Below are 284,349 nucleotides of genomic sequence, written 5' to 3' on the forward strand. Positions count from 1 at the left end.
GGAGGAGAGGCCAGCCGCCCAGCTGGAAGACTAGAGTTCTCCATGCTAACCTGAAGGCACTCACTTTTCTCACTTTACCTGTTTCTTCCTATTTCACCCCCATGCCAGTCCCTCCACATGGCATGCCTCCCTAACACAGTTGGCAGCTGCCAGCATGGATGTCACCAAATCACTACCGAGCTCTCCGTTCAGGAGATCCATGGGACGCATTGGTTACATCTGTACTGCTATGTTGGGTTTTGTTTTTTTTTTTTTTTCACCCAGGAATCCTATTAATTACCTCCGTTTCCCCATGAGGCTCAGAGAAGGTAAGTGACTGGCTGAACTCAGGCCACACAGGGAGGACTAGACCCCTCAACCTCTTCTAGTCTAATGTAAGAGGTAGACATGGGTGTCTTAGGATCAAGGCTAAAAGAACCTTCTCGGCCAGGCCATGGCACACCAAGTGCACGTGCTCAGCACCCTGCCCTCTACACCCAAACCTCCCCCTCCAATCAATAACCAGAACAGACTGTGTAGACTCTGTACCACCTCCAGGAACTGTCCTGCAAAGACACAAAGGACACAGGCTCCCCGGATCCCCAGTCTTGTGGCTGCACGGCTTTGCTCCAGAAGATGACGTTTTCCCTTTTAAGTTTGTCATTTTCTTAGCAACTCAGTCATTTTTCTTTTATTTCCAAGAACAACCAGTCTCCAGAATTGCAGGGCAACCAGGGTGACCCTCAAGCTCCCTCCGCAGAGTGCTCTACTCTTAGCTGCACCGGAGCAGACGTCACCAAGCCCGAGCCTGCAACAGTTCCACTGCCTGGAGCACCACATAGGCCTGTTCAGATCAGAACTCAGTGCAGGAATGACTTCTTCCCGCAAAGCTTGGATCAGGAGCCTCACCCAGAAACCCTGGCCACAGCTGCCAGACACAGGCCGCATCCTGGTCTCCCTGCCTAGTGGCTCTTTTGTTTAGCTAGCCCCACCCCTGTCTGTCCAGGCACAAAGCCACCGGTGAGGCCTCACATGTGCAAGGAACCTTCTTCCTATACAGCAGAAGAGAAGCTGCAGACCCCACCCTCCTTCCTTGAGGGGGGCCCTCACCTTGCACCTCAGCTTCTGGGTATCTGGGATGATAAAAGGAGGGAGGGAAGGCTTGTGAATAGTGAATTGCTGACACAGCCATGATGAGTAGCCTTGATGTGGGTCTGAGGAATCTGAGGGTCCCCTAGGAGGTGATGGAGACAGTAGAGGCCGACCCCGACCCCCACCCGGGACTCAGAGGCTTAAGGGTCTGAGTGGGAGCCTAAGGGAACTTCTGTCCCAGAAATAGGTGAGAATCAGGCTTCAAGGATGGAGGGGACCCGGCAGTCTCCCCCAGGGTGCCTGGCAGGGCTCATCAAATGGTTTCAGAAGTCCTCCAGGCCCTCTGTCAGCCTTCTGTCGTGGGTGCTTGACTTCCTTTCATCAGCCTGATCCCTGGTGGGCAGGAAATGACCACAGCCCCCCTCCCCCGCCCCTCCTGGCCCTTTGAGATCCTTCTCTGTGGGCCTCAGACTTCGTTTCTGCAAGTGCTTTGGACTGCTGGGTCACCTGCTCACACGCTGGCCATGGTTCTCAGGCCTCACTCCTGCTGTTCTGGTCCCAGCCCTGGCAGTGGAAGGCTGGCCCCTTCCCTCAGACTCACACTATAATGGTGCTGTTCCTGAACAGTGGCTGCCCTTGCTCTCCGAAGTGCTGACAAGTAAGCACTAACCAACCAACCACACACACACACACACACACACACGTAGGCCATGTCCCATGAACCACCTCTTGAGCCCTCCACCATGGCACCGGGTGCCCGCAGACCCAAAGGACCACTCCAGGCTCCATCCTCGCAGGGTGGCACAGCCAGGCAGGAGAAGCCAGGCTACAAGTCCGGATCCTGGTGGCTGCACTCAACGCCAGCGTCCTCTTCGTGCTTGCAATTGTGCGTGCCCACGCCAGCGTGCGCGCACTCCAGCAGGTTGCGCTCGCTGCCCGCGCATCGCACGTCGTCCAGCAAGATCGGCAGCGCTCGGCCCTCACCGAACTCTGCGCGCTTAGCGGCTCGCACCGCGTGCGCAAAGCCCAGCTGGCGACACACCACGGCGGCCGCCTTGGTGTCCCAGGCGTCGTCACACACTGTGCCCCAGTGTCCGCCTGCGAACACTTCCACGCGTCCGCGGCCAGGGCTCAGGCCTGCGGGCCGTACCAGGCGCACAGAGCCGTTCTGGGGTGCAGGGACCTCAGTGCTCGGACGTCCTCGCCTTCGCCCGCCCTTCTTCCGGCCCCCTGGTCGCCGAGTGGGCCTTGCGGGCTTTGTGGGCTTCTGGGTGAGCACCGGGGGAGCAGCTGTGGGGCGCTTGCGGCGGGGAGCCTTGGTGGGAGCGCGGGCTGTGGGGCGCGGAGTGCTCTCTGACGTCCGGATAAACTCTACACAGAGGAAAAGGCCTGGGTCAGAGGGAACTGGCTGTCCCTGCCTAGCTCGGCTCTCCTCCTGCTCAGCCCGCAAGCCTGTGCCAGGAAAACAGATCCTAAAGAAAGACACCTGGTTGGGCTCTACTCAGACCCTAAGATTAGAGTGCCTCTTAGGGAACCAGCTGTGTTTGATGGGTCATCCTGACCCTAAAGATACTAGCGTAGAGCTGTGTTTGCGCTTCTTCAGTCATTAAGCAAGCCCTGGTTGGCAAGCAGGAAGGCACTAGGAGGAAGTAGGAATTTTGTTTTGATTTGTTTTGTTTTGTTTTGTTTTTCGAAACAGGGCTTTTCTGTGTAACAGCCCTGGCTATCCTGGACTTACTTTGTAGACCAGGGTGGCCTCGAACTCACAGAGATCCACCTGACCTCTGCCTCCCAAGTGCTGGGATTAAAGGCATGTGCTACCACGGCCAACTGGAAGACCCTGAAGTTCAGGCACAGTAAGGGAGATGTTGTCTCTGGTTTATAGGAGCAAAGGACCCATTGCTTCCTGCTCTCGGTTTTCTATGAGGAAGCAAAGGCCACAGAGGGTTTGTAGCTAGCAGTAGCTTCAGAGTGAGTTCTAGGGCAGTTAGGGCTATACAGAGAAACCTTGTCTTAAAAAAAAAAAAAGATTGGCAAGTCTGTGAGGCATTTTCTTGATTAATGATTGATGTGGAAGTGTCCATCCACTGTGGGTGGTACAAACCCTGGTCAAGTGGTCCTGAATTAAAAAACAACAACAACAACAACAACAACAACAACAGCAACAAAAAAGCAGGCTGAGCAAGCCTTGAGCAAGCAAGCCAGGAAGCAGTGTCCTTCCATGGCCTCTTCTTCAGTTCCTGCCTCCAAGTTCCTGCATTGAGTTCCTGCCCTGACTTCCCTCGGTGACTGAATGTGACCTGAGAGTTGTAAGTAGAAATAAAACTCTTTGTTGCTTTTGATCATGGTGTTTTATCAAAGCAATAGAAACTCTACCTAAGACAGACGGATTGCTAGATGGATGACAGGAGGATAAATAGATGAATCAATAGATGATGGATGGATGGATGGATGGATGGATAATGGTAGATAGATGAAGTAATGCTTGGATGGAAGACTAGATGATGGGTGGGTGGGTGGGTGGATGATGATGGGTGGATTGATGAGTGGGTGGATGGATGGATGGATGGCTGATGGGTCCATGGATGGAAGGTAGATGAACGGGTGAGTGGATGAATAGAGAGATGGATTTCCTTTATCTTTCAGTGTGCAAAAGTTCTTACTATACCACGCCACCGTTCCTGCCTAGCCTGGACCCAGTGGAGCAGCCCCCTCTAGCCTTTTGCAAGACTCTGTGCCTAGGCAGTCATTCACAGCCTTGAGTGGCCTTCAGAACACAGGGTTTGCTCACAGTCCCCTGGGTCCTACACCGAGAGGGACAAAATGGAACTGTGGAAGGCCCAGCCCAAATGCCCTGCTCCCTTACAGATAGACATCCTCCCGAGAGCTCTGAGCATCCCTTGCCTGGCACAGCTGTCTGCTTCTTGTTCCATCCTGCCTGAGGCTGCATCCCCTTGGGGTTGCCCACCCCACTGCCTGGACCCAGTTGAAAGATCTGTCCAACAAGATGTGTTGTACTTATAGTCCATAGACACCTGCTGGGCTGCTCATAAGTGTCAGACATGGTGCTATGTATAGGGGCTGTGAGAGCATTCTAGACCCCTCTAGAACCCTAGTCTGACCAGATGGGTAGCAGGAACCCTTTTCCCCACTGGACAGTATACTTACCTTCCTTGGGCACAAAGGGAATGAGCCGGCTCTTCACCTTCACCTGAGCAGGGTGTATCTTACACTTCCCTGGAGGCGCCCGTCTGCCAAACACACACAGAAGGTCAGGATTGGCAGCCAGCCTTGAGCATCCCCCATCTCACGCCATATCTCCCACCCTCACCCCATCACCTTCCCTTGCAGTGGGGCAAAGAGGATAAGGGCCAGATAGACGTGACCAGGAACAGCAGTGACTAGAGTCCAGCTACTGTGTGAGGGCACACAGGCCCTCTTACCATGGCCTCTGCTGAACCCCAACACTCTGAAGCCTCTCAACTCATTGCCCACCCCACTCTTGTACTGCACCGTTCCTGCCCACCCCTTCTACCCTAGGCCTTTGAAAAGAGTCTGTCTCCCTGCCTCCAGTTTCTGGGTTTCTGGTGATACGTGGTCTGGAGAGATGGGGAGAAAGTTAAGGCAAGCTCAAAGGCAGAGTGGGCAAAAGAGAGGAGTCGTGGGAAGCTGGCTTCAGTGGGCCAGTACAGTCTTAGGGCCTGTAGTTCAGAGAAAAGAGTCTGAGAAAGGTTGCCAGGGTGGGAACAGCCTCCTTCCCCAGCCTGCAGAAACACAAGGACCAGAATCCCATTTTAATTAGTTTTTGGCTGTTGATCTGTGATTTTTTTGAATGGGCCCGACCCTGTTCCAAGACTGCCCCACGTGGGCCCAGCACTTCAATGGGGGTTCCATCAGCCTGGGATTGAAGTAGACACATGACGAGGTGGCCCCCATATAGACCTGGCACAAGCAGGGACATGTACCTCTTACAAGGCACACAGACTTCTCAAAGCTGGAGATGCAGCCATCGCTACACTGATTGCTCGCTGGGTATGCATTTTAGGCAGAGCTAGGAAGCAGGGGAGGGTGTTGTCTCTTAAGGAAATTATATTTTTTAAAAATCCTTGTATGCTACACCACAAAACACCATGGTGGTTCTGTTCAGGCAGTGAGCCATGACCCCTGGGCCTTCCTTCCAGTCTTCCCTTTCCATATGTCTGCTACCAGGCCTCTGAAGTGAGGGTGTCAGGAAACATACTTCTTCCAAAAGAGAAAAATAAAGGGGAGGAGGGTGAGGGAACAGGGGAGGAGTCCCACCCACTTCTGCCTGTCTCTAACCTCAAGACCTTGAGCAAGAAAATGCCAAAGTCCTGCCGGGTCCTTTCTCCACACACAGGGACAATGACCTAAGACGTAGAAGGGCGTTGCGAAATCAAAGGCCAGAAACCCGCTAAGGTGACATCTTTCAGGGATTAGATGCTGTGTATAAGTGACAGGTCCTCAGGGAAGCGTTCTTTTTTATTTTCAAAAGTAAGGTTGTTTTTATTTTATGTGTATGAATGTTTTACCTACGTGTACATCTGTGTGCCACATGAGCACAGTGCCAGCAGAGGGCAGAAGAGGGATTCTGGTCCCCGAAACTGGTTCCAGATGCTTGGGAGCCATTATGTGGATGCTAGGAACCTAACCCAGGTCCTCTGGAATAACAGCACTGTCCCCCCCCCCCCCCTCTCTCTCTCTCTCTCATTTTTTGTTTGTTTGTTTGTTTGTTTGAAACAAGGTTTCTCTGTCTGGCCTTGGCTGTCCTGGACTCACTTTGTAGACCAGGCTGGCCTTGAACTCATAGCAATCCAGTGATCACACATCTGCGCCATCATGCCCAGCCAGGCAATGCTCTTAATCACTAAGCCATCTCTCCAGCCCAGCATTTTTCTTAAATGAACATAACTTCAACTTCCAAGAACCATGAAAACTGACAGCGGCTGAGTGACTCAGCAGACAGAGACTGCATCCTTTTGAGAGGGATGATGCCATGTGGAGACAATGACACTCCTCGGGGACAAGCAAATGAGATCAGAGATGATTGTGGTCCAAGTATGAGGTCACAGATGTAAAAATGGATGAGACCATCGGGAAAACAGGATGGCGGCATATAAGGGGAGGAGCTGTGCTTTCGGCTTTTATGATTAGGCATTACATCATTAACTGTCAAATTGTGCTTTTAAGTCATGATTTAAAACAGTGCACACATAGTGTGGAAGGACGAGGAGCCTGCTGAAAAGCTGCCACTGCAGACCGGAAATGACAAGAGCTATGAGGATGTGCTGACTAGATGACATGTGCGGTCCCGAAGTCAAGAAGGAGCACGAGAGCATCTGAGAGTTGGAGGCAGAAGCACGAGGCGTTCAAAGCCAGCCTAGACTAAAAACAATGCCAATGGGCCAGGCATAATGGCATATGTCTGTAATCCCAACCCTCGGAAGAGTTAGGCAAGTGGGATCTCTGTGAGTTCAAGGGCAGCCTGGTCTACACAGAGGGTTCAAGGATGAGCAGAGAGACATAATAGAAAGAGCCTGTATTTAATTAATAAATAAATAAATAAATAAATAAATAAATAAATCTAATCTAATCTAACCCGGGGTTCCGAGGAGGTGACTCAGTGTGTAAAACACTTGCCACACAGGAGTGAAAACTGGAGTTGGAGCCCCAGCACTTACGTAAATACAAGGTGGGCATAAAAACCTGTTTGTAATCCCAAGTAGAAACAAGGAATCCCTGAAGCAAGCTAGCTAGCCAGTCTACCAAATTATGAGGTTCAAGAGAAAGGCCCCCCCACCTCAAAATATAAGGTGAAGAGCAAAAGTGGGAGACGTCCAACCTTGTTGACCCCTGGCCTCCACATGCACACCCACACATGTGCACCTACACACATGAAAACATCTACCTACCTATACCCATACTGGCCCCATACTTACAGATACACACACCACACTCACACGTGGCACACACACACTCACATACCATACCACACTCACACACCACACTCAAATACAGATACCACACACAGATACACACACCACACACACACGTAGCACACACACACTCACATACCATAATACCATATTCACATACCACACACATACCACACACCACACTCACACACCACAGCCACATACAGATAACACACACACACACACACACACACACACACACACACACACACATACACACAACAAGCCTGACAGTCATCATTTAAGAAAATGCCCCTCCAGAAGCTGTCAGTTTTAGAGACGTTAAACAATAGCACACAATCTACCCAAACATTAGGCTGGCGAAGTGTCAACCTTGTCATTGTTCACTTTCACCCCTTGAGAATGTCCATTACACAGTGACCGCTCTGGCCACTGGCCACTCTCACTCAGGGGAAATAAGTGTGCTCCTCTGCGAGGGCAGAGGGCGCTCCTGGGAGTGCCTAATGCTAGTCCGTAGTGAACTTTGTCTTCTACACTGACTGGAACAGCAGAAGTGAACTGGAGAATTAACTCAAAGCCATGTGTGTGCCAGACAGACCCTCTATGTTCCTAGTGTCTGTCTCTCTCTCTCTCTCTCTCTCTCTCTCTCTCTCTCTCTCTCTCTCTCTCTCTCACACACACACACACACACACACACACACACACACACACTTTTAATCTGAGATTGGATCTTACTAAATTGCCTAGGCTAACCTAGAATTCTCACAGAAACTGGCCTCAAAATGTGTAGTTTTCTTGTTCCAGCCTCCTAAACAGCTGGGGTTATAAAGTATATACAGCTATATCTAACTTTAAAAAAAAAACCAAATTTTTATTTGTTTTAAAACAATGTGTGGAGCCGGGCATGGTGGTGCACACCTTTAATCCCAGCACTCAGGAGGCAGAGGCAGGCAGATTGCTGTGAGTTCGAGGCCAGCCTGGTCTACAGGTGAGTCCAGGACAGCCAGGGCTACACAGAGAAACCCTGTCTCAAAAAAAAAAAAAAAAAGAAAAAGAAAAAGAAAAGAAAAATTAAAAAGCATGTGTTTTAGAACTTCTTTAAACCTAGTATGTCTCAAAGTTTAGGGTACTTGGCTACTATCAGCTAGAAAGGGGTTCTGCAAAGAGCAGTGGTAGGCATTCATTAAAACACCCGTGTGTCTCTGTGCCCATCCCAGGACAGAGGGGTATGACTGGGGCAAGGAAACACAGCCTTCTTCCTGGAGACTCTAGCAGTGTGAGAGACTATTCCAGAAGCGAGTGATGATGACCAAGGGAAGGCCAGGGAGGCCAGGAGGGCGAATGGGCCAGGGAAGGCACCTGGAGGCTACAGGTTTATAGCTGCCAACGGTTAGGGCCCCTGGCTTGTGACTCATCTCTGCATTCACACAATGGGGAGCTGAGAGGGCATATGTCCTAACAGAGGGAGTCACTGTAGGCCCTGAACCAAGGCCCCACAGCAAGAACTGAAACAGGCAGGGGCTGTGGGAATGGGTGAAGGATGGGGGAATTTACTATCTCTGCAGACAGCAATGAGCCAGATGCCAGTTCAGGGACTCACCTGGAGGGGTCAATCACTTTGTAGATGACCCCGCGTGCGGCTGTGGCACTGGGCATGCCAGTGGACATGAAGTACAGCTCCCCTTTGAACAGGGAACAAGAAGCAATGAGTGGGAAGGCCGCCATGTGCAACAAAGTGGAGGCAGCCCTGCCCCACCCAGGCTCCCCTCAGGATCAGAGGCTGACTGCCCCCAGCCCCCGCCGGACCTCCACCAGCGATGAGGGAGTGTTTTGGCCCCCTAACACCTCAGCATGCCTTTATCCTCTGCAGCACAGTCCCCAGATGTCTCCTCCTGCCTGGCCTCATAAAGGGGACCACCATCCATCCAGCATTACGCTGCTCCCTGCTTGGACGGGGTTCGACTGGGACTATTCTGTTAGCTATGGCCATCCCAGAGCTCGGCCCCCACAACCCGCGTGTACATAAGGCCCGTGCTGAAGCTACCAGTGCTGCCTTTGGTGGCCCTGTCCTTTTGGTTTCTGCGCTGCAAATGCCCCTGAAGGTTACCGGGGCAGCCTCATCTCATGTGTCCAAAGCACAGCTAAGACGGCCAGGAGCTTCGAGACGCTGTTATACTTTGCCTTGGCTGCACTGCTACTTTACATGATCCAGGGCTGTCCTTGGTCTGGCCAGCTCACAAGTGCCTCCTCCTGGTTTCCTGTCACTCTGTGTCACTCAAAGAAACTGAGAAAAGGCCCTTGAGAACTGCACCTTCCTTCCAGGCTCTGCGCTAGGGAGGAGGGGTGCTGCTTCTAAGTCATGTTTAACCCCCTACTGACCAAAAGAAAAGGCTTCCAAGGACTCAGTGAGATTAAGGATCTCGGGGAGGCTGGGGCTGCCCATAGGGAAATTCACATTCTAATGAGGTGGGGGAGGTTGTCAGTTCAACAAAAGTTTCCCAGACTAGGCCCCGTGGGGGTCTTTGGGCACTGGGCCCTGCAGGGGATACCCCTCCAAAGGCCGCGGTGAGCGTTGCCTGGAAACTTCAAGAAACTAGGGCCTGCTGGGGGCCCCTGGCCTTTTGTCAGGGAACAATCCCAGGGCCAAGGACAAAGACAGGATGCCTGAGTGGGATTCTAGCCTTCTTCTCTCCCTTCCCCCCCCCACCCCCCTGCACATGAGGTCCACCCCCCTGCACATGAGGTCCAGTGACAGGCTAGAAGGCTGTGTCTGCCTGCTTTGGAATAACAACAGCAGCTGTCATTAGCTGTTACCTCACTAGCTCAAACCCCACTGGCCATCAGGAACCCAGCTCTACCCTCGCCTGCCTACGGTCCGTATTCCAGTTCTTCCCTGCTCCTTACGTCTCTAGCTCTCTTATCGACTCTTCCGTGGAGGTGGAGGATGGCCGTTTCTATTTTCCAGATAAGAAAGGGAAAGTTCAGGAACAGATGCTAAGGCTGATCCCCCCCCCCCAAAAAAAGAAAAGAAAAGCCTGAGCCCTAGCACAAGCCCCTCCCCAGCGTGAAAGTCATTTCCTGCCTAAGCTTCCTTCCTGTCAGAGGCCTTGAAGGATGACCAAGGTTGGTGGTTACAGTCCCAAGCGCAGGAAGTGGGTGGGGGTGGGGATCTCAGCAGGCTCACCAGCCTCGTCCTCTGCAAAGGAGATGATATAGGGGTAGTAGTTGTTGATGAGGCCTGGGAAAGCGCACGTCTGTCCTCGGCCCATGCAGACCTCGCTGTACTTCCACTGGCCTGTCTCTGGGTTTTCTCGGAGGGACATCAGCCTCCTGCAAAGGAAGAGGAAGTGTGAGGTCATGGCTAGTATGTTGCACAAGAGGATTCAGCCATCTACCCATCCGTGCAGTTATTCACAGACCCACTCATCCACTCGTCCACCTGTCTGTCCAGTCATCCGTTCTTCCATCCACTCATCCACCTGTCTGTCCATCTTTGCACGCACTGACTCATTTTACTCATCCTTCCTAAAGAATGACTGGGACTTTCTCACCAAGAGAGAGAGCTGGCCCACTCCTAGGCACACGCGTATAAACGCACACTCCTTTTTACCAGTCAGGGAGCTCATAGGCCATGTCGGCTACTTACCCACTCATGAAATCGCCAAATATGTAGAGTCCGTTGAGGTTGGGGTACTCACAACCCCGGTACACGTATCCCCCGGTGACTGATTTGCCCAGCTTGTGCGGGTAGGCGAAAATCGGCAGCACATCATCTGAGGGACAGAGGAGAAAGTGGGTTCATCTCGACGCCCAACGCTTCCCAGGCAAGGCTCAGCCACACACTGAGATGGGATGGCCTGAGCAAGGAAGGCTCTCAAACGGCAGAGGGTGCATGGTGAGAGGGAGCCTAAAATGTTGCTTGAAGGGACCTCTGACGTACAGGGAGGTCGGGTGGTAGAAGCAGGGGACAGTACTATAGGGAGGTTGGGGAGACAGTGCGGTCAGAGATCGTAGGGTGTCCAAGGAGGGAGGGAGGGAGGCAGGAGGTCCCCATGGGGTCACTCAATGGAGTGAAGTGGGTCAGATGTGGCTTGGAATGGGACAGGTCTCAGTCTACGACCCAGGGAGGGGTGAGACATGCTGGATCCAGATTTGGGGTCCTGGATTATGCTGATATGAATAAGGGGTCCCCAAGTGGATGGGGTGGGTAGGACTGGATCCATGTCGAGGGTCTGTGCGGGGGGAGGGTAAGGGTAGATCTAGCTGGGGGAAGAAGAGGACCGGGCACATCCTGTTTGGAGGTCCCCAGGGACGCGGTCACCGAGAGAGGCGTTGGCGCACAGCTTGCGGTCGTAGCACTCGAAGCCCTCGCGGGCGCGCCAGCCGTAGTTGCGGCCCCGCTCCACCAGGTCCACTTCCTCGTACTTGTTCTGGCCCACATCCCCGCAGAACAGGCGCCCACGGCCAGTGCCAGATATTGGGTCTCCGCGATCGAAAGAGCAGCGCCACATGTTGCGCACGCCCAGGGCGTAGACCTCGGGCCGCGCTCCGGGATCCTCCACGAACGGGTTGTCCCGAGGGATACCGTAGGGCAGGCCGCGCTCCCTGCGGTCCACGTCGATGCGGAGCACCTTGCCCAACAGCGCCGACCTGCGGCCGGGGTGGAGAGCACGGGCTGGTCATGCTGGGTCGGCACAAGAGGCAGGAAGAGAGAGCGTGCCACCCCAAAGCTCAGCCACCTGCACCCACTCGCTCTGCACATCCTCCTGCGTGCCTCTTCCGCATTCGCTGAGCACCAAGCCCTGCTGGAAGCCCTAATCCCCCACCTATGGCTTCGTTGCCGCCTCACAGCTCACCTTTCAGGTCAGTGCCAACCTTTATAGAGGGCATCCGAGCTATGACAAGCTGCCACCCAGTTTATCACTCAACAGCACTTGGCCCTAGAAACCCAAGCTCTTTAGCACAACCGCCTACGGAATGCCACTATCCTAAGCGCTAATGTTGTGGGTGCTGCTGTTCACATAGCTGTGCTGTAAGGTGAAGACTGTACTAGAAAAATAACTGAGATTTATGTTTTTCTCATAGTTCCCACATAGTGGAGGGACCACAAAGTGTTGAGCCATTGAGCCAGCGCAGGCCATCAAAGCCGAATATATCAAATAGTGCCAAGTAGTTGGGGGAGAGGGCACGTGTGTTCTAACCTCCTGGCAGCTCAGGTGGGGGTGGGGTGGGAGAAGGAAAGTAGCTGCTGGCTTCAGTGACCACAATGGTCTGCAGTGGGAAACATCTAGGGCAGCGGTTCTCAACCTGTGGGTCTCGACCCCTTTGGGGGACCTCATATCAAATATCTTGAATATCAGATATTTACAATATGACTCATAACAGTAGCAAAATAACAGTTACAGAGTAGCAGGGAAAATACTTTTATGGCTGAGGGTCACCACAACATGAGGAACTGTATTAAAGGGTCATGGCGTTAGGAAGGCTGAGAACCACTGACCTAGAAGATATCCGGAGTTAGTGGGGTGTGGTTCCTGCCGTGCATCCCTCCCTCTCTGTTAGCTTGAGAGCTGACTCCCCCCTCCAGCCTGCCCAGCAAGGCAGAGTTGGTGCAGTTCGTTCAGGTGACACACTTGTGTAGCTGTCACTGACACATGGCATCAGAATCCAGTGTTTCCCTCGCTAGCAACACCTCAGAAGTGTCCTGTCATGGTGACAAACACTCCAGTGACAATGGCTCATCCCCAGGCACTCCAGGGCCCCCATCTTCACACCCTACATCAGCTCCAGGATCTACAAGCAAAAGCTCCCAGCAGCAAAATGATGGGTTTTTAACTGCTGCTCAATCCTCATCTAGTTTCTCAGCCTCAGCACCAAGCGCGTGGCCAACACGAGGAGCTGGGATGTTTCTCACTCTCTGACAGGACTGCATAAGCTACAAACGGTAATCCTCACATCCTCACTAATGTTGCTTCCTGGGCTGAGAGAGGCTGTGCTTGGTCTCTAAAGGAACGGGAAAGACTGGCTGAGGCCTCCTGCACACCCCTGTGTACATGCACAATTTCCTCCTGCGTGCGCGCGCGCACACACACACACAGAGAGACAGAGACAGAGAGACGTGAAAGGAAGAGAAGGCCAGGCCATTGGCTCAAGACAGGAAATAGGCAAATAAAGATGAGATAACCAGGCAAAAGCAGGACATACTTGTTTTGCGCATTCCCAAACTTCCCAAAGGGGTCTCCGGCCATCCCGCCATCTCCGGTAAAGATGTAGAGGAAGCCATCATCCCCAAAGAGCAGCTGGCCCCCATTGTGATTAGAGGCTGGTTCTTCAATCTCCAGGATTATCCTAAAGAGAGAGAGAAGTAGCCCCTCAATAAAAACACCTTCCAAATGGTAACCCCAAAACAGCAGTGAAACCTTCTCTCAGATGCCACTTGGCAGTGGGAAAGACTTTACAGCTCTTGTAACATGTTGTCATTCATAAGGACCGAAAGGGAAAATCCACTTCCCTGTGTCAAGGAGGGACCTGGGTGCTTGAAAAGGTTGAATGATCCACTTCGAGGGCACACAGACCATCAGCATCAGTGCTGGGAGCAGGGCTCTGGGCTGTGTTTCTTCTTCTCCTTCTCCTTCTTCTTCTCCTTCTTCGTTTTTTGAGACAGGGTCTCTGTGTAACCTTGGCTATCCTGGACTCGCTCTGTAGACCAGGCTGTCCTTGAACTCACAGCGATCCACCTGCCTCTGCCTTCCAAGTGCTGGGATTAAAGGCGTGCGCCACCACGTCCCGCTCGACTCCAGGATTTGTGTTTGTTGCTTGTTTGTTTTTAGGCAGGATCTCCCAACATGTCCCTGGATGCCCAGGAACTCACTATGAAGACCAAGCTGGCCTTGAACTCACAGAAATCCACCTGCCTATGACTCCATACTGCTGGGACTAAAGGTGTATGCCACCACATCCATCTGATTTTATTTATCTTTTTATTTTGTTTAAGACATTTTATTACGTATACAGTGTTCTGCCTGCCTGCAACACCTAGAGGCCAGAAGAGGACACTAGATCTCATTATAGATGATTGTGAGCCACCACGTGCTTGCTGGGAATTGAACTCAGGACCTTTGGAAGAGCAACCAAGGCTCTTAATCTCTGAGCCATCTCTCCAGCTCTTATTTTACTTTTTTTTTTTTTTTTTTTTTAAAGACAGGGTCTCGGGAACTTAGGCTACCTGGAACATGGTATGTAGCCAAGGATGGCTTTGAACTCCTGATCCTCCTGCTGTTATTGCCACCACTTCCTATGTGTTGCAATTACAGTACATGGAACAACAACTCTCCATTTTCAACTTCAGTTTTGTTTGTTTGTTTTTGTTTTGTTTTGTCTTGGTTTTTGAAGACAGGGTTTCTCTGTGTAGCCTTGGCTGTCCTGTACTCACTTTGTAGACCAGGCTGGCCTCGAACTCACAGTGATCCGCCTGCCTCTGCCTCCCGAGTGCTGAGATTAAAGGAGTTTGCCACCACGCCCCGCTTCAACTTCAGTTTTTATCTCGAGTCATTTTTTATGTCACTGTTGGGGACACATGCTTTCATCCTCCATCTGTCCTCTGCCAGGTCCATGGAACAAATCTTCTTCCATTGAGAAGTTGTCTCCCGAGCCAGGCGTGGTGGCACGTGCTTTTAATCCCAGCACTCAGGAGGCAGAGGCAGGTGGATCACTGTGAGTCGGAGGACAGCCTGGTCTACAGAGTGAGTCCAGGACAGCCAAGGTTACACAGAGAAACCCTGTCTTGGAAAAACAAACAAACAAACAAAAAAACAAACGAACACCCCCCCCCAAAAAAACAGGTGTCTCCCAGGCTTGGGTACAATCATAAAAACTTTATTTTCCCTTTTTCCTCTGTCTGCCAGATAACTCATAAGTCCACATTAATGCTATAGGACAAGATGTATATTCAGCCTCAACACTACCATTGTGGGCTGTTTCTCCTTTTTATATGTCCAACGTTAACATTTCACAGTTATTTGCCTTTTCACCAACACATCTGATCCTGGCCTTGCTCTGGCTTGCTCTCTACATGAAGGCAAGAACAGGCAGCATCTCTGAACTACAATTCCCACGCTCCTTTGCTAGCTGAACAATATCAACCAATAGACGGCATTAGGGGAGCCAGGAGTGGGGCTGGTGTTTTGTTTGTGTTTCTGGCAACATCTCTGCCTCTCCTCCATGGGTCTGGTCAGGTTTAGCCCCCAACCAAGCCTACCCTCACAGTTCTGGGGTTACAGCACCTCACTTCTCCCTAGGTCCCTCCAGCCATAGGAGGAGGCAGCTTCCTCCAGTGGTCCAGGCTCAATGCCACCTTCCCGAGGCTGTCCTTCCAACACTTTTAACAGCCTTGACTCTTATTTTCAGTATCTACTTCTGCCTGGGAGAGCCTCTGCAGCAGGGTGATCAGGCCAGGTTGACTCCCCTCTGAAACCGTGGGCACATAAATAACAGAGACTAGGTTCTGCAGCCACTAGGGGCTTAGAGGTAGGAGCCGATTAAATGGGGTAAAAGCTGGACATGGTCCCCAGTGCTCGTAATTCCAGTACCTGGGAGGCAGAGACACAGAGGATCAGGAGTTTGAGACCAGACTTGGCTACATAAAAAGTTCCAGGACAGCATGGGCTACACAAGACCCTGGCAAGATAAGGAAGAGAGGGAGAGAGAAAGAGCAAGGGAGAGGAGGAGAAAGAAGGGAAGAGGGAGAGAGAGACAGAGACAGAGACAGAGAAGTGAGCAGAGAGAAGGGAGGGAGACAGAGACAAGAGAGACAGAGACAAAGAGACAGACAGGAAGGAGGGAAACAGACTGAGAGGCAGAGAAAGACTGAGAGAAGCAGAGAGAGAGAGAGAGAAGAGACAGAGACAGAGACAGAGACAGAGACAGAGACAGAGACAGGAGCACCAAGACTGTAGTAGGAGAGAGCCAGCTGCCCAAAGACAGGAATGGTAACTTTGGACCACAGTCCAGCACGCCCAGTGGTAGGATGCACTTCTGTGGACAGAACAGGACTCCAGCTTGGATGCTTCCTAGCTGTGTGACCTGACAGGTCATTTCCCGCCTCTGAGCTGTGACCTCATCCCAGTTTTATGAGTCTGAGTCGGCCGAAATAACTCTCTCAGAGGCTGCAGGAGAGAATTGTCTAGCATAGGAGGTCATAGGCAGGGGCGGTGACGTGACCCCATGCAAAACTATTCCTCTCCCAGGCCCCGGAGCATGTGACTCAACACCCCCACCCACCCATGGGGGTGGGGGGTGTTAGATAGTCACAGTATTTAAGACAGACACGCGCACGCAGCCTCCCACGTGACCACTCAGCCCTCCCTTAGCTGGGGGGGCTCCCGGTAAGCAACCTCTCTGAGCCGTGATCCACGGTGTTCTCGTCAGCCTCCGAGACTCTGAACTCGCTGATGCGGATCCACTCTCGGAAGCCGACCCCGACAGAGTAGTAAACATAGAGCTTCCTGGGATGTGGGAAGCGGGGGTGGAAGGCAAGGCCCAGGAAGCCACGCTCATCCCCTTCCCAGGGTGACGTGAGCACCGCTTGGCTCACATTCAGGAAGGGCTTTTCCAGGCGAGAGCGGTCAGGCAGGTAGGTCCACACCAGCCCCACCTGCTCTGCCACGAAGAAGCGGTGGCTGCCATCCCCAGCGTGTACCATGGCAACGGGGTTTCGAAGCCCATTGGCCACCTCCTCCAGACACAGCTGCAGGCAGCCCTTGGCATCAGCCACTACACGGCCCAGGTTCAAGTTCAGGTTATCGTTGACCAGCAGGCTTGGGAAACAGTAATCTGTGTCATCTAGGGACAGGTAGTGGCATAATTTGGCCCGGTTGCTCTCCAGGGCCCAGAGCTCACGGTCAGGGGAGAGGTAACGAAAGAGGCCTCGGCAGGTCTGCCACATGTCCAGGCAGTAATCTTCGCATAGGCCAGGCACTGTCCGCAGTGGGGTGGCCGGATCCTCGGCATCATAGAGGTGGGCTGCATAGGGCGAGCATTCCTGTAGAGACAGGAGGGCTCAGAGACGCCAAAAGGGGAGCTCACACCTGCTCACTTTGCTCCTTGCTTTTCTGTTCCTATTCAAGCGTTATCTCCTAAGATCTGGCCTTACCCCTCCAGGCCTCCCTGCAATTATTTCCTGCCCTCTGACTACTTAGAGAAAACAAAGCCCAGCCAGGAGGTGGTGGCACAGCCTTTAATCCCAGCACTCGGGAGGCAGAGGCAGGTGGATCGTTGTGAGTTCGAGGCCAGCCTGGTCTACAAAATGACTCCAGGACAGACAAGGCTACACAAAGAAACCCTGTCACCCTGTCTCAGAAAAAGAAAAGAAAAAAGAAAAAAAAAAACAATAAAATAAAATAAGAAAGGAAGAAAGAAAAGAAAACAAAGCCCAGCCGGCTGGTGGTGGCACACGCCTTTAATCCCAGCACTTGGGGAGGCAAAGGTAGGCAGATAGCTGTGCGTTTGCGACCAGCCTAGTCTCCAATGCAAGTCCAGGGCAGTCAAGGCTACACAGAGAGACCCTGTCTCAAAAAACCAAAAAGAAAAGAAAAAAACAAAGCCCAAAAACTTGCCACAAGCCTTCAGCTTTCAAAACTTAGCACTCTGCTTGCTTATGCCTATCTTCTTCAGAATGTGCATTCTGTCACGGCGAGAATTTTCAGCCTTCTTCCCTGCTGTATCCTTTACCCTCTCATAAACCCAGGGCACAGCAGTGCACAGCAAATGGTGAGGGGACAGTGAGAAAGAGTTTACCTCGCCAGCCTTCTGGCAGCCTCAATGCACCTGTGTCAAAACCTCCCTGCCTCTATTATCATTTAATGTTTATGAGTATTTCGCAGGGGGGAAACTGAGGCTCAGGGCCCCCAGTGTCGTTCAGTTATATTCAGCTCGGGTCAGTAGCACTTGGAGGCATCTGGGTGTGGGCTCAGGTCTACCCTGCCGTCTCCATAGCTAGACAGCAAACATGTGCACAGCAGCTGCGTGAGTGTGGGCCGAGGCCCAAGCCTACGTCTCCCAGGATATCCCTGACCATCTCTCCTGCCCTCACACTCAGCTCCTTGCAGCAGGATCCTGCAGCATCCCCCACTGGAGCTACCCCTTGGGCACTGCTGGACCTGAAAGGCTTCCGGGGTTCTTGTCCTGGCTCTGCCCAGGGTGGGGAGAACTAATCACTGTTTCTGTCTTGCAGGCTTTCCCACTAGCAGCATGCTGTGGACCCTACTCAGGCCCCCATGGACACTGCATGGGAGGAAAGTTACGGCCTTGGGGAGCAAGCCTGTGACCACGACCAGCAGTGTGTGGCTAGGTATCGTGCCCACTTTCTACCCTGCCCTAGACAGTCCTACCACGCAGCTAGTCTTGTTGGAGTCGGTCACGTGACCCCTTCCCAGACCATCTCCTCGCCCTGCCTGCACCAAAGTTCTCCGAAACCCAGGCTCCTTCAGGACCCTCTGTGGAGTCCTTCACGCTGTGGTTGCTTTTCTCTGGTGTGACAGACAGTTGTTGCTGCTCCCCTCAACCCCAGAGATGACTCATCTTAGAGTCTTAGAGAAGCAATTCCTAGACAGAGAAGACAATGTCACCTACATACCACGTGCCCTCGCCAGGACACTGGGTTGTAGCAGGAGACTTCGGTGGAAAACAAATGGACAGCTAATGTCAGGGCTGATCCTAACTCAGGCTCCCAACCGTTACAGCTTCGGTCACCCCCACGACCTTGTCTGTCCCCTTGGTCCTTCTGTTGCTATGGGCTGAGTCCCACATGGCAAGCCCTATGCGTTCTTGGCACCTCTGGTCAGTCCCTGTCCCTGTCCGAAGTGTCATATCTCATAAGCTCCATTCTGCACTCTGTATATGCCTGGCCAAGCCTCAGGCTGTGCAGGGCCAGCTCGCCTGTGACCCTTGTATGCTATTGTGGGCCAGCAGTGACTAACAGGAGACCCGAGAGGGCTGTGTACACACAGGCTTCAGTTCCTCTCTGTGGGGCAGTGTCACTGTGACCCCAATGTTATTATAGATGAGGAACTTGGGCTAACAGTGACCACGTGTCGAGAAGTGGCCAGAGCAGGAATCGCCCTCACTTTTATGACACCCAGCCTTCTGCTCTCTCCAGCACTTCACTGACCAGTCTCTGCAGGGCACAGACTATACCAGGCACTGGACTTGGTTCCAGAGACACAGTAGAGACTGGACTTAGCCTGATAGCCCTTTCCTTGTTAAAACTTAGCCAGGGGCTGGAGAGATGGCTCAGCGGTTAAGAGCACTGTCTTTCTCTTTCAAAGGTCCTGAGTTCAATTCCCAGCAACCACATGGTGGCTCATAACCATCTATAATGTGATCTGATGCCATCTTCTGGCATGCAGGTGTACATGCAGATAGACAGACACTCATATGCAAATAAATAAATATTATTTTTTAAAAACTTAGCCAGAACACATGGAGAGCACAGGGCTCTGGGGACCTGGTGAGGACCTTGGCACTTTCCCACTTAGTAACCATGGAGTCTAGCAAATCTCTTACATGTGGCCTCTTTTTTTTTTTTTTAGATTTATTTATTTTATATATACTGTGCTCTGTCCTCATGTACACCTGCAGGGCAGAACAGGGCATCAGATCACATTACAGATGGTTGTGAGCCACCATGCAGTGGCTGGGAATTGAACTCAGGTCCTCTGGAAGAGCAGTCAGTGCTCTTATCCGCTGAGCCATCTCTCCAGCCCCCGCACGTGGCCTTTCTATTCTTCCTTACATATGATGTGAATGTGGGGCTCAAACCAGAGTCATGCAGAATTAATAAATGACAAGAAGGGACAGTAGTTGATGCTGGCAGAGAGAGTGGTCAGTCACTGAACCTTGTGTCCAGGTAAGGTACGCAATGAAACATCCACAAGGGCACAAGGGGTGCCTGCCACCTGATGGCCCCAAGGTTGCCACACACCATTGCTGATGCTCATGACTCACAGCTTCAAGTCCCGAAGGCTTCTCACCCACCCCACCCCCTGCACCCCGCCAGGAAGACTGAGCCTTGTACACAATGTTCTCTCTGTGGGATGTTCCTTCCCCCCTCACTTCCACATCTGGCAAACTCCTATTCATGATGCAAGGCCCATCCCACAAGCCTCCTTCTTCCTCCTTTTCCATGGGCAGGCTCCTGCCCCTCTGGGGTTTATGACACTCTATCCCTGACTCACACATAGAATCTTCTCCTGGTAACTTGTTACTTCAGGAAACGATGTTCCTCCTCTGCCATCACCTCTGCTTTACCAGAGGTGGCCTGACTGTTCTGCCCGGAGGCCAGGACTCAATTTTCTCTTTGCCTGCCTGTCTGCCCCCCACACTGTGAGGCCCTCGAAGGTTGCCATCCCAGGTTCCAGGACATAGGTTGGCTTCAGGGCAGGGACAGGGTTACGAAGTGGCCACATGAAGGGCTTTGGAGCTAGAGTTTATGTTCCACATGTAATGTTTGGCTAACTCCTTCCCACTCTGTACCTATGTCCCCATCTATAAAAGGGGACAAGAACTGCAAAGAGTTGTAGGGAGCAAGAAACTGAGATGTCATGTGTTTGTTCAGTAAGTGTCCAAATAAAATGAGCCCTGAGGGAGTGACACAATGGTCATTTTCCCAGGCTGTCTCAGATTTTTTTTTTTTTTTTGAGAACTTTTCATTACTTGCCCCAGTACCTTGGGGTAGTCTCTGGGTTGCATGTCTGTCTGTCTGTCTGTCTGTCTGCTGAAATGAATTGAGGGACTTTTTGAGGCTAAGTCTGTGACTTGCCAGCTGTCTCTGGGCCCAGCAGCACAAAACCACCTCCTTGCTGGCCCTGAGGAAATGCATACTCAGTGCATGAGCCTGTTCAGTGGCTTTCCCGGTTACTCACGTTGATGAACCCATGTGTCCAGCTACAGAGAAGTTAGCCACGTGTGAGCCACACACCAGCCACAGTGAGGTTGCTATGTGCAACCATTGCCTGACACATTTTCCCAGAGGAGAGCAAAGCCTCAGGAAAGAGCCTCCTGCCTCCACAAGACATTGCTGTGAGCCTTGAAGGATCATTGATGGATCTGACAGGTAAGGCTCCTTGGGGTTGGTGGCAGTAAGGATGGCACTCCCACACTCTCCCAGGACCCCCTCAGGGAGACCATGCCACAGCCTTGGAAGCCTGCCTGATGCAAGCTCAGTCCAGACATGAGGTCATTCCTGAGACGCCTCACTGGAGGTCTGAGCAGACACTCTACCACAGACTTCTTGGGCCAGGCCATTTTGGGCAAGTTCCCAAAGAAAAAGAGGTGCCTCCTGCCAGCAAACAGCCTCAGGATTGGCTCCTGCCTCATCCTTGGTCCTGCCCATCTCCTTTGCCATGAGGTGCCTATCACATGGTGACTGCCCTATAAGTAAACATGGCCTTGGGTGTAGAACCCTGCTATTGGCCTGGGTGTTGCAGGGAGACCTGCAGGTGGCCTGAGTGGACCTCCAGGATGGGGAGAGAGGTGGGTGATCCACCACACCCTATGGCCTTCTTGGGATGCACAAAGTTTTGGAGGTGGCTTGGTAAACCCCACTACAAGATGAGCAGAACACCCTGAAGCACTGTGGTCTGCCCTGCACCCTCTCTTTACCTCCCAGGGACACTGGGTGTGGTCTAGGTCTTCCGACCCTCCACTGGGCTGTGCCACCGCTGGGTAAGGTGCCCACCTTTCCTGGAGCAGCCCCTGATCCTAACACTCTAGGGACAGCAAGTAAACACTGAAGGAGTTTACCTACAAACCCCAACTGAACCACTCTGCCTGTGCCATTTAATCTCCATGGGGTGGGGAGTGGGGTAGAAATCTGTCCCCCCTTTAAAGATAATGTATCTGAAAGACAACCATGAACCTCTCAAGTTCACAGTTAGGAGAGATGGTAGCATCAAACCAAATCAGCCCTTTCAGTCCTCTCCTCTAGTCTGCCCCCTGCTGGCTGGGACCGGAACTTTGTACTGTCTGCTTAGGCCCTTCAGCACACGGATCCCGTCACATCACAGGCCTGGGTTAGGGCCAGGCTTGGATTTTCCCTGGCTGGCTGGCATTCCTCCAATCACACCAGTCAGGCAGGGGAGTTGCAGGAGGTTGCAGTCAGATACTCCACATCAACAGAAGGGACGTGGTAGTTCAGTGTGGATCGAAGTATGGGTTCCATTCTCAGAGGGGAGATGAGAGAGGAAAGAGGCCAGCAGCCAGAGCCTGGTGTGTTGCAGAGAGACCTACAGGTGGCCTGGGTGGGCCTGGGTTCGCGGCCCCGCTACATCCTGGCCCTGATAAAGGGCCTCTCAGTCTGCTCCATTCAGTCTGACAGAGGAAAGGTCCTCATCGGAATCAGCAGTCCCCAGATTGCTGACAAAGCCACGCCCCCCTATCTTGGCCACCCTCTTTCTATCCTGCCATCCTGTCCTCGGTGAGGCGAAGACTTCATCCTGGTACCTGACAGCTGACAGGGACAGATCTCTCTGAGGGGGTGGGGGTGGGAGACGACACGGAGGACTGGGAACAGCTTCCAGAGTGTCCCAGAGAATAGAAGTCTCTAGTCTCTGAGAGGAACTGAGGCAAAGGAATGAAAGACAAGAGCTGTTCTGGATGCCCGGTCTTCTCGCCTCTTGGACCCTCCAAGCTCCAAAGTCCAGGACCCACTCCTGATCTCGCCCCTATGGTTCCCATCGCCTCCAAAGTCCAGGATCTTCCCCGTAAACGTCGCACCCGTGAGGTTGCCATCGCCTGAAAGTCTGGGACCCATTCCTGAGTCTCGCCCTGATGGGAATGCCATTCCCGCTCCGCCTCCCACCCGCCACCAGCGTCCAGTGCCCCGCGTGCCTCCGCCCCCGCGCGTCCGCTCACCTGGCACAGCAAGTCCAGCGCGTAGCCGGCACACGTCGCCCACACCCCGGCGTCCATGCGGGTCTCCAGGGCCCGGAAGCGCAGGGCCAGAGCCTCGTCCTGCTCCGCTGTGCAGCAGCCGAAGGCGGAGTACTGCGCGCAGAAGCTCAGAGGCTGCGGCGGCCGGAATGGCGGCCTGAAGTCCAGGCACTGCGGGTGCGCGGCGGCCAACAAAGCGCGCAGAGCCAGCAGTGCCCAGAGCCCGATCTCGGTCACAGCTTGTCGCCCCGCCATCGCCCAGCGGTCCGCAGAAGAAGAAGCCCAAGGCCGGCCAGCCCCGGCAGTGTGACCCGCTGGGAGCCGCTGGCCGCACCCCGAGCTCCCGCCTCCCGCCTCGCTTGCACCCTCCTGGGCGCTCGCGGGGGAAACCCGTGGAATCGCCCCGCAGGCCTAGAGTCTGAGGACTCCTTTCGATCGAGGTCACTTCTGCTTGGGAGCACTCTGCGGGATTGGAGGAGCGCTGCACAGCCAGCGCTCCAGCTCTGCGGACAGCCCCCTCCTCCTGGCCTCAGCGTTTCCAAACTCAAGGGCAGTGGCCTGGCGTCTGGCAAGCCCCGTTTGCCCAGTTTTTCACAGTTCCAACCTCTGAGTCCCAGCTTCCTCTCTTGGGCTGCTGCTTAGCCGCCAAGGAGCAAGAACCCCAAAGCCCGAGGCAGGGACTCCTAATTTGTAGTCTCAACTCTCACTGAGCCAGACAGGAACTTTAGCAGAGTGTTTAAAAATGGAGGTGTGGTGTGAGAGACAGGTGGTGTTGCCTGGGACCTCACAAGAAGTGAAGCCGGACCCTGGGGGCGGAGGGGAGGGGGATGCAGGGAGGGGGGAGGAGGAGAGAGGCGGCAACCCACAGTCCATCCTTGGCCCTGCCCGGACTTCTGTCCTACCCTGGCCGTGGACCTCTCCACCCCGAGCTAAGAAGCCCTGGGCCTCTGTCCTTTCTACATAGGAAGCCCTACTGGATGTGTGTCTCCTGAATGAGTATTCACCTCTCCACCCGCGTCTCTTGCCTCAGCTTCAAACCTAGAGCACAAATATACACTACCTCGTGGGCCCAGAATCGCACAACACTAAGACCCCAGCACTGGCTTCTCCCTAGAGGGCGCATCCCTTCAGTTCTGTCACACACCCTCTCACGTGGTCTTCACTCATTCTTTGCCGTCTCTGAACTGCCCTGTTGAGTCAGTCGGCCGCAGATGCTTCGTGGTGGTTGGAGCTGCTTAGATTCCACGGGGCTGTGGTTGGAGCCTGAAGGGGGTTAGGGGTGGGGGCCAGCAATGAGTCATATCCCCCATATAAGACCAAATATCTCTTAAGTATTTAAGAGTGAGCACATTTAACATGAAACTGATGACAGGGAAGTTGAGACGTGACACAGGGAACGATGAGACAAAGTGGAGTTTTGTAGCAGCAGCAGCAGCAGTTGGTCGACAAAAGTCCCTGATGGCTGGAGGTAGTTAGAGACAAGAAGCGATGACCAGTGCTGCAGCTGGACCCTCAAGAGTGAGAGGGGGAGACGGCCACTGTCAGACAGTTGGGGGCAGACAGCAGGGGAAGAACACCCCCTCCTCCCTTCTCCTGTGCCAGCCAGGACACAGGGCTGAACTGAACATGGCTGCCTGAATAGCAGTCTGGAGAGTATGATCTTGGAAGTTGAGTGGCCACACAAGGTGCCTGGCAACTGCAGAGGCCCTGGAAGATGCAGGCATAGGCAGAGAAGGATATAGTCACAGCATCCTTGTCCCAGGCTGGTACCCAGGTTAGGGTAAGAGTAATACACCCAAATGGTGATGTGGGGAAATTCCTGGGGGCTGAGTATGGATGAGTATGAGTGGAAAGCTGGGGGTTTCACAGTTTTGGGGGTCAAGCTTCTACAAGTTTACCTCCAAGAACCCTTCCAGGGACTCAGGGAAGGGCCAAGAGTGCACCCTCACAGTTCTGGCGGGCAGAGGGAAGAGGGGCTGTCAGGACCCTTGAAACAGGAGAAAGGAGTTTTAGACTCACCATGGGGGAGGGAACCTCTCATCAGGATGACTCAACAAGAAGACAGTCAACTCAGACACTGTGAGAGCCACAGCCCAGGGGTATAGGGTTATAGGTGTCCCCTGCCCAGCCCTTGAGTACGCCATCAGCAGGCTCCAGTGTAGCAGCAAGTGGCCCTTGTGTACACTGTGGACGGTGGTGGGTGCTTCAGGTCTCTAGCTCCTCATTCGATGTCCAACCCCTAGCTAGGTTCATATTACGCCCTCTCTCTAAGGCTCAGTGACCCCCAGCTTGTGGTGTCACCAAACATCACATCTGCTCTCCAAAACAAACCAACCAGCCAACCAAGGCATGATGCAAAGTTTTAGGAAAAGTCTGACGGAAGAGGCCAAGCTCTCATGACACATATGCTAGTGCTGCCGGGGAGGAAATTCAGAAAGGCAATGATTCAGATGTAGAGGCTCCATTGGAAACAGGGAGCTATGGGGGGAGAGATGGGTGATATAAACACAGAGTGCTAAACCGTCAGATTAAAGAGCTGAAGGCCAAGCATGGTGAAGGCTCTGGCTTCCATCCCCTGGGGAAAAAAAATTCTTTGCAGAAGCAAATTAAAGGGGCGGTAGAGACAGCTTAGTGAGCAAGCTCCTTTGCAAGGAGGACTGAGTTCAATCCCAGAACCCATGGGGGCAGGAAGGATGAGGATTCAGGCATGAGGACCACTATATGTCACACCTATAATCCCAGGGCTGAAAATGGAGAGGCAGGCAGAGCCCTGGGGCTCTCTAGCCAGCTATCCTAGCCTACTTGATGAATTCCAGTCCAGAGGAGCAAACAAGAACAAAACAAGATTGAAGATATAATAGACGGCTGGTGAGGCGGCTCATTAAGAACAGATGCTGCTCACTCACAACCTGAATCAGTCTCTAGGACCCACCTAGTGAAAGAGGAGAACTGACTCCCACAGGTTGTCCTTTGAACCTATGAGTGCATGTGCGCGCGCGCGCACACACACACACACACACACACACTGGCATACACATAAATAAAAAGTTAAAGGTATAGTAGAAAGGAAAAGCATTAGTCGGGCATAGTGGCGCCTGCCTTTAATTCCAGCACTTGGGAGGCAGAGGCAGGTGGATCGCTGTGAGTTCTAGGCCACCCTGGTCTACAAAGCGAGTCCAGGACAACCAAGGCTACACAGAGAAAGCCTGTTTCGAAAAACCAGAAGGAAAAAATAAAAATAAAAAAGGGAAAAGCATTGACAGAAGTAAAAATGTACAGGGTGAATGAACTCACTTTATATGTATGGATATTTTGCCTGCGTATATGCCTGAGTCACATGCGTGTCTGGTGTCTGGGAAGCCAGAAGAGGACATCAGATCCCGTGGGACTAGAGTCACGGACAGCTGTGAGCCTCCATGTGGGTGCTGGCAAGCAAACCCTGGTCCTCTGAAGGAACAACCAATACCCTTGACCTCTGAGCCATCTATCCCATCCCCAGGCGAATGCCTAAGATTAGTGGTTGCTGTGGCCTTCAAGGCTGACCCACAAAAGGGGTAAAAGGAAGGGACGGACAAGAGGGAGATGGCTAAAGACATTTCAAAAACTCTACATGAGAAATTAGGAACCAGAAAGAGAATAAAGTAAGAAACAAGGACAAAGGATATTTGAGGTGAAAATGGTCAAGTCTTCTAAAATGTATAACCGATATCAGAGGACAGATGAGAGCACAAACTCGTAAATAACAAAGGAGCAACACAATCATGTCACATTCAAACTGCAGAAAACCCAGAACAAAGAGAAATGTTGAAGGAAGCCAAAGGTGGCGGGGTGGAGTGGGCTAGGGGTTGGGGGCTGAACCGTAGGGCAACAGGAAGGAGCAACAATGAGCTAGCATCTCCTGGGACACCTGCAAACCAGGAAAGCGCAGGGGAGGGTGTACACAAAGACCAACGAGAGGACCCTGCCACCTGGAAGCCGGTGTCCAGCAAACCGCCTTCCAAGGGTAGGAGAAGCCCACAGTGAGATGGATCAGGGGATAAAGGCAAAAGCTGCCAAGCCTGAGGATCCCTGAGACTCACAGGTTAGAAGCCTAGAACCAACTCCTCCAAGTTGTTCCCTGAGCCCCACCTCCTGCACCATGACACCCTGCCCACCAGTAACTAAATAAATGTTTTGGTCATTGCATCAAGTCATTTTTTTTTTAATTTTTTTTAAAAGTTCTTTAACTGAGAATGGGTCATAAACTTCCATATGGCTGGCCCTGACTGATTATATAATCAGAATAAGCTAATTAGCGACGAAGCTATAATGTATAAATGCAGTTTTATTGGAAGCGCGGATGGGGAGGGGTGGGGGTAGGGGAAAGGAGAGCGCACACTGCCGGTGGGGGGATGGGAAGATGGGAAGGAGAGAAGGCAGGGAGGTAGAAAAAGGACAAGGGCGGGAACCGAAATGTCTGCTTTACATAATCAACCTCTGGGAGAGAGGAAGCCCCGCCCCTAGGTAGAGGGCAGGCCGTGACAGCCACGCCCAGCATCACACAACCTAACACTGACTAAAATAAGTTTATTTAAAAATGTTAAGAATGCCTGCTAGCGTGAGCTAGGGAGAGCGGGCCCTGAGGGAGGGAGGGAAAGTGGGAGAGCGGGCCCTGCGCCCTGCCTGGGCAAAGCGGGAGAAGCCGAGCCGGTGGCGCAGGTGCGGGAGAGCTGGTGGGTTTACCAACCCATCTCCCGCCCAGGCCCAGATGCAGGGCTCTGAGTTGACCCCACCCCAAGATCTACGCCATCTCTGAACTGCTGGAGCCATGAAAGAGCCCGTCCTGCAGATCCAAAGCTGTAGGAGTCACGATGAGAGAGTCCAGTATTGACAGTGAGGCAGAAGCCAGAGACCTCAAGCCAGACGGACGCCTCGACGCAATGACCATTTACAACTAAAGCTGTTTGGGCAAAAGGATATACTGTGTGACACACTGCAACTACCGCAGAGATTATTTTTTTCTTTCTCTTTTTGTTTTCTTCGGAGGGGAGGTTACAAGGGTGAAGGGCAGATATGGAGGGCCTAGGAGATGAGTGGGATTGCGGTGCACGATATGAAATTCACAAAGAATCAATAAAAAGATTTTGGAATGTTAAAAAAATGTATGTGTGTGTCTGCAGAGGGGTGCCCTTAGAGCCCAGAAGTGGGGACCATATGCACAGAGCTGGAGCTACAGGAGTTGTGAGCCACCCATAGTTGTTAGGAATGAACCCCAGGCCAGGGCTATGGCGCAGACCTTCAATCCCAGCACTCGGGAGGCAGGCAGATCTCTAAGTTCAAGGCCAGCCTGGTCTACAGAGAGAGTTCCAGGACAGCCGGGGCTGTTACACAGAGAAACCCTGTCTCGAAAAAACCTGAGAGAGAGAGAGAGAGAGAGAGAGAGAGAGAGAGAGAGAGAGAGAGAGAGAGAGAGAGAGAGACAGAACCAGTCCTCCAGCCCCCCAACCCCTGCAAGAGCAGCCACTGAGCCATCTCTCCAGCAACCTTTTATTGTCTTTTGAGCAGGAAATTGGGTAGCGGTGAGTTCAAGCCTCTGTTGTCTCCATCCCAGCCCAGCCCCTTGGTTTTGAGGGCCGTGTGAGGTCATGAGGGTCCAGGAACACTGTTGACATCTCCTAGGGGCCCAGTAGTGGGCTCTGTCAGCTTCCAGAGCCAGGGCAGGTAGGCTAGCAGAACTGCACCCAGTGACTCTCTCTCTCTGGCTTGAGTTCTCAGTGTGGGCAGCTTCTCCAGGCCAGCCACCAACTACAGGCTGGTGGGCTCCTTCCCTGGGAAGGGGAGGTGTGCTTTCAGCAGCTGGCTCACTGCTGGGCCACCTGCTGCCTCATCTGTGGGGAAGACGGCGGTCCATTCAATTGTTAATCCCTCTTCCCTGAGTCAGGCCTCCTCAGGTCACTTTAAGCCTGGGGCTGGGAGCCTCGTGCTAGGAAAGCACTGGGAGTCGGGGTGAGTTGGCAGTTACTCCACTACTCCAGACTTGCAGGGAGTGGATCCAGGCAGGCACAGAGCCAGACAGGAGCCCAAGGCTTTTATAAGCATTTCACATGTATGGAAAATCACCAAGAACAGAGAAAGGAACATCCAATAACACACTCCAGGCTTTGCCAGTGGCAATATTCAATCACATTCCTTTCAGGTGCCTGAGTTTAAAACATAAAAAATTTTAAAAAGCAGAGTGTGGTGGGACAGGCCTTTAATGCCAGTGCTCAGGAGGCAGAGGGAGGAGAGGATCACTGTGAGTTCGAGGCCAGTCTGGTCTACAAAAATAAGTCCAGGACAGCCAGGACTGTTACACAGAGAAACCCTGTCTCAAAAAATCTAAAAAACAAACAAATACCACATGAGGATCTGTGCAGCACACTGTGAAACATGATGTGTTTTAGTGTTTAAGAGCATAGTAGAGCTGCTCAGTGGTTAAGAGGACCTCCGATCAGTTCCTAGCATCCACGCTGGGCAGCTCACAACTGCCTACAACCAGGAAATCTGACAAAGCAGAAAGCAGAGATGGGTGTTTACAGTGTTGGTGTTCTGCTGGTCTTGTCTTGAACAGGATTCACACTGCGGCTTGCAACACCAGCACCAGCGCCCCCCCCCACTCCCTCCCTCCCCATCCTCCTGCCACCTCCCCCCCCCCCAAACCATGGAGCAGGGGAAGGGCTGGGTCAGAGAGTCCAGGAAATCATTCTCTCCCCTGATGCAGCTATCTGCTGGAGCCCAAGGGCTCCCCAGTTCTTTCCCACGCTCTAGAATATCTTACTGATATTCCGTACCCCTCAGGAAGCCACTCCCCGCTCCCTCACCATTGCTATCGTTTCTCCAACACATGCAGATGAAGAAACTGAGGCAGCTCATAGAGAAGGCAGCAGTGAGTCACAATGGGATCAGAAAGGGGGATGGTGTGTCAGTCCAGGGACACGGCTCAATGGTACAGTGTTTAAGCATTCGTCAAGCCCTGGGTGTGATCCGGGCACTGCGAGTGGGTGTGATCCGGGCACTGCGAGTGGGTGTGAACGGTTTATCCTAGCACTCAGGAGGGGTAGGCAGGAGGATGAGGAACTCAAGGTCGTCCTCCATTGCACAGCAAGTTTGAGAGCAGCCCAGACTACAATGTTTCTCTGTGTAGCCTTAGCTGTCCTGAAACTTGCTCTGTAGACCAGCCTGGCCTAGAACTCAGAGATCCACCTGCCTCTGCCTCCTGAGTGTTGGGACTAAAGGTGTGCGCCACCACTTCCCGGCTTGAGATCTTGTCTTTAAAAAGAAAAAAAAATTTTTTTTTAAAGCAGAGAGATCAAGACATGAACCTAGGACCCAGTAACCTGCCAGTGTAGGCCACAGTGGACTTGGTGGCAGTGGAGGGCTCCAACCGCTCACCCGAGTCCTAGAGCTGCCCTCTGGCCACACCCAGCACTATGTTGGGTAGCACTGTGCTCCAATCTCAGCCTGGTCAAACGCTCTCCGCTGGGAGCCACAATCTGCAGGAGCATGCTCTCTCTATGCCAGAGTCCCTCCTGGACTGTAGGGCCTGGGCCACTTCCATGGTTTTGTTGTGATGGCTTTGTGTTTTGTTTGTTTGTTTGTTTGTTGTCTTTTCCCAAGACAGGATCTCCACTATGTATGGAGCTCTGGCTGTCCTGGCACTCACTCTGTAGACCAGGCTGACTTTGAACTCAGACAGAGATCTGCCTGCTTCTGCCTCTGCCTCCCAAGTGCTGCGATTAAAGACATGTGCCAACCACCGCCAGGTATTCCTTCCTATGGCGTTTCTTGTAGTAGAGAAAATGAGCTGGAGTAGATCAGAAAAGATGGGGCAGGAGGGAGAATCTGGCTCTTATTTTTATTTTTATACATGTGCCTGTGTGTGTGCAGTGCCCACTGAAGCCACACACACCATGGTATCAGATTACCCTGGAGGCCTGGCGTGGTGGTGCACGCCTTTAATCCCAGCCCTCGGGAGGCAGAGGCTGGTGGATCGCTGTGAGTTCTAGGCCAGCCTGGTCTACAAAAGTAAGTCCATGACAGCCAAGAGTCAAAAAACAAACAACAACAACAACAACAACAACAAAAACCCAGAGACTCCCCTGGAGTTCTAAGTGGACGTGGGTGCTGGGAACTGAACTCTGATCTTCTCAAAGTGCAGTGCATGCTCTTCCCCAGCTGAGTCAGGACTCCTCTGCCAGTCACCACAGAGCCCATCAGATGCCCTCAGCCTAAGCCCATCCTTTGTGGCCTCGGTAGGCAAACTGAGGCCCAGAGAAAGACAGACATGCTTAACGCACTGGGCGCATAACTTAGCCCCACAGCTGTTTTTCCTTGAGGTTGCCCTGCCAGGATCTCGAGGCTGTCTCTCCTCCTTAGCTCCCTCATCCTTCCGTCCCCAGCTCTACCTTGTACCCTCCGCCCTCCGCCCTGACCCTCACACCTGCTGGATCCCTCTTCCCAGCAGCCAGGCCTCACCCTCTAGGCTGCCCCTGGAGCCCCAGATGCCATTCAGCCTGTGACTAGGCCAGCCAATGCATGCCTGTTGACCCTTGGCTTTGGGTGAGGCAACCGGGCTAGCCAGGGGCACACACACACAGCCACCTTCCAGGAATGGAATGACTCCAGGGCCTTGGTTCCCTCTGGCTGTTCCTCCAGCCTGCAGGGTAGGGAGCTGCAGAGCTGGAAATCATAGGGCTGGGAGATGTGAGTGCACTCCAGGGACCACGATGGAACAGTGGCTCCTGGCAAAGCTGGGGTCCTGTTTGTGTGGGAACTGGGGAGGGGGGGGGATGGAGGTGGGAGGGGAGAGGTGAGGCAGGGGAGGGGCTAGAAGGAACATGTGCAGACAGGACTGGCCTCAGCTCCTAGGTAGCTGCATATTCTAACTCACAGGCTGACTCCAAGAAGTCTGAGAGTCGGAGACTCCTCACAATCTCCTCCAATAATTCCCAAGCTATGTTGTGTGGTATCTCAGTGTTTTCTGCCAGAGCTGGGGTTGCTTGAGTGTGCCACGGTCAGGCTGTGTCTCATTTAGGGTGTCTATTGTTGTAAAGAGACACCATGACCACAGCAACTTTTCGAGACGGGGTTTCTCTGTGTAGCCTTGGCCATCCTGGACTCACTTTGTAGACCAGGCTGGCCTCGAACTCACAGCGATCCGCCTGCCTCTGCCTCCCTAGTGCTAGGATTAAAGGCGTGCGCCACCACGCCCGGCTCACAGCAACTCTTAATGCAGGTAGCATTTAATTGGGGCTGCCTTACAGTTCCATTACTGTCACGGCAGGGAGCATGGTGGAGTTCAGGCAGACACGGTGCTGGACAGGGAGCCAAGTGTTGACGCTTGTTTTTTGTTGTTGTTTTCTTTTCTTTTCTCTTCTCTTCTTTTCTTTTCTTTTCTTTTTCGAGACAGGGTCTCTCTGTGTAGCCCTGGCTGCTCTGGACTCATTTAGACCAGGCTGGCCTCAAACTCAGTGATACACCTGCCTCTGCCTCCTGGGAGCTGGAATTAAAAGCGTGTGCCACCACGCCCAGCTTGTTTTTAAACTATTTTATTTAGGGGATTGAAGCTTCTACCTCCCTCTCACCAACCCTTTAACCCTGAGTATGGGAAAGAATGTTAGTGGGGAGAGGGGGTGCAGACCCCTTTATTTCTCCCAGCTGTTTAGAGTCTATTGGGTTCTTTTGGGGCAATACCAGTCTCCGTCAACAGCAAATGCAGCAGCAGTCTCCTCCGAGCTGCTGCACTGAAACGTTTCTCTCCATCCGCCACACTGGCTTCTGGTCTCTCCAAAGTGCTATACCCCTCACGCCACCACCGCACACCACACCTTCTCTTTCCACACTCTCTTACTTATCTTCCTCAGAGTCCTAGACCATGCTGAACGAGGCAGGCTGTTACCAGCTGACAAAGACCGCAACCCACACAAGACAATTATAAACTACGGCCAAACTAAAGCCCAAACTAAAATCCCGCATTTGGGATTAAAACAAAAACATATTCGCATAACATAACTGAGTTTACAAAGAAACCAAAACTTCCGTTACAGGCAGAAGCTCTACATCTGGATGGGCAGGCAGCAGGAAGAGAGAGAAACACTGGGCCTGGCTAGAACTGCTGAAACCTCAAAGCCTGCCTCTAGGGACACTCTTCCTCCAGCAAGGCCACACCCACTGCAGCAAGGCCACACCCACTGCAGCAAGGCCACACCCACTGCAGCAAGGCCACACCCACTGCAGCAAGGCCACACCTACTCCAGCAGGGCAACACCTACTTCAGCAAGGCCACACCTACTCCAGCAAGGCCACACCTACTCCAGCAGGGCCACACCTACTCCAGCAAGGCCACACCTACTCCAGCAAGGCCATGGTAATGCTACTCCCTATGAGTCTATGGGGGCCTTTGCATTCAAATCACACAGATTGCATTAGAAACGTCCCATACCAAGCCCTCCTAGACTTTTTTTTTTTTAACATTTAATTTATTTTATTTTTAATGTACATTTGTGTTTTGCATGTGTATCGTATGAGGGTCTCAGATCCCTTGGAACAGGAGTTACAGACAGTTGGCAGCCGCCATGTGGGTGCTGGGAATTGACCCTAACTCACTCCTAACTACTGAGCCATCTCTCCAGCCCTATCGTAGACGTTTTTAGGACATGATGTTGTCCACTAAAGGCTCTAAGAAGTCCTGAACTACTTGTTTATGTATTTGCTTCAGCAAGACTTATTTTTGCCCCCTGTGTTGATAGAAACACTTTTCTTGTTTCAGACTAAGTCAGAGCCTGGGCAGCAAGGAGCAGCTCTGTTAACAGAGTTCTCCTGCCCGCTGGGGCCTCCACCCCTAGCTCTGCAGGGAATTCTGCACAGAGGTGAACATAGAAGTCCTGGAGGGCGCTCCCTAGCACACTCCTCTGTGCTCAGAGCCTCTGGGGCCTCTATGTGGAGGTCCGCCAGATGTCCCTGTGGAGAAGGCCGGCCATCCCTCCCCTCCTCACAACCCACAACCTGTGTCCTGCCACGCCTTCTGGCATCCCTGAGCTACAGCCATATGTGATGCTCTGCCTTGACTCCGTAGCATGTGTTCCTCTCACAGGCCAGGGCTGTCTGATCCTGTGCTGAGTGGTGAGGAGACTGACTATCAGAGTGCTAGATTCAAAGCCGTAACTCTGAGAAACACACACGCCCGGGAGTCAGGGCTGTGCTAAGGCTGATAGGAACGCGGAGGCGGCCCTTCTGCTCTGCAGTGAAGGTGGGCCTGTAGACAGACCAGGCCTGTGGAAGCAGCTCCCCATCTAATCACCCCAGCTGTGGTAAATGGTGAATGCCTAGTTTCAACTGCCTGTAACACTTGGAGTAAGACCTTTACAGGATCGCAAATGCCACCTCGGGCACACCACCACCTCAGGGTCTCTCACAAAGGATTACAGTAGGCCATGGCAATGAACCAGAGCTCCAATTTGAGGCCTTCAGGGCTGTAGCCTTTACTCACCTCTGCAGCACCCAACTGCAAGGCCCACATTTCCACTGGCTCTGATGTGTGTCTCTGGGGTCCCCAAGCAATATACTTTACAAGCATGATTTCTCAGACATCATAGATTCCCACGGTGCCTTCCTGCAGCTGCCTGGTGTGGGTTGATGCACCCGTCCCTGGGCTCTCTTTAAGCCACAGCATGTCACAAGACTCCCTTGGAGGAGCTTAGTCTGGATGTAGCCATGTCTCAGCAGATGCTGCTGTAGAGGTGATCGTACCTTCTGGGCTCTGGTCTTGTCTCTTCCATGTGTCCCTGTAACCCAGGGAGGCAAATCAGTCAGTCCCTCATGTAAACATAGCAAGTTTGCTCCCTAACCTCCTGGCCAAACTTTCCCAGGCAGGTCCAAATCCCAGTCCAGAACGGAGCAGAGGTCCCAGTGGAGGCTTCTCCCCACCTCCCATCTGCTCATACATAAATGAAAGGTTCTATGTATATGATCATAGTGTGGGTTTGGAAGCCCCACATTAAGGCTGAAGAAATATGAATCACACCACCACCTCAGGGTCTCTCACAAAGGATTACAGTAGGCTGCGGCAATAGACCAGAGCGCCACAATGCCAGGTTAAAGAGAAATGGGCAAATTCAAACCATAGAGTAAGCTGAGTATAGTGGCACATGCCTTTAATCCCAGCACTTGGGAGGCAGAGGCAGATAGATGTCTGTGAGTTCTAGGCTAGCCTGGTCTATGTACTGAGTTCCAGGATAGCCAGGGCTACTGTTCAGTCAATAAATTACTTCTTGAGTTAGATGCCTCAGTACCACATAAAATGTGTGCGCCTGTTTTTGTTTTGTTTTTTGTTTGTTTGTTTGTTTTCCAAGGCTACACAGTTTCTCTGTGTAGCCTTGGCTATCCTGAACTCACTTTGTACACCAGGCTGCCCTCGAACTCACAGCGATCCACCTGCCTCTGCCTCTCGAGTGCTGGGATTAAAGGTATGTACCACCTCACCTGGCTAGTGTGTGCACCTGTAATCGCAATGCTGGGAAAACAGGCCGGGGGTCCCTGAAACCAGCCAGTCTAGTTAGGGAGCTCAAGGCCCAGTGAGTGACTCTGTCTGGAAAAACAAGGTTGGAGGTTGGAGAGATGGCTCTGTAGTTAAGAGTGTGTGTAGTTCTTTCAGAGGACCAGAGTTCAGTTCCCTGCACCTGCATCAGGTGGCTGAGAACCACCTGTAATCCCAGCTGCAGGATCCCCACACTCATATCTACATACCCCCACACAGGCACATACAGACACAGACTTTTGTTTGGTTGTTTTTGTTTTTGTTTTTTGAGACAGGGTTTCTCTGTGTAACCCTGGCTCTCCTAGAACTCTCTTTGTAGACCAGGCTGGCCTTGAACTCACAGAGATCTGCCAGCCTCTGCCTCCTGAGTGCTGGGATTAAAGGTGTGCACCACCACCACTGCCCTGTCACAGAGTATTTTTTCTTTTTTAAATTATTCTTCATTGGAAAAAGAAAAGAAAAAACCCAAGGTAGATGATTCCTGAAGGACGCCTGAGGTTAACCTCACTCACACTTGCAAACATACATGCGTACATGCAAAGCCACATGCTAACACACTCATGCAAGCCCACACGCAAGCAAAGACACATACACACAGAATATATAACTGGATCCAGGAAAAGTAGGTCTCTGTGACCCTGTCAGCCTTCACACAGGTGCCCGGGATCCCTCCTGAGTGATGACATAAGAGGCATAGAGTTCGAGGCCAGCCAGGCTTACATAGTGAGTTCCAGGACAACCAGGGTTATGTAGAGAGATGCAGTTTCTTTTTTTTTTTGAGACAGGGTTTCTCTGTGTAGCCTTGGCTGTCCTGGACTCGCTTTGTAGACCAGGCTAGCCTCGAACTCACAGCAATCCGCCTGCCTCTGCCTCCCGAGTGCTGGGATTAAAGGCATGCTCCACCACGCCCGGCAGAGAGATGCAATTTCAATGTCTCTCTTCAGATAACCCACATCCATGTGGTTTATTGTGTTCTGGTTCTTGCTCATTTCACAGAACAATTACTGTTAAATGGCCTGACAACACGGAGTGGCCCTCTGTAGGCATCCACCTGTGTAAAGGGAAGGGCCCTCTGTCAGTGGAGGCCAGGAAGTAAGCAAGTGGGCAGCTGGCTGCATCAACTCTTCAGGCCACTAGAGGGCTCCTTAGTGTCACCTGGTCTTGCTTGTAGTCAAGCTATAGTCCAGAGGGGACCAGGACAGAGAGGAGAAAGGGAACTCACCCCTATAACACACACACACACACACATACACACACACACACACACACACACACACACACACACACACACACACACACACACACACACACACACACACATCCCTGCATTTTAGAAGCACCTGCCTCCTGCCACCCTCCACAGTAGTTGGGCAGGTATGTGAACCCCGTAACTGTACAGGGAGAAGGAAGGAAGAGTAGATGGAAATTAAAGGGGACCCACTAAACACTGCAGCCTCAGAGATGGCAGTCAGGAGGCAGAGGCAGAGAGGAGTCCAGAAGTTTGGACCACCTGCGTGCCCACTCAACTCTCCTGAAGAGAGAAGTTGTTATTCTTCAATCTTTACAGTTGCTTTCACTTGGCGAAGAAGACTGTCCCTGAACAGCTTTCCCTGGCCACCTGGGCTCTGCCTTGACCTTAGAGACTCTGGCCTGTCCGCTTTCCTGTCTCTTGAGCCCTGACAGCATCCTCTGCCCGGGTGCTCTTGAGGACCCTGCTTGTCCTGTGGGGAGAGCTCCCAAAAAACACTGTGCCTATGACTCTCCCAGGATAGGTATTTCTGAACAGGAAGCTCTGGTGTTGTGTCAGCTAGGCATGGGGAACATGCGGGGGTGGGGGTGGGGAAAGGTGGGAAATAGAAAGGGGGCCTTTGCCTGCTGGTGAGTGCTCAGTACCCAGATCAGTGACTGCAGCAGAAGGGTGACCTTGGTCCCTCTCTGTCCCCAGTTCCAGAGCCATCCCAGGCTCCTATCCTGTTGGGAGCTTGAGGGGCCAGACCTTGGCTGTTGCAAACACTAGATTCCCTGAGTCAGAGGTTGAGGCTTTGACTCCCCAGGCCCAGAGAAGAGAGAGATGACAGGACAGTGTCCCAGAAACATGGGGGATAAGTCATGGCAGGTCTCCATCCCTTTTCTTCCGGGAGATACAGGGAAAAGATGAAGTGGGAATTGCAGGAACGGGAAGAGAGAGCCTCTGGGCCCTGAGAACCAGGAAGCTTGAACCCTCGCAGCCAGCAGGCGCCTGGCTTTATCAGCCCACAACAAATGCTAGTGAGGCCCCAGGGCTGTGTAGTCACAGCAGCTGAGGCCAACCATTCCCCTGGGCCAAATCAGCCACCAAGTCGGTCTGTAATCCTTTATAATCCATTTTCCCTCCAGCATAGGAAGAGCAGACCTTGCCACTGGTTGTCTTTGGAGGGGCAACAGACAGTCCTGAGCCCTGACTCAGGGCAGACACAGGCCCAACTTAGGAGTTCTAGAGAGTAAAATGAAGCAGCAGAAGTCACTGACCCAGGCTCAGACCTAGGAAGAGTGAGTGAGTGGTCAACTTAGACTTTGCTCCGGCTGGTGGTGGTGAGGGAAGAGGTTGCTACAGATATGTGTGTGCCACAATGCAACACCTCTGGATGCTGGTCCTCTCTTTTTTATTTTGTTTGAGGCAGTGCCAGCCAAGCTAGGTGGCCCTGAGCCCCTAAGGGTCTCCTGTCTTCCATTTCTGGGATAAGGGCCTCTTGCTCTACTTCCTGTCTGGCTTCTATGCAGGTTCTGGGGGAGCCCAGCTTGGGTTGCTAGGCTTTCATGGCAAAGGTTTTTACCCACTGAATCTGCCCCAGCCTCAGCCGTTGCTCTTAGCCAGAAGGACTCTGCCTTTTGGAATGTGAAAGAGGGTGTATGCAATGTGGCAAGGCTAAGTTTTCTATCTGTCTGTCTGTCTATCTTTGTTTTGTTTTGTTTTGGATGTTGGTTTGTTTGTGTGTACAAGACAAGGTCTCAGGGGCTGGTGAGATGGGTCAGTGGTTAAGAGCACTGTCTGCTCTTCCAGAGGTCATGAGTTCAATTCCCAGCAACCACATGGTGGCTCACAACCATCTATAATGTGATCTGATGTCCTCCTCTGCCTGCAGATGTACATGCAGGCAGAGCTCTGTATACATAATAATAAATAAATCTTTTTAAAAAAAACAAACAAAAAGAGCACTCGCTGCTCTTCCAGAAGACCCGGGTTCAATCCTCAGCACCCACACGGCAGCTCACAACTGTCTGGAACTCCAAGAGCTGACACCATCACACAGACATACAGAACTCACAGGGAGCCACCTGCTTCAGCCTCCAGAGGACTGAGATTAAGGGCACGCACTGCCTGGTTGAGGGTTATGTTTTCTAAAAGCACTGAGTATCGCTAGTTGGGTCTTGAACAGTCACAGTTAGGAGCCAATCCTGTATGTATCACAGATGCTTCTGGAAAGATGGTGGCCATGACCCTACTGAGCCCAGGCTATGATGGAGGGGGTGAGGGGAGGTCACACCATCGGCTGAGGTTGTACTCTCTAGTTGAACTTCTAGTCTTCAACTTGCTCCTGGTGCAAGTAGGGACAAGGCCCTGCCTACTTCTAGACACCTGGCCCCAATGTCACAGTCTCACAGACATGCTTGCCTAGAGTACTACCCTCAACGATAATGATAATTACGACTGTCTTAGGTAGGATTTCTAATGATATATTGAACCGCCATGGCCAAAAAGCAAGTTGGAAAGGAAAGGGTTTATTTGGCTTAGGTATCCACATTATTGTTCATCAAAGAAGAAAGCTACAACAGGAACTCAAAACTGGACAGGAATCCAGAGAAGGATCTGGTACTCAAGCCATGGAGGAGTGAGTGCTGCTTACTGGCTTGCTCCCCCCCAGGATTGCTCAGCCTGCTTTCTTATAGTGGTGAGACCTACTCTTTGACATAGCTGCCGCCATTTCTGTATTCAGCTTATAAAGTGAAATCAAGTTCTCAACTTTTCAACTGCTTCCTAAGAAGCAGTCATTCATAGCTGACACTACCATTCCCTGCCAGAGGGTCAAGGTGACCTACACTAGACGGTTCAATGATGGACTTTGTCATCTATACACTTTGCTACACTCTGGCTGCGCTCTGGCTACACTTTTGCTATCTACACACCTGGCTACACTTTGGAAGTACTCTGAAAGACCCTAACCACCACCTCAATTACCTCACTTGGGACCAATCAGCTTCAAGTTTTGCTGTTAATATGTTGTCTAGTTAGCCAAAATGTAATATTGCTTTAAATAGTTAGCCAAAATGTACTACTCCCCCCCCCACACACCCCTGTCTTCTGCTCTTGGTTTTCCTATAAAAGACTACCCTAAGAACAGGTTGAGATCACAGTTAGGCTCCCGAGTCCTTGCTGTAGCCCTGATCAATCAGCTTGGAAGAGGTGATCAAATAAACCATCAGTATCTCAACTGAGATTGATGCTTGGGTGGTTTGTCTTGCAATTTGTGTACTATAACAATAGGACCCAGACCACCAGCTCAGGGATGATGGGACCACCCACAATGCACTGAGCCCTTCCTCATCAATCACTAAGTAAGAAAATGCAGGCTGGGCAGTGATGGCACATGCCTTTAATCCAAGCACTTGGGAGGCACCGCAGGAAGATCTCTGTGAGTTTGAGGCCACCCTGGTCTACACAGCAAGTACCAGGACAGCCAAGGCTACACAGAGAAACCTTGTCTTGAAAAACAAAGGAACAAAGAAAGAATGAAGAAAAACACAAACAAGAAAGAAAATGCTTTACAGATGGACCTTTGTTTTGTTTTGTTTTGTTTTTGTTTTTTGAGACAGGGTCTCTCTGTGTTAGCCTTGGCCTACAAATGGATCTTACGGAGGCATTTTCTCAGTTGAGGTTCCCTCTTTTCAGATAAGTCTAGCTTTTGTCAAGCTGACATAAGACCAGCCATCACGCCAACTAGTGATGGTGTACACCTTTAATGCCAGCACTCAGGAGGCAGAGGCAGGCAGATTGATGCAAGTTCTAGGCCAGCCTGGGCTACAGAGTGAGTTCCAGGACAGCGTAGGCCACATAGAGAAATCCTGTCTCCAACCAACCAACCAACCAACCAAAAGACCAGCCATCATAATGACCATTGATCTAGGAATTCCAGCATGATATTAGTAATGGCATTGAAGGCAGTTGGTGTACTGGGAAGGATATCAACTCCCTAGGCAGTTGCAAGGTCAGGCCTGATGGTTTGTTTGTCCACCTGAGAGGGTCTCATGGCCTAGGAGGGGTTATTTAGATTAAGCTAAGCAGTAGTCATCCTGTGAGGGGATATCTTGATTACATTAATGAGATGGGAAGAAGTGCAATGGAAGTTTTGATTACTTTAAAAACTCAGTTATGTTATGTAAATATGTTTTGGTTTTAATCCCAAGTGTGGGATATGGGGCTGCTTTTAGTTTGGCTACAGCTGTTAGCTATGATGGCCTTGTGTGGGCTCAGAGAGGGGCATGATCTCTGCCAGCTGCAGAGAGTTTACTTCTGAGGACTCTGGGAGGCTATAAATGCCAGAGCACTGAGAGGAAAATGAGTCTGAGGAGGAAGGAGGCAACTGTTGGTTCATCCTGCTGCTGCACTTGCTGTTTGCTGCTTAGCAAAACTGACTACAAAGATTGGACTTGGAGCTAAGTCTAAAGGGGTCTGTGTCCCTTGTCCCTTCTAACTTTCTTTCTCTCCTACCTAGTGTTTGGGGGTTGGGAGGGAGGTAGAGGTATAAGAAACCCCAATAAAGTCGATAAAAGTGTGCCTACATAGCCAGGCCTGGTGGCACACACCTGTAGTCCCAGCACTCAGGGAGGCAGAGACAGGCAGATCTCTGTGAGTTCGAGGCCAGCCTGTTCTACAAGCTAGTCCACTACAACCAAGGCTACACAGAGAAACCCTGTCTTAAACAAAAACAAAAACAAAAACAAAAACAAAAACAAAAACAAAAAACAAGTATGCCTACAAAGAACCACCATAAGTGGGCAGTGCCACTTTTTGTGTTTGGGCCATGGACAGCTTAAAACGGAGAAAGTGGGCTGAGCGCCTACACCCATTGCTCTCTGTTTTCCGATTATGGATGCCATGTGACCAGCTGCTCCAGGGTCCTGCTGGAGCGAACCTTTTGGTTTCTTTTATGTGTTTTTTGTTTCCGTCCCAAATGTGGGATGAAGAAATGTTGTCAGTTTATTGTCAGTTGAAAACAGAGAGGGCAGGTGATGTTTTTCTGGAAGCTTTCTTTTTCTCTTTTCTTCTTCTTCTTCTTCTTCTTCTTCTTCTTCTTCTTCTTCTTCTTCTTCTTTTTTTTCTCTCTCTCTCTCTCTGGCTTTTTTTGAGACAGGGTTTCTCTGTGTAGCCCTGGCTGTCCTGGAACTCTCTTTGTAGACCAGGCTGGCCTCAAACTCACAGCAATCCACCTGCCTCTGCCTCCTGAGTGCTGAGGTTAAAGTCATGAGCCAACCACGCCCAGCACTGGAGGCTTTCTTGAGAGGGCACATGGTGTTTTGCTGAAAAAAGACATGTGAGAGGGTGCATGGTGTTTAGAAAGAATACAAAGAGAAGGCCACGGACAGTGAGACAAGGCTTTGGCATTGCTGTACCTTTCAGTGGTTTACATCACTTCACTGGTCTTTGCTTCCCAGAGAGAAACATTCCAGAGAACTTCTTGTGGTACTCTGGCTAAATCTGGCAGCTTGCGCTGATTCTGGCTGGTTGGGCGGAGCCTCGCTGTTTCTTGCTGCCGCTGCTGATTTGTAATGCTGGTTGGTGTTTGGTATTGGACCGGACTACTAGCATCATGATAACACTGAGTGGCATCGCCCCAAGGAACTACGTCAGAAAGGTCCATATCCCCGGCCTCTGTTAACCTTCCTTCTCTCCTACCTCTGGTCGGTGGGTTGGAAGGGAGGTAGAAAAGTGTTTAAGAACCCTAAATAAAACCTAAGCCTACACCCTGCTACCTTGACTTTTCTTCCATGGTACCCTTGAACTGCAGCCCCCATGAGCTGTGTACTTGAATGAAACCAATGTCTCATCTTGCTGCCCCTCAGTTTCCCCATCCACAAGGTGAAATGAGGTAGTAGAGAGGCAGCAGGCAGAGGGCTGGACAGCCTAGCTTTGATTGGCAGAGCCCAGAACAGAGTCCAGGATGGGCCCCAGCCATTGCCCAAGAAGGACGCTTCACAATATGGCGTGCTTTTCAGGTGATCCCACCAAGCGTCACCATGGAACTTGCAATTACAGGTTCCTGAAACCGCACCTCACTTGCCCATCCCAGGTGGAAAAGTGTTTGGTTTCCCCTGATGACAGTGAAGGCCAGTGGATGACCCATTTCCTCCTTGAGGCATGCTGCAATTTTCATCAGGTCAGATGCTAATTAATTTTCCAACAGACACCCACTTTAGGGTTGGGGTGACTGAACAGTATAGGCCTTAAGGGTTTTATGTTTGTTTTGATTTTTATTATTATTATTTTTTTATTTTTGTGACAGGGTTTCTCTGTGTAGTCCTGGAACTTGCTTTGTACACCAGGCTGACCTCAAACTCATGGAGGTACCCCTGCCTCTGCCTCCTGAGTACTGGCTGCTACACCTGGCCCAGGTACAGGCTGTTGGCTTGAGAGAGGCGTACAGGTCAGAGGTTCACCAGAAATTCTGAATTTTGCCTCTGAATGGGTGAGCTGAGGGGCTGATGTGGAGAAGATGAGAGAAACCAGGGTTTGCAGAGACACCGAGGCATAAACCTCCTACCACTGTCTGCCTTCTCTTTTCAAATGTCAGGCTGGGAAGCCAGGAAAGAGGGGACTGGCTCTACTGCCGCTAAAGGGAAGGGATATCCCTCCAAGAGACACAGAGGCTGTAAGTGCCTCAGCATCGCTGAGGAAAAGAAGACACTGACTTGTTCTTGGTGAGTGAGGTTTGGCCTAGGTACTGACTGGCTCACAGCCTTCACATATTTCTATCTGTCCTTGTCATACCTATGTTGTGATCCAGCTGGGTAGATGCCACCGACTCCAGAGAAGCCTGAAGTGTTTGCTCAGGCCACACAGGGGTTGTCAAGCTGAGTTCAGTGTCCCAAGACCCTTGCATATGTCAAGTCAGATTCCAGGGAGTCACAGAGGGATGACTGGGTGTCAGGGCAGAGAGAGCTCAGAGTCAGCCCTTTGACTTTCCACTCTCTCACTGGAGGGCTGGGAGCTCGTGTCTCAGTCATGCTGCAAGGTAAAAGGCAAGACCGTGTGAGAGGTTGGGTTCCATCTAATTTCCACTCAAGAGAAAAGCAAAATATTCTTTCCTCAGACAAAATATTTACATTTTAGTTTTTCAAAATATTTACAGCATTGGGCCAGGCATGTGTCAACATGCCTGTGATCCTAGGCGCTGGGAGACAGAGGCAGAACAAGGTCATTGATACAGAGTTTGAGGCCAGCCTCGGCTACATGAGACCCTGTTTTTTTCCTTTTGTTTTCAAGTGATAGGGTTAGGACTGTAACTCAGCAGTAATAAACATGGGTGGGGCCCTATGCTTAGTCTCCAGTACTCGTTAAAAAATATATTTTACATACTAATAGAGACCCTTGTGTTTAGTAAGGCCAACAGCTCTTAGAATTCTGGGGAGCAGACAAGTGTGGTGGCTTTGCACTTTTAATCCCAGCTCTTAGGAGGCAAAGGCAGGATGGTCTCTTTGAGTTCTAGGCCAGCATGGTCTACATAGCAAATCTCAGGCCAGAGCTTGTGTTAAATAAGAAAGCGGAATTGGGGAGGGTGGGGGAGGATGTTGGGCCAGGCTGAGAAAATCTGTGTGCAAATCTTAGGGACAGCAGGCCCAGGGAGGAGCATCAAGTGCCCGTGGCAAGCCTGTATCCCCTGCCCTTCCTCCCATCCCAGTGTAGTTCAGCTCTGATCATGTGTGCTCTTCCCAAAAGTCACCCACATTCTCCTGGGCTGAGCTCATTTCAGAAACTCAAATTAAAAAGGCGAGGATTCCTTTGGACTCGTACCATGAGGAACTGCGGCTCTCTCAGAGCCTGCCTTAAAGGGTAATGGACATCCAAAGAAACGCAGAATGAGGCTGGCTGTGGCAGCACACATCCCTATTAAACCATCATTAAAGTGATAAAGGCCAGGCTGGCAAGGCCGCAGGAATTTCTGCTTGGCCCACTGTCTCCATGCCGGCCTCCCCGCTCCCCCTTCCCCCCCTGCAGCTCCCTCTTCAGGCTCTGAATCCTGTACCTCTCTGTGAAGTTCTCCTAGCTCCCTGGTTTGAATCACGCCTCCTCCAGTTCCCTGTCCCCACAGCACATGGTTGGTCTGTGATCACTTGAAGGTTCCTCCTTAGCTCCCAGCAAGACTATAAACCAATGTCATGGAGGACAATCAGATCTTTTTTTTCCTTCTTTCTTTTTTTTCTTTTTTCTTTCTTTCTTTCTTTCTTTTTTTTTTTGTTGTTGTTGTTTGGTTTTTTGTTTGTTCGTTTTCAAGACAGGGTTTCTCTGTGTAGCCTTGGTGGTCCTGGACTCACTTTGTAGATCAGGCGGATCTCATAGAGATCCGCCTACCTCTGCCTCCTTGTGTGCTGGGATTACAAGCCTGTGCCACCACACCAGGCTGACAATGAGATTTTTTTTTTTTTCGAGACAGGGTTTCTCTGTGTTAGCCGTGGCTGTCCTGGACTCGCTTTGTAGACCAGGCTGGCCCCGAACTCATAGCCATCCACCTGCCTCTGCCTCCCGAGTGCTGGGATTAAAGGCGTGCGCCACCACGCCCGGCCGACAGATTCTTTAGCCAATGTTTAATAGGCTCTGGAATTTTCCCCCCTAGGTTCATATGGGCGCTTGCTTGTGAACTCAGATCTTTAGCAAAGAATTTGTAGTCAGGTTAGTGGGAGTTCCGACCCTGACCTCTATATCCAATCGCCATCACACAGAATCTACAGTGGGTGTCAGGTCACCCAGTCCCTGTCTCCCACAACAATCCCGTTAGGTTGGTTTACCCAGAGTCTACAGGCCCCCAACAAGTTCCTCCTGGTAATTTTCTACCCACCTCCCATCTTCCTACAGTTGTATTTGGAGTCTTTTTCCCTCTCTGTCAGACCTGACTGCAGTAGTCCCTGTACCCATTGAACAACACAAACTTCCTTGGGACTGGAGAGATGGAGGCTCAGAGCTGGCCGGGTGTGGTGGAGCCCACCTGTAATCCCAGCCCTTGGGAGGCAGAGGCAGTAGGATCTCTGTGAGTTCGAGGCCAGCCTTGTCTATAAAGGGAGTCCAAGACAGCCAAGGCTACATAGAGAAACTCTGTCTCGGGGTGGGGGTTAGTGGGGGTGGGGGGTAGGGGTTGAGTGCAGGAAGAGCACTGTCTGTTCTTCCAAAGGTTCTGCATTCAATTCCCAGCAGCCAACACGTGGTGGCTCACAACCATCTATAATGAGATCTGGTGCCCTCTACTGGCAGGCAGGCACACATGCGGGTAAAATATTGTATAAATAGATAAATAAAAACTTCCTCCCAAGGCTTTTACAGGTGTCACTAAATCGCTCTGTGTGTGTGTGTGTGTGTGTGTGTGTGTGTGTGTGTGTGTGTGTGTGTGACCAAGGATGGGTTTGTGCTCTGAGCCATACAAAGTCCCCTAAGAATGGGGGGTGGGGGTGGGGGTGGGTACAGTAGACTGGGCTGGGTAAGGGAACTTGCTGCCAAGCCCGGCCATCCAAGCCCCATCTTTGGGGCTCATATGATAGAACCAATTCCGGCAAATTGTTTTCACATGTGACTGATTGCTCCCCTCCCCCGTGATACATATTTTAAAATGTTTAAAAAGATAGTTTTCCGAGAATGTCTGTGGTCAGTGAGCCCTGGATGGGTACCCCCGAATCACTTGGGAATTGTGGCTGAGACTCCTTGAAAAGCCATCCAGTGTCTCTGGGCCAGGGCTAGAAGGCCGCCATGCAGTTCACAGCTGCGGGCTTTGGCGCTGTCCACTTTAAGCACCTCCCCGCCCCCCTCGCCCCGAATCCGCCTGAGGGTGGCTATTCCAACTGTCCTTAGACCAAAGAGGGCCGCCTCCAGGTGAAGAGTTGCTTTGGTTGGGTCGTGGACAGGTCCCCTTCTGTGAGAGGAAAGGGAGGGCAGCTGACTGTGCTTGGAGTAGACCACAATGGTTGGCAGGACTGGATGAGGGCAGCCGGGAAGGAAGGACCTGGCACACAGCTGACAGGTAGGTAAGCGATGTAGGCTGAGGGTGTGTGTGTGTGGGGGGTGTGGGTGTGGGTGTGGTGTCAGCCATCAGCATCTCTTCAGATAAACTCTGAGCGCCCGTCTCACTTTCTTCAGTAGGAAGGGGTCATTAATCCACAGAGGGAGGGAATTATTAAGACACAGAGTAAAGCTGGGCAGTGGTGGCCCACACCTTTAAGCCCAGCATTTGGGAGGCAGAGGCAGGTGGATCTCTGTGAGTTTGAGGCCAGCCTGGTCTATAGAGTCAGTTCCAGGATAGCCAGGGCTACACAGAGAAACTCTGTCTCGGGGGGGGGGGGGGTGCCAAAAAACAAAATATCCCAACCCAGTCAGACCACTGAGCCCACAGGAAGCCCCTCACAGCCAACCCTTCCTGCCTCTGCTTTTCATTCCCAGGAACAGGAAATGTCCTAGCTGGTAAAGCCGACAGTGGCTTTTCCTTTAGAGGTTTCCAGTCTCAAGAGGGGAACAGGCTGGGCCTGGCTCAGTGGGACCTATTAACACCCCCCAACACTAGCCTTTCAGGGTTCACTTGTTCCTGTTTTCAGGGGGACACACCATGGCACTCTGTAGATGGGCCTTGAAAGGTCGCTGACACACACACACCCCTCACACACACACACCCTCAGCAGATTAAGGGAACCAATCGGTCTCATGTCCAGGCAGCAGTCCAGGGACCAGGAATAATGAGCACCGCTTCCTTTGGAGAGGTGGAGGCCGGAACCTCCTCTGACTTGACTTCCCTCAGAGTTCCCTTCGTGAAGAATCCTTCTCAGGCAGTGAGCATAAAAAATGGTTTCAGTGACTGAAAAGGGGGGTTGCCTAGGGGAGGGCCCTGCATACTCTTTACCTACCATTCATCCTGGCCCTGGGATCCCTACTTGGGGTGAGGATTTGGGTAGGAAGGACTCCCTTTAAGTGTTCCAAGTCCGGGCCTCCCTAAGCCTCTGCCTGTTATTCTGGTCTGGCCGGTCAGAGGGGTGGGGGTGGGGAGGCAGCAGCCCTTTGTTGGCTAAAAGGACAGAGGGATTAACTGCCATTGGGCCCTCCCTGGAGTTGCTGACAGCTTTGTCTCCCTGGGGAGCCGCAGGACAGCCTTCCTGCTTTCTGTGACCTCCGTGAAGTAAAATTCATTACCGGATGGCTGAGCAATCCAGGCGGTCCCTTGAAAGATGACATTGAGTCACCTGGGTCCTCATCGCTCTGACAGGCGCGGACGCACTGGGCCGCTAATTAGCTCTTACAGGAAAGGGCCAGATCTGTCATCTTCCTGCGGAAGTGCCAGGCAGGATTAGCCGCGGCTCCTGGAGGCTGGAGTCTCATCCCAGGACAGGGGACTCTGAGGGATGCCAGTGAGGTGCGTGAAGACAGCAGTCCTTCCACTGGGGAAATGTCACTTCTGGGAATTTGTCCCAGTGGAACAACCCAACAGGAAAGCAAGGCTGCACAGACCCTGGCCCTCCGGTATTACTGGTCCAGCCTTGGAATTGCCCGTGTTGCCCAGCAGTGGGGGAGGGGGAAGCAGTCAAGACCTTGGCAGGCTTAATCATGCAGTTATGAAACTATGAGGAGCATGGGGGACTTGGCCATGGTGTGGGGAGCCACGACTTTGTCACCTTGATATCTGAACTTGGCCCTACACACCTATTTCTGACCCAGTGATCCACATGAGGGACCTGATCACTCGTCTCCCTCTTAAGCTTGCCCCAAACCTGACAACTCCATTCAAATCACAGCTTCCAGAATGCATTTAGACCTTGAGTTTTACTGGCATTTGTCAAATGGACCTTGTAGGGTTTTTGTGTGTGTGTGTGTTTTTGTTTTTTCAAGACAGGGTTTCTCTTGTGTAGTCCTGGCTGTCCTGAACTAGCTTTGTGGCCCAGGCTGGTCTCGAACTCATGGCGATCCACCTGCCTCTGCCTCCGGAGTGCTGGGATTAAAGGCATGCCCCACCAAGCCTGGCTAGGAGTATTTTTTTTTTTTTTTTGGTTTTTCCATACAGGGTTTCTCTGTGTAGCCTTGGCTGTCCTGGACTCACTTTGTAGACCAGGCTGGCCTCGAACTCACAGCGATCCACCTGCCTCTGCTCCCGAGTGCTGGGATTACAGGTGTGCACCACCACGCCCGGCTCAGGAGTATTTTTTAAAAATCTATTAAACTTGGGTTCTTATATCTACCACCATTCTCCACCCCAATCCCTTCCAACACCCCAACACCAGGTAGGAGAGGCAGAAGGTTTGTAGGGAGAGGGGGCTTTGAAATCTTCTAGACTACTTCTTGTGACTCGGGCCACTCCTCTAGAGGCATAGAGATTACCTTTCCTCTTTAGCCCTGTCTCTCTACCCCTCCTGCTCTGTCCCTCCAGCTCCCTGTCCCACCCAGGGGTTGGCAGGACTTGCAACCAAAAGTGTCCTGCGCAGGGAAGGCTGGCAATCTGCCTTCTAGCTAACCCAGTCTGCATCCCTCTTTCCTCTTGCAAGAAGCTCCAGTTCTCCTGCTCAGTCACCAGGTCTGAGCTTTTTAAGATTTATTCTGCCTGTATGTGTGTGTGCCTTCCCCACCAGAAGTGGGCACCAGATCTCATGATAGATGGTTGTGAGCCACCATGTGGTTGCTGGGAATTGAACTCAGGACCTTTGGAAGAATAGCTACTGCTCTTATCCTCTGAGCCATCTCTCCAGACCCAGGCCTGAGCTTTTTATTTCTTCTACCTTTTCTGGTGCTAATCACTTCCCAACTGCTTCAACCTCTACCTCTAACTTCTTCAGTTGCCTGGACTCACTTTGTAGACCATGCTGGCCTCAAACTCACACAATCCACCTGCCTCTGCCTCCCAAGTGCTGGGATTAAAGGCATGTGCCACCACCGCCTGGCTTTCAGTTGCTTTTTGTTGTTATTCAAGACAAGTTTCCTCATGTAGCCTTGGCTGTCCTGGACTCACTTTGTAGACCAGGCTGGCCTAGAACTCACAGAAATTCACCTGCCTCTTCCTCCAGAGTGCTAGGATTAAAGGCGTGCGCCACCACGCCCAGCTTCCAGGTGCATCTTAAGACTCCCCCTCCATATCAATTTGCAATTTTCCCAATTGTCCAATTGTTCAGCCATTCTCCTGACCTTTTTTTGAGACAGACTATAGGAGGAAGGAGAAGAAAATATAGAAAATTCCCTCTGGGGGCAGAGCAGGAGAGAACCTAGCAGCACAGCAGCAGTATGTTTTTTGTGTGTTTATTTGATGTCCTGAAACAGAGCATCCCTTTCTTCCTACCCTGCCATCTCCTTTATGACATTAGAAATCGCATTTTCTCACTATTCCAAGCCCTAAGTCTGGGTACCACCTTTGTAGGCATATTTGTTTTTGCTGCCTTATTGGGTCTTGAACCTCAGCCTCCTTTTCAATACTAATTCCATCCCAGCCCCTTCCAGCACCCCAGCTCGGGGTAGGAGAGACAGAGGGTTAGTGGGGTGAGGGGAGACGTAGACCTCTTGAGACTACTTCCTGCTCATGAGGGGTGTTGCTGCAAGTCCAATCTTGGTCTTGTCAGGATGTCGCCAACTTCTTGTCTTTTCTCTTGACCACTTGACCAGCAGTAGCAGGATCAGGAACCAGCAAGAGGAGCTGCTGAGCCCCCTTTCTTGGGGCCCTGGTCTTTTTATACCCTCTCTTAGAGTCCCCCAAATTAAGCCATCTTCAGCTGGCAGAATCACACCTCTGCCAGAGCACGCTCAAGGCAAACAGTCCTCTGCTGTGGACAATCTGAAGCAGCCACACACCCCACACCAGGGATTAAAACAAAAACAAATTTACATAACTGGGTTTTGTTTTCTGTTTTTCAAGACAAGGTTTCTCTGTGTAGCCCTGGTTGTACTGGAACTCTCTTTGTAGACCAGGCTGGCCCGAACTGGGTTTTTTTAAGACACCAAAATTCTCATTACAGGACCTAACATCAAGATTCTCCTGCCCAACCCGGGCGTGGTGGCGCACTCCTTTAACCCCAGCGCTCGGGAGGCAGAGGCAGGCAGATCTCTGTGAGTTCGAGTCCAGCATGGTCTACAAAAGAGAGTCCAGGACAGCCAGGGCTGCTACACAGAGAAACCCTGCCTCGAAAAAAACCTTAATTTTTTTTCTTGTGCCCATCTGGGTGGGATATCGTTACCAGTTCCGCAGCTCTTCTTTCTCTCTCTCCTATCACAAAGCCACGACAGTTAACTCTGAGGACATCCTAGGACACCTGAGATCTGGGCAGAGTGCATGATGATTCACTACTGTCTTCTCTGCCAGTCACGGGTGTTCCTGGGGCAGGGATAGGGCAGAGCCTATGAACTGCTGTGTATAAAACTGGTCCAGGAGTTGGTAGAGGGCTCTGTGGCCAGCGTTCATGTAAAAGCAGCAGCTGGACTGTTCCGCAGGAAGTACAGGCCAAGTTCCTTCCGGAGCCATTAGGTTGTCAGTAGAGAGGGTGAGCACAAGGGGTAGGTGGTTGTATGCAGCCAGCTGATGGTACAGTGGGGATTGGGGAGATGGGAGTAGGAACCCCAGAACCACAGCTCCTGCACTTTTCTGTGCACGTTGAAGCCACGTTGTCATCCCTCATGGGATAGGTCATTTCTTAGTGTGGTGCAACATCTATGCGCCTGTCAAGGCATGAGCTGCACTAGCTTCACACTTCCCAGATATGGTCCTTCCATGCGCCCGCACCATCCCCATCAGCTCTCCCTCAGGCACCCAGGGTGGAATTGTGGGTTTGCCAGCACACCGTGGTGTCTTCCCAAAGTCCAAGCAGATGCCAGCCCTTCTCCAGGGACAGGAGGAGCTTCCAGTTCTCAAAGTCCAGTGTGGCTTATTCTGGGCCGCGCTCCCCACCTACCCCTGCCTGCCTCTGTGTTGTTTTTTTTTTTTTTTAAAGATATGTACAGTATTCTGTGAGGGCACCAGATCTCATTATAGATGGTTGTGAGCCACCATGTGATTTCTGGGAATTGAATTCAGGACCTTTGGAAGAACAGGTAGTGCTCTTAACCCCTGAGCCATCTCTCCAGCCCAGTTTTTTTTTTTTTTTAAGATTTATTATGTATACAGTATTCTTGTCTGCATGTACACCTGCACACCAGAAGAGAACACCAGATCTCACGATAGATGGTTGTGAGCCACCATGTGGTTGCAGGGAATTGAACTCAGGACCTTTGGAAGAGGAGCCAGTGAGTGCTCTTAACCTCTGAGCCACCTCTCCAGCCACTTGCCTCTGTTTTTAATATGTGAGCAAACCTGTGCCGAGAGAAACTTGTCACAGCCCCACCCCACCCCACCCTCAGGGTCCCCACTGGACACCGCCTGAGCCCTTCCTCTACTTCCTGGTGCTGGGCATGAAGGACATTTCCAAGGCTGGACTATTACAGTTCCTACAGGGATGTGCTTTATCGGATGTGAACAGCTGTCCAGGCGCAGTCACCCTCACAGTTAGGCGGCTTGAGGGCCCTGACTGAGGGTCAGGTCCAGGGCCTCCCCTTCCAAAAATTCCCTAGTCCTCATTTGGTTCACATGTCTCAGCCCAGAGATAGGTTTTCCTGATTAAATGTGATTAGGGCACGTTCTTCAATGACAGTCAGGAAATGGCTGGCGACAGTTTCTTATACAGTTTAGTTTCTCTCTGCTCTGGGGTTAGTGCCAAGTGCCCTCCTGCTCTCTAAGTGGTTCCTTTGCTGCCCCAGGAAGGGCTCCTCCTGCCCATGACTTACAACTATGAGGGTGTGTACCCCAAAGCTTCCTGGAAGAGGGTTGGTGTTTGCTTTGTTTTTGGGGACCTTACATCAGTGAAAACACATGTTGGTCTTCTACTAGGCTGACCCTTTCCAGGGAGCCAAATTCAGACAGGAAATCTTTTTTCTCACATTTTCAGGGCAACTGACTGATTTGTACTCACTCAGCTGCCAGCGTCCTTGAGAGAGCTAATGGCAGGCTTTATACATTTGATTTTAAATCATTTGCACAGGGGTTTGTTTTTCCCGAGACAGGGTTTCTCTGTGAAGCCCTGGCTGTCCTGGAACTCCCTCTGTAGACCAGGCTGGTCTCGAACTCACGGGATCTGCTGCCAGCCTCTACAGGAGAGATTAAACCCTGAGGGATGAAAGGTGTGCAGCACCACTGCCCAGCTCACAGGGGTTCAAGAGTGAAAGTATAGGCACAGGTGGACATTGTGATGGAAGCCTCTAGTCCCAGCACTCTGGAGGCAGAGACGGGGGACGGATCTCTTGAGTTCGAGGATAGCCTGGTCTACAGAGCTAATTCCTAACAAAACCCTCCTCTCCCTTCAGGTTAGTATCCTGCAACTGGGCTAGAGGTGGTTTTCTGATCCCTAAAGTCTCCAGGAGTGTTTTCAAATAAACAGCGCACTCTTGGCACCTTCCCACACACCCAGCCCTTGCCCCTGGCCAGGGTTTCTGAATGTAGCTCTGGCTGTCCTAGAACTGCTCTGTAGACTAGGTTAGCCTTGAACTCAGAGATCTGCCTGCCTTTGCCTTCCAAGTGCTAGGATTAAAGGTGTGCACAGTCACGCCTGACCTGACTGCTCTTTTTCTCTGCAGCATCACTTCATCTGGTGCTTCTCTCTTGTGGGAACGGACTTTGTAGCCCCCATGCCGCCCTCCACATCCTCTCAGCGCAGCTTGATCACAATTCGTTAAATTTGTATGTTACACTATCTAACGTGTGTGGCCGGCTGAGCCATGAGCTGTTCTTTGATGGGTCTTCATTCCTTGGATGATGTTTAACTTGGGAGATATTAAATCAGTTGACGTGTGTGGAGTTTGCCTCTGTAGGTGCCCTTGTGTTCTCTGCCCTGGCACCTCTAACTGGACCTCCGGTCTTCCCATTCATTCACCTGGCGCCTTCTGGGTGCAGAGTCCACACCTTGGGTAGCATCTCATGAGTCACATGCTCCTGTTTCTTGGAATTAATTCTCCCACACTCCATTCATGCCAGTTGTGAAACCCAAACACCCAGGGCCTTGTATACATTAGACATATGCCCTGCCTCCGAGCCACGCTCCAGCCAAATTCCTCTTAAATATTTTCAGACATGGTCTTTCTCTGTAGCCCGTGCTGCCCTAGAACTCTCATTGATGGCCTCCTGAGGGTTGAGGCTATAGGTGCGAAACCCAACATCTGGCTTCAAAGTCCTCATGTTAGAGGAAGGTTGCCTGGGAGCTAACTTTTTTTGTTTTGAGACAGGGTCTCAGGTTCCCCAGACTGACCTCAGAAGGATCCTGAACTTAATATTCTGAATGAACTTAATATTCTGAATGTTCCACCTCCAGAGCGTTGGGATTTTAAGTGTGTGTCACCAGTACCATTTGCCATGGTGTTGGGGACTCAGGTCAGGGGCTTTGTGTATTCTGGTCAAGTTCTCTACTTAACTCTCTTCTCCAGCCTGGCTTTTTGTTGTTGTTGTTGTTTTTTTCAAGACAGGGTTTCTCCGTGTAGTCTTGGCTGTCCTGCCTGGACTCACTTTGTAGACCAGGCTGGCCTCAAACTAGCAGAGATCCGCCTGCCTCTGCCTTCCCAGTGCTGGGATTAAAGGCGTGCACTACCATGCCCAGCTCAGCCTGGCTTGTTTTTAAGTGTGAAAGAGAGGCTAGTGAGATGGCTCTGTGGGTCAAGTTACCGCAACCAAGCCTGACCACTGAAATTCTATCCCCTGGATCCACACTGTGGGAGAATCCACTCCTTCAAGGGCCTCTGACCTCCACACAGGTGTGCACAGGTGCACAGGTCTGCAGCCCGTCCTTCCCCCCCCCCCCCCCCCCCCCAGTTTCTCTGTGTAATAGTCCTGGCTGTCCTGGGCTTGCCTAGTAGACCAGGCTGGCCTCTAACTCATGAAGATCTGTCTGCCTCTGCTATCCTGAGTGCTGGGATAAAAGGCATGCACCACCATGCCCAGCAATAACCTGATAATTTTTAAAAGGCATCTAAAATGTATGAAAATGTCTTACTCTCCCTCATACCTTTGATCATGTGGGTCCAAAAATAGGTTCCTGCAGCCAAGGGTCCCACTAGCCTGGCATCCTGTGGCTTGCAGAGCTTACTGGAGAATCCTTCGTTGACTCTGGAGTTTCTCCCCCACCTCCCCATCTCCCTTCCCACCCCATTTGCAAGATCTGCTTGGCCCGATGCTCTGAAGCGACGCGATGTGTCCAAGAGGCTTGTCCTCTGTGTTGGCCCTTTCCTTTGGGATCCTGTGTCCATGAGCCCCAGGCAGTTTTGCTTTTTGTCTTTGTTACTGTATCTTTCTTTCATGCCATGACACTGGAGCAACAAATAAGGGAGTCTGATGAAGCTGGTGGCCAGCGTTACTAGCCCTGGTCCCTCCACTGGCACTAGATATTTGCCTCCTAGGCAGCATATCTGAGAGTCACTTGAGGGAATCTGAGTATCTTCAGGGGACGACACCCTCTAAAGCAGTGGCTCAACCTTCCTAACCGCTGCAGTCCTTTAATACAGTTACTCACGTTGTGGTGACTCCCAAGTATAAAATTATTTTTGTTGCTACTCTGGAACTGTAATATTTGCTACTGTTATGAACCACAGTGTGAATATCTGTCTTTTCTGATGGTCTTAGGTGATGACCCCTGTGAAAAGGACATTTGACTCCCAAAGGCGTCAAGACCCACAGGTTGAGAACCACTGCTCTAAAGCCTGGCACTTGGGGAAGGCCTGCCCTACACAAATGAGTGTGTCTCCTTCCATCTTGGCCTGATGCCAGGAAACCTGACCAGCTCCAGTGTCCTGGTCCTTCATACTGGAATCATTCCCAGATATTCAGGTGGCATTGGTCTGGGTTGGGGGATGCATTCCATGAGCATTTCAAGGCTGAGCCTTTTGGGGCCGAGCTTTCATCTTGGTGCCTTGGGACCCTGATTTTATACACAGGTTCTGGGTGCCTGGGATGCCAACAGGGGATGCTTCATTGCGTCTTGGACCTGGTGTTGGAGCTCTGTTGGGGAAACCCTGCTTGTGACTGAGGGCCCAGCATATTGGGTAGGTTTTCAGAGACTCATGGATACAGCTTTTAGTCCAGGCTCTGGAACATTCTCCAGCTTCTCCTCCCCCAACGCCAACTAACGCCCTAGGCAAGCAGCACCTACCTGCCTCACTCTGTGGCCTAGGGTTGGAGTCTGCCTTCCTTGTGTACTTTGAGAGTCTGCCACCTGTAGGAGGATGAAATGATCCCAGGCTGAGGTACAGATCTAGACACAGGGGACAAAGTGTCTATATGACTGCCTAGGGACACTCTGTGGTGTGAGGCCAAAGATACAGACTCTAGGGCCATTGTTCTTTCCTTTAAAAAAAACAAATCACCTGGTTCCCAGGTCCTCTTATACTCAGTGGGTGAGAGCTGAGGACCAAGTGGACATTATAGACTTCTCTGGCCAGCTGGGGGTCAGGGGTCAACTTCTTTCCAGCTTGGCCTCACACAGGGCAGGGCATAAGACCTGAGGTGCTTGAGGAGTTATCACGATCCACTGTTGCTGTTTCAAACAGGAGGGGCTGGGAGGGCTGGGCCTGTAGCCAAGCAGAGCCACATTAACAATTAAGATCTTGGCCACTTTCATTTTATCCTTGCTATATAAAATATTCAGACACCAGAGGAGCTACCCTTGGATCTTTGCAGTGTGCCCGTGCGTGAGTGTATGTTGGACTGCTAGTTGTAGGTTCGGGGCTTGAGGTAGCACCCGAGGCCTGGCATGCCGAGCATCTGGAAGCTGCAGGGTTGGGTGGCAGGAACAGCTGCCAGCTGTCATAGAGATATACAGGGCAGGACTCAAAGGCTGCTATGGAACCTGGCACTAAACACCCAAACAGACCCTATTTTGTGGGATACTGTCCTCTGAGCCGGACAGCCACTGCCAGCTGTGACCCTGAAGTCTGGTCCAGTTGGCATTCCCTCACAGGGGAAGGGGCGGAGAGAGTAATTAGGTACCCTCCCTGGGGTTCCAGCCACTGCCTCGTACACCTTCCCTTTGGTAGCTGCCGGAGTTAGGGGTTTACTCCTGGTTGGTTAATTAGCACCAGAGTACCTACAGGGTGGACGGTTAACTGAAGGGGTGGGCGCTCTACCATTGCAGCTATGGGAAACTTATTACTGCTGTTGTTAGTGTTGGCTCTCAGAGACAAACTCACGGTCTCCTCCACCCAGCTCCACAACCTGCCTCCTCCCACCTCTTGCACTTCCACTGAGCTCTCCCAAAAGGCCGATGAGTGCCTGCAGTGAGTAGATGGTTTGAACCACTGCTTGGATAAAGGTTTCTTTTTTTTTTTTTTTCCCCCTTCAACTGAAGCTGTCACCCGGCAGGCCTTCTGCAACACAAGGAGACAAATGGCTTCCACAAAGCCCAGTGCAAATTGAATTGTCTCATGAATTTCCCGGGTGAGCAGAAGTTTTCCCTTGGGGTGTGCTCTGCTCATCCCTCCCGCCACCCCCCCCCCAAGCCTGCTCTCACTGGAGCAGCTCCCCAATACAGTCTGTCTGTGGGGAGCCTCCTAGGAGCTTGCTGCATCTTGCCTCTTGAAGGTGAAAGCAGATCTGCAGCTTCCCTGGGCACAAGCTGGAAAGCCCTTCCTTTTTAATTTTTAATTTAATTTTTTTGAGACAGGGTTTCTCTGTGTAGCCCTGGCTGTCCTAGACCGGGCTGGTCTCGAACTCAGAGATCTGCCCACCTCTGCCTCTGCTGGGACTAAAGGCATGGGCTGCCACGCCTGGCCAATCCCTTCCTTTTTCAAGTGTGCTGGGCTGGACCTGCAGAAGGCCAGGCCCCTCCACTCAGCTGGGAGTGTAGCACGCGTGTGTGTGTGTGTGTGTGTGTGTGTGTGTGTGTGTGTGTGTGGTGTGGTGTGTATGTTCCCTTCAGCATCCCTGGGGCTCATCCTCTCTCCACCCCCTCTTCCAGCTCCTCTACCAGGAGGGAGGGGATGAGAGGACTAAATTGAGACCAAGTTATGTGGTTCCCAACCCTTGACACTTAAAGTGAGCCACCACAGCCAAGACAATTCTGCTTCTGGTCACACCTGGGCCTTTTGATCTCAGATCTCATATTTCTCTCTCTCTCTCTCTCTCTCTCTCTCTCTCTCTCTCTCTCTCTCTCTCTCCCTCTCTCTCCTTCCGACTGCCCTCCCTCTCTCCCCCCTCTCTCTTTTTAAAACAGAATGCCACTCTAGAGCCCAGTCTGACCTAGAATTCACAGAGATTCCCCCTGCTTCTGTCTTCAAAGCTCCAGGATTAATGACCTGGCACCTTTCTTGATTAAAAAAAAAAAGAAAGAAAGAAAGAAAGAAAGAAAGAAAGAAAGAAAGGAAAGGGTTTACGCATGCTATGGCCCCTGTATAGGGGTCAGAAGAGGTCTCTCCTTCCATCACGTGGGTCCTGGGAATCAAGCCCAGGTTGCCACGCTGGGCTGGGCTCCTTTACCTGATGAGCCATCTCACCTGCCCCTCCTCCCCTTGGAACCGGCCACTGACAAGCGAACTCTAAGGCCACTCCACTAGCTGTTCCTTCCACCTGCACAGCCTCCCCGTTTACCTTTGTCCTTGTTGCTCAGGCTCAGATCCTAGTTCCCATGTCCTTGTCCCTCCCAGAATACAGATCTAAGGCAATTCAGTTTCCTGCATAGCGCTGCAGACAGCCTTACGGTATCTTCTCACGTTATATTCTCCTTCCTCCCAAGAAAGCCAAGTGCTCTCACAGGGCAATGGCCTCTTGTCCGGGTAGAATTCCCCCGGGCTGGGGAACGTGTGAGAGGGCACACGCAGTGGTTGAGTAAACGGCTGAGTAACTGTAAAAGGAGGCGACGTTAGCTGCAGCGCGGGCACGCGCTCCAGGCCTTGGGTAGTTTATGCCGGTATGTGCCAGCGCGTGGGGTGGGTGATTTCCTACTCGTCCCTCCTCCCCCAGCCCCCGCCGCCACCTCCCGGCAGTAGAAGCGCGGTAAAAGCGCTTTGGGGACAAGATTTACTGCCTGTGGGAAGATCCGTTTGCCCCACAGCGACGCGGGGTGAGGGAAGGTTCTGCAGTCGCAGCGCGCCTCTGTACCCCAGCTTTACGGCCTTCCCTCGTCTTTCCCAGGGGTTTCCACCGAGTGCACTGCACATGCTCCTCCAATCCGAGGGGTTTAGCGGTTGTGTGCGCGAAGGGCTCTGAGAACCGCTCCGGGAAATGGGCAGGTCCCCGGCCCCCTCGCCCCGTCAGGTCAGGGGAAAATGGGAGAGATCTGGCCCTCGGATAAGGCTGGGCAAGGTTCTACAGTCCTGAGCTAAAAGTGGAAAGATAGTTCCGCTGGGAGATTAGGTAGGGACCCAGGTGGAGAAGGTCGGTGGCCTAGAAAGGGACAAAGAGCAGTCTTGCCCGACCCCCTACGTCAGGGTCCTATTGTTCCTCCTCTTTCGGACCGTACCGAACACCCGTGCCCCCGGGAGGGAGGAAGGGAGCTGCGCCCACCCGATGGGCATTTGTTTATTAAAGATGAGAAAGGGAGGGTCAGGGACGCTGGCCCAACAAGGGGGACGCGCATTTTCGCGCGTCGCCTTTAAGGGAAGCCCTACCCTACCTTTCCCACCGGTCCCCGCCACCCCCACCCCGCTAGCCCTACCTGCATTTTAAAACCCCTTGTAGTCCTGGGATTGGCCCAGACCGCGTCCTCTGGGGCGAAGAAACTTGAACCAGGGGGAGGAGGATGCTAGGCCCCGCAGTTGGACGATACCATCTTTGCAGCCTCCCCGAGCGCGCCCCTCCTCTGCCGCACACCCCCGGACCGGCCCAATCACACTGGCGGGAAGGCGGGACCGCGGCTGGAACGCGCCTCTGGCAGGGCGCCCGGCGGGCCGGCGCACCGTGGAAAGGGACCTCGGGGACCTGCCGCGCCTCTGCCCGCCTCCCTCTCGGAGGCGGGGCCCGATGGAAGCGCCCCGCCCCCTCTCCGCCCGGGGTGGGCGGGGCGGCTGGGGCTCCGGGAGCGGGGCCGGGGGCGGGCCTCCGCCTGCTGCGCCGGAGCCCGGAGATCCCGGGCACCGCGGCCGACGTCGCAGCCACCGTCCCCGTTCTTGACCCCTGAGGTGCGCGCGGGTTCTCGGGTGACCAGAGAGGGGGTCGCGGGAGGGAGCGCGAGGCGGCGCGGGGCGGGCCGCACGCGTCCCCGGCCGCCCCCCGCGCGCGCGTGGCCGGGCCCAGAGAAGCCCCGGCGCGGGGAGCGCCGGCCCGGCGCGGGCTAGGGCGATGCGGCGGTGACGGCCCTGCCATGGCGAAGCCCCCGGCGGTGGCGGTGGCGGCTGCAGCGGCGGCGTCGGAGGAGCTGAGCCAGGTGCCGGACGAGGAACTGCTGCGCTGGAGCAAGGAGGAGCTGGCGCGGCGGCTGCGGCGCGCCGAGGGCGAGAAGGTGGGCCTCATGCTGGAGCACGGCGGCCTGATGCGCGACGTGAACCGGCGGCTGCAGCAGCACCTGCTAGAGATCCGCGGCCTCAAGGACGTGAACCAGCGGCTGCAGGACGACAATCAGGAGCTGCGCGAGCTCTGCTGTTTCCTGGATGACGACCGGCAGAAAGGGCGCAAGCTGGCGCGCGAGTGGCAGCGCTTCGGGCGCCACGCGGCCGGCGCGGTATGGCACGAGGTGGCCCGCTCGCAGCAGAAGCTGCGGGAGCTCGAGGCACGCCAGGAGGCCCTGCTGCGCGAGAACCTGGAGCTGAAAGAGCTGGTGCTGTTGCTGGACGAGGAGCGCGCGGCGCTGGCGGCGGCGGGGGGCGCTGGCGGCAGCGGCGGCGGCGGCGGCGCGGGCTCCCGCAGCTCCATCGACAGCCAGGCCAGCCTGAGCGGGCCCCTGGCGGGCAGTGCGGCGGGCTCGGGGGCCCGCGATGTTGGCGACGGCAGCAGCACCTCCAGTGCAGGCAGCGGCGGCAGCCCGGACCACCACCACCACGTTCCACCGGCTCTGCTACCCCCGGGGCCGCACAAGGGTCCCGACAGCAAGGCCGGAGCCACGCGCCGGTCCCTGGATGACCTGTCAGCGCCGCCGCACCACCGAAGCATCCCTAACGGCCTGCACGGTAAGCACCTCGCCCCGGTCAGAAACCCAGGTGTTGGGAAGCGGTAACTCCTGGACACCTTACAGGTGCGGGGTGGGGTGGGGTGGGGCCGCGCCACCAGACCCTTTTAGTCTAGCTGATGCTGCAGAAAAGTTTCTCACCCACAGCTTTTGTGTTAGTGTCTGACACTCCGGGGCTGTCCAGGGGCGTCTCTCATCCCACCCTGAAAACACTTGTGGGCAGAGGAAGTTTTTCTTGGAAGACTATGAAAGGCCCCTGAGTTAAAGCAAGTGAATTTTGTCTTCTGGCTGGAGCCACAGATATTCCTCCAAGCCCGGTCAGCCCACAACCGCACTGTGCTTGTGGCTGGTAGCCTCCCCTGCTTCCTTTCCAGCCCTATCTCCTCCTGGGCTGGGCTGGCACACAAGCATTGGCGTTGAGACCTTGAAGCAGCTGGGTTAAGATAAGACTTCCTGGCATTCCATAAATCCTGCAGTACTGGTTGGGACACCCTTCTTAACTTGGTCTCTACAGTTTTCCCCAGAGGATATATTTGGAATTGGTTCTGACTTCTCCAAGCGCCTCAGTCCCCCCCCCCCTTTTTTTTTTTTTTTTTTTTTGGTTTTAAGTTGGAGAGGCTAATGCCTGCCTCCCCGCAGGGGTGTGAGGCAGAGCTAGATAATGCCCCTGAAGAGATTTGTAAGCTTGAGCGCCTTACAGGAAGTGCCTGGGTCATCTGTGGCTAGAGTGCTGGTGGGAGGTCAGAGCTGTCTTCCTCAACCTGTTGCTATTGGCCCTGTGCTGAAGATGTCCGGGTCTAGGGTGTGTGGGGCTCAGCAGTCATCGTGTCCCAGCCGGCCCTTCAGTGACTCAGTGCCCTGCTGCTAGCTTCCCTCCTGTCCTGACAGCCAGGCGCTGTGCTTCCCTGTTTTTTTCAGTTTCTGGAAGCTTGGTTGCCAGGGCGGGTGGCACCTGCCTCTCTCTACCAGAGCTGTTTGCGTGGTGGTGGAGAGTAACTGGCCTTTTCTCCTTAAAGCCTCTCTCTGTCCAGACACTCTCAAGGCCTAGTAGAACTTCTCTTTCCCAAACTGACAGCTGGAGCTCAGTCCAAGCCTCTTCTTTAGCTTCCTGGCCAAGCCCTCTGCGGGCATGTTGGGGTGGGGACAGGTAGGAGCTACAGTCCCTATGCAGGTGAGGCGGAGGGTTTTTTCCCCCCCTTATTTACCACCCAGAGCATTCGAGTTCAGGAAAGGACTGGGGCTAGAGGGATATTTTGTTACTGATTAGCAATCTACCACAGCAACTCAGGTTTCTTTTTGTAACACTGCATCCACCTGGCCTTCCCTGGACAGCTACTCACTCAAGCCCCAGATAGTGAGTTCAAACTTAACTTGTTGGGGATGGGCCCCCCTCTTTACAGTGTTTGGATTTCTTTGGCTTCCTTCTCCCCAACCCCCCCCCCCCCGGGGCGGGGCGGTCTCTGGGAGGGTCAGTGTTCTGGGTCCTGATTTCCCCAAAGTACATCAGGAAGGAATAGAATCTTCTTTGCCCTTCTCAGCTACATCATCAGGAACACTTGGCCGGAGTGACTCTCTGCAGGATACTGCCTTGCTTGAGTGTGTCCACCTCTTTGCAGATGGTCACGCTTTGTGCTAGGAGGTGTGGGTCTGGCCCGGAGTTCCATTTGCAGCAGTGAATAAAGCAGCAGTGAGGGACCTGGCTCGCTGGAGGTTTTCCACCCAACTGGACATGGGTAGGGGTTGAAGTTGTCCTGTTTGCTACAGACCCCACCCCCAAGTGTCCTTGCAACAAATCTGCCGCAGATTTCGTCGTAGCCAAGCTTCACGTTGGCCCAAAACAATAACTCAGCGTTGTTATTACACATTTCAGTCACACACTGGATTGTTCTTTTTAGTTTTGTCTCTCGAAAAGTCAGGGGGTGGCGGCGAGTTATCCCCCCCTCTGATGTGTACAGAATTCCAGGAAACAAGGAAAACTGGTCCCCCCCCCCCCCCCAGCGTTGGGACCTGAAGCCTTACTTTGGCTTTGAAGAGCAGGGCTGAGCTGAGAGAGATAGAGTCCGGGTGGTGATGGGAGCGGAGTCAGGCACTGGGCTTGGGCCTTAAGTGCCTGGTCTTGGTGTGCGCTCGCAGAAGCCCTGGGCAGGTTTCTTCAGCCCTGTTTTACAGTATGCAAAGGGAGAAAGGAGAGAGGACCCCAGCCTTGCTTTGCTGGGGTCGTCAGCAGGGCCATCACCATTCTCTTTACCAAGAATGGTTTGAGGTCTTGAAGTTGGCCACAGGGAATGCCTCCCCGTGCTTGGTTCCTGACCCAGCTGTGCTGTTTTCCTCCCAGGCCGGAAAGTGTTACTTCCTGATCAGCGACCGCAGAGAGGCTCATTGATAATCCACAGGGTCTGGACATCTCCTGCTCCCTCATGCGTCTTGGGCAACTTGGTTAATTTTGCCTCTCTGTCCTTTGGAAGGTAGAGGGGAGCCCACAGAACCCTTTACTTCAGGAAGGTCAGTGAGGTCGGCACCTGCCCACCGTGGTCTGGCAGTTGTCGGAGGAGTCCGCCATGGGAGGCTTGCCAGCAGATTTTGGGCTTCTCTTCCTAGCTCTGCTTGCCTTTGAGACTGCTCGTGGTCATGTACACATCTGAGCTCTGTGTGTGGTGTGTGGTGCGTGGTGTGTGGTGTGTGGCTGCGTCTGCTGCTGAGCAGGGAACCAGGTCCTGTAGTCTTTTCTGAGGGAGCTATGCTGCTGTGCCTACAGCCCTCTGTAGGGTGTCCTAGAAAGGCCTCGAGTGGCGATGGTGGAGGTAGCCGCCATCTTATTCAAGACAGTCCTGGCTGAGGTGGGTCTGGTTGTCCTGTGAATGCACATGCAAGTAGGTCTCAGGTTTGGGAGGGCACTGGACGGGACGTTGGGCTCCTTTTGAGAGGCTGGGTCCCGCCTGGCTGAAGTCAGGTCTAAGGTGCCCTTGCTGTTTCTCCAATGCAGTCCTGCAGGCTGAGACAATTTTAAAAAAATTGTCCCCTTTTCTTCTCCCAAGTGGGGGTGTACCTCACGGGTAGAGAGCATTTGCTCAGCACAGTATGGGACTCCATTGACAGCAATGCACAGACACACACACACACACACACACACACACACACACACAGAGCAAAAAAGAACAGTTTCAGTTTTTTTCCCTCCAGTCCCCCTCCTATCCTTCTAGCCCATTGCCCATCCCCAGCTCTTGGGTGTGTAGCTTCCCCCCCACCCCCATGCCCTGTGGCCCCTGTGGCTAACTCAGAAGCTCTATCAAGCCTGTGAGTGAAAATGCCTTCTATCTTTTCACGTTTGGTTTACAATTTTGAGCCACTCAAAACGAGCAGGGCCTGATCTCCTGTTCATGGTTTTGTTGGTTTTGGGTGGGTGAAGTAGAGGGTGGTCTGGGCCTTTAAAAAAAGAGCAAGCTGGTGCTGAAAAGGTGGTGCCCCCTCCCCCCATTGCCTCAGGGCTCTAACTAATAAGATTGCCTTTCCTCAGCCTGGGGCAAAGGTCAGAGGAGATCATGGGCGGGTTATGCAAGCTCTGGTGGAGGGGTCCTGTGAGATTGTCTATGGGTGCTGGGTCCTCGGGGCCCCAGGAGTTCTCAGGCAGGTGACCCACTCAGCATGTCACATCTACCACAAGGAGCTTGCTAGCTGGTGAGGCGCTGCCTGTTGCTTTGGTTCCCACAGGGCTGCCTGGGGTCTTCTGACTTAGCCAGCCCAGCCCATGTGTGAGCCCCATGGGGGAGGAGGGCACTTGCAGTGAGAGTCAGCCCTTCCCTCTGTGCAGGGGTGCCTCTCCACGGATCTCCTCTTACATTCTCACTTTTCCCGCCACAGTGGTCATCCCGCGATGACTCTGAGCTCCTGGGACACAAACTGTGGACTTTTGGTCCATGCCCAGCATATTTCACGAGGAAAAGCAGCTCCTTCTCATGCTTGTTTTCTGTGTATACTGTGCCTGTGGCAGTCATGTACACAGTTGCCTGAAAGCGTCAGGGAACATGACAAAACTGGGAGGCGGGAAGGTGTCTTTGATTTTTGTTTTGTTTTATTTTGTTTTTGTCTTTGTCTTTTTTGAGATAGGGTCTCTCTGTGTAGCCTTGACTGTCCTGGAGTCGCTTTGTAGACCAGGCTGGCCTCGAACTCACAGCGATCCACCTGCCTCTGCCTCCCGAGTGCTGGGATTAAAGGCGTGCACCACCACACCCGGCTGGGAAGGTGTCTTTGAATGACATCCTACGAATGAATGCACCTTCTCTGGGACGGAACATCCAGTGCTGAGCTTGCAGGCATAGCAACAATGCAGCCTGCTGCCTAGGGCACTAGCTCCAGGGTCAAGAAGGCCTGAGTGAACTCTGTCCTCCCTGATCCGTGACCTTACTGACCCTCCAGCCCCCCACCCCCCGGCCCCCATCTGTAATATCCTGCCTCGATAGCTGGGCCTTTAAGGGAGGGGTCTGTAACTTCTGTTTTCGTCTGGATACCTACAGTTCTCATTCTGGGAGGTGCTACCTGGGAATTGTCACCTTGGGGTGTGGGCATGGAACCCCCTAGAGGGGACCCTTCTGGCCCAATCCCGTCTTCTTGACCATTTGAACAGAAGAAAAATGGCTTTGTAGTCAAGAAAGAGCAGAGCGGCTAAGCTCCGAAGGCGGGAACTGAAACGTGGTGTGGAGAGGCCAAGCTGTGGTCAGTGTGCTCTTGGGCGCACTTGGGTGTGCTTAGGGAAGAGTTGTCAGGGGTGAGAGGGCAGCTGGAAGTGGGAGTTGCCCTTGCGGTTGTTCCTCAAAACAGGAAGGGAAACATTAGCTTAAGGTTAATGAGCATCTGTACTCCCAAGGTCCTCAGAGCCTTTACGGTGATTCAGTCACCTGGCCTGGGAGTGGCAGTTAAGGAGCGTCTACCTGGTGACTGTCCCAGAGGCTCTAAGGGCAGGAACAAGCTCAGGGCCTCCATGGTGGCCGCGACTCTAGCAGTGGCCATAGGAAAGAGCCTTTGTTGTGGGCTCAGTCTGCCCCCAGCCCCTGTCTGCTTGCTTGCTTGCTTCCTTGGACCTAGGCTCCAGGGGAGTCAGGTCAGACACTTGTGGGGGGCGTTTTATCTACATCCCAACCCGAGCTCTGGCCCCTGTTACAGAATAGTTAGGAGGACGCACGTCCAAACTCACGCTGGAATCGAAGTCTGATCTGTGCCACAAGGCTTGGCAAAAATCCTCTCCTAAAGGGATGGTACTTTAAAAATTTTATTTCATTTTTTAAAGATTTTCATGGGTGTGGTGGTGAGCGCCTTTAATCTCAGCCTGGAGGCAGAGGCAGAGGGATCTCTGTGGCCAGCCAGGGCTACATACATAGTGAGACCCTGTTTTTAAATTTTTTAAATTTTATGTACTTGACGGTTTTGCCTGTTCATGTGTAAGTGTGTAAGTGCACCACGTGTATGTAATGTGCAAGTCAGAAGAGGGTGTAGAATTCCCCGGAACTGAAGTTACCTATGGTATGAGCCACCTTGTGGGTGCTGGGAGCTAAACCAGAGTCTTCTGCAAGAGCAGCCAGTGCTCCTAACACTGAGCCACCTCCCCAGCCCCTGTGCTTGTGATTTTAAAGTCAGGGATAGCCCCCACCGCTTCCTCTAAGCTGTTTCCAAACGTGTCCCTGTCACCTATGTTTTCTCTCTATAGGCATATGGTTTTGGATAGATAGGGGGCTAGGTCACTCAAGGGTAGGTGCCTGGTCTCAGAGAGTCCCCACTGGTCTCCGGCTCTCTGGGGGAGCAGGCCAGGAACCCTGGAGCGCTCATTCATCAGTAGATTGGAAATGCTGTGTAGCCTTGTTCACTAAGGTGTCCCCCCCACCCCCACCCAGCAACCCTACTTCCTGGTCCTTCCGTACTGGGTACGGAAGATGGCTTGTCAGGCTGGCATTACTGTCTTCCCAGCTTACTTCTTTCTCCATATGCCGTGGTGGCCAGGTCTGGGAGTCCCTCGGTGCCTTGCTGCAGGGGTCACCTCTCCCTTTGTCCCTCCCTCTGTCAGTCAGTGCTGTCCTAGAGTAGATGGCATTCAGAGCGCTGGCTTCTTGGAGCAGAGGAAATGCCTGGCCAGGAAGAGCCGGAAACCCTGAGCAAGCTGTGTGGAATCCTCTGGCTCTAAGCGGGAAGCTGGGAGGGAAGGGACCCACCCTTGGCTCTGTCATTCCTGTCTGTCCCTTTGGCAGCCCCGGGTCCTGGTCCTCTTGACTCCTAGACTCGGCATTGGCATGGGGGTAGGGGGGCAGGCTCTTAAATGGTCTTTTAATTTTAGTGCATGTGTTTTGCAAAAAATTGATATTTTACTTGGTCCTTACAACAGCTGGGTCCAAGGGGTCCTCAGTTTGGGACAGGACTCAGGCTACTGGGGCTGCCTGCGACTATACACGCACCAGTGCCTTGAAATGGAGACCTGACAAGAGCTGTGAAGGCCAGAACTGTGGGTCGCGACTCCCTCTGAGGGCCTGATGGAATTACCGGCCCCTGCTATCTGATGGAGTTTAGGGCATCACTGAACGCAACATTTTGGCGCATGTTTGTTTGCTGGGTCTGAGGGTGTCCACTCCCGAGTCCAGTCTTCTGGAGGACACAATAGGCTGTACTTGGGGCCAGGGCGGAGGGGCTGGGTAGAAAGGCTACGGGAGCATCGGCTCATACTTTACACTGGGGAGAGGGCAAGCCACTTTGGTCACCTCCCCTGCCCCTTTTTTTTCATTTACTTTTCTTGCCACAAATGGTCTCTGTCTACTTCCAAAAAAATGAAACCTGCCAAGGTGGCGGTGTGTGTACAAGCTTACCTTCTCCTAAATCATTGCTAATGTCACACTCTTTGTTTTTGTCTGGTTCCTCAACTGCTTTTTTTTTTTTTTTTTAGACAGAATCTTACTATATAACTCTGGCTGGCCTGGAGCTCACTATGTAAACCAGGTTACCTTGAATTTGCAAGGGTCTGCCTGCCTCTGCTTCTGTTAAAGTCCTGTGCCACCACAGCTGGCTCAATAACAAACAAACAAACAAACAAACAGGCACTGTTGTTTGGGTCCAGTCTCTCAGAGCAGGACCCAGGGCTATGGTAGTTGCTGTGATTCTTTTGGGTCCTGTGGGCAGTGAGAGCCAGAGTCTTTCTGGGAGGTTCTGGAGAAAAGTGTGGGACCTGCAGGGGCCGCTGAGCTTGGTTCTGTCTATTGGTTAGCCAGTGGAGGACGCTGGGCCATCCTCCCACGCTTGCGGGGTGGTGTGAGGGAGGTAGAGTGGGGCTAAGTAACAGGCTAAGGTTGAGGCAGGTTGGTCTGTGTTGCCCTCTCATTGACTGTGCTTTGTGAGTACCCAAGGTCACCACTCTAGGGGAGCAGTTGAGGGCTTACAGGCGGCTGCAGAAAGCCAGGCCCATTTTTCAGGCTGTACGTAGGGCATCTTACTGTACCCCACTTCCCCTGCATCTCTAAGTTATAGCTGGGCACAGATGCGTCCACACCCCTAATGCCCAGGACAAGCCTGCCCTGAGGGGAGTGGTAATGGCTGTTAGGCTGTATTCAAGGGGACAGATGCAGGCAGGGCCGGTGGCACGGGAGATGGCAGCTATTGGGTAGAGTCGACCCACTTCCAGAAATAGAACATCCACTGTCGGGGGGGGGGGCGTGTATCTCTTTGTCTCCCCAAATCTGTCTTCCCGTCAGCTTCCACGCTGTAAGGCAAGAAGGAGGCTTTGCTCTTGTCTAGGAATCAGAGGCCCCAGCGAGCACCCTGCTCCCCTGCCCGTCACAAGGGCTTGATTGTGCGCGGGCCCTGAATGCACCCGCCTGTCACCATGTGCGGCACCGGCTGGCCTCCCTAATGAGCCCGCTCTGGGAGTGGCCCTTTGTGGCAGGTTCCGGCCACACTGCCTGGGCCAAGGCTCCGTTTCCCAGCCGCTTGGCTGTTTAATGACTCTCCATAGTGCGTAGGACAGTGGGAAACTCCCCTCGTTGCCCGGCCCTTTTTGTTTGCCATATTTTCGGCAGTGTGCACGCCCCACCTTTGTGCACGTTCAGAAGTGAGGGGATGGGGGGGGTGGTCTTACTTTTTCAGCTCCTTCTAGGGTAGTTGGCAGAGCGGGCCTCCCTTCCTCTGCCCTCAGGCCAGCTCCTCCTGTGGGCACCCTCCCCGCCATTGTCTCCTTTCTTTTGTCCCTCTTGGGTCTCTCTCCTCAGATCCTTCCTTGCAAACAGGTTAGTGTTTCCTTGTCCAGAGCAATAAAACAAAACCTGTCCTTCTACTGTCCAGCTCGCCTCTCTGGGGGGAAGCCTCCCTCACTGTGGACTATCAGGCGCTTTCTGCTGCTCCTTGCTGCAGACCCTGGGAAAGGTGGCTCAGGGTAGCAGCCTCTACCCTGCTGCATCTGATGCCTTTCTAACAGTTGTCCTCTGGAACCCAGGGTCTGGAACCCAGGGTGTTCCCCGTTATCTCTTCTCCCACCTCCTGATTGCCACGTCAGTTCTCTCTCTCCAGCCTGAGTTTGTTTGTTTGTTTATTTGTTTATTTTTTTGCCTCTGGTTGTCCGCCCTGGGATTGCTGGCCACCATGTTTGCCACCTGTGTCCCATGGCTTGGGCCCCTGCCTCTGACCTGTGTCCCCATACTCTGTGCCTGAACCTTAGCCAGCTCTACTTGAAGGCCTCGGAGTTGTACCCCCTGAGCTACCCATGGCCCCAGCGGCTTCAACCTAGTGTGATTGCAGTGAAGTGGGCGGAACTGCTCCTCAGTGCAGAGGCACCTGTGTGTGTGGAGATAAGCACAGTCTGTTGACAGTCCCGCGAGACGGCGCTGGTGTAGACAGCTCCTCCTGGGTGCCGTGATTCCCACCTGTCCCACACTCGTTGGGACTTCTAAGGTCGGACTTGGGGACTTGAGTTCATCTCTGCCCATCTCAGTGACTTGTCATCTGAGTCCTGGAGCTTTGCCTTACGGCTGCTCACTGTTCAAGTAAACCTCAGGCCCTCCCGTGTGGTCCTTTCCTACTCCTGCGCCCTTTTCATAGAGGCTTAGGCTGGTCCTTAAGGCAGACCGGCACACGATGTGTGACATGGGACCCTTGTTCATTCCGTGTCTGTGGGAAGTGTTTGCCTCCTGAGCCAGGGTCATGATGGGTGCCCTGTGGTGGCGGGTGCCAGGCTCGCCCATGTGTAGGGCATGGATGGGGGCCATGCGTCTGCAGGGAACTCAGGCACCGGCACCGAGTGCTCCCTAGCTCCTGGGGTCCTCTCCAGATCTCAGCCAATTGGTTCTGGGCTGGCAGCTTTTCATTTTTCAAAGGAGGCCAAGAAGGGCGCAGAATCAGAAAACAAAGAAAATGGTTCGTAAACTGAAGGGATAGTGGGGTGGGGACACAGGCCGGTGGCCCGCTTCTTGCCCGCTTCTCCCTCTTAGAGGAGAGGCCGAAGACCTGCCCTGGACAACTGCTGCTGATTACTTGTAGTGGCCAAGGCGGTGCCTGGCAAGTGGGCAGACCTCTCTTGGGGTTAAATGAGCTGCCAGGGTGCAGCTGTGGGCTATTTTGCTAGCTGCCTCTGGTGATGAGTCCGTTACACACCACACCTGAGGCTCTGGCCCTGGGCTGCCCCTTCCTACTTGCTCACCGCAGCCTCGTTGTGCTGAGCCTGCTGTGTGTGTGTGTGTGTGTGTGTGTGTGTGTGTGTGTTTCAGGGTGACATTGATCTGATTTCAGTGACATAGCTTAGACAGAGACTGGACATAGCGTCCTGCAGACTGTAGAGGTGGGTGGGACAGTAGGGCTTCCCTGACCTTGTGGGAGGCCACAAGGAAGTTCCCTCTGTGTACACAACAGCACAGTTGAAGAGGGGATTTGAAGGGACTGTGTCCATGCATCCTTGGTGTCAGTGGCCTGGGAGGCCTCTGGTACTCTCTACTGTCCCCCCCCCCCCCCCCCCGCCCCCGCCCCGGGCTTCTCAGTTTCTAGATTTTCCGTGAGGACATGCCCTGCTCTGCTAGCCCCCTCTGCAGAGTTTCTTGAGAATGCTACGCCCGGGCAGGCTCTCAGTGTGGAGATTTCTCCTAAGGCAGTCTTGGAGAGCCATTCCAGGGGTGTGGTCACGAGGCCCTGGTATCTCCATCCTGGCAGCTGGTCTCTTACGGAAGACATCTCTTTGATCTGCAGACTTCCTTCTTCCTTTCCCACCAAGTTAGGAGCTTGTCCCATGGGCGCTAGCCCGGCTGTGGGCGTCGTGACCAGGCACAGAGCGAGTGAGGCTGAGCGTTGTAGGACTCCTGGTTTTGGTGAGCAGGAAGAGACAGAAGTGGGAGGAGCAGGCTGACCTCCTCCTGCTGGTCGCCAGTGGCCTTTGGATCCCCGGCACCCCTGTGGTAGTCAGGGATTCTGGAATCATTCCTTTGGGGTTAGCCCCACACTGCTGCCTCCTGTCACCCTTGTCTAGATCTGTGTGCGCTGACCAGATGCTCATTGGCCTCCGTTGCTTGTTAGCTAGGGCACCCTCAGGGACCTTTTGTTGGGGCAACAATAGGCTTTAAGAATCCCCTCCCCCCTCCCCAGCTCTTGAAAAGTCTGTGCACCCATTTCTTCTCCACCCCTGTGGCTCAGAACAGATGAAGAACCCCAATTGTTGGGTTAGTGAGCCCAAGGCTTTTAAAAAACAGATCAACCTTAGCCAGGCATGGTGGCGCACACCTTTAATCCCTGCAGAGGCAGGCGAATCGCTGTGAGTTCGAGGCCAGCCTGGTCTACATAGTGAGTCCAGGACATCCCAAGGCTACACAGAGGAACCCTGTCTCAAAAAACCAAAACCAACCAACCAAACAAAAAGACCCAACCAAAAAACCCCAGATCAGCCTAGTTGGGAAACCAACCCCATAGTACACAGGGTGGGAGGTGGAGTCAGTGAAGCGGCCAGGTGTCCTGAGTTGGCGGAACATCTGGGTGGCCCTGCAGGCTTTGTGTGTGCCCCTCACCGTCTCTCTCCTTGAAGGTTGCCCTGGGGATACTGTGTGCCTCCCTCTCTTGAGGGTTGTTGTTGTTGTGTGTAGGAGCTTTAGCGTTAGGGTGACTTTATGTACCCGCCAGCATGCTTTCTCCTGATGGGTTTATTTCTCCCTTCGTCTCTTCCCCAGTCCCCCTGGTCTCAGTCTGCTTATCTGTGGGCTGAGGTGGTTGCATCAGGTCTCCGGTGCCGTGCACAGAGACCCTTAAGGGCATCTGTAAGTCCAAACCCTTCCTGGTTTTCAGCCACTTAGGTGGCTGCTTGTAGCTTAGCTGCTTTCCCTGTTCAGACAAACCAGTAGTAGTAGTATCTCTTTTTTTCCCCTTCCTCATTCCTGTTTTGAGGCTTTAAGGACCTGCAGTAGCTGTGGCTGTGTTTCTGGCCTCTGGCTGTTACTTTCCAAGTGCTGAGCCAGTCGGGGAGGGGGGGAGCCTGGTCTGACCCAGAAGCAGCAGCCACAGGATCATTTGCCACTGCACCCACACCCCGTGGAGGATTTAATTTCCCCTGCCCTCTCTTCCCCTCCCCTCCCTACAGGCATCACCTGTTAACTTACCCTCACTGCCCCCAAAACAGCCTTGGGCGGAAAGGCCTGAAGACAGGAGAGATTTACTTGCTTCTTTTTAAGACATTTTTATTTCTTGTACATCATTGTGTATGCAGGGGTGGGGGGAGCAGAAAGGAGTGAGTGAGTGTGTGAATTTGGGGGGGGGTGGAGAGGGGCACGCCTGTGCCGTGACACACGTGTGGAGGTTGGGGACAACTTTCAGGTGTTATTTTTCTTAAGTCACCATGGGATTCGAGGATTGCACTCAGGCTGTCAGGCTTTCCAGGGCGAGCACCTTTACCTGCTGAGCCATTTTATTGGCCCCTTCGTTCGAATGTTGACCTTGCTCTTGTGCACCTGGCCTCTGGTGACTTTGAATGTGTTAATGGGCTCTTTCTTTTGTTATACGAACCTGCCCTGGCTGTTGTTTAACTCAGTGAAAAAGACAAGCTCTGGAGGGCAGGGCTAGTCTGGAGGCAAAGAGAAAGTAAGTCATTTATTTGTGCATCGCAGAGACACCTTCACCTTTGACTCCAAATGGCGCTAATTACACAGGGTCCCTCGGGGACATACAGGACCCCGAGTGGACACCTAATGCCTCAACTAGTACTGAACTGTCTGTGTGTTGTTCCGATGAGGGAAGTGGGATGGGTGGTTATGCATAGTGTGGATGCCCAGGTCTGATTAGCGTCCCAGGAGAGAGCACCTCGTCATGAGAGGCCATCACACCACTCAAAGCCAAGGAGGTTCTAAAACTTGCTAATTACTTTGGGGATTATCCGATTAATGTCCTTGGGCTCTGGTCAGCAGTGGATGACCAAATGGGGGGAGGGGGAGGAGTGGACAGGTGGGATGATCATACCCAGGGCCACATTGGGTCTCCTCATGTATGAAGAAGGCTGTCCTGCCCTGCCCTCCCTGCCTCCTGTGTTCAGCACAGATACTCTTATCCCCATTTGCCCTCCAGGGGCTGCCGATTGGCAAATGGCAGGTGTTGCCTTGGGGAGGGGGTGTGGCTGTATATATAGCCTTGCAGGCAGAGGCAGCTGGGAGGACCTAGTGCGGGTTCATGGTGCTCTGGGGGAGGCTGGCGCACTGTTATTCAGGTAGCAGCTCTGAGACTGCTGTTGATGAGGGACTACAGGCTAGAGTCGCCGCCTGCCTGCTACACTGCCCTACTTTTGTGTGTTTGGATGAGCCTGTGGGAGAGCTGGAGGCAGACCCTCTGACATTCTGGGGAAATTAGTACAGACATACAGGTCCCCAGGCCCTGTGGGCCTGTTTGCCTCTGACCTTGTTCTGCTGAGAAGTTTGTCTGTCTGTCTGGAGGTGTCTGTCCAGGCCTCTGAGGTCCCTGCTCTTCTTTACCCCAAGCCTTTTCTGTGGAACCTCAAGGGCAACTGGGAATCTGTTGGATGTGAGGCAGTCCGGCCACATTGAGCTGGGAGCTCGCTTCCTGTCCTCCACTCTGCTGTCCCTGATCCAGTCCATGTGTATGTGTCTGTGTAGGTGAATATCAAGTGTGTGTAGGAGCCTGTGGAGGGCAGGAGGATCCTTAGGCCATAGGATCCCTTGAAGCTGTAATAACAGGGAGCTGTGAATCGCTTGATAGCTCGGCATGAGTGCTGGGAGCCTAATTCCGGGCCTCTGGAAGAGCAGCCTGTGCTCTTAACTGCTGAGTCTGCTCTCCATCCTCTGAAGTGGGTCCTTGTTTGTTTGTTTGTTTGTTTGTTTGTTTTTGAGACAAGGTCTTACTATTGTAGCTCTGGCTGGACCTTGTTTTGTAGACCAGGCTGGCCTGGAGCTCACACAGACATCCGCCTGCCTTTGGCTCCCAAGTTCTGGGATGAAAGGTGTGCGCCACCACTCCTGGCCTAAAACGGACTCTTAAAGACATCTCTGAGGATGTAGGTGATGGAATACATGCGTGCGGTTTCTTTACCTTTTTTCTTTCTTTTAAAAACTAATCAGGGAATTTACAAGCAAGAGCTTCACCTCAGGTGTTGGAGGAAGCTTTGTTCAGTGAGCCTTGGGTGCAGAAGCTGGCTCTGTGCGATGCAGGTCGACTTAAAAAGGATGAGGGGGCTTGAGCCTTCGAGGAGGAGGCCAGTGGGACTTAAGGGATGGATATGGGGTGAGCCATCCCAGTGCCACGGCTGTTTTACCATTTAGGGCCTTGAGAGACACGCAGCCCGTCGCAGGCGTGGTGTAGAGTCTGTGGGATGGGGGAGTGGATGCCGGCTCTTGCTCTGCCCAGCTCTCTCCTGGTGGTTCTGCCCCACGTTACCCTTGCCCAAAGGCACAGGCAGGAGCCTGGTTTAAAAGGATGGAGGCTTGCAAAAGGTACAGCTTCCCTTAGTCACAAGGTCTTGATGGCCAGCCTGCCCTCCTCAGTGCTAGCTTCTGCTCTTAGCCCGGCCTCTGTGGCACAGGCAGGCAGAGGCCACGTGTGAGAGGACCCTCACTTCCCTCCAAACACGCGTGCAGTTGTCGGTTAAGGGCTCTGGAGGAGGGACCGTCACATGCCTTGGTCTTGTGAATGTTCACACAAAGGCCCATGGATTTCGCCTCTCTCTGTGCTTTAGTATGCTGTGGTGAGCTCCCAGGTGTGGGGTTTTATCATATGTTCCCACACTATGTGCCTCAGTGTTCCCTCTGTGAGAACAGGCTTTAAGTGGTTCAGGTACCTTGACCTTCAAAAAAATTTGGGTCAAGCTTGCTCCAGTGGCCATGCCACCTGCTGTGAAGGCCGTTGGTGGCAGATGGGACCCGTGTGCCTCCGGTGCTTGCTGTGGTCTGTTTCTCTAGTCCCCAAGCTGCATCCCACTTGGCTGCGCGTGGGAGACAGATGGAGGGCTGTCCCCAGTGCGGGAAGAGCAGGGCACAGTTCTCTGTTGGAGCCCTGGGGCAGTTAGGAACCTGGTCTCTTCAAGTAGGCTGCACCTATTTACCACCAGCCATCCTGTCCTTGAGGTTCATTTGTAGGGCCCCCTGAAATTACCCACAGACCAGTCTGTCTCTCTCCTGGCCTTCAGAGTCACTGGGGGGGGGGCGGGGTCAGCATTGACCCCATGTGTGTGGGCTGTCGTCCACAGCCCCGAACCCTGTATCTTGAACAGCTCCAGTTCCCACTTGAGGCAGTGAGTGGCCCTGGGAAGAAGTGGCCAGGCCTGTGACTCAGCTGCCTTCCTGTTCTGCTTGGCGGAGTGCTGGCTTGCTAGGCAGGTCCCAGGTGCGGGGTGACATGGTTGGCACTCTGGGGCTGTCACCTAAGGTCTGGAGGGCTCTCAAGCCTAAGCTTTGGTTGTGGATTCACCTGTGTGTCGCCCCCCGCCCCCAGACGAGCCACGCAAAGCCAAGTGCCTTACTTTCCACCTCTGCACTCTGTCCTGTCACTGGGCTGATGAGGGTCATGAACAAGGTATATAGACAGTGATGTCAACCTTTTCAAAGCTGAGCAACTTTATGAATCCCTTTTACCCAAAAATAGGACATTGAGGCAAAGAGAAGTTATGTAGTTTGCTTAGAACCCCAGAGTAGACAGCAGCAGAGCCTGGGGTCTAGCCTTGGGCACTCTGGGGTCCCCATCCTGGTTCCACCCATTCTGCCTCTGCTTTTCCATAGCTGTGACTTAGCTTACTCCTAAGCGATAGCCATCTGGTGCACAACACTAGACATAACTGTTTTCTGTACCAGTACCCACATGGCCTCTGCCCCTGCGGGGTGGCCTGATGACCCTGTGATGGCCAGTAAGCCTGGGTCTCCCTTTACCCCAGGAGGACTCTCTGTTGAATTGGATGTATAAGGTGGCCATTCTTTTGAAGGGTGGTCCTCATCTTCCGTATGGGCAGTGAACAGTTGTGTAGACTTGGCATGTCAGACACGAGTAGAAAGCTCTGCTTCTTTCTTTCTCTTTATTTTATTTTACTTTATTGTGTTTTTCCAGGCAAGGTTTCTCTGTATAACAGCCCTGCCTGTCCTGGACTCGCTTTGTAGATCAGGCTGGCCTCGAACTCACAACGATCTCCTGCCTCTGCCTCCCAAGTGCTGGCCTTAAAGGTGTGTGCCACCACGCCCTGCTCTTTTTTTTTCTTTTTAAAGATTTATTATTTATATAGTGTTCTGCCTACGTGTATGCCTGCACACCAGAAGGTGGCACAAGATCTCATTACAGATGGTTGTGAGCCACCATGTGGTTGTAGGGAATTGAACCCAGGTAATCTTGAAGAATGGACAGAGATCTTAACCTCTGAGCCATCTCCTCAGCTCTGAAAGCCCAGTTTCTTGACTCCAAAACCCAAGGGGCCGATTTCTCCTAGTACGCCGTGTACCCCAGATGTTTTGCATCTGTGAAGGGCAGCCCCGTTGCCCTCCACAAGTATGAGCACGCACCCTGCTTATCCAATAGGTGCTGCCGGGTTATCCGGTCCTCTGCGGGGCTGATAGGCCGCAGCCTGGCTTGTGGAATGGCGAGCGGTACGCCTCCATGTCCGTCTGGGCTGGGTGTGAAGTGGTGTGCGCAGCGTGGTGTGGTGTGATGACCGCACAAACCTCCCAGGTGGGGTAGATGCCCCCAGTTGCCATCTCACCTGGTCCTGTCAGGCCTGTCTCCCACACCTGTGATTCGTCACCCATGCTGCCGCCTGCCACCTGCCCCTCCGTAGCCCATTGCTCACAGTAAAAAACCTTGGAAGGTGCAAAAAACGTTCATAAATGGGAGTTAGAAACTGCCGGTAATCCTTCCCATCCTTGAAAGTACCACCATGTGACCCGCCCTCCGTCTAACCAATGGCAGCATCTCATGTAAGCATAGTGTATTGTCAAAGCCAGAATTATGGGCCCTAGCACAGTGCAGCAAACCTGACCGTAGACCTGCCCTCTGTTGCTGTATGAGATTTTACCGTATGGAGCAGATGCATTATACATATTTTATTTTAATTCATCTTAATTTTATTTATTTATTTTTATTGTATTTTACTTTTTTTAAAAAAATTAATCTTAATATTAGATGTGCATTTGTATGCCCGTGTGTGTGCACCTGTGCTCAGAGGCCAGAGGAGGCCGTCGGGTGTCCTGTTGTATCATTTTCTCCCTTATCCCCTTGAAACAGGATTTCCCCTGGGTCTGGAGCAAGGCAGGTGGTCAGCACGCCTCAGCCATTGTCCCACCCTTACCTGATGCTGGGGTTACAGGTGCCCTCGGCCACGCCCAGCTTCTTAGGCAGTGTGCTGGAGATTTGAACTCGTGTCCTCATGCTTCTTCTTCTTCCTCTTCTTCTTCTTCTTCTTCTTCTTCTTCTTCTTCTTCTTCTTCTTCTTCTTCTTCTTCTTCTTCTTCTTCTTCTCCTTCTAGATTTACTTATTTATTATATATACAGTATTCTGCCTGCATGTGAGGCCAGAAGAGGACACCAGATCTCATTATAGATGGTTGTGAGCCACCATGTGGTTTCTGGGAATGGAACTCAGGACCTTTGGAAGAACGGCCAGTGTTCTTAACCTCTGAGCCATCTCTCCAGCCCGAGCACCAGCTTTTCTTACCAGCTCCATCACTCAGGTCAAAGATTGCTGTGTTTAAAATAGCTGCTCCTATCTCTGGTCATTTCCAGAGGGTCCTGGCTCCCCTCCCCCGACTGTGGCCTTTCAGGGAAGGCCATGAGCATCAGGTCCCAGCGACAGGATGTTTCTCTGTGAGCCCTTTGAGAAATCCCCCTGGAAATCCTCCTTTGGCCCTGGTGCAGGCGGGTGAGAGAATTGGAGACAATGAGGAACGTGGGAACAAAAGGCACCATTGTATGGGCTGCCTAGGCTGGGGTCAGTGGCTGCCTAGCTAGGACAGTCAGACCCATGCCCAGGCTGTGAATTTCTGCTTCCTGGGGGCTTGGCCATGAGCCCCATGGGGGAGGGGAGGAAGGGAGCATCACTGACCCAGATCCACTCTGTACCCCTGTGCCCCCCTTCCCCCAGTCCTCTCTTTGAGGCAGAGGAGCTTCCGCATTAATATTTGGGATCCACGTCCTTGGAGGATGTACAGACATCATGACAGTGACTGTGGTGGAGTTGGCTGCGCCTTGTCTGGGCTCCATTACTCAGCCCTCCCCTGAAGCCAGGTGGCCCATGGTGAACCCAAGGTAGTTTGGTCCTCTGTGAACTTGAGGCACTGGGTGTGACTGCGTCCTTCATCCAAGGTTGACAGTGGGGTTCCACCCTCTTATGCCTACCCTCTAAGTGGTCCACTGTTTTCCTGCCTCTGGGACGGCCACCTGTAACCCTCATTTTGCCCTTCCAGTGAGTTCTTCCTGAAACAGAGGCCCATTCTGCACCTGACTCTCCCAGGATCCCTTAGGCTCAGCATCAAGTTCAGAGACCAGGAGCAAAGTTGGAGGCCATCTTTCCTCTGCTTCTAATTCTTTTCCTGTTCCTCCTTCCCTCTGCCACAGCTTTCCAGACCCCAGGCCAGCACAACTAAGTCCTTCCTTTCCCCTTCTCTTGGCGGCCTTTCTCGTCTTCTCTAGCTTTCTTCTCTTACTAGAGAGTCTTTGAGACAGGGTTTCTCTGTGTAGACCTGGCTATCCTGGAACTCACAATGTAGACCAGGCTGGCCCCTGAATTCACCGAGATCCACCTGTCTCTACCTTCCGAGAGTGCTGAGGTTAAAGGCGTGTACCATCAGGCCCAGCTGTGCTGTGTTCTCATAAGCCTCTGTCTTGAGCGTCCAGGGTGGCAGTGTAGCCTATGATTGGTCTGTTATCCCTGTCCTCAGCGGTGACCGGCGACCCTTAGAGTGGCTGGGGTTGGCAGAGCTTTAGTGCTGAACTGAAGCTGCCCTGTTCTCCTTTCCTGGATTCCTGGGGCCAAGCCAGATGCTTCCTGTCCCGGGGCTGTGGCCACGCTGCTGACTGACTGAGTCCCTGGAAGTTCCCTGCTCTCTAGCAGGAGTGCGCAGCTGAGATTAAGGGACCAAGCCCTGTCTAAATGACTCACGTGTCTGTGTGTGTGTGAGTGTGTGTGTGTGTGTGTGTGTGTGTGTGTGTGTGTGTGTGTAGTTCTGACTCCTACACAGCACAGCTGTGCCTGTAACTGCCTGGTTGCTGTGTGGTTGTGTTAAGAGTTTTGACAGCCACACAGTTTACACCTCCACCCACCACTTTGATCACTGTGTGAGTGTGCCCAGAAGTCCCCTGATCTACACACCTGTAGCTCTGCTCGCCTCTGTTGTGTGTATGAAGTCTCTATTCGCTTGTGTGCTTTCGCCTATCTTGATCACAGTGTGTGTGTGTGTGTGTGTGTGTGTGTGTGTGTGTGTGTGTGTGAGCCCCATGGCCTGTGCGTACACACGTACCTCTTTGCCATTCCTCCCTATTGCCCCTATGTTTTGCTGTTGACCTTTTGATAAATGCTTGTGGTTGCGGGGCTGTTAGCATGGCTGGGAGTTGACCTCGTGTCATTGGGAGAGAAGGCAACTCTGTTTCTGTCAAGATGAGTTACCTGCCACCTTGCCACCTCCTCTCCACAACAGCCCGGCTGTCCTAAGAGTTTCCTATGGCCAGCCTTTACTAACAGCCCAGGAGGTGTGCCTGGTTCCACAGGTTTGAGGTGGGAGGGGCGGGGGTGGAGCGTGACCCTGTCGGTCCTTGTTAGCTTTCTAAGTGAGCTCTCCATCAACCCACAGCCCTGCTGAGTGCTTGGAGGTGCCTTCTGGCCACAGGCCCCAACATTGTCCCCACAAAGGCCTGTGCTTAGAACCCACAGCCCTTCTCCGTTACTTCTGAAACTCTTATTGCAGATGAGAAAACCGAGGCATGCCCACCTCCCCCACCCCCCATCCCCCATCCCCCTAATGCTTAGCCAGCACAGGAGGAAGTGTAAGTGTCGTTTTGGGGATGCTCTCAGTTTGCCCCCAGCGTCAGGTTTCTCGTCTGACCTTGGTCAGAGATGTGTGGCTGGGGCTGCAGTCGGTGTTTCAGTGGTGGCCGTGGCTTGTTCTTCCTTTGTGGCTTTATTAAAAGCCACCTGTGTGAGGAGAATGGCACAAACTCAAGACCAAAGGACAGCAGAGGCAGATGCCCTTCAGGTCTGACCTTCAAGGCCTCCAGCCTGTGGCAGGGTCTGTCAGAGAGAGGAGAGAGGGAGGGAGGGAGTGTGTGTGTGTGTGTGTGTGACACCAGTCTCTGGGACACTGATGCTCATGGTCACTACTGTAAGCTCTCAGGTTCTTGGAGTGAGGCTGCCAGACCAGGGGGCCAGGCAGGCCTTGGGTATGGTCTATGGGAAGTTTGTGGATGACAGGTCAGTCAGTCATTGTGTCATTGCTTATATGGTTCTGGGCCAGCTTGGTTCTGTATGTCACAGCAGGAAGCCTTGAGCTGGTGGCCTGTTGTATGTCACAGCAGGAAGCCTTGAGCTGGTGGCCTGTTGTATGTCACAGCAGGAAGCCTTGAGCTGGGTGGCCTGCTTGCCCATTAGTCTTCCTTGTGGGGCTAAGGTTACTCTGTGGGCACAGAGGGAGATGTGAAGTCAGTGTGGAGCACCTTGTCGTCAAAGTAGAGACCAGTAAGGTCTGGGGTGGGCACATCTGGTTCCCCCCAGGGTCTTCTGTTGTAGCTTGGGCTCTGGAAAGGAGAGGAGGGACGGGTCACGCCTTCCTGAAGACGCCTGATTTGGCCCGGGAGGTGATTCAGAGTCCGCTGCCTTGGCGGCAGTGAGAGAGACCATTTATGAGGTCAGTCTGTCGACACCTCTTTTTTGGAAGATGTAAACAAACGCCTACCTTTTCCTTTTGTGCTCCAGTGACAAAGCAAAGTACGTTCAATCAAAGTCCAGCTTGGGGAACCTGTGAGTTCCAGGCCAGCCAGAGTTATATCCCGAGACCCTATCATAAAACACAACCATGCATGTACGTGTCTCTCTCTGTGTGTGTGTGCACGTGTGCCCTGGCCCTTTACATGCCTGCATGCACACACAGGCACACACACACACACACACATACACAGACACACACACACACACAGTACAAAGTGCCAACTCCAAAGGAAGTGGTTCAGACCATTTGTTGACAGAACACTGCTCATCATTACGCCAGCCACGGCGAGGCAGGTTCCTTCTCCACACCTGCTTCAGGGCCTTTGAGCTCCTCCCCACGCTTAGCAAGCCTTTGGACATTGGGCCCCAGAACTGACTGCTGGGGACCCTGGGCCTTGAGGTTTCTTTCCCTTACCCTGAGTCCCTGGGCAATCCCTGGCTGTCAGAGGCCAAATGAGACACACAGGAGGGGGGGGCCTGCTGTGGAGTGCTGTCCCCCACCTGTCAGATGTCATCAGAACAGCTGTGGTTGCTTGCAAGAGACCCTCAGGCTTGGGCTGCTCCGTGGCCGATGTTCTCCCAGAAAAGGAGGGGGTGGGAAGCATCGTTGGACCCTCTCGAGCTTCCGGCCACTTGCTCTTGTGCTTCCCAGCCATGTGCGTGTAACTGCCCTAACCGCGCCTGGCAGTGTGGTCTCAGGGGGTGCTAGAGCATACAAGGTGGAAGAGTAGAGGGAGGGGACACTTGACCTATGCAGCTATGGACAAATTGACATCCATGCTGGGTGAGACATCCCAGTGGTACGGCTGCTTTGGGGTCACTCAGTGAGCACGTGTGAGTGTAGGCACCCTCAGAGGCCAAAGGCACTGGGTCCCCCTAAAGCTGCTGGCTGCCTGGTGTGGGTGCTGGGAATTGAACTCAGGCCCCCTGCAAGAGCAATATGTTTCCTAGTTGTTAGCAAGCCATATCTCCAGTCTCCCACCTTGGTTTTTGGAGGAGAGTCTCTCTCACACGCTGGCTCCCCAGTGCTGGGGTGATTAGTGTGCCACCAGGCTAGCTTTTTGTGTGGGTTCCAGGGATCGAACTTAGGACCTCAAGCTTGTAAGGTGAGCACTTTACCGACTGAGCCATCTCACCAGCCCTTGGCAGTTTGCGTGCGTACATTTTGCAGAGCCTTGAGCTTACGGTCTCCATGTCACCCGTGGAAGCATCTTATAGGAGGGGACAAGGCTCATTAGCCAGAGTCTGGGTGTTGGTGACATCTGAACCCTGAATGTCACACAGGGGATGCTGGGAGAATTTGTGCTGCAGGTTTCTGGTCCTGTGCTCAGGAGTCCAGGTGTCTCTTCAAGTCCCTAGTGATCTCCACATGCCATAGTGGCAGTCCCTGCTGACTGATGACACCCGCTGCTGCTAAGGGTGGCGGGTGGAGCGGACAGCACTGGTGTCCCCGGAAGAGCCTGGGATGGCCGCCTTCTGGCTGCAGTCCCCTCTCTCCAGTGTTTCCTTTCCATGATGGCATCTGTGCAGTGACCATTGGAAGTCACCGTCTGAACAGCGCCTTTCCGGGCCTGTCCCTGTGAAGAGAAGCTCAGCTGGTCCCGTCTTGCAGATGCGGAAATGGGCTCAGAAGTATACTTGAACTGAAGTGGGCTGCAGGGGGGCCTGCAGGTAGACCCCAGTCTGGCTGAGGTAGACGTGGGCATCGGCCACCATGAACCACGTTAATGTGTTCACCCTCAGTGCAGATCGCGATTCGTCTTCCCCCTCTGCGCCTCACTCTCTTTCTGCTTCCGTGTATCCTAGACTCTGCAGTGTCCCAGCTCTCTTGGCTCTGAGCTTCCCTGACTCATCCATCCATGCTTCAGCCTGCTTGGGGAGCAGGGCGTGCATGCGGTGTGGGTGCGTGGGTCCAGGAGGGCAAGGTTCGTCCGAGATCAAAGCGCGTGGTGTTGGCACGGAGCCTGGGAAATGTTCCTCAGGACAACCTCTGCTTCTCCTTTCAGCTTGCCCCGGGCTGGACTTGCTAGCCTCGACGGGGCAGGTGGCAGCTCAGTTTCCTGACTGCAGAGGCAGCGGAAGGGGGCCGCTCAGGCCTTAGCAGCGCCCTCCTGCACGTACCTGCCAGCCCTCTGTCACTGAGGGTGACTGGCTGGGTATTCTGCACTGCTCCCCAGCTGTCCTACCCCAGGAAGGCGTGACGGAAAGTTCCGTGAAGAGGACCTGGGCACTGTCTGAAGTTGGGCTGTTGTGCTTGGACAGACCAAGGACCACACTGCAGATTTGCGGCTAGCACTCACATTTCCAGAACTCTAAAAGCTCGACAGGGCCATCCAGTGGCACAGCAGAGGTTCCTTGGGGATGAAGGCCTGTGCTCAGGGTTTGCTGGACTGCAGCATGGCTGGCTGGAGACCCCAGGGCTGCAGGAGAAATCAGTGGTGTGAGCCATGGTGTCTTTGCTGGGTTGTCCCCAAATGCTTCTGGATATGCTAGCTGCTTCACTCGTCACTTCTCACACTGCCACCAAGCTCTGTCCTGGGCCTTGGCCTGTGGTGTCTCCCCTGGTCATCAGGATGCCCCTGCTCTGCCAATCACTGTCATCTTATCTTGGGTGTTGCAGAGGTGAGGCCCTGGGGTCTGGTGGCCTGTGCAGGGTCACCTCCAAATCAAAGGGAAGGAATTCTTAGAACCTTACACTCGGCCCTTCTCAGTGTACAGTGAGTGCTAAGTTCATTTGCTGAGTGCCTGTTGTATACCGGACTATGTTTCTAGGCTCTTGGGATACTGTGAGCAGGACAGAGAGAGGCATTCTTGGGCCGACTAGGGGGGCAAACCAACCAACCAACTCCGCATAGTTCCTTCTGCTCAGTAGAACCGAATCAGATGGCGGGAGGCGTGGTCTTGGAAAAGGAGCCAGGTGAACGGGGCTGAGGAGAAATGAAGCTGTCCTTGGAGCTTTTCCAGTGGGGCGCGGGAGGGTGGGGCTTTGCAGGAATGGGACACAGGCCCTCCTAGCACAAGGAGAAGAGCCAAAGCTGGTGTGTGTGTGTGTGTGTGTGTGTGTGTGTGTGTGTGTGTGTGTGTGTGCGTGCGCGCGTGTGTAACTTTCTCACTGTGTGTCTCGTGTATCAGGTCCTCCGGCTCCTCTCGGAGGACGTGGTTGGCAGGTGATGGCTGCTGGCCTGTAGGCTGAGGCAGGAGCTTTATAGTGTCCTGCTGACCAGTATGCTGTGAATGGAGCAGAGAGCGGTGTCCTTGGCACACTAAGGGTAGTCTCTCTAAGAGTCGAGAGGGGATGACTGCAACGGGCAGGCATCACTTCCTGACCCTGTGCTTTTGGAGGACACAGTCCATTAAATCTTATTTTCTATGTATTATTTGTCATTTGTGTGCCCATGCTGGGAAACTTGCTGTACCGCATGCCCAATAGATGGGCATAGGATTTGAAACTGCATCTTTTCATCAGTCGCCAGACCCAGTTAGCCTGTGTGTGATTCAATTTCCCATCCCGTTTTTCCTCCAGAGACTTCCTGGCATCGTAAATCTTCTTACAAGGGTTGTGGAGACCAGAACCCGAGGTCACTTGAAGTTCGCTTAAACTCCTGTGGGCACATGTGATCTTCCTGCCAGTGGAGGCCTGGCACGTGCCTCTGCCTGCTGGTGGCAGCTCATCCTCCTGGTCCCAGTGCCCCGTCAGCGCTGTCTCTGCCTGTGTCTTGCTGCTTCTCAGAGTCTTTCCAGTAGGACCTATGGGGCACCTCTGCAGTGTTGGCACTTAGTCATCTTAGTGGTTGGAGCTGGGCGTTGACTGGCAGCGTTGCTGTTGTCATCATTTGACTGTCCTTCTGGCAGACCTGGGTGGGTGAGGTGGCCCAGGAAGAGATCTGGGAGGGTCAGGCAGGGCTCTCATGGCTACTGCCAGCCCTTCAGCTATGAGCAGGTCTCCCTTGGCATTGGTGTGGGTGAGAGGAAGTTTTCTAAAGGTCACCGATGATGGTGCTTCTTTTCTCTTCCCTTTATCTTTTGGCCATTCCTGCTTCCTGGTTATGTGGCTGGGTTGTCTGGAGGGAAAAGCCTGGCAGGTGGTGCCCCGTGGGCACAAGAGGAGAGGCAGGTCCCCATACACAGTGGGTGGGCCCTAGCTTTGTGTTAGAGAAACATCTAATGGGCTAGGAGAGGAGAGGAGGGTACCTCACTCCCAGGAAGGTAAGGCCTCCTTACTGCTTGCCTGGGGCTCAGCTGCGGCTTCCCCCAGGTTCCAGGACTAAGTGTTCTGTTTTGGGTACTGATTGAGAAGTTTAGCACCTAGATAAGGGTGCCCTTGGCAGCCGAGGGACTTCTTTACTCAAAGTCCACTGGCTGGCTCACAGGTCCTGGGATGCCTTCACTTCCTCTGTCTGGCTTGGCGACTGCTTCCCTGGTCACGTGACTCTGACACAGTGCCTCCCAGAAGCCCCAGTCATACAGAGCAGTTGTGGGGCGGAGCCCCCTACAAGGAGCTCCTAAGCCTGGCTGTGTCTGGTGCTCTGGACTCAGGAGGAGGTGCCTGTTTCTGGTGTCTTCTGCTGAGGTTCTTCACTTCTAGAGAAGGTGACAAGGGGCCTGCATGAGAGGGTCACCCGCAGCAAAGGGCGTCAGCCTGCAGCGTTTTAGAGTACTGCAGTGTCCTGAGGCCAGGGAGGAGGGTGGTTCCTTATAGCGGGGTGAGTGGACACATGCTTAGAACTGACTGAAGACTGCGTGTCACATGGACATACTGTCCCAAGGGAGTGCTTTGGTCTCAGAAAGGTCCTGTTACAAGTCCTAAATCAGCCCGCTTTGGGGCTGTTGAGATGGCTCAGCAGATAAACACATCTGTCACCAAGTTCAAAGACCCAGGTTTGATCCCGGGACCCGCATGATGGAAGGAGAGAACTGACTCCCACAGACAGTCCTCTTAGCTCTATGTGTGTTGTAACACGTGTATGTGCATACGCACATGCACACACACACACTACCCAGGGATGATGGCTCCCCCGCCGCAGGTCGTGGGTTGTAGTTGGCCTGAGTACAGTTGCTCTCTCTCTGTATTGACTCACCTCAGTCACCCGCGCCGCATTGCAGCGCACTCTGTCCGTCGTACAGCCCACATATTAAACAGAAGTGAGGTGGAGGACTAACACCTACCCTGTGCTCTTAACTCTGGAGCGTCCAGCTCTGTGGCTCAGGGCAGTTGAATCACTGTCTCACATCTTCCCGGAGACACCCTGGGTGGGCAGGGTGGTTTTTCACAGCTGTAGGTTTTGTCTCAGTGCCAGGGTCAGGCTGCAATTGCTCAGATCCTCAGGCAGCATGACAGGGCTGTCCTCATGGCGTTTGGGGACCAGGCCCAGGTGTCCCGGGAACCATGTTAGAATTTCCCGGTGCAGCTGAGCAAACACCTGCCGGCTCCAGGGGATGATGTCAGGGACTTTTAGAGCAAAACCCCCGGGCGTGGTCCCAAGTTTCCCAATTCTTGGTTTTCACCTTCTTGTGCCATCCCCAGAAGTGACTTACAGTTGGTGCCACCAAGGAAGCTTGGAGCTTTAGGAATAAAGATGGGCGGATGTGAGCCTGGCTCCTTGATTCTTTCCTGAAGGGTGTTGCTGGGCTTGGAACCACAACTGGAGCTCCAGCCACATGGAGGGGCTGAGGCTGGGAAGGTCCTGGGAGTAAGGGCTGGACCGACAGTGTGGACAGAGTCAGGATGAAGTTGTAATCTAACCATTCCTCTTTGGCACCTGCCGAATTCTCAAAGCTTCTTTCTGTACAGACATATCCGACCCTGCCCAGCCCTAGGGACCCTCTGTTAGCTCCCTTGCATTTCTGAGGCCCATGTGCCTAGGGCTGTGCAGGACGGCAGGTTCTCTGGGTAAGAGAGGCCTTCGCCTCGAGGAGGAGGACCGGAGTTCCAGGTGAGGTGAGGATGTAGACCCTGCAGAGAGGGCTGCTAGGGTCCCTGCCCCCACTATTTGAGTTCTGCTGAGATCAGAGGGCTGGCTGGCAGCCTGACGGGAGTCACATTTTATCTGCCCTTTTCTCCCAGTCTGTGTCTGGCTTCTGGCCAAACCACTAATAATAACGCAACACAGACTAATCCTTACATTGTGGGCCATGTGGCCTGGTCTGCCCTATCCTTCTGCCCTGAGGAAGGCCTGACTTCAGTGTTCCCAAGGGAGGCCATTCCTCCCCCCCCCCCCCCATGTCCTTTGCAAGCTCCTCTGTAGACCTGAGTCTTGGCGCAAGGGTACAGCAAGCATTTATTTCCAGTCAAGCTTCTCAGGGCTGACCCAGGCTCCTCTGTTGAGCCAGTCAAGAGGGAGCTAACTTCTGAGAACTCAAGGGGTTCACAGAGGAGGATGTCATCCTCTCTGTCACCTGTCACACTTAGGGCCAAGACCCTAACTGAAGGCTGCTAACAGCCCAGAAAGGAAGCTAGAGATCCTCTCCTGGGTGCATTGAGCACGCAGGGTCGGTTGCCTCTAGTGTATAAATCCCGCCCCCAGTGGAAGATAGTGAATCCCAGTCTCAGGCCACACAGCAGGGGCTGAGGTTGGCTCAGCTGTCCAACTTTGAACTGAAATGGCCTGGTCCACTGGTCCCTGTTCAGCAAAGGCTCCCCTGCTGGGGAGCACAGGAACCCTCCCTTACCCTGTGCCGACCTGAAACACTCCCATATTACCTTCTATTCTGCAGCAAAGCGACACCCTCTCTGCTCCCATAGCTCCATCTCTGTGTGGCTGTCTCAGAAGTTACCTCATGGCCTTGTCACCATGGACACTCACCCCTTCTCCACCTCACCTGCAGACCCAGATGGGGAAACAGGGTGGGCTGAGCTAGAGGGAGACCAGCTTTAGGGGACGCAAGGCAGTGCTCAGCCTGGCCCCCAAAGGCCTGTAGAGCTCAAGGTCTGTGGGCACCCTTCTTATCCTGGGTGAACTGATGTTATAGTAACTGACCTTTGAGGCTGCTGATCTTGAAAGCCTGTTCGTAGTATTGCACATCATCCTGGAATTTCTTCCACCCATCTGCTTCTTTTACCTTGACTTTTTCGGTGGAGGCTGAGTTAAGGGATCAGGGTCTTGATCTCCCTAAGAAACCTCTGCTGCATTCAGGAGGCATTCATATCCTGTCTCTGTCTGTCTGTCTGTCCCTGTCTATGTCTGTCTGTCTGTCTGTCTGTCTGTCTGTCTGTCTGTCTGTCTGTGTCTCTCTCTCTCTCTCTCTCTGTCTGTCTGTCTCTCTCTCTCTCTGTCTCTCTGTCTCTCTCTCCCTGTGTGTGTGTGTGTGTGTGTGTGTGTGTGTGTGTGTGTGTGTGTGTGTGTGTACATTTGAAGTGCAGAGACCTGGTCACTGGTCCCCTGTCCATGCCAGTAAGAACAAGAAGGCCTGTCTCCCAGCAGTGGGGGTGGGGACAGGAAGCAGGTGTGAACTGTTGAGTCTTGGATCAGTCTTGGATTAAAAAAAAAATCTTCTGCTACTGGAGATCATTCTGCCCATAGCCTTGACTTCTCCATCTATAAAGTGGGGACATGATGGCGCTTACCACTTCAGTCTGGGATGATCCAGGTGACATGCTTTGAACATCTGTCACAAGGTAAGTGCTAAGTAGATGCTGGCAGGGGGGCATTTTTGGAGTCAGCACTTAGAAGAGACCTGTTTCCCTTTAAAGTGGTTTTCAGGATGAGAGCTGGGAAAGCATGGAACCCATTATCTCCTTTGTGACACCACCACACCCCGCCCCTCGGTCATCAGCACCCGGACAGTTGGGGCTGCATTTCAACAGGTGCATAGTACCTCTGGGTACAGGCCCAGCAGCCGCGCGGCCATAGCTGCTTTCCGGTGCCCTGAGTTTGTGTGCGTGTGCCTGTCCTGATTTCTTCTTGTGGTTGCTTTGGGGATCTGCCACCTGTCAGTGCTTGATGCTGTTCTGTTTCTTTCTGTGGGTGTTGGCAGCCCAGGATAGACCCCTCCCCTGACAGGACTGCCAGGCCAGGCAGTGGGTTACTCCGAAGCAGGTTAAGTGTTCTGGGACCTGTCCTGTGGGCACAACTCAGGGAGCAGTGTGCTGCTCTGGGACCTGATGCACTTGGGGTGTGTCACCAGCCCCACCTGCACTTATTCTAGAACTCACATTTGTCCCCAGCTGACCACTTAGGTGTCTAACTTTTGGGGTGAGGCTGAAGTCCCTTCTCCAGGGATTTCTGGGTATGGTACTGGCGGGTGTGTGTGTGTCTCTACCACCAGGCCTGATGTCCCCCCTCTTCCCCCTCAGTGTCACATCTCTGTGACACCGGGCAGCCTTGTTCAGACCTGGATCCTGAGTTGTGGTGAAGGAAAAGACCTGCTGGGGGTCATGAGGAGACTGTGTGCCCGGTGGGCTGCAGGGGTAAGGGGGGCAGAACCTGGAGTTAAGGTAGGGCTATAAGGACAAGGGACCCCCCCCCCCAAGGACGGGTTAGACCCCATTGTTCCCGATGCCAGTGCTTTCCTTCCAACCAGCAACATCGGCTGTGAGCAGCGTGCTCAGTGGCCTGTGACTAAACCCCAAGTGCAGCCGCTTGACTGCATGATCTGAGGCCAGAGGCCACCCAGAGAGGGCCAGTCTCCCCAGTGCCCTTCAAGGTGGCCGGTAGCTCCCTGCAGCAGCTGCCACTGCACTCACTGGTTGCTCAGTCGTCTAGAGAATCCATAGACAGGAGCCTGTCCCCCACTTGGTGGCCTACGCAGCCTGAGTGTCTTCCCCAGGCCCGTCCAGCGTGTCCCTCTTAAGTCTAAATCAGTCTGGGCTCTGTAAGGAATCTAATTTGCGTAGGCACCAAGGGGGCTTACTAGATCGAAACTTCGTTCCCGGGGTTCAAAGATGGACCCTGGAATATCTGCTACATCTCAGCTGCCTCCCCCCACCTAACTAGACTCTTTCCGCTACCCAGACCTTGTGCTAGAGAGCCTTGAAGATGTGCACAGTCCCCGGGGACACATAGATTGCAAGGTGACATAGCTAAAGAGCGCTGGGGTAGAGGGGAGACTTGCTGTGCCCTGGAGCCCGATCAGAGGCCTGCAGATGAGTGTAGCCCCTGCATGTGACACCTAGCTGCAGTGGCAGGGCCCCGCTGGGGCGTCAGTAGGGAATGCCCTGGCGATAGCGTGATCCTGGCTGTTCTCTGGCTTTCTACCGTGTGGAAGGAGAAGAGGATGCAGACCCAGAGAGAGCAGCAGCACAGGGGGCCCAAAGGTCTGACCGATCTACCTCCATCATATATGAACAACAGAAGTCTCCAATGGGAAGACAGATGCTATTTTCCATGGCCAATGGGAACATTGTCTGCCGAGGGCATTGGGTAATTTCTAGAACAACTGTAGAGGCATGGACCCTTTAATCTAGCAAGATCACTGCCTGGGACTTTCTTATGAGCAAACTGGGATCCCTGCAGAATGGTTGCTCACACAGGCTGCACGTGGGAAGCAGGCCTTGCAGACAGCTTAAAGGCCACTCACTGCCAGGCGACTGGTGTCTACCCTGCATGGGTCTTGGGGACCCAGGATCAGCTCAGCCCACCCTCTGGGAGTGTGCCACTTTGCAGGGGCCCCCTTGTCCATGGAGAGGCCTACCGGGGTTGCTGGCACACGGAGATAAGTGCGGGGGTGATTTATGTCTGCCGGCTGGTGAGTTCTGTACCGTTGGCTTCTGCCAGGCATTGTGGGAAGTGCGGTGCCTGGCATCTTCCTACCCACTCTCTCACCCTCCTTCTTTCCTCCTGGAGTCTCACAGACACACAGATCATGTAGTCTCACCCGGTAGTTCTGCCTGCTCCCCCTGAGGGCTGTACCTGCCCCAGTATTCCATTTGGCCAACCATGCTCAAACCTGCATGTGCTCCTGGGTTGAGGGAGCCGGAGGCCACAGGGCAGGGGTAGGATGTGCCGTGTGTGGCTTGGTCCGGTTCCCAGGCCTCCTGCCCACAGCCCTGCAGGGGCCGACAGCATGAGCGATTGGTTTGCAGGGGCTGCCCGCCACGCCGAGCCATCTGGCGGGGCTTTTGTTGACCACACAAAGGATGGATCTCAGCAGGGCAGGGGCAGGGGCCCAGGCCGAAGGAGTGGACAGAGGGGTGGGTGGAGGTGCCCAGCGCGCACCCTACCTGCACAGTCACCCACTTGCCCCTGCCACAGTTGAGGCTTTAGATGTGTTTTGTTGCTTCTTGGGCTGAGGGTGAAGAGGGAGGGTTGTCTCGCCGGTCTGCAGAACCTCCAGCTAGAACTCTGTAGGCCACTTGGTTCTGACCTGATTTATTACTCTGCTATGACTCAAGGGCAGCTTTATGTACTAGGTAATTAAGTGGCATTATAGAAGGGGTCGAGAGTAAGTGGCTGCTGTTTTAATAATTGAAATAAATGACCCCTTGACGGCCTTCCGGCTCGATACTGTCTCCCCTCAGTGCCAAGACCCTGGTGAAGCAGTGTGTACATACCTGTGTGTGCGCACGCGTGTATGTGTGTGAGTGTGCATACCTGAATGTACATAGGTGTGCATGTATGGATGCATGTGTGTTTACATGAGAGTGTTTTGTGGGAGCATGTCTTTGTGCACTCAAGGGTGTGTGTGCATATGCACTAGCATGTCCATGTGTGTTTAAGGTGTGTAAGGCGAAGAGCCTGAGCTGGCTCTGCTGTGGTTTCTTGCTTGTAGGAGAGTTCCAGGGCACACGTCTCTCAGGCAGAGGGCCTTGCTCTGCATAAACTTTTCCTGAGACCCGGCTGATTTCCAGGAGGTTTTAGGATATTGTTTCTCGCTGGGGCAGTCCTGATTCAAACTCTTACTCTGGCCCTGTGTGGGCTGTGCACGGTGCCTGGAACTGGGGTGTACTTCAGTTTGAGGGAACACTGCGTCACCTCATGGCTGCTGTCAGCCTAGCTGAGGGTTACAGTGTTGGGTTTGCAGCCTGGGCACTCCCTCTGGCCATGCCTATGTGACCAGCTAAGCACCTGCCCCATCCTGGGCCACAGTGATTTCTTCTGAAAATTGGAAAGGTCTGAGGTACCACTTAAGCCTTTGCTGTGCCTAACCACAGGACTTGGAGAGGGATGACTGGGCTGAGTGTCTTGCCTAGCCTGGCACAGCAGGTCCTCAGATGGTGTGTGTCACCACTTGTGAGGCCTGAGTGTGTCCTGGCTCTCCTCTCCTGGCTGCTGGAGCACCAACGTGCCTCTTTGTCCTGGTGTCTCTGATTCTAAGGCCATAAGGAGGCTCCTGAGGAGTGTGGGTACCTGGGCCCACCCGCCATTGGACAGGTGTGGGTCTCTGGGTTCTGTGATATGAACTCCCTCTGCGCTGTCTCTGCTGGCCCTGCATGTCTGCATATTTTTAAGCTGCCTAAATAGAGTACTGCCAGAGTTATTTGGTTGCCAGGGTAACTTACCCAAGCTTGCACCGTTCCAGCTCTTAGATCCAGACACACTTAATTCTGCCCATCACAACAGTGATGACCGTGGGAAGGTTGCCCTCAGGCAATCTTGTTTCATGAATGACTTCAGGGCTTGGAGTTGGTCGCTGGGCAGGGCTGGGACACAGCCCCCATCTTGATCCGTATACACCCCTTGTCTGGAGCACTAGGCCTCAGCTCTGCCCCTATGGGTGAAAGAGAAACACTCTTAAGTCTAGGAGAGGGGAGGGTCCAAGGCTGAGGGCCTGCCTCTGTCTGCCCCATCCTGTGGGATCCTGTGGGTAGGCTGAGGTGGAGGTGGCAGTAGGGACTTGGCCTACATATCCCTGAAGATACAGGTCCGATTGCCTCTCATGCTGCCTGGGGATCCTGGGGAAGGGGCTGGCCTTGCCTGGGCTGCTCTTTTGTGCATGGTTGGGGCTCAGGTTGACGGGGGAGAGGGCACAGGTTGGGATGGAAGTGAGATTCCCTCAGAGCCTCTGGGTGGGTCTTGTTTGATGAGGCAGGGCTCTCAGGGGTCCATCTAGCACAGGGGAGACTGGGATGCTGTGCCCTTTCTCCAGTTTCCTCTTTGAGTTTCCTTGACTCCAGAGTTCAGTCGTGTGCTGTTCAGCATCAGAGAGGAACCCCGGGAGCCAAACCATTGTGCACAGTGCCCGCTGGCTTCCATGCAGTGTGAGACAGGCTGAGTCTTACGGTGACCAATTGAGAGAGACATAATGGGGTCAGACTTCCTAGTCTTCAGGGGGGTGTGAGTTAAACCCTGGAGCCTCCCCCGCCGCCGGGCTGGGAAGGCAGGACCTGACTTGGGCTTCCTTTGTGTGCTGTTGACCACGGTGGGTGGCTGGCTGACTCCCCGTGGGCTTCTGGGGCCTGTGTCCTTGGCTACAAACTGGGAAGCTGAGGATGTTTATGAGGAAGTTGTTCAGGAGTTGTTAGTCCCACTCACATAATGTAGGTGGAAGCCTCACAGCCAGGGCCAGTAGGCCAGGATCAGCCTGGGCTAGCATAGAGGGTCTGCCCTCGCCTCATGTGGGCCTTTAGATGTGGTGCCAACTGATGTGATGAACTGTCCTTGGCAGGATTTGGACTATGTTGTCTTGGCAGGATGGGCTCTGGCCACCTGGAGAGAGGGACTATGCTGGCCGTGTCCCCGCTCCTTGTAAGTGCTTTGCCCCAGGCCCAGGGTAACTATTGGCCTGTTTGATACAGCTAGCTTCCCAGCGCACTGTGATGGGCAGTAAATATCCCGGAGGGAGGCCTGGCTTCTCCCCCTTGGTCTGGGGTTTCCTGTGACACTCAGGGAGGCCTGTCCCTTCTCTAGACTTAGGTTTCCATCCCAGGATCCCATGGGCTTGGCGTCCTGTCAGAGCTGTCTTGTTGATTCACTAAATTGCATGCTTGGTGGGGTTTTGTGATTGGCATCCCAGCAACTTTCTCAGCTCAGTGCCTGTCCTTGAGACCTTTCTTCAAGACACGCAGGCTGTTTCGCGTGCACAGAGTTCCACTGAGGCCCCCTGAGAGCACCACTCCCTCTCGGTCCTTGCTGGTGACATCGAAACCCCTTTTGGAAAGTGCTTGGAGTCACCTGCCAAGCATCTCTGAAGATCAGCTACTTTTCTTCACGTGTGTGTGTGTGTGTGTGTGTGTGTGTGTGTGTGTGTGTGTGTGCGCGCGCGCGCGTGTTCACATGTGCCGTGCAGAGCCTTGTCTGTCTCTTGGCCCAAGCAATCAAATGAGGTGCTGAGTTGATTATCCTTGCTGCCCTATGGTTCTGTCTTAGGTGGTCTTGTCAGCATTTGTCCATCTGGCCATCTGTTTTGTTTTGTTTGACCAAGCTGGCATGGAACTGGAGGAGATCCTCCTGTCTCAGCCTCCCTACACCTGACATCCTTGTGGCTGTTTTGCCACAAGACTAGTTATGAGTTTTGTTGTTCTTCTTGTTTTGTTTTATTTTATTTTGGGTTTTCGAGACAGGATTTCTCCGCGTAGCCTTGCCTGTCCTGGACTCACTCTGTAGACCAGGCTGACTTTGAACTCACTGAAACCCACCTGCCTCTACCTCCCGAGTGCTGGGATTAAAGGTGTGCACCAGGCTTGGAGACTAGGGAGATAGCTCAGTGGGTGACGTGCTGCTGTGTAAGTGTGAGGACCAGGGTTCAAATCCCAGCATCCACCTAAATGCCAGGTGGCCTTGCTGGTTCAGTGCTTTGGAGCCAGAGACCAGATCCCTGGAACAAGCTGGCTGGGTGGCTGGACCAGCTGGATCTACAAACTCTGGGTTCAAGTGAGAGGCTCTGCTCCCCTCTGTAAGGTGGAGCGTGAGCAGGGAAGACATCTAACCTGAACCTGTGGCCTCCACCTGCCCATGTGTGTGCATGTACACCTGCACACGCATGTGTGCCCACACATGCCGGAAGAAACAAGCGACTAGATTGATCCTCCTGCTTTCTCTCTGTGTTACTCTTCAGCTGTGTCACTTGGCCACAAGATTAGAGGGCGGGCCTTAGTGTCCCCTTCTGTATCAGCTCTGGGTTTTGGGTACTGTGTCCAACATTTGGGGCTCATGAGCGTAGGCAGCAGCTGGCTGAGTGAGTACACAGCAGTGTTCAGTGGTGGAGGGGCAGCAGGCAAAGAGTGTTTTTTTTTTAAGAGTTTTGAAGTGGGTGGTTTTTCACAAGAGAAACTTAGGGAAAGAAAAAAAAAAAAAGAAAAAGAAAAGAAAAGGCGCAACTCACACAGCCCAGGCTCATTGGAAAGAGTCCCTCAGGGTTGTTTTCTTGTGGTACAAGGGTGTGTCTGCTGCTACTGCCTGGTGTGTGCTTAGCATGGGCACCTCCTGTTCAGCCCCACCTCTCTGCCTAGCCCCAGAGGGACGTGGTAGAGAGCTGGATACAGCTACTGCTTTTTTTTTTTCTCTCTCTCTCTTTCTTTGTGGGGGTGGGGGGAAAGCCCTGGCTTTATTTCCCTTAGAGCAGGTATCAGCAAGCACTCTGCCTCAGAGCCTGAGCCTGACCTCTGTGTGTTCCCTCAGCCTCCCCCAGACACTTGTGCAGGCTCTGATAGCTACTGAACGGGTAGTGGTGGTGGCAGCGCTGGATTCTCTCACTGCACGTTTAATTGTTGGCAGTCCCTAAGGAGACGGTGTTAATCAGCCCGCCATCGCCATGGCAGAGTGCAAGTCCAGAGAGCAAGGGTTTATTTTGGCCACTTAGGTATGAAGCAGGAAGCTGCTTCCATCACGGCACTAGGGAGCAGAGAGGAGAGGGTCACAGAGGAGGAGACTCAGGACAGGACACAGCTCCCAAGAGCACGCCGCTGGTGATCTTCTGTCCCCAACTAGATGCCTCCCTTTTGAGAAGATTCTGCAACTTCCCAATACTGTCCGCAAGTCTGCTAGTGGATTAGTCCATTGACTACAACAGAACCCTTATGGTCCAGTCACCTTTTCCCAGTGGGAAGCCAAACCTTCGATGAGAGATCCTTTACAGGGGCCAACTTTCTGTCTACACCAGAAATGGACTCCTTCAACCTCTCATTATCAGTATTGTTGTCCCTTGGGTGTGGACAAATGACTGGTCATGTGCCAGGGAGGCACAACAGACTCAAGGTCCAGATGTGTGTTCTCATAGGCTGTTGTGGGTCCTGGGTCCTGGGGTCCTGGGTCCTGGGTCCTGGGGCGCTTGCTCTTGCCCTGGCCATACTGTTCATTTGCTCCATGCACCTTGGACAAGTTGGTGGCCCCCTTTGGCAGGGGCCAGCTGCCAGCCAAGCCTGATGTTTTGTGTTCTCAGGCTCTGGGGCTCCCCTCTCAGGGCCTTGTGCCTTCCTCCCTGCTGGGTGTAGTGTAGGAGGTGGCTGTTACTTCTCAATTGCCGAGTGGTGACATAAAGGGCGGCTCCCTCACACCCTGCCTCTCCTGCTGGCCTCTCCTGGAGGACCAAGGCCTATTTGCTCTCCGTAGTAACCAAATATTGACCTCACCCTGGCACTGTTACTTGTCTAACCTTTGAGTCTGTTCTGGTTCGTATCTCCCTAAAGAAGCACAGCATTGTGGGCAAGTGCTGTGGTATACTGCCAGGGTGAACCATACCTACCCGTACCCACCCACGGATAGCCACCTGTGCTGGAGGGTTTTGGAAGCTGTCAGCTCCCTTGTTGATGCGGGGCTGTCCTGGGGCCGAGAGAGGGGAAGGGACCTACCCAGAAGCACACAGCAAGGTGGTGGCAGGACCAGGCCTTGACCACAACAGGGACTCTGTTTTGTGACTGTGGGCACTCGGGCACCCCCTTATAGTGGGATCTCAGGTATACCCCTCATTTTGCCGAGAGCCTGAGGTGGAGGATGTTTGACCCTAAGAAAGCCTGGAACCGTCGGAGACAAGGAGCTTTGAATCTGGGGACAGTGTTAACCAGAGTAGGGGGTGCCTTCTGTTGATGGAGGGAGGCTTCAGTAGGTAGCAGGGCTCCCGGCTCCCACTCTGTTCCTGTGCAGGCCCCCTGGGGTGGGAGAAGCTTAAAGCACAGAAAAACGAGGGCGGCCGGCTGTCCTCACTGCCACACGAGCCAGGATTTGGTGCTGGACACAGCCTTGGAAGCCTGAGATACGGCATGTTCAGTCCGTAGTCAGCAATCTTCCACATCAGTGGAGGACTCTCCCCTTCCGGGCAGGCGGGGGACGGTGGGTGCTGGGAGTGTGGCTCTACAGGGGCTCGTGTGCTGAAATGAACAGAGTCCTCTCTGGTAATGGAGGTGATGGCTGAGGGCAAGGCGAGTGCTTCAGGGACTGAGGCTCAGGCTAGTGCTGCTGCGGAGTTTACCTGGGAAGCAGCGAGCATCCTGCAGGAGTAGCTGGTAGGGGAGCCGGCTGCAGCAGACCTGGTGCATTCGTGCCATAGTTCAGAGAACGGAGAACTGGCCCTGTCTCTCTGGTCAGCCACACTCACCCAGAGTGCCAAACTAGAAGAGGCCAGGACCATGGTCCTGCTGCCTGGCTAGCCTCTAGGAGAGGACGGGCTGAGGGACACACTCCAAGGATGCTGCTCCTGGGTGGACCCTGCCCTCTCTATGGAGGCCATACTGAGACCACACACAGGGAATAAATGGTCCATTTGGGATTCGAATCCATAGCTTGTGCTGGTATAGATTTGGAGGAGATTATAGCCCCTTCCCTCCCCGTAGGGCTCTAGCCCCACGTTCCAGTCTCTCCGCCACCCCTCCAGCAACCTCATGTATGGACACTAGCTTCTTGCTTAGAGATGACGAGTCGCTGGCGCAAGGTCATATACCTGTGAGGTAAGATGAGCTCTTCTGTGACTAGAGAGCACCAGAAGCCATGCAGGAAGTGGAGGGTTTTCCAGGCCATGCCCAAAGCCAGAAGGTGACCTTTGAGGCCTGGGGACTTGCTGGGGGGAGGACCTTGGGGTCCAAAGGTTCTAACTACATTTCTGGGTGAAGCCCTCTGGTCGCTGAGAGAGCTGCCTGGCTAGGGATGGGACATAGGGCATCAGGAGTTCCCTGTGTCGATTTTCAGAGGCCTGTGGCATGCCAAGACTTGTTAGCTTAAAACAAACAAACCAAATATGTAAAATAAGCCAGGCATGGTGGCACACGCCTTTAATCCCAGCACTCGGGAGGCAGAGGCAGGTGGATCTTTATGAGTTTGAGGCCAGCCTGGTCTAAGAGTCCAGGACAGCCAAGGCTGAAGAAGCCAAGAGAAACCCTGTCTCGAAAAACCAAACCAACTAACCAGCCAACCAACCAACCAACCAACTAAAATGAAATAGTGAGCTCAGAGAACAAAATGGACATTTATCCCCATGGCACCTCTTGTGTATCACATTGCTAGCAGCAAGGCATGCTAGCCCCAAGTCTTTTCTTCCTAAGAAGCATGCTCCACGTGCAGAACAGAGCAGAGGGCAGCCTGTATGTCTCCTCTCCCATCCTCTGGCTCTTCCATCATGTCTTTCCTCCCAAAGAACCACTGCCTGGCCCTTTTCCTTCTTCTTCTTCTTTTTTTTTTTTAATTTATTTATTTATTACTATGTATACAGTGCCCTGCCTGCATATATATTTGCAGGACAGAGGAGGGCATCAGATCACATTATAGATGGTTGTGAGCCACCATGTGGTTGCTAGGAACTGAACTCAGGACCTCTGGAAGAGCAGTCAGTGCTCTTAACCGCCGAGCCATTTCTCCAGCCCGCGCTTTTCCTTCTTGTGCATGGCTTTTCACTCTTCCTGCCAGGCAGCTTGTCCATAAACAGTATCTGGCAGTGCTTCCCAGGGTTCCACAGTCTTACCTAAACGCCATCGCTAGGGTCCCTTGGAAATTTGCTCCCCACCACTCTTGTTTCTGAGATATATCCTTGTCAGATGTGTGACTCCCATGCGTTGATTTGGCCACTGTTTGTCTGGCCTCCCAGGGAGGTCATGCTGGCAGATGTCCCGTACCTGAGTCTTTGTCCACCTGTGTCTCAGTTTCTGGGAGGGCTGAGCCTTCCAGCCGCAGAAAGCCACCAGGTAACCTGTCCTTGTGGGCAGTCAGCGGCCTTCCTGATGCCCACTGTGGCTCATGGCTGCCATCGTCCTTTCCTCCTTTCTGTCCCTGTCAGTGACTGACAGGCTGTGTGGAGGAGGCTGCCTCCCTGACGGATGGGTAGCTGGGTGGCTTCCTGACCTTTCAGTTTCCTGTGGTGGCTCTCCCTTGCCATGTTTCTGTGGAGCTGAGGGATTCCATGTCTGTTGGCTACACCCTGAAGAGAGGGCTATACTTGCCTCTAGCCTGTGGCTACTTGGCTTCTCACTTTGGTGAAGTATCTGTTTTCATTTTTCATACAATTCATAGAGTCTGTGACTTTCTTGTTTTCCTCATTAAGAAATTATTTCCTCGGGGCTTGAGAGATGGCTCAGAGGTTAAGAGTACTGTTTGCTCTTCCAAAGGTCCTGAGTTCAATTCCCAGCAACCACATGGTCGCTCATGACCATCTGTAATGAGATCTGGCGGGCAGGTACACATGTAGACAGAATACTGTATAAATAATAAATACATTATAAAAAGAAATTATTTCCTCTTGAAATATAATAATAATAATAATAATAATAATAATAATAATAATAATAATAATAATATGGTTGGGGGTCACCACAACATGAGGAACAGTATTAAAGGGTTGTGGCATTAAGGAGGTTGCGAACCAGTGCTCAAGAACCTTCCTCACTCCCAATCTAATCCTGCCTGGAGCTGTGGACTTGCCTGATGGTGTTGAAATGGAGATCCCAGAGGGAAGAAGGGCTGTGATTAATGCAATCAAGCATAGGCACCCAGAGCCTGGGGTCACCTCAGAGTCTGAGTCTCCTTGTTTTGTAAAGACAATCCTGCTGACAGGCAGGAGGAGAGGGACGGGAAGAGGAATGGCTTCAAAGTTCCTTCTCACGCCCCAGTGGGTGGCCCAGAAGAGCCTCAAGCTTGGGGCGCAGTATGCATTCAGTGAAACTCGTGGAAAAAAACGAGTCTATTCTCAGTGCCCTTCTGGACACCAGAACTTTGCAGCAGCCGTCATGGCCTGTGGTATCCTGCACACCCAGTGGCAGGCTGTGGACAGTTAGGTGACGCTGCCCAGGCCTCCCGACCACCCTGGTGGCTGCTCCTTGCTGCACTTCATCCAGACATCTTGCTTTGCCCATAAACAATGCCTGAGCCTCTCAGGGCTCCAAAGTCAGCGAGCAAGCAACAAGGACCAACACAGCTTCCGAGCTCATGGGCACTGCCGCAGGTGCCCCGTACCCGTCAGGTAGATCCCACATCCCTGCACTTGCTCAGGCCGTGGTGTCAGTACACACCAGCCTCCTATGCGTTCCACCTTTTGTCTGCCCATCAGGGTTCTCCTTAGCTCAAGGCTCTTCTCCTTCCGGAAGTAGTCTCTGGCTTCCCAGTAGGCACGCTCCGCTTTGCCCCTTCTCCTGAGGCTGTACCTCTTTATAGACACAGTTGTCCTTGTCACTCATCCATCTATCTCCGCTCCCCATGCCCTCTCACCCCCTTACCCCCCCCCCCCCCAGAAGGGGATGCACTGCTCTGCTGGCCTTTGGCTCTCACTCTCTGACAGACAGTCTGCTCTGGAAGACAGAGTTCTGCCACCTACCTGGCAGGTCACTGAGGAACAGAGGGGCCAGAGCGAACCCACCTAGCCTTCCTATGGGGACTTGCTGGCTGTACCCTCACCACAGACTTGCTAGGACCCTTCTGCATTCCAGAGGCCTCCCCCCCCCACCTCCCCCTGCAGAGGCCGTCCAACACGTCCTTGCTCTCCCCTAGTGATGGGGAGCTCAGTCCCTCTCTGGTAGGCCTTCTCAGTAGGCTTGTGTAAGCAGAGCACCCCGGGGCTTGCGAGGGAGCTGTGCAAGGGCTCTGGATGCAGGGGAGCATGGCACTCAGCAGCACCCAGACCGCTCTGACCTGGCACATGGGATGCTGGCCCAGGACCATCTGTCGTGGAGCAGGACGAGCACTGACTGCAGGAAGTGTGCTCAGGGTGTCCTCTGCTGCCATATGGAGCCCAGGCTGAGGAAGGCTGCCCCGAGAAGAGGAGGCCGGCATCTGCGCCCCGGTGTCTGCAGAAGGACCTAGCTACAACCTGCTCCCAGGGCCTTTGGCCACCTGTCTACCTCCTCGAGCCTCAGTCCCTTTATCTGTAAGCTGGGGCCGTCTGATGCTGATGAGGAATGGGGACTGGTGTTCTTGAGGGCTGTCGCCGACACTCCGAAAGCATACGCGGTCATTGTTGGTGCTTGCTTGAAAGGTCCTGTCTGATGGTGACCCTGGTGCTTGGAGCTTCTGTGGCTGGGGTCCCAAGAGCGCGGTGAGGAGGGCTTGGGGCCTGTTCTCATTGGCCTTGTCCTGCCTGCGGGACTCTGGCATTCCTTGGCTTTGTTGATGGGGATGGTGGCTCCCTGTGTAGCAGAGGGTTTGAAGGGGCCTGTGGGAAGAGTGCATTGGCACGTGCCGGGAGGGAAGCCTCGGTGAAAGGGTGGTTGCTTTGTGGTAACAGAGATTGGGGGTTCACCCCTACACCTGCCCTCTGTACTTTCCATGGCCCACTCTGGCAGTGTGTTGGAGTTTGTCCCAGCGCAAGATAGGTCGGGCTTTTCTTTGCAGGCATCCCCCTGCACACTTGTTAGTGCCGGGTGCATGTGGGGACTGTGTCTTCCCTGCGCAGGCAAGTTCCCTGGGAGGAAGAAAGGAGGGATTCATGAATGTGCTTCCAGGAAAACTGAGCTCTGAGTGGCCTTCCTCCTGCCAGGCTGAAAGGGAAGGGCTTGTGAATGACAGTTTCTAACAGTTTCTGAAAGCCCCGTGGAGAGGGCCGGGGGAACAGAAGCAGCACTATGTGCCTAGGTCGCCTGCTAATGCTCTGCCATGAGGCCTAGTTGTCCCCAGACCTTGCAGACAGTGACAAAGTCGGGGAAGCGAGATATTGGGACCTTGCTCAGAGGCAAGGGAGTTAGCGCTGGTGAGGAAACCCAGGGAGGAGGCTGCAGCTGAACTTCCAGCCTCCGCTTCCCATTTTCTCCTCAGCCTTAGCAGGCCCTGTTGGCACCCTGCCCATCTCCTCAGGCCCTCACAGCTTTCTGTGTGGGAGTGTCATGTAGCGCGCCTACCCCTTCCCCCTCTAGGTGGGCCGTTCCTGGTGCTCCCTCCTTGCCCCTCAGAGCCCTTGGTGCACGGGCTGACTTCACTGCCCTTTAACTGGCTTCTTCTGTCTCCTGCTTCTCTCCTTCCCCAGGCTTCCTGGGGTCACTCTCCTGTGCCCCCCTCCCCCCTTCAGTCCTTGACTTGATGACTATTTTGGAGACTCGGCTGGGTAAACAGTAGTGGGATGCTCCTGTCCTGGCTCCTCCTTCCTTAGGGTGCCAGTGCTGGGTCCCTTGACAGCCATTGCTCCTGAGAGCTCACTGTTGCTGTTGCTGACGTAGGAGCCCATGGCCTCAGAGCCAGGAGGAAGGAGAAGGCTGGAGAAGATGCTTCGCTGGCATCATCTTGCCGGGAGGGGGAAACCAGGCTATACGGGTCATGTGACCTAGCCTCTCCTTACAGGCTTTGAGCAGCCTGTGGCAGCTGGACCATGACCCTCCCAGAACTGGACTGCTGAGTGTGAAGAGGGCTGGGGTGGGTCCCGGAGAACACCTCAGCCAGCTCGTCACAGGCCTCTCGTGTGATCACTTCCTTCATTTTGCCTGCGAGCAGCTTAGCTGGGAAGTGCTGTTTCTCTCCCTTGTGGCCTAGCCCTCATTACTGCCAGGCCCTGGGATTAATTTAATTACCTGCTGGAGCCTGGGAGGCACCTGATGAGCTCACCAGTGAGTTTTAGGGCCAATGAGAAATGTGAGCCTCTTCTTAGAGAGGAGTGTCCAGCCCCTCCATTCTCCGCTTCTTCCTCTCTGCTCCTGACTCAGGGGGGGACCCAAAAGCCAGCCGCCTGGCTCTTAAAGAGAGTCTGGTTTGGGGGACTGGGTGGGGGTAGGGTCACACCAGAGAACTTAAAGTTGAGTTGACTGGTGGGTGTGCGCACATGCGCGTGTGGGTGTGTGCACACATGAGTGTGCATCTAACCCATTGCTGCACAAGTGGTGTCCCAGAAGACCACCCCTTGACAGGATGTAGGATACAGATGTCTAGGGAGTCCCATTTGAACCATTTTTGCCTGTGTGTAGAGTCAGTGTGGGAATTGCTCCCGGGCATTGACTGGCCTGTGAGTAAACTGAGGTGTCTTCAGCTGCAGCCTCTGTGGCTGGCCAGAGTCCTCATCAGGGCCTTGTGGGCAGGGCCTGAGGGGAGAGATGGGTGGAGTCCATGTCGTGGGTTATTCGAGTTACATCTCTTGTGCTTCCCTGAAGTGTGTGAGGGACCTAACCCTTGAATTCTTGGAAACCCAGGGCACTAGCTGTCTGTGGAGTTATGCGGCAGCGAGGCTGCGCCCCGAGGCAGCATTACTGCATTCGAGCCACCTTGTGCCCGGTACTGTTGTCATTCCTGAGGATGGCTTGGCCAGGCCTTACCAGGGAGCTGCCCTCCTCTCCTCTGTAAAGGCTCTGCATTCCTAAGAGGTGACTGAGGCAATGAGGAGGAAGGAGGCTCTGGGTTTTCTGTTCCTCAGCCCTGAGTGGGCTGGGCCTTGCTGCCTGCACCCCTGTTGCCACACCCTTTTCCTATCCTGGGCTGTAGTAGATGCTCTGCCAGGCCCTGTGGAGCTAGGCTGAGGGGGCAGGGGCGGGGCTCCTGAAGGTTCTTTGGGTACCTTCTGGAGAGCAGAGCGCTCTTTAGCAGGCAGGTCAGAGCCCACCTGTGTGGGCCCAGGGGGTCCTGGGGACTCAAGTTCCTGCTGGGCGGCAGTGGGCTCCACATCTGTTCCTTATTAGAGCCCGTGGATAGGGGTGGAAGAAAGGGGTAAGGCATCAACGTGAGACTGGGGGTGTGTGTGACAGGGGGAGGGGCTTCCCTGGGGTCAGGCTGGCCTCGCGCTGGAGTGGGTAGACGCCTCATTGCTCCCATGGCTGGCGTGGCATGCTTGTCCTGTCCACAACAGACCCCAAGGTTTTTCTCTCCCCCCAGCCCCAAGTCCCTTGAGGTGGATTCAGTAGCCAGCTTTGCTCAGAGTCTGCTGCCCCTGCCCTTTGAGGTTAGGGGTTAGAGTATGAAGCACCTGGGGCACACATTTTTGGGGAGTGGGGAGACTGGTAGTGACTCACTGAGCCGATGGGGAGAGTCCCAGCTGGCCACTTGGGCCTTGTGACCTCTAGCAAGAGGTGCAGTAGACTGACGGTCTTAACTGGGTGGCCGTGTGGCTAACTGTGAAGTGTCCCATCACTGCAGCCTCACGGGGTGCTTGGGACAGGTCCCGTAGTCCCCATTTTTTTCCTCCTTTTCTGAATTCTGTTCCCTGACTCCACTAAGTCAGGTGTCCCCCACTGCTTCCGGGCTGAAGATCACTGGTCTGCCACTCTGCTGTGCTGGGGAGGAAGACAGGGGCCACGGGCTTAGCCAGAGATGGGGGGGGGGCAGCAGAATGGGGGTGACGTGCAGTGAGATTCTTGTCTGCTTTACTGATGGGATTAAAAAACGGCAGGGTCAGTGTGGTGAGGGTCGGTTGACTTTATATCCTGTGATATGCTGTGGGGTTGTCTGGGCCCCGTGATTGGTGACCGAGGAACTCCCCACAGTCGTGCTTTTTGGGGTGGATGGAAGGAGTAGCGGGAGAGTGCAGCCAAGCCTAGGGCAGTGGCCGTTTCTCTTCTACTTTTGTTCCACTTGAGCCCTTAGCCTGGCACTGTTCGCATTCAGGGCAGGTGTCTCCCACTCAGTGGCCGTCCATATGTCAGTCATCTCTGGAAACACCCTCAGGCATGCTTGTTATCCATCTCCGAGGTGTCTCCCGCTCCCATGAAGCCGACTGCCCATGCCCATGGTCCTCAGTCCCCCCCCCCCCACTACAAAGCAGAGAGGGGCCTCCTGGACTTTTGGCCCCAGGGCAGGCCACCTCTGGCTGTAGATATTTATACCAACAACTGTAGGGCCTGAAGCTTCTTGGGATCAGAAGGAATCACCCCCAGGGCATGTAGGCCGAGGAGCACACCATGGAAACCAGACTTTGGGGCCCACACGGAGGGAGTGTCTGCTCACGGGCTGAGTCCCCTGATGTCTAACGTACCTTTTCTTCCTCTCTGTCCTTCAGATCCCTCGTCCACCTACATCAGGCCACTGGAGACCAAGGTGAAGCTGCTGGAGGGTGACAAGCTCCCCCCACAGGTAAGTGAACTACAGGGGTGTTGGTTACTGTACCCCAGGGGCCACTGCCCCAGAGACCATCTGTCTTCAGCTTGTCTACCCCTGTCGCCTCTCCAACTGTCTCCCAGAAAGCCTGGTCACGGGCCTGCTCCCCGCTCTAATCCAGGCTGTAGGGTAGCCAGGGCCTGCTAGCCATGCCGACTGCTGCTCTCCCGTGTCTACAAGCTCCACATGGCTGGCACCAGGCCCAGTGCCAATGGGTTGACGGGTGGATGGAGGCCAGTCCTTGCTGGCCAGTCCCTCACTGGGTCCACCTTCCTGCCTCCCAGGCCTAACCCTGCTCACATAGGGGTCGTGGGTCTGTGCAGCCTTAGGATGGCCGGGGAGGGACGTGGTGGTCGTGGCTGCTGCTGGAGATGGAGAGGAGGTGTCTGATGAGAGGGTGTCGAGCCTCTTGTGGGCCATGACTGGACATGGAGGAGCCCAGTAAACACCTCTGCAGTTGGCGGGGGTGACAGAGGGCCTGGCGATGAGAGGCTGTGGTATGCCTGGGCCCGGTGAGCTTGACAAGTCCCTCCAGCCACCCCCCCCACCCCCCACCCCGTTTCCAGACTCACCCCTGTGCCCCCACTCCCAGAGTCACCTCTGGCTTAATCTTAGCCTCTCTCTCCTCTGTTACACCCGCTGGTACAATGTAAGTGGCCATCCTTGGATGAAACAGCCTTAGAGATAGCTCAGAGGCCCTGTTGCCATTTACCCACCGGCTTGCTGGCCACTGGCCTGCAGAGGACGACCATGACTTCCTGTGTCCAGTGGTGGCTGCTGGGAGGCTTCCGTCCCAACGGTGAATGTAATCCCCGTGTCACTTCCATAGGTCACCCTGGTGGGGCAGGACTCTCTGGAGCCTGACCTGCATGTGGTTGATAGAGGGACGAGGGACGCACTGCTGGGAGAAGCCAAAGCCAAAGGGCTTTAGAGGAGGTCCCGTCCAGCCCGCAGGGGAGGAGTTGTTCCCGCATGCTCACCTCTGCAGGATGGGCCACTGCTAGCCGCACGAAGGCCGACATCATGTTCCGGGGCCCGACTCAGGCCCTATGGAGTATGGGCAGCGTCAGCCTCAGTCTGGCTTTTGTTCCTTTCAAGTTCAGGGTGCAGCTCCCACTGTCCAATCAGAGAAAACAACTCAGGCTCCTGTTTCTACAGGAACTGGGGTTGTGCCTGATATTTTGTTTCTGCTCTCGGGGCCACTTTGTTGCCTTGGGAATCTGTACCCCAGTTTCGAGTGTAGGGGCAGGCCATGGACTTGTACAATAGGTGTATATAAAAGCCATGGTCTATGAGTCCCCCCCCCCTCCCCCCTCCCTCCCTCCTTCTCTCCCTCTCTAAGGCAACCATAGTCCCCGCAAGGGGGCCCTCTGCATCCATAGCTGTGCCCACTTGGCTCATGTCCCCTGTGCAGGGGCTGAGCCTTAAGGCCTGGGCAGTGGCCAGTCCTGTCCTGGTCTCATCCTTCCACAGGCATTGGGTCCACATTCTGTCCCTCCCATGTGCACACCTTTAGGTGTGTCTGCACTTGGCTCTGAGCTTTCTTGGCCCTGGGCTGCCTGTCATGTTCCTTCCTGTGGATTCCTGTCCCTACCCTGGCCTGACTGACAGCTGCCTGAGGAATGGGTGGCCAGAGCCCCAGAGGCCTGATCCACATCTCTGTGCCTGCCGTGACTGAGTCTGGGAAGCCCCTAGCTGCTACCCCCGCCTCCACTGCTTTCCCCTACCCCCCCCTCCCCCAGGCCCAGAAAGGAGGCCGATTCTCACCCAGACTCAGGAAGTTCTGTTTGACTAAGGATGGTTCCTCTGTCAAGCAAAGAAGAACATCACCTGTGTAGGCCACCATGCTGTGGCTGTGGGACAGGGTTTGGGCATCTTGAGGAAGGCGACAGTGATGGCAGGACAGTCGCCGCTCTCACTCCTCAGCCTTGAGGCTCTGGTGTGTGCAATTTCATGAGTCTGTTATGAGATCATATCCGACAGAAACCCTCAGATCCTTGCAAAGCAGAGAAATTGCCCGCTGGCGGGAAGCAGGAGCGAAGAGTGTTCTCAGCAGTCTCGTAAGGTGATGCGTCCTTGGGGTTTGAGTAGGAGGCCGGAGAGTCTCCGCTGATCCCACCCCCACTTCCCCTCCCCCACAGCCTCTATTTAACTCCGAAATAGCTTTAATTAAAAATGTGCCAGGGTGTTCACAAGCTAAATTACTGTAGTGCAGTTCATATTTTCTCTCTCGTGTTGGCTTTAAAATTTCATCAACACAGCTGCTTCCTCCAAGATGATTCATCCCAGGACTCCATGCGCATTATTTTTCCCGCAGAATCTCTGTGCCCAGCTGGACTGGTGGGGGCAGCCATAATTGACGCCTGGGCCTCTGGTTAGCCCCCTGCTGGGCTGATAAATGAAGCCTCCAGAAGCCGGGCTCACAAAAGGGCAAGCGGCCCTGGGGTTCTCTCTAAGGCCAGGGGCCCCACTGTGGTTGCAGCTGTGGCTGGGGCTGTGGAGGGAGGCTGGGGAGCACCCTAGTCCTCCCCTGTTCCAAAACCTTCATGATCCCCCACACAGTGCCAGGTTACACGGGATAGCTAAATGCAGCCCGTGATCTGGTCTTAACCAGACACATGTAGAGAAGCTGAAGCCAGGGTGGGTGGCATGGGTGCCCTGTTAGTCCCCGTGTTGGGGGAAATGCACAGACAGCCAAACTCATTCCCTGCCCAGGATGCTGGAAATGGAATGTCAGGGTGTGATCAGGGCCGGTTTACCGGAGGCCTTGATCCTATGGCACTGATCCCCCGTGACCCTCATACTTTTCTGTCTTTGACATAATTTGTCTCTATAATGAGGACACCTTGGATGACCGCCTACCCTAATTACCTTAGCTTGCTCACCTCTATAAAGCGCCCCCCACTCCCACCACTTCCAAAGGCATCGCATCCTAAGGTTAGGGCTTGGGGGCGGGGCTGGGACTTAACCACACGTGTGGGGTAGGGCAGTTAGGCATACAGTGTGACATTAGCCTCATGCGAACCACCAGGAAGTGGGTTTGGGCGCTGGACATATCTGAGTTCAAGCCATTTCTGTCCCATTGTTAACCTTCAGGCGAAAGTCCCTGTCTTTAGGTGTCCTAGTTTCCTCCCTCTAAGTCAGAGGTGATGGTGACACCCAGCCTAGGTGTGGCGTGGCCCCTTGTCTGTCTGCTTTTTCATGATCCCAAGGGCCCCTGGCTGTGTTGTCTTGGCAGATAACCTCTGCCTGCCCCTGCATGAAGCGTTGGCCATTGTGTGGATTAGGAACAGGCCTTTGCTTAGGAACCCTCTGCCACCGCCCAAAATCCTCCTTGCCGCCTCATTTTTGTTCCTCACAATTTCTGAGCCCGAGGAGGGTAGGGCTGCCCCATCCACGTGTCCCTCTAAATTCCCTCTGCCTCATTATGGTGGCAGTTCACCTGGTTGTCATCTGCCGTGGTGCACTGACTTCTCCCATGACTCAGGGTACTCCTGTCCTGCCCATCTAATGACTGGGCTGGCGCCTTGACCCCTGCCTGAGCTGTACAGTGCCACGGCTCTGGAGGACTTGAAATGCTGTCTTAGCAAGGACCCGAGCCTATCTGTCCGCTCCCTGCCAGGGACCCGAGCCTATCTGTCCGCTCCCTGCCAGGGACCCTGTTGTCCACCCTCAGCAGAAGGGCAGCACAGCCAGGTGGGGGTCTAGGCATTCTGCTCTGTGCCTCAGAAGTGAGGGTTTAGGGAGCCTTTACCAAGGGTCAGATGCTGAGCGGAACCCAGAGACTGCTCACTACTGCCACCTATCTGCGGGGGGTCACTAGGCAGTTGGTGCACCTTCCTTGCGGCTATTTCTTTATCTATAAAACATGACTACCAATAACACCTGCCATATGTGCCACTCAGAGAGTCAAAGGGCAGCCGTGGCTGGGAGGGCCATGCTGGGAGCCCCCGTCTAACTGCAGGGTGTCTAGCAAACAGAGGCCCAGGGGGCTGGTACGCAGTTCAGACTTACCCATCTGGAGCAGGATCTTCAGACTTTAAGTCTGCATACCTCCCATGTCTCTCCGTCTGGCCTCTGTCTCTCTCATCTGAGGGAACCAACAGGGGACCTGGAAGGGTACAAGAGTCCCTGTGGTGGTGGGGATCTGGATGCCCCGTGGGGGAGCCACTCTGGCATAGGCCTCGTGGTCTGGTGGTGCCCCCCCCCCCCCCCAGGGTTGATAGTGAGATATGGAGTATGAGCTTGCCTGGGGGATAGGGGAGGTGGTGCCAGCTGGGCAGAAGTGGCCTCACTACCTGATGAGAATACTAAGGAAAAGAGGTCTGGGGGTGGGTGGCCCAAAGTGGCTGCCCCTTTGTTCCCGATAGCCTCCAAATGAGTTAAGATTAAAGAGAAAGAAAACAGATTGAGTTGGCATCACTGGGCATCTCCCACTGGCCTCTCAGAGTTGGCTGGGGTCTTGAGGGTGCCCCTAGGCCCTTCAGGAGGCTGCTCTCCTTAGAAGGGTATTTGAGCTTTGGGCTTGGGCCCTGTGCTCAGTTCATCCACGTCTCAAACATTAAGTGGCGTCATAGGTTCCTCTGTCCCTACACCCGAGTATGGGAAGACTACCCTGGCCCAGCTGAGATGCCGTGGCTTTGGCCAGTCCAAGGAAAGGAACTAGGCAGATGGCATAGAGTGGGAGGGTGATGCTGTTTTCTTTCCTTCCAGCTGCCCCGCCCCTACGGCCACCAGAGAAGCCTGCTGCAGGTAGAGCTGCCGGGGAAACAGGGCTTTGTTTGCAGTGGCTCTGAGGGGGCAGGAGGGCTGCTAGGTGCTGTGTGGTGCTGTGTGGTGTGTCTGCTGTGTCTCCTCTCCACGGTCATCCTTTCCTGGGAGGTGACCACTTTTGGAATGTACCAGTCCTCCTGGAGATTCCTTTTGGGACCTGCCCCTCTGAGCTGGCTTTGCAGTATAACAAGCGAGTCCTGTAATGGTAACCCTTCGCCCTGGTCTGTCACTGGATGTCCTGAGGCAGGAGCTTGTGTGCTGGTGGGGATATCCTACCCTTCCAATAATCCCCTGACTGCTTCTGAAACCACCCCAGCACCCCCAGCTCTGCAGCAGGACCCCTGCAGCACAGGACTGGAGGAAGCCACACCGGTGAGTGGTGGAGCAGAGACCTGGCCTAGGCAGCTGGGGGTCCCAGGAGGGAAAGGTCAGGACCAAAGGTCATGGGGCCAGATCTCAACTCACAGGTCCTCACTGTTGGCTGTTTGGAAGCTTCTTTGGCTTGTACTCACCACACAGTTGTGACAGCTAAGGTTACCTTAGACATCCCCAGATGTCCCTAGGGGCAGAGTAATACCAGTCGAGAACCACTGATCAATAGCAACATGACTGTGTGCCAGGCCCTGGGCCTGGGGCTGCCCGCCCATGCCCAGCAAGGTTATTACAGAGTGCCCAGGTTCTATGTCAGCTGACAGCTGTAGTGGGGTAACATGTGTATCGGGCCCCAAATCCTGCTCTACTCTACATGGTCTAAGTGGACCGGCTGGCGCAGGGCACGGCTGGAAGTGACCATAGGATCTGGTACCCTCTGGAGACTTCTCCTTGCCTTCCTCCTCTGTGAGCGCCACCTTTGGGAATTCCACCGGACACAAGCGGCCACCTGGATTCTTGTAGGCTCTGCTCTGGATTAGGCCCTCTGAGCCCACGTCAATCTGTGGCCCTGGCTTCCCCTGGCAGAACAGCTTCCTGGAGACCTGTATTCTGCCTGTGCTGTAGCCCTCACCCTGCTTGCAGCCTAGCCAGTGAGACGGTGAGCTGTTTGTTTCTGGGCAGAGCGAGGCTTTCAGGCTGCTGAGGCTCCGAGTGTCTTGCTCAGAGTAGCCCAGACCACTAATTATGCTTTGATGACCAGTCCTACAGCCCCTCCTCCTGTGGCCAGGGACAATAAATGAAGGTCATCAGGCCTGGGAGGAGACAAGAAAGGTGGAAATGGTGCCCAGCTCCCTGTGAAATCCCCACCATATCCCAGAGACCCAGGGTAGGTCTCACCTCCCTGTCCTGCGTACATCCATGGCAGTGGCAGTGGCAGTGGCAGTGGCAATGTCTGCAGCATTCTCCCACCTTAGCATAGAAGCAGGCTCCCTCTCCACTGCAGTAAAAAGTGACCCCTTTGTGGGAGCTCTGGTTTCTGAGGTGCTTCTCTGTGTGGTGTCACAGGAGCTCACATTCTCCCGTGTGTGTTCAGTGTCCTTGGAGGCTGCCAGGGAAGGAAGAGTGTGGGGGGCGTGAAAAGCCCACCTCCCCACACTAGTAGCACCAAATCCAGGCTCTAGGTCCTTGGTGGGCCCTATAGTTATTTTCTGGTTGTTATGAATGAGCCTGGGGCTCTGGGCCTTCTGGTCTGAGTGACCCCTTCAGGCAGGCCACTGAGGCCCGGTGGCATCCATGAGGCGTGGTGTCATGCCTCACACTCAGCATGTTCTCTCTGTAGAGCTGCCCAGGGATGGCACGTTTTAGGGAATGCATGCTCCTTCGGCACAACCCAGGAAGGGAGTCCCTGGCACAGCCTCTGGTCACCCACCTTCCCCAGTGAAGAGTCTCAGGTGGGTGGGCCATGGGGTTGGCAGCCTCCCTCAGCACCCCGCCTCTCACAGTGCTTGCCACGGTTTCTCCAGCACGAGGCTCATCCTCCATCGAAGGCTCCACATGCAGAAATTCTTAGGAATAGTCTGGCAGTTTTGAGGCCCAGTTGGGTCCAGTGGGGTAGCCAAAGGTCACATGCCAAGTCTGCACTAGGCGCTGAGCGGGTGGCATTGGGCATTGGCTTTGGGTAGAAGCCTGGGCAAAGGGACCCTGCAGCTTCCTGGCTCGCCTCCTAGTTCTGAATCTGCATGCTGTTCCTCAGAAGACTTAGGAGAGGGCGACAGGGGTGCAGTGTCCTTGTACCCTCACCAAGAGGGAGCAATGCGAGGTTAGCTCCTACAACTGTGTGTGTGTGCGCGCGCGCGCTTGGAGCAGGCTGAGGGGACCTAACCTCCCTCTAGAATGTCAGGGTAGGCACATTTACTCAACTGTGACAAATGCCCTGTACCTCAAGGGGTCTGCGGCTCCTGCCCTCCCCTCCCAGATGAAAGCAGGAATTTCGTTCTGCCCAGGGATCTAGGCGGCAACTAGCAGTGTTTTTAATTTGGACTTAAGTGCAGCAGTGGCTACTCATTTGATGCGTCATTAGTCACATTGCCCCTTAATGAGAGATGATGTGCATTTCCCCCTGCCTGGTTCTGTGGCTTGCTATTAAAGTCCTGTGTGCGTGCAAATATTTATAGATGCTCACCCAAAGTAGGGGTGGGGAGTTGCATGGTGCTAATTGGAAATCCCCCATCCCACCCAAGGAAATTACCCAGGAATCTGAAAGAGGAGGAGGCCTTAGCGTACTACAGTGTTTTTTTTTTTTCAGTTGCAGTACTTGGCTGCCCAGGAGCCTGTCTGATTGAGGGCCCGAGAAGCTGTGGGAAGGGAGGCCCAACCCAAACATAATCCTGCGTGTGGGTGGGGACAGGACGGGACAGCACAGGATAGGTCCTGCCTTCCTGGTCCTGGGCTGGCAGGAAAAGAACCAAGGCTACAATCTGTTGCCACTCCTGATTCTGAGGCCAAATGGGATGTCACTGCCTTCTCCGCTGGGCTGGTAACCTACCTCCAGTGTCCTTATTTTGTCCAAGGGCTCATTGGAATTTAGAAGTTGCTCTCTCTGCTGGAGAGTGCTTTGTGGTTGCAGAGAGCTGACGGTTTAGGGTTTTGAATAGGGAGTTGGTAACCCCTCAGAGAGGCTTGGTGGATGTGGAAAGGGTCACTCGTGGTGGGGTTATGGGGACAACCTCTTTTCTTGAGACCTTGTCATAGAGTGCTCTGCTAGTTCTGGTCCTTGTGCTAGGGAGGGTTAGTTTTCTGTGGCCTTTAATGCTTTGGAGTGGCCTACACCCTACACAAGACCATGGTCAGGGAACCCGGTCCCACTTGACAGTGAAGGCCACTCATAAGGTCTCTTGGGAGATCTCTTTGCAGATGCTGCTTGCCTGGACCATACCTAGTGTAAGAGCCATGTGGCATTACCCCAGGAGGCTTCTGGAAACCCATATGAGTTTGGGTCATACCCAAGACTGAGGAAACAGCCCCAGCCCTCTGTGCCTGCTCCCTGGCCTTTGAACAGACACAGTGCAACAGACCCCTGTAAAGCCCGTTGTACACCCTGTTGGCAGATTTCTTTTCTGGCTGGACTCTGTGGGCTCCCCAGGTTGGGGGTGGCATAGTGGTGGAGCGTGGCTATCCCAACCTTTTGTCTGGTGGTCTGGACGCCTCTGTCTTTTGTCTGGGACTTCACTGTCTCCTTCTGCAGGTGGCTAAGACCAGCAGCTCTGGCAGTTGGGTGGTGGGAGGTCTGAGAAATGGGAGCTAGGCCTTATGAGTAGCAGGAGGCTGGCAGTGGAATGTGGGGGTCCCTTCATGGTAGATAAAGGAGCTGCTGGGTGCAAGGAGGAACCCCCTGTGTGGAGCTGCTGCGCATCCGCCCCTTCCTGCCCACCAGCCTGGCCTCCCTTTCTGGTTTGTTTGGGGGACTCCGCGGTCTGCTGATTTATGGACATTCCTCTGTAGTTTTTATTATCTGCCTTGTGGCTCTCTCCTTTTCTTTGAAGTCTTGGTGGCTTAGAATGCAAGGCTGTCCTTGGTGGCACTGGACCTGGGAGGTGAACTTTATGGACCATGCCTTGTCCACCATGCAGTCTCCCTAGTCCCTGGAGACTCGGCCTGTTGGGTCACTAGCCTGGTTGCAGGGATTTTTATTTTTTATTTTTCACTTCCAAGGGAGCCACCCGAGGCCAGCTTTTGTGTGTGCCCATCTTTCCTGTCCCCCCCCCCCCCATTGCCCTTCCAGGTACTGACTTGTATTGGTTCTTGTGGATTCAGAACCCCGGGCCTGCTTTCCAGGGGAAGTGGGGATGTTTGCTGTCTGATGGCAGAGGGAGCCTGTGAACTGGGATAAGGCACACAGGAGGCTGCTGTGCTCGAGCTGACAAGTTGCTGTGCAGAGGGCGACATGCTCATTAAGAACAGTGCCTGTCTTGTTGGCATGAGAGGTCTTCATTCCTCAGCCATGGATCTGACTCTGTTTTCTTTTCCCTTACAGCAGGCAGGCTCCGGAGAGTTTCGGACATTGCGGAAAGGCTTCTCTCCGTACCACTCAGAATCCCAGCTCGCATCCCTGCCGCCCTCCTACCAGGAAGTCCTGCAGAACGTAAGTGTCCCCACCAAAGGTTCCGGTGTTTCTGATCCAGAACCTCCCAGAATCATTGCTCTGAGCTCCAGGGGAGACAGACAGAAGCGAGGCAGGATGGTTACAGCCCGGGGCACGTGGGTGGTCTATGGTCAAGCCAAGACTTTGGGCTTTTGCTTGAAGCCCCAGCTGTGTCCAGGGCAGCCGTGGACAGAAGCCGGGGCTTGGACTGCCAGCCTCAAACGTCCTTCATTACTCTCTACCCTCCTGGAAAAGGGCCTTAGAGCCTCACGGGGACCCAGTCAGGGGGTAAGAAGTGAAGTCTTGGGTAGGTGACATTGTTAGACATTTCAAGGCAGTGTCTGGAGGCCATGGCAGGGGGCTGCCGGGCTGAACACCATATTCTGTGCTCTGTGTGAGTCTATGGCAGAGAGAGAGGAAGCCTGCTGGCCTGTGATTTCGCTTTGGAGCCAAGGAATGAAGCCTCTTACATTAATGGGCTCTGTACTGGGACCACCACAGGCCTCCAGGGTCACCTGTCACCTGCTCACCTGGGCCCTGACATTCCTTGGATGGGAAACTGCTTGGAGCCAGCTCTCAGGAAGTAACCATCCAGTTCCAGGTCACACTCTGTCTTCCCCCATGATGGCCAGCAAGGGTGACCTTGGCCTCTCTGTGGCTTTAATGGGCCACACAGGTCTGGCACGAGAGGGCTCATTTTACCACTGGCATGTTGCGTGTTTCCCTTCCGAAGCCTGGCCACATTCTCCGCCTGTTGACACTGTGCGGGCAGCCAAGCCCACCAACTGTAGATAATCCAAATATTTATCCAGGAGCCCCGTGGCTGAATGATGCTCTAATTGCTTCATGATAAAGGGCTCAGGGAGCTAAGTGGTGCCACCCAGAGCCTAGCTCCTCAGGCTTTCCTTTTCTTGGGCTTCCTCCTGCATCCTGCGAACAGCCACCAGCATCCGTGAAGTGTGAGGTACTGGCTCCGGTGATGGGTCAGCCTGCCAGGTGCCAACTCAGTTCTCACAGCCTCTTGGGGATACTCTCCAGGCTTCAGCAGTGCTGACAGAAGGCTAGTGGAACAAGGGGAAGGGTCTGGAAGGCTTTGTGGGGGAGGGAGGTCATGTGTCACACCCCACAAGAGGGCCTGTCACCCTGCTTTGGGGACGAGGCAATGAGCCTTATGGGGCTGCACTGGATTGGAGGGCCTCTTGGGTAAGGGCATGCTGGTGCCCAAATGGGCCTGGAAGTCAGGGGTCAGTGTGGGGCTGTAGAGTTGGGGGGGTTGGAGGTGGTACCTCTATTCTGTGAGGGCTATGAACTGAAGACCTTCGAGTCATCTGTTTAGGATAGTGAGCCAATTGGCAGAGGGCAGGGGGAACTAAGGCAACAGGCAGGCCTTTGGCTGGAGTGCCCTGTGGATGCCATCCATAGAAGTTACTGAGGCTGCTGCGTGCAGAGGGTGAAGGCTCAAAGGTCAAGGCCTGACTGGGTCACCTTGACCCTCAGTGTTCTCACTGCCAGGCCACTGTCCACTCCACACTGGGGCTAGTCTCCTTAAGGTGCACAGGGCTAAATAGGGCAGCAAAGTCAAATGTTGAAAGTCCCCAGATAAAAATGGGTGGGTATGTGTACCCCCTCCCTTCCTTGCTGCCAGCCTAGGTAGGGACGTGCTTTCCTGACGGGAGCATTAAGGCTTGGACCGGTGTCCTGGGAAAAGTAGGGTCTCTACACTTTCAGTACCAACTCCGGTGTGGCCGAGGCCTGAGCTCCAGGCTTGGACTTCTGTATGTCAGCTGACTTGTGCAAGCTCACTGCCCTCATCTGTGAGGTGGGTTTGTTTAGTCACTCAGGATTGACCTGCCCAGTGCAGGTGCTTGGTGATTGGGAGACCACAGTGGGTCTGAGTGACACTAACTCCCAGTACATTAGTCATTGAATGTTGACCGATGGCAATTACCCTTGCCTGCTGCTTGGGTGACTTGAGCCAGGGGGGGCTGGACTGCACAGCAGCAATCCATCCATTTGCCCCCCTGCATTTGTGGCTGCTTCTTGGAGGAGGCCACAGCAGTCAGTTAGAAACTGGTACAGACGAGGAATTAGGCCAGTTTCATCAGAGTGAGTCTGGGATAGGATCTTCCCCAGGACAGGGTGGCAGTCCTGACAGGGAGGAGTGTGGGTACCCCAGAATGAGGTGGTAGGACCAGATCCTCCTTTATTCATTTGGTTGGCACCCTCTGCTGGCCAGTGGAGGAACTGTGGCCTCTGCTCAAGTCTAGCGTAGGTCTGGGTGCAGCCCTGAGGATAATCCACGCCCCCCCCCCCAAACTCCCTCCCTTTCCCCATTTGGTTTTCCTGTTGCCACCCAGGCAGTTAGAGCCACACCCCCTGTGTTTTGCATGCTTCCTGTGACACACGACCCTTTCTGTTATCCAAGGGAGGAAACTGGTGCTCTGAGCTGGCTGAGGCATGAATCAATCGGGTCCCAGTTAATGGGGCCATGCCCAACTCTGTCTTTCCTAGCAGATCCCAAGCCCTGTCGGGGCAGAGCCGCCCCCCCCCCCCCGCCCCCCGTGCCTGTGCTGGCGCTGGTTTGTGAAGGCAGGAGCCAGATCAACCTGTGAGGCCCCGGGGTGCATCCATGCCAGGTGGCCCAAGAGAAATGGGCTTGGTGGACAGGCTGTCAACGGAAGGCTCTGGGCCTAAGGACAACCCTAAGATCCCTGCTGAGCTTGGATGATGGCCTAGCGGGGTGGCCACGGCTGGACAGGATTCAGCTCTCTTGGTGGCCAGGACTGGGTCAAGGGGACTTAGGAGGGATTGGGTAGACTTTGTATTCTGAGGGACAAGGGCATTTGAGGCGTTGAGGGTTACAGGATGCTCATGCTTTACCTGCAGAACAGTACACATGGTCTTCTGTGCGCCCCCGACCCCCACTCCTGACACCTTTTGTCCTGCGAGCCACCACCATGTAATCTACATAAGAAGTGCCGTGCTTCTGGGGACTAGCTGGGCAGAGATCAGCTCCTAGGGTGCCCAGTTCTCACCCTGCCTCTTCTCCTCTAATCCCTTCCCTCACCCCCCAGCTCCTCCTGTTTGGGTGTTGGCTCCATGTAACCCAAACTGGCATTCATCCAGAGACAGGCGTCTGGGACCCAGCCAGGGGCTCATATGTGCTGTTCTTTCCGCAGGGCCCCGCCTGCCCTATACCTGAGCTGCCCTCGCCCCCTTCCACCGTCTACAGTTCTGCAGGGCAGAAGCCCGAGGCCGTTGTGCATGCCATGAAGGTAAAATGTGCTGTTTGCCCCTCGCAAGCACACAGTGGGACCATGGGATCATGGGACCTTGTTCACCTCAGAAGCCCCGCATCTCCAAGCTCAGGCCACACAGGCCAAGCTCCCACAGGGGGTGGGAGACAGTGTCTCTGTTGTTGGCTCGGGGTGCACGGTTGCCTGGAGCACCATGGGACTTGTGCTAGATGTAGTCATGAGTGTGTCAGTTGTCTGCTCAGCCTGAGGCGTTGCAGCTGGGGAAACTGGCCTGGGATGGGAGTGCAAGCGTTCCCCTAAAGGCAAAGAGAGGCCCCAGTTGGGAGTGAGGCTAGCCTTGTGCTTCTAGGTACAAGCAGGCAGGTCTCATGGGACTCTGGTGTCTAGAGTGGGTTGCATAGCTGAGCACAGCCCTACCCCAGGGCTCTCCTTTGAAGGTATATCATGGTTATCAGCCACCCACGTGTGTGGACACTCAGTCATAGTGGGAGCTGGCTGTGACTGCCATGCCCCGCGTGGATGTGTACAGGCTGCCATGTTTCTTTGGTGGCTCTTGGAGCAAGCCCTCCTCCCTAGATCCTTAGCGGCTCTCTGCTGGCCTTCACTTGACCCTTTTTCCCTCAGGTTCTGGAAGTACACGAGAACCTTGACCGGCAGCTTCAAGACAGCTGTGAGGAGGACCTGAGTGAGAAGGAGAAGGCCATAGTGCGAGAGATGTGCAACGTGAGGCACTTGCTGGGGTGGGGCGTGGGGCTGGGAGTATGGCTACCCGTTTCTCACTCGCTCAGCTAGGTGTAGGGTGACCAGCTCTGAGAGTGCCTCCTTGCCACCCCAAAGGCCCCTGACCTCTCACCAGATATGCCCTTTCTCAGCCTGTGGTTCTAGACAGAGCCTGGGGTCTGGTTTTCATCCTGACTGTAGGGTTTCTTTGCTCACTGGTGCCCTCTGGTGGCCCTCTGGCCTTGCAGTTAGTGTTCAGACCTGGCCATGCGAGTGGGATACTCACTCCGCCCGCCCGTGGGAAAGCCTCCTTTTCAACTTCCACCCACCACTTGTCATATCCACGGACTCTCACAGGAGCCAGCAGGAAAGTGGTTTCACGGGGTCTGAACCTTGGGCCTTAGGCTGGGTGGGATGCCCTGAGGGGCATTTCCTCATGTTGTCCCCCGAGTGTCTGGACTCCACTGGACATCATCAGGGATGGGATCACACCTAGCAGTGGCCTGCTTGGGGGTCAGCATGACTGTCATGGTGGGCAGAGGCCAGGCCCCAGCACCTTCCCTTCCTGTAGCCTCATCTTTCTCCCCAACGGGTGATCTCTCCCATGGGTGGTGAGGTAGTAGGTAAGTGAGGCCGGTGGGTGGGTTTCGGGGGAGCCCTCCACTTACACTGTGTGCCTCCTCACAGGTGGTCTGGAGGAAACTGGGAGACGCTGCGAGCACCAAGCCTTCCATCAGGCAGCACCTATCTGGCAACCAGTTCAAGGGGCCTTTGTAGAACCATTTCTCCCTGGGCGTGGACTGGCCCTGCCCGGAGTCTGAGGTCCTCGGCTTGGCAGAAACTCTGGCCCAACCACCGTCTTTTCTCTGTGGTGAATTGTACATAGGACACGGCCCACCCTGGCTGCTCTGGTGAGACACTGACAGCCAGGCCTCCACCTCCTGCCTCCCTCACCAGCAAACCTTGGGAAGACGAGGAGCCACTGCCGGTTGGCTACGGCAGATTGGCCGGGCAGCCTGTCTCCGTGTTTGAACCCCATGTTCCATTAGCAAGAAGCTTCTGAGACTTCAGGCCCAGGGGCTGGCCGGGGCTGCGTCCTGCTCTTGGTGGAAGCCCCTCCATCAAGCCTTCCACCCCGGCTGTCCCTCACACTGGACAGAAGCCACCAGAGCCTGAATCGTGACACAGGTGGCACTTTTCTGCCTCCCTGCCAGAGCTGGGATCCTGGGTCGTGGAGCACTGGCTCCTGTGTGTCCATGGCTGGCTGGGAGCTCACAGGGTTCCCTGCCACCTGGGGGTTGGTGTCCAGCCACCCCGAAGCCAGCTGCTGCTTATTAGTGTCCACCCCCTCGGTACTGTCTCCTTGCTCATGCCAGGCTTGGCCCCCCTCTCCCCTCTCCTGCCACGTTCCTTTTCTGGTTTACAGCAACATAGGAAGTCCTGGAGCGTGTCTGGGCCAAGCTCAGCATTCTCAGTGGACAGGTAGAACTGGGCCATGGCGCTGGGTCGCCGCCTTCTGTGTGGCCTCCCCTAGCCCCCAGGTGTGCTCTGGGTGGCTACAGATGGAGCGACAGGACCCGCCCTGATGAGTTTTCTTTGGGAAGGAAGGGGGCATGACCTGGTTCTGGCCTTTAATTGGCTATGTGGCCTTCAGCAAGTCACTCAGCTTCTCTGGGCCCCCAGGAAAAAGATGGGCTGAGGTTCCTTTTGGCTCTGCTCAGTCTAGAAGCCACCCCCTTTGGTGGGCCTCTGTCCTCCCCCCAACTGATGAGCGCACGTGGTGACCTACTGGGAACATGTGAGGCTAGCCTGTGTGCTGTGCTGTCTCCTCACAGGTCACAGCTGAGCCTCAGCCCGTCCCCACAGGGATCCAGGGGTCCGATGTGTGCCTCAGTGTACATGCTCATGCCTCGGCGAAGCATGACTGACAGGGATGTCTGCTAACGAGCTGTGAGGAAAATGAGGAAGTGGGTGCAGATGATCTCTCTCAAGACGTGTAGGAGGAGCAGGCCATGCTGCTGGCATCACCTGTGCCGTGTATTTATGTCCCCACTCATCAGCTGTCCTCACTGAACGGTACCTAGAGTCCTGTGCAGCAAGCCCAAAGAGCTTGTCCTCACCTCAGGCCCCATACCCTGTGAGCAAAAGGGGACAGCCAGGAAGGTAGTGGCATCCCCGCTCGCCTCCCATAACCTTGGGTTGTTCCCACCACCTTTGCTGCCTACACCCTTGGGTCCCACACTCTCAGGGGAAAGGCCCATGGCCCTCGGTGTACCCAGGGAGTGTTGTGCAGGGGCTGTAGGGAACCGGCCTACTGCGTCACTGGGAGCGCTTCCCAAAAGGAGCTCTGTATGGTCAAGTGATAAACTTGTTGGCGCCCCCACCTGCTGGCCCTGGTACTGGGTGGTTTCTGGTAAGTGGGCTGCTGGGAAGGCAGACCCCCTTCCTGGTTCTTTGAGGCTGAGGAAGCCCAGCATAGCACTGAGGTATGTGGGTCCACACAAGGTGGGAGCCAAGTCAGAGAGTCCCAGTCACATTTGTATCAGGATGGCTTAGCCACCACTGAAATAAGCAATAAGTAAGGGCTCCTGGAATTTGAAGACTGGCCAGTCAAGAAAAGCCTAGAAGCTACCTTTCCTTTCTGGAGAGGTGTGACCCTGTCTCTAATGCTGCAGAGGCATCCTGAGACTCTAAAGAGGCGGGAGCAAGCAATGGCCCAGCCCCCAGCACTGGGCTGGCTCCCAAGGACAGTCTGTGTCATATCTCAAACCTATCAGGATGGGCCCCGCAGCTACCCGGTGAGCCCTGGGCTGGGGAGGGCAGGTGGTCTTCTGTGACCCCGCCCTTCTGGAGTCTTAGCCTTTGCCATGCTATCTCAAGCCCACAAGATGCTTGCACTGGCTCCACCTCCCACTGTGACAGAGGTCACCCGGCCCATCCAGGTGCCCTCGCCTACCCTGGAGTCAGAGTCTGCAGGAGCACATTTTCTTTCATGTTAAACAGCCACATACCAGTGTTTAAAGACAAAGTGACCTTTCATTTTTCTTTCTTGAAACTTGAGAGGAAGTGATACATACTACTGATTTTTCTTTTTCTTTCTTTTTTAAAGAAACAAACTAAATGCATGGCTGCAGAGTGGCAGAGGTGTATATTTTCATACTGTGGGGAAAGTGTGCTGCTTTTGGGAGGGGCTGGAACGCCTGGTTCCTGCCCTGAGCCAGCCTTCTAATAGGAGTTGATGGTGAGACCTGCAGCTGCTCCCTCCTGCCCTGGCTGTGTAGTGCTGGAGCCTGTGCACTTCAGCCGTTTCTACCTTCTGTTGAACCACTTTGATTTGTGGAGAGAGGAAAAAGAAATAGAACTTTTGATAGTGTGGTAAAAGCATTGATTTGAACTATTTTAGTAAAAGGAGTAACAAATAAGATTGTGACAGTGTCTACTTTGAACTAGATAATAAAGGCCTCTTTGTGAGCCTCTGGGCTGGGTGTTATGGTGCTTTTCTCTGCTGTGAGCTGATGGACGGCTGGTCGGACAGGCAGCTGGCTTCGCACTGGACAGACAGTGAAGACCACTCAAGGCTGCTCTCAGACCAGGAACGGGAGGGTTTCCAAGCCTGATCCTTCTAGAAGCTTGTGTATCCCAGAACACCGGTTCCTCCAAAGGAGACACAGGACATGAGGCAGATCGTCAGAGGCAGAGAGGTGTTCTGGGAGCTGGAAGGCAGTGGGAGGAGGCAGTGGTCTGCATGTCCTTTACTTAAGTCACACACAGACAAACAGGGTAGTTTCAGAACAGATTTTATTTGGGTAACTGACTGAAGGATTCTTATTTGTAACCAAGATGGAATTCACAGTATGTTGTTACATTCACGCTTAAAAAATATATCTCTATGTACAAGACTTTGCAAAGAGATGTAAACATACATTATTTTCCAAGTACACACCTCCTTTCTCCCTGGAGGGAAGGAGACAGCCATCTAGCAAGGCAGCCTCCTCCAGATGCCGATAGAGGACACAGAGTTACAAGCTAAGTGGGGGCTCGCCTCACCTACTAGGGACCACAGAGAGAAGCCACTGAATGGAAGGAGAACAGCTCGATTGCAGACAGGAGGACGCAGCTACCAAAAGTTGAGTTCCCAGGAAAAATAGGCACTGATTTCTAGAGGGTCAGTCACTCCTCCCTGAAGCCATTTAGTGAGCCAATGTGGCTACTTCACATCCTCACTAGTATAAAATAACCCAGTGCAGGACACAGTCGGCAGCTGAGACGGACGTGGTCACACCACAATAGGCACTGGCCAGGGCCACACTGTTTTCATTCCAGGGCCCAGCCCTCCCACACCGTAACTGTCTAGCATATACAAGATACCCTGCTGCTACCCACTCAATCTACTCTTCAAGTTGGTTGGAAAACTCTTGTTTGGAAAGAAAGGGGGGGAAGGGAAGAGAGAGAGAGAGAGAGAGAGAGAGAGAGAGAGAGAGAGAGAGAGAGAGAGAGAGAGAGAGAGAGAGAAGGCATCACGTTATCTCATCCAGGCTGCCCGCCCTAGGCCCCCCACAGGTGGCATTCCAGGTGGGGGGATAGGTGGGGGGACAGGGGGCTGCCCTCCAGGGGGAACAGCTGGAGGTGGGTAGCTGGCTGGTGGCAAACCCAAGCCTGGAGGAGGGTGAGGAGGGACCGCATGAGTTGGGGGCAGGCGTGGGGGTGGGGGTGGGAAATTGGGGTTGTAGGTAGGAGGTGGTGGAGGGTATCCTGGGGTAGGGGGGGAATGGTGGGTGGGGGAAAGGAAGCTGGGGGTGGAGGAACAGGAGGTGGAGGTGGGTTGGGGGGGTAAACATGGGGGTGGTAGGGAAGGTGAGCAGGTGGGCCATAGGCTGGAGGCAGGGCACCATAGGAGGGACCTTCTGTCTTCATCATGGACTGCAGGCTCTGATAGCCCTCTCCTGACATGTAGGAGCTGGTGGTAGACATCCCAGTTATGTAGCTGGAGGGTGGCGGAGGTGGAGGCCGATGTGGCAATGGTGGGGGCTGGTGCACAGGGGCTGGGTGTGCTGGAGGAGGAATCTGGACTTTGGGGAGGTCACTTGCTTCCACAGGACCAGTTGCTTCAGCCTCACCTAAGGCAGGAGCGAGGGGAGGCTTCCGGTCTGTAGAAGAGAAATACGTCAGTGCTTAGCCAGATGAATGATATAGCTACTGCCCCCACTTTTTTGGAGTAGGAAGCCCTGGTGCCAAAAGGGCCAAGCAGCTTTTAAGGACGCCCTGGCCGCATAACTATTCAGGGCACCGGGTGACATGCTGCTATCCTCCAAGGCCTTGTTACAGAGGACTGAGGAGTGGCTATCACCTTGTGGCCCACCAAGTATAGAGGCCATTAGGTCCTGCCCCTGCCCCATTCTACAGACCCTCTACACCTTCCCCGATGACTGGGGGAACGCCTTAGCCCACTACACTTCAGATCCAAAGGATGAGCACATGAACGGAGCAGCAGCACTCCTGAGACCTGCAGAGCAGCTCACAGCTATAGGTTTTACTCCCCAACACCTCACAGTAGGCTTTGGCTTGTGATCCCAGAGCCATGGTTGGACCTTTGGAAAATGATACCAGGCACCCCACCCCATCACTATCCCCCCCCCCCCCCACTCAAAAATTGTGTCCTGGGCAGAAAACCGGCTCAGGGGCTAAGAGCACTTGTTGCTCTTGTAGAGGGCTCAGTTTCCAGCTACACAGCAGCTCCTGACTCTAATCTCTAGTTCCAGGGAATCCAATGCTGCCTTCTCTTTAAAAAAAAAAAAAAAATTGTTATGTATATGAGTGCTCTATCTGCATGTACACCTGCAGGCCAGAAGAGGGCATCAGATCACATTACAGTTATTTGTGAGCCATCTCTCCAGCGGCACCCCTCTCCCCCAGTGCCCTCTTCTAACCCCTATGGGGACCAGGCATTATATGTGCTGCACAGACACACATGTGAGCAAAGCACCCATACATGTAAAATAAAATGTCCCTTCACAAGGCTTCTCAGGAGGAGCACCAATCACAGAAGCAAGCCTACTGCTTACAGATGCCCCCTGAAGGGGAGTGAGGGAGGCCATTTCCAGCTCCCCAAGGAGCCCTGTGTGAAAGGTGGCTGCTGGCTCCTCACTGGCCAGGTGGGCAATGGGATAGTGGTGAAGGTTCCTGCCCAAGCACTAGGGCACAGCCACACCACTGCTTTTCACATGGCTTAAAACTGGCACCTGCTGTTCCCTGTGCCCACCAAGTTGAAGGCAAACACAGTTTTGGCTTGGCACAGCTATGGGAGGGCCTAGACTGGGATGATCAGCAGCCACTTCCTCCTCAGAAGCACCTGCAGAGAATCTGCTTGAAGTCTGGCAAATGCTCTTTGGTTCCAGAAGCTAAGTGAGCTGTGTGTATGAAGGCACAGCCCCTGAATTCCTCTGCTGTTGCTCCCTGATCGCCTGGGTCACATGTAGGTGGTGCCCACCTTAATCCCAAGAATATGAGAAACTGACATAGAAGGACTTTGATTCAAGACTAGCCTGGGCTCCACAGCAAGATCCAATCTTAAAAAAAAAAAAAAAAAAAAGCAAAAACAAAAAGCAAAAACAAAACAAAATCCCCAAAGTGAAAAAAATAAACTGACTACTGCAACCTTTAGCTCCGTCTTGCCCAATCCCCAGAGGATCTGACCCTGATCTATGCCAGGGCAGAGGTTTCACCTGTGCCCGCTGCTGCCACCCAAGGCCCCCAAATGTCTCCTAAGCCTGGTTGTTGACTTCAGCATTTCTTCAGGTCATAGAGCTCTGCCTCTTCCTCCCACTGACTCTTCCTGCAGTCCTACAAGGCAGCAACTACAGAAGCCCAGGGACCCTGTCTGAGGGAACACCTGTATAGCCTAGGTCACTCATCTGTCTTTGCTGCCACATCTCCCTACAGAAGAACAATGGTTGCCGGGCAATACTTTCTCCAACCAGGCCTTTCTGGAGCTGATCTGGCTCCTAGGCACTGTTATGTCCTAGGCTGTCTGCAGCCACCCGAGCAGAAATTCCTGTGCTCTGTAGGACCTGAGGCATCTATAGTAGCTGCTGCTCACCATAAGTACAAACAGGAACAACTTACTGACTGCCTTGGGCTCCCTACATGTGCCACATCCCACCCAAGCTAAGCACAGCGCTGCGGACCACATTGAGATGCTGTGCCTTCTCAAACAGGGACGGGATTGTGTTCCACCTAAAACACATTTCCTCTACTCTCACAGCACTTAAGCCTCTGATTGCATGTGGACAGAGAAAGCTACTTGGCAGCTGTTTGCTACAGACACGAGCTCCATAGCTGGGGCCAGTCAGGCACACCACCCACCTGTCAGAGGCACAGAGCCCCTGAATACACACGCTCTCCTGCGCCAGTTTCTGAAAAGGAGCACAGGTAAAGAAAGCTGTCTGGGAAGCCTCCCAGCCCCATGCACTGCTGAGAACTCTATACACTTTATGTTACGCTCCAGTGACTCTGAACAATTGCTCACTCTTCACCACACACTGTAAAGACTTTCTGCAACAGGAAGCAGAGGAGAGGCTGCAGCCGAAGAACAACTCTGTCCAGATCTGGATAAACGAACGGTTCTCGGCTTTTAGCATTTTCTCTAAAATTCACTTACCTCATGTAGTCAAGTGCTTATAGGTGTAGCTGGTCAGAGTGTTCACAACTACAAATACCTAGTACCTAGCTGGTGAACCTAGCAGTTTTGAAGGCTCCTTGCACACAGCTAGCTTTGTAGGACCATCCAGACAGACCCTCCAAGATGGTCCCAAAGGCACTGGGGAAGTGGTGTCAGCAGGCTCATACCTGGAGGCGGGTGCGCTGGAGGCAATGGTGGGTGAGTAGCCTCAAGTTTGGGAATTTTAGGTGGTGGTGGTGGTTCTAAAAAAGAAAATTGGATTAAAAAGGCTCCTCACACTCTCATGCAACTAAACCACACAGCAGAGAGTTGTTTGGAGAAAATAGGCACGAGCAAGGCCTCCCAGGAGCAGGAAGAGCGGCAGAACTACCGTGAACCACACTAATCCTGTGCAGACACCTCCACAGACAAACAAAGCCAGCTGTCTGCTGTCTGTCAGCATCGGCCACTCTGTCACAAGTCCTTCAACAACCTGATTGGGCATCGAGGCTTCAGAATACAGACAAGCCCTGCACAGCAGAGTCATGTCACCAGCTCCCTGGGTGCTTACAAGACAATCCTTCACGTCTACGTCCCACTCTCAAATATGGATTTCCAGCTGGCAGTCTGTCAGCAGTGCGTGCATTAACTGTGGATAGAGGAGATCTGGAGGCACAGGAGGGATGGAGGGGGAAGATGCAGGGCGGACAACACTAATCCAGTTGGAGACAGCAGCACAGCCTTAGCACTATAGCACCACCAGTCCCCACGGTAACGGCCAGCTCACTAGATCTAGCAGGCACAAAGCTCATGGCTGACCTTGAGCTCCATCTCTTGTTTGTTTCTGTGGGGCTTCTGTCCTGGAACTTCAGAGCAGCTTGGCTCTGGCTCCTCTTGTGGTCTCTTTCCCACACTGCTGACCACTTTCTCATGGTTTTAGGTCTCCAACACTGGCTGGACTCTGGCCCAGATGGCCGTTCACCCCATCCTCTCCTTCCTCAGCCTGGACCATGTCTGTGGTACAGGTGTACCTCCCACCCTTGCCTTGGCTTTAGACATGGTCTCACCATGCGGTGGAGGAGCTCAGGGCCCTCCAGCCTCCACCTGCAGAGGGCTGGGATAACAGGCTCAGCTTGCACAAATAACTAAATTTCTAGGCCCCACCTCTTCTCTAGAACCACAGCCCTGACTCTACACTGCATCCCTGGACCCTTTAGTCAGTGCCTTTCTTGATGTCCCCACCCGACCCAAGCTGAGGGAAAGCCACATACTTTTCCAATTGAAAAAGTATAGGCTATGTCACTTCATTTAACATAACTCTTATGTCCTTTTTTACACAGCCTTGAAGTATCACTGCATCTGGAGGCAGAGGCAGGTGGACCTCTGTGAGATCCAGGCCAGCCTGGTCTACATAATGAGTTCCAGGGCAGTTAGAGCTACCTAGTGAGACCCTGTTTCAAAACAAAGCAACAAAAAACAAACCCGGAAGTAACAAAAGCCTTGGTGATCTGGTGATTTTGTGCTGACAGCCTGGCCTTAGTGGCTGTGTGACACGTGGTATACCATGTGGGGCTCCCACATCAACAGTGCATCCCAGTTGCCCCTTTTGGTCCTGATGGCCTCTGCCAAGGTGTGTGCAGTACCTTTCCACAGCTAGCCATTCATCCTACTCATCATTCTACTCATGCTGTCAGGAACCCGAGTGCGAACGAGCTCATCTTGCCACTGGCTTGCATGAAAGCCTTCAGCAGCCCCCAACAGCCACCCAGCAACAGAAACAAGTGAAGACAGATGCACGGTGACTGTCGGGAGTGCAGGAAGCCTGGCACAGGCAAAGGGTTCTCATTTCCTGTTCTGGAATCCTTCAAGTTCTGCTTTCTGCTTCTTCCCAACACTAACGCGTATTAAGTAACTTGTGAAAAAACAAAACCCCCACAAGCATTAGAAAGTGTCCCAGCCTTCTCAAGCAGCTAGGATGAGCGCAGCGCCCTGTGCACTCTGGCTGCCCACAGGTTCTCCGCATTCTTGTCTTCCAGGATGAACTTAATTCTTCCGCACCCTGCGAAAGTCATTCACTCATGACTGCTGTCATATGGATTTCTAAGCACATATTTTTACTGCCAGCCACGGCTCCACTTACTGACACCTTTTGTCAAAGTACAGTCTAAAAACACCCAGTCTGCTGATGAGCAGAGATGACAGCACTCTTGCTGGCAGACAAAGGTAGTCACAGGCTCTATGGCTCTACATCTGAAGGTTGGCAGAGACTAAAGGCTGCTTACCTGAGGCTTTGTTCTCTTCCTTGGGAGAAACTACCTGTTAAGAAAGGAAGCTCAACTGTGAACTGAGCCTGGTTTGGGTGGTAAAGAAGACAGCAGCAGTGGCAGAACATAACTTGCAGGGCACAGTACAGCACCTAGAAGGTCATTTCTGTCCCCTCCCATCCCCATGGGGCCTTTGGGCTCTCTGTGCATGTGATGCCTGGGAGCTTCTGGTGTGAGCTCTGGAGCACAAGGCTTCCTCCCCTGGTCAGATTGTTGCCATGGGGAAGATGATGTTCCACCACCAGCAAACCTTATCAATACTCCACACCACACATGAGAACCAGGTCCCAGAGAGTTCCAGAGGCCACTGGGGTAGGAGAAGCAGGGAGGCTGCAACAGAAGGACAGTGTCCTCCCAGATCTCAGAGGCCATTAACTTCCAGGCTCCTGGATGGACAGTCTGACTAAATTTTGGTGGTTCACCTCTTACTTTGGGTGTTCATGGGACCCTTTAAAAATGGGACTAGCAGCAACGTGTGATGCTGCCAGCTGCAAGCCCACTCACCACAGCACGTTTGGCCTGTCGGGGAGGGCTGGGCTGAGGGGATGGTTTCTTGGGTTGCTGTGCCTGTTGTTGTTGTTGTTGTTGCTGCTGCTGCTGCTGCTGTTGCTGCTGCTGCGCTGACTGCTGTGAGTCTTTCTGCTGAGGCTGGGCCGCTTCTGAGCCTTGAGATGGTTGTGACTGTGGCACCTGTGGCACTTGTGGTGTAGGCTGAAGAGATGGGGGCTGCTGCAGCTGATGAGGAGTGTGATGAGGCATCTGTTGTTTCCCTTGTGAGTAAAGATCCAGGATTTGGTGGCAGATGTCTAAATGAGAGCAACATTACATTTCTCACAAATCAACATTTTAAGCCAAATTTTACCTAGTGAAGAAAAAAAATCACCTCTGATTCTTAAAAGAACTAATAAGCAGCAATTAAAATTTGAAATCGCCTGGTCTTTGCTGTGCGCAAAACAGGGCTCTATTTTTACCTCATTAAGCTCTGTGCACGGACAAAGGAAAATCATTAGATAACCTGAAGATGCTACTGAAAAACCACGGAGCTACTGACTTGGGAAAGTCTACTTTCAGGACTTGGGCCTACAGGGAAGAATCAACTAAACACAACATTCCTAGAAGGAAGCTCTGCATGCTAGGTACCTTCCAGAACGTCAACAGGGACATCTTGAACAAATTGTTCCCACCATCTCCTGTACATGGGCTTGGAGGTCCACTCCTGTATTTCAAATTTGCACAAACGTCCTGCGAGATACATTACTGCGACAGCTATGATCTCTGGCTCCCACTGCAGGGACAGGGTGGTGCAGAGACTAGATCAACAGGGAAAGAAAATAATCGTTTGCATTGTGATAGGTAACATTCAAAACAACACACAGAAATTAGACGTCATATTTAGCAACTAGTCAGTTTGCTTAATTATCTACAAGAGACAAAAGTATTACACATTAGAAAAGCAAGTCTTTAAGTGCCCAAGTGAGCTGCGGTAAACCATGGTTACCACGGTGCTTTTTAAAGACAGGAACTGCTGCACACTGTGACAGATGAGAGCAGGCTGTGTCGGCTTTCTAGCTGCTGAGAACCCAGACAGTACACTGTCTGCAAATGAACTCTTATGCTTGCTCAAACAGTCTGTAAGTCAGATTCCAGATGCTTCTCTGCAGGCTGCTGAGCGCAACTGCCAGCAACCCCAGTCCCTGGCTCCTAGGAACATTTAAAGCTCTGAGATCGTCACTAGAAGTCAACCGGGCTGGAGGCAGCCCAGTGCCCACTCATTACAGCCTTCATTTCCCCTCACACCACACTAAGGCAACAGGGCGACAGGAAGCTGTGTGGAGAAGCGGCTGACCTGGTCAGCTCTGGGCAGGGCAGCCTTCCTCCATGTGGGCTAACGGCCCGCACACCTCTGCATCTTCTCAAACAGGAATTCAGCCAACACCTGAACACACATACCTGTCATTTACAAATGTCCATGCCATTTGAACCAACTTCTGAATTTTGTTTTTATCACCTAGAAATGGAGGGAAAAAAGGTAAATTAGTAATAGAAAAAATAATTCACAGGAAGTGACAAATAGTTACTTAAAATCCATTGTGTGTCAGCACAGCAAAGAGTTTTGTATAGAAAATGGTGACAAAAGACATGGTTCACATCCTACCTCTTGGCATTCTCTACATGACCTGCGCTGAACCACCATTTATGGGAAATGTCGCTCCAAGGCTAATTTTATTAGTCTATTTTAAATTCTGACTCACTTCCCTGTCTCCTGTCACTTGGCAACAGGATGACAGAACCTGTTTCTGCATAAAGGAAAAGCATTAACAGCTCTATTACTGCACTAAGTGAGCTACGGCCCGGGTACATTATACACAGAATTTTCTGTTTTCCTCTTTTGAGAAACATGATCCTTGTATAGTCAAATGAAAAAGATTTGATGTCAGAAGGTAAACTTTTATACAAACAACTGGGGATGTGGTTCAGAGGTGGAGGACTTGCCCACCACATGCAGACGTCCTGGGTTCCATCCCCAGCAGCATGGGCCCCTCCCCCTCACCTTTGAGCTGCTTTGCGTATTTGAGCAGGAACTGGTATGGATGCTCCACTTGTAAATCAAACTTTATGGTCTGCAGTAAGATCCTCTCCAGCACCATGACTTCTTCCTGTGACAGCACACGGTGGAAGAGGTGATATGGCCGCAGCTGTATTTTAGCATACGTTAACTGCTCCTTCCTACCTCCACTCAGCCTCTTACCATGGCACACAGTGAAAATCTAAGACACTTAAATAGGTGACAAACTAGTTAGAGACAACCTAACAGAAAAAGAAGCAAAAGCCGTCAGAGGCATTATTATGGCAAACATACAACCCACCTTTAAAACCAGACCTTTAAATTTTGGTTTTTTAAATTTATCATGTATATGTATGTGCACACGTGGTGTATGTTTGATGATCAGAGAACAACCATGTGACCCTGCCCATCTTTATGCAGATTTTGAGGGTTGATTTCGGTCCCTAGGGTTGCACAGTAAGCACTGGAACCTACTGAGCCATCTCAATGGCTCCGCTTTTGTTTAGAATTTTTGAGGCAGGGCGTCACTCCAGCTCAGGCTGACCTGGAACTCACTTTGTAGCTCTGGCTGGCCTCAAACTCAGTGATCTCCTCCGTCAGTCTCCCATTGTAGGTGTGATCCACTCTGACAGCTTGACCTTTTATTCACAGATCATTAAGAAATGCAATCCCAAGTCAGGTGTGGCAGCACTCGGGAGGCAGAGGCAGGCCGACTGATGTGAGTTCAAGGCCAGCCTAGTCTACAAAGCAAGTCCAGGACAGCCAAGGCTACACCAAGAAACCCTGTCTCGAACAAACAAACAAACAAACAAACAAGCAAGCAAGCAATCCCCTAGGACCCTCCATTGGCTGCTGACACCAGAAACACACACTTCCCAACTCCGGGCTGGGGCTGCACTGTGCACACAGGCTCTATCACTACCAAGCCTCACTCAGTCCTAAAATACGCTGAATGGTCATCATTCTCCCTGAAACGCCACCTCAAGTCATAGGGACGTAAAGCCCCTTCCTTTGTTCACCAAGCTCGCGATCCAGGGGAGTGAGCGTTCCAGGAATCACCCCTGCTTTCCAAATGCAGGCTCTGCACATCTCTTGCCATGCACACCACACTCACTGAGTTTACAGTGACTTGGGAAATGGACACTTTCCCAACTTTATGGAATATCCTGCTGAAATATTTTCAGCTTTGAACAGTTTCAGGTGTTCGGCTTTCTGTAAGACTTCTTCTTAAAGAGTCTTACTGTTACACGTAGATTCTCCATTCTTCATGTTATCCCTAAACAGGCACTTCCTGAAGTGGACCACCAGACAGCTGATGACGCCTAGCACTTACAGATACTGTGGGATTAGAGAGGAGGCTTGTTAGGCTCTGTGGAGGGCTGAAACATCTGCCGTCACCAACTACTGCACAAACACAGGTACTCTGTGGAGGAGACAGGGTGGCTGGTTCTCATCCTGGAGCACTGTGTTGTAGAATGCATTCTCCTTCACATGGCAAGTCTGACATTTCTACCCTAGTTTCCCAGTGTTCTCTCCTGAAAGCTTCCTAATACTTTAGAACTTATATGCTGTACTAAAACCTCCTTTTCCTGCCTATTAGTGTCATCAACGCTTGTTTTCCAGCGGCATCAGCAGTTCTTCTAAATGTAGAAATCATCTTTACCAAGAATGCCAAAGGCTTCCAGGTTGTGGCTCCTTAGTATAACAAAGACAGCCTCATGTCACTGTCCCTGTGTGTTTCAGAAACTCAATCGATGAGGTAATTGCAGGTTTCCCTTAAACACCATTCTTTAGGGAAGCTCTCCTCAGCCACTGCTTGCCTGTGCCTCTGGGTGGCTTGCTCTCACAGCATCTTGAATGATCTTTTACAGCATGTACCACAAATCATGATCAGGTAAACGATTATGGGATTGACATCTATCCTGCCAGACCATCGTAAAATCTATTACAGTGAAGACAACACCTGCTTTGCAAGGTGTTTTATGTCCAGTACTTAAGGTAGGGGTTGAAACAAGCACACTACTGAATATTTTAAGTTAGTATTGCTGGGGAAACCAGTTAAAGCAAAGCTAGTATAGGAAGTCCCCCAGCTCACAACTTTACTTTTCTTAAATACTTAAAGCACCAAAACAATCACTTCAACTCTGCCCAGGGAAAATGTCTTACATGACATCTTTGTCCTCTGAAATGAGTACTTCTCTTTGCCTCTTAGCTCCCATGTCATCTCTGGGAGATTGTGCACAACAGACACAAGGAGGCAGCACTGCTTACTCAGTTCCCCTTTTCCTATTTGTGGTGCTGAAGGTAACGGAGGCGGGGCGCTCCTCCAAGGCACCCCAGAACAGCACACACTAGCTGCTATCATGTACCTTTTGCCCCACGTGGTCTCAGATCTGTGTGACATCTTACCCTAACCCTTCTTAGCTACAAGGATTGCTTGCTCTGTGGCCCACAGTGACAACCCTTACAAGCATCAGGGTTAGTCACAGCCACAATGTGCAGATGAGCATTCTGGACCTCACTGCTTTGGAAACAGAGAAGACAGTTGTTACGAGGCGGCCTGGTGGGTGAGGGCGCTTGCTATCAAGCCTAACAACCTGAGTTCAACTGGCCTCCACACACGCCTGCCCCTTGCCCCACCCTCAATAAATAAATATATCTAGGGGGGAAAAGACCATGAATGGCACCAAGTGTCAACTCTCTAACTTTGTTTGAATTAGGATTTTGAGTTTCTTCTAGAACATTAATTTGTCCATTATTCAACAAGTATCTTGAATGCCTTTGGCCGGAGAGACATAGACAGTCTCTGCTTGCATACTCTTAACAGCTTAGGAGAGGAAAAGGTCATCAGCATGATTATTTGGTAAATATCTATGTAATGGACAGAAAATTAAACTCAAAGTGTGATGCGAAAGAAGACAATCTAAAGTGGCTACTTGTCATTACAGAAAATGGAAAAAATGGTGAAGTTAGTGGTTGTTAGCCATTAAAAGGGACAGCAGGCTGAGCTGGCAGAACACAGAGGGTCTGCAGGACCCAGCAAACATATAGCACCACAGCATGATAGTGGATCCCATAGTGTATAAAACCAAGGCCCGCACCTTAACACCAGAGTAGGGTGTGTCAACTCTAACAAACACTGCAGTCTGGGCTGATGCTGACAGTAGGAAAGGCTGTGTGTTGTGAGGAAAGGGACATAATAATGCTTGGTACATTCTCTTGATTTGGCTGGGAGGCTAAAATTGATCTAAAATCAGTAAAATCTTTGGCTGGCCACTGTGGTCCATGCCTGTAACTCCAGCACCTGGCAGGTAGGCTTTAGCTAGAAGATCAGGGTTTTGAGATGATACACAGCTAGACTCTGGTGGTGGTGGTAATAATAATAATAATAATAATAATAATAATAATAATAATAATAATAATAATAACAACAACAACAACAACAACAACAGCAGCAGTGGTAGCACACGCCTTTAATCCCAGGACTTGGGAGGCAGAGGCAGGTGGATCTCTGTGAGTTTGAGGCCAGCCTGGCACAGAGAAACCCTGTCTTGAAAAACCAATCACCACGACCACCACCACCACCACCACCACCACCACCAACAACAACAACAACAACTCTGGGAAAAAGTAATTCCAAGTGATGGCAACGTTATGAAGGTGTTAAGGAGTGGGGGTAGAGGAAAATGGCCACTGGTCCCTGAAAGTGGCACTGTTATACAATAAAGATGTGTGTAGCTATTGTAACATCATTTTCTGACACTGGCAGGGGCTAGGAGAGGACAAGTTAAAGAGCTTGACCAGTATCAGTCTCTGGGGAGCGAAAATTGTTACAAATATGGTAACTTCTACATTCTCAAGAAGCAAGGACACGGAGTGGTCAGATGGTCCAGCAGGCAAAGGTCCTTGCTTCTGGGCCTGACCATCTGGGTGTGATGCCCAGCTCTAGTATGGGTGCAGAGAACCAGCCCCCTCAAGCTGTCGTCTGACCTCCACAGGCATTTACAGAAACACACACAAACACAACAGAGAAGCCAACACAACAGCAAGTCTTCCTCAGCACCCATCCGTGTGCTGCCATTCTCTCGGGTGCACTCCTGCACATCACGAGGACCTGGGCAAGCCGAGGCCACATGCCCTCCTCCCCTTACAAAGCCAGGTGCCGGGCGTGGTGGCGCACGCCTTTAATCCCAGCCCTCAGGAGGCAGAGGCAGGTGGATCTCCGTGAGTTCAAAAGCCAGTCTGGTCTACAAAGTGAGTCCAGGACAGCCAAGGCTACACAGACTCTGTCTCGAAAACAAACAAAACCAAAGCCAGGAAGTTAGGGTCCTTACCTTTGGGTCCTCTCCAAACTGTCCGAACTGGACGTCATTTAACAAACTGCGAGCTGTTTTGATGATGTCTTTACATTTTTTTGGCGTTTCTTCTACTTTCCCAGCCAGAAAGAGACAACAAGCTCCTGTCACCTAGAAGAGGAAACATACAGAGACCCCGTGGGGACAACCTGAGAAGGTAGCTAGGCCCCAGTCTCCTAGCCTCAGCTCAGTGCAAATATCCTAACACTTTAAAAGCCTGAAGCTCATGTTACAACCCGAAAAATAAGTGGCTTTGTAAACCAGTTAAACGTTAGTAAACCAGGCCGCAGGGCGTGCGCGCACGTCTAGTACAGCACTTGCCTAGCGTGCGTGGCGTCCGCGGCGCCCTGGGTTTGAGCCCCAGGCCTGCAACAGTTCTGAAGACAACTGTGTAAGACAACGAAAACAGGTAAAGGAACAAAGTCCTGGGACCAATCCCTCCCTGCTCCAGACGGGAGGATGGCAGCTGGGGCTGGGTAGCGCCTGCTTTGCAAACAGCAAGTCTGGTCTGTCAAGGCCACACTTGCTTTCCTTCTTGCTGTGATCTCATGTGTGCACCCTGCTCTGTTCCCCAATTTACATGTTGAAACGGACCCCCAGAAGGGTAGGGCTACTACTGCCTTTCTGAAAGAGGCCGGAAGGAAAGGAGTCTGCTCCTCCCTACCACTACCCGAGGACACAGCAAGCAGGCATATTGCTATGAAGAGTGGGCTCTCACCAAACTCTCCATCTGTCAACTCCTTGATTTTGAACTTCCGACTTCCAGGACTTAGAGGAATTATATTTCTACTATAAGTTAGTCTAAAGTATTCTGTTACAACAACACAAGGAGCCAAGCCAAAGTCCTTCCAGTTGCTTCTGGGCCCCTTCAAATCTCCACAACATGCTTGTCTTACAATTCTGATTGCACTGGATGTCAGACACCGCCAGTGGATACAGCTTATACAGACACTGCCTCCTTTATGACTCTCACAAGCCAACAGGGAAAACAGGTATCAAAGGTTTACCACGGCCTGCCTCAGCTCATTAGTTCACCTTCCCACCCAAGGTCTTTTTTACATTTTTTATCATTTTTTTTCACGTATCAGTGTTTTGTCTGCCATGTCTGCATGGGTAACACACACACACACACACAAGTGCCCACAGAGGCCGGAAGAGGGAGTCATCCTGAAACTGGAGTTAGAGGTGCTGAGAACTGAAACGGGGTCCTCTGTAAGAGCAGCATGTACTTCCAGCCAGCAAGTGGAGCTCCCGGCTGACTCGCCGTCATACTGTGTGCCTTCTGTGTCTGCTCAAGTTGTTTCTTTTAGACTGCTTTGCTAGCCCATCTCAGCCCCTGTACACCAGAAACAGCTTTCTCTAGCACTCTTCCCCTTGCATGGCCTGCTTCCTGGGTATGATTACTATTCCCCTTGAGTATTATAGCCCTGTCTGTACGACTTAGTTATGGCCTTACTTAAACCCAAGTTTACCTTGGGAAAGCAAACAAACAAGTAAACTGCTACATAAAGTATAAGATGACTGTGGTTCATATTGACTCACACAAAAAAGATTTCAACAAGGTTAACTAGAAAAAAAACAAAATTCAAAATGGAATTTGTTTATGTACAGCATGTACCACATAAAAACATTTTCTGGAAAATAAGATGAAAAGACCCAGTAGCTATCATCTCCACCAGTTAAGTGGAAACAGCAGCACATCAGAGTTTACTTACGTATCTTGGGAACTGCTTGAAGGAATGAAACATATAGAATCGATGAAAATAAATGATTCCAGTTGCCAGGGTGTCATAATGTCTGTTGTTCTGGTTAAGGTTTTGGCTAGGGATGGCTACCAGTTATTTTCTTAGCTAACTCAGAAAGGCAATAAAGACAGATAACATCAACAAAATTAGCCATCAAGTAAACAGATGGGAATCATAGGGCATCAGAATTTTAGTGCTCAGAGTGAGGCCTGCCAAACTTGAGCTGCGATTTTTTTTTTCTTTCCTGAGACAGGCTTTCTCTGTATAGCCCTGGCTGTCCTAGAATTCATCTATAACCAGGCTGGCCTCAAATGCAGAGATTCACCTGCCTCTGCCTACTGAGTGCTGGGACTAAAGGTGTGCTGCTGCACCACCACCACCACCACCACCACCACCACCACCACCACCACTGCCGCCGCCCAGCTCAGCTTGAGCTGTGATCTTAACGGGGCTGGCTTTCTTCCTGGGTGGCCATCTGTTCAACAGCTGAGTCTACACATTGAAATCATAAGTCAGAGACAGAAGAATTCCCTGAACAGCCAATTAGACAACTTCTACTTCAAAAGTACTAAGACCTGTGCTAGTGCAGACACGTGACTGCTAACCTAACTCTTGCTGGTGGAGAGCTTATTTACAATACGTCCCACAGAGACTCAGGATACAACCCTAAACGTGTGCCCACATCAAAGATGAAGCGAGCACCCTCTCGGCGGTACCGGGCCTCCGTGGCTGGATCAAGTCCTTCAAGTTGCGAGGGTGTATGTGCCAAGTCCTTCTTATCCCAGTACCAACATGGTTTTGTGTGGTCCAGGTTTGCTGACGTGATTGAAGGGCTTGAATTTTCTTTGTTCTCCTTCATTTATTGAAGTAGCCTTGTTTGTCTCAAAAGGGCCTCTGGAATGTTGCAATCCTAAGAGGAAGAAGAAAAGATGCAAACTGTAAAGGATGTCACACTACTAATAATTCCAATCACAAGTCATCTGCAACCACAGGACATGGATGACGCAGGACCCCTCACCCTCTGCCCCCACCGCTACTGACCGCTAGTTAACCAGTTCGACACATCCTAATGGCTCCAGTACCAGTAAATCTGAGTCAAGGGCAGCTTAGGACAGCGTCCCATACCCTGAGTCTAAAGGATTAGAGCTAAACATAATTTTGGAGGAAACTAAGTACACACTCTGTTTCCTTCCTGCCTTTTCCACCCACGTAGAGCCTCTGCGGCTGGATTAGATTCCATTCCTCAGTACAACCTACACCTGTCTGACACCTGTGTCATGCTCCCACACCTCTACCACTAGCACCCACTGGTCACATTTCCCGGCTTTTACTTTGTTTTCACTTATGAATGCCATAGGATGGGTTAACTCACACCTACACAAATCTCTGGCCTGTGTGGCTGTAAACTGTGGGGAGTGGTCAAAAGTGGTCCACGTGGAAGCGTCTCCTCTAGATCTTTTGCTTTTGTCCCATTCAGACCCTCTAAAAGTCCCACGCTGACAGAAAATGGAAACCAGGCACCACAAGCTGAGCCTTGTAAAGTGGCTCAGCAGCAGCATTTTCACCCTGGCAGCAGAAGAGTTCCAAACAAGGTAGTAGAGCTGGCAGTCAAGTGAGCAAAAACCCTGTTACAGGCTCAGGCCAGAGGCCCTCATCATGTCCAGGGCCCACCTCTCTTCAGGGCTTGTCTCATCTCTGGAGGGGAAGCTGACATGGTGGGCAGAACATTCTGCTCCCAGCACCTGGCTGTTCTAATGGGAATCTAATCTTTGCCCCAGCAGGAAGAATTAAGTAGCTGGAGAACACATCTGTTCGAGCGGATCATTTCCATGTGGGGCTGATTAGTGATTTAGCTAAGAAAACCTCAGAAACCATTTTACTGAAATATCTTTCTCACCTTCTGCACTGGCAAACTCCAAAAGATTAGCAATTTACTGCTGGCAAGGCTGGGAGAAGCTAGTGGCCTCCTAAGTTGCTGGTCTGGAGTAAAAAATGCTACTAGTATCACAGAGAGGAAGCTGGCAATATCCAACAAAGACACATGCATTTGCTCTTTGACCTAGCAGTCCCACTGCTAGGAATCTTCCTGGACACACCATCCCATACATGCAACCTTGTGCACAAAATTACTCACAGCAGGGTCATTTCCAAGGACAACTCACAAACATGAAGAAGAAAAACAGGATCTGGAGGGATGACTCAGTAGTTAAGACCACTAGCTGTTGTTCCATAAAACCGGGACTCAAGTCCCAGTACTTAACACTATCTAATTTCAGTTCCAGGAGATCCAAAGCCCTCTTCTGGCCTCTTTGGGCACTGCATTCATGTGGTGCACAGACACACATCAAGGCAAACACTCATACACATAAAATAAAAAAAAAATTTCAAAAAAAGAAAAGGTTGACTGTAAAATAAAGAACAAACAACACAAGTGCACACTGTTAAATCTATAAATAAAACAGACCAATCTGCTAGCACTGATAATAACTACTATTTAAAAAAGGAACTTTATCTTAAAATGCTGAAACTCAGCGCCACTAAGAACCTGCTGCTGTGCACTTTGTGACACGATGCAAGACTGAATAAACACATCTGTCTACCTACGTAGTATCCTTGCACTCCAGGCATCACCTGTACCCGACCACGCCTTTAGACCCAACTTCCAGCTCACAGTAAGTGGTGGGAGCAGGTTAAGTGGCACAAGGTGGGGGTGTTTGACAAGAAACATGATTTGAAGGTAGGGCACGCTGGCACACCTTTAATGCCAGCAGTCAGAAGACAGAGGTGGATCTCTTGTGAATTTGAGGCCAGCCTGGTCTATACAGTGAGTTCTAGGACTACACAGAGACCCTGCCTCAATCAAACAGAAACAAAATAAAATATAAACATGATTTGGGCTCTTTAAAAATGTTAATATCATAAGAGGGCAAAATGACAGGAGAGAGGCAAGTAAACAAATGCAATGTATAGGCCTTGATTAAATGCTGTTTTATTAAGCTATAAAAGAAAAAATTGGACATTTAGGGAAATTTAAAGTATGGACTTTGTATAGAGATTAATAGAGAATTGCTATTATTTGTTAGGACAAGACATTTTTACTATATTGTAATCACAGGGATATAGAGCCAAAGCATTTCAGGGGAAGTGCCATGCCACACTTTCAGTTTGGCTGAAATACAAACACACGTGTCAGTGCTGGCCAGAGTTAACAAGCAGTCCTAGCAGTAGTCTAGATCCAATGGTAAGTCAGGGAGGGAATCCGCTGACTACCTGTGCGGGGCAGTCCTTACACTAGCCTGGAACTCCTAAGTAGCCAAGGAACACCTGCATACGTGTGTGCAGTGGGTTGTAAATAAACCACTTAAACTGAAGCATAGCATCCAAAAGGAAAAGTGCAGCACTGGTGCGAGCCACAGCTACCTACTCTCCGCACCCCTCTCGTAGCCACAGAGATCATCACTAAAAAGAAGCACACCCCTGAGGAGGAGAAGCTCAAGGAAGCGGGAAGTAGCTCCTGAGTGAGGATCTTGGAGCAACTCCACATCTATGACAAGTAGCAGGAATAGGGAGGGCAAAGCTCGGCAGGTGAAATGAGCCAGTGGGGAGATACGGCTGGAAAGATGTCACAGCACACGTGGAAACCCATACTCATTCAGGTCTATAGTAGCTTGATGTCACCGGCCACATTTCATATCAACAGTGCCCCAATAGTCCTAACTGCGTACTCACTAGACTTCATTTATTAGTGTGACTTTAGTTTAGAAAGCAGTTTATACAATAGTGAGCATCAAAGACTGGTATTCACATAGCCCTTATAGTCTTCTGGCTTGGAGCTGGCTATGTAGCCCAGGCTGGCCCAGAACTCAGTCTTCCCGTTTCAGCCTTCCAAGTGTGTACCACAAGACCTTACACAATATTTTTTTTTCCTTTCCTTTTTTCTTCCTTATTTCTTCTGCCCCAAAACCCCTGGCCCCCTTCTTTCTCTTTTCTTCAAGACAGGGTCTCCTTAAAGGGACCTGACTGTCCTGGAACTCACTATGTAGACCAGGCTGGTCTCCAACTCAGAGATCCACCTGTCTGCCTCCCAAGTGTTGGGATTAAAGGTGTGTGCCACTACACCTGGCTTTTGTTTTGATTGTTTTAAGTCTCTTATGTTATTTTACTGTATACTTTTAATTTAATTTCAAAGTGTGTGTGTGTGTGTGTGTCTATGTGTATGAGATGAGGTGGGTGGTGTTAAGAGTTGGTTGGCTATGAAGCTATGGTCTAGATACTTTGTAGGCCACAGTTCAAGATTTTTCAGTAACCATGCTACCCACTGTTTTGTGAGTCTCAGAATTTATGAGAGAATTTGAAGTTAATGGAGCCAAAGAGGCAGCAAACAGCATGCAGAGTTAGCAAGTAGATTAGACAGAGGCCTGATTTGCTGACTCTTGCCTAAGATAATGCACTTCCTTACTCTGCACTCTATTTTGTTTCTATAACTGCAGCACTGCATTGTAGAGCACTTTTGTCAAGACAGGTCTTCATCTCATAGAGCCGAGGGTCTATAAACTGAACCATTTTTAGTAGTTACACTTTGTCAGTTTGGTTCTATGCTCTCTGCCTTTACAAAGGATGTAGCTTATTGGTAGAATGTCTAGTATGCCAAGGACCTAGACTCAGCTCTTAGCACTGCAAAGAAAAAGAAATTCTCAGTGTCACCTAGCATGCTACTTGTTTTTTACTACACGGTCTGTGCATTTATTAACTTGAGAAGCCCAATTCTTTTAAGAAAGACTGTAAGTGTCTGTGTCTGTGTGTGGGAGTGTGCAGGTGCCAGCAGAGGCCAGAGGCTAGAATAACAAGTGGCTGAGAACCATCTGACCTGGATGCTGGGAACCAAACCTCAATTCTCTGCAAGAGAAGTATGCATTTTTTCTTTTCTTTTAATACCTCCTTTCTGCAGAAAGGTTTTGTTTGTTTTAATGTGTGTGAGTGCTTTGCCTGCATGTATGTGTATGTCTGTGTACCATGTGTGTGCCTGGTACTCTTGGGGGTCAGAAGAGAGTGTCAGATCTCTCAGATTAGAGTTACACACATTTGTGAGCCACCATGTGGGTGCTAAAAATTGAACCTGGGTCATCTGGAAGATGGCCAGTACTCTTAACTGCTGAGCTAGCTCTCCAGCTCCCAGAACGCAGTCTTAACTTTTGAGGTATTGCTCCTGCAGGGGTAACCATGGGTCTTAGATACTTTGTTTGTGATTCAAATATTAATCAGAGTAAGGGCAAGACCAGAGCCCCATAGCTTACCTCTGAAGATCTTTCTTCAGGCCAACATCAACCTGCCAATTAATAAGTCTGGGTTAGTAATATGAACACAATCAACCCAACTGTGTAGCTGGTCTTTGCTATTTTATGGGCTCTTCTTTTTCCCACCTTTTCACCCCTGATTTTACCCCCAAACACCAGACAGGAGAGTGGAATTAGGAAAATCCCTGAATCAAATTTTTTTCCTTTAGTTTCTTCTTTGACCATGGCTACCAACAAAGTACAACCAACCCCCCTAAACGACCACCAACCACCAATCCTGCCTCTCAGGGCCCTCACATTTTTATACCCCCTGAAAAGTTCCCAGAACGTTAAATGTTACACAATCACAGAAATTATCTGTAGCTAGAAAAACCACGTTCCTGTTAGAGAACAAGGCAAGTCATGGTCAGCTTCTGCAAAGCTGCACCACATCGCTTCACCTGGGATTAAAACGAAAGCACATTCTTATCACTACACAATTGCATCCTATTTAACAACTGTATGCCATGTGCCTACTGATTTTTGCCTAAATGAAACCTAATGTACTTATGTCCAGCAGCCTCCTGTTTACTCCAGGTGATGCACATATGTGGGTGTGGTCTTCTGTATGGCCTATATAAAGGCCGGAGGATGATTTAAGGGTATCTTCCTCAATCTTATTTTTTGAGACAGAGATTCTCACTGAACGCAGAGAACAGTTTCAGCTTGGTGGGCTGGCCGGCCAGTGATGCAGCAGGATCCATCTGTCTCTTGGCACTGGAGAGGCCCATGAGGCCCAGCTTTTTATATGGGTGCTAGGGGTCTCAACTCTGGTCTTTGTGCTTGTATAAAGAATGCTTTATCCACAGAGCTTTCTGTCCAGTCCTAGTTTCTGGCATGTATTTATGTGTCTATCACATGTGTGCAGGTGCCAGTAGAGGGTACTGGATTTCCTGTCATGGGTGTTCAGGAATGAAGCTTACATGCTCCAAAAGAACAGCAAGTACTCTCAGTTGCTAAGTCATCTCTCTAGCCCTAGCTCCATCCTCTAACAACAACAACAAACTGTAATCTGTAGCACTTAGCTTTCTTCTTTGTGAAGTCTGATTAATCAGTGTGGGAAGGATTGTAAGCTTTATTCAGGTGAAGACCTTTAAAAACAACATGGACATCCTATTGAGATTGACGTTGTGATAGACTTAATAGAGCCATCCTGGCTCTAGAATTCAGGAAACAGAGACTCAGGCTGGGCTATTGTGTTTTTAATCGAATGTCGATAGGAGGAGGGAGCCAAAGAGGATCGACATTGCACCCACAGGAGAGAGAGAGAGAGAGAGACACAGGCGGAGAGGAGAGGCTGCAGGCACATGGATTGAGGAGACACCAGCTCACAGGCCAGAGCCACCTGGGGATCCATCCCAGATACTGGAAGGTTTATTCTTGTTTCCTTTTAACCTTCTTTCTCTCTTGTATAGGATAGTTGGGTTGCAAACGTCTAATTGTTAAAGAGACATAGCAAACAAATCAGCTCTTACAAAGAGATAGCTGATCTCTAAGAAAATTCCACACATACACCAGCTTCTACTGCAGTCCTCCGTCGTTAACTATATTTGTGGGACATCTCAAAAGCTCTGAACAATGATGTTACAACATTGAAATCACTCTATAATGTAAATGCTACGCAATTTATATGATTTTAAGAATATGAATTAGATTTAACCCAACTAGGTATTGCTTAAAATTTTTTCAAAATGTACATTCTTTGAATGGAATTCCTCTTGATTGTCTTTACCCATGCGTAAAGAACACGAGCCGAGAACACTTTTTACATATGTGGTGAACTCACTGCAGTCAAGCATCATCTCCTAACACAAGCTCACTCATTTTATGTCAATATCACGATCAGCTAACAATATGCTTGCACAGTACAAGGAAACACGGATATAAGACAAAAGGAGAAAACCCCTAAAACCAATTCTACTCATTGCAGGTAATTAGTGACTTATCGTCAGTTATTTAGGAAACACGGATCTTGGTGACACTAACAACTTCTCGCTCTCTTGTGTTTTGAGGACAGGGTTTCTTTATGTAGTGTTGGTTGTCCTGAAACTCAATGTGTAGACAAGACCGGCCTTGAACTCAGAGGTCCTCTCCCTCTTGAGTGCTGGGATTAATGTGTGCCCAGCTAACACTAACAGCTTGAATCAAAATGTTTATCAACAATACTAAGGCCATCACCCATCTATTATAATTCATCCAGCAATACAGTTTACTAAGTGTCATATAATGCTCTAGGTATTGGTGCTCGAAATCTCTCAACTTTCATGGAATCATTTTTTTTTTGTTTGATGCTTTATTTACTTAACTCTCTCACACACAAATGGTAAATTCTTATAGTTGGTTATTTAATAAATATATGTTCTGTATCTACCAGATACCAGCCACTTCATCAGGAATGTTCTAAAAATAACTCCAGAAAAATTCAAAGAAGCACCCATCTCTCCCTGTGTGAATCTTCATACATTAAAAAAACAAAAAAACAAACAAACAAAAAAAACTAGGCGTGCAAACAAAACCATACCCTGTGTAGCAGGTGGAAAGCATTTACACCAGTGTCAGCTACCTGCTAGGTGCCTCATGCATTCCCAAATCCCTTTCACTTAACTGTCCAAGAATCTGACAAGAAATGGGCCCTGTTTTGTGACTCTCTCAAGGTCAAGCTGGAAGAGTCTGGATGTGAAGCAGGCCCTGTTATTGGCACAGGAGATGCATCCAACCAGTGCAACTGTAATACATGCCCACAATCCCAAAATGCTGCCCAATTAGTCTTTAAAAAAACAATGTAAGTCAAGATATCACCAGAATCAAGTTTGTTTTAAAAACATAAAAGCCAGCCTTTAGCCCAGACTCATGGCAGATGCCCTTTAACACCAGCACTCTGGAGGCAGAGGCAGAAGGATCTTTTTGAGCCGAAGGCCAGCCTGGTTTACCAAGTGAGTTGCACACCAGTTAGGGTTATGTAGGGAGACCTTGTCTTAAAAAAAAAAAAAAAAAAAAAAAAAAAAAAGCCAGTCTGTAGTAACTGATCTTAAACATTAGATGGTTTACAGAAAGCTCTGTTTTTACTGACGGTCCAAAGTTAAGAACACCACCAAATATTTACACAAGTTAAACTGTTTAAAAAGTTTTCAGAGGCCGGGCGTGGTGGTGCCCGCCTTTAATCCCAGCACTTGGGAGGCAGAGGCAGGTAGATCTCTGTGAGTTCGAGGCCATCCTGGCCTACAAAGTGAGTCCAGGACAGACAAGGCTACATAGAGAAACCCTGTCTTGAAAAACCAAAAACCAAATAACCAAAACACACACATACACACACAAAACAAACACACACACAAAAACAAAAACAAACAAAAAACAAAGCAAAACCAAAACAAACAAAAAAAACTCCCAAAACTCCAAAACAAACCAAAACAAACAAAAGAAAACAAAAAAAAAAGTTTTCAGATAAACATATAGATGTATTTCTCAACTTCTAAAGATCAATTTCCCCTAACTACAGGCCGAACCAAACACCCAGGAGAGGACGGTGTCTGGGTATGAACAAGTCTTACTGAGTAAGTCCCATTTCTTCATTCCTGGCCCTACCCTTGTGTTCCTTGGTCCAAGAGTCATGAACACGCTACAAAGTCTCAATCCTAATTAACAGAGGGATCCGCAAGCCGCCAGAAAGTAGCGCTGACCGGGTCAGTCCGCAGCAGGGTATGTGCGTGTGAGGCCCCTCCCTTTTCCTCACCTCCTAGAAGCCCCCATATTGCAATCATCTTCCTCTGGGAGGTCGGCTACCAGTTCTAGACTTTAGTGGTGCACCCCGGGGCGGCAGACCCTCTCCCGAAGCACCTTCGCCTCCAACCCGGCGTCGCCTGCTAATTTCAACGAGCGGCAGGGGCGAAAGGAAGGAGGGGCGGCGGCATCCGGGAAGTGAGACCCTCCCAGAGAACCCAGACAGCTGGAATTATACCCTATATGGATAACTAGGTGCGCGGAACGTGGGCGGCGCTGCCCCGAAGTCGGCTAGACACTCACCCTTCGCCTCAGGCAAACCCCTTAGCGACGTCTCTCCTTCCTGACAGCAGCCATCTTGGATGTAGAAGGTCGGGGTTTCGTACGTCATCACTCTGCGTCTCGTGACGTTTTAAGCGACTGGAGGGGCGGCGAAAGTCAGGTGCCCGTCAACCAATTAGAAGAGACTAAATCTCAAAAAAAAAAAAAAGTAGCAAGGCTCTCTTCGCCTCTCCCCCTCCCCCCTGCGTCTCTGTGGACTGACGCCTGTAGGGGGAGGGGGAGGGGGGTTAGGGGGGGAGAAACCACCTCCCATTCGCCCCGCCCCTTTGGCGAAAGGGTGTTCGGGAGCAACCGAACCTGTTAACGGAACTTGGGCCTGGAGGCGGAGCCAAGGTGCCCGTCGTTCAATCACAGCGCCAGCGTGGGCAAGAACTAACCAATAGCATCATGGGATCTGGCTCCACCCCCTTGTTACCCCTGTCCAATGACTGAGCAGTACCCTCACTGAAAGGGCGGCTGGGCGGCGGGGCGGGGCTGCGCTGAGGCGTGTGCGGTGCGGGCCAATGAGCGGCGGCGGCAGCCCCAGGGTGGGCGGAGCCTAGGGGGCGGGCGGAGCCGGGTTGGGCCTGGGCGGCGGGGCTGTCTCTGGCCGCCGTCCCGCCCCTCCCGTCCGGCCGCCGCCGCCGCCACCGCCACCGCCGCCGCCTGGGGGTTGGTTGAGGCGGACGGTGGGGTCCCGGCCGGAGTGTTGGCGCCGCCGCTGCGCGTAGGCGAGGCGGGCAGGTGAGTGCGGGCGGCAGGTTCCCGCGTGCGGCCCGCGGGCTTGAGGGGACGGGGTTCGGCCGCTCCTGACGCCGTGAGGCCGACCGGGTGGGCGCCCGAGGTCCGGTGGACGGCGACGGCCGAGCTCTCGGGAGCCGGGGCGGCTGCGGGCTCCGAGGCCCTGCCGGCCTGTGTCCGAGGGTTCTAGTGCGTGTCCGCAGCTTCCCTCGGTCACCGGGACCCCCGGCCGGCGGCAGGTGCAGGGCGCGGCCTGGGCGCCGCCCTCGGGTGCGGCCGGGGCCCGGTGCGCGCGCGGGGCGCTGGGACTGCGCGCGGCGGGCTGCAAGCCTCGGTTTCCTCCCTCGGGCGGCGGGCGCACGCGGGGCCGAGGCGCCTCTCCCAGCAGCTCTCTCAGTTGCCCACCGAGAGCCCGGCCCCCCGCGCCTTGTCCTCCGGCTGCCCGGTTCGCGAAGGCAGGCGTAGAAAATGGGTCATGTTTCTTCCCACGCGCCCCGGGCCGAGGGCCACAGGAGACCGGCTCGCTGAGAGGGAGAAGCCTTCAGTGCTCGTGGAGTTTGCCGTTCCGGGGTTCAACTCTGCCTTCTCGCGTCTCCAGCCCCGGGATGCCCCTCTGCCCGCTCTCCCCGCTTGCCACTCTCCGAGAAGGAGCTGATTAGTGACGTGCGCCACTGGCTGCGGGGAGCCTTACCCCCCGCCACGCCGCCCTGTCTGTGAGAGGCCGCTTGGAGCCTCTCAGAAGTGTGCACGCGGTGATGAGGATGACTTGTGGCGTGTTGTATTCCATTTCTAAACGAACACGGTGTTGTTTCCGAAGTAAAAACACTTAACAGGATGTTGACAATCACTTTGCCTTGCAGACCCTCAGAAGAGCTGAGGTTTTAGTGACGGGTGTAACACAACTGCAGCCAGGAAGGCTGAGGCAGGGGATCGTGAATTCTAGTCCTGCCAGAGCTGCGTAGGGGGACCCTTTTGAAGGCACACATACACTAAAACCAGAACTGGACACTTGAAAAGTGTGGTTTTTTAAAAAAAAAAAATGTAAATGATGCCCCTTTCATTTTTTTCCCTTTAAAAGTGATACTGAAGGTATCTTAAAAATGGGTTTTAAACAGTGATAGTTTTGGGGAGTTTTAAGTGAATGCGCCCTGAAAATAAATACAGCAGTATAAAAGGACATTTCCTTTCCAAGTTGAAGTTTGTCCAGAGTTAGTGCAACCATTACCTACATTGTGTATGTGGGCTACTACCTGTAGAGACCCACTTTATAGATTGGTCTCTGGGGTGCTGTGATTGATATTTTGGTGGAATTCCAGCCATTTGTGGAATGGGTTTTCTTTGGCGGGCGTGGTGGCGCACGCCTTTAATTCCAGCACTCGGGAGGCAGAGTTGGGCGGATCGCTGTGAGTTCGAGGCCAGCCTGGTCTACAAAGTGAGTCCAGAACAGCCAAGGCTACAAAGAGACCCTGACTCGAAAAACCAAAAAAAAAAAAAAAAAAAAAAAAAAAAAAAAAAAAAAAAGAAAACAGTTTATACCGGGCATGGTGGCGCAAGCCTTTAATCCCAGCACTTGGGAGGCAGAGACAGGCGGATCGCTGTGAGTTCGAGGCCAGCTTGGTTTACAAAGCAAGTCCAGGACGGCCAAGGCTGACACAGAGACACCCTGTCTCGAAAAACCAAAAAAGAAAAAAAAGAAAAAAGAAAAGAAAGAAAAGAAAACAGTTTGCAAAGCCAAGTTCTGAAAAGCTACAGAAAAACTTTTCTGAGACTCCAAACAACCATGGTCTTTATCCCTCTATCTCTCTTTTCCTCTGTGTACTCCTTTCTCTTGCTTGAGATCTTATTAATATCTGGATGTGAAACTCTAGTCCACTTGGAGGGAAGTGGTTGCTGCGGTTGCTGCCCTGCCTCCACCCTTACAAACATCTCAGTGGAGTGATGTTGGACTCGAAGATTCAAGTGCTTGAGCTGATGTGGGCTCTAGCAGTGAGAGTTTCCTTTCCTTTTCTGTTGCTAACTGTCCAGTAGAATTCTAGGAAAGAAATGCTGTTAGCAGGGCTTTGTGGCATGGCTAACAGTAGCTCTATCTACTCAGGGGTGAGGCAGGAGGATCTTGGATTCAAAACTAGCCTGGACTCAGGCCCTGTCTGGGTGAGGATATAGCTCAGTGATAGAGTGCTTGCTTACTGTGTGAGGAGGCCTCAGATTCATCTTCAGTATTACACACATGAAAATGTTAACTGTCTTTTGTGTGTGATGCATATTTAGGCCAAATTTAAAGATAAGTAATTTCTTTAGAAGTCATGTGGCACTTTGTAATAAGAAAATGATGAGGGTATATTCAGGGTTTTTGTTGTTGTTCTGAAGGTCAACCACTAGAAAACTGTTTTTGTGTTTAGGGCTGTGATGAACAGTCAGCAACTTTCTAAATCTCGATCACACCTAAAAGAGAATGACAGAGATGACCGTGCTGGACAAAGTAGCAACAGGAGCACAGGGAGCCTGTGTAGCAAATGTAGTAGAGTCCCCCACGTCCACACAGGATCCCAGCCTTCACCTCTTCAGCATAGTTAGCATTGGGGCAGTGTTTGCATCTAACCCGCACACTAACATCATTCATAGTTTGGCTTGTCTGTTCCTTACTTCCAATACCTATTACAACGGCCCTGCTGTGCAGATAGTTGTTACACTATCCTTCAGGGAGCGGTCACCAGAAGAGGTTGTTCATGCTTAGTAAGGGTGAGGTTCCCTTCCCTTGCATAGTTCCATCTGCACTTGGTTGAATCTGCAATAGAACGTCAAATAAAGGAGAGTAGCTAATTGACGCTGTATGGAATTTTGGTAAAAAAAAAAACATACTATGGCTCCTGCAAACAGCCTGAGGCTTTTCAAGTTTCTGAACATTTTAGTTACAAAATCTGTTTCAGTTTGACTCAAAAGTAGCTGTTAGAAATGTAACTATTTCTTTTTTAAAATTTATTTATTTATATTTTATGTACATTGGTGTTTTGACTGCATGTACATCTGTGTGAGGGTGTCAGATCCCCTGAAACAGGAGTTATAGACAGTTGTGAGCTGCCATGTGGGTGCTGGGAATTGAACTTGGGTCCTTAACTGCTGAGCCATCTCTCCAGCCCCATGAAATGTAACTATTTCTTTGTTGTGTTTTCTTTGATGGAAAGTTCCCTGTCTTTAGAAAATGGTGGCCTGCTCTTGGCTACAGAGCATGGTGATTTAGCAGACAATTTTAGTGTGTTTAAATCCCAGGGATGGAGACAAGCGGTTTGCTTTGAAGAAGCAGAGGAACCATTTATTAAAATTACATTATTTGAACACAATAGTGACTATGTTGTTCTGATTTCCTTTGGGAATTGCTGTGGCCAGTTTTTTTTCTCTCAATTAGCTTACAATTTTCACTGTTATATTGGGACTCACTTTCTGTTGGAGAAGAATGTTTGAAATTGTGTGTCCTTTTCCTTCTGCTACCGTGAGACCAACTCATTCTGATTTGCAGTCAGCCACACTTGAGATTATTAATTATATGTAGTAAAGCTCTCTTACTTTTCAGGTTTTCTAGTTTGCACCTTTGTTGTCTTATTTGGCAAAATCAATTTCTTACATTGGTTTTAACTTTATTTCCTTATTTTGTTATTAAAATTGGAGTTGCTAATGGCTTGGAAATGAAAATATCATTAATTCTACAGTAATTTTTTTGCTTGGTTAAACATTCTAACTTTTTAATTTTTTAAATTTATTTTTAGAAAAAGTGTGTGTGTGTGTGTGTGTGTGTGTGTGAGTGTATGTGTGTGTGTGTGTGTGCGCGCGTTTTGTGCCTGAATGTGTTTGTGTGTGTTGTGCCTGAGTGTATATTCCTGGGCTCATGAAGGTCAGAAAAAAGAATTACCTAGAACTGGATTTGCCATGTGATTGGGCTGCCAGACGTGAGTGTCAGGAATCAAATTTAGGTCCTCTTAAAGAGCATGAAGTGCTTGTTCTTAATTAAGTAGCTATCTCTCCATCTCCTTATTGATACATTTAATATATTTTTCTATTACAAAGAAGTTGAACCCGGTAGTGGAAGGCACTTGGGAGGCAGAGGCAGGTGGATCTCGGTGAGTTCCAGCCTGGTCTACAAAGCCAGTCCAGGACAGCCAGGGCTACGCAGAGAAACTGTGTGTGTGGGTGTTTTTAAGTATATTATTTTTTAAAGTATATTATATTTTAAGTATATTATATATATACTTAAGTGTATATAATATATATAAAGTATATTATATATTTAAGTATATAATTTTTTAAGTATATTAATAGTCTTATGAAAAAGAACCTTCAATTAAAAGAATATGCAATAATAGAAGGTGTGTGTGTGTGTGTGTGTGTGTGTGTGTGTGTGTTGTTTGGTGACTTAAGCCAGAGATGAACCTCAGGCCTCATTTCCACTTGGGGGTCTACTCTAGATTTTGGAAATAAACACATAAGGCTAGCACTACAAACAGAGGTATTGACAAGTTTCAAGTGAAAAAAAAAGTGGGATAAAATAATTACATACAAAATTCAGTATGAAAGACTTAGAAAGTCTTTCTTTTCTTATTTTAAAATACTTTCCCAGCAGGTTCCTGTCAGTGGAGACAGGGTTTCTGCTGAAGTTAGGCCTCTGAAAGGAAACTGAGTGATTTCTGATTACCAGACCAAAGTGAATGTTTAACCTTTGGCAAGTCTCACCTCAGTAATGGGCTTAGGAGAGAGAAAAGACAGATGACTAGAGCCAAAGAAATGTTTTAATAATCTGTACTGAGGCATAAAGGCTGTCTAGAGAATACAAGTGATTGGATGTCTACAGTAGAGCTTTCATACAGTTTTTTTCTTTTTTATTGACAGGTAAAAATTGCATATGCCTAGAACTCAGTAATACTTGGTATTTTAGGGTTTTCAACTGTCTGTGTAGACTTGGCTGTCCTGAACTCACTTTGTAGACAGGCTGCCCTTAAACTCACAGTGATCCTCTTACCTCTGCCTCCCAAGTGCTAGGATTAAAGGTGTGTGCTACTATGCCTGGCTGCTTCTGCAGTTTTTTGACCTGTAAAAAGAACATGAATTATAGAAATGGAGGTAAGATTTTTCTGACTTGGGGAAGCTCCTTTTAAGTTTTGGTCATGTTGTATATTTAACTGAAGCTATTCTTGCATACTTAGACAACGCAAGCAAAATAGCCTTATCCTTGGAAAAAGCCAAAGAGAAAACCCTAATGCTCCTATGTTTTGCTGCTGAAAGAGTATACTGTCTTTCTGAACCTCAGAGATAGCAGTGAACCATGGCTCGTTTTGAGCCAAATTCTCAACATACAATTGCTTATCAGTAAAATCCATGGTTGAGATGTACTCATGAGGCTCTGGCACCAGCCGAGCTTATTATCATCTTGTAGAAATTAACTTTTCCAAGCAGCAGCTTTTTTTGTCTGTAAAGGAGACATAGTGATATTTGTCTCATCTGTTGTATAAGATGCTCACTGGAGTGTGTATGCTCAAGCCATGCACTTAGGATGAGAACAGTCACGTTGGAAACTGCCACAATACATGGCAGGAATGATGGTTTCAGCAGCCTAGAATGTTACCCTGAAACAATGTAACAGCAGGCTTATTGCACTCACTTGAATGCCCATGTCTAGTGTAGCACACCTGTCTGCTCTATATAAGCTTGTGTGATGAATAGCTTTATTTGATCTCTTCTCATCTTAAAGGTTACGGGGCTGGGTCTCATTTCTCTTTGCCTTTTGGATGAGACACTCAAACATACATGAGACAAGGGAATGGGTTCTCTTGGTTTATCAACAGCCTGGAACAGCCTTACAAAAATTACTAAGATCTTGAGTTCCAGGGAGGCAGAAGTCCCAGTGAAGTATGACTCCCTTGAGAGTGCATCAGAAGGGCGTTTGCTGCCTTGCTCTCTGGAGGGCAGTGTACCAAGTTAAAGTTAGGTCACTTTTGAGAAGCGTGTGAGGCATGCTACTCACCTGGAAAAGGAAGAGTTTGAGGAGGAGGACATGGAAGCCATCTTCACAGAATTTTGGATAGGTCACAGGGGAGTGGCTCACAAGTAGGAGAGTGCTTCAGAAGTGAGCAGGCAGGACTGGTGGCCACCGGTGGCCTGTCATTGAGCAGAGGACTCCAGGACTGAGGGGGGTGCTTCCAGTCTGTTCCACAGGATTGGCTTCAGGTTGTGCATTTGTCAGCCAGCCACAACCTATCTGCCTATTCCACATGTTTTCAGACTAGAATCAGGTGATGGATAGTGTTACATTGAGAGCTGATGGTGACTGAGGGTTTACATGATCATCTCAAAGGTGTCTTCTAGTCCTGATCCTCTGTAAGTTTAGAATCTAGAATCCCATGTTTGGCGTGTAAGTGGCTTCAAGGTGAGCTAGCAGGTTACAGCTGTCCTGTCACCATTCAACACTGTTGTCTTTGTTTTAGAGAGAGATACAATAGGAGTGATTGTTCATGACACCTGACTCCTTTATTATTATTATTTTTAGATAATTGCTTTAAAATAGGAGCCTCATGGAGACTGAGTAGATTTCTTTATTTGAAGGCATGCTGTAGATACCATAAGGTGGGTTTTTGATGCAGCTTATAGAAAAGGTAAAGCTAATCTCAGCATGCAGGTATGGTCCTGGTGGCAGGAAAGCAGAGTGGAAGTCAGCCCAAGGCTTGGTTGGGGTCACTGCTTCTGAGGACACAAATGGTTGTCAAGGAGATACCCTGCCAGGCTTATTCAGGGCCTTCCACTTTGCACAAGTTTGTCACGTGGTCACCTAGTTCTTTCTTAGATGTCACCTACTCATTCAGATAATGGATTTCAGTGACGTCTTACCAGTGAGTGTCGTTTTTGTCAGTGACCAGTTTATATAATTCCACAGAGTTAGAGACAGTTTAAGGCTTTCCCCAAGTGTAACAGACACTATTGTGTTCAGCCTGATTGCCCAGTTACTATGGTCTGGTTTGACACCTGAAGGACCATGTGGGCACCTTGCCATGTCTTCAGGTGGCTCAGTTTCTCAGCATGTTACTCCTCACTGAAGTTAAAGTAGTTAAACCTGGACAGGCAGTTCCTAGAGCTGCAGAGCTGCAGGTTGATCTGGTTTGTTCTCTCACAGTCCTGATGGGATCCCAACACACCTGAAACCTGCGGTAGGGATGCAATAATCACTGGTAGTGGCCAGTGCTGCTGCTGCTGCTGCTGCTGCTGCTGCTGCTGCTGCTGCTGCTGCCTGCCAGGATGAGGCTTGAGTTCAGGGTCTGTCCACTCACTGTAAAGAAGCCAGGAATTAATCTCAGCATGCTTATAATTTAACAGTACCTCAAAACCATTTGTGCAGGAAAAACAGCCAGAATGGTTTAAAATCTAGAATTATTGTTTAAATTTGTGGGAAAATAGTCAATATTTTTGTGGAAAGGAACCTTCTTTTGAATTCTCTGGTTACTGTGCATATGCTGGTCCAAAATATTCTGTAAAGAGATTAGAACCTAGATCTATATTTGTGTTGGTAAAAAGTAGCTACTGGGTCAAAATCAATTCTTTCAACTATTTGCCTTGGCTTCTAGATTCCTTTGAGTCTATGACACACAGCACTTCCATTGATGTGAGATTGATGTGCCAGTTGGTGGGTACCAGCCACACTGGTGTAAGTTATTGTGGCATGCTATGAGCCAGTCAGAAAATGTTGCCCTGTGCATCTTTCTGTTCCTCAGCCCATCCTGCAATTTGTGTATTTTCATTGTGATGTTTGATTCTTATGGCCTACAGGGTACTTAGTGAAATGGGGAAAGGCATGCTTCTTGTTTTTCCTACACATATGAGGTAGGCATCATTCCCTTAGGTGCATTTTACAGCTGGGAGCTTGGAGCAGGAGAAAGCACATGACCAACCTCCTTCAGAAGGCCCAGCAGTGAAGTTGAGTCAGTACAAACTACATTGAAAAGCAGATGATGCTGGGCTTGAGCTAGCTTTCCTGGGCAAATTGCCAAATAAGTACTATCAAAAATGTTTATTTTAGTTGTACTTAGTTCAATGCATCATTTTCAGGAAGAAATTAAAGTACACATTTATATCCTTTCCATTTCAATTATCAATAGAAGTCTTATTTTATTGCAACTGAATGTCATCCATTAGTATATATGAGCTGTACTGTGTAAAATGAGTATTTAGCCCCTACCTTGTCACCTTTTCTTCCTTAGCTATGGTCCCAAAAATGTGTTCTATTTATTTTCCTGTATAGACTAGAATGGGAAATAATTCAGTGGTAAAAGTTGTCTGAAGTTGCTAGTTACAATTGCCCCTGCTTACCAGTCAGCTGACAACTTGGCAGTTTAACAGTTACGATGTTTGTTTCCCTTGTTTGTTAGACAGGGAAATTGCTTATGGGCTTGCTGAGTAGTTTGTACTGCTTTAAAGGGCCAGGCTTGAGGATCCTGTACCTTTTATCAACTTCTGGGTGGTAAATGGAGACAGATGAGTGACACTTATAGCAAGCCCTGCTTCTGTAGGAGCCTCTTGAGAGTGAATTTCTGCTGAATATTTGCCCTCCAGCCTTTCCTTCCTTCCTTCCTTTGTCTGAAGTATTACTTATTGTGGTTGCTGTTGTGGCCTCACTTCTGCTTCTCCTGATTCAGTCTAAATTTCAAGGGATAGTATCTTTCAGTTGCTTACATTTCTACTGAGAACAAGGGGGAAAGGGACAGAGAAAGAGTGAGAGCATAGGTGTTTAATTCTGCATATGTTTACATGAATATGTAGAATAAATATTGCCAATAATTTTGGTCTTTATAGGAAGCTGACAAGTGAATAGTTACCTCTCCTCTTTTCCACAATCAGAGTGTTTAAAGATATGGGTACCTTTTTGACAGCTTTGTTTGTTAAAAGTTGGAAACTGGCATTCAAGTCAGCCAAATTACAGAATGAACCATTGTGTGTCAGAAAGTTTTGAATTTTTTTTTTTTACTTTTATTGAATGTCTATGATTTACATGTCATGCACCAAAATCCCTCTCCTCCCCCCAGTAAAATAAAACAAACAAACAAAAAAATCTTGTCACAGAAGCTGTAGTGCATCACGCAGTATAGCCTTTTGTCCACATGTTTACTTTCAAATGTTCATTGCTACGAGTCATGGGTCTGGTTGGAGGCATACACTAACGTTACTGGATCCTCACTGGGACTGCTGTTGGATATCCCGTTGTTGCTGTGTGTCAGGAATATTCTTAATCTTTGAATCTGCATGTCCAGCCCCTTTATGTGTTCCAGCAGGTCATACATGGCGTAGATGTTGGTGTGAGGTCCACTCAGAGCCCTGGATCCCAGCGCTCTCCCTTGTCCTCAGGGCAGGGCCTGCTCTCCCCCTCCTATGTCATCATGGCAGGGCCTGCTCTCCCACTCCCTTGTCCTTGGGCTGGGGCCCACTCTCCTGCTCCCATGTCATCAGGGCAGGGCTGGCTCCTCTGCTCCCCTGTCCTCAGGGCAGGGCCAGCTCTCTGGCTCCTGTGTCCTCAAGGCAGGGCCAGCTCTCAGGCTCCCATGTCCCCAGGGCTGTCTCACCTGCTCCCTTGTCCTCAGGGCCAGCTTTCCTGTTCTTGTGTCCTCAGGGTCAGGTCTCCTGCTTCCATGTCCTCAAGTTCAGCTCTCTTGCTCCTGTTCAATTTGCCAGATTGTTGCTGGCCATCAAGGCCTGGATGGCCTCCTACTCCTGTAGGTACTGGGTTTTGTGGGCCATCAAGCAGGTAACAAGTGGAGGCCCCTCAAAGTCTTCGTTGAGTAGCTCACAGAAACCATTGATGTTGACCCAGCTCAGCTTCTTGTCCCGGGGAACTTGTGGCTCTGTTGATTCATGCCTCCTGAGTCTCTGGATCTATAGCGTGTTCCATCCGCTAGGGGCCCTCGGTGCTATCCCTAGTATCCACCTCTGCACTATCTGGCTCTCGGCATTGAGCATGCCCCCCCCCCCACCTGTGAGAGGAGGTCTGTGAGGCCTGTGGTATGGGCAGTGCAGTCCTTGAACACCTCCTCCTCGAACACCATCTCCTTGACCTGCCCTGCGCCAGGCCACAACTCGAAAAACAGCAGTGGAGGCAGCAGAGGTGGCCTGGGGGCCCCTGGGAACTCAACAGAGTGTGGTCCCATGGCGAGAGGGCATGGACGATGCACATGACAGGATTTCCTTCTTTCTGTGAACACTACCACTGTGTTTTGGAGCTCTCAATACGGTCCTTTGGTGGCTGTGCAGTCACTGCTGTTCTGCAGATCAGACACAGTATGCGATCGACGTCATCTTGGATGATCTCTGCTTGGGTATTTCTAATACACTGCACTGTGCTTCCTCCTAATCAGGCTGCTCTCGGGCCTCAGTCCAAGGGCAACTCTTTATGACCTTACACAGATCTAAGTTTTGAATCTTAAATGAAGGGTGGGTAATCATTTCAAATTCATGAGGTCAGGGAAATCATACAACATAGATCATTTTTATTAGTGAAGACTGGCAAAGGAGATTTGGATTTAGGAAACTACTTTCCCGCCTGATTCTCTCAGTCATCCTTCTTAAACTGTACTTCCCTCCTTGTCCTTCTGTTTTTAGTTACTTGGGCATTTGGAGAATTATCGATGCTGCTTTGCTTGGGTATGTCTTAGTTTCTGTCAACTCTGAGGCCTACAGGCCTGGCTTTCCCTAATTGTTGTCTTTCACATTGGTCAGCATTGCTTACCCAGGGAGAAAGGGAGGAGCTTGTTTACTCTTGTGCCCTTATGTTTAGAGTCAGCTGGTACATGGTTTCAGGTGGGGTCTGCTGTTCGGTGGCTCTGGTCTCTTGGCCAAGTGACAGCCCTCTCAAGCTTTCTAACAACTGGAGTCTCTAGTACCAGCCTTACTGGGCTGTGCTGGCCACAAGGACAAATGCTTGTAGCCCTTGTAGCAAGTGCCCACTGAACTTCCAGCTATGCTTGTCCATAGCTCTTCCTTTGGTACCAGAAACAAATAATTACCTGCTTTCCTGCCTTCAAAGAGACTAACACACACACACACACACACACACACACACACACACACACACACACACGGGTTTCCTTATTAGAGGTCCTAAAGTCTGTATATGAAGTAGTGATTTTTTTTTTTTTTTGAAGAAACTCTCTCAGGCCTGACTCTTGTACAGTGGTCAGGCTTTGTCCCCCTACCCTGTATAATGCATACTTTTACTTTAGGAGTTGTCTTCGTTCTTGAAAAGAACTCACTAAACAAGTCATTGTTTCATTCTGACTGTATGGTTTGGATATAAAGTGCCCCTGCAAATGCCTCTTGTGTTGAAGGTTTGTCAAGATGTAATGGATCCTGAAGGCTCTGGCCTCAACAGTGGATTCAGTGTGCAGAAGCTAAGGACTCTGGAAGCCTCAGACCTGAGAGCCCTGGAAACTATCTTTTGGGTAGAACAGATTAAGAGATGGCCCAACTTAGAATCTTATGCCTTAGGGAGATGTGCTCTGTGGGGACCCAGACAGGTACTCTCCTCTATAAGTAGGCACTCTGTGTGGACTAGGGCTGGCTGCTTCCTGTCTCTTAGAGCCTACAGGACTGTGGGAGGGAAGCAGTCCAGAGAGACAAGAGACCAAATCCTAAGATAAACCAAGCCTTTATCTCTGTTAATGACCTTGCCTTTGAACCTTCCTCACTGACTTTCATAGGAGTGACAGCTGCAAGGAAGAGTTTAGAATTCCCCTAAAGCCACTGAGGACAATTTTCAGGGCCTCAAAGTATGTTGGAAACTATACCAGAAGACAAAAGCCTAGACAAGGCATGGCTGTGTTCCAGAATAGAAACAGACCCATGGAGCTAAGTAGTATAAAGGATAGATAGAATGAAACCAAGCCGTACAGTGGGATGAGGCAGTTCATCCTTCCAAGACCTTGCTGGTGAGGTCAGGTGTTAACTTTGAGCTGCAGTCAGACATTAAGTTGAACAAAAGAAACTGATATGGTGTATAAGATTGTGCATATGAAGTTCAAGAAGAGGAAACTGATCAAGGGTAATAGAGGATTAAGATAGTGGTTGCTTTTGCAGATGGGTGGTTGGGATGCACTGGATGTTCTTGTTACTTCTTGGAGGTGGTAACTGTGTGGTATATGGATAAGCCATTGAAGCTGCGCACTGTGCTTCAGTTTACCAAGGCCAGCTGTGAACAGTAGTGGAGGAGACTGGAGACAGGGAGAGAAGGGTTAACCTGCACTCGGAGTAGCTTCAGAGGCTGAAGAGCCATGGGACTTTGGAGAACACACACACACACACGCACACACACACACACACACACACACACACACACACACACACACACACACACACACTTCCAGAGGTTAAATTACTGATGAGGTTTCCAAATTTTATCTTCTATACATCTATGCCTATTACTGTTTGTAGAACCTGGCCATTTTTTGAATTAAGTATTTATATTGTACTTAGCTGTGGGACAGTTACTGGCAATGAACACTATGGTGCTTTCACATCACTGTGACATAGTTAATGGTCTCTCATACAGAATAGGTATTTGATATTTTCTGTCTATCCCCAGGGGTTAAACACTTGGGCAACAGCTTTAGGAACACAGGTTTTGCCCTATTAGAACTACGAGGATGCTTTACTTGAGAGCTCAGAGTAGTATCTACCAAGAAGCAACTACTGAGGTCTGACTGTGGGTTTGGGTTTAGGAATATAAGTAAAATATAGAGAGTTCCCTCAAGGAGCCTGGTGTCTGGGGCAAGACAGAGAGGCGTCAACTTTGCATTAATCTTGTACCACAAGACTTGAGGGACACTCAAGAAATTTCAAGGGTGTGAAGGATAGACGACTGTGACTGAGAATACTGGGAAAGTTTTCAGGGTCTGCCTGGATAGGAGTTGAGAAAAAGCAGGTTATGGACAAGTGACTGGCGTGATGAGTGAGGACTGGGAGGGAGAAAGGGGAGGGATGTATTCAAGGGTACACATCACCTGCACTAGGACTGGGAGCCTTTGGTATTGCTGGTCCATAAAGTGCTGCAAAGTGGGTTAGTAGGAGGTAGGGCTGGTTTAGTAATAGAGAGGGGTTTGGCCAGGGTGAGAGATAGACTGTTGCCAGAGCCTAAGCAGAAGGTGTGTAGAATGGGGTTGTTAGAGATACTTAAGTGTGAGGCAGGTGTTTACTAGCAGGGGATGTTTTGTGATGCATCCAGTATTTAACCCTGTTGGTCTGGAAGAACTTTGAAGCTCTTTTGACCCTGAAATACCATGTGCTTTCTGTCTGTATTTAAATGGAGGCAGTGTGGGAATGGTGCTCAGCTTAGATTGTAGCTTAAACCTCTTGGCTGTTAGGTAACCTTGGACAGAGAAAGTATGTGATCACCCAAGGAGCTGATCTTAACCTGGTGATACCTGGTAGAGGACAGGCACTAAATTTAGGGAAGCTGCTGTGGTTGCTTGAATGAACTCTTGGAGGTAGGCTAACAGCAAGGACAACTGGAAAGATGAGGGACAGGAGGCTCTAGTAGGTAAAGCCTGTTGACACCACTCAAGGAGGGAACAGCATGCCTTTGTAGGCCTCTCCTGTTAAGAGCGGAAGGTCTAAAAGCTCTTCCTCACAGAGCTGACCTTGAGTCATTGAGAGACTTGTAAGATAGCAGGTCTTGGCAGTAGGGCTGGAGCCAGAGGCCAGTTGCGTGTCACCAGCAGTTCTTTTTGCAGGCCAGCAGGTGTGCTGTGTTTGGAAATATGATTTAAAAGTTGTTATTACCAGAAACCTCGATGGCTTTCATTTCTTGCAGGCTGAGTCTTATGCTCTCTGCAGCTGTACTTATTGTATCTCTGTGAACCTGGGTGGGCTTGATGCCCAGAGAAAGGTTTGGTACTCTGTCCAACCTGTATCCTTGTTCTTAGTTGGGTGCCAGTGATGATAGAGAGGGAGCACCTGCCTCCCTTCTGGAACTCATAGGAAGAGGTGCTTAAACTATTCCTCCTCCTGACCCCTGTCCAGCTTTTGATCTCCAAGTAGCTACTTCCTTTTAGTTTCCTAACTATTTTACATGTTGTACTGGTGTCCTTTTATCCCAGGGTGATTGAAACCCAGTGTTTCACACTTTTCCACAAGATTTAAGGTAAGTTACGTGTGCTTTGATACATGAGATGTGACGAAGAAGATGGACCTCTTTGTAAAGAATGCTTTTCCCCCTGTTTTAGCACCTGGCTATTTGTGTGGCTTTGGTGACGGTGATGTTAGTAGGTGAATCACATTCTAAACTTTGTCCTGTCACAGTTCTCCATACAAGGCAGTCATTTCTTTCCTTTTTCCATGTTACATATTAAACTCAGGTCCATGCCCATTCCTACTTCAACCCATTCCTTTCTCTATTGTAACAAATGACCAAAGTAGGCATTTGTGTCTTCCCTGAGAATGGTGTGAGTCATCATTCCAGCGACTCCATGAATGGAGTGTCACTGGGCTAGCCTGTGCTACCACAATGAGCTTCTTTCCAAAGGTTTGGCTCCACATTTTCTTCAGAAGTCCCAGCACTCAGCAAGTAGCTTACCCCTTCATCTTCCTCTCCGCCCCCCCTTTTTCTTACTTGTTTCACCTGGCCCCACCTATAAATAGCCTGAGCCTTGCTTACTTAGACATATATGTCAGCTTCTCAAGATCTTTACCCAGAATGCCATTGTTATGTCTTTTGTCCCATTACCTCATTTGTCTGTGGATTATTCTAGTAATTTCTCATGTGTCTGCTGGCAAAAGTTTCATGTGGCTAAAAGTGTAGGACTGGACAGAGATGAGAAACCCCGTACAAGGCCAGGGTCTGCGTGGCCTCTGAAGCTTGTTGCTTTCTAAAGCATTTTGGATTTTCCATGGAACAGATAGGGACATTAGGCTAGCTTTCTGGAATGTGTATCTTTACTGTTTGTCTGGAAAAAATAAATCGTCACTGTGGGAAGTAGTTGTGTTAAGGAGGAGTGACTGAGGATTTAATATTTCTGACCCTATCCTACTGTATATGTGTCTGGTGTACATATCAGCATAATTATCTCGGTGTCCTGCAGTAGTGCCTCAGTGTGCATCAAAACTCTGTATAACTAGACCATGTAGAATAGGAGCTGCCTCTGCCAGTTTCATCAGTGAGAAGGTGCACTTTTTCTCCTGAGACTGCCTTGGATGGTTCTTTTTCCTGTTTGAGAGGTTTCAGGTTACTTACATATTTTCTTTCCCTTAATAAAACTCAACCTTCCTCCCCAAAAAAAGAAAGAAAGAAAGTTCAAGATGTGGTTTGAGGTAAGATCTTAGTGTTGAAAGATGAAGATGCCACATCTCATTTTTTTATTATTCTTTGATGATAAAACTTTCATTTCTTTGTCTTTTCTCTCCTCTTTGTAGTCAGAAAATGGGTAAGAAGAGTCGAGTGAAAACTCAGAAATCAGGTACTGGGGCCACAGCCACCGTGTCACCAAAGGAAATCTTGAACTTGACAAGTGAGCTGTTGCAGAGTAAGTGTCTCATTCTCCACCCACCCCCACCAGCTGTCGTTGCCTTTCACTGCTTTGCAGGGGTATAGGGTTCCCTGGGTCGGGACCCTCTTCAGAGCAGCTTATGCCCTGCCCTTCCCAGCAGCCATGGACCCCTGGGCATTATAGAGCTTCCCTCACTTCAGTCCCCTTGGCAAAGATGAGATGTGGGTGCCTGTTCTGGCATTTAACTGTCAGATGTGAAGCTTCCATATCCAGCCATGGAACATGATCCTTTCCAGAGACCCACAGGCAAGAACAGGTCTGCTCTTCAGCCGTGTAGCCTTGTACAAACTGCTGAGGCTCAGTGTCCATCAGCAAACACAGATCTCCAGCCACTTGACAAAGACCACATGAGATTTGGCATGTGAAGACGTATCATGGCGCTCAGCCCTAGACAAGCTCATCATGCCTCCCAGGGAACTGTCCTTCTAGAATAGCTCACCTTTATTCTCAGTGATTGCATAAGTGTGTTTTTGATTTTCACATGAAGCCTGAGCGTTCCTAGTTAGGGATGAGGTGTTGTCATTGCCTACACTTGCTTTTTTAAGCTAAAATACTTTGATAGTTGTGAGTTAAAACTGGTGCTGCTGATGCCTCAGGCATAGCTATGATCTTTTGCCCTTATATTTAGATTGACCTTTGCCCCTATGTTTAGGTTATGTAAGAGCTAAATCTCAAGTAAAAATAGAGCCTTTTCTCAAGAACAGAAAGTGGCCAGTCGTCAGGCCACTGCCAGGTTTCCCCTTGGGTGCTCTGAGTTCCATTATCCCTGCTTCTCATCACTGCTCTGATTCTCTCCTATTAGAACGTGAGTGGCTCTCAGCCCTGACTCCTGTCCCAGTCAGCACATGGTGGGGGAAGAATGAAGTCAGACTGGTTAACCTGAAAAGTTAGCCGTCAGCATGTAACCAGATCATGTTAATTATTTGCCACATGCTCTTTTCTTTAGTGAGATGGGGGCAGTGGGTTTGGCAGGAGCATGGGAAGGAGACTGTCTGTCAGCTAGTGTAATGTTTAATAAGGGAGTGCTGCCAGGAGGTTGGCTGCTAGGCTGTTCCAAGAGGAGTAACCCTTTTAGGTGTTGGTTCTGCAGTTGAGCTTCTTGAGAAGATTCTGAGCATCTTTTCCAACATGATTGTGCTATGCCTTTTGTAGCATATGCACATGGATTGACCTTACGTTCAATTTAGCTGGTTTCCCTTATGGAGCATTGTTCTGGAACTCAGCTAGAAAAGTACGATGACTGCCTAGAAGAGGTCAGGGGAAATAGTTTACAGTTTAGCTTTGCTTTCTGATCTTAACTGTTTACAGATGTATTCTGAGTAGAGTTACTAGAAGGAGTGGGAACTCATGTGGGGCCACTAGGCAGAAGTTAAGTGAGGGGCATCCTTGGGTCTCAGGGCATTTGCATGCTTTGTGTACAGAGTATACCCATCTACTCTCTATGTCATATGCAAATATTTACATGGCTGGAGTAGCTCTGTCCGCTAATGTAAGCCAAGAACAAGATGGAAACCTTCCTTCTTTTGCAGACTAGTGGGTTAAAGTGGAGGAGGAGTGTCTTATGCAGTGGCTTTCACGTTACAGAATGCAGCAGTCCTGCCCCGGGCCCTGGAAAAGAATGGGAAGAGTACACACAGATCCGGTCTCTGGTTGAGAAAATACGAAAGAAGCAAAAAGGTAAGTTTGCTGCAATGACGCTGTTGAGGGAAGCTGGGCATAGGCTAGTGGGTTCTGAAAAGTAAAGCCTCAGGTCATTGTGCCTGTCCGTAGAAAGATGAGGCAGCCACCCAGAGAGACCCCCAGAGATTATTGTCTACTTGAGAATGGAAACTAGTGCTGAGCTACAGGGGAGATAATTGTACCCAGGGGATAAAAGGACACAGCTTCTATTTATTTTTATTTTATGACATGTGATGAGCCATGCTTTAACTCTTGTTTCTTTTCACATGTCAGGTGGTGTTGATTAGTATCTTACCAGGAGCTTATGACTGACTCCAGCCCATCTCTTGTTCCTTTGAGACAGTCTTCTATGGAGCCCTGGCTATCCTTGTGCTCTTGGCAATCCCTTCTGTATTAGCTTTTCTAGTTGCTGGGATTATAGGCACGCACTACCACATCCAGCCCCAGCCTGTCTTGATTAAGAGATAGTTATATTTCTTAAGCTATGTAGGTTCGTGGGGTTTTTCTTGGGGTGGGGGGCACTGCTGAGGATTTAACCCAGAGCCTCTGCCACTGAGCTACACCCTACCTCTTTTCTTTAAAAAAAAAAAAAAAAAAAAAAAGATTTGCTTTTATTTTATGTGTGTGAGCATTTTGCCTGCATTCATGTGCAGCAGTGCAGTGCCTGTAAAAGACAGAAGAGGGAGTCAGATCCCCAGGAGCTGGAGTTACAGACTGTTGTGCTCCAGCATGTGGTTGCCAGAAATTAACTGAACCTGGCTACTCTGCCAGTGCTCTTACGTGCTGAGCCCTGCCCTCTACCTCTTTTTTTTTTTTTTAAGATGTATTTATTATTTATATATTGTTCTGCTTGCTTGTACATCTACACACCAGAAGAGGGCACCAGATCTCATTATAGATGGTTGTGAGCCATCATGTGGTTGCTGGGAATTGAACTCTCAGGACCTTTGGAAGAGCAGACAGTGCTCTTAATCTCTGAGCCATCTCTCCATCCCTGCACTGTACCTCTTATGCTGTGCTTTTACAGGGCATATTTAGTAGCCATGTTAATTATTGTTAGCCAAGTTGGCAAAAGGAGCTGTCAGTTTGGAAAAGCTTTTTCAGTATGGCTGTTGTGTTTGTCAAAGAAGATTGATATGCAGAGCCACATGAAAAGTAGCAGAGAAAAAAATAGGGAGCACACACTGCAAAAGAATGAGAAATGAGAAACTTTGGAATCTGAAAAAAAAAGTGGTTGTTTTGTACTTGCTGTCTTAAGAAACCATCCTGTGACTCTATCTGCATACCAGTGACAGTGTGGTCTGTAGCTCAGGTGGAGAGCAGGTTCCTTTCCATTTCGTATACATGGACTTGATGGTGTTAATTATCTCCCATCAAACAGCCAAAAAAATCTCTGCATATCTGAGTCTCTCTTCTTAGTAGATAGGGTCACTAGGCTGCACTTAGGTATAGAATGAGGAAAACAATTCCATTTTAAACTTTACCCAGCTCAAATCATTTGTCTTTCTTAGTTTCTGTGCATGCTTGGGATGGGATAGTGGTGTATCAGGAAACTTTACAGAGTAGTGAAATGGGTTAGGTTCTGTGCCTGTCTCCTGTTAATAGCATACCTCCTGCTCCTCATGTCATCATAATGTGATAGTTATTCCAATGTATGACGTTTCATCTTTTTGAATATTTTAAACCTGATGGAAAGTCCAGAAAAGAAGGTAGATGAGAGTCTCTCACCCAGATTGTACATTTGCTGAACTTACATTCAGGTCCACCCTTCTTCTTTCCCACTTGTTCATTCCCACACTCCACCTTTCTTTTGATTTTTGTATTTGGTTTAAGAAATAAAATAATTCCAGATAGAGCTGTAGCTCCTCACTGCTCTTACTTTCAGAGGTATTCATCTTTACTGTTAATGCTTTTCTGTTCCATATAACACTCATAATAACTCTAAATACAAATACAGTCATATGTAAATTTGCTTAATTACTGTCATATTTGAGTTTAAATTTTTTTCTTTAGTTATACTTTATTATTTTGTGTGTTTGAGTGTTTTGTTTACATGTTTGTAAGTGCATCATGTGCAAGTCTGGTGTTTGTGGAGGCCAGATGAGGGCATCAGAACCTCTTGAGACTGGATGGAGTCACCTGGTAGGTGCTGGTATCAAACCTGGATCCTTTTTGAGAGCAGCCATGCTCTTGGATGCTGAGCCATCTCTGCAGCCACATGCCTGGGTTTCAAACACACAGTTGCCTGTGTTAGCCCTGTATCTCTGTGTTCTTAGTGTCAGGCCTGTGAACATTTTCGTTGTTCCCAACCATTAGTGCACAGCGACAAGCTGCTGATTTTATTTGATTGGGATTCCTGTTAAGGAGACTGTAACGAGAGAGATGGCATGTCAGACTTGAGGGGAGAGCTACTGTGGAGCAGACTCTAGCCACGGTTATGGTAACTAAGTCTTCTCTCCCTTTGCCATTGATACTATGTAGTAGTGGCACCTCATGGTTCCGGTCTCATGGTATCAGGCCGTATTGCTGCTCTGGCAGAGTTTGAGGTTTTCATTTACCTTTCCTGGAGCTTACTTCCTGGTGGCTGATTTTGATTACATCAAGGTAAAAGTGGTAAGACGAGAGCTAGTGTAAGCTGTGCTCTGCCTTTATGCTCTAGAGCCATGTGATGATATGTATCCTAAAGTAGCTCTTGTTTCCAACATGGATGATATAGGTCTGTCTGTTACTTTTGATGGGAAAAGAGAAGATTACTTCCCTGATCTAATGAAATGGGCCTCTGAAAACGGGGCTTCTGTCGAGGGGTTTGAAATGGTTAACTTCAAAGAAGAGGGCTTTGGTTTGAGAGCAACAAGAGACATCAAGGTGAGTTTATTATCTGTTGGTCTAAGGGGGTTTACATGTGTTTGAACCATTGTGAGGTTTTGAGATTGAGCTCAAGGTATGGGACAGATGCCTGAGAGGCTTGTCTAAAGGTTTGTGGCTGCATAGGCAGCGTTCCTTACCCTATGGCTGCAGTCCCTTACCTGACCACATGAGCCGTGAAGAGCCTCAGTCCAACAGCACTGTAGGGAGCTCTGCCAGTTCTCCTCTGGGAGAATGGTGCCATTAACGGTGCCTAGAGCAAGGCATTTCCAGGCCTCTGTGAGGAGACTGTAGAGTGTGCCTGATGGGATTTTGAGACTTAATAAGGAAAAGGAACTGGACTTACGTGGGAGGGAGAGCACATCAAATCTTGTGATAGATGGAGGTGGGTGAGGCAGGCTGGAAGGTGGGCCTTTGTTCTGGATAACTGAGTGGCTGAAAGTGCCACTTATGGAAATGGCAACACCAGAAGCAGTAGGGCGAGGGGAGGGAGGAGAGGAGAACTAGGCATCTGGAGAGAAATGCTTTTCAGACAGCCTCTCTGCTCCTTAGTCCTGCTGTCCTAAAGAGGAGGGCTAATTTAGTCACTTAGTCTGTTTGCCAGTTGGGGAGAAGGAACTGGGCTTAACTTGTGGGTGCTGGTTGTTCCAAGATGTTCCTTTTGCTTAGTACTCTCTACCCCATGCCTTACAGGACAACCTCACATAAGGGCCTGTGGGGAGCCAGTGTGCCTGTGACTAGGTGTGAGGGTCTGCCTGCCTGCTTCTGGAACTCAGCAGGTTATATTTTGAGTGGCCCTTTATTATAGTCTCATATCTCTCAGTTGGTGAAGAACTTAGGTGGAAGAAATGGATATTATTAGTTTGGTTCCCTCATCCCTTCAGTAACTTTTTGGCCAAATTCTCATTAACCTGTTGCCACAACTCTGGTATATGAGGTATCTGTTGAGTACCTAATGTGTGAGGGATATTCAAGCCATATTTACAGGAAAACCTAGGGTTCTTCGTGTATGATTCTTATAATCTACTGTAGGGGACAAAGCAGAAAAACATTCAAATAGTAGACACTAGCAGAGGCAAGATATCACAGGCTTTTCTCTTGTATTAGGTGAAGAGCCTCAGTTCATGCCAGTATGGCCCAATATGTTAACTGCAGTCTGTTTTACTGGCACTTTCCTGAGAATACTGTCCTCAGTCTGGAGGCTGGAAGCTGCAAGGTTAGGGTGCTGTGCATCGGCTTTCTTCCTACTTTGTACTTGTCCCCATCCTGGCATAGTCCAGCGTGACAGAGTTCTAGGCATGGGTTAAGCAATAGAGGTGAACAGGGACATACCCAAAAGAAGTGTCACACATCTAAAGAAGTGCTAGTGCCAAGGATGTTTGAGGGTTGGTGCTTTAGCTGGTGCTGTAATTTGAATCCCTGTGCAGCTGCAGTTCTGCTCTGGTTCGTGACGTCAAACAGAAGAAGCAGTTCACTTTTTACACATGAGGGCTTGGGTTAGAGGTAGAGATTTTTTAATTTTTAAAACTTGAAAGTCTTAAGTACAGCAAGCATTAAAACACTCTAGTGTTTTACTCCAGAGCTTTTACTTGCTTCAAAGTAAAGCTGAAAGCTTTGTTCTGTGCTTCAGCATAAAGATTATATAGTACCAATTTTCCTCACAGAACTAGGTTATTAGATTATACTTCTACTCATTTAACTGTAGTAAACATGTGAATATTTAAAACATACCTAATCTTTAAAAGAGCTGCTGTGCAGTTAAGTTGTATTTCCTTATGTTTGGCTTTCTGACAGCAGATGTGGTGGAAATGTTTGTAGCATGTTATGAGATTCTACTTTTTTTTGTTTTGTTTTGTTTTTTTGTTTCTTTAGGCAGAAGAATTGTTTTTATGGGTTCCACGAAAGTTGCTAATGACTGTTGAATCTGCTAAGAATTCAGTATTGGGTAAGAATAACTTATTTAAAGCAATGTACAAATTATACAACTGATGACATAATCCCTCAAATCCATATTTAATGCTTTCCATTTTATGTCCAGAGAAGGATACATATGACATGAAATATTACATGATTTTGGAGTTGTATGCTATAGTTTTAGCATGTTTGAGGGGCGGCTTTTTAAAGGAGTCCATGTCACTTACCCTGCTAACTTCTGGGTTGATTCAGGGCCTCTGTATTCTCAAGACCGAATTCTCCAAGCTATGGGAAACATTGCACTGGCTTTTCATCTGCTGTGTGAGCGAGCCAGCCCCAACTCTTTCTGGCAGCCATACATTCAGACACTCCCCAGTGAATATGACACCCCTCTCTACTTTGAAGAAGAGGAAGTGCGATGTCTTCAGTCAACACAAGCCATCCATGATGTCTTCAGCCAGTATAAAAACACAGCACGCCAGTATGCCTATTTCTATAAAGTCATCCAGGTGAGCAGGGTGGGAAGAGTGGGCCTGCTGCATGTGTGTCCATTTGACATCTTCTACAGGGTATTGCTCAGTTCTTTCATCATTGCCACTTTTGTAGAGCTACTATCACATAGTTTTAAGTGCACCTGGCTTCATCAGCATCCAGAGTCAATATACACAGTAGTTGTTTCTTACTGACTGAAGTTGCTGAGCTTTTTGAAAATGAGATTATAAAGAGATTTTACAAGCTGTGAACTTGGCCAAATATAAAGATTCCCTGTGTGTAATGCCTCTAGGAAGATTAGAACTGGTTTCTAGAGGCTGGATAGATGGCTTACAGGTTCAGGGCGCTTGTTCTTGCAGAAGACTGGGGTTTGATTCCCAGCCTTGGGTGATGGTTTGCTGCCATCTGTAACTCTAGTTCCAGGGGATTTGATGCCCTTTTCTGACGCCCTTGGGCACAAGGCATACATACGGTATATAGACATACATGTAGGCAAAACAGCCATAGATAAAATGAATAAATGTAATAAAAATTAAAAACAAAAAATTAGAAAACAGAAATTGGTAAAAGTTAAAATTAACTTCTATTATATTCATTAGTAGAAAAAAGTTGACAGCTATGTCAACTTCAAGGTGATTTATGTATGTTTTTCAATGTGTGCTACTATTATGTATTATATTTTAGGTAATTCTAAGTGAAAGTGTCATACTCAAGTTCAGATCTCTTGGGCTGCTTTTGACTTCCTGTCTTTGGGGTTTCCATCGTAACTTTTCAGGAAGGGGCAGAGCCAGTGAGTGCTGTAGCTCCTCACTGAGCTGAGTTAGGGGGTGTCATCCCTGGATTCTCCTTTTTAGTACCTAGGTCTGTCTCTGTCCTGCTGCATCTGACCATGGGTAACTGCTTGTTCCCCTCCCTTTTCTTGGTCAGTTTGACAGCCTGAATTGGGGTGATGTGGTTGTTTTATAAATCATCTGTCGTACAGTGTTTTGTTTTCAAGATGTGGTAATCATTTTATTGTTTAGTTTTACTTACTACCTATTTAGTTATAGTTAGTTTAAAGATAACTCTGTGTGTGTGTATATGTGGATAGAACCTAGGCCTTCTGCTTCTAGACAAGCTCTCTTCCACAGCTGCCCATTCATTGTTTTAGCTTTACAGCATGCCTACTGTATAGGGACATCCCTCTCAGATACGTCTCTCCTCCCACCAAATACTTCAACTATTTCAAAAGTCACATGATCCTTGCCACAAATAGAAACTGTTTTGCCTTTCTAACCTCATGGTTTAAGACATTATGAAGAATGATAATACATAGCTTTTCTTTCAGGCTTGCCTAATTTTAAAAACTGTTAATGGAGCCAGATTAAAACTTTGCCTCTTTATTTATATCCTGGAGTCCTACATCTGGCATTTGATATGGCTTTTTGACATCTGAAAGTGTTATGCTTTTATTTTAATTTTAGTTTTAGTTAGTTAGTTAGTTAGTTTTTCGAGAGAGGGTTTCTCTGTGTTAGCCTTGGCTGTCATGGACTTGCTTTGTAGACTAGGCTGGCCTCGAATTCACAGCGATTCACCTGTCTCTGCCTCCCGAGCGCTGGGATTGCAGGCATGCACCATCACACCTGGCTTGCTTTAATTTTAGTTCTTATTTGAGTACCTTGGCATTGTGAGTACCTTTGTCTCTCCCTCTCCCCCCTTCCCCCCTCTGTGTGAAATGTAGGTTATGGGGTGTGGTCACTTATATGGGTTAGCAGGAAGGCCTCATTAAGAAGGGTATTTGAGTGATGATCCCTGAGCTGAATGATCCTGAGGCAGAACAAAACAGTTGAGGATAATTTGTCCAGGTAAAAACCCAGTGGCCATGTGGGAAGAGCACAGGCTTTTAATAACAGAAGCGTCTGGAAAACCTGATCACATCATACTTGCTGTTCAAATGGAATTTGCAACCAGTTGCTTTACTCAGCTGGTGCCATGTAGTAACTGAGAGTGTGCTGTGGTGCGGATTTGCCGGGGCGTACCCACCTTGCCATCCCTTAGCACTGTGCTGTGCCACAGTGGGCAGTTTCTGTACTTCCCTTGGGTGAAAGGTGGGAAGATGCAGCCCCGACTTCCAGGGGAAAGTGGGTAGAATGAGGTGACCTATGTGAAGCCCTTAGGCTTGCTACAGAAACACTCGACATAATTGTCACTGTTTGGATCCTTCAGTTCATGTTGCTTGGTTGTTACAGCTTTTTATGGTTTTCAGTTGCTTCTTCCTGGTGTTGGAATCATTTACATCAACCCTTTTTAGCTTTTCTTCTACAGTCTTTAGGTAGGCATAATAAAAAGCCTCCAGCAAGCCTAAAGACCAAGGCCTTAGGGTGGACATAAACTCAGAACTGTGTCCAATTCTCACAGCTCTGTTGTTGGTTTGGGAACTTGTGCTTCTAAATACTGAAAATTCAAACAGGTTTTAGTGTTTTCTATAGTTTAAAATAATGTTAAATGGCTTACTGCGAAGCCAGGTTGGCACTGTGGAAAGCAACTCTCCTCTTAGGAACACAGGGTGCCATGCTGTTTTGTGAGAAGCACTGTTAACTGTTAACCTGTTAGTACAGTCTGTCACCATAGTACTTTTCTTTCTCTTCCTCTTCTTCCTCCTCTTTTTTTTTTTTTTAAAGACAGGATTTGTTATAGTTCTGGCTGGCCTAGAATTTGTTATGTAGACTAGGGTGGCCTTGAATGTGTGATAATCTTCCTGCCTCTGCTTGGATTACAAACCAGCTGCATACCATACCTAGCTAGCTGCTGTGGTTCTTTTTCTGAAGAAAACATTGAGACAGGGTCTCACTGTGTAACCCTGGCTGACCTGGAATTTGCTTTGTAGACCAGGTTGGTCTCAAACTCTCAGAGATTTGCTTGCCCTCACCTCCTGAGTGATGGGATTAAAGGTGTGCTCCACCATGCCAAGCCTGTAGAAAGTTTCTTTTTTTTTTTTTTAAATTTTTCAGATTTTTTATTATTTATACAGTATTTTGCCCACACGTGTGCCTGCCCACCACAAGAAGACACCAGATCTTATTACAGGTGGTTGTAAGCCACCATGTGGTTGCTGGGAATTGAACTTGGGACCTTCTGAAGAGCAGACGGTGCTCTTAACCTCTGAGCCATCTCTCCAGCCCCTGTAGAAAGTTTCTTAACCAGGAATTCCAATTAAGTGCCTGTTGGAATTGGAGCTCTAGGCAGCTTAGAAACAGGGGCATCATTTGAGAGCTGACCCAGCAGCTCAGGTGTACATCAGGAGGAATGGTGGCAGATTTAAGGAGCAGCTGTTCTGTGTTAGCTAGCGGCCCAGAACTGACAGAACGGACAGATACACTAAAGGCATTTGTTAGAGTGCTTTTACACGCTGTGGTCCAAGGTGTTCACCATCTGTCACACTACAGAAAAGACAAGGCAAGAGTCCGGTAGTTGTTTGGTCCACAGGCTGGATGTTTCTGCGGGCTTGTGGAGGGCTGCTGGTATTCATTCTGTGCTAGAATCCTGAAGAAGTTTGATTTATTACCGACTGCAGCACCATGATGGTGGATTTGCTAGCGAGAGTGAAAGCAAGCAGGAAAAACCAGTTTTCTCCTTCCATGTCTATTTATGTGAGCCATCACCAGAAGGTGCCATCCAGGTTGGGGTAGGTCTTTCTTCAAATAATCTGATTAAGAAAAATCTCTGACAGGAGTACCCAGTAGCTTGGGTCCCTGCCAATTCTAGATGTAGTCAAGTTGACAATCAAAATTAGCCATCACACTTGTTAAACCATCTTTTGAGTCCAGCTGTTTTTCTTGTTTTAGGATGTTCTCATCACTACTGAGAGTGTTAAATAGTAAATCAGAGTAAATACAGATGTTTTTATTGTCTGCTGTTATTTTGTTTGTGTTGTGTCTCCCTTCTTCAGGAGAAGTAAAGGTTTCTTTCTCATGCTTTTCCGGGATCAGATGTTAGGATGCTAGCAGCTCAGTGCATCATCAGTGTCCTAGCCTTCAGGAAGAGAGAAGAGAACTCCATTGTCGTATTTACACATATATCAATATTTTCATCACATGATCTGCACTCAGGGGTGTCTTGGTTTTTGTTTGGGGTTTTTGTTTTTGCATTGAGGATTTTCATCTCTTTCAGGGACATGAAGACCCTGTTGCAGAGAAATACACACATGAGCTTTGCTCCAGATCTTTGTAGGTCACAGGGAAGAGGTGTCCATGTTTCATTTCTAGTTGTTGTAGTTATGATTTCCCCTTGAAATCATCTTCCTGAGTGCCTGTGTCTAGCTCTTCAGACCTGGAGACTGTTCTTCTCTGACTTCTGGTTTGTCACGGCTCCGAGCTCCAAACCTCTGTGTGTCTCTGGTGTGACTCTGGCCCGTGGCCGATCTGTATGAGTGCTTCACACTGTTCTCCAGTGTTTGGAGTTATATTCTAAATGCATTATGACTAACTTCTAGTAAACAGAAAATTATCTAGGATTTAGATTTCTCTGTGCTGCATTTTTATTTTAATGTTTTTTGGTCTCTTGTCTTTTGATTGTCTAAAACCTAGACAAAGTGTTTTTTGTATATGCTCCTCCCAGCATATTTCTTTGGTCAATGGCTTCTTGGTGTGGGCACTTTTATTAGTTCAAATCAGCTGACTTTAGCTTGCTTTATAGAGTTTGTTTTAAAATGGAGTCTTGCCAGGCCTCTGCTCCTCTTCCCTTGTGTACTGGAGGCTGGGGTGTCTGCTCTTCCAGGCCTCTTTCCAGATCCTGCACTATAGTCTTTCTTTCCTTTTTTTAATTATTATTATTATTATTATTATTATTATTATTATTATTAAAGGGCAGGAAAGCAAGGCTTTATTGAGAAGTAGAGTAACTGCTCCTCCAGAGGGAGACCCTGAAAAGAGGTTGCCTAATACTGTATTCTTAGGTGCTTAGCAATCACTGTACCCTGTAGGTTATAAGCAAGAGACAGGAGCCTCAGGCAGGCACTGGGATCCCACCTGCTGGTAGAGCATCGAACTGCAGTTTGATTTTAACACTCAAATGTCCAGAAGCTAAGTTTAGAAACTGACTAAAGCCACATGCTAGAAAAGGCTTCTATGGGTTGAGAGCCCTCTGTACAGGTAAAATTTCCATCAGTTTATGAACAGGAGCCAGCAAAGAAAGGACTGGTGGTGGAATTGAAGAACCTGGCTTTTTTAACTTGCAGTTTTATGGCTACAAAATGCTCCTAGCAAATCAGGACGTACCACAGAGCAGCTCCATGTGAGACTTCCACATGGCATCATGTAACCAGTTTGGTGAGAAACCAGTGGAAATGTAGAATTTGGCTTATACTCAGATTTGAAGCCATTTTTTTCTTCCTCTTGGCTTCAGAGTAGAGTGTGGCAGTTTTGAATTGGGTATCGTCCCTGAGTAGGCAGCTTCCAGCTAGCTATGGTAGCAAAAGAGGTGAGCAGCCACTGTCACAGGCACTGCTATACCTGCTACAGCCTTCTCTGAACAGGGGACCCTGACAAAAGGCAAAAGAAGATGCCACTTTTGGCTCTTGGTGTGCCATGGCAGTTGTTGTTAAACACAGCCATTTGTTTGTCTTATCTAGTGCCCCTTTACTTGTACATAGCAGTACAGGGTGTGCATTTGCTGTCACATGTGGAGATCCTGTAACAGACAAGTCTTTCAGGAACATACACTAAATTAGATGAAAGACTTTGAGCACCAGCTTGTAGTGTGCCCTGTTTTCAGATACTCTCCATGATTAGAGGTCAGAAATTGCAGGTGGCATCAAACTCTGTGTGTGTGTGCATGTGTGCGTGCGTGTGTGCGTGTGCGTGCGTGTGTGTGTGTGTGTGTGTGTGTGTGTATCCGTGTATGCGTATGTGCACTGACTTACTTTATAAGTTAGATAAGGGATTAATAATAACTATTAGTAAAATAGAACAATTATAATCATATACTATAATATAACATCATATTGCTGATGCCTTTGGCCTATTGTTAAGCTAAACACAGTTCACTTGAACATAAGTATTACAGTTTCTAGACACTGGTAAGTGACTAATGGGGTAGTATATACCACATGGATACTCACAACAGAGAGGTGATTCACATTCCTTAGAAGAGTACACAGTTTAAATGTTGGGGATTATTTCTGTAATTTTCCATTTACTATTTTGGATTATGTTGACCATGATTAGATGAAATAGGGGAAAGAAAAATATTGGCTGAGGATGGTTACTGTGTAGAGACTCCAGAGCTCTGGAACTTGGGGACCAATATACCCAGTGTCCTAGTTGTTTATAGGTAGGTAAGTACACATGTACGTGTTTGTGCTGGTTGGTTTTTGTCAACTTGGGAAGAGAGAGTTGTAACTGAGAAAAAGACTCCATAAAATGGCCTGTAGGCAAGTCCTTGGGAGTTCATCTTAATTAGTGATTGATGGGAGCGGGCCCAGCTCACTGTGGGTGGTACCATCTCTGGGCAGGTGGTCCTTGGTTTTATAAAAAAGCAGGGTGAGCAAGTTATGGGGAGAAAGCCAATGAGCAGCACCCCTCCATGGTCTTTGTTTCAGTTTTTGTCTCCAGGTTCCTGCCCTGAGTTCTTGCCCCAGCTTCCTTGAGTGATGGATTACAAGCTCTAAGGTAAAATAAACACTTTTCCTTCCCAGGTTGTTTTTGGTCATGGTGTTCATCAAAGCAGAAGCCGCCTAACTGACACAGTATATGTGCTTCCCCAGGTTGCTGGAATATGCCGTACATGCCTGTCACTTTCCTCTGGTAGCAGAAGTAGTACAGGAGATTCCCAGTTTATGCTCAGGTTATATTCCCGACGGTCACACCCAGCCAGTATGGGAGTCTTCCCCTTACTCTGTTTCTCCCACTTGACTGGTCTCTTCCTTTTTCCTGGAAACCAGTCTTAAAAGTCTTTAATCCAGAAGAAACTGGCTAGCTATCTCTGGGTTCAGCTCTTTGTGTGGTCACTACCCTGTCTATTTCTTTGGTTTCTTTTTATTAGAATATATGAGTATATGAGGTTTATTAAATGAGCATGGGGTGGGAGAGGAAAGAGAGAAGGGGTACCCCAGAGAGAGACAGAGACAGAGGCAGAAGAAAAGGGAAGAGTAAGGGAGAGGGATACTTCTTTGGCTTTTGACCCATCATATCCACTTAATTATTTAAGTAACTCAACTGATGTTTTTTGAGTGTCTCTCAAGTGTAAAGTATTACATTTAGAGATAGCTACTGGCCGGATAAAGAAGTGTGTGCATTTGTGCCCATGTGTTGCTAGGGATTGTTGACTCCAGCTCCATCCAGCGCACTCCTAACTTGACAAAGATTTTCTTTGACCCTGACTGACATTTTCTTTGGAGAGTACTTGGTAGAACTCACTCATTTGTATTTATCTGCTATTTTTTTTCAAGTTAGGTTGAGATTATGCATTTTTGACAACAATGCATAGAAGTCAACTTGTACCCCACTCAGTTGTTTAGCTTTTAGTTTGAAATAATGTTATGGTTATAGACAAGTTATAAAAATAAGGTATAGTACTCACAGTCACTGCTTGGTCTGGCTTGGTGTAATGCCTTATGCAGCTGCAGTGTAAGATATGAGCCCACGAGGTCTCCCTAGCTGCACTTTTCCCTCTTGCTTACTTTTTCTGATGTCTTAGTCATCTGACTCTGTCTTGAAGAATACTCTGGCAGCCACTTTGTAGACATCTCTCATTTAATATTTATCTGAAGTTTTTCACATTAGACTGAGATTATGTTTTTGGCAAGAGTACCATAGAAACCAAGTTGTGTCCTCCTCAGGGAACACTTAAGTTAATGTGCTTTATTAATGGTTTTACCAATAAAGTGAATGCTTTGACAGTAAGCAAATACCCTATTTTTACTTACTGGTTTGCATGCCCATCACTGTCCTCCGCAGTAGGTACGTATGACCATGGTATGTGCTGGCTAGAAGTTTTCTGCTCTTTTTTTTCTTTTACAGATATTGAAATTTTGCTTTGAGGAGTAGCTGCCTCTGCTCCCCCATTTATTGATTTATTCAGTGGCTCATATCAACAAGAATTTAATTTGATGGGTTATATAATCCATTACGCTATTGATTTTGATACACTGTTTTAAATGGCTCTGCATATGACAATTGATTTCTTCTTCAGTTTTAACTATTTGGAGAACATCCTTTGCAACATTTGCCATAACCTTAATGCATGGAAGTATGTTAAATAAAAATTTTCTGAAATAACTAATTTTTGCAATACACATCACTTTCACAGTTCCTTTAGCACCAGAGTGGAAAGTAGCTGTGGATAGTGTTTTTCTAGTGCTACTCTCTGTCCCATCCTTACTTCAACATTTCTCTGGAGCCAAAGGTTCTGTGTAGAATGCTTTGTTTATAGCTGACTTAGTAATGCCACAGCTTCTAAATGAGGGCTATGAGCAGCAGAAGTGAGGGTGAAGGAACAAAGTCAGAGGTAATGATGAGTGACAGAATCCAGTTTAGTGAACTGAACGTGCTGAAATGAGTGAGCTTTGGGTTGTTATGTTCAGCTATGGGATCCACAAGTGGAAGTCATGAGATATAGCAGGGCAATAACAATTTCTGCTTTCGTGGTGTTCTTGTGATTTGGTTGGGAGTGTTTTTCTATTCAGGTTAGCAATATCCATTAGCAGAATGTTTGTGAGGCCATCCTGAAAAAGTATAGGGATAAGAGTGGGTAGAAAGAGCACATCACATGGCTGCAAATGGCAGTCCCTTTGGGACAGAGCTGTAAGCATGCCTTTGTACCTGCTGAGAGGTGGAGAAGCTTCATAAGAGGACTCCCTGGCTGGCTCAGTTGTTTTTTAAAGAAATGCATGTGGGGTGGAGCTTAGTGCCTCATGTGTGGGATGAGCACTCTGTACCAACTACAACCTCAGACCTCCTTGCCTCTCTTCTGAGTGATTTGGTCTTCCCAGTGATCCAGGAGGGAGGGATGTGTCTCCATTATGCACATGAGGAATAGAAGATGTGGGAGCTGCTTCCTGGGCATGGTGATGCCTGCAATTTTTGGGTCAGATTTAGGGCAATTTTGTTGGACCCAGGCCTTCAACCAGCCTTTGACTTAAAGTTTGCTTGTGGTTTTAATTTTGGGACCAAGAAGTTGTAGTTTAAAGACAGAATCTGGTCGAAAAATCCTTCAGGGTATTACGTGTATAGAAAGTTGGATGCGCCCTGTTGGCTGGGAGGGTCATGTGCTTACATGGCCATTCTGTGAGCTTGCTGGACATTCTTTTAGCACCTTAATGACGCATCCAGTCACATAGAACACCTCTCTGCCAAAATTGGAAGATAAGCATCCTTGGATCCCATAATTTCTTAACATTATCCTTAGGTTCTGCAGACGCCAGCTGTGTGCCATTCCTTCTTCATTATTATCATTACCTGACCAACTTTTTATGGTGTAAAAAACAAACAAACAAACAAACAAACCAGAAGTTAAGAAGGAGCCCGGCTCGTGTATCCTCTGGAGCGTTGTCAGTGCCATTGCTGTCTTGGTTGGAGCTGCTAGCTATCTTGAAATGTCTTGAACTATGTGTTCTCTTGCTCTTGATAACCACTCTCATCATTTTTTGCTGTGAGTTCAGTGTATGAAGTTGTCTTTGTTCTTTGTGAGAGTCCCACATTTGTGAATTAGTCATTTAAAAGTGTATCTGATGTTCATCTTCATAAATGCTGTGGATCTGTCATTTTAAATCTAATTTGAGTTTCTCACTATGCTCACTTGTTTTGTATGATGCATAGCAACTCAAATAGAGTATCTTCTGGGAATTTAGTGCCCTTTGTTTTCTCTATTTTTTTCTGCCTTTAGTTTTAGTGACCTCTAGGAGATGTTTTTTTCTCTGTGTCCATGGTTCTGTTTGGGGGGAAGCCATACCTCACATAGTATTGGTGTAAAGAATGGGCAAAAGACAACACTTTGTTGTGCATTCATATGAGCCTGAAGCATTGTGGCGCATTCTCATGTCCTTCTTTGGGAGCCCCTCAGATTTAGACTCTAGCGTGTGCGACCTGCCCTGGGCACTGTAGCACTCTTGCCCCCGGGTCCCTCATGCTGAACCCTGGCCTCCTCCCCTTCCTTAGCCCTTGCCTGCCTGGCCAGTTAGAATGCAAGCTCGTGACTTTATCACTCAGCTTATGAATAGACATCCAACTAAGTAATACATATACGTTGTCCCCTAGTACCAGGTGTTCACATACTAGCAGAAGCACCTGTATGGATGCAATACAGACACAAGTCCCTGGTAAGAGGACTCAGACCTGACACCTCTCCAAAAAAGGAGAAGGGGAAGAAAAGGATGTAATGATTATTGGCATTTCAGTTTTATTTTATTTTATTTTATTTTATTTTATTTTTTTTGGCATTTCAGTTTTAGCTGTTGCTTCAGTGTCCTAGAGATGTGTCCTAGTATTCCATGCCCTCTGACCTTGCTTTCTGTCTTAAAGCAACAGATCAGTATCTAACAGCATTTCCTGTTTCCTTACTCTCTATCTCCTCAATTAGAATGTTACCCACCAAAGGCAGGGACTTTGTTTCCTTCTCAGTTAGAAGGATAACTAGAGATGACACAGAGATAGTGCTTGGTAATTATTTATTGAGTAATGTCATAGCTGAGATAGCAGACAACTGCCATTCAAAGTAAAACAAAACTCTGCTGGACACTACATTCTGCAGCCCACTGGGAACTTGACTACGCTGACATCATTGAGGAACTGAGTTTTGGGATGGATCCTAGGGATGCTGCAGCCCTAGACATCCCTGCTGCTCTGACTGCAAGTTCACTTTGGAGGTTTCCAGAGCTGCACTCCCGTCGTCTGCTGGTCTCCCCACATCACCAGTGCCACTCTTCACATTATCTCTGTGATGGGCTTTTTCACAGACTGCCAAGGGTCAAGGGCAGACTGCGGCTGTTGCCAGTCCAGTGTGTTCTTGTGCTGAACTACACCCTCAGCCCTCTCCCCTCTTTCCTAGACAGTCTTGTTGTGATAGCACAAGCTGGCCCAAACTTTCCTTTTAGCCTTTACTAGCTTCAAAGTGGTTATCCTCCTGCCTCAACTGTTCAACTGCTGGGATTGTAGATATGTTGCCAGTGTGCCTTGTTAATTCTGGAAATTTTCCCCCTCTTAATGGGGATGTTTGCCTGTATCTTGTGTTCACATTTTGGAGTTTCCAGGATTGGTAGAAGATCCCCAGCAATGATTCCATGATGATGAGGATGAGCTCTCTTAAGATCCACTTTTTTATGTACGTTGTGAAATGCTGCCCTTTCTTTAGATTCTCCCTTCCTTCTTTCTTTCTTTCTTTCTTTCTTTCTTTCTTTCTTTCTTTCTTTCAGATTTATTTAGTTATTATGTATACAGTGTTCTGCCTGCAGATCAGAAGAGGGCAACAGATCTCATTGTAGATGATTATGAGCCACCATGTGGTTGCTGGGAATTGAACTCAGGACCTCTGGAAGAGCAGCCAGTGCTCTTAACCTCTGAGCCATCTCTCCAGCCCTAGATTCTTTTTTCTATCGGCAGGTATGACTCTTGACCCTTCCAGCCTAAATGTGTCTACACAGTTAATGGGGATCTTTTTGGAATATACATGACAATCTTTCTTTCATCCCACTAAGTTCCCTTTATACTTGGAGTAAACTGGAAAGGCAGGGCTTCCTAGCAATGCCTGTTGGTCCCTCCCCTCTTACCACTCCTTTTCTTCTGGCCTTTCCTCAGAGCTCCTAAGACTTAGTGAACTTTTGCTTCCTCTAAGAGCTTTCCCCAAATTTCCGAAGCAACTCCTCACCTTCTAGTTTCAGCTTAAAGTCTTTCTGAGTGTGTGTTTTTCTGACAGGATTCCCTGTCATCTGTGCTGTATGCTGCTTATTTCTTTACAGCCCCACCACTATCTAGAATTGCTTTTGTCTTTGTTGCCTGTGTCTTCTGGCATGTGAGCATCATGGGCAATGGCCTGTCTGTCTTAGGGAACAGTGTTGCACCTGAATGAGAGAAGTCATTGTTCTCTTGTTCTCTTGGTTACGTGTGACTAGGGCATGTTGGGTAACGAGCCTCTGCTCATTAGAGAGAGTGTGAAGGATACTCCAGCCAGAAGACCAATTTTCCTGGTAAATCTTAGAGATATTTACAGTTAAAACTGACAGTTTCTTGTAACAAACTGAATATGATGAGCTTGAGAGACTCAAGGAGGATCTTAAGGCTTCTAGAATGTACTTTTCAAGTTTATCTTCTTTTTCTTTCTAGGCCTGGAGTGGAAATTGTTGGTACTAAATTGCCAACTTATTCTAATTCATCAAAGCCTAAGATGCACCACGAGCAGCCTACAAGGCTTTGCCTGTGGATTTCATTTGGATTTAGAATGCATTGTTTTAAGTAACATGCTCTTTGCATACAAAAATCAAATCTGGAGCAGATTTTCATTGTTAAATTGTAAGTTTGTGAAAGTGAGGATTTAATGGAAGTGCTCACCCAGTCTCTATCATGATGAGGCAGAAGAGCATGTCTGAGGATGAGTAGGTTTCACTTTTCTTACTCTAGTGACTTCAGGACCAGCTCTAATCTGATCTAAAATTTTTTGTGTCAGTCTTCTGATGTGATGGCGTTGAAAACTAATACACCCACCCACACACACACCCAAAGAAAATTAATACACATTATTATTGTTGTTGTTGTTGTTATTATTATTATTATTATTGTTAATTATTTTGATTTTTCGAGACAGAGTTTCTCTGTATTACCCTGGATGTCCTGGAAATCACTCTGCTGTATACTAGGCTAGCCTCAAACTCACAGAGCTCCACCTGCCTCTGCCTCCTGAGTGCTGGCATTAAAGGTGTGTGTCACCATTGGTGTAATATACTTTTGCTAGTAATTACATCAGACATGCTGTTGTCAGCCTTGAAATTCTTGCTCTTGTTATCTTTTTGTAAGTTTCAAGTGAGTTATAGACCCTGAATCAGAAGGACATTGGCTTTGTATTAATGGCCACGTCTTCTGTGACCTGTGTGATGTGGTTACCAGCATCTCAAGGTGGACCCTTGATCACATATTGCATGTGGGTTCATTCTACAGTGACCGTGTGTTGTTTTCAGTATTGAAATGTTAGGAGAGGGGCTCCAAAATGGAAAAAGATCTATCTGGAAGGGTAGTCAGTGTCTGTCTGGTTCACGTAGGTACCTCATTACATAAAAGTCCTCTGTGTCTATTGACCCCAACCCCTCTGTCTTTCTTTTTATGATTGGAAGGCAAGGTTTCATTGAGAAGTAGAGTGACAGCTCCCTGTGGCAGAAAGGGATCTCCCAAATGGGTTGCGCTCTAGTGACCTTCTGATTTGGCCCTTCCCATGTAGCCCGCGCTGTAAGTGTCACTCATGCTTGAGTAACTTTGCCAGGTGCTGGCTCTACAGAGAGGCTGTCTGTTAAATCCAGTCCAGCAATATGAAGTAGCAGTGGGATCCATTCATAGTCAGGGAGAGAATCAGATACAGAGGTAGGATTCCTCACTGACCGTAGGCTAGCTTAGGGTGTCATGTGATGGGAGGCAGGCAGAGAGAGTAAGAGAGGGATGTAGAAAAGAGAGGGCAGCATTCACAAGTCAAGATCCGCATTATGTATACCTGTGAGAGCTCACCAGATTCCTCCCACTTGACAAGTGAGGAACTTGTGATGAAAGTGTCCTCTGTTTGAGGACTTTGATGTGCCTGTACTTGCCAGCATTTCTAACTACCTTCTCTGTTCAAGGTGCCAAGCTCACTTTGTCTTAAACCATGGGGCATTGGTGTATATATATATATACCTACCAGTTGCTACAACCCCAAAGAAAAATGACTACTTCTCCTTTAGATGTCATCAGCTGCCAGTAGCTTTTCACCTAGGGTTGGGCCTAGGCTGTGTCCTGTCCTCAGGCTGCCTTTCACAGCATTCCTCTCCATCCTCCTGCTTGTCCCTTCTTTCTGCCCCTCTTCTGCATGTTGTTCCAAGTAGAGCTAAGCACTCAGTCTAAAGTAAACTTTTTGTGAGAATTACATATAGTGTATTCAGACAGTGTAGATGGCAACTAACAGAAGAAGGAAGATCTGACTGCTAATTAATGGCTATCAATAACTAGCAGACTCCATTGACTGGACTCTCAGAACAACTAATGTTAATATAATATGTAACTTAAAAAGAGGTAGGGAATAGTTATTAATAACCCTTTGCAACAAAAGTAAACAGTTTGAGGAACTGCCCTGTTGGCCTTTAGCTTTTCTTTTCTTTTTTTTCTTTTCTTTTCTTTCTTTCTTTCTTTCTTTCTTTCTTTCTTTCTTTCTTTCTTTCAATGAAATTTAAGCTCCACCATATAAAGTTGACATGCATTTCATATAGTACTCACAGCCAAGGGTAAGGATATGGTAGTTCTCCAGTGTCCTTTCCCATTCAGTAGCCACCCACCTTTTCAAGGAGTGGCCATGTCTTAACTGTCCCCAAAGCTTGCTTATAAATCTCCTGGGGACACAGGGTGTTGGCTCTAATGTACCTGTTGCTCTTGTCTCCTTGTTTGTGAGATTGTACACGCTGCTGGGTATGGTAAGCAGGTTAGCCCCTTTCATTGTTCTGTAAACCTTTTTTGTATAAAGTAGTCCATGCGCCAGCCCCCCTCCCCCCACCTCGTTTTTGAGATAGGGTCTTGCCCCATAAGCCAAGCTAGCCTGGAACTCTCAGTGCAGCCCTGTTATAAGTGGTTATCTGTTTTCCTGTGGACATTACTTGAATAAAATGTCAGTTCTCTTGTCTCAGCCTCCCAAGTGTTGGACTTACAAGTGCTGCTTGGGCCAGGTGTGGTGGCGCATGCCTTTAATCCCAGCATTTGAGAGGCAGAGGCAGGCGGATTGTTGTGAGTTTGAGGCCAGCCTGGTCTACAAAGCAAGTCCAAGACAGCCAAGGCTACACAGAGAAACCCTGTCTTGAAAAACCAAACCCAACCCAACCAACCAACCAACCAAACAAGTGCTACTTGGCTTGAAGAGACCATGTTTTTCCTTCCATTTTTCTGTTCATGGAACAGTAAACAACTTGGGTTGTTTACTGGGGTTGGGCTGCATACTAGTTTCTTTTCTCATTGCTGTGACAGATAACTTAAGGGAGAAAGCTCCTTAGAGACTGCCCTGTGGCTGGTCATGCATCCGTAGTTAAGCAAGACACAAGGAACCTTGATGCTCAGTTTCCTCTCTTAATTCAGTCCAGGCCTCTAGTCCACATTCCTCTTCTTTCTCCTCCTCCTCTTAAATTTATTAGTTATTCACCTTACATCCTGTTGAAGCCCCTTACCCCTCCCCTATTCTTCAGAAAAGGGGAGCCCCACTTCCCATCCATCCCAGCTCATCAAGTCGCATTAGGACTGAACAATAGTATCCTCTTCCCTTGTGGCCTGGCAGGGCAGTCCCACCAGGGGAAGTGATGAGAAAGGGTCTTCCCATCTTAGTTAACCTTCTGGAAGCACTCCCATCAGCACTCATTGAGGTATGTCTTCTAAGTGACTCTAAATCCAGTCAAGTGGACAAATTAACCATCATGGGCAGTTGAAGTCACTTGTCAGATGATATTTTTTTTTTGGTAAATAGACATTCTTTTTAAATAGTTTTTCTAGAAAGTTTCTCTGTGTGTAGCCCTGGCCATCCTGGAATCACTTTGTAGAGCAAGCTGGCCTTGAACTCACAGAGCTCCGCCTGCCACTGGCTCCCAAGTGCTGGTATTAAAGGCATGTGCCACCACGCCCGATGCCATGAGCAGACATTCTAAATTTTAAGGATGTCTGTTACCAGTTTCATTTTAAAGATAGTGCTATTTGTGTTCATCTAAAGACTTTTATATCTAGCCTAATTCTCAACTGTGCGGGTCTGTCCATTGGGAAATGGAGACATTTTTGGCTCCAACAGCTGAATCATGGATATTGTAAACTTTTTACAGTGAACAAAGAATGATCCGGCCCAGACAGCAACAGACTGAAGTTGGAGCTCAGGCCTAACACAAGAATGCCATCTTTTTGTGTGTATTTGCTTTCTTGAAGTATTACAGAAGGATCTCTCTGGAGAGAAATCTTGGTCTTTCCAACATGGGTGCCCCTAGCCTTTTGTTGAAAACAAAACTCGGTTTTATTTATGATGGAGAGCTTTGTATGGGTCATACTGACAGATAGCACTAAGGTGGTGGTGTTTGGACGTTTAAAGGCAGTGTCTGAACATGAGGGTAGATGGCTTGGCTTTTGAAATGAGCTACAGACTTTATCCTGTCTAGTCTGAGCAGATTTCATGCAGGCAAAGCAAGCACTCATACACACCAAACAGATCTTTAAGAACTCAGGATTTCTTATCGTTGCTTAACTTTAAGGTTGCAACTGTAATGAAAATTGGAATCCTGATTGATTTCCTGAACAAAAGAGTAAATTCAGGAAACAACTTGACTGTGAAGTGTGTGTGCTTTTATCAGAATTGCCATCTGGTTCTTGGCATACAAATGAGATGCGTAACTGGATGCTTGCCGGATGGGAAGAAATTTGTTCTTCCGTTTTTATCATTGTAGTTCAGTTGTGTTTCCACCTGTCAGGTATGTTATGAAATTGCCTGTTTAGGCATACAGCTTGTGGTAACCTACCCATGTGACCACTTAGGAGAGCTGGGAGGAGGAGTGCAGTGAACCTGTGCAGCTGGTGCTCAGCAGGCAGTTAGCTGGGGGAGAGTGGTGTGGAGAGACACTTCCCTCTAGAGTCACAGCCTGAGTAGTTGCATAGGCTTCTCAATGCTAAAATCCACTAATTTTAAAGTTAGAATCAATAGCGGTAGGGTGGTCAGATGAGGAGAATCATCATGTCCAGTGTGTATTATAGGATGGTAACTTCTGCTGGTGGTGACCCTTGGGAGATTGATTTGATAATTGATAAGGCAATTGATGTGGGTTTATTAGAATCAAACACAAGCTGCCTCTGTCTCTGGCACTCTTCCGAACTTCTGAGTGCTGCAGCTGGAAGGAGTGTTGAGCTTGGAATTAGAATCACTATGTTGGAGCTGTTGTGGGGTCACTGAGGCTCAGTTTCCTCATCTAGTAATGAGGATCCCAGTAACTAATGTATGCTGGGAAGACTGGCTAAGAAGTTTGGGATTTTTGTGTGGTGTAAACCTCATCGAATGGAAGGGCCTAGGTCTGTGGGATTTTTCTACTTATTTTTCACCATGCGTTTTCTGTGTTACATTTGTGTTATGAAGCACTGTGGCAGACAGGCAGATGGAATCTAGGGACTCTTCTACCTAGTAGGTGGGTGACATGGAGTGTTTTCCAAGCCTTAGATTATATGAAATAGAGGCAATGGCAGCACTAGTTACACAGGAGTATTGAGACATTTGAATCCATTAGCACCTGTAAAATGTTCAGCATAATTTAGAGCCTGACACCTGTGGGCACTTGGTAAATATATTGGTTGTGTCCCTTACAATTTCTGCCAGAGCTGATTTGGATAATAATGAAACTCAGGACTGCCCAAGCCTTCTCCTGCCCTGTACTGACCAACATACTGTGACAACAGATGGGGTTGGTTATTTTTGGTTTTGGTCTTTTTGGTGTTTTTTTGTTTTGTTTTGTTTTTGTTTATTTGTTTGAGATAGGGTTTCTCTGTATAGCCTTGGCTGTCCTGGACTTGCTTTCTAGACCAGGCTGGCCTCTTACTTACAGAGATCCACTTGCTTCTGCCTCCCTGAGTGCTGGGATTACAGGTGTGTGCCACCATGCCTGGCTGGGGTTGGTTCTTAAAGCAGTACAGTAGGCATTGTGGGTTGTGGAGAAAATGTGGTGGTGAGTCAAGATGCCCACCATGCTGTAAATATCAGCTGAGTCAATTTTCGTAATTTGTAGGGTATATTAGAACTCCAGAGAAAACCAGAATAACTTTGGTGTAAGAGACTGTTTTCAACTTTTTTCCTTTTAAGAAAGGTTTAAATTTATATTGTGTGTGTACACGTAGCTTGACATGCATATAGAGGTCATAACTTGTGGGAGATGGTTTTCTCCTCTACCATGTGGGTTTTTAGGGGTTGAATGTCAGGCTTGGCAACAAGCACTTTTACCCACTGAGCCATCTTGCCAACCCCTTTTTTAAATAAAACTTTTTGTGGCAAGGGGGCTATTGAGATTCAAACCCAGAGTTCTGCCTTATACACTCTGCCACCAAACTACATATCTAAATGGAAATTTAAAAAATTACAGGTAAGTTGTACATACATATGATAAAAATAAGTAATTAAATAAGTAAGTAAGTAAGTAAATAGACAGATCAGAATCTTTTCTATTTGGCAATTTTGGTGAGCCGGAACCCCAAGAGAGCAGATCACAGAACCCTAGCATGGGGTTCATTCCTCTAGCTTTGGTCCAGAATGTGCCCATGGACTGTGGTGGAAGGGGTTACCTAAGCAGCCAGTGCAGTACCCAGCCCCTGCATTCAATGCAAGTGAGTATAAGAGGCCTGGGTTCGCTCCCTTCCTGCATCTGGGGTGTGTACACAGAAGGCTAGCCCAAAGGCCATCTCAGCAGACCTGGAAAGCTGCCCTAGGGCATCATGCTGTTTCCTTCTGCTTCACAGCTTTTTATCTGTTTCAAGGAGTGAAAGCAGGAGTGTGGAGTCAGTCAGAGACCAAAATGAACTCTTGTATGCGTGGTGGGCCTTATGATACAATTCATCCTACAGTACCTGATTTTCATGTTAACTTTGGAGATGTAGGGGTTCAGATGGCTTCTTATCCTGGCTTTGGTTCTGGTTAAGATCCAGCAGAGACACACTGATGTGATGTATTGTGCTGGCCAGAGTACATGGAACGTGTTCGAAAGGACTTATATGTGGCCAAGAGCCATATATTTGGAACTAAAATAGAAAATTTGTTCTGAGTAGAGCATAATGGAGACAGAGGGTAAGGAACGCCATTATTATACTCACAGCAATTCTATTACACTGAGTTCTCCTCCAGCTGCTCTGACTGCACTCCTACCTCTAGCTGAAGAGAAGCAGGATCCCTGGCTTCACGAGTCCCTCGCCCTCATCATTTTGTCTTCTCCTTTCACCTTGCTCCCGGTAGCAGAGCACACCCTTGTCTTTACAGCTTCCTTTTTCCTTCTTTCTTCCTGTGAACATGTCCATCCCTCTTTCTTAAAGGCAGAAAGGCAGTGCTTTGTTGGAATAAAGGAGCCAAGGCTTCACCAGCCTGCAGCAGACACACAAGGAGTGAGAAAACTCATACGGTTATTGGGCAGCCCTGAGATTTCACTTTACTGTGGCAAATCCTAGACCATCTTTACTGAGAAAATGTGATGTGCTTGTGTGAATTTTCCTAGATATGTGTACTTGGAAGTTAACAATTTTTAAAAATTTGTTTTCTAGAGGCTTAAAACACATTTATTATCTCATGTTTTCTAGAGGCTTAGATCAACATTATCTTGTAGTCTCTCTAGGACAGGAGTACAGGTCTGCCCTTCATGGTTCTTACTGGGCTCTTACATGGCTCGACTTACAGTTGTGTGGTCTGTCTAGAGGTCAGCTGCTGAGCTTCCTCCATGACTGGCTGTAGGATGCACCTTTTTAGGGCCATGGCTGTTTCTTGTTGTTGGCTAGAGGCCATTCTCAGTTCTTTGCCATATTAGGCCCTCTTTTTGTGGTCTTTGGGTTGGTGGTATTGGGGTTGAACCCCAAGGCCTTGCACTCCATCATTGACCTATGTCTACAACTTTTCCCTTTGAGATGGAATCTCACTGAGTTTTCTAGGCTGGCTTTGGACTCATTCTGTAGCCTAAGAAGGCCTTGAACTTGTGATCCTCCTGTGTTGGCCTCCTTGGAAGCTGGGGCTATAGGCCTGTGCTTGTCTAGGCCCTTGGTTTCTTTGTTTTTGTTTTTTTACATTCTCAAACCTTGTTGCCCTTTATGGTAGCTTAGATGAGATGTATCCCCAGTTGTTTCACAGCTTTGTACCATTCCCAGTTCACTCTCTACTTCTTGCTTGCTATTTAAGGTGAAAGTTCTCAGTTTGCTGCTTCCGCTACCATACCTGCTGCTTCCCTCCCATGAAAACCATTACCCTTCTGGAACCATAAGCCAAATAACCCCTTCCTTTTATAAGTTGCCTTAATCTTGGTGCTTTTTCACAGCAACAGAAGAGTAAACTAATACAGCCTCTCTCCTTTCATTTTCTCTGTTAGATTCATCCTTTAGTAGATTGTCTTCCTCAAAGGAGAACCTCTTCATTTCTGCTTTATTTACCAGTGTTTCCTGAGTTCTTTCTTTCTTTCTTTCTTTCTTTCTTTCTTTCTTTCTTTCTTTCTTTCTTTCTTTCTAGGGGAAACTCAACGGTGTCTCTCAGGTACCAGAAAAAGTAGGTGGTAGGGATTGTCTTCATTTTACATATGGAGAAACTAAGATCAGAAAGGTGGAGCTGCTCAGGGTCCCACAGATAGAATTGTCCCCATTGCCCCTCCCCTTGGCTAAGTTCCCACTGTGGAACCTTGTGTGTTTGGATGCCACCAGCTTTGCCTCTTTTATCCTCTACTCTGCTGCACACAGTCCTTGAGCAAGTACTTCCTATTCTTTCTGTGCCTTACACTCTCTACCCCAGATGTCAGAGCTTGGCCTTCTCAGGAACCTAGCCCCCCTGCCACCTGCCCCATGTGTCAGTGCACCATCAGCTTCTGCTGACAGTGCCTGCAGCCTCTGCTTTGTAATTCCAGTATGTGCCCGGTATCTTAGTGTAAGTAGTTAACATTTGGACTCCAGCCTTGATGTTACTTGCTTGGTGAGGGCAGAAGGCCCTCCTGCTATTCCATCCCCCATGAAGACTGGTGCATGGCAGACAGTACCAGTTTGGTGAACTGGTGGGGTGAGCTCTGCTCTACACTGTTTTGATGAAATAGAGGTGACACGGACAATCTCTGGTAAAGTTGTGCTATTCTTATGGCCTGGTATATTTTCTGTGCGGTAATATTTAGTTACTTTAACTCGATTATTTCTGACGTGATTAAGAACCTCTCTTAAAGATTTGACACCTGTTCCTTTTCCTACTATTTTCTTTTTTGGTGGTTGTTGTTGATAGAATTCATCCTACAGTTCTCATACCTATTTGCTCATGAGTCAGCTGGTAGTGCAGGGTCTATTTTTGTTGTTGTTTGTTTATTATTTTGTTCTTTTAATGGGCATATACTTTAGCCAGATAGCAGACGGAAAGATATGGTTATTCTTATGACTAGTAAATGCCTTTTACTAAAAGTTTCCACTGTAACAAATAGAGAAGCTTTCTGGTCTGTAACCAGAGATTTGTTGATGCAGATTGTTATAAGAACCTGATTAGAAATGCTCCAGGCATTTCCTCCCACCCACCAGGTTCCCTCAAAACCACTTGGGCCTAGTTCAACTGACATCACTATCTTAGCTTCTGCTGTTCCCATGGAGTTCATAGTTGGAGGCCAGTAGCATCCTGTATTGGAGAGAGGAGGCAAGTGCAGGAGCAGCACAGTAAAGCCTCTGCTCACTTTGATGAGTAGGGATCTGAGCAGACATAGGAGGCCAGGAACTCATGAACTTCCACTTGAAATTGACCCAAGCCCTTGAGAATGCCCCTGCCACTGCCTCTCCCCTCCCCCTTTTCTGGCCCAAAGATAAAGTCTTTTAAAGGGTTGCAGAAGGATCCACACAGTGGCTGTGTGCTTGACAAGATGAGTGAACCCTTTACTTTTCATTGATTTATGACTTCTGGGGCAGCTGTGACCAAAGTAGCATTAGCACCTGAGTTGTTAAACAGTGTACAGGAGATCTCAGGTCCTTCTCTTACCCTTTCATGGCCTTTAGGTTTCAGCCTTCCCTGCTAGCCTACCCCTTCCTGCCTTGCTCTCCTTCAAAGCTCTTAACCCATTATAACTTGGTCAGGGTCTACTGTCTACAGACAGGAAGCTTAGTGAGGATAGGAGACCAGATCTATCTTGTGCACTTATTTTCCCTTTTATTCTAGACAGACTGCATAAATATTTCCCAGATGAAGGAATGATTAAATGGATGGATGCCACACAGCAACCGAGTAGCAGTTCACTGTGGTGTGAGGTCAGAGGCTAGAACTGTTTTGCAGGCTGTATGTGCTAAGAATTCAGTGGTTTAGGCCTAGTGTGGTGGTGCATGCCTTTAAACCCAGCGCTCGGGAGGCAGAGGCAGACGGATCACTGTGATGTCTACAAAGTAAGTTGAGGACAGCCAAAGCTACACAGAGAAACTCTGTCTCAAAAAAAAATTTAGAGGTTATAAGAGGTCACATGAAAGTTTAAAAGAAGATGAATCTTAAACTTTATTGTAAGATTTAGCTAAATGAATCAGTGGGAGGGGGAGATTATTCCAATCTGGAGAGTGTGAAAATGGGCAGGCAGACTGTTTCCCACATCAAGTTTTCTGAGGGATAAATGGTAAATGGCTTAAGATGACTTCCAGATTCTGCAACTTTTTCAGGGGTTAAAGGGTGAATAGAAAGAATACTGGTCATTCTGCTGAGCAGAGTCTAATTGACACAGCTAATCATCTAAAAACCTATGTTGGAAAATGTCACTTCATTATATGCGTCTGGAAGTGCAGATGGGGAAACAGATTTTTTTCTTTTTGCAGTAGATTCATTAAGTGTTTAAGAAGAGATTCTCTTCTGTACCATCTCCCAACAGCTTGAGTAGTTTGAGGCTAAGACTAAACTTTAGGGTACTGGATTGCTTTGTGCCACTGTGAGACTGAAGTCCTTCACCAGATACAAGGCACAGACCGTGCCCCAGACCCTGTTTTGGGCTGAATGATGGTACACTGACACACACACACACAGAGCAAGTGTGGCAGAGAGTGAAGAATGGAAGCTGCTCACACTTACGGAGCACTCATTCTGGCTACAAATCCTCCTCCAAGTGCAGCATCCTAGGCATTTTCCCAGGTTACTCCTGTGTGGGGAAGGTGCCCGCTTGCACTGAGGATGACTGGAGTGGGCAGGAGGGGTACTTCAATTAGTAGGCTCTGCTAGGCTGGAGAGGAGCTCCTTGCTCCATGTACATTCTTTTTTATCCTTGACTGTGCCAGTCAGCCCCAATGGCTCCTGCCCCAGCACAGCTGAAAACATAAAGGTGCTCACACCACTTGCTGCTGGTTATTCTGAAAAAGCAATCTGCTGACCATTCATTTTGTAGCAGTCTTATTAGCCCTGCAGACTTGGTGTGCTGTTATTGTATGTGGTATTGCAGAAATCATTTACTTGGAAATTGTTTTCAGCCTTGTTTCTTTTTGTTTGGAACCATATAATTGAAAAGAAGTAGGGATTTTGTAAAGTAAGACCATACTTACTGTGATGGGGTCCGTGAGCTACCAATGAGTTGGTGTGCCTTTTCTATGTTCTGTGAACACCACAGACACTCCCAAGTACCTCACATTTGACTTTGCTGCATATGTAACCATTAACAGATCCATACAGTCCCCCCTTTCCCCCTTTCCCATTCTTGGTCCCTCAGTCGTGGGAGTCTACTGCTATCTTCGATTGCCAGAAATCATGTCTCCCTGCCTCTGACTTCCTTCATTCTTGTTCTGTGGAGAAAGCTGAGGCTGTGTAACAAGAAGCCTCTGTCTTCCTCTCAAGTGTCTTTGTCTTCTTACTTTCCTCCTGCTGAGTCCTCTCTTGGGAGCTAAGGCAAAGCCCATGGTCTGGGTAAGGAACCTGGACATTACTCTGATTGCTGTCTCATTTCCTTTTGTTGTGCTCCTTTGTCTTTGCCTTGTCCCCCTAATTTTCAGGCTGTCCCTGGTGCCTTTGAAATAATGATCTGGTGGTCTTTAATAAAAAAAAAGTTATTCTCCAGCTCTTCCACCCTGGGTTGTCCCTACTCAAAGCCAGGGGAAATCCCCCAGGAGGCCTCTAAGAACCACCTGTTCACTGTCCAGTGTATTCACTCACCAAACATGTTGTTTCCCCTGCATGTTTTTTTCTTCCCAAGGTTTCTGTGATGCCACCATTGCTGCGCTACAATCTGTCCAAGTCTTTCCAGAGTTCCTGGACTCTGGCTTAGGAGCCGACTGGTTTCCTTTTCAAAACCCAGTTTGGAAATCTCATCTGTGACTGACTATGTTTGGTCAAGCATCATGTTCATTTGAAAGATGGCTCAAATCAATATATTGGCTTCCCAGCATTCTGTTCCAAGTGAACAATTAACAATTATTCATTTTCTACATCACATTTAAAAGATAGGCACTGATTAAACTATTCTTTCTTGGAAAAATTATTTCTAGAAATTGACTTTTCCAACAGAATGGGATTACTCTTAGAATGTGAGATAGTATTTCCTCGTGGTGGTGGTGGTGGTGGTGGTGGTGGTGGTGGTGGTGGTGGTGGTGTAGTAAGAGTGAAATCCATTTCAGAACTGTTGACCATTGAAGCATTTAATTAGGAAAATATAAGGTAAAGTGCACTTTATGGAAAAGGTAGTAGTCAGCCTGGTGTGCTCACTGCAGTTTGGGCCCCTGCTCCTTTTTTTCTGTTGGATCTTGTTCTCTGTTCAGTTTTTCTTCACTCGCCCCCCCCCCCCAAAGAAATTTGAGTGTTAACAGAGTAATAGCTAGTGACTGCCAAAGACATCCTGGTGCCTTTTCTCCCTCCCTTTTTAGTAGAACAGTATTTGATAGAGGTTGCTTTCTAGTTTGTATTCATACTGGTATGAGAGTTTGTTGTTGTTGTTGTTGTTGTTTTTTTTTTTAATTCCAGTTCTGGCAATTGAACCTAGGGCATCGTATACATCAGAGGCAAGTGCTGACCACTGAGCTACAGCCCTAGCCCAAGAGAGGGAATTTCTATCCAATGTGTGTCAAGGCAGCTTTCTTCTTTTAAATGTGTATGTGTGTATGAGCATGGGTTTGGGGGCAGTGGCAGACAACTTCAAGTATTGCTCCTTAGAAACTATTCACCTTGTATTTTGAGACAGGGTTTTTCACTGGCCTTGACCGTGCCATGTAATCGAGTTTGACTGACCACTGTGTCCCCAGAGATTTACCAGTCTTGTCTTCTCAGCCCTGTGATTTTTTTAAAAAAGATTTATTTATTTATTAAGTATACAGTGTTCTGCCTGCATGTACACTTAGCAGGCCAGAAGAGGACACCAGATCTCAGTATAGATGGTTGTGAGCCACCATGTGGTTGCTGGGAATTGAGCTCAGGACCTTTGGAAGACCAGACAATGTTCTTAACCACTGAGCCATCTTTCCAGCCCAGCCCTAGGATTTCAAACAGGCCTGTGTCCTGTTTGTTTGTTTGTTTTTTGTTTGTTTGTTTTTAATGTGGGTTTTAGGACTTGAACTCAAGTCCTCTCACTTGCCTGGCAAGCATTAGTGCTATGCCTGACCCCCAGCCCTCTGCCATGGCTTTGTGTCAACATAATGAAACATCAAGTTAACTAACCAAGAAAAAGTTTATTTTGGCTCATAGTTTTAACAGTTCTAGTCCAAGATCAGGGACAATATTGCTTTGGGCTTCTATGGGGTTCCTAATGAGGTACCACATTGTGGTAGGAGCATATAGTGAAGGAAACTTCTCACTTGGTGACCAGAAAGCAAAAAGGAGAGGCTTGGGGTCCCAGACCCCTCTGTAGTAAAGGCTGTACTGCCAGGCTTAGCTTCCCGAAAGCCCATGGCACCTCTTGTAGCCAGTTGTTTAATATGTGGACTTTTGAGAGACATTCATCCAACCCATAACATAACAGAGTGAATATAAAATAATATTTGCTTAGTTAACAAAAGCTCTTAGCCACTACTCCCAGCGATATGGACATGTTAGGTGGTCCATGGTTATTCAAGTGAGCATCTCAACTGTGGTAACATTCTGTTCTGGCTCTAATGAACTAACTTGATCATTCAGTTCCTTGTGATTTTAAGGGAAATGTTTATCACTGATGTTAAAGTGTGTCACTTGTCAAATCTCAGGGCAGTGTGTTACAGAGCCCATTTCTAGAAGATGCAAAGGCAGTGGCTTAGACTTCCACAGCTGAACTCATGTCATAAGGGAAGTTCTGAGATCCTGTTTAGAGGCCTGTGTAGCTCTCTGAGTCAAAATGTTTTATCATGTTGTTCTGCCTAGAATGGCCTAGAGAAGTCGTGTTAGGGATTTTTTTTTCCCTTTAGTACCTTCTGTACCCTTTAGACATGGGACATCCAGAAACTACCCTCTTCAAAACTTGAAGCTTCATGAGATGGAGAAATGAGGTCAGCTGTGTTTTACTTCTGGTTGTCTTCAGATTTCTCTGAGCCCAGGCTAACACTCAGAGGGCTGTGCACTGAGCTGTTACCCACTTCCTCTGTGGCCAACAGCCACAGGCAGGACATGCCTTAACTTTGTAGCTTTTGCTACCAGTGGACCTTTCTACCAGCTGGTGGTAAAGTACTGAACATAGTGTGTGGATTCATACACAGCATGGAGGGTATAGATGCCTTGAAGGCCTCCATGTGGCATTCTCAAAGTATTACATCAAAGTGCTTTGTCCTGATGAGCTGACATTTGTGAGTTCTTGGATTATGTGGTATACCCCTAGAGTTTATTTCTTATTAACTACTCACAGACTTATTTGTTTCTGTTTTGTTTTTTAAAACATGTCTCATGTAGCCCAGGCTGGCCTTGAACTCCTGACCTTCTTACCACCACCTCCCAAGTATTGGGTTTACAAGCTGGGGCCATCATGCCCAGCTTCTTAACTTTTTTTAGGCCTAAAGGCTATGTCTTAGTTATGTTACTATTGCTGTGAATACATAATGACCAAGGCACCTTATAGAAGAAAGAGTTTATTTGGAGCTTACAGTTTCAGAGGTTAGAATCCATTACCATCATGGTAGAGAGTGTAACGGCAGGCAGGCAAAGCATAGCACTGGAGTAGTAGCTGAGAGTTTACATCCTTATCTGCAATTAGGAAGCAGAGAAAACTAATTAGAAGTGGCTTGGGCTTTTGAAACCTCACAGCCCACCTCCCAGTGACACACCTCCTCCAACAAGGCCACACCTCCTAACCTTCCCAAACAGTTCCACCGACAGTTCCATCAAGCATTTAAATATATGAGCCTATGGGGGCCATTATTCAAACCACTAGAGGTTGAATGAACATTTAAGGATCCAAAGTCCATTTTGCTACCCAAGTAAAAACTGGGAGAGTTGAAAATAGCCAAAAGATGCCGTCACTGTGAAGCTTGGAACTAGATAGGCTCAGTGATTAATAAAATTTTGGCGTGTCTATGAGGCTGTTGAGATTTATCATGAAACTGATAGGAATTTCCAATAATGGAATATTGGAAGTGGTTAGAGTGCCAGTGTGATGTAATTCTCTGAAGGGAGTACCAGAAAATGGCATCTGTGTTTTAAAATGGGAGAGAGGAGGGAGAGACAGAGATAGAGACTGTGTGTGTGTGTGTGTGTGTGTGTGTGTGTGTGTGTGTGTCTCTCCCCGTCCGTCCGTCCGTCCATAAGGAATCAAAGCCAGGGCCTCACTCATGCTTCTGAGTTATTTTTCTTGTGTACTGGAAGGGGAACTAGGCCCCATGAAAGCTAGGGACTGTCCAGGTGAGATTATTACCAAAAATGACAACTGCATTGTGAGCCTTTCCTGCCAGTTTGAATAGTCACACCTTTAGTCTTGTCATTACTGCTGGACCCTTGGCCATGTAAGTCATGGCACAAGGGCGCATTTACTATGTCCAGCACTTCAATTGAAGGGGACAGCTGGCCTTTTCTTAAACTCCTGAATACTGACATCTGGGTTGTTTTTCCAGCCTCATTGATTATTAACTGGTTAGCCTGGGCCATGCTATTAACTTCCTGTCCCTCAGTTTCCTCAACCGTAGAACGAGGCTCATGATGATGTCTCTTTTGGAAGAATTTTGGTAATGAAGTACACACAGGTAAAGTTCTTGTTAATCACCTGCACAGAATACAGAGATGGCAGTCATGGTTAGTACTCTTCTTTTGGAGACAGAGTGTTTTTTCTTTCCTTCCATCTCCGTCATAGCCCCTCCCTCCTCTCCTTCTGGTCCCACCCTCCCTCCCTCTACCCTGCCCCCCCCCCCCATATTCCTCAGAAATGGGGAGCCCCACCTACCCAGCTCATCCAGTCGCATCAGGACTGAGTATGCCCTTTCCCCTGTCTTGTATCTAGTTGGGCTGTTCCTTTCTCGGGGCAAGAGTCATAGGTACACACTATATGTCAGCACCCTGTAAAGTAAGTGGCTGGACGTGCACACTCCTGACTGTGGTCACACACTGTTTCATCAACTTAGACAATGAAAAATAAAGCAGCGTATTGTGAAACTGAAATAATTCTAGTTTTTCTTCTTGTTTGTTGTTTGAGGCAGGGTCTCACTTAGTAGGCCTGGCTGGTTTAGAACTCACTTTGTAGACTAGGCTAGCTTTGAATTTGCAGAGATCTGCCTGCCTCTACCTCTTGAGTGCTGGGATTAAAGAGGTATTGCCACCACATGCTGCTAGCCTGCTTTTTGATGAAAGCATGTTCATATTGATGAAAGCATGTTCATATAAAACAACTATTTTGCTATTGTGTTGTTTTCTCACTTTTTTTGTTTTTTAATGAAGAGAGTGAGGATTTGGAAGTCGATTTTGCTTCTGAGTAAACATTGACCCCTTGATGGAGATCAGGGAGCATGGCTTGATTGTGGTTGAGTCTCTTGTCAGCCAGCAGAGATGTCTGAGGCTAGGGGTGTAAAAGTAAGTAGATTTCAGACGATTGAATGGAGGCACTGAGATGGCCCAGCAATCTCCTCACCTAACCTTCCCAGAGTGAGCACTGCATGCTTTGAATAAGTGCTTGTGTGTATGCAGGGTGGGGTGACAGTGTGTCTTGTCTTGCCCTCCTGCTGGATTCTTAAGAGATATATTCAGAGACAGTTGAAGAAGATTGATATGGTTCTGTGTCACCTGGATGGCAGGAACAGAGTCGACTGAGAAATGAAAAACAAAAAGAGAGGGAGAGAGGGAAAGGAGGGTTCCCCTCTGTTGCCTGTGGCTGTGGCTGTGGCTGTGTCTGGGAGTTCCCTGGTAGTGCTTCTCTGGGTCCTTGAAGTGGTGTTTTATAAAGTTAATCGCTTTCTGTGTTCTTGCCTGCTGTTTAGGCCTGTGCAGGTTAGATGTTTTTCAGGTGCCTGAGTCACAGCTTTCCTCACTTGGGAAGAGGGCTTTTCTTCTTGTGGTGGGAAAGATGTCTTTGAGGCTCTGAAGGTGCTGGAACTCACTCCTGGTGGCTACTAGCCTCACTAGCTCATCAGTAGGGAGTCTGGGAACCTGGCAGGTTGCAGAGGGTGACCCTTGCAGTAGGGATGAACCGTGGCCTCATGTCATACTTCCCTCTGGCTTTGCTGGATAGTAACCCTCTGAGGATGTTAATTTTGTGTCTTCTTCTACCATCAAAGACACTCAAATTTTGTTGATGGATCAATTTCTTTTTTAAAAGCTTCCATCCTGATTAATAATTGCCTACCATTAACTTATTTTCTTTTTTTTTCTTTCTGAGTCAGTAAATACTTGAGTAAATAAATGATTGACAGTCCATATGTGGTTGATTTGGGCCCTGTTTGGAGTATGGTTGATTGTTCTTTAGTGAATACATGTGGAAACTAATAACTGCAGAGTTGTATTTTTTAATGTTTTAGGAAACTGCAGTTGGATTTAAATTGCATGTAGATTATAGATTGATCTAAAAAGTATTTTTAAATGTAATGAACAATAGTGTTATTCTAATCTCTTATTTTAAGGTGATATATATTTGCTAGGGAAAAAAGCCTGTCTCTTTATAGGAGTGAAAATCATGCCTTGATTAGATGTGTATCGATGTGGTTAAATTTTTATTTGATCATATTGAGTGAGTTTGGAGAACTTCATGATGAAAAAATTCCCCAAAGAATTGAATGTAATCTGTGTTTAAAAATAAAAGTCTTAAAAATTGATTTTCCCTTCAAGAGCTGAATATATGAACCATGCTTTGATTCTGATTTATGGTCATCAAAACTAAGTTGTAGATTCAATTGATATTTTATGATTAGTCCTTCTGTTAAACTGTGCTGTATCCACTTAGAAAATAAAATACAAGAAGAGGGTCCATTGATTCTAGAAATATGCTACAGTGTGTGCTATTTCCAGCTTGCCGTGGTCACTTAATGTCACGATCCTACCTTTTGTTCCCATCTTGCCTCTCTCCTTCATTCTGCCTCCTTCCAGGGAAATTTCTCTTCCTTCTTTGGTATTGTTTTGAAGAGAAAAAGGTTCCGTCCAGGCCTGCAGCACCTGTCCACAGGGCTGTCTGTTGCTTCTCTTTTCTCTGTGATTTGCTGAAGTCCTTATCAGTGTTATGTGAGATGATGTTCTATCAGAAGCCCTGGAAAGCATCCCAGTTGTGGAACTGTGATTGTCCACCCCAAGGTCAGATGTGAGGGTCTAGGTCTGGTTTCATCTTAGTAGCAGTAAAAGAAATGGTGTCATCTTTGTACTTAGGTGTGACTACCTTGGCAGATGAGCCCAACTGTCCCTTTTAATGCATGTTTAAGTCATGTAAAATAAATGTATTTTAATCCTCAGTTTAATCACAGTACAGCATTATGCCTTTTTATCAGAACAAGCTTGGGTGCAACTTATAAAGTACATTCCTGAAACTGTTGAAAAGAGCAGTGCTGGACTGCCATGTGTATTTGGAGAATTAATTGAATATGCATCACAACAGTTGTAAATTCTTGAACATACAGTATTTAGGAGTCATTTTAATGGACTGATCAACTCCCCTTTTAGCATATCTGGATGTTTCTCTGAAGTGATTGATGTATTCAGGTTGACCTCCTGAAGCAGCGCAGACCAGGCATAAGAGGCTCCAGAGAGGGGATGATGGATTTCCAGAAGATTCATGCTCTAGGCCCTTTATGTGTTGGAATCTTCCTTTTCTCTTCAGTGTTTTTTAGCCTTTATTTTGGTTAAATTTGTTTCATTTGAGAATTGTTTTAGGAAATACCTAACCTAACTTGCGTTTTAAATGCTAGTACATTTAAAATGTTTACAACTGCTTATTTCCCAGTGTTAAGCACAAAACCACCCTTGATTCAAGTGCATTTTGTTCCTGTGCACAACTATTAATGTTTCGAAGCTGCTTCTCCCACCAAATGTTTCTGGATTAGGGATCCACATAATAATGGAGTGTGCTTGTTTGGTTCTTCACAGAGGTTTGTTGTAAGAGCTTAAAATAATACTGCCGCTGACTTGTGTGACGCACAGTAACTGTTTATTTAATGTAAGTGCACCCTGTATCTCTCCTCTCTGATCAGCCTGAGGAATTTGCATGCTGCATAGCAGCCATCTTCTTTTATACTTTATTAAATATCTGTCAATTATAAATATCAAGGTTTTACATTAATGTCAAGATAGTACATCAAAAATTCATGGAATATGTGACTTTTTCCAAGGGTATTTAATACTTAATGCATTTGTGTCATTTTTCTTTTCAGAGATATTGACAGGTTTTATTAAGTGTTTGTTAGGGAGATTTCATTTTTATCAAGGGACTATAAAGAGAAGCTGCATGCTAAATCAATTTTAAAAGCCAGAATATCATTCATTTTTCCATCTTCAAACACTTATAATCCATAGATTTTATTTAAATTTCTTCTTGGTTTATTTTTGTTTTATGTGAGTGATAGTTCATGACAGAACTTTAATAAGGATCAACTATGCTGACTGTAGTGGTTTTTAATTTCCTTAAGCATCACTACCAGACCCATGCAATATGGTAAATTTTTCAAAATGTCATACTTACATATTTAGCAATATTGCTTCTTTTTATTGAAGCCAAACAAACAATTTTAGATATTAATCTTTCCCAAACATAGTGATTATTTTGTACTAGGTACAATATTGCTGTTTCTCAAGGAGGATGCCTCCTTTGGATGGAAAAAGGAGTGCTTTAGATGGTCACCTGGATTTGCATAGATTCTAGAATTTATTTTTACTTATTTTTGAGGTAGAATTCATGTAGCCCAGGTTGGCCTCCACTTCCCAAGTAACTGGGATTTGGGGTATCAACAACCTTCCTTTAGAAAGTAAGCCTTGCATGATGGCCATCTGGTAAAAGCTGTGGCAGTGGTTTATTTCTAAAACCTCAACTATTCTGCTGAAGAAGTAAAAATCACTTGTTACTTAGTGTGTGTAGTTTCAGCAGCTGTTTATTGGGGTTTGGAGTAAAGCAGTGAGTGAATTGTCAGTGCCTCCTGGCTCCTGTTGGGCCCCTGCCTTGGAGGCCTGGTTCTTGGGTCTCTTTGAGGATACTCTGCACCAGTCCCACATAGACCTTTGTCTGGGAAGCTATAGCCACTAAAATCAATTGGCCACCAAGAGTATGGCTTGTGCTTCAGTGGAGAGAGGATCTTTAAAGTGATGGGAAAGCCGTCAGGATGAAGGGCTCAAGATGGTTTACTCCCAGAAGGGAGCAGAGTATCCTCGCTGTGTACTAGGAGTTTAAGTGTCCTCAGATGAGAATATTTTAGAAGCTTTCAGTTCACTTCAAATTAATTTTAGGCAACAGTGAAAGGGATTGATTTTTTTTTTTTAATTCCACCCAGGCATTAAATGAACATAGTCAACATTTGTTTTAGCTTTGTTCATTTTTTTTCAAAATGAGGGAAGCCATTTATCTTCAAGCAATAAATAAAAAATTGTAGTTGAATTATTTTTGATATCTTAATACCTCCAGACCTTAAGGAGTGCTATATTTATAGATGAAAGGTACGGGTTTTAGTTTTAGTTTCTGTTTTTTAGAAACCTGATTTTATTCAGATGAAGCAGAATGTAGGGACTACACACATTCTTTTAGGCCACCAATAGATGGCGCTGGCGTCACAGTAGTAAGAGCCCTGCAGAGGAGGAACCAATCCTTAGTGCCACATTTTGTTTCATCCAACTGTTAAGTTCATGTATCAGTGCAGACTGGCTTTTATACCAGAGAACAACTATTTCTAATGGCTTCTGAAAATGTTATATAACCACACAGTTTTAGAAGAATAGTAGCCTTCTATCTGAAAATGTACTTACACATTTTTTATTGAGTTTTTGTTTTTTAATGATTTTTATCAGGACTATTATGTGATGCAGGATATATGTAAACTGTTGGAAGGAACACATTGGTGTTAGCTTTCCATCTTCTTGGCTCTGGAGTGGTCACCCATGTTCTTGAGGAATCCAAGGCTATCCAAAGATACTCAACTGTTGGTAGAATCTTGAAGTCCTTTCAAAACTGAAAACTCAATTTTTTCCCCTTCTTAATAGCAGGCTTTTTGAGGGGGAGAATGTTAAATTTTTATTAGTTATAAGATTTCACATAGAAATTTATCAACTTTCAAAAGGCTGTAGTAAATTCCATAGTTAAAGTAAATTAAAATATTTTTAAAAAATAACATTTTCCCATTTTTTAGACTTTGAAAAGACACATCTGGGACGTGTCTCAATAATAAGATGCTATGAAATTTTACTTTATTACAAGTGAAAGGAATATTTATCAATAGAATACACTCTCTTTACTATTTTTCTGTTACTTCTTGCAGGCTAGTTTTGGGAGGAGGAAAGGGCCTTATGCTGATTCTTGTGTTTAAAGGAAAACCTGAACTCTGTCTTGACTAAATTTAGTGATTAAGAAGAGAACATGCCTCGTGCCCTCAGCACAGCATGCATTTCCTTGTCAGTCTCCAGACCCTGGGGCAGACGTGCACTGTTACTAACCTTCCCAGGCAACTGGAAATGCCATGGGATGTACTTAATATTTTGTATGTTGCCTTAAAGTCTCTTACTTAATTCCACATTGTTAGTACAAATTTTCATTTTATCGCATTTTGATTTCTTTATGTTGAGAGAGGCTCTAGCTGTATAGCACAGGCGGGTCTCAAATTCTTGATCCTCCCATCTTTGCCTCTCAAGTGCTAGTGTTTTCAGGTGTCTACCACTACACCTGGCCCGGTGGGCATCTTAAAGATTATGTAAACAGCCCGGTGTGGTGGCGCACACCTTTAATCCCAGCACTTGGGAGACAGAGGCAGGTGGATCAATGTGAGTTCAAGGCCAGCTGTTCTACAAAGTAAGTCTAGGTTAGCCAAGGCTACACAGAGAAACACTGTCTCAGAACCCTCCCCCCATCCCCCCAAAAAGATTATGTAAACATATGTTTTGACTTTTCTTCCAAAGGGTTAAAATGAGACTAAGAAGGAAGAAACAGGCACCTGGGAACTAACACCCAGTTGGCTGCCTTTTGTAATATATAATTTGTCTAAGATTGCGCACTGAGCATAAGCTTTTGTTTTCTAATTGATTTACGGTTTGGGCTACTTTTACCTCATCTCCTACTGCCCTGTGCACAGTGCCAGTGAGCACAGCTCAGGGAGCGATGATGAATTACAGTGCACTTGTGGTGCCAGTACCTTGAGTAAAAACTGCCTGCTGCATGGAGCCACATTAACAGCGCAAGGATCAGCTCCGGCAGAATCTTGTCTCTAGCTCAGAAGCAACCATTTGTTCATCTGATCACTTACTGCAATCTGTCTATCAGACTGTAATTGAAACTGAAGATTAAAATCACACTGTTACAGCTTTTAATTTCTTAATTGAGACAAAGTTTTAAGTGCTTAAAGGTCTAAAGGAGAGGAGCTTGTAAAGAGGGAATGTGAAGCTATAAAATTTTATTCCGTGTGTGAAGTTTTGGATATTCTATCAAATGTTCTTTTGTGTAGAAAAAAAGAATAATTTTTAAAAATGCTGGTCCGTTTATCCTTTATCTTACTTGTAAAATTTACTTCATTCTCTCGTGAGACTTTACTTTGTTTGATTTCCTGTGTTTGATCCACATTTACTGTATAAATAATTCATTTGCACATAAGTCGATTGTCATCAAGTGATGTAAGTTAGAGAGTGTGAAAGTATTTCCAGCATATTAGAGGGCCTGTAAGTGTTGCTTCTTGTGACATATAAAGAAATTAAAATCTAGTAGTCATAGGGCATGAGACCCCAAGATAGATAAGCCTCCCCCACCACACACACTGTGTTCCCTTCAAATCTGGTGCTTGTAGCAGTGGGTGTGCCTGCCTTTGTGAAAGCAGTCCACCTTAAACTGTGTTTTGTGTGGTGTCTGTGGGTTCCAGATCGAAGTATGAAGGAGCAGATTTATGGTGGCCGCTGGGCACAACAAATTAAGTTGACAGTGATGTATGAGGGCACAATAGCACACTGATCCCTCAGTCTCTCGGCTGGACGCCTCCTGCTTCATTTGGCTCTTGTTAGGATCTGTTAGCAGCTAAATAATGAAATTCTGCTGACTGATTTTTTTTCTCTCTTTTTCTTTTCACCTGTGCTTCCTAAAACCACTTGTTCCCAGACCCATCCTCATGCCAGCAAACTGCCCTTGAAGGATTCTTTCACTTACGAGGACTACAGGTTGGTGTAAGGGGCAGTATGCTGAGGGTGGTTTCTGAGGAGACCCAGGATGTGGAAGTGAGGGAAGCTCGTCAGCAAGTAACCTGCTGCGACCACTAACAGTGTTGAAATAGGGCGGTCTCAAAAGGCACAGTGAGCAGCTTTGATAAGCACTCGGGTTTTGACAGCTGCCTAGAAACTGCTGTGACCCTGTGAAACTAGTGGCTTGGTTGAGGTAGCCAAGGGACGTTGAGCTTAACAGTAGTGTTAAGTATTGCTATAGGATTTTTTTCTCTCTTAAGTAGATTATATTAATGTGAAGCGAGGATTCTTTTTGAACATAAAGTTAATGCACTGCACAATGTAATAAAAGTGCCATGTTCTACATCTCATACACTTGGAGGGTCTGATCAGAGAAAAGAGACAACACCCACTTGTCAATGAAGCTCAAAGCTGGCTAGAGGCAGCAGTTGGATAAGAAAGAGAGCTGGCTTTGGGAACAGCAGTTTCATCATCATGCAGGTTGAAACCCCTGCTGCTCCTGGCTCCCCTGCACACTTTGCCTTCTGAAGCCTCTTGTCTTGCCATTCTGCCCCCTCCTTTCCTCAATTCTGGATTTAGTTCTAAAAGGTACAAAAAACTGAAAACGAGGAGCTATCCGAGAACCCCAGATTCCTGGTTGAGTGCAATCTCATGCAGGTGGCATTTAGATGATTCATTCTTAATTTGCCTATTTTCTTTTTGTGGCAGGTGGGCAGTCTCTTCAGTTATGACACGACAAAACCAAATTCCTACAGAGGACGGCTCCCGGGTGACCTTGGCCCTGATTCCTTTATGGGACATGTGCAATCATACCAACGGCCTGGTAAAGATCTCTTCCTGGGGTTGAGTCTGGAGGCTGCTGAGCTTCTGTATAGACGTTCTATTTGGCTTCCTATTTCCTCTTGCCAGCTCCCACCAGAAGGACAGAAGCACACCCTGCTGCTTTCCGCCTCCCTCTAGTAGAAGCGGGGTGTCTTCTTCATACTGAAGACTCCAATCTCAGTCCACTTTGAGTATTCCAAATCATAGCCCCAGCTCTCACACTCATGTTCTTGTATTATTGGACTATAGATTGAACAAACCACTTCCCCCGCCCCCTGCTGACTGCTTCTTTTTCACCCCTTGCCCCATTCTGTTCCTTATCCTCTATGACTTACCCACTTTGCTCTGGAGCTCACATATGGGAGGTTTGTGTGTTCAGCTCTGGGTACAAGTGCAGGGCTGGCTGGCTGGTGGCTGGGAGAGTGAAGACAGGAGGTGTCTTTCTGTGGCTGATTCTATGAGGTAGGAGGGCAGGTCCTGTTCCTTTACATTCTTGGGTTCCAGGCAACATGAGGCTGAAGCTTTCTCTGTGCTGAGGACGTCCTGGTACTCACAGGTAGAGAGGTGACAAAACCCAGAGCATTGTGAGGTGCTCAGCACAGCTAGTCTGCAGGGTGAAGTTGGGTTTGATTCCTGTTTCTCATTGCCGGCTTGCTTTGTTATTATTAGCAATATTATAAATAGATTAGAGGAATGCTGAAAATGATTATTTCACGTCTATATAGCGGCCTGAGCACATGCGCTGTGTGCCAGGCACTGAAGGCAGACTGTCCTCCTGCTAATTCTGGTAGTCTTTCAGATCTTAACAATATTTAAATTGTAGCAAGGAAGAAGAACTACACTTTTATAATTACATTTTGTCTTAATTTAGATATGCTTAATTTAATTAGTAGGACTAAGAAATAGTAGCATGTTTTACATTTTCATTAATGAATATAATTTTACATTCTTTGTCCTTTTTTCTCCTTTAGAGATATTTTTAAACTAATGATAAGCTTGAAATTTAAAGAAGTTTCAAGTAGATTTAAATATCTGACCCTTGTGCTTTTCTCCCTCTTTATGTGAACTAGATCCCTGTTCCTCAGACTCAGTTGATCATTAAAGTTTATGTTCATTGCCAATATTAAAAAAATCAGAAAGAATTAAGCAACACAGATGTCTCTAGTAAAATAAGCCATTCTTTCCCCCGCAATCCCAGTGTTCTCTGGTTCATTAGCTGCATGGAAGGGTTCTGCAGCTGAGGGCTCTGCTCTATTCTCTTGTCTCTTGACAGTCTGTGGCACCCTAGCGTGTTCATGGCGTTCTGAGTTTGGGCATTAGTGTTAGTTCCCCGCCAGTGTGGTAAAGCTGTGCACGCTCATATTAAGAGTAACAGGCATTTCCTTCTCTCAAGAAGCCAGTATAACATCCTTGCTCCATGTACCTAACTTGACACTTTTGTTGGTTTGTTTCTGTTGTCATAAGGTTGCATGGGACATTGACTGGCAGCATTTAAGGAGTGCAGTTTTCAGACTGTAAAGCTGTATATCATACTCACGACCACTTAACCTTTTATTTACATGAGATATGTGGACTCAAGGCTGGGCTTCAAATGAAGGCTTTTATTCACTGGGTGTCATATTGACCCTCCTTACTGTTAGCTTGCCTGACCAACTCTCACAGGGAAACTCAGGAGAAGGTATGACCCACCTGTGCTGTCTGCTGTCAAGGTTAGTCCTGAACCTGCGGCAGGACTCAGGTACTGCCTAGGATTCTGGTAAATGGGAGTGAAGTCCTTTGCCGCCTGGAAAAACAGGTTTTAAGAGATCATAAGGCCCAGTCCTAAGCTATAGGAAATACGCCCTTTGTGTGTGTGTGCTCTCATGAGTGCATGTGTTCACGGGTTTGTGAGGTGTGTGTGTCAGTATGTGTGTGGGTGGAGGTCAGAAGTCAAGGTTGCATGGCTTCCTCTAGTGTTCGCCACCTTGTGTTTTTGAGACTCTCATTCTAAGCCTGGAGTTCATTGTTTTTGCTAGGCTATCTAGGAGGTTTGCCTGACTGTCGTCCAACCCCTACCCCTGTGATGATACACACCACTGTGCCTGGGTTTATTTGTTTATTTAATTTAATGTGGCTGCTGGAAATCCAAACTCCAATTCTCATGCTTGCACAACAAGCATTTCACTCACTGCATCATCTCCCCCATTTTGGAAATGCGTATCTTTAAATCTTGCCAGATCTGTCTAAAATTAGCAAAATTGACAGAATTTCTTTCTAGAAGTCATTTAGTTTACCTGAGAAGGATTCTTATGTTAAGTGGCTTATAGGCCATTGTGCATGTTGTGGTGACTATAGCATATGTGACTCTGTTAGGCAGCTGGTAAAAATCTTTCAAGCCCTTCTGTTTGGCTGCTGAAATGTCCATGATACATAGAATGCTACTTTTCATAAACATGTACAGGCCCAACCTACCTCTGACTTCTTGTTGTCTCTAATACCAGTTCAACCCACCTCAGAACCTTTGTGCTTGCTGCTGCTCCTGACCAGAATACTTCCTCAGATGCTCATGACACGTAAAGTTATTGCCAAGTGAGGCTGGCCACCCTGGGCGTTCTTTGTAAGCTGAGCATCACTCCTGTCACATAAGCCCCCTTTTTGCCCTGTTTATACTTCCTGCATTGCCCATGCATTATAGCCCCATCTTTTTTTTTTTTTAAACATGAACTCTTCTGTAGCCTGGACTGATCTTGAACTTGCTCTGTAGTCACAAGTGACCTTGAGCTCCTTTATGTCTGAGTGTTGGAATTGCAGGTGGTTCTTCACCACATCTGGCCTCCCCCATTATTTTGGGAGGTCTATTATCTGGTGCTTTGAACTCATGAGCCCTCTTATCTAGGACAAAACAACAGGACAATAGGACACAGCTATGACCTCTGGTTTCTCCACTGTCTTTTCCAAGTTAGATCAATGAGTGTGTATTTCTATATTCTTTCTTCATACACAATGCAAGTAATAAGTACACAGTAAGAGGAACCTGAAAAGAGTGAAATGGTCATGTCCTCTGTGTGTCCTCCTATGCTGCTGCTTAATATGTTAGTTACTGGTCCTCCAGGATGGAGTGAAGGGGACCAAAAGGAACCAGAACAAGTTTACACAGTCTAGGAGATGCGGTTCTCAGAGACATGGGGCATCAAGATGGTTTGTTTACTGAACTAGGGCCCTGTTCCCTCCCGTGGGAGTTTGTGCCTCAAGGCAGGCTTTTCAAAGGCAGTGTCAGGTGTTGGGTACTGTACATCAAACACTGGGGACTCTTGATTTGAAGAGCAGTTCTGGCCTCCTGGAGGATGGGGAAGGCAAGTATGTAGGAATATGTGGTGGTAGCTAGAGAATAGAGAGGATGAGGAGAGGTGAAATGGGAGAGATTTCCCCAAAAGAAGACCAGTTTCTGAGTCTCAAAGCAAAACAGGAGTTAAAGATAGCTCCACGAGAGAGGGGACAGGACAGTGGCCTCTATGGCAGAGAACACTGGGCCTCTGAGACCTCCTGCGATCTTGACATTGTCCAGAATCGCTGTGATGAGCAGTGCCAAGAACCGTGGTGCTGCAGCTTGCAGTGCTCAGAAAGGCTTTTTCATATTACGTGCTTATGAGGCAAGGGCAAGAACTCATCACAAGGGGAAACTGAATAAACAGATTTAAAAGAGTTTTAAGTGTTTCTGGGCAGTTAAGAACAGTCACTTCTGTGTATTGCGTATAGAGGCCTTGCCAAGACAGGTGTGCCTGGAGGAGACTTGGGTTGGGGTCAGGATAGGGAACTTTTCTGTACTGTCTGTACCATATGGGCTTAGAAACGCTTGCATTTATAGATCTCTTAGTAGAAAACAGGATTTATAACTATTTACTTTGTGTCTGTTTACCTGAAAGTTTTAAGTGACTTTAATTACAGAGTAAAGTGTGTCTGTGACTTAGAAACAGCTCTTTTCTTGCCTTCTTGATTCTTACAAAGTAGAAAAACCCATTTTTTATGTATTACGGGTAAACGAGTCCAGAGCCTTATGCATATTAAACCAGTGCTCTCTCAGTGAACTAGACTTGACCCAACATTGATTTCTCCCTGGACAAAAGTAACACTTCTAGATAAATAGGTACCCCAGAGGCCCCCATAACTAGTTAGCAGGCACAAAGGCCAGTGTGGATGTGCGCCTTTTCTCATCTATGGAGACCTTACTCAGGTCTCAGAGGCAGCGATTTTGCAATAATGTGTTTGGTGGAGGCCCAAAATTCATACACAATGTCTTTTCCCAAGGGAGACTCACTTTTGACCTGCAGTATCCTGCCCAGTCTTTGGCATGCATGGAAATACTGACATCCTCACCAGCTCTTTGCTGGAGTGTTGAATGCCTCAGCTGCCCTGTAAGCGCCTCTAGACACCTTTGTCCTGAAGGACACTTTCCCCATCACCCTGTCTTTCTCTCCTGCCTAGATCACAACTGGCTATAACCTGGAAGATGACCGCTGTGAGTGTGTAGCTCTGCAGGACTTTCAGGCTGGAGATCAGGTAGGTTTCAGCATTCTATGAGCCAACCTTTGGGCACTGAGTGGGTGGCTTTGGTCATTGTAAGAAGTATTGGGTATAGGGAAGAGTCAGGACACTTACTCTTAGGAAACATTGGACATAGGAAGGAGCTGGGACAGTAATCCTTACAATTGTTTTCTGACCAAATCTTGAGTCAGGAAGATGTTTGAATTGTACTTTGCATCCACAAGGAAAACAGTGTAGCTCTGTGGACAATATAGTGATATGTGACACTGATAGCCAAAAGAGACTTTGTTGTACAATACTGAAGCAAATGTTTTGTTTCATAAGCTGAATTTCTTTATAAAGAGGTGGAATTTAAAATATGTGGGATTTAGGTAGCTAAAGCCCAAGGGAGTTAGAACAATCATTTCTATCCACTTGTACTTTTGCTGTGATATGTACATTTTCTCAGTGAAGTTGAAATGCACATCTGTAAATCTGTCTGTATTTCTCAATTTCACAACCCAGTACACAATAGAAAACCAATATAGAGATAGGCACTGTGTTCCACTTAGCCTGTTCCTCATAGAAGTCCACAACCTTTTGTTAGTGTAAGAGTGCACAGGCTGTAGAAGAGGGTTTCCCATAGAAGTTAGTGTGAATGCCAATTCTAGATTGTTCCTTGTTTTGGAAGGGAAGGAAGATGTGGCACATTCTAAAGTACAGTTAAGAGGGGGCTGACTGGCTGGGGTTGAATTAGAGGCTTGGCAGTCCTGGGTCAGTATCTCCCAGTGCCCCTTCTCCCCCTGCCTAGTAGTAGTAGATATATGTGTTTGGTTTTACTCTCTTTAGATAGTTTAGAAAGATAGGAGGATTATGTTATACCAAGTAGATGTGTGATTACTTTAGAAGAGTGTCTACTGTTGTAAAGTAACATTACCATATTTTTTGGACCATAAGATGCACCTGGCCATAAGACCCACCCAGTTTTTAGAGCAGTAAAACAGGAAAAACAGTAAAAACAACAATTAGACCATAAGGTGCACCCTAATTCCCCAGCAGCACACACTTTTGGGGGGAAAGTGCGTCTTAGGGTCCGAAAAATACGGTAATACATGAGCACTAAACTTTTGCTCTGCCCTGTTTTAAAAATGCATACTAAGTTTGTTTTATGTCCTTTTATTTTTTTCTTTACTGCATCTCAGATTTACATTTTTTATGGCACTCGGTCAAATGCAGAGTTTGTGATCCACAGTGGTTTTTTCTTTGACAATAATTCACATGACAGAGTGAAAATAAAGCTTGGAGTGAGTAAAAGTGACAGGCTCTATGCCATGAAGGCTGAGGTCTTGGCTCGTGCTGGCATCCCAACGTAAGTACAAAAAACATGGTTTGGCTCCTTCCCTTCGTACGCACAGAATTTCTATTACATAGTGTTTAATTGGTGTGTTAATAAAACTTCTCCACAGTAGTATGTCTTAATCCCTTTATCCCTGTTACACAGCAGATTTAGACCTTGGAGATGTGTGGTGATTTACCAGCGCTTCCAGATAGGCATAATTGTGTCACTAGCAGTGTTCACAGCCAGTTCTGGGGGATATGGCCTGCAGTCCTCGTTAAGTTAAATAAGTGCTCTGATATCATTAATGTCTTTCACCTGGAAAAGGCTAATGACCTGGATCAATTTGTTTTATTTAATTCTTTGCCACCATTAGTTTCTGTAATGAAGTCATGATCTTCAGTGATTCCATGAATTTCTGGTTAGATTCTTTAAGATTTTCTTGCATTTGAGATGTGAAATGGTAAAAAAGATGGGAATTATGATTTATTAGTCCTCCAGGGACTAGAGGAACCATGCTTAATGAAAATGGATTATCTGGACTTTTTTTTTTATTGAACTTGTCAATATTTGATTAATGATAAAGTGTGAGCTCAACATGAATTAATTGTTAATGCTTCTTAAGGACTGTGGGTGTGTTTAACTCTCACCATGACCATGTACCCCAGAGTTAGGCCATTAGGCAGCAGGCATGTTGGCAAGGGTGGCCAGTGCCTGGCAGGGCCTCCCAACCCACCAGCTTCACGCTTTCCAAGGGGCATGTCTATCATTTAGTGAGGTTCAGCTTGCTCTCCCTGAGGACCACTGCTGACACGCGGGCCCTGGCATCTTTCTCTGGAAGAACTGTGGGTTTGACCTCAGATCTTGCTGTTTTCAGATCCAGTGTTTTTGCGCTGCACTTTACTGAGCCACCTATCTCGGCCCAGCTTCTGGCTTTTCTTCGAGTGTTCTGCATGACTGAAGGTAAAAATAATTCAGATGAAAAAAAATGTGGTGTTTTGTTTTTAAGTTGTGAAAATATAAAGATGGGGGGCTCATATTAAAGATGAATTTTTTGATATGGGAAACATTTTTAGGTAGAGGGAAGATGGCAGCATTAGAGAGGGAACCAATCTATTGTACACTGGGATGGTAGAGTCGAGACATCCTGGGAGGGTAAGTGATACTGCAGACAGTAGCTGTATCAGACAAAATATTTCTGGCCACAACTCCTTACTTCAGACCCAGGAAGGATTAAATCCATGTGTTGAGCACCCCTTTTTTGTTGTTGTTGTTGTTTGCTTGCTTTGAACAAGTAATCTGAGCCTGCTGTGCTGAGAGTGAACTGGGGAGGGCATGCTTCTGTTCTTTACCCTAAACTGTGCTCCCAGTCTGGTCCTGAGGCTTCATTTGTAATGTGGCCTGTTGTTTTACGCTGCCTTCAGTCCTATGCAGAATGGCTGGCCTAGAGAATAAGTGAATGATTGAACAGCTAAATGTTTTTCTAGAACAAAGCTGCCTGAACATTAGAGAAAGTGCAGCTGGGTAAAGCAGTCCATTGTAGCCACGGAGATGTGGCTGTGCCCTACTGTCTCAGCCTGGCCCCCATGTCTTGTGGGTTCAGGGCTTGACAGAGAGCTGGATGTATAAGAGCTTAGTCCTAGAATGTAGGTGGTCAGTATAGGCACTGTTGTGAACCAGAGTGAGGCAGAGTAGCTGCCATTGAAAAGCAAGCACCTTCCAGAGACTCACCACCATTCACATAGGAGCTTGTGTGCTTCCATATTTAACAAGAGAGTGTGAGAGTGATGCTGGTAATGGCAGTCTCTGCATCTTGTGCAGTGTACAATGCTCAATATGGTGCTTCCTGTATTTTTATCTCTTCTGCATTGTGAGCTATTTCCTGTTGCACTGATGCAGTCTCCAGTTCAAAAAGTATGGGAGTCTAGGCAAGGGCCACTCAGCTAGTAATGGGTGACCTTGACTCAGAACCACTGCATTACTTGCGTCGGTGCTCTGGACAGCCATGTCCCCGCTGGTACAGGTATAGAGTCCATGGAGCAGTCCTTGCTGGAGACAGTATGTTTGCACGTGGGGAAGGAGGAAAGACAGGTAGAGGGGTGTGAGAGTCCCTGTAGAGGGAGAACCTCACAGGCTGAGTGTCCTCAGGATGGCCAGACTCAGGCTAGCTTGGGAGGGGGGTGACTTGGGAACCTCTGAGGAAGGGATGACTGGGACTCGAAAGGTCTGTTGTCTACGGTCAGGCCTGTGGCTGCTTTGTATGGTTTGTCTTCAATCATGTGAGCAGCATCCGACTTCTCTGCACATCTGCTGGAGAGCATGGCCTCTGCCTCCCCTACTGAGGAGAGAGGTGGGGGCTAAGAAGAGTGGCATCAGTGAGTCAGCATTGGAGATTTCTGGAAAGAAATTTCTATTTCTAAAAGTTAGGTTTTTTTTTTTAAAGATCTTTATCTCTAAACAAAGGGTATGAACTAAAGAGATAAGTTTCTAAAACCCTGAATTTTACCATAGAACTGGATAGTTGTTTTTTTTAAAAACATCAGATAGCAAGCATTTTTTTAAAAAATCATTTTATGTCTATTGCTGTTCTTTAGTTTCTTTTCAGTCATCAGAAGACAATTTGTCATGTCAAGACAATTGATGTATTCTTTGAATTACTCCGACTAATACTAATAAAAGTTTGGTTTGCTGGCAGCATAGCTCCTCAATTTGAATTGTAAATAGTGACAGCTGTAGGGCATTTTGCTCTGAAAGAGATACTGTCTCACAGTTACATAAGAAGCATGGGTGTGTTTGCTGAACTGAATAGGATGGGCAGGAGATGAACTGTTCAGAGCCATTGCTGAATTCTTCTTACACGTAGCTTTGAAAGTGATTGAGAGGTTGTGCATATGTGTAGTTTAGATTCCTGAGGGAAAGGGGTGGGTGGAGGCTTTTTCTTGACTCTGGCTTCTGTGATTCATGTACTTGTTCCTTCATCTTTGGCTTGTTACAAGTTGGGATACATATTTACCAACTGGAGGGTCCCACAGTGATAAAGTGACTCTCCTCAGTGCCTTTTTTTTTTTAACTTTTACGAAGTATCTATGATTTACACATCATGCACCAAAATCCCTCTCCTCCCCCCAGTAAAATAAAACAAACAAAAAATCTTGTTACAGAAGCTGTAGTGTATCACGAAGTATAGCCTTTTGTCCACATGTTTACTTTCAAATGTTCATTGCTACAAGTCATGGTTCTGGTTTGAGGCCTACACTATTGTTACTGGATCCTCACTGGGACTGCTGTTGGATATCCTATTGTTGCCATATGTCAAGGAGATTCTTTGAATGTAGAGGTCCAGCCCCTTCATGTGTTCCAGCAGGTCATACGTGGGGTAGATGTTGGAGTGAGGTCTACTCAGAGCCCTGGATCAAGGCCCACTCCCTTGTCCTCAGGGCAGGGCCCACTCTCCTGCTCACATGTCCTCAGGGCAGGGCCAGCTCACCTGCTCCCATGTCCTGAGGGCAGGGCAGGTCCTCAGTGTCTTTAAGACATTTTCTTCTCCCCGGGCATGGTGGCACACGCCTTTAATCCCAGCAGAGGCAAGTGGAGCACTGTAAGTTTTGAGACCAGCCTGGTCTACAAAATGAGTCCAGGACAGCCAAGACTAACACAGAGAAACTCTATCTTTAAAAAAAAAGACATTTCCTTCTCATTTATTTATGCATATGTGTTATTTGCCTGCATGTATATTTATATACCACGTATGTGCAGTGGCCATAGAGGTCAGTAGAGAGCTTTGAATACCATACCCTGAGACAGTTGTGAGCTGCCATGTGGGTGCTGGGAATTGAACCTGAGACCTCTGGAAGGGCAGCCAGTACTCTTGGGTTTGGGTTTTTGAGGGGGGTGAGGTTGGGTTTTTTGTTTTGTTTTCAAGACAGGGTTTCTCCAGCTATCCTGGACTTGCTTTGTAGACCAGGCTGGCCTCAAACTCAAAGCAGTCCTCCTGCCTCTGCTTCCCTGAGTGCTGGCATTAAAGGTGTGGGCCACCACGCCCAGCCCAGCCAGTACTCTTAACCTGGAACCATTCCCTCAGGGTTCGTGTCTTTTGACCTAGTTGGCAAGACTGAGATCTTTGCTCAAGGGCCAGCAAGAGCATTTCTATTACAGCGAGGGATATAGCCATAGGATGTCTTCAGACAGGGTTTCATGAAGCTGTCTGAAGACTCTTAGTGTTCCTCTTCTAAAGAGTGGGGAGTGGGGGTATGTATTCAGTTCTGAGTCTGCATGCCTTTCAGGGAGGCCTTGCTTGATGGCCTGGCCTGGAGCTCATCTCTGCCTCTGCTTGGAATGTCTGGGAGAGGATGGTATGTGATAGTGCTGTGGGAGACTAGAGGATGGCTTGTCACAGTGAGAGCTATGCTGCTCCGTTTCTGACTGGCTGACTGCTGCTATGTGTCTTTCTCTTTCAGAGGAACTGAAAGAGCATTTGCTAGGGGACAGCGCCATTGATAGGATCTTCACTCTGGGGAACTCTGAGTTTCCTGTCAGCTGGGACAATGAGGTCAAACTTTGGACATTTCTGGAAGATAGAGCCTCACTTCTTCTAAAAACATATAAAACAACAATTGAGGTAATTATATCAATGAATGAGGATCATACTTTGTTGGTTCTAGTCAGTAATGTATTGTGATTCTTAGCAAAATGTATATTTGACATTCTTTATTGGTATCAGTAGTTTTCTATCATATTTTTACTTAATAGCATATCTGATATATTGATCAGTTTTACAAATTTAGTACTTTAAAAAACCTTTAATCCCAGCCTTCAATCCCAGCACTCAGGAGGCAGAGACAGGCAGGTTGCTGTGAGTTCAAGGCCAGCCTGGTCTACAAATCGAGTCTAGGACAGCCAAGGCTACCCAGAGAAACCCTGTCTTGAAAAACAAAAACAAACAAATAAAAAAACATTTTAATTCATAGGATACCATGAACATAAATTTGCATTTAGCTTCAAAACTTTTCTCACCCTCCTACCTTCATCCCGCTCTTACCTTCTCTTTCTCTGTCTCTTGCACCAGCATGTGGTGCCTCAGTGGGGGTTAAACCTAGAGCCTTGCTGTGCAGCGAAAGCTCCAGGCCTCTCTACTTTGAAGACAGAGCCTCTCTAAGACCAGCCGCTCTGTAGGCTATCCAGACCTCGAATTTAACCATCCCGACTCAGCCTCCTTACAAGCCAGGGTTATAGGCTGCTTACCAGAGCTGGCTGGAATACTTCTTTCTCTTATTCTTTAATTCATGCCCTTCACTCTGGGCCTACATGAGGGCTTCATTCAGGGTGATTAAAGTGAGTAATGTCCTCCATTCTGTATTGTCTCCATTTTGGTTGACCTTACCTTTGTCTTGAGAGATCCAGCTTACTATAATAAGATTCCAAAGTCAAACTGTTGTTTTTGATGGAGGTGTTGAGTCACTAGATGGTGGGAATCATCAATTCTAACACCTTAGCCTCCTCAGGGTGACCTACTGCTCTTTGCAGCTTTGATGATTTAGAGTTCTTACCACTAATGTGGTGTCCCTTTCCCCTCAGGAAGATAAGATCGCCTTGAAAAACCCTGACCTGTCTGTCCGTGCCACAATGGCCATCAAATTGCGATTGGGTGAGAAGGAGATTTTGGAAAAAGCAGTGAAGAGTGCATCCATGAACCGAGAGTACTACCGCAAACATATGGAGGAGAGGGTGCCACTGCCCAGATATGAGGAGAGTGACCTGGGGCTGTTAGAGGGTGGTGTGGGGGACTCGAGGCTACCTCTGGTCCTGAGAAAGCTGGAGGAGGAGGCAGGCATGCAGGAGTCTCTGAGCCTCACGGAGACTATCAGTAAAGCCAAGGCTGCTGAAAATGGGCTTGTCAATGGGGAAAACTCCATCCCTAATGGGACCAGGTCTGAAAACGAAAGCTTAAGCCCAGAAGAAAATGAAAACGTGACTGGAGACACCAAAGAGTCTTCAGGCCGCATGAGTGAAGTGAAGGAGCGACGCTGAGGTGCTCACTGGATCCAGTCAGCAGAGAGTGTGGACAGCCCACCACATCACCCTGTTCCTTGTTAACATTTTTCTTTTTGCAGAGAGGAAAATATGTTTTTGCTGCTTTATATAAAGTGATTTTTAAGTTATTTTAAAGATCTAGCTTTCCTTTTTGATTAAGATTGCCATCTTGCTTCTGGGCAGAACAAGTAGTCAACAGCAACAGAGGGGAGGAGATGCCCTTAAAAGACTGCAGACCAGCTGTTGGCACTCACGTCTCTTCCTGAGGAAGAGTGAGGTCCTCGCTCAGCTGTGCTCTGCAGGCCTGCCATCCTGACTCCAGAATGAAAGCTGCTTCTGCCTCTTGCTGAGGACTGGAGGCTGGACTTTGGGTGTAGAGTGGATGGTAGGGATGAGGCACAGTGGAAAGAAAGCTGGGTGAGGTCATTACATACAGAGTCTGGGCAAAATCTTTTTTTTCCCCTTCTTTTAAAAAATAATATCCCAGTACCAAAAGGTAAGGTGGCAACCTGATTTTTAATGGCTTAAAATGTTGATGATGATTCTAATTATATAAATACATATATCTAGTGATTTCTAAGGATTTGTTTACTTTTTCTGTTCTGTTTTGCTGTATTAAAAACTTGTCCTTTTCCTTAAATCAAAGTAGGACTCATGTCCTCCTCCTTAGGTTCAATGCTGGCTCTGATTTAAGAGTGATGCACTGCCTTCCATTTACGGCAGTGGAGTGTCACAGACACCGCAGCAGCCGTGGCTTCACACATGGTGTTTAGGATGAGGCAGCTCCCTGGCTTCCTGGTTTTCACAACAAGCTAGAGATTTTTCAAAGCTACCCTTTTGAGTAAAAGCCCTTATTAAAAGAGAAACATGACTGGTGTTTTTTGTTTGTTGCTTTTCTTTGGAAGTAGGGCAGGCCCTTTGAGTCCAGGTTTTCTGCAGACCATCCCACATATTGCCTGACCACTGGGGGAATGTTGCCATGGCCCTGACTGTGTCAGTCACAGACACCGAGCTTTGATGGGAGCATGCCTGGGTGCCCAGAGGCCTACAGGGACCCCTCCCCTTTCTTAAGCTGCCAGTGTCGCTCCAGTGGGATCTAAGGCCTCAAGGGATCAAAGGCCAGAAGATGGAGGGAGAGGGAAGGTTGCCTTTCATGAGGTGTGGAGGTTGGGGCAATGTCCCTCTAGAGGTGTGGACAAGATCTGCTTCCAAAAAGCCTCTAGTCTTCCTGCTACTCATTTATTTCCAGTTTTCCTTAACTACACATTTTTATATCATCACTGACATCACACTAACTGTCAAAGGCAGGGCTTGCTGATTTTGGAAACTGCTGTGTAAATTATCCACTCTGGTTTGATAAGGACTGTAGAGATACAGGTAGCCTTGTAGCAGCCATGCTGCTGCTCAGAGAAGATGCAGCCCTGCAGATGACTTGTTTGGCTCTTTGCTCTGTGTTCAGATGGGCAGCACACTAGGCAAGGTCTTGTGCATCACAGACAAACATGCTCACCTGCTGCACTGCATGCCTGTGTGAGGCAAGGGCCATCTGTAACTACCTGCTGCTGTTGTGAGAGGACATGTGATGCCAAGTCCCTTGTCAGCCTTATACCAGGGACACTTTACCAAAAGCTACCTAGTATGTGGAGCTTGCATACTGATGTCTGTGTTCTTGAATTTTCTAGTCTGCACTTACTGCAGTAAGTTTTGTATTAATTTGCCTGTAGATATAGCTTCTCACTAGACTAGAAGTTTTCAAGCCTATTGCTAAAAGTGCTTTGTGTATACATATCAGGGTAAATAGATCATCATGCATGGGACAGTTTATAAACTATATGCTGGGTAAATTTGAGTTAGATAGAGCTGAGAGAGCCAGGATTCCAGCCCCAGTCCCCAGGACACTTTATAGACATAGTGACACCCATTTCTGGGGCCTCGGAGGCTGTCCTGTCAGTTACTTCTCCATCTCATTGTCACAAAGTGTGGTATCAGATGGCAGAGCAGCCATTGGACAGTGCTGCTTTCCTGAGTGCTTGGCTTCCCTATAACGACTCCTAAGGTGGGGAGCCACAGCTGGTCTCCTGCCTACTCCCATGAGACCCCAGGAGCCACAGTGTCCCCATTCAGAAATGGAGGGAAAGTGCTTTAGTGGTGTTGAAGAATCCTCATGTAAATAGGGCTTCCTCTCTTCGCATCACATTAAAGTGAGTTTTCTTTCACTCTGGAGCCTTGGGACAAGAAGCTGCTGAGGCCAGTCACGGAAGTACCACCACCTCGTGGCCAGTAAACAGCCTGAGACTCACTGGCCTAAAAAACAGGTTTTTTTTTCTACAACCTGACAATTGAATGTCTTTTTCTGTTAGTTTCTAAAATGTGCCTACTAAGGAGCACTTAATTTTTTGAAGAGAGATGGGGCAGTATGTTAATACTATCTCCAAGCTCCCATTATACATAGTGTTGCTGAATTAAATATTCACTTAAAATGAGAAAGTCGGGCTGGGGATATAGCTCAGTAGGTAGTGTTTGCCTAGGGTGCGCAAAACCCTGGGTCTGATCCTTTGCAGTGCATAAACGGTGTGGAGACAGGAAGAGCCCTGGGCTGCATAAGTCTCAATTAAAAATAAATAAAACCACTGGGAGAATTGGCTGGGTGGGTAAAGTGTTGCACAAGCATGTAGACCTGAATTTGGATCCTCAGCACCTATGTGAGAAGGTAGGGAGAGATAGATAGATCTAGAAATATGCTTAACCCCCCCCCCCAAAGGCCCCAAAGGACACCACAGAGTGGCTGCTCCTCAGTGACCCATTCCCTTTGTATGTTTTAGCATTCTTTCCACCCTTGAACCCTCTCCACCTTTCACTCGTGCCACATCCCTTCTCCAGAGTGTTTTTGGACAAACTTACTACAGTGTCAGTGACTGCTGGAACCCAGACCTTTGCACAGTGTCTTCATGGAGTCTGGAATTGGGACCATAGCCTAGGAAGCAGGTGGACCTGAAGTAAAGTGCTGACCCACCACCTCCACCATTCCTGTGACCCACAGGAAGTGGCTTGATGCCCAGGGTAGGATTTGTATTCACCCCCTTCTCCCTTCTCTGCAAAAAGGTTGTTTTCTAACCCAGGCCTGAAACTCCTGCCTCAGCCCTGTGGCTGCTGGGATTATAGTCCTGTACCTACTTCTTGGTAAGAAGCTAGGATTTCTTGAGTACACAGTGGAGTAGATGTCGGAGGTTGTTGGGAGGATGCCAGGGGTATAAGAGGACTCACTGGCCAGCTCTCTGGGCTGTTGAAGACAGTAATCATGTTCTCGGTGGATAGAGAATTCCCATCAGCCCTGAGTTCCAACACATGGCTGTGGCTCAGGAGGTTGCTGTCATGTCCCCTTATGAATATCGAAAACATTATTTTATACATATTAATGTCACCATGAACTTGACTTTTACATCTTAGAGATAGCTCAAAATAAGCCCCAAATGTCGATGGAAATGACAGCTGACTCAAGTCACAGCAAGAGACGGCAGTTAGAACCACATGCACCTCAGTCAGACAGTTCTAGAACATTACCACACCTGGCACTGGAGCACACTGTCAAGCAAGTCCTAGAAGGGAAATGATGGAAACTTCCTGTTACTCCTGAAGAAATCAGGAAGTTTGTTCCTTTCTGATCATGGGTATTTGTTGTTATCCAGTGATTTGAGTGCTGACACTAGAAAGACTGCGAGGTAATCACAGCCAGAGATTTGCCTAACACTCCTTTAAAGGGACTTTAAAAGGACCAGAACAGGTGTCTTAGAAAAGGGAAACAACTTTATTTCCTGAGCTGCTCCTCTAATTATCGCGGATCTAACTGATGTCCCTGTCGATGACAATGCCTTTTTCTCTTCCTCACCCTCACCCCTTTCATAGCCCTTTCTAGCCTATGCAGACGAGATTGACCTTGAACTCACAGAGATCCCCCTGAGTCTGCCTCCAGGGAGCTATGGGATAAAGCCAACGTGCCTATCTTATTTTTATTTGGATAAGTGTATGCTTGCATTAGTTTACGTGTACAACTTGTGCACAGATACCCTCAGAGGTATTCAGTTCCTATGGAGCTGGAGCTACAGACAGTTATGAGCTGCCTAATATGACCTGATGAGTACATTCCTCTTGCCCACACTGAAGCATCCATGCCACTGACCGTGGGACCAAGCTTGCTCCCTGGCCCCAGCTGCAGATGTCCGTCTCCAAGTGGAGCATGTAGAAAACCGCCTCTCACCTCCACTTAGGGGCTCAGCACACACTCAAACCACAGCCGGCACCAGCACACCTTGAACCTTAACAGGCAATTCAGGAAGTGGAAAATTCACTTGAGTGACTGATGTCTCTGAGCCTACAGTCTTGACTTCCTTCCAGGTTTCTGTGACCAGTTTTGTTTATTGCCTAAGCTGCCTGTGTCAGGTGCAACTCACATTTGTGGGTGACCATTTCCCAGTCTAGAAGCACAGTTGAACAAGGAACTGCAACAAACATAAAAAGCGACTCCCACAGGCACCTGCAGAACCTGCAGGCTGTCTTGGAGGAAGCAGAGGTTGGGGGGGGGGGGCGTTTCTGGAGCAATTAAATGGCCTGATTGGATTCAGGAGGAGCTTTATAATTGCTCACAGGTAGTAATTTATTAGGATGGCTGTTGCTCATGACATGTGTCAAAAAGGTCAAAGTTTATACTTCCTTGGACATTAACCTAATCTTTGAAACTCTAAAAGTTACACTTTTTTGGTCATTAATTTTTTTTCTACAAGCACAGATTTTGACAATTAACCCAGTTAATAAAGGTCAAATTTCAATTTTTTCCAATTTCTGGAGCACTTAACTTATTCCCTTTTGAAAGTGGGAAGATAGCGGATGATAAATAGTTATTAAGTGAGCAAGGATGTAGCTGTGCTGTCAGGGTGATGATTATGAAGCGGCTGACCCTGGAAGAATAGAATTGCTGTGTATCTGATGGGAGGGAAGTAGATTACAAGCCTGGGAAATAGAAAAATTAAGCCCAAATAATGTATGCTGTGAATAGGATAATGTATGTGTGCTTGTTAACTCATCTCAGGGTTCTAGCCATTCAATTACGCAGCCTTCAGCCTTCAGCTATTGAATCTGCACATTTTAAAGGAAGTTATTTCTGCAAACTCGCAAGGAAGTACAACTTGGGTTAAGAATCAGAATTGTCACCACCAGGCTGCAGGCCTCACACAGAGCCACATGGGCCAGTAGCTTTGTAGCCCAAGTGTCGTGTGAGCTTTTCCTGAGGAGATGAGCAAACGTTCATTCCCTCCAGAGAGGGCACCAACTACAGACCAAAGAAACTTTAGTCCAGGTGTAGCCTGTTTTGATTTTTGGGTTTTTTTTTTCCTCAAGACAGGGTCTCTCTGGGTTAGCCTTGTCTGTCCTGTTCTTTCTTTGTAGACCAGGCTGGCCTTGAACTCACAGTGGTCCACCTGCCTCTGCCTCCTGAGTGCTGGCATTGAAGGTGTGTGCCACCACGCCCGGCCCACTAGCCTGGTTTTTAACCAGTGAATTTAGTTGGAATTACAGGAGTATGGGTAGCTTATTGATAGCTACCATCACTATCGGCTCCAGCAGCCATTAAGAGTCTGTATGTTCTTAGGGATGGATGTGAGGTTGTGAGCCCCATCTCCAGCAACCATTAATTGCTGATAAATGCTGAGGAAGGCTGGGGCCTCTGAAGCCTTTCCGTCCATGGCAGAAATTTTACCAGCCCAATTTTATACAGGTCCCCTTTGGATAATCACAGCTCCTAATAGTTGAGGAGGGCAGCTACCATATCATGCCTGGAGGAAAGGGCTCCACAACATCAAACCACAGTGACCAGAGGCTAAGGACAAAGGCTGAACAGTGGACACCCCACAGTTCTGGCCAGCTCTCCTTCCACACACCAAACATGAACAGCCCACAGTGGACCTCAGAAGGGAGGAGGAAAGAGACTCGTGGTGTCGGAAATATCAGTTCACAGAGCTCTCTCCGGGAACCTGAGCAAGATGAAGCTTCCTTTGGACCTGTGGGAGGCCAGACATGGACAGCAGTTCCCCTGCTCTGTTTGTGCCCCTTGGTGGCAGTGCTGCTGGGAGAAGAGGGCAGCTGCTGTGCAGCCCTGTGAGAACCCAGGAGAAACCCTGCCTCCGCCTTCCTGAGACCAGACACCTTCCTCACCCATCCAGAATCTGAGGACAGGGCTTCTGGCTCCCCCAGGAGATCTGAAGCCATGGCTGCTACATTGGAAAACCAGTTGTCTAAGCACCATGTACTCTGTGCTGAGCAGACAATAGAAAGCCAGGTCTGGATCTCGACTGTCTTCCACCCAGTACCAAAGAAATGCCACAAGCCTGCATGTGTGCCTGCTGGCCCTCTACTTTCCCCTCCAGCTTCTCCAGGTCTCTGCCTGCGGTGGTGCCTCAGTGCACACCTTTCATTTTGCAGTTGACATCCTAAGCCTGCCTCTTCCCTAGGCTGTGGCTAGCCCAGCCCAGTCCCCACTATTCTGTCCACACGTTAGATGACCAGAAAACGCTGAGCAAGAATCTGTCTCATTTAACTCACCCAAAAAGAGCCTGCGTGTATGGAACTTTAAAAGAAAGAAAGGCCTTTAAAAATGTGCAATTTGGGAATTTGTTAGAATGGTGACTTTGACTATAATGCTTAATTTCTAACAATTTTGCAAATTTCTGCCTGGGATTGAGTGTGGATGTTATAGTGGATAGAAACACAGAATGACTGCATGACTGCATATTTTTAAGAAATATAAATTGCTGGGTGTGTTGGCACATGCTTTTAATCCCAGCACTGGGGAGGCAGAGGCAGGTGGATTGCTGTGAGTTTGAGGCCAGCCTGGTCTATAAAGCAAGTTCAGGACAGCCAAGGATACACAGAGAAACTCTGTCTCAAAAAAGAGGAGGAGGAGGAGAGAAGAAGAGGAGGAAGAGGAAAAAGAAGAAGAAGAAAGAAGAAGAAGAAGAAGAAGAAGAAGAAGAAGAAGCAGCTGGAAAGATGGCTTAGTGGATAACATGCTTGCTTTGCAAGCATGATGACCTGAGTTTGATCATCAGAACCCATGTTTTAGCCAAGCACAAAGCTTGCGAGTTGGCTTAGTAGGTAAAGGCTCTTAAGACCAAGCCTAATGATCTGAGTTCAATCCCCTGCAGTTGTCCTCTGACCTCCACATGAGTGCCTGGGCACGTACCCCCCACTCCAAAGAAAGAAAGAAAGAAAATTGAAGGTGGAAAATCCAGGCAAGATGGAGCATACTTGTTATCCCAGCACTGGGGAGGCAGAGACAGGTGGATCCAGAGGCACACTAGCCAGCCAGCCTAAACCCAGTGAGAGACCCCCATCTCAAAGCAGAAGGTACATGGCTCCTGAGGAACAATACCCAAACCTGTCCTCTGGTTTCCACATGTATGCACATACATTTGTGTACATTCATAGACATGCATGGACCTGTACATACATATACACTGTGCATATACACAAACCAAAGGATAAATTATCAAAGATATGAAGTCACGTGACTCTGACATGATTCAGTTTACAGAAGTCCTGTTAGAAACTCCTCAAGAACCTGTGCCATGTGCTGTGCAAACCACCTGCACAGGACGCTAAGGAGAGCGAGAAGGTGTGAGTGGCATCTGCTGGGCCTAAAATAGCCCCTACAGGTGGCAAACCAGTGTTAAATGTGAGCACACCTGACTCTTGGAACCCACCTCAAGGCACAGTGTTAAGACAAGTTGTCTGCTCAGGGAACAGTTGGGAAAAGTGACTTTGACCTTGTGTTTCCCTTCACCACCAGCCTGGGATCTGACCCATAGTCTGCAGGTGTACCTCCCTGCTCCCTCCTAGTGCCCACCTCCCTCCCCTCCCTCTAGTCCCAGCTGCTCCTCCTCTCCCCATCTCCACCAGTGCTGGGAGCAGCAGCCCAGCCTCAGCTCCCTTTTCCTCGGCTGCACCTTTCATGTTACTGTATCTCTTTTTGTCCAGTACTCCTGTGAAGCCAAGCTTCCCACAGTTGATAGAATTAGGGATGGCCTGGGCACTCAGGAAGGACTAACCAGAGCCGGAGGAGAAGAGGGGAACCGATCCATCTGACTGGTTTTTCAAGCAGGCCTCAATCTGACATGAGATGAAGAGATGACTCAGATGGTCTGGAGCTCAGCTGATGTGTGGATGGGACTCAGGTCATCAGTCAGATTGTCAGCAAGCTCCTTTATCCACGGGGGCATCTCAGACAGTTTTTACATCTATGACAGGTCAACACAGAAGTGACTCCCAGCCCCTCTCTCCTACCTGTACTTTCAGCAAAGGAGCCCTGAGGAGACGGTGGCAAGACACAGGTAGGGACACTAAACTGGCCATCTGGGGATACCTGGAGAGGGTCTGATTAGAAGGACTCTGGGGCCGAAATGAAGGTATTCGTAATGGCCAAACCAGGACGCTCAGATATAGTTTGGCGTATGGTACCCAGGAGAAAATAAATCCAGGTCTGCACTAGGACAAGTCAAAGATCAGTCTGATAAATGAGGAGAGATGGTTGTCTTTTGCAGTTGGTTCTAATTGTTAAGTCCTAGGGAGAAGAAAGTAAGAAAGCCATTAATGAAATACCACAGTGACAATTGCTGCCGTCAGCATCCACTGAGGGGGTGTCAATACTTGTGGGAAAAATGTCTAAAGAAACAGGATTCATAAAGTCTCAGGCACCTCCCCCTGAAATCATTACAAAAGTGAGATGGTCACTTCACTGTAGAGAAGCCAGACAGACACCAAGCAACCAAGGCCAGTGTCTCCAGTGAGTAGGTCCCGAGATCCTCAATCTGACATGAGATGACAAGAACATGGTGTTACAAGAACATGGTGTTGCCTCAGGGAATCTGGCCAAAGATGACCAACCTGGGTTCTGTCTTGAGGACACATCAGACCACACTAACATGAGGGACACTGGACATAATAAGTCTCGAATGTTAGCACCTGGAAACCAAAGCAGAGACAGAAAAACTATCAGGTGGGAGGGAACAATCAAGGCAAGATGAGGTAGGTCCTAGAGGGAAATAGGGAAAGGTGTTAATGGTCAACTTGGTGAAATCTGAACAAGAATGGGGTCTTTGGCTCAATGGACAATCTCATCTTGTGCCATCTGTGTGTGCTGATGGCCTGGGCCACAAGGCAGATATTAATCTGGGAAAGCTGGGTCAGGAACCAGATGCCATTGTGTTTCTGTGGCTCTGTATAGTTTACTCAAAAATCAATGCCCTATAACACCTTGCAGCCTGGCCAGGCCCTCCTGGCATTGGATTCTTGCCGTGCCACTTCCTCCGTCACCTTAGCCTTGCTAGTTAAGGTAGGGTTAATGCCAGAGCTCAGGACAGAGCCCAGGCCATAGGGCTGCGTGCTGAGGAGCACAGAGAGCCAGCTGCCAGGCTGCATAGGGAGTTTTTCTATTTCTTTTTGAAAAGTGCAGGGGGAACTGCAGGCCAATCTGCAGCAGCACAGAAGGGTTCAAGTGTTGCTTTTGTTTTTTAAATAGAACACTGTGAGACTAGTAGATCACACCAGTGGATCTCAGGCAAGTGGCAAAACTCAACTGCCACTGCCTCTCCGTCAAGGGGACTTCTGAGCTGAGCTGAACACAGCCCTGTGTGAGGCTTGGTTTCCCCCACTGTTGGCTATGTCTGACCCAGCATGCTTTGCTTCTCCTACTACCTCAGCTGCCTCTGCTTGCTGCCATCTACTCGGGGAATTTCTCCTCTCCCACACTGTCTCCACACCGTAGGCTTGAGCCCTTCCCCATGTGGGCCTCCTGTGCCTCTTCCTTAATCCTGATCCAGCACAGGTGCTGTCTTCCTCTGATGACATCCTTGATGTCGGGCAGGAACAGGAGGAAGAGATGACGGGATGGACTTCTCAGGGTTCTTCTGTGTGTTGGATGTTTAACGCATGCTGAGTGCCCCTCTGCTGAGGCACCCTTAGGGCTCTTGTTGATGGGTAAAGAAACCGAGGCCCAGTCAGGTCAGTATGTGAATGTTCAAGTATGTGTGAGAGATGTGTGTAAAATCACTCACTTGAGAATGGCTGTGCACTTATATGTTCAGGCAAAAGCAAATGAGACTGAGCACTTGTGTATTAAGGCACAGTGGGTCCTTTAAGGTGTCTCACAGAAACACTAGGAGGGCCTATGGTTTCCCACAGAGGAGAGGTAAGCTGTAACAAGCCAAGAGCACACAGCCACAGGAGCTGCAGGCAGCCTGGTCTCCACCCATGCACCTGCTCCGAGCGAAGTTCATTCCTTTAATCCAAAGTGGAAAACAGCACCTTTCAGAAAGAGCATCCTCCTCTTCCTCATGGTATGGCTTAATGGTTCCTCCTTCCTCTGTCTTCCCTGGTGCCCTTCCCAGCAGCTTTTAAACGGTTTTGGTCCTGTGTTTGCTTCCATGTCAAAACTGCCTCAAGGGCAGCTACATTTATGCTAATGCCTCGGCCCTGGGAGACTTGGGGACACAGGTCATATCCAGCACACACTGAACACTGTGCCCAGGCCCTACCCATCTGCTCACAGGCTAGCGTTTCTTATTTCTTCATCTTCACTTCAGGCCCTTCAAGGCCAATGCTGCAGCCTCATGGAAGAGGAAAACGGCAGTCCACAAAGACCATTCTTGTTCCTTCCATATGGGCCACCATTGATTATATCAGTACCTCCCAGGAAAAGCCAGGAGTGTGGATCCCAAGAACCAAAATAAATATCTACTCAGGAGGGCGACCGCTGACACTTTCTGTGCTTTGATGTTCTGCCTTCGTCCTCCTCATTGTCAGCCTTGGAATGGGGCTGAGGGTTGAGCTAACTTCGACGCTGTGAGGGGATGCTAAGCAGTAAGGAGCAAGCTAAGCCACTGCTGTACCTCATTTATTCAAGCGCACTCTTCCGGTCTTGGGTGGAGCCTAGCCTACATCTAGCACCGTCTCTCTGCATCTTCCCTTGACACTCACAAGCCAGGAGAACTCCACACTTGGACTCACTTCTAACACAGCCCCTTCAAATCCTCACCCAGTATGGTTGCTTGAATAAAAACAACCCCCATTGGCATATAGGAAGTGGCACTATTAGGAGGTGTGGCCTTGTTGGAGGAAGTGTGTCACTGAGGTGGGCTTTGAGGTTTCAAGTGCTCAAGCCAAGCCCAGTGTTGTTTTTTCTTCCTGCTGTCAGCTACCTCTCCAGCACCATGTCTACCTGGGTGCTGCCATGCTTCCCATCATGATGCTGATGGACTAAAACGCTGAGCTGTAAGCCAGCCCCGCTTAGATGCTTTCCTTCATAAGGGTTGCCATGGCCATGGTGTCCCCTCACAGCAGAAAACCCTAACTGAGACACTCAGCATCCGGCTGTGAAAACACCACCCCCTTCCCTTCACTAGTGTGCGGCTTTCTTTTCTACTGGCTGCTTAGCCTGCAAAGTGGAGGGGTAACCCTGGAAAGGCTCCCTCCCAGGACAGAAAGCATGCTTAGACTATCACTCAGATTGAGTCCACGATGTGCCCATACTGCTCAGCATCAGAGAAGGAACCGCAGACAGTGGAGAGTCAGACCCCGATGGAGTGGCGCTGGGCCCACTAGTGGCTCAGTGGTGCTGTGTGAGCTAGCTACCTTTACAGACCTCCTGGTTCTTCATCCTGACCCCAGGATGTGCAGAACTGTGGCTCCACCCTCCTGTGGGCGAGGAAACGATACTCAGAAACCATGCAGGCAAGGACCTGAACAAAAGACTGTGCTTCTTCTCGTGCCCTTGCCCTCACAAAGGGCCTGCGTCAGAGGAGGTGGCACAGTTCTTCTGGGGGTGAGGTGAGAACCAACACAGTAAGACAGTTCTAGGGGTTCTAATTTCAGAGAAGGAAAGATAGGGAAAGAGTTACCCCTCCAGGTGGCCGGAGAGAGAAGGCCCCAGTGGTAGATAGTTTGGGGTGACATGGGGCTCAGCTGTGTGCTCTAACAAGAGTGGCTGAGGCACGTTCTTGGGGTGGGGTGGGGCATGCATTCAGTGACCGAAAGGCCACTGTGACAGGAGCTGGGTAAGCAAAAGCAGGTGAGTGGGTTGAAATTGGCTCCCAGGGAGGACACAGGGCTGGAGGGAGGGCTGTCAGTCAGAAATCTATGGTGGGGCTGGAGATCCAGACTACAGGGCACAGGACATAGGAATAGCACAGAGATGAGGGCGGGACAGGGTCACCACCTTCCATGTGGCTTTGCAGTGCGGTAGGTGTTGTACCTGGCCAGGTGGCATGCGCTAAGAGGTCCTGAGAGCTCATGATGAGATGGCCTTTAGTTTCCTTTCTTTCTTTCCTCCCCTCCCCCTTTGGAAGTTTTATTTTGTAGCTCAGGCTGTCCTTGAACTCATGGAAATCTTCCTGCCTCAGCCTCCAAGTGCTGGGGTTACAAGGTTGACCCACAATGCCTGGCTTGACCTCTTTTTGGGGGTAGGGGGCTGGGCACGGGCTAGAGAATGGCAATCAGCAGCATCTTAGCTGGCCATGGGTACAGAGCTTGGGGCCTGACTGTGGCCAGGGAACCTTTGAGCTCCCCAAATGTCCACTGTGACGCCCCTCCTCCAGTGTCATTGCAGTAGTGGGGTCACTTCTGTATCCGCTTGCTGCTGAGCATCCTCTGACAGCGTCAAAGTTGGTTCAACCTTCAGCCCATTCCAAGGCTGACAATGAGGACAAAAGCAGGACACCAAAGCACAGGAAGGGTCAGGGGTCACCCTCCTGCAGGAGCTGATGGGCATTAGTGAAGATGCTGGAGATCTGCTTGTCATTCAGGGTGAATGGAGGGGCGGAGTCCCGGGAGGGGGCGTGGCTGGCAGGGGTGGGGAAAAGGAAGGGACAGCCATTACAGCGGTTGTGGTGACTGTACACTGTACAGTGGATGTACTTTGGGATTGCCCTGCAGGAACCTCTGAGGAGAAAGGAGATGGCACTTCCCTGGAGGTGGGGGCGGGGGCTTGAGGGAGGGGAGTGAAGGCGCTCTATTCCCATCATGCTAATTTTTCCAGGACCGACATGATGAACTCCAGAGACCTGAGGTGGAATGGGAGTGCTGCCTGCTGAGTCAGCAACACATAGGGAAGGCCTGCCTGCACAGTGACCATGAACTGACAGTGACACCAAACAGCTACTCTAGTAGGCTGCTGGCCTTGAACTCGTGGTAATCCTCCTGCCCGAGCCTCCAGGTGCTGAGATTATAGCAGGGGAAATAAGGTTTAACTGCTTGGCATTTGGTTGATGAGGGGGCCTTGTGTGTCAGGAATCTTAGGGGTCATGTAGGGGATGGGGGTAGGGGATACTTAGGACCTGTGAGCTGGGAGACTTGACTGACAGAGGGGCAAGGTGTCCAGACCCAGTCTTCATGTGGCCTCAGGTCTTAGGATGCTGGAAATGGGAAACTCTGGAGACTGCAAGAAACGACCAGTGAGAGGCATGCTGGTCCCCCGGAGGAACAAAGACACAGTTGTGTCTGTGGGTCAGAGGTCAGAGATGGTGAGCAAACTCCAGGGAGGGAGGAGTCACATCCTGGTCATGGCTTGGCTTAGGGGTGGGTGCAGGGAACAGGGAAGAGGCCTCTGACAGGGTTCCCATCACTGCCAAGGACGTCACTGTGGGCTTGCTGGAGACACCCAGGTTGAGAGGTCCTTATGCTTCCTGAGAGGCAGAAAGCTGTGAGCAGAGCTGGCAAGCACCACCTCACAGAGAGACTCTGACTTCTGGTAATGACCCGGCAAAGCTGCACAGCAGAGTCTGCTGAAAGGTCATTTATCCAAGAGAAGAAAATTACTCCTTTTTCTGGGGGCTGTCATCTTTTGCTTTAATTAATATCAAGCGTGTACACTCTTGGCAGTGGCTTCATGTGCTCCTAGTGGACTTCCTGTGACATTTTTAATAATAATAATAAAAAAAAGTAAATTCTCCCAGGCTAACATGAGACTCTGGGTACCCATCAGCACCTTCTTCGATGCACAGGAGACTGTGATGGGCAAATTGTGGCCAGATGCAGAGCAGATTCAGGACACGCAGGAGTGGAGATATCTATAGCTTGTATGCTGGCTTGCTCATCCATCCATGCATCCACCCCATCCATCCATCCATCCATCCATCCACCCCATCCATCCATCCATCCATCCATCTATCCATCCATCCACCCATCCACTCATCTGTCTGCTGGGAAAGTGACACAGAAGACTGAGACCACATGTTGCATTTGTTTTCTTATTCTTGTTCTTATTTTTGTTTTTTGTTTTTGTTTATGGTTTTTGGTTTTTCGAGACAAGGTCTCTCTGTGTAGGCTTGGCGGTCCTGGAGCTCACTCTGTAGACCAAAGGCATGCACCACCACCGCCCTGTTTTCTTATTCTCCTGACCCAACTGAGGCAACCTGAGCAGAGATTCGTTCTGGCTCATGGTCTCAGAAGGTTCACTGTGCCCACCTGGGCAGACCACCAAGCTATCCGACATGTGGAAGAGGCTCTTCTTTATTTCTTGATGTACAGGAAACAGAGGGAGTCAGACAGGCAGGGGCCAGGCATGGAACTCCCACAAACACTTCCCTGCACTGACCCATGGTCTCCACACAAGATTTAGCTTCTAAAAAAAAAATCTCACTGCCTCCCCTAAATAGCACCCCCAGGGGTCAGGGAGAAGGCTCTGGAAATTAAGACAATTGCTACAAACCTTGGTGACCTGTGCTCAATCCCCAGAGCTGACATAAAGGTGGAAGAAGAGAACCAACTTCACAATTGTCCTCTGACCCCCCACACTGACCTCTATGTATACACACTAATAAATAACTGACAAAAACAAAAACAAACAAACAAACAAACAAACAAACAAAAAACAGCAGCCGTGGCTGGCAGCCTCAGCGTCAGTGCACGAGGCTGTGGGAAAAATCATTACCTGGGTAAGGGAGGGAGGATCCCTGTATCCTGAGGTCTTCATCCAGAAAACAGGGTGAGAGAGAGAGAGAGAGAGAGAGAGAGAGAGAGAGAGAGAGAGAGGGAGAGGGAGAGAGAGAGAGAGCACGTGCCTAATACGTAAGGCGGTTTTCTGAGTTCCATCAGGTTGTTTTGTGGTGTCCTTAGCAGAGAGGAGAGACTGGAGCAGTGGTGGATGCAGTGGTCCATCTCAGTGACCATTGCCTGCGTGCCTGGCTTGATGCTAAGCATGAGGAGACAAGCCTGTCTCAAACCCAGCAAAGCTCATCAGACTACTTACTTCTCTCTTGGATCTCTGAGGCACATCTTTCATTGCATTGTGGCCATTTTATGTCTGTCCACACCAGAGGGCTCTGGGAAGCAGGCAGCAGCGACTGGGGTGTGAACCGGGGTTCAGGGCGGGGCTACAGGATACTGGGTCTGACTCAGACATCTACCACTCCCACAGACCATGCAATCTGTTTGATTTATTCTTGGCTGGTGTAGGTTTTGACCAGTCACAGAGGGAACAGTTGCTGGAAGGGTTAAGGGACGCGTGCACTCCCAGGATCAAGGCTTCTCTGACGAGCCACTTACTTAGCTCTGTTGTGCCTAATCTCCCCTTAAAAAGACCTTCCATGGCAAGATGGCAACAGGCCAGCACTTCGAGGACGTGAGTAAACCCAGCACAGTGGAGGGGAACCCATCTTCCCTGTACGCTTTCCAACACTTGATATTGGCACATTTAAATTTTCTGCCAATCTGATGGAAAGAAATGTCAAATTAATTTGCATTTCCTTTCTTTTCTACTAATAAGTTGAGTATCTTTTAGTATGTGAATTAACCCTTCATGGTTCCTGTTCAAATCTTTTTCTTACCATCTTCTTGTTGAAGAAATTATATACTGTGACTGTTAATTCTTCCTTCATTTTGTATGTTGTCTGTCATATTGTGTCTATTACACAATCATTTGTGAAAATATGTGTATGCTGTAAGTTTTTTTGTTTTTTTTTTTACTGTATCTTTCACTTTTTAAAAGTTCTTCAGACAGTGCTTTTTTTTTTTTTTTTGTCTTTTCACTTTTTAAAGACAAGGTTCTACTATGTTGCCCAGGCTAGCCTTGAACTCATGACCTTTTGCTTTCCTTAACTTAGCCTTTAGAATGCTGGGGTCACAGGTACATGCCTGGCTCCATACAGACTTTTTCATTGTGGAGCTAAATTTATGAATATTGCCTCTCAATAAATTCATTGCAAACTCTTCAAGGTCATAGATGCATTTGTCTAAGTCCTTCTTCTATTCTTTTAGTTTAAAAATAACTCCTGAGCAGGTCGCAGCGGCATACACCTGTAATTCCAGCACTCAGGGAGGCAGAGGCAGGCAGATGCTGTGAGTTCAAAGCCAGCCTGGTCTTCAAATCGAGTCCAGGACAGTCAAGGCTATACTAAGAAACCCTGTTTCAAAAAAAAAAAATCATCATTAAATTTTGTTGATGGGAAAGAGGGAATTTTAGCTTATTGTTTTCCAGGTAATAAATGTTTCCTATCCTTACTGAACAATTCACTTTTCTTCTCACTACTTTGAAATGCCATCTCTAGTCACATACAAAATTCTAGTGTATACATGTCTTTTTTTTAATCATCTGTTTTTGTCCTGAGATATATTTATCTATTCATGTGCTAATATCACATTATATTTATTAAAATTACTTTATAATATGCTTTGACATCATGTTGGGCAAATTTCCCCTCTTTGCTTTTTCCTTTTTCCAAGCTGTCTTGGCCAGCCTTGAAAGTTTATTCTTCCTTCTGGGTATTGCAAGGAGCTTGTCAAATCCCGTTAAACTTTCTTTTGGATTTCAGATGGGCCTGTGTGGAATTTACAGGCTTACTGGGAGGTCAAAATGTTAGTCTTAAAATGGTGACCCAGGGGATGTGTGAGGTAGGTAACTTTGCGGAGTTACTGGCTGGCTCTCCAAAAAGGTGGCATCCATGCCTTCCGCATGGTGAAGCTGCCTCTGGCCCTGGGTGTTTAGTGCATGACACCAATTGACTCCTCCTCCTCTTCCTCCTTCTCTTCTTCCCCCTCTCTTCCTCCTCCTCTTCCTCCTCCTCCTCTCTTCCTCCTCCTCTTCCTCCTCCTCTCTTCCTCCCCATTTTCTTCCTCCTTCTCTTCTTCCTCCTCCTCCTCTCTTCTTTGTTCAGATTCCCATCCACATTCGACAAAATGATGGCTCATGATGGGGATAAGAAATCAATCAGGGAAGTCAGACAGAAAACAAAGTGGGAAGTGCTTTTTGCTCCTCAGACCTGGGACTTCATGTCAGCAGGGCAGTGAGGTTGAGGGGAGGAGATGGAGGAAGAGGAGGAGATGTCGGAGAGGTGTCAATGCACGCTGACATCTGCAGTCTGCACACTCTCCTCCCACTCAGCCTCTGACACACTGTCAGCCACTGTCGTCAGTTTACAGATTTGGGAACTCGGGCTCAGCTAGCTCCTGTGGGGCCACAGCCAGCAAGCTATGGGGTTAGGGCTGGGACCTGGATTTCCCTGAGTCCTACCCTGCCTCCCCGTCTCCAGTGCAGGAGAGTCCAATATCACAGAGGTTGTGGGGAGGGGGCGGCCGTCTATCTTAGTTTGCTTTCTGTTGCTGTGGTGAACATTATGAGCAAAAGCAACTTGGAGGGAAAAAGTTTTATTTTAGCTTACACATGCCTATCACACCCCATCCCTGAGGGAGAGCAGAGTAGTAACTCAAGGCAGAAAGAAACCTGGAGGCAGGAGCTGATGTAGAGAGCATGGAGTAATGCTGCTTACTGGTGTGCTCCTCATGGCTTGCTTGGACCGCCTGCTCACAGTGGGCAAGGCCCTCCATCCATCAATCGTTAATCAAGAAAACACTTTACAGACGTGTGCCCACACACCAATCTGATGGAGGCCCTTGCCTCAGTTGAGGTTCCATCTTCCCATGTGGCCCTAGTTTGCATCAAGATGAAAACTAACAAGCCCAGTGTCTCACTACCCTGCTAGACCAACATGACCAAGGCTGGATGGTGTAACCATGCCTGCTGTCAACCATCTTCCTGGCTTAGCTGGAGTGGACTCTACCCCTCTCGTTCGAAGCACTCAAAGCCGTGGAGCCGGCCACCGTTTCCCCGCAGTTCTTCCGCAGCCTCCGTTGGTTTGGATCAATGGGAAACCTGCATTATTCAAGCCCATGGAATATTCAGGCGGCTGGGCAGAGGAACAGGCCTAGCACTGGTGAGCTGTTCCCTCCTAAAACGGTCCCAAGGGCTGAGGAAGCTGCAGGCTCAGAAAGGCAGCCGGTGCTGGGGGCTGGGACAGATGTGGCATCCTGTCCTGACCCAGGAGGGGGTTCTACTGCCTCCATCCTCTGATAGATGCCTTCATTTAGGGAATGCATTATTGAGTACAATGCCTCGTTCCAGCCAGACTCTTGGACAAAATAGCCCAGCTGTGTCCCCACTGGTAAGGGCCCCAAGTGCCAGCAAAGCGACTTTGAGCACACTGGGCCTGTGAAAACTTTTTATAGCCATAGACAACCCCTGTGGGGACGTCACTTCCAGGAGGAAAGTCTGGGATTTAGGACACCCTGATTTTAGCACTATTGTTACCCAGGTGGCTACAAAGGGGTCGGGCCCATCAGGCTGACAGCCCTGTTGTGAATGTCACCTGATTCTCTGCAAGATGTCAAACACTAGATGTCACAATTCCAGAAACGGGGCACAAGTTACCCTTAAAGCTTCACCCTCCTGATCCCTAGGGGATGGCTTTCAGGAGGGGACATAGTGTGGAGCTACAGGACCATCAGCTCTAGGGTCGCAGTGGGTGGTTCTAGAAGATGGGAGGTGGTTCTGGACCTTGGCACTCCCGGTGTGGGAAGCGGATACACCTCCTGGGACACACAGCCTGTGATGGTTCATTTCCATTGTCAGTTTGACTGGATTTGGAGTCGCCCTGGAAACACACCCCTGGGCCTATCTGAGGAGGGGAAACTCATCTTGGATATGTACAGCCATCCCATGAGGCAGAACCAGACTGAATGAAAAGAAAAAAAAGGGAGATTGAGGTGAGCATAAATGTTCTTCTCTCTCTGCTCCCCATGGCCAGACACTACATGATCCTGCCACTAGGCTTTCTTCACCAGGGAGGACTGTGTCCCCTTAAACCGTAAGCCTAAGCAAACCTTTCCATCCTTAAGTTGCCCTTTGTCAGGTCTTTTGTTGCAGCAATGAGAAATGTCACTAATACACAGCCCACCTAGTAAGGCGAGGAGGGGCCTTGCTTTGCCCTTGAAGGTTCAGATTAAAAAAAAAAATGGTGGGAGGGTCTTTGAACCATGTGACCAGCTGGGTTGTTCTGCCCTCAGGGCCACGGCTGCTCTTGCTTTTCTGACTTGGTTACAGGGTGCAGATAGCCTGTTCTGCCCCTTGGCCTTATCTGCAGTCCCTGAAACTTAGGAGATGACCCTGTATTTGACCTCCACTCAGGCAAACAGCATGCAGGCTCCTGACCCTACGCATAGGCACACACTACACACACATCTACAAATTAATAACAGAATACCTGAGGGCCTCTGTTCTCATGCAGCCGAGATTCCAGTACTGGGGGAGGGGTGTGTGTGTGTGTGTGTGTGTGTGTGTGTGTGTGTGTGTGTGTGACAGTAATCAAATGTCCAGGTGGGAATCAGGGTTGGAGGCAATGAGAGGACTCCAGGGTTGTTCCAGAGACTGCCCCCCCCCCACTTCAGCTGGACTCGAGACATGGCTTTCAGAACCAACACTAACAGTAAAATCAGATTGTCTCTGTCCACCTTGTTGCCTGAAGTAGGTGCAGTCCAGAGCGATGCTAGCTCCCTCCTGCCTCTCCTCCAGCCCATGGAAGCTCAACGTCCAGGAAAACAGAGCTGTAGCTCTGGGCAGGCCACCCCCTGGCACTGCCCCACTATCTCATACACATCTAGCTGCTGGTGGGTGCCCAGCTGCACAGATCCGGACCCCCATAAATGATGCATCGTCCATCCCTCCTACATGGAGGCGCTGGAGAAGTTACAACTCCATTATCTGACACTGTGCAGGAAGCCCAGCTGTTTCTTCTGCTCTGGCCTCTCCTGGGACTGGCAGGAAGGGACAGGCTTAGCCACGGGAGGACTATGAAACAGTCTACGTCTCTGGTCCTAAATACACAGTGCTTGTCACTCTCTGGCACAGGGAAGTCATCTGTCCACAGCAGGTATGGCTGTGGGGCCTCCCTAGCTGGTCCAGCACTTGAAAATACAGATGGAGAACAAAAAGGCTTTGGGGGGGATGGGGCAGCTGTGCCATACACAGTGGATGCAGGGCTGAGTGCTCTAGGCTCCTGTTGTAGTACATCATTATGTTGCAGGGGTTTTTCCTCCTGGTCCTGAGCTTCTGGAATAAAAACTTGTGAGGCTCAATATATATAGATATATTGCAAATACCTAAGCCATATACTTAGGCTCTTCTCTGACTAGCTCATAACTTAAAATATTCTAATTTACATTCTGCCATGTGGCTGGTTACCTGAGCTCAGGCACCATGCATCCATCTCCCTCACATCTTGGCAGCTGAATCCCATGCCCCTGGCTCTCTCCCAGAATCCCTTCTGCCTACCAGAAGTCCTATCCCATTTCCTGCCTCAGCCATAGGCTGAATCCATACAACACAGAGGAGATTCCTTCTACAGGCTCCCTCTCTAGGTCCCTTCCATCCCACTGTGTTCTCCCCTCTACTGGTGTTTGAGTATTACGGATGTGGCCACTGGATAGCCTTTCTTGATTTGCTGGGACTGGCTGGAAAGGAGTACCTGAGTGTGTGTGTGTGTGTGTGTGTGTGTGTGTGTGTGTATGGTGTGTGTGTGTGTGTGTGTATGTGTGTGCATGTTTGTGTGTGTATGTATGTGTATGTGTGGGCATGCTTGTGTGTGTATGTGTGTGTATGTATGTGTGTGTGTGTGTAAGGTGACCTCAGCTGGGCCAGTGGCAATCTTCTCCTCTAGTTTTTGCCCCACCTTCTGGATGGAAGAGGAAGCAGTTCATCCAATGTCAAGGGTAAACTGACTGTGCTGACACCACAAGGACCGAGTTCTCCTAGGGCTCTGGCTATGGAGCCTAGAGCAGGATGGCCCTCTGCCTCGGACAGTACTACTCCCTAGCCAGCTCGCACCCACTTACAAGTAGAGCCCCCACCGACTGGACCAGGATGGTGGTAGAGTCAAAGACTGTAAAAGGCTGACGTGAGCTCTGCTCACAGCAGTGTCCGTATCAGAACACAACAGTGGGTGCCAATCAGAGTCCCTCCGTGGTGAGCTGCAAGTGTCCAAGGACCACTGGCTCCTCTCCTCCCCCTCCTGATAGGTGGCCCCTGACTGCATGGATCCCTCTTCCCGACTTGCCCAGCAACTTGTGGTTCCTGTCCAGTGTCCTGGGGGCAGAACTTCCAGATCCTGTTGACACACCCAACATGAGAGGACTCAGGAGGTCCCTGGACCCCAGTGAAAGCTGGCCTTCTGGAGCTCACCAGAAGCTGCAGGGACAGAAAGCTGGGTGTAAACTTTCTGCGCTGTTACTCCTAGTGACTTCCACACCTCTGGAGACAGACATGCTGAAGTCATGTATTACAAGCCCCAAAGATACCATGGACATTAATATGAATAGAGGACTCAGGAGCGTCTCTCAGTTGTGCGTGTTTGTCTGCTGGTCTCTAGAGTCGTTCAATCACAGGCCTGGGATCGCCCAGCTGAGGGCACTGAAGATCAGCTCCCCACCTCTTTCCAGAAGGAGCTGGTTCCCTTCTAGTCTTGGGTGAGCTGGGGCTTTGTCGTTTCACCTAACCTCGTTTCCCTGGTTGGCCGTCATCAGAGTGCTGGCTGCCTGTTTACTGTTGTTTGCCGAGGACATACTGGGAGCCCAGCTTACACTTAGTGGTTATAGAAACCAACCGAACTATGCAAAGTCTTCGGTAGGGAACTTCTTCTTTATAAAGTGGGGGAAACTGAGGCCTAATGATGATCCACCTGGCCCTTCCACCTGACTTCTTGTCCCAGCTCCCGGCTGCCCAGTGGGCCTCTTTCAGTTGCGTGTTGAAGGATAAAGCTGTCACGCATTCGTTCCCTCCCGCGTGGACTGTTTTTGCCAAAGCAACCGTTATCTCCTTGTTCTGATAGCTGCCTTCTCAGCTCACATCTTCAGGTCGCTCTGTGTCTTCTCTTATTTCCTTTTGTCTCCCTCCCTCAAACACAGGCGCCATTGCAGCTGGGACATTGCATCCCTTCATGGGGTTGGGCCTTAAGCGGTGTTGGCTGCACGTGGAACTCCAGACCCGGCATGGAAACATCTTTAGTTGTGGAGTGACAATGTAAGCGATCCAGGCAGAAGGAAAACAGGGATGGGCACACACACACTAGGTGGAGGCTCTTCTTCCCTGTGTCTGGGAGGAAGTGTGTGGGCCATCAGTGCTGTCTTCCTGCCATGACTTCCGGCACACGTCTCCCAGCTTCCCTTGGGCCTCGGTTGCTATCCTTGAAGGGAGGATGGCCACGTGACTTCTTTGTTTAATGAAACATGGCTGCACACGATGAGTGTCCCTTCTGGGTGAGAGCTTTACCCAGGCAGCCAGAGATTCATATCATGGTCCCTTTGATGGCCATGGTGGTGGCATGAATTGACATGGGCTCTCTGGCTACCTCTATGGCGCAGGGTTCTCTAGAGGAAACACAACAAACACTCTGTGTGCACATGTGCGCATGTGGGTATGCGTGCGTGCATGCACGTGCACATGTGTGTGTTTGTGCGTTGGCTTATACCGTAGGGGCTCGGTAATATAACAGTGGTGCATACACAGCGGAGAGGCAATGAAAAGGCCCTTGCTGAGCCCTGGAAACCCAGCAGTCCTAAACTACCACAATGATGTGGAAAGCTCCTTGGAGAGCTGTTAGTGTTGAGATGTGTCCTGCGAACGGCCCACGAACCTGGAGTCTCGCATCTGGAAAGTGAGAGAGAGAAGTGTCAGCCAAGACACTAGCTTTAAAAAAAAAAAAAGAAAAAGAAAGGTGTGTGTGTGTGTGTGTGTGTGTGTGTGTGTGTGTGTGTGCGCTCAAGTATACACATGCTGTTTTTTCCTAGGCCATCTTTTTCTTCACCCTGATGCCTTGTCCCCACCATGCCCTCCTTCCCCTACACCACTGGCCCACTGTCCATCTTCTCAGGACACGGCCCCGACAAGTCTCAACAGTCAAGCTGGCCAGGTCCCTGAGGGACAGGGATGAGCTGGCCCACTACCAACAGGCAGTGTGGGTGAGAAGCTCTCTGAGGGTCTGGCTGTGTATGGCTGTGGCTCGGTGCAGCCCATCCTGACTGATGCTGTCGCCATGGCATCTGGGAGTCAAAGAGCAGGAGGAGTCCCTGCTTGTCACAGTTACTGGGGCTTCTCTTTCCAGACGCCGGGGATACTGTCTAGGGACAATGGAGACATTTTTCTCTAGCTCTTTCCCAGTTGGCTCTGTCACAGGGAAACAGAGAAACCCAGACATGAAGTCATCACTTGTTTGCGGCGAGAGAGCAAGAAAGAAAGCCACGGCAGTATTGTGTTTGCCCTATTAAGGATCATTTTCTCATTACAATTTCCCCTCCTAATTGCTAATTTTTCCAGCTTCTCCAAAGCCATTCTACTTCCGTTTTGTCCCCCCCTCCCCCACAAGAGCTGGTGCTTCGAGAAACTGCCACAGATGGGCCAAAGAGAAACACACATGCTTGTTTTTAATTTACTTGGAATCCTCTTTTTGCTTGGTGCTACTGGGACGGGCAGCTGCCAGGCTCTTCTGGCCACGTGGCTGGGGTCTCAGCCCTGAGGACTGGCCCTGGAGAGGAGGCGCTTTGTCCCAATGCAAGCCTCTGTATCATTCCAGAGTGACTCTGTGATGGCGAGGACTTCTGAGGCTGGGGACACAGGATGGTCCTTGTGTACCCTGAGCGGTGACTGGGGCTAATCTGCTGTACCAGCCAGGCCTCTGCTGTCCCCGGATTGGGGAGGGAACCAGCTGTCACACGTATTTTCAGGAGGGACAATAGACTCAGTGAACTGGGGACCAAGCCTGCTTCCATAGGTACAGCGGCATAAGTCTGTGTGTCCGTGTGTTTGTGTGCTGACGTGTCTTCTACCTAGACTAGTGTGGAGTCCGTCAGAAGTGATGAAAGCTTCTCTTGGGCCACGCCCTGGTTTTCTTGTGTGTGTGCATAAGTGGAGGGCAGAGGATAACTTGTGTCTTCCTCAGTTGTTCTCTAGACATCAGTGGTTCTCAACCTCCCCAACGCCGCCACCCTTTAATACAGTTCCTCATGTTGTGGTGACCCCGCCCCAGCCATAAGATTATTCTTTTTTTTTCTCTTTTTTAAAAAAATTAATTTATTCATATTACATCTCAGTTGTTAGCCCATCCCATGTATCCTCCCATTCCTCCCTTCCTCCCACTTCCCTCTTTTTTTTAAAAAAAAGATTTATTTATTTATTGTTTTGTATACAGTGTTCTGCCTGCACGTACAGGTGCAGGCCAGAAGAGGGCATCAGATCACATTACAGATGGCTGTGAGCCACCATGTGGTTGCTGGGAATTGAACTCAGGACCTTTGGAAGTGCAGTCCGTGTGCTTAACCTCTGAGCCATCTCTCCAGCCCCATAAAATTATTCTCATTGCTACTTCATAACTGGAATTCTGTTACTATTATGAATCATAATGTAAATATTGGGGATGCAGGACATCTGATACGTGACCACTGTGGAAGGGTTGCTTGACCCCCAAAGGGGTTGGGATCCACAAGTTGAGAACTGTTGTTCTGCTTTGTGAGTGTGTGTGTGTGTGTGTGTGTGTGTGTGTGTGTGTGTGTGTGTGTGCATTCATGCACACACATGTGCTCAGTCCACAGTGGCCAGAGATCAGAGGACAGCTTTTGGAAGCCGGCTGTCTCCTACCATGTGGGACCCAGAGATCACATTCCGGCTGTCAGGTTTAACAGCATGTGTCTTTACCCACTGGGCCATCCTGTCAGTTCTCCACTTTACTTTATGAGAGTTTTCACTGAATTTGACGTTCACGAATTCAGCTAGAACAATGGACCAGAAATCCTCCAGAGACCCTCCCATCTCTGCCTCCCCAGTGCTAGGACTACAGGTGTGCTTGCCACCATACCCAGCTCTTTTGTCTGAGTGCTGGGGATTGAACTCAGGCCTGTGTGTTTGCAAGGCAAACAGCCGTCCTCTGAGAAGGTCTCTGTTAGATGTTTCTGTCCCCACTACCACTAGCTGCATACAGTTTGTGCTTCCTGAAACCCACAGTGCTGTTCAGTCCTGTTGTGAAGTTGATGTATCTTTACCGGGCGGTTAGCAGTAAAGCCTTTGGGAGACGAGAAAGATTAAAGTCATCTGGGTAGAGCCTGTGACTGGATCTGAGGATTTATTTAGCTTTGTTTGTTTGTTTGTTTGTTTTTTGAGACAGGTTTCTCTGTGTGGCCCTAGCTGGCCTGAAGCTCGCTCTGTAGACCAGGCTGGCCTAGAACTCACAGCAATCCACCTGCCTCTGCCTCCCGAGTGCTGGGATTAAAGATGTGCGCCACCACTGCCTAACATACCTGAAGCTTTGTAACAAGAGGGAGAGAGGAAGTCATACTTAGCTACTCATACCAGTAATGCCAGCATTTGGAAGGCTGAGGCAGGAGGATTGACACAAGTTCAAGACCAGCCTGGACTATAGACTCAAACAAAACAAAACAAGAAAAATGGGAGAAACCAGAAGAGACGTGTGAGTATGCTCCACTTGTCACCCAGGATGCCCCGTGCTGCCTCCAGCAAACACCCCTCACTAGAGGTCCCTCTTGGCCTTGAACCACATCCGTGAATCAGAACGAACCCCCTTTTCCTTGTAACGTACTCCCTCTATGACTTTGTGGCAGTAGCATTAGCAAATGTCCTAAAATGTCACTGGGCTTCAGCAGGAACCCTCACACCTCAGGGGCCCACTTCACACCTCAGGGTCCACTTCACACCTCAGGGTCCACTTCACACCTCAGAGGCCCACTTCACACCTCCTGGATATAGAAGCTACTGAGTCTGTTTAGCTTTGCTCCCGTGTTCATGTGTTCAAGGCTGACCACTGGGATTGGACAACCTATGAGGGAACATGAGTTCTGGATCCCTCTCTCAGCAGGCACTAAGTGCCTCTGGTTCTTCATTAAGGGGGTGGGACCACTGGAAATTTCCCTGTCCTCACAGATATGTCAGCTTCTGTTGTCACAATTCTGGGCTTGCTCAGGAGGCCATATTGCTTTGAGTTCATGGCGTGTCTATTGTCCTCATGGACAACTTCAGAACATCATCGGATAGACACCTCTGTTTGGGAAAGGCTTCAAGAAGTGGGAGTCTGCTGAGTCCTGGCTTGTCCTCTGAGTCTTTTATCAAGGATACCTTGCCTGGTCAGCAGCAGGGGCCCTCTGTCTTGGCTTCCAGAAGCTCTACATCTACGAGGCTTTAGGTTAGAGTTAATACATGGGCAAGAGAAGGCTCAGGCCAAGAGGCCCATCTAGGGTGGCACTGCCTCTCAATTTACTGCCCGTCCTTTTCCTTCACTGAGCTAATGGTGACTGTCATTTCCTGGGGGGACCATGTGTTTAGGGGGCTCCATGGACAGAAGGTCTGCTCCCCCAGGCTCTGTGCCTAAAGACTCAAGACCAGAGCCCAGGACCCCAGAAACCTGACAGGATGAAAGAAATGAGCAAAAGAGCACTCTCTGGAGTCCCTGGTGTTACTTGACATTTTATGATGTCCCTTCATGGCCAATGGTCATCATCACTATTAATTTATCCTTCAACTCCCTCCCTGAGAGGTCGGGATTCCTCCCTGAGAGGTCAGGATTCCTCCCTGAGAGGTGGGGATTCTTCCGTGATAGGTCGGGATTCCTGGGTTTCAGGAATTCAGTCAGGATTCAGTCAGAGTGGAAGCACTTAGCCACACGTAATTATTTAGAGGAAAGCTGGCTTAAGTGAAATAAAATGTGAATTTCACCAGCCCTTTCTGTGTTTTAGCTACAGTCTCAAGGGTTCTGTGGGCAGTGGTGACCAGTGGCTTCTGTTTTGGGCTGCACGATGTGGGATGTTCGTGTCCACGCAGCCAGATGTACCAGGGGATGCTGTAGGAAGTAAGGCTGTCTGGTCTCATGACAGAAGAGAAGCAACAGTCATATTTGCCTGAGTGCTGGTCCAGGTTGCTTTCCTCGGTCTCCGTGATAGTTCTGGGTGCCCCTTGGGAGGAGGGAGACCTGTCCTTCTCCTCACTGGGCCAAGTGTGGCAGACAGTGAACCTTCTCTGGCTGCTGGACTTCGGTTTGTGTCTCAACAGTTCAGTTCCACACCGGGCACCATCCAAGACACCTCCAGCCCTGGATGCTTACTTAGGACTGCCGCCTTGTGTCCTTTGTGGCAACTTCACTTTCAGGACTCTTCCTCCCTTGGGACTCAGCAGTCGGGTCTTACCTATTTGCCTGGTCTGAGGAAAGAGGAGTGCTTTATTCTGGCTCCCAGCATCAGCAAGTAGAGATATATGGATAGCTTTGCTCACTTAATCTTATTTACTTACTTATTTCTATTTTTTTGGAGACAGCGTCTTCAGCTGGCCCGGAACTCTGTGTAGACTAGGCTGTCGTCAAACTCATAAAGATCTACCTGGTTCTGCCTCTTAAATCCCGGAATGAGTGAGAGGCATGTTCCACCATGGCCTGTGTGGCTTCCTCTTATGCAGTCGAAGAGCCCAGCATATCAAATGGTGACACCTACACTGAGGATACACCTCCCTGCCTCAGTTAATCCTGTCGGCGCTGCACCGTCCAGCGGAAATAAGACACCAACAACCAGACTTCTTCTCGAGATCTTTACTCAGGATTATGCTCAGTGGGAATAGCCTCGAAGAAGGGAAGGGCCAAGCTTAAGTACAACTCAAGGGCCAATCAGCTCATGCCAGGTGTCACCTCCTCATAGGTCCGCGTCAGAGCAGGACTGCTTGTCATCAGATCACCAGTTACCCTTGCACAGCCTTTTGCCATATAAGGACTTGTTTATCTTAGAGAGTGCTCACCGTTGGGATGGCGGAAACCTGCGCCTTGTTAAGGCGCGGCACCTCGCAGCTCTCCACATAATCCCATCTAGAAAGTTCCTTGCTGATAAGCCCAAAGTTTTGCTTTCTAGGTGATTCTAGACGTTGCCAGGCTGTCAGCAGTCACCGTCAGTATTCACCATCATGTTGCCTAGACGGGGGAGGAAGGCCAGACTCAGCTCTGCCCCCTCAGGATGAGGAGTTCTGGATTCTCTGATGGGAGCAGGACGGACTGTCATTTCCACATACATAGTGGGTGTAGCAGACTTGCAGCGAGGCTCAGCTGCTTCTGAAATAAACTGGAAAGCCATGGCTCTTGTTCATGTAATTCGTTTTATGGATTTTGCCTTAGACCGATTGCCCATGCCCCCCATAAATCTGTACCTTGACTTCTCTCTTCCCATGTGTGTACACATGTGCGTGTGCATGCATGCATATGTGTGTGTGCGCGCGCACATGCTTTTGGTAGGTGGCCTGTCCTGAGAGCAGAGCCCTCACGTGTGGATTAGCATTCTTGAGGGAGATCCATCCAGCTTTCTTTTTCTTAATATTAAATTCATTTATTAGTGCTATTATGCCACGTGGTACTAAAACAAACGTAAACTAGCAAATAAAAGAAAGTTTTAGAAGGATATAAATATAGACTTTGTCTTAGTAAAGACAGATTTATAGGGAGAGGTTAAGATGGCTGGATGTTTTCAGAATGGATCACAGAATGGAAACAGAGTCCGCCCTCACTAGGTTCTGACCGTACAAACTCTTGGGTCCCCAACTTATAACTCCTGCCACTGAGACTGCTCAGTGCCTGCTGCTGGTAGGCCACCCAGTCTAAGGTGTTTTGATGGGATCCTGAACACACTGGGGTGATGCCACCATGAGGCCTAGTGATGGCAGGGTCTTTGCCTAAGCTCCAAGGAGTGCTCTGCCCCATCCCAGGATCCCAGGAAGGTCTCTTCTAGAAAGTCCTCTTTCCCTCTTAGCCTCAGTTCTCTCTGTGAGCTACCCTAGCCTCCTCCAGGCTCTGCTGTGCAGATCTAACTGAGAAAGGGCATGAGAACACATTCCTGAGACCTGTGGGAGGTTCCAGCGGGCTAGAGGGCACACACAGGTAGATTCAGTGCCCTAATCAGCACTCCTCTTTCAGTCTCAGAAGCCAAATTTTCTCTTCTGTCCTCCCCCCACCCCCACCCCATCTTGGCTTCTTCATTCCTACGTTGCCTTTGGCATAATTCTGACGCTTCCTGTCTGTCTGGTCTCCCAGCCACTGCCGCTCTCCCTTTCCCAGAAGTTAGACAGTCCCTATTGTAACCTACACAGGACCTCAGCTCCCTGGGGCAGTGGGACTGGTGCTGGGCAGGAGGAGGTCTAAGTATTCATCCCTAGCAAAGATTTTAAGGCTGGGCCTGCTCTGTGGGTTGATTAGGAGCATATGCCAGGGCGGCAGTGGAAAGAGCACACGTGTGAGTTCTCTGGCCGGTCCTGATGGCAGCCGAGCCTTCAGTCCTCATCAACCCTCGGCCTTCTGCAGCCTGGCTTGCTGCCGCCAAGGCTTTTCCCCTTGTTGTCCCCACGCCCCTCAACACACTTGATCGGTTTTTCTTCACCTCTCCTCCATCCAACACTTGTATGGAGCCCCTTCTCCTCCTTGCATCCACAGACACCCAGCCCTTCCTGTCTCAACTCTCTGTCACTTCTCCCAGGCAATTCAGGCTGTGCATCACCTTCTGCTCCCAGCATGCTGTGGTGTTGCTGTGGTACTGTCTCCTCAAATGGTCAGCTAGTGAGTCGCAGAGCAATGTGGTCACGGGGGCAGACAGTGAGCGGAGGTGGCGTAGGCAGGAGGGGAGGGCACAGCTCCGCGGATAGCTGGACCATGGGAATAGAGAGGGAGCCTTGGGGCACTTCTTCTACCTTTGCCCTTCTTCCCTGGACCACTATATTGTCTCTTCTTCCTGCGGCAGCGATGTGGCATGTGCAATTCCTGAGGGACTTTGATCAGCCATGGGGGGGGGCGGGGGGGGAGGGGGGCTAGATGCTCCCTGTGAGTCTGTCACCAGAGGCAGTGTGTGCAAGGACGGGTGGCCCCAGACTGACTGCGGAGAGGAGGAAGGAGTTTCTAGGTACAGAGGGTGAGTGAGAGCTTTAACTGCAGGATACAGGGCAAGCCCTCACACCCTCTACGTGAAAATGCTGTACTAACTAAGGCACCAGCCAAGGACAATACAGCCGGTAAACCTTAAACCCCTACCCAGATCTAGACAATGGACAGAACACTCTCCACAGTAGAGTGGAGAGTGGGATATGACTTTCTCACATACTCTGGTGCCCTCACCTTTGACCATGTCCCCTGGAGGGGGAGACCTGGTGGCACTCAGAGGAAGGACAGCAGGTTACCGAGAAGAGACTTGATACCCTATGAGCATATACAGGGGGAGGTAATCCCCCTCAGGAACAGTCATAGGGGAGGGGAATAAGGGGAAAATGGGAGGGAGGGAAGAATGGGAGGATACAAGGGATGGGATAACCATTGAGATGTAACAAGAGTAAATTAATAAAGTAAAAAAAAAAAATGCTGTACCGGGTTCCCATCTGGGGGTGCTGAGGGTGGAAGGGAGGCTCAGAAGGATGGTGAGGCCTGTGGATGGGCGAGGACTGGCTTTGAGGACTGGTTGTGAGAGTCCTCCGGATAATAGGTAAGCACAGAGGTGTCTTTTCTTGCACCCCATGGGGAGGCTTCTGCATGGAAAGGAATCATATTCCTGTAGTTACCCAGCCACTGACGGCCAGCTGAGATCTGGGGAGTGCTGGGAGCCGGGCGCAGTTCTCCATCCCTCACCCTAAGGAGACACCAGGCCTCCGCGGCCTCCTGGCCCTAAGCTCTGAAGACAGCACAGCTGAGATTTAACGGTTACCTCCCTGGTCTTTCAGGCCGTCAAGGAGGTGGCTGTGCGAAGGAGGCAGAGCCTCTTCTTCGTGTTTCTAGTGCCCTGGAGTTTTCTCTGCCTCCGTATGTTAAAAAGAAAGAAAACAATCTAACGACAACAACACAGAGAAACTTAGATCATTTTGAAAAAAAATACAAAAAAAAAAGAGTCTGACTTATGTGAAATTTAATTTAATTTATTTTTATACCAGCAGCTGTCAGTTCAAAGAACAACAACAAAGTAACCATCTGCGCTTAATTTCATCAATCCGCTGTCGATGGTCACGTGGGCAGGGCTTTGGGACTGAGTCAGAGCGGGTGGCCATGTCTCAGCCCACTGCCCCTCCCAGGTCCTCTGTCCAGGCAGGAAGGAGAGCTGGTGGCCAGATCTGAGGGTGGAGGGCTGTGTGTGGTGTGGAGTGACTTGGCACCAAGGTGGAAAAGCAGGTGGGTGCTCGCATAGTAACCCCCGACCCTTCCAATTGTTTGGTCTCCCTGTGCCATCGTGAGTGAGCATCTGAGCCCTGTTGAACAGGTAGGGAAACTGAGTCTTAAAGGTGTTTCCTTCATCTAAGCAGTCTGAATCAGACCCTGGTTTGTTCAATTCCTAAATATACATTCTTATGGACACATTCTGTGCCCCCCCCAACCCTGGCACCCCGAGCTTGAAGCTATGAACAAAAGAAGAGAAAAGTCTGTGGGGCCAGAGGGTTCCTGTATACTGGGAGCCTGTAAAGATCCAGGGAGACCCAGGTGAGGTATGTAGTGGCACACACCTGCAACCCCAGCGTTGAGGGAGCCTTCAACAGGATGATTAGGAGTTCAAATCAATGTCTATCCAGGGGGCTTGAGTCCGTCGGCACGAGACCCTGTCTCAAGTACAGCAAAATGACAGAGGGGAGGGACAGGAGGGGAGGACCAACTCAAAAGGGGAAGTGAGTCAACCCTTCCAACAACGGGGTCAATACCCGCTCTCTAGTGGCCTCATGCAGCTTACTGCTGGCCTCGGCGTAGGAAGAGGTAGTCTTCCCCGCCCAGGGCTGGCTCGTTCGGGGGCTTCCTGTTCAAATGCATCTCTGTGGTAGACAGTTTCTGCAGCTGGTGGTTGTTGCTTTCCTTTCTAACATACATGCTGAGACCCAACGTTCCCTCAACACACTGGGACCTTGACCGCAGTGGACCACATCTCTCTCAAACTTTGCCCAGCCTGCGCAGAGGTATACGGAGCTCTGTCAGACCTGGGAAACCCTGTCCCAAAAGAGGGACCTCAGCTTCAGGGCTAACCTCAGAACATCAGGGGCTTAGCCACGCCTCCTGGCAGATGGAGATACAGATTTCCCAAGGCACACGGAGGGTCAGCTATGGGACTGGCTTGAGTGGTCTTACTATCTTCTGTCCTTTCTGCCTTTGCCTTTGGTGGTCCTGCATGGCCAGCTTGTACTGACCACAGTTAGCCAATCCTCTCTGAAGTGGCCTATGGGCTTGAAGTTCTCCAAGCGGGCTCAGTTATTTTAGATTCAAGGAACAGACACGTGGTTTGAGTGGACCCAGCAGTGGGAAGGCTATGACATGGGCAGAGGCCTCCTCACCTTTAGCAAAATACAGCTCAGCACCGAGCACTCTCTGGAGGGCCGCCTGGCAAATCCTGGCTCTGTTTACTGTAGAGTGCAGAGAAAGAAGTGAGAGTGAGCGAGTCAGAAACACAGATCAAGAGAGTCACATTTTTCAATTTGCCTTATTAAAGGGAAGGGGGAGACGCTCGCCAATCGGCTTGTCATCTTCTCATTAAATAACAGATGGCGGCTGAGTCACTGCTCTCGGCAGCCGGGATGCTGCTGGTCTGCTGGCTCCCTCACTGGGGCCCAGCCGCTCAGGACGAGGGGACCTGTGGGGGGCAGAGGAGGAGGAAGCCTCACTTCTACCCCTTCCAGCCAGCGTCATCCTCCTCTTCCCAACATGCCGCCTCTAAAATCCCAAATAACCCACCTATTCTTTGTATTGTTCCCTCAACAAATGGTCCCTGAGAGTAACCTGGGCTGGGGACAGCCGTTACACCACAAAAGCCAGGCCTGATGGGGGAGTCTGCAAATAGGCAAGAAGACAGCCTATGAGGTCTGTATTATAGATGAGGGGTCCAGGGCCTAAAGAGAGCAAAGCCAGGCTCAATTAAGAACTAGGGCTGGGCTTCTCCCCTCTAGGGACTCCTGAGTCAAGCCACCCTGGAAGATGGCTAAGTGGCTTACTGTGAGACCTCTTCCTCCCTCTCTCTTCTTCATCCTCTGCTTCCAACAACCCTTCCCCGACACCCCTCAGGATACACCTGTTAGGCTCCTAACTGACAAACCCAGGTAGGCTGAGTCCCTCCTTCCAGGAGCTGAGGCCCAACACTGGTGATTTTTTGGACGGTAGGTAGTCAGTCACTTGTCTCCCTGCCTCGTCTGTTGGCGCCCTATATTGCCACTTTTGGGGCTCAGAATATAGAGCCAGTACCATGGCCATGTCCTATGGGCCCTGTACTTTACATTCTGTCCCCATGGAGCTTGTGACTGGCAGGTGCCCAGCCTAAGGTACTGGCTATGCCTGAGTGTTCCCTAGGCATGCAGTTGGTGAGGAAGGGGATGTTGTGATGGACTGGTGACTTCATATAATCTCTCTCCTGCCGGGTGGTGGTGGCACACGCCTTTATTCCTGGCACCTGGGAGGCAGAAGGCAGGTGGATTGCTGTGAGTTCGAGGGCCAGCCTGGTCTAAAAAGTAAGTCCAGGACAGCCAAGGCTACACGAGAGACCCTGTCTCGAAAAATTAATAATAATAATAATAATAATAATAATAATAATAATAATAATAATAATAATAATCTCTCTCTCTTGCTCGCTCTCTCTCCTCTTTATCTGTCTCTCTCTCTGTCTCTCCTCTCTGTCTCTCTGTCTCTCTGTATGTGTGTGCACGTGCTCACATGTAGTAAGCATGCACAGGTGCAGCCACATGTGTGTTCATGCGTGGAGGCCAGAAGACAACCTTGGATATGACTCTTTACCATCCATTCTCTTTGAAACAGGGTCTCTCACAGGCCTTGATGATCAATGTTTAGTTAGACTGGTTGGCCTGTGAGACCAAGGAATCCTCCTGTCCCAGCTTTCCCAGTGCTGATCTTACAAGTATGTGTCACTGCTGCAGACATTTTCACGTGGGTTTTGTGCATCAGGCTGGGGGCCTCGTGCTTGTGAGGGAGGTGGTTTATGTGTTGAGGCCCTGAAAGATGTCCTTTTTAAGGGATAGTGAGAGCCACCTAGAGTCTCAACCACACTTCCTGACTGCCTTCAGGTGTGTCCTAGGCTCACTTTAGACTCACGCCTGAGAGGCCGCATGTTTTCAGGTCACAAGGTTTTGCTGTAACCATAGAAGCCTTGTCTATGCCCTCTGTCTGACTGGAATGAAATACTGCCCCATGATTCTGCCAGGCCACCCCGGTCAGCAACCATAGACTCCAAGGTCAGGTCGGCCTAAAGGAATCAATGTGAGCTTTTAAAGACCTGAGCTCTCACTTAGCGGAATTTTATACTTTATCAAAGTATGGAAGATGATGGTTGGTTTTAATTGCCAACTTGACACAATCTAGGATCACTGAGAAAGAGGGTCTCCTGAAGAACTGTGTCTGCCCCCAGACAAGGTTTCTCTGTGTAGCCTTGGCTGCCCTGTCCGAGGCCAGCCTCGAACTCACAGAGATCCTCCTGCCTCTGACTCCCGAGTGCTGGGATTAAAGGCCTGTGCCACGACGCCCAAGATCAGGTTTGCCTGTAGGGACCATCTTGTTTACATTAATTGATATTTAAAATTGGGTGGTACCATTCCCTTGTTTGGGTCACAGATTTCATAAAAATGGAGGAAGTGAGCCGAGCACGAGCCCATGTTCCTCTCCCTGCTCCCGAGTGTGGCTGTGGTGTGACCAGCCGCTTCACACTCCCGAGTGTGGCTGTGGTGTGACCAGCCGCTTCACACTCCCGAGTGTGGCTGTGGTGTGACTGGCCGCTTCATGCACCTGAGTGTGGCTGTGGTGTGACCGGCCGCTTCACACTCCCGAGTGTGGCTGTGGTGTGACCAGCCGCTTCATGCTCTTGCCCTGATTTCCCGCTATGGTGGATGATAGTCTGGAACTGTGAGCTCAAATACGCTCTTCCTGCACAAGCTGGTTTTCATCAGGGTGTTTTAACACAGCAATAGAAATGAAACTGAGACAGAGTCCATGCCTTTTATTTACTTATTTAAAATTTTAAAATTGCTGGGTGTGGTGGTGCACGCCTTTAATCCCAGCACTTGAGAGGCAGAGGCAGGTGGATTGCTATGAGTTGGAGGCCAGCCTGGTCTACAGAGCAAGTCCAGGACAGCCAAGGCTACACAAAGAAACTCTGTCTCAAGAAAAACCAAACCAAAACAAAAACAAAACCCATAAAAATTTAAAATTATTTACTGGGGCTAGAGAGATGGTTCAGCATGCACTGTTCTTACAAAAAACTAATTTGATTCCTAGTACTCACACTGGGACCCTCACACCTGCCTATAACTCCAGTTCCAGGTGATCAGACATGTGTGCTGGTCTTCAAGGGAACTACACATACCACTTAAAAATAAAAAAGTTAGCCGGGCAATGGTGGTGCACACCTTTAAATCCCAGCACTTGGGATGCAGAGGCAGGTGTATTGCTGTGAGTTCAAGGCCAGCAATGGTCTACAAAGCAAGACCAGGGCAGTCAAGGCTACACAGAGAAACCCTGTCTCAAAGAAAACCCAAAATAAACAAACAAACAAACACTAAATAAGTAAAAATAAAAAAGTTAATAAAAATGTATTATCACTGTGCATGTGTGTGATATGGGGGTCAGACTTGTCCCATGGTGTGTGTGTGTGTTGGTGGTGTGTGTGTGTGTTGGTGGTGTGTGTGTGTGTGTGTGTGTGTGTGTGTGTGTGTGTGTTGGTGGTCATGGAGTCAGTTCTTCCCATTCACCATTGTATAGGTCCTGGGGATTGAATTTAAGCCAACAGAATCGTGGCTTTTTAAATGTCAGCTTTTCAGTCAATGCTTCGGTTGAGACCCCAAGCTGGTTTGTGCTGTACAGGGCATGGAGGTCTAGCATACTCCTCCGTACCCCTCACTCATCCCTGAGTTCAGAAGAGTGAGCCCACGTGGCCAGGGTCACAAGGAGGCCTGCGGGGCTGGCTGGCCAGAAGTATTGGCTCCTAGCTTCCCAGGCCATAAGCACCCCAGAGAGGGAATGGCGATTGTCTGGGTCACCAGGCTCCCTCCTGTGGATGGATGGGGAGACCTGGGGGTGCAGATGTTACAGCCTTTTCACAGCAGTGTTCTGTTCCTGCCCTCCAAGGAGGCATGGTTAGCTGGGTCTGGCACTGCTTGTCCTAAACTGGAAATCGGCAGTGGCATTCAGTGCTCTCCGGCAGGCCCGAGTTCCTGTCTGACCTGAAACTCCAGGCTGCCTGCCCTGACCTTCCCCACTCCTCTTGTCTGCAGAATAAATTATGAAATTTTTCGCATTTTTCTGTGTGTGTGCAGAACATCTGGTCTGTTTGATTCGAACCCCTGATGAATGGGTGCCCAGGTCTCTTCCTGTCTCTACTCTCCCTGGCCTGTGTTTCCCACCTGTTTGAAATTAATATTCCTGGGTATAAATTGTGACATGTCTTGCTGCTGGGCCACGACCTGGCTTTGCTCCAGACGGCTTCACTGTGCAAGCAGACCAATAGAGCGAGCGGGTGGATGCAAGATCCAATACGCAGAGCAAGTCCGGTGATCTCAGCTGGCCCCGCCCCCCCCATGTCCCAGCAACACAGCACAGTTTGCTTGAATTGCAAACCATTTTAGGTGGGTGGAAAGACATGTTGTCCGAAGCCATCTGTCCCCTTTGATTCCACCATCCCATTAAACTTCACCCTGAGTAATGTTTTCTGAGGTGCAAGATGGAGCAAGACTCCGTAGGACACAGTAGAATTTTGTAGGGTCCTGTGACATTTGGTCTGGTCGTATGACTTTCAGTGGGGTCTGCCATAGTTTGCTGGCCCATGGTGGCCCATGGGATGTTCCATGAGACCAGGGTGGCTCTGTAGCTGTGGGAGCGTGATGCTGCTTGCTTACATCTCAGCAGAGAGAAAGGGATGCTCGCTCTCTGATGCGTTCTTCTTTTCCTTTATTCTTCAGTCCAGGACTCCAGCCCATGGGATGGTGCTGGCCAGCCTTCCTCACTCAGTTAATTCTTTCCACAAACTCCCTCAAAGATACACCCAAAGGTGTGCCTCATTAACGCTCTGGTTGTTTCTTAATCTAATCAAGCTGGCAGTGGACATTTGCCTAGACGCCTATGTTATCCAACGGCGACTCAGCAGCCAGTGCGACAGTCTTCAGCATGTCTGGAAACCACGCTCTCCAGACCTGGGGCTTTGTGCAAATGAGAAAGACAGCCTTACTGTTCACTTGGACAAAGGAACGGAGCCCAGCCTTAGCTACTGAAGAATGCTGTGTTGTGTTCAAAGCGTCCCCCCGATAAACATTTACTATCAAGTAAACATTTCCAGCTTTGTGGGTCACAAATCTCTGTCACAGCTACTCAACTTTGCCGTTGCAATATGACAGCAGCCATGGCCAACACTGTGGATGCAGGGACATGTGTATTCATCCCAGTAAAACTTGATCTACCAAGGCAGGCATGGGCTGGGTGTGGCTCACTGCCCCCTGGTTTAGGGTAACACCAGCTATTGCTACAGTCAGAATGGAGTCTGTACAGCCAGATGAAGAAACACCAATAGACACTATATGTGCGGCTGCACATGTGTGTGCAAGTATGTGTGTGTGTGTATGTGCACGCATGCATGTACAAGACCAGAGGTTGATGTCAGGTGTCTTCTTTCACTTCTTTTTTTTTTTTTTTCAGACAGACTCTCACTTAACCTGGAGCTTGACGATCCTGCTAGTCCAGGCCCAGGAACTGCCTGTCTCCACCTCCCAACACAGCAAACACTCTCCCCTCCTGAACCATCTTCCCTGCCCCCTAAACAGGTATTTCTGGCCAGTGCAAGCCCTCCCTTTGAATTCAGACTCCTGCCACCCTGGGGGCCCCAGAACCACATGGGAGGGGTGCATGTGTTGATATTGAGCCCAAGAAACCACAGAGAGTTGTGGGGTCACTTGGCGATATTTCTCCATTTGATTCAGAATCAGATCAAACACACATGTAATAGCTAACCCCGAAGTATTTACTTCTACTCCAAATGTCACACGGTCACATCTCCTCCCCGCCCCCTAAGTCCCAGCAGCTCTGTGGAAGTGTTAGAGATGCCTTGTGCCCAGGGCAGGTTCTGCAACCAGGGTACTTGGGAACGCAGGGGCCCCTCTGCCAACCTCCTGGGGCCTTTACCGCCCCGAGTGACATCACATCTAGCTAATAGGGATGGTGACATCTGAGCTGCAAGGAGCAAGCTTCAGTGGGGCTAGCTTTCCCTTAGAAGGGCAAGAAAGGGGGGCCACAGAGAAACGGTGTGGACCACACCCCAGGAGTCGGTTTCTCCATTTTCCTGTGCAGGTGTGGAAGGGGCGGGGATACAATGGAGAAAACTGCCCACCGCTGCCTAATATTAAGGGTCTGGCGCTTGGCCGAGAGCTGTGTCTGGAAGCCTGAGGTCACACAAAGGGAAGCCAGAGGCAGCGTCCACACCTTCAGTTTGCCAACGAGGAAGCACAAGCCCAGTGGGTAGACACTGGGAGTCTGGGACCCAGCTTAGACACACAGTGACACATCTCACGTGCTTTTTTCACCCTTGCCTCACCGCCCTTTCCATTTCCCCATGAGGCTTGCCAGAGCGGGACACTCACACAGGGCAGCTCCCAGAGACCAGTAGCGGGCCCACAAGTAGATGGATAGACTCTTTGGACTCTAGAACCCAGGACTTGCTTGGTGTCCAGTCCTTGGGTACCACTGTTGGATCCTTATCATGGACCCACACACGTGCCCGGCAACATCACTGGCCTCTAGAGCAGACACGGGGGGGGGGGGCGGGGGGAGGGCAGGGCGCGGACTTCAGAACACCCTGCCTAGTACTTTTCTTCTGATAAGTGGGCTCACCTTGAATTATTCCAAGGAAGAGTTCATCTCCTCCCGTGCTTGGGGAGTGGATGGTCCTTGTTTTCCTTCAACTACCCCTTGGCTAAATTGAGGAGCTTCAGGTTCCGGTGGGCCGGGCGTGGCAGTCATTGAGACTCCCTTCCTGCATCTTGCCCCCTTTGGGACATCTCTTCCTGGTTCAACCACAATGGAAGTCAGCTCCCACTCGTCACTCAGCATGGATTCTATACTTAGTTTGCCTTCCCCGAGGCTCTCTGGCCTCACCTCTCCTCTGCAGAGAAAGGCAGCCCTAGGTGTGTGCCACGGGCTCACTTGGGGCCTCTAAGCATCCTAGGCTCCGGCGTACCTTATCTCTGGGTCTCAGGAAACATCCACACTGCAGGCATACTGCGGCTCCTGATCTGGACTCCCAACAGAAGGGAGTTCTGGCCACACAGACCGAGTCCAGTACTCACACACACATCTGTCCCTTTCTCTGCCAGCCAGGCAGCACGTGTACTAGGGCCCCAGAGTAACATATTCTTCCTTTCCTAAAGTGTCTTGTCATGAGCAAAGAGCTTGAGGATTGGACTCCATCAAAACCTAGGGTTCTTATTGCTATTGGGGGTGGGGTGGGCAACCTCGGCCGTGCTCACTGAGGCTGGAGGTCTGTCTGGCAGCCATTCCAGAAGGTCCTGTAGTACAAGGTACAGGGACACTGTTTTAGATTTTCCTTTTTAAAGCTGTTTTTAAAAATTATTTTAAAATTACGGGCATGCATGTATTTGGGTATGTGAGTGCAGTGCCTGCCGAGCTAGAGTTGCAGATGGTTGTAAGGCGCCTGATGTGGGTGCTGGGAACCGAGCTCAGGTTCTCTGGAAGAGCTGTACGGAGCCATCTTTCCCGCCATCGATTTTTCCCTTTTGTAGCAGAGTGGCTGAATCAAGCAGTGCCGCAGAAACTCAAGGGTGCCAGTCAAGGCCTGCTATTCTTCATGACGGGCCCCCATCCGAAGTCCCTGGGAGCATCTCTTGCCAGATGGCCTTGTAAGGGACTGTCACCCGTATTTCCCTTGCAGGCAATGAAGTACAAGCAGAAATGTCCTGTGGCGCTTCCAGGAAGTCATTTATAAAAAGCAGGAGCCTTTTTCCTTAACCCTTTCTCTCTCCTGTCACTTGGAGTGTGACTGTGATAGCTGTCATGTTAGCCAGAGTCTCCTTAGGGCACGGGCATCCGGCATTGCTAATGGTGACTCAGTAAGAAAGAAAGAATCTGGGTTCCTGATGGCCCCAAGTTCCTCATACCAAAGCCCTGTACTTAATCCTTCTCCATCTATGTTACTTTGCTAGAGTAAAATATTTCCTTCATATTTGATGTGTGTTTACTTTGGAGATTTAGTCATGTGTTATTATTGGATTCCATCCTGTCTTACATGTCAGGCAAGTTGATTGATTAAAGACTTTTTAAAAACATTATTTCTACATGTACATGTGCATGTGTGTATACATGCATGAGTGTGTGTGTGTGTGTGTGTGTGTGTGTGTGTGTGTGTGTGTGTGTACTTGCATGCCTGCCACAGGGAACATGCGGAAGACAGAGGTCAACAACTCTTGGGAGTCTTTTGTTTTGTTTTTTCTTTTGTTATGTAGGTTCTGGGGATTGAACTCTGGCCACAAGGCTTGGCAGTAAGCGCCTTTACCCACTGGGCTGAACAAGTTGCTGTCTGAACAAGGAGAGCGAAGCAGGCTTTATACTTCCCTCCCCAGTGGCAGCTGGAGAACCTGTCTCCTCTGAGGCACATGCAGATCCCTGTGTGGCTACAATCTGTTAATCCCATCTGCTCCGCATAGGAGAGAGAATCAGTTACATGGCAGTGACAGAAACACAAAGCTGGATTAAGGGGACTTTCCTGGAGTGACAGGGGCACGGGGTACTGAGCAGACACAGAGAGGAGACCCACATGCAGTGGTACACAGGCGACCCTGCCTAGCACCTCAACCATGAGGCTCTGGACAGGGAACAGACAGTGAAGATCTGCCCAGCTCCACCATGTGTCCTTTAGTGGAAGAAGAAGCTTCTAGAACTACAAGGACAAGACTGCCCCTGCCCCAAAGTCTCCAAGGCTATCATGCTTTTTCTCCCCTCTCAAGGTGCGTGCACTCCGGACAGATTTACATGCTGAGATGAAATTTGGAAACTGTATTGGCCACAGGGCAAACACCTGTTTAAAAAAAAAACCCTCCCCGAGAGAAATGATGGCAAGGAATGGCAGACAAACATAATATCATGAGAAATAGCACAGAAGCAGAGGCAGGGGGTTCAAATTCCCTTGAGAGAGAGAGAGAGAGAGAGAGAGAGAGAGAGAGAGAGAGAGTGTGTGTGTGTGTGTGTGTGTGTGTGTGTGTGTCTGTGTGTGTGTGTGTGTTAGAAATACGTACTGGGGCCTGGAGAGATGGCTCAGTAGTTAATAATACTTGCTGTTATTGCAGAAGACCCAGTTTTATTCCCAGCACACACATCAATCAAGCAGCTCATAACTTCAGCTCCAAGGGGCATGATGCCCTCTTCTGGCCTCTGTGAGCACTGCACTCACATGCACATACCCACACTTAGGAACACAGAGACACACAATATTAAAAATAAATAGTTTTAGCTGGGCGTGGTGGTGTACGCCTTTAATCCCAGCACTTGGAGGCAGAGGCAGGCGGATCTCTGTGAGTTCAAGGACAGCCTGGTCTACAAAGTGAGTCCAGGACACCCAAGGCTACACAGAGAAATTCTGTCTCAAAACCCCGCCCCACAAAGAAATTAAAAAAAAAAAATCACACTGGGCAAGTTCAAATAAAAAAAATTTTTTAAAATGTACTTTTAAGTAGATTTCAACCCAAGGCAGAAAAGATTACCATAATAATACGCTCTACAAACTCAGACTTTCTAAGGCAAAAAACTATTAGACATATTTGGAGTGACAGAAATTCATGATGAGTTTGGCACATTATTTTAAGTGAAGAGAAGTCAGCTGATAAGAAAGCAGCAGCCACTGAAATAACAAGCAACATGGCACGCCTTATCTTTGAGTAGCAATGATGCTGAACAGGACCAAGGGTATGGCAGATCTCAAAAATCTAAAAAAAAATCTTACTGACTTACATACACACACACACACACACACACACACACACACACACACCATCTCACAGGTCACACTTCCTCATTAAACCACAAGTAACTAAATTACAAAACTCCCCCTTAATGACTGTTGGAGCATGCACTTCACCAAAAACTTGTAAAGTAAAAATAAAGACACTAAGTATTGTAAGAAGAAAGCCATTCTTCAAGCCACCCACAGTATTATATGTATTGTTTATCAGAAAAGAGCACTAAGATGTGCATTATTTAAGCATATGACCCAATAACTCAGAAGAGGAGGAGGAAATGCCCTAATCAAATGATGAAGTCCAACTAGACTTGACGGACGGCAGCTGACAAATGAGAACTGAGTCAAACAGCAAAGAAACGTCAATAACCTGACTCCAATTGACTCTGTTTATTTGTTTTCACTTCTCTGAGACTGTTTGCTTAAGTCTAATATCCACCCCCTACTGCTGGACGTGGTGGCGTACACCTGTAATCCCAGCACTCTGGGAGGCAGAGGCAGGAGCTTGCTGGCCAGGTGGCCATCATGTAAGTTATATAGCATAGTAAGGACACACACACACACACACACACACACACACCACGACTTTCAGTTCTATGTAGTCACATAAATTGTAACTCCTTCAAGGCTTGGGAAAGACAGAGCAGGCTGTGGAGGAGGGGTCCCTGCATAAGCACTCGCTTCACAGGCATGTGGACCTAGTTCAGCTCTTAAACATTCAAGTAAAAGCTGGGCATGGTAGCAACTATCTGTAATCCTAGTGTAGGAGTGTGTGTGTGTGTGTGTGTGTGTGTGTGTGTGTGTGTAAGAGAAAGCGGGGGAGAGGGGGAGAGAATCAGATCCCTGGGGCTCACCTGCCAGTCAGTTGCACACCCGCATATGTGTACACAGTATGTCAGACACACACACACACACACACACACACACACACACACACACACACACACACACACACATCCATGCACTGACAGCGGTATGAGAAATGTCTTTTGCACTGGATTGGCTCCTTCACTGCGTGTGGAGCTGTAGGTCCTGTCCTCAGGACCTTACATAAACAATCAGTTGCTTCCGGTCCCCACTTTCTCCTGTCTTCTACCATCTGGCTCCTTCCACTAATATTTAAATATCATAAAAAATTATCTCTCCTTGGTCCCCATGTCCCCCCTACGCGCCCCCCACCCCCGTCCCGAGGCTCTATCTTTCTCCTGCCCTTTACAGCTGGATTTTGTGCTTTCGCCATTCATCAGGCTCCAGAAGCTGACCTGCCACTTGTCCAGCCCACTTGTCACTTTTGAGCCTCAACCCACACTAAGCGATGTCCCCTTCCTCTGTCTCACGAGCTTGCAGAACACAGGCATGTGCGTACATTCTGGACAGCTTGACCTTTGCTAGCCCAGATGTTTCCAACCACAGACTCGGTGAAGGAGGCCAGCGTGCTTCCCTGCCAGGGTCCTCAGCCAGGGAGCTGTCTTTCTCGGTGGGCAGCCTGCTTCTGCTGGTGACTAGGGAACTCAGGGGTTTCCTTGCACTGTGTCTGGCTTTAAGGACGACACGAATCACTAATTCCTCCCATCCAGGTGGCGTTTTCCTAGCGTACCAAGGATGGTTTTTTCCAAAGCACAGAGCCCCGTGACCTGTTCGTAACTACCTGGCTTTAAGAGGGGCCAAGACGGTAACTCAGAGGCTCTCAGCATCAGACATGCACCTCATAGAGATGCGCACAGTAGTGGTGAGACTGGAATGTGGCTGTGGCTGTGGCTCTTCTAGAGCCAGGCCCTGCCACTTCCTTCTGATCACACAGTTGCTGTATGTGTATGTGTGTGTGTGGGTCGTCTCTGCAGCTCTGCCGTCCTGACTGCCTTGGTGCACCTGGGGTCGGTGGAACCTGCTAGCAGGTGCTTTCCTTAGACCGGAGGCTCTGCAAGTCTTCGTGTCTTCTGCAGCCCTCCCTCCTCCTCCTTCCTCCCTCTTTCTGGAGTGTTTCCAGCTTTGTATTCGGGGGTCCTGCCAAGAACCTTTCAAATGTTTCCCAAGAAAAGGCCAGACCTGCTCAGTGGGCTCTGCGGCTGGCCAGATCCCACCCTCTAACATGCTGCGTGGAAATAAAACATGGAGGTGACAAGCAGCTTGGAGAAGTTGAAATGTCAGCGCGACACCCCGAGTCCCCTGTGAGCATGGAACTCGCAGCTGGTAAAGGTTGCCCAGAAAGCAAACTGCTAGATGGGAGCGAGGGAGGTTCCTCGTCTGGGTGCTCTGAGCCAGGGGCTCCGGTAGAAAGGATTTCCGTGCCAGGAGCCCACCTGACTCAAGCAAGCCTGCACCAAGTGCCAGGCGACTCACTCTGCTTCTGCACAGAGCTCCAGCCTGGCCAAGTCACTTGTAAGTGCCAGAAGCTCTTTCCTCCCCTCTAAGGAACCTTCCTGGTTGCCTCCTGCCTTTCTTCTCCCAGACCGTGGTCTGCTGCTGACTACCAGTTTTTCAAGTGTGAAGATGGCCTGCCTTGTCTCTCTATCCAGGGCCTTAATAGGGACCAGCATGGGGTGAATCCTCCATTACTTGTCCAGGGAGCAAATACCACATCCAGGAGTCCTGCATTCTGACCGAGGCCATGCCTGTGTGTCCTTCCCACTGCCCCCTGGCTATCATCTTGTCTAGGCCTAACATGGGTGCTCACCAGGGCCTATCACAAAGGAGTGGAGCCACTGAAATCCTCTTGCCCCCTGGGTGTTGTAGAAACCTTGCCGATCTGTCTCCTCTTGGATTTGATTGTTTATGGTTTTTTTAGCCTCAACCTGATGGCTCCTATACCACCATTCCTCAGTTTGAAGGAGCTTCCTGTTTAGGCTCTGCCAGCCTTGCAGAAAACACACCCATGAACACATGTTCACTGTGTGTGTGTGTGTGTGTGTGTGTGTGTGTGTGTGTGTACCCGTATGTCATTCACACAGTGATCAAAAGTTGTCCTGGCTATCAAGAGAAGGCCTTGCCGCCTTGCCATCAGCTGGCACCACCACCTACCTGTCCTGTCTGGTGCCACTGAGACATGATGGTCATATCTGAAAACTGGAGAGGCAGCCTCGATCTCAGGCCTGAGGCACTATGCAAACCATGAGAAGAAGTCCACTGGCATGGGAGGAGGCACGTCTTCCGGGTTCATCTTCTTCGTGATCCTAAAAGTTTGAGGTTGTGCGTGTCGGACGATGGGTACATGCAGCTGCCCTTCCCCAGCCTCCAATAGCCCCTCCGTGACGGCAGGGATGCCTTCTTCAAGCACTGTGGTGGCCCGGTGATGGCTTGTTCACAGGCTGTTCTTCTGAATGTGGTGCCAAGTTATGAGGAGCATTCTCTACAGTTCCATGCCCCTTGACCTTCCTTCCCCGTGGAGAGGTTGGGGAATGAACGGCCGGTGACCGAGAAAACTCTGATGGGGCTATAATTTAAAACACAGGTGTGTCCAGCCCCAAGAAGTAGGCGAGGCCTGGTAAGCACGTGGCAAGCTGAGGCAGCTGGCAGAGGACTTGTAGTAGGAGGTGGGGCTTTTCTCACAGGCAGTGGGAGCCACAGATGGGTTTTGATTGGGAGGGTTTGGGGGCTGGAAAGTGAGATGGTGAGAGAGGCTGGGGTCCCCTCTCCTCGAGGCTACTGGAAAGTCTTCCTAAACCCTCAGCTTCTCTATTACTTCGTGAGGAAGGTACCAATGGCTCCATTCTTCAGGTGAGGAAACTGGGGTGCAGAGAGTGGGGGTATTCACATGGATAGTATTAATGACAAGAAGCAGAGCTGGGCCTGATGACTCAGGTCTTTACAGTTTAGAAGTGGGGTTCTGGATCAGGGCTCAGGGCTCATGGCTCAGGGCTCAGGGCTCCGGGCTCCGGGCTCCAGGCTCAGGGCTCAGGGCTCTCAGAGCTCAGGGCTCTCAGGGCTCAGGGCTCAGGGCTCAGGGCTCAGGGCTCAGGGCTCAGGGCTCTGGGCTCCGGGCTCAGGGCTCTGGGCTCAGGGCTCATGCCACACCAGTCAGCTTTCTGGCCCTACTGTGTCTCCACATATCAACTAGGGTAGAGGTGGGGGTATGAGCCTAGATGCCTGGGGACTGTAAGTGTTGCTGTCCTGTGTTTTTGACACCAGAGCCCTCTTTCCTCTGGGGCAATTTGCTGGTGTCCCTCACTGTGTACACACGCTCTACACCATTTTCTTACCGCCAAATCAGATGCCCTTGCTAAGACAGTGGTGGCACCGTGCTGCATGCCAGGCAGCTCAGACAGGAGACATTCTCACTGGTCTGTGGTCAGGTGTCCATCCCTGAGAGAGCCGAGGGTCAGGTCGGTTCCCTTTGAACCTCTTGGGGGAAGATCTGCTTGTGCCTGTCTGGTGCTGGGCTTCTGGGCGTCTTCCTCAGAGCGTGGCCTGCAGGTGCCACACTCCATTCCCACTTTCATCTTTCTGTGGCACGCTCCCTGTAGGCTGCCTGTGTCTAGATGTCCCCGTTTGGAAGGACATCATTGCGTTGGATGAGGCCTGCCCTAAGGAGACCTGATGACCTCATCTTACTGTTTACCTTCAAGAAGCCCAGTCCTGCTTGTTCTGTGAGCAGATGGTGTGTGTGTGTGTGTGTGTGTGTGTGTGTGTGTGTGTGTGTGGTGTGGGGGATGACACAACAAAGACAGGTGTTTCTGAGAGAGGGGTGAAGGGTCCCCAGCAGAGAAGGGGGCAGAGATACATGCCTGATGGTGTCCATCCAACTCTGTGCTCTCATGGATGCTGGCCTGCCCACATAGGTGTCCACGGCCTCTGCTGCCTGTTGAGTGAGTGAGAGCCGACTACATAGTGCTAAGATGCCTTGCTCAGTTCTGCCTAAGAAATGAAACCACTTAAACAGACAGGGAGGAATTTCCCTCCCACCTCCCCAGGCTCCATCTCTTAAACGTTGAAAGATCACATTTCTGGAATTTACCTCCTCTGTCTCCTGGGACGGGCCCTTGATCAGCCTGGAGACCCAGGAGTCGCTGGCAGCATGTTGCAGCTTGTCGGAGGGCTTAACCGGGCGGCCCGGATTCCAGACACTGCCCAGGCCAGCTCTGTGTGTGCTCAGCCCCATACCCCCACCCCCCACATCCCCTGCAGTCTTGACTCAACAACGGAAGGGCAGGTGGTTCCTTTGAAATTGGTGTCTGGCTTCCTGGAGCCACTCGGTGAACAACTCCTGGTGTGGCATCACTGTCCTGGACAGGTAGAGCTCTGACGTGATCGAGAGCAGGACAGATGTGGCTTTCAGGGATATAGACAGGCAGCCTTGTCCTCTTTGCATGGGGCCACCTCGTCTTGTACTTTATCATAAGCGGTGTGTGGCAGGATGGGCCCACAGAGTTCCCCACATGGTTCCAGGGTGCAAGCATGGCTCTGTTTCTGCCAAGGCCTCAGTTTCCCCATATGTGAACATGGACAAATATATCAAGCCTAGATGATCTGTCAAAGTGATTCCCAGTGTGAACTTTAGGGCTTGGCTTAACTTGGTTGCTACTGGGGAGTGTCTGAAGAATTGAAAAAGAAAAAAAATTTTTTTTTGTTTTTTTTTTGTTTTTCCAGGCAAGGTTTCTCCGTATAGTCTTGGCTGTCTTGAACTCACTTTGTAGACCAGGCTGGCCTCGAACTCACAGTGATCCGCCTGCCTCTGCCTCCTGAGTGCTGTGATTAAAGGCGTGTCTGAAGAATTTAAACCCTGTCTTAATGGAAAACCTGTTACAATCTGTGGAACTTCAGCATTGAGATGACATTAAACCTCAAAGCCGGTACAAAGAATTGAACACACACACACACACACACACACACACACACACACACACACGCACGCACATACACACACACACATTCTCTGCGGTCTGGCAAGGGTCCGTTTTGTATAGTACAGGCAATCAGACCGTTGCTTGTCTCCAGTTCAGATTCGCCTGTTTGCTCGTTGGAGACCAAATCTCTCTTTACAGTATGATCGCCACTGAATTGGCAAGCCTCCCTGAACAGCAGCATTTGTAAGTGCTCCGTGTGTGTGAGTGATGTCATTCTCAGCTTCCTCTGTAAGCAAACCTTGGCTGTTAATGAACAAAAGGTCAAAGGCTTCCTCTGGGGGCAGGCTGCATCCTAGTTGAACCTCCCCTGCCCACTACAGCACCAGCCAGACTATCTGCTGGGTTCTGGGAGGAGACTGAACTTTAGGTTGTCAGGCAGGACCCTGCCTGTTGTGGAAAGAAGCCTGGAGGTGAAGTGGCTGTTTGAGTCTCACAGTAACCTTTTGCAGATGGGCATTTCGCAGCGACTCAGGTCACAGGCTAGACCAGTGGAGCTTCTGGTAGCTGAGGGGCTTGTCAGTTCCCCAAGCAGAGCTATATATCCCACTGGGTGGTTGTGACATTGGCACATAGCCGCTGAAGGCTCCTGTCCTCCTGGCTCAGGGTGTCTTGCTTTGGAAGCTACATGGAAACACAGAGGAGAAAGGAGGGCAGCCCAAACTTGTTGGGGAGCGTGCCACAGGCATCAGGCTAAGGTATGGCTGCCTCATGCTCAGTGAACACGGCCTGTCTGAAGGACAGGAGAAACAGCATAGGGAGTGTGTCCAAGGAAGAGAACGGAGATGAGACAGTCCGCCTTGGGGGAGGTTCAGATAGGAAACACTCGGAGGCTGGCACACACAGCGGAACACATCATGCATGGGATTTCTGCAGAGGAAGTGTGTGGGGAAGCCAGGTCCCATGCCTAGTCAAGGCCAGCAGTCTGCTTGGATGTCTGGCTGTCTCAGGGACCACATTGGTGGACCTCTTCTCCTCCAATCCACTCAGGGCCTGAATAGATGAAAAAGACTTCTCAGGCAGAGTCAAGGATGCTTACCTGAAGACCTCCGAGCTGCATTCTGGCCTTTTGTTAGCTCTTGAGCAGCCTTGGAAGCCTACTTGTCACAAACAATACGAGGGGAGCTTGGACTCAAAGGAAGGTCTGGCCACGTCTGGGTTCTTTATCACGAGTCCTGGAAATGTGTTAGTTTAGAGATAGGGTCGAATGTAGCGGAGGCAGGTGCATTGAGACCCCACCCGGACCCTTAGATAGCCACTCCCTCGCTCCCTCAGGATGGACCTCTAGAGTGATGGGCATGGTTGCATAGCCTTTGAGCTAACTCAGACCTTGCCTGGTGGGGCTGCTAACCTGTTCTGCCAGCGAGGACACTGAATCCCGGCATCAACCTCCATGCCTTCCTGTGGTCCAAGAGGGCTGGAGATCAGCCTTGACTTAGATTCTTCTTTCACACATGATGCCTCAGCTTTGGTGGGCACGAATGTGTCCAGTTGGGCATAAGCTCCAGATAGGCTGGGTCTGGACCAGAGTGAGGCCAGCCCACACACGTGGATTCCAGGGCTGTCTGTGGGTATCGGGGTGGCATCAGATCCCCAGCAGGTGGAAGCTTGGAAGCTTATGGATAGGTAGGGGCCTCAGGAGAGGCCTGGAGGCCAGGGTCAAGCAGGGTTAGGACAGGAAGTAGACTGGGACAGCTGTGGGATGAGCCAGCTCACAGGGCAAGCACAGGACAGCAGGCCTTTGGCTCAGGGGACTAGAGTTAGGAAAAGATGTATCTGGGAGGGAGGGGACGTATGGAGAAGGGACAGTCCCTTCACAGGAGTCCCCAGGTGGTCCCCCTCTCCAGTCAGGATGCAAACTCCCTCAAGCAAGAAGATGCTCCCTGGGGCCTTGGAAGGAGTACAGAAGCACGGAGTCCTGGGGTCGCTGCCAAACCCCAAGTTTGCTCCTCAGGCAAAGGCTGGAGAGAAGAGGAGAGAGGTAAACATATGGGGGAAGTCAGCATCCTTCTCCCGTTGCCGGGAGATGCAGCTCTTGTCGCGGAAGCTCGGAGGCAGCTTGCCCTTCCTGCCTCCTTCCCCCTCCCATCCATGTCTGCCTGCCTCTAGGCTCCAGCTCTGGGTAGGCTCCAGTGATGGACAGTGGTCCACACCAGCCCCTGGCCTCAGGGAGGCATGGTGACAAAAGAGACATGGGTCAGATGGGGAAGGGGGATGTGGCCAGACAGAAAGCATTGGCTTCCTGGAATAATCAAGAAGGGCTCCTGGGAGGCAGCGGCTGATGAGGTCAGCTGGGATCTGGTTGGATCAGTGGGTTGACAGAGGTGGCTTTCCACTTATGTGTGTGCATCTGAGATGTGCACTCGCAGGGACCTGAGCTCAGGGGTACATGGGGTGCTTTGCTTTCTCAGGGTCAATAGTCAGGTGAGGGTAAGACATTGGATCCAGACCAATGGCTGTCCTGAATGGACTTCCTTGGTCACTAGGCCAAGTTGACAAAAGGGGGATGCTGGGAAAACGTGCCTGACTCACTCTGAGTTTTGTCTTGAGGAGGAGCTCCTGGGACTGAGGAGGAAGACGGTGGCCTCTGTGGCCAGGGTCTGGGCTAGGGAGAGAAAGAGGAGCATGCTCCAGATGTTTCCACAACAGCATTTCAGACCGTCTTCCATGGCCCCTTAACATGCTTGGAAGGTGTGTGTGAGCATGTGTGCAGAGGTGTGTGCATGCATGTAGGTGTCCAGCCACAGCAAACCACGTGGCAGGTAAACAGCCTTTCCTGGACACTGATATCTAAACTTGGTTTGGTAGCAAGTCAGCAGGAGCCCATCTGGATCTCATCCCTGTGCTGGGACTTGGGGTACTTGAACCTGGCAACCCACCGAACATCCATCCATAGGTATGCCAGATTGGCAGGCAGATGTCAAAGCCACACTGGCCGACAAGGCCAGATGTCCTTGATCTGATGATGGTAGTGTCCATTAGTTCTCTCTGTAGACCAGACTGGCCTCAGGCTCGCAGCAATCCTCCTGTCGCTGCCTCCCCCAATGCTTGTGCCACTACACCCAGCTTGTCTCTTTTCTCTGGAACAGGGGATCCAGGGCAGGTCAGTTCCACCCTGGGATCCTGGTGTCTGGCAGGAAAGGGTCTTAGGGAGTCCAAGGACCTTCACTGAGGGCTGGCTAGGGGCTTGCATTCCTGCACTTTGACCAGGAATAATACCGTGGCCTCTGGGTGAACCCTGGCAGGGTGGAACCATCAGCAAAGCCACCAGGAAGTCTCTGGAAGGAATCACCTATCAGCCATCTGGCTTCAGGGGCCAAGGCTATCTTCCTTTGGACACTGACATGACAGGACAGGGTTTGGAGGACTCAGGACACAGCAGGTCCCGGAAACAGAGGTCACACGCGTGGGAGGAGGTGAGAACTCAGCCCTGCTTCAGCTCAAGGGTGTTTTCTCACTTCTACAAAAGCCTGTCCCTGGCCATGGCCTCTGTGGTCAGCTAGCTGGCTCAGGTTCTGACCTCTCTGTAGCCTCTAGGCCTGTGGGGGAGGGGCACTTCTCTGTGTGCAGATCTACTAGCTGGCCTGAGGTCTCACACTTGGCTTTCCCCTGTCCCTAAAATGTCACCTGAGACCCTGAAGTAATCAATTGCCACCTTAGCCTCTTCCATTCAGCTGATCAAGTAAGCTCACCTAGAGACCTTCTCAGGACCTTTATGCCCACCCAAGTCCTCTTGTGCCAACCAGCCAGCTTTCTTGCAGGATGGCTAGGATCACCAGACACAGCTCAGGACCAGGATTTATAAGCTTAAGTGGCGCCCCCTTGTGGCAAGAGATTACTTGCAATTGATAGGCTCTGCTCCACCCACACAGGGACTTTAAAATGGGGTGCTGGAGGGTAACTTGCTTTACACTGATTTCAGGCTCTAGGCGTTGACTGTGGCTTCACTTCTGCTGTCATGTGGTGTCACAATAAATCCCCATCAACTGGCTTTCCACAAAATGAGACTTAATAGCATGCTGCTTAGACCTTCTGTTAAAAAAAAAGCCACAGCACATTCCCCCACTCCCGCCGATACACCAAATTATCAAACCAGTCCCAAATGACCTTATTATCAAAGAAATGTTTTCAGGGTTCCCTTTCAATCCAAACTTGGTCCTTGGGGTCTGAAGGTACTCAGGCCCACAGCTTGTGAGTGAGACACGCAGCCAGACGCATGTTTTATTTTGTTATTTTGTTTTTTTCGTGACAGGGTTTCTCTGCATAGCCCTGGCTGTCCTGGAGCTCTCTTTGTAGACCAGGCTAACTTCAAACTCAGAGATCCGCCTGCCTCTACCTCCCAAGCGCTGGGATTAAAGGTGTGTGCCACCACACCCAGCTTCCAGACGCAAATTTTAGTGCCACATTCTATTCTGTTCTATCCTCAGTCTGGAGATTTTAGGAGAAAGCCAGCGTTCAGAGAAATGCAAGGTCACACTGTAGGAGAATAAGTCCAGACAATGCCCGTGAAGTGCACACTAAACATTTAACTGGGGTTGGAGCTGTTGAGGAGAGAGTTCTCCCTGCCCCATCTTTAGACTTCCAAAGCACCTCTGCTCGGCATCCTACTCACTTTGCCTTGGTGGCTCTGCTATGTTCCTGCGCCAGTTGCCCTGGTAATAACTGCTCTTCTCTAGGATCTGCATATTAATTAGTTAGCGGAGGACATTGGAGTGTGTCTTTCAGAGAGAGCACAGAAAGAGGTGGTGTGGGTCACTGTGGTATTTCTAGGACACTTGTTTATCATTGTTCCCTCAGGGTTGTTGTTGTTGTTGTTGTTGTTGTTTTTAAACCTTGCTGTAGACACTTGGACCTGGGCCTTCGGGCCTGTTATTGGTTTGAGGACCCTTCATGTCTGGGCTGGGCGCAAAGTCAAATAGTTCGCCTCTATCTTCAGTGGGTCACATCGCTGCTTCCCTCTGAGTCACGCAGGTCCGGGGCAGCTAAGCGCCTGCTCACAGGCAGATCTCAGCCTCACTAAGGCCTCTGTGCCTCTGAGAAGCAGGCACCCTCCACAGCTCTCATGCCGATGCGTGTCAGTACGAGAGCCAAGAGTGGCAGGAGTGCTCAGGCCTAGGCACAGTGGCCCCTTCGCCGCTGTCTGCAGCTCTCCCTCCCACTCTCCTGCTCTCTCCTCAGTCCCCAGAGAGGACTGGCCAGAGAGGGCAGCTCAGTCTTGGTTTTGTGTGCCAGCCTGGGACAAGTTGGTTGGTCCTGTTGCTGACAGAGAGAGTGAGGCTGGGGTGGTGGGCTCTCAGCTTCCCCACCTCCCTGAGGGGACTGTAGCAGTCAGGGCTACCCAGTAAATCAATATTCCAAGTGAGCATGGAGTACAGCAGCTTAACTAAACAAAACAAAACAAAACACTGATTTAAAAAGCTACATAGTGATTTCACTATCTCATCTCTTTTTCTTAAGATTTAAAAGAAAAAAAATCTATGTGTCTGTGTACATGTCTCTTTGTGTGTGTACATGTCTGTGTTTGTATGTGCGTATGTGTACATAAGGGTAGGTGTTCCCAGAGTCCACAAGAGGCCATCAGATGACAGGCAGTTATGAGCCACCTAATGTGAGTGTTGGGAGCAGAGCTTGGGTTGTCTGAAAATGCAGTATTAGCTCCTAACTCCCGAGCCACCGTCCAGCCCTGCAGTGTGGCATCTCAGTCATGCACACACCATGCAAAGATCAGATAAGGGTCACCCTTGCACTCCTCACCTCAACCACTTACCATTTCTTTGTGTTGGGAATATATTTAAAAAAAAACAAACAAACAAACTCCTGTTAGGAGCTAATTAGAAATAATCAACTAGATGTCAGGCACAGTTGCTCTACTGTGAAACAGGTGTGAAGGAGCTCTGCACTCTCTCCCAATCCTCTTTCTGCCCTCTTCCTCCTCCCTGCTCTCCCCGGCCCCTGATAACCAGTGTACGGTTGGTTCTCTGCTTCCATGGGATCAATTTTCCCATCCACTTGCAGGTGAGAACATGCACTGTCTGCATTTTTCTATCCGACTTATTTCTCTTAACACCATATCCTCCAGTTCCATCTGTGTAACTGCAAGACAGGCTTCCATTCTTTTTTATGGCTGAATAATATTCCATTGTGTACATGAACCTGTCAATAGATACCTATGTTGTTTCTCTATTAGAGACATCAAATAGTGCTGTGTTGTTGTGTTTGAGTGCAGATGCCCTTTTTTTCTTTTTTTCTTTCCCACTTTGATTTTCCTTTGGATGTAACCCTGGAAGTGGGATTGCTGGATAGTTTTTCTCCTTCTTCTTCTTCTTCTTCTTCTTCTTCTTCTTCTTCTTCTTCTTCTTCTTCTTCTTCTTCTTCTCCCTTTCTCACACTGCTTTTCATAACAGCTGTCCTAATTTATTTCCACTAGCAGTGTGTGGGCGTTTTCTTAGAGCCTTCCTACAGCAGTGTGAATGGGATTAAAGGAGCCACCAGGAATACTGCTGTACTCAGGGGCCAAGAGGAGGCGTGCAAGGTGGGGTCAAGGAGGAAGTCTCCTGGTTGAAGCTGTTGTCACAGGAGGACATGGCTGTAGCCAGTGCCTTGGTGGTCACTTAAGGAGAGAGCAGAAAAGAAATGTCAGAGTCTTCTCCAGTTCCCATCTGTGGGGACCTGCCAGTGGCTCCGTGTTAGAACCAAGCTGCTAAGTCAATGTAGTCCTGATTTGGTCCTGCATTCCAAAGCTGTTCAGAGAGAGTGCACTATGAGGCAGAAGGGGCCACAGAAGCTGTCCCAGGTTGTTCTGGCCCAAGTTGTTGATTCTAGGGTGTCAAGAGAGGCCCCACTTTGTAGTGGCTGGAAGAATGGCTTAACATGAAGATCTTCAGAATCCACTTAGAAGCCAGGTATAGAGGCGCCAACACTGGGGAGGCAGAGACAGGCACATCCTGGGGTGGGGGAAGTTTGCTGTCCAGCCAGCCTGATCAGTGAGAGACCCTGCCTCAAAACTCAAGGTGGAGAGTGATTGAGGAAAAAAAAAAACTGGATGCAGGCTTCCTGTTTCCACATGCATGTTCACACACAGCACGCCTCCATGCAAACACATAAGAACACATGCTCACGAAAGCGAGGCCTCTCTTCATGTCTGTGGCATCCCAGCAGCTTAAGATGTCCGTAAGACCCCTGTCTGGCTCAGCTATTGACTGTCAAGAATGCTGGGTAGATTTCAGAATACACCAAGGGTCAGGAAGTATATGTCTATTCTGGGAATTGAAGGTGCATTCCCATGGTGCCCAGACATGGGGCATACCTCACACGGGACGCACCTGTCGCTAGGGTCACTGTGGAGCATTCTCCATCTACCCCAGCTTCATGCCTTGTGCTGGTTTGGGTGCTGCCAAGGCCGTACAGATGCAGAGCCTGGTCCAGCCATGATGTGTGATCTTCCGGGATCCTCGTTGGTGTGTGGGGTGAACTATGGGTTCCCAGAACATTTTCAGGGTCCTGCCACTAAGCAGCTGCAGGCCCTGTACCCTCCTAACCTATGATCAGAGCCCAAGGCCATTGGCAGGAAAGCCAGGAGGCTCACTGGCTGTCTGACCCTGGAGGCCCAGAGCACTAGGGCTCTGTTCCATTGTGCGGCCAGTGCAGCTGTTGCTCTGCAGGCCAGTGGTGGGCTCTGGGTGATCATTTACAGATCAGCAGTGGGAGATAAGGCTTGCGTTGCCGGCTGTTTGCGTGTCCCTTAGGGTCATAAAGCGATGGCACTGCATGGCCACACTCCCTGCTGGCCCCCCTTTTCTGACTATCTTTTATTGTCCACTCTTATCTGTCCCTTCCCATGCCTCACCCTGTGCAGATCCCCAGGACCATAACCCTCTTCAACTGCTGTTGGTTGTTTTTTTTTTTTTTTTTTGGTATGTGTGTGTGTATTTGTGACCTTCTGCCCCAGGTGTGGAAGGAGACCTTATCAGCAGGAGTAGGAAGGCTTGGCATGTTTGGCCCTAGGTGGTCGGAGAAGGGGCATTGTGTTAGCAAAGCTGAGATGTGAGAAAGCCCAGCACCATGCAACAAGGGCTTATAAAAAAAACGTCCCTGTCAACCTCAGGTGTACCTCAGCCCTCAACAAGCTCTTCCTCCTTGGGGAATGGGAGGTCGGATTGGGTCTTGTTTTCATTGTGCACAGTGGCTACTCTTGTTAGGCAATGAGATGTGAGCTCTCTAAGTGATGAGGGACTCCAAGAGACTCTTAGAATTCTGTGTTCAAACCTTCTTCTGGTGGGAAGGGATAGTCACTGCAGGCTGGGGAGGTGGCTCAGTGGGTACAGTGCTTGCTTGGAAAATGTGAGGTCCTGAGTTCAATTCCCGTGTAAAAGTGGCATGCGCCTACAATCTTAGCGCTGGGGAGGCGGAGACAGAAGGATCTCTGAGATTCGGTGGACAGCCTCTCCAGCTGAACCAACGGTCTCTGGGTTCAGTGAGAGATTCTGTTTAAAAAAAAATGATGGAAGCCATCATATTAAAGGTGTGATGGCGCACACCTGTAATCCCAGCACTCAGGAGGCAGAGGTGGGTGGATCTCTATGAGTTTGAGGCCAGCCTGGTCTACAGTGTGAATTTCAGGACAGCCAGGGCTACACAGAGAAACCCTGTCCTGATGAAAAAAACAAAAGATGGAGAGTGATTGAAGATTGATAAAGTATATGACACTGACCTCTTGCCCCCCCCCTCCCCCACTCCCCATGGATAACAATTTCCCTCAGTTTCGGAGAAAGTTAAGAAGTCATAGAACATGAATCCACGTCTACCAAGTATGGAGTTTGAGCCACAATCTCTACTTCACAGCACCCATGGTCAACCTTTGTACTTCCATACATAGCGGAGGTGAAAGAGGATAACTTGGGTCTGGTGGACACTTGGGCAGCAGAACTTGGTATCACCATCGGGCAAATCGATCTTCTGCGTCTCTGTTTCCTGTTTGCAAAACGAGACTTGTGAAGCCCCCTACTCAGTCAGGTCCTAAGACAGCTGAAACAAGGGCTGGCCTTGCTAGTAAGAAATGCTCCCCAAGTGGCAGTGGCTGGCAATGATGCTGGGAGTACTCACCAGGGTTTCCATTGTCCCAGAAACTGAGGCTACTGGAGAGCAGTCATATGGTGGGCAGGGCCAGCCTTCGCCCAGGGCATATCTTTTGTGCCTCATTCATCCTTTTTCTCTCCTTGCTGGACTGCTACCACAGTGGGCCCAGCCTCACCTCCAGCCCAGGACTGCTGATGGCCAGTGTGGCATCAGCTCTCCTTTTAAACCTGCAGCATAAAGCTAGCATCCATTACCCAGGATGCATTATCCTGCATCTCACCACCCCCAATAGAGAAAGGCTAGTGGGATCCTCACAGTAGGTCTTCAGTTCTTTCTTCAAGTGTTCAGAACCCCCTTTGTGGACTTTGAGGCATTAATAGGGCTTTGGGAAGATGGGGTGCTTACTGGCTCCTTCAGCATGGCTTTCTTGAGTCACTCTCCTCTGGGCCCAACCCATGTTTGTTTAGTCTTTCTGGGTTTGAGGCCTTTGGCCAGCAAAGGTTAAAGATTATTGAAGCAGCTGACAATAAAGTGCCCGGTATGGTGGCCTTTGCACCCCCATTAGCAGCAGCAGGATCACCTTCTACACAACGGCCAGAAAGGCGAAAGTGCCAGGGTGTGGGCAGGCACACCTTGGGCATTAATATTGAAGGACAGTCGCTTTTGCTTGGCAGTTGGGCCAAGTTTCTCTTTTATCTGTAGCAGGGCCACAATGTGTCATTGTTCTCAGTCTCAAAGGCCACCGTGCAGCCCCAGAGTGGACCTGGTGTGGACTCCACCTGGTAGAGTAAACATTCGGTGGAGGTGGCCGTGGGCCAGGGGGACAAGAACATTTCCTTCTTCTGGAAGAGTTACTTTTTCTCCAAGTGGGCTGGGAATCAGAACCCTCACCGTCTCACCAGTCCCCTGTCTGGACCTCAGCTCCTCAACCAAGCAGGTGGCTCTCAGACAATCTGGGCCCCAGGGAAGAATCAAAGCCTTTGTGCCCTGGACCCGAAGCAGCTGGGGGCCCACCTGGGGCAGCTGGGGCCCTCTTCTCAGAATAATGCTTTCTTGGGGCCCTCGAGACAAAGCTCAAGGATTGAAAGAAAGCCAATGATACTGAAACTTGTTATCAACATATTTCAAAACACATTCGAGTCAATCCAAGTGGGTCTTTATGGATGCAGTTTACAATCTGGCCACAGGTCTGTTGACAAGTGTATTCTCTCCGGAGAAGCAGAATCCATCTTCCAAGTTACAGGGCTACAGCCATAGGAACTATCTGTATTTCAATGAAGGATTTTTATGTATGTGTGCTTATGTTTTATTTTATTTTGGAAACAACTATTGGCACACAAGAAGTTGCAAAAATAGCATAGAAACCCAATTTCCCCTTCACCAGCTTTTCCCATCACGGAAAACATTGTCAAAAGCAGGCTCTCTGACTACCGCGTCTCTTGCCTCAGTTCTTACAGTACTGGGTAGGGGGCATCACAGATCTCAATTTACAAACAGGAAACAGGAGCACAAAGAGATAGGCTTGTTCAATTGTTTCTCTACTAGTGACTTCTCATACAAGAAGTAAAAAAATTGACATTTATTTATTTATTTGGGTGGGCCACAAGTGTCACAGTGCCTGTGTGGAAGTCAGAGAACAACTTGCAGGAGTCAGTTATCTTCCATCATGTGGGGCCCTGGGATTGAACTCAGGTCATCAGGCTTGGTGGCAAGCTCCCTTTACCCCTGAGCCATCTCACTGGCCCTCACCCATAAGCTTTTAAAAATGTGATTCCCTATGTATGGGTGTTTAAGATAGGTATACCAGCCAAACATTTACCAGCCATAGACCACAAGGAAATTTAGTTTAAGACAGTTCTATTTATAGTGCACATTTCATCTCATTATTTATTAAGGAGTAAAGCAAATTTACATATTAATTAGATGAGTATGCTTGTTCATTTGTACATGATGCATTAAATCTTGGATGAGTATTTGACATTTTCAGGATGTAGAAAATCTCCAGCATTTTCACATTCAATTGATATTTTTATTTCATAGTTGTTAATGTTGATAATGCTGCTTTAAACAAACAGATAGCATATGCTGTGGTTTGAATGAGAACTGTTCCCCATAGTCTTGGGCATTTGAATGCTCATGCCCACTAGGTGGCACTGTTTTTTTTTAAGGAAGTGCATCACTGGGGGCAGGCTTTCAGAGGAAAAAAAAAATCTTGCCTATTTCCAGTTTTCTCTCTGTGCTGCCCCATGCCTGCTGCTTGTTGCTACATTTCCCTACCATAGTGGTTCTGTCTGGAACCATAAGCCCAGGTAAACTTCTTATATAAATTGCCTCGGTCATGGGATTTTATAACAGTAACAGAAAAGTAACTAATAAAACATACAAAAGGATAAGTATGTCTAGGACCATTTTAGAAGTTGTTGGAAGGTCTGTTCTACTCCTAAACCAAAGCTGATTTAAGATATATTTGTAAATGAAACTTGTAGAGGAACGTTCATTCAGAACATGGCTGTTCTGGCAAGAGATCACATCCGAAGACCTTCTAGGTCAATGTAATACAGCTGGCAAGAGATCACATCTAAAGATCTTCTAGGTCTGTGTGATCCAGCTGGAATACAAACATGCCTCTAATCCAGGAGACAGAGGCAAGAAGATCTGAGTTCAAGGCCAGCCTGATATAGAGCAAGTATCAGGTAAAGAAAAGCTTTGATCCAGGCATAGTGATATATGCCTTTAATCCCAAACAAAGGTAAAGTTAGTTTGTAGAAGGAAGCACCCATATTTGAAAGTGATGTCTAACTGAGTGGCAGGAAAGGTGACGAATCAGAGAAGATTTGACAGAATACGATACGCCCAACTCTCACGAGAAGAGAGGGGAAAGGGAAGCTACATAAGAGGCAGTTTTTCAGAGAAAGGAGGCAGTTTTACCAGGACGGTAATAGAGAGATGGGTTGGAGAGAGAGAGAGAGAGAGAGAGAGAGAGAGAGAGAGAGAGAGAGAGAGAGAGAGAACTCAGGTGAAGTTGGAACACGCCAGAAAATGAGAAGAAGCCAGAAGATTAGAGCAGATTGTTGAGTTAGTTTGAGGCCAAGCAGAGCAATTCTGGGCAGAGAGAGAAGCCGGATTAAATAAGTCAGCTGGGAGAGGAGTTTGACCCAGAACAGCTGAGTTGAACCAGCCAGCCCAGAGCTCAGAAAGAACAAGTAAGGGTGAGCTCATTAAGCAGTAAGTCTCAGAGGCTGAAAACATTTGAGGCCTAGGTTAGACTGTATGGAGGCTGGAAGCTTCCAGGACTAGGCCTAGGTTAGCAGGAAGAGGGAGTGAGACTCCCATAAAACAGTTGAGCATGGAGAATAAAAGTTACTTTTACAGAAACTCAAGTCAGCAGCTCAAATAATAATTTAAAAAACAAACATTATATCCCAGCACTCGGGAGGCAGAGGGAGGTGGATCGCTGTGAGTTCGAGGCCAGCCTGGTCTGCGAAGCAAGCCCAGGACAGCCAAGGCTACACAGAGAAACCCTGTCTCGAAAATCCCAAAACAAGCAAACAAACAAACATCATAATACAGCCAAATCCAAAAATATAATGATATGATACTTACATGTTGAGGAATGACAGTGGGAAAATATTAGAAGTCTTTATTTCTGTAGTTATTACGTTATGTGCTGAAAACTGTATAAGTATCAAAACACTTCATTTCATCAAATACAATAGGGCTGAGGCTGTACCTCAGTGGTAGAATGCTTGCTTGTATACACGAGGTCCTAGGTTCAAGCCCCAGTATTGCAAGGAAAACAAACAAACAAACAAACAAACAGGAAACTAACTTAACATAATCTTTAGTCTGATCTAAGGTGTCCCCAGCAGTGTTGATTAGTGTTGGGTGATGTGACCCTGTGTGCAGTGTCATGTGAGCAGCACATTATGTAATCAGAACAAAGTGGCAATGAGGTCGTGTGATACCACACAAGCATTTGATTTTGAATTAATGTTCATTTGTCGGCACTTTTAGAAACATTTTACTGTTCCCAGTTTCTTGTGACTTTCTCAAACCTGGTGGGTGAGCTTGAATAAGAATGGCCCTCATAGGCTCATATATTTGAGTTCTTAGTCAACAGGGAGTGGCAGTATTTAAAATGATTAAGAGGTGTGGCTTGTTGGAGGAACTGTGTCACTGGGGGTGGGCATTGAGGGTTCAGAAACCCAAGCCAGACCCAGTCTCTCTCTCTCTCTCTCTCTCTCTCTCTCTCTCTCTCTCTCTCTCTCTCTCTCTCTCCTCTGTCTCTCTCTCTCTCTTTCTGTCTCTCTGTCTCTGTCTCTTTGTCTGTCTCTTTCTCTCTCTTGCCTGCAGATCCAGATGTAGAACTCTCAGCTGTTTCTCCAGTACCATGTCTGCCTGCACGTTGCTATGCTTCTGCTATGCTGATGATGGGCTGAACTTCTGAACTGTAAGCCGCTGTACTGGCTGGTTTTGTGTGTCAACTTGACACAAGCTAGAGTCATCAGAGAGGAAGGAGCCTCAGTTGAGGAAATGCCTCCCTGAGATCCAGCTGTAAGGCAGTTTCTCAATTAGTGATCAATGGTGGAGGGCCCGGCCCGTTGTGGGCGGTGCCATTCCTGGGCTGGCGGTCCTGGCTTGTATAAGAAAGCATGCTCAGCAAGCCAGTAAGCTGCATTCCTCCATGGCCTCTGCATCAGCTCCTGCCTCCAGGTTCCTGTCCTCTTTGAGTTCCTGTCCTGCCTCCCTTCAATGATCAACAGTGATATGGAAGTGTAAGCCAAATAAACCCTTTCCTCCTCAACTTGCTTTTTGGTCGTGGTGTTTCATTGTAGCAATAGCAACCCTAACTAAGACAGCCACTCCCAATTCAATGTTTTCCTTTTTAAGGGGTGTTGTGTTCATGGTGTCTCTTCACAGCAACAGAACAGTGACCCAGACACCCATTCTTAATCATGTGACCTCAGATGGGGTCATGACCCCCATCTGTTTAAAAAAGCTAGGATCGAGGCAAAAGGAGCCTAACTGAGATTTCCTGCTTCTTGCATGCGCGTCCTTTGTGAGTGTCTTTGTGGTTAATTCTATGCCAGTGTGGCACGTGCGGGTTCACCGATAAGTCGCCTTACCAAAAAGCAAGTTTCCGCCCTCACTTCTAGGGCCCTGCTGATAGCTTCGGGTCTCCCTGCTGCAGTGTCTGCCCTCTTGCCTCAGCCTCCTAATCCCACTGATCTGTTTCCCTTCTTGTGTGAATACTAAATTAATATGTACCACATGCCCCGACCAAGTACGCTCTTGTGTTCACAGAGGTTGGGTAATGCTCCCCAGTGACCCAGCAGCCGATGGCAGAAACATGTCACTCATATCTACAACTTCTGCTTAACAACCCATCCCCCACCCCCTCCCCACCCCTCCCCACTCCTCCTCACCCTCCCACTCCAGAGAATAATAATCTTGGGTTCTATGGGAGACTTTATTGTTTAATGCACCATGACTGGAGGCATTGTGATTTGGGGGTGTGCCCTGAGCCTGAGTTTGGATGTCATCTCCTGAGGGAAAGGAGTGATGATTTTATCCATCCATCCATCCATCCATCCATCCATCAATCTATCCATCATCCATCCATCCATCCATCCATCTATCCATCATCCATCCATCCATCCATCTATCCATCTTCTCTTTATTCAACAATCCATCCATGCACCCCCCATCATCGGCCACTCACTCATCCAGTGTTTGCAGGGTGCCTGCAATGTGCTAGGACTTGGACATGCGCTGATGAGTATACTCCGCACAGTCTCTGCCCCTGGCCTCCAGGTTGTGTCACCAAGTCCTAAAGAGAGTGCAGGCATCTCAGCTGGGCAGTCCAGCATCCACCTTCCCTGCCCACTGCCTTTCCTCTCAGGCTCACTCACTGCTCCCCTTCCATGGCCACCCACAGTACCTGAACTCATCTGGCCTTGCAAGCCTCTGTGCTCGTGTCCTGCTGTCCCTTCGGCTTGCAATACTCTCACAGCAGCCTGGCTGGATTCACCTTCAGGGCCAGGCTCATCTCTCCCTCCCTTGGAGCCTCTTCTCTTGTTTGCGGGGATGGAAATGGCAGGTCTGTGAAACTGATGACACTAAAGGCTTCTGAGACCTGGATTGTGTACTTTTTGTGCCTTTCCTTAGAAAGTCTCTCTCTCTCATGAGAGAGACCTTGCATTATAGCTTGTTTGAAATTTCTTTCCCTCATTTTCCATCCCCAGTTATTCTGGAGTTAGCTAGAAGTACACTTTGGCCTCGTGCACCTGGAGATGCTGTGGACCAAGCTCACAAGCGCTGGAGACAGTAAAACATTTAATACTGAAAAGGTCTTGAGTGTGACCACTCAAGCCAGGAAGTGAGAACTGATTCTGGCTGTCCATGGGGCGGGGAGGGAGGATGTGGACAGCTTGTGGGACCCGCCCAAGGTGGCATTATGAAGCTAGGAGCCAAATCATGCAAGGGTGAGCCGGTGGCCATGTCCCTTCTCCTGGGCCAGCAAGGAAACCTAGCTGCGTGAAAGCCCTTTGGAGAAATGGTAGCTCAGGGCAAGAGCCTAGCTTACGGGATCCTAACGAACACATTTCAAGAAGGTGAAAAGATCTGAGGGTTGAGGAGAACAAGAAGGTATTCAATGTGTGGGTCAAAGTTGTTCTGTGTAGAGCATATGAAAGCCGGGGTGGAAGTCCCTGTGTAGGTGGCTGAAGATGTTGACAATGGTGGGCACAGTGGCTTGCAGGCCGGTTCCGTAGAGAAGCATAATGTCACCAAAATTAGGCTTGATCACAAGATCCTGGTCATCAGGTGTGGGGATCTGAGGCAACTGGGATGGGGATAGTGTTTGCAGAGTCATTGTGAAGTCATTGTGAAACATTTTAGACAGCAAGGGGGTGGGGCCAGGGGGCGGGGCCAGCACACTCTTTTTTCCTTTTTTTTTTTTTTTTTTCCTTTTTGTTTTTCGAGACAGGGTTTCTCTGTGTAGCTAGCCTTGGCTGTCCTGGACTCACTTTGTAGACCAGGCTGGCCTCGAACTCACAGAGATCCACCTGCCTCTGCCTCCCGAGTGCTGGGATTACAGGCGTGCGCCACCACGCCCGGCTCGGGACTTTGAATCTCAATGTTAAGTTCAATTTATCAGATAAAGTCTAGAGCTAGAGGGACAAAAGCTGAGGAAGGTGAGTAAGGATGCCAGCAGCAAAACTAACTATGCACCGAGCACTGGCTATATACTAGACACTGAGCCATGGAGTTCATATATGGCTCTGTATTTAATTGGCACGACAGCTTTGTGCGTTAGACAGCGCCACAGCACTTGTCCTAGTTTCTTCTCCTGTTGCTATGATAAAATACTCTGACAAAAGGGGAGAGATGGTTTATCCTGGCTCACAGTTCAAGAGTACGGTCTGTGACGGTGAGGAGCCATGGCAAAAAGGAGATGGAAGGAACGGACCATGCTGCATTCCACAGTCACGGAGCAGAGTGATGACTGCCTGCCACCTCGCTCCACTAACACTGTCCAGGATCCTAGCTAGGGAATGCCACTGCCCACTGTGGGTGGGCCTGCCCACCTCAGTGAATACAGCTAACATACTCTCCCAGCCGTGCTGAGACTCCTGTCTCCCAGGTGGGTCTAGAGTCTGCCAAGTGGACAGTCAGCATTAACCATTGCATCTGACACATTCAACACCAGAGCAGATGAGCTTTAACCCTTTGTTTCAATTCAACATGCAACAGTCGATGTCAGTTACTATTTTCTTCATTATTTGGTTTAAAAAACAAATGCAAAAGGAAAATTGCCTCAATTCAATGAAATTATTTTTGTAACAATCACGTAATAGTCAATATTATTATTTTCTTAATTATTTGGTTCAAGCTAAATGTAAAAGGAAAATTAATACTAACGATGTTTATATTCAGTAACATGTACTAAATTATGTACTAAAATTATACTTTTTAAACAACTATATATATAATTCTCTCAAGTTTTCAATTGTGAATAATTTCTAACTATTCTGAACTTACCTTCTAAATAAACCCACACACCTGAGTTTATTCTTATGCATTGGCTGCAAACTTTTTATATGGAACTTTCATCTAGGATACAATATTTGTCAAAAATAAAATATGGTAATTGTGATAGTGATGGTCAGATTATGAAATATCAACCATAATAGACATAGTTATTTATATATAACTAACACCAGCAACGTTTGTTTTAATTTTTTATTTTTTTAAAAATTTTTTAGAAGATTTATTTATTTATTAAGTATACAGTGTTCTGCCTTCATGCCAGAAAAGCGCACCAGATCTCATTATAGATGGCGGTGAATCACCATGTGGTTGCTGGGAATGGGGCTGGAGAGATGGCTCAGAGGTTAAGAGCACTAGCTGCTCTTCCAATGTTTGTTTTTAAACAACAACAACAACAAAACTTTACTATTTAAAAGAAAATCTTGCAGATTAAAAAAAAAAAATCACAGTTAACTAGACCCAAACTAACTGGGCCCAAAGTCTATACAACCCAACGAGTGTGTCGCTGGCATTATGACAGCTGATGCCTAGTATTGAGAGAAGCTTCTAGCAAGCCGGGCTTGGTGGCGCACGTCTTTGATCCCAGCACTCGGGAGGCAGAGGCAGGTGGATCTCTGTGAGTTCGAGGCCAGCCTGGTCTACAGAGCGAGTCCAGGACAGCCAAAGCTACATAGAGAAACCCTGTCTCAAAAGACAAAACAAACAAACAAAAAC

At 49.6% G+C, this 284,349-nt stretch overlaps 4 protein-coding genes and 1 long non-coding RNA gene across 6 annotated transcripts; 2 read left to right on the forward strand and 3 right to left on the reverse strand.

Annotated features, from left to right (window-relative positions):
- Positions 1–1,185: 1,185 nt before the first annotated feature.
- On the reverse strand, positions 1,186–24,106 carry HHIPL1 (HHIP like 1). The gene is made up of 9 exons (XM_084793675.1): positions 22,935–24,106; positions 16,418–17,064; positions 13,230–13,373; positions 11,347–11,675; positions 10,672–10,798; positions 10,210–10,355; positions 8,626–8,707; positions 4,240–4,322; positions 1,186–2,442 (listed from the first exon to the last, which is right to left on the reverse strand). Exons 1-9 carry the CDS (start codon positions 23,205–23,207, stop codon positions 1,898–1,900), a joined length of 2,376 nt encoding a protein of 791 aa, XP_084649801.1. The 5' UTR covers positions 23,208–24,106; the 3' UTR covers positions 1,186–1,897.
- Positions 24,107–54,719: 30,613 nt separating this feature from the next.
- Positions 54,720–58,676, reverse strand: LOC311604182. Its single transcript, XR_014781393.1, has 3 exons — positions 58,353–58,676; positions 55,921–55,983; positions 54,720–55,081 (listed from the first exon to the last, which is right to left on the reverse strand). It is a non-coding gene; the product is annotated as an uncharacterized lncRNA (long non-coding RNA).
- Positions 58,677–59,707: 1,031 nt separating this feature from the next.
- CCDC85C (coiled-coil domain containing 85C) lies at positions 59,708–122,279 on the forward strand. The gene is made up of 6 exons (XM_084793683.1): positions 59,708–60,865; positions 105,440–105,513; positions 114,716–114,823; positions 118,003–118,098; positions 118,705–118,803; positions 119,488–122,279. Exons 1-6 carry the CDS (start codon positions 60,064–60,066, stop codon positions 119,575–119,577), a joined length of 1,269 nt encoding a protein of 422 aa, XP_084649809.1. The 5' UTR covers positions 59,708–60,063; the 3' UTR covers positions 119,578–122,279.
- A 302-nt stretch (positions 122,280–122,581) lies between these two features.
- Positions 122,582–147,025, reverse strand: CCNK (cyclin K). The gene is given in 13 exon segments (XM_084793676.1): positions 122,582–123,567; positions 123,570–123,947; positions 126,646–126,720; positions 128,740–128,773; positions 129,286–129,587; positions 129,922–130,091; positions 130,732–130,789; positions 131,333–131,438; positions 135,682–135,813; positions 137,418–137,499; positions 138,110–138,357; positions 142,742–142,773; positions 146,801–147,025. Coding segments are annotated over 11 exon segments (1,779 nt in total). The 5' UTR covers positions 138,307–138,357; positions 142,742–142,773; positions 146,801–147,025; the 3' UTR covers positions 122,582–123,322.
- A 338-nt stretch (positions 147,026–147,363) lies between these two features.
- On the forward strand, positions 147,364–219,192 carry SETD3 (SET domain containing 3, actin N3(tau)-histidine methyltransferase). Of its 2 annotated transcripts, XM_084793677.1 has the most exons (13): positions 147,364–147,562; positions 162,986–163,095; positions 164,704–164,796; positions 167,516–167,664; positions 169,537–169,609; positions 169,831–170,087; positions 205,559–205,617; positions 206,347–206,461; positions 210,922–210,996; positions 212,163–212,329; positions 213,174–213,259; positions 216,754–216,914; positions 217,871–219,192. In XM_084793677.1, the coding sequence occupies exons 2-13, from the start codon at positions 162,993–162,995 to the stop codon at positions 218,321–218,323; spliced, it is 1,791 nt and encodes a 596-aa protein (XP_084649803.1). In that variant the 5' UTR covers positions 147,364–147,562; positions 162,986–162,992; the 3' UTR covers positions 218,324–219,192. The 2 variants fall into 2 exon arrangements, with proteins under 2 accessions (XP_084649803.1, XP_084649804.1); XM_084793678.1 differs by lacking the exons at positions 147,364–147,562; positions 162,986–163,095; positions 167,516–167,664.
- The last annotated feature ends 65,157 nt before the right edge of the window (positions 219,193–284,349 follow it).

The sequence above is a fragment of the Acomys minous genome, assembly GCF_964271855.1.
Source record: "Acomys minous genome assembly, chromosome: 8".
Classification (NCBI taxonomy): Eukaryota; Metazoa; Chordata; class Mammalia; order Rodentia; family Muridae; genus Acomys; species Acomys minous.

Coding starts and splice junctions, on each gene's coding strand:
- CCDC85C (XM_084793683.1), top strand. CDS start 60,064: ATGGCGAAGCCCCCGGCGGTGGCGGTGGCGGCTGCAGCGGCGGCGTCG. Junction 105,514..114,715: donor GTGACAAGCTCCCCCCACAG/GTAAGTGAACTA, acceptor TTTCCCTTACAG/CAGGCAGGCTCCGGAGAGTT. Junction 118,099..118,704: donor CCGTTGTGCATGCCATGAAG/GTAAAATGTGCT, acceptor TTTTTCCCTCAG/GTTCTGGAAGTACACGAGAA.
- HHIPL1 (XM_084793675.1), bottom strand. CDS start 23,207: ATGGCGGGGCGACAAGCTGTGACCGAGATCGGGCTCTGGGCACTGCTG. Junction 4,323..8,625: donor AAAGTGATTGACCCCTCCAG/GTGAGTCCCTGA, acceptor TGTGTTTGGCAG/ACGGGCGCCTCCAGGGAAGT. Junction 2,443..4,239: donor TCCCTTTGTGCCCAAGGAAG/GTAAGTATACTG, acceptor TCCTCTGTGTAG/AGTTTATCCGGACGTCAGAG.
- SETD3 (XM_084793677.1), top strand. CDS start 162,993: ATGGGTAAGAAGAGTCGAGTGAAAACTCAGAAATCAGGTACTGGGGCC. Junction 164,797..167,515: donor AATACGAAAGAAGCAAAAAG/GTAAGTTTGCTG, acceptor TGGATGATATAG/GTCTGTCTGTTACTTTTGAT. Junction 210,997..212,162: donor ACTTTCAGGCTGGAGATCAG/GTAGGTTTCAGC, acceptor ACTGCATCTCAG/ATTTACATTTTTTATGGCAC.